Source organism: Callionymus lyra, chromosome 4 (assembly GCF_982586985.1).
Source record: "Callionymus lyra chromosome 4, fCalLyr1.hap1.1, whole genome shotgun sequence".
Taxonomy (NCBI): Eukaryota; Metazoa; Chordata; class Actinopteri; order Syngnathiformes; family Callionymidae; genus Callionymus; species Callionymus lyra.
This window is the reverse complement of record NC_141821.1, coordinates 14,773,848-15,044,092: the sequence shown is the minus strand read 5'-3', so window position 1 is coordinate 15,044,092 and position 270,245 is coordinate 14,773,848. Positions and strand designations below refer to the sequence as shown.

At 37.6% G+C, this 270,245-nt stretch overlaps 6 protein-coding genes across 9 annotated transcripts; 2 read left to right on the top strand and 4 right to left on the bottom strand.

The window, feature by feature from the left end:
• Nucleotides 1-3,001: 3,001 nt before the first annotated feature.
• nrros (negative regulator of reactive oxygen species) lies at nucleotides 3,002-9,362 on the top strand. Its single transcript, XM_087788883.1, has 3 exons — nucleotides 3,002-3,286; nucleotides 6,422-6,536; nucleotides 6,617-9,362. The coding sequence occupies exons 2-3, from the start codon at nucleotides 6,435-6,437 to the stop codon at nucleotides 8,555-8,557; spliced, it is 2,043 nt and encodes a 680-aa protein (XP_087645009.1). The 5' UTR covers nucleotides 3,002-3,286; nucleotides 6,422-6,434; the 3' UTR covers nucleotides 8,558-9,362.
• A 1,657-nt stretch (nucleotides 9,363-11,019) lies between these two features.
• sh3glb1a (SH3-domain GRB2-like endophilin B1a) lies at nucleotides 11,020-19,583 on the bottom strand. Its single transcript, XM_087788882.1, has 9 exons — nucleotides 19,390-19,583; nucleotides 19,043-19,184; nucleotides 18,231-18,359; nucleotides 17,069-17,202; nucleotides 16,375-16,467; nucleotides 14,996-15,085; nucleotides 14,474-14,574; nucleotides 13,837-14,068; nucleotides 11,020-12,360 (listed from the first exon to the last, which is right to left on the bottom strand). The coding sequence occupies exons 1-9, from the start codon at nucleotides 19,450-19,452 to the stop codon at nucleotides 12,253-12,255; spliced, it is 1,092 nt and encodes a 363-aa protein (XP_087645008.1). The 5' UTR covers nucleotides 19,453-19,583; the 3' UTR covers nucleotides 11,020-12,252.
• Nucleotides 19,584-20,952: 1,369 nt separating this feature from the next.
• Nucleotides 20,953-25,731, bottom strand: LOC148081825 (crystallin J1A-like). Its single transcript, XM_087788067.1, has 10 exons — nucleotides 25,661-25,731; nucleotides 25,321-25,395; nucleotides 24,438-24,617; nucleotides 24,233-24,331; nucleotides 23,886-23,978; nucleotides 23,641-23,797; nucleotides 23,455-23,570; nucleotides 23,132-23,209; nucleotides 21,950-22,089; nucleotides 20,953-21,211 (listed from the first exon to the last, which is right to left on the bottom strand). Exons 2-10 carry the CDS (start codon nucleotides 25,385-25,387, stop codon nucleotides 21,107-21,109), a joined length of 1,035 nt encoding a protein of 344 aa, XP_087644193.1. The 5' UTR covers nucleotides 25,388-25,395; nucleotides 25,661-25,731; the 3' UTR covers nucleotides 20,953-21,106.
• A 9,010-nt stretch (nucleotides 25,732-34,741) lies between these two features.
• Nucleotides 34,742-123,411, top strand: vav3a (vav guanine nucleotide exchange factor 3a). Of its 2 annotated transcripts, XM_087788876.1 has the most exons (28): nucleotides 34,742-35,032; nucleotides 52,977-53,093; nucleotides 75,729-75,787; nucleotides 75,864-75,929; nucleotides 76,148-76,256; nucleotides 76,527-76,619; nucleotides 78,667-78,735; nucleotides 79,793-79,896; nucleotides 79,961-80,060; nucleotides 80,173-80,268; nucleotides 82,124-82,192; nucleotides 83,588-83,674; nucleotides 83,743-83,828; nucleotides 85,600-85,732; nucleotides 91,812-91,921; nucleotides 94,346-94,447; nucleotides 97,818-97,909; nucleotides 101,327-101,349; nucleotides 102,520-102,538; nucleotides 105,537-105,667; nucleotides 107,054-107,119; nucleotides 108,586-108,620; nucleotides 108,701-108,817; nucleotides 110,890-110,977; nucleotides 111,829-111,958; nucleotides 117,359-117,439; nucleotides 117,966-118,117; nucleotides 119,432-123,411. In XM_087788876.1, exons 1-28 carry the CDS (start codon nucleotides 34,826-34,828, stop codon nucleotides 119,474-119,476), a joined length of 2,586 nt encoding a protein of 861 aa, XP_087645002.1. In that variant the 5' UTR covers nucleotides 34,742-34,825; the 3' UTR covers nucleotides 119,477-123,411. The 2 variants fall into 2 exon arrangements, with proteins under 2 accessions (XP_087645002.1, XP_087645003.1); XM_087788877.1 differs by lacking the exon at nucleotides 117,359-117,439.
• Nucleotides 123,412-145,173: 21,762 nt separating this feature from the next.
• On the bottom strand, nucleotides 145,174-251,318 carry ntng1a (netrin g1a). Of its 3 annotated transcripts, XM_087788878.1 has the most exons (8): nucleotides 250,799-251,318; nucleotides 242,936-243,570; nucleotides 202,606-203,249; nucleotides 177,730-177,902; nucleotides 164,672-164,698; nucleotides 155,486-155,653; nucleotides 152,611-152,745; nucleotides 145,174-146,784 (listed from the first exon to the last, which is right to left on the bottom strand). In XM_087788878.1, exons 2-8 carry the CDS (start codon nucleotides 243,182-243,184, stop codon nucleotides 146,528-146,530), a joined length of 1,653 nt encoding a protein of 550 aa, XP_087645004.1. In that variant the 5' UTR covers nucleotides 243,185-243,570; nucleotides 250,799-251,318; the 3' UTR covers nucleotides 145,174-146,527. The 3 variants fall into 3 exon arrangements, with proteins under 3 accessions (XP_087645004.1, XP_087645006.1, XP_087645005.1); XM_087788879.1 differs by lacking the exons at nucleotides 152,611-152,745; nucleotides 155,486-155,653 and adding an exon at nucleotides 160,475-160,519 and having other exon boundaries at nucleotides 145,182-146,784; nucleotides 250,799-251,315; XM_087788880.1 differs by lacking the exons at nucleotides 152,611-152,745; nucleotides 155,486-155,653 and having other exon boundaries at nucleotides 145,181-146,784; nucleotides 250,799-251,314.
• Nucleotides 251,319-262,652: 11,334 nt separating this feature from the next.
• Nucleotides 262,653-263,887, bottom strand: prmt6 (protein arginine methyltransferase 6). The gene has a single exon (XM_087788066.1). It carries the CDS (start codon nucleotides 263,864-263,866, stop codon nucleotides 262,814-262,816), a length of 1,053 nt encoding a protein of 350 aa, XP_087644192.1. The 5' UTR covers nucleotides 263,867-263,887; the 3' UTR covers nucleotides 262,653-262,813.
• Between the last annotated feature and the right edge of the window lie 6,358 nt (nucleotides 263,888-270,245).

The window sequence follows — 270,245 nt, the reverse complement described above, 5'->3', positions numbered from 1 at the left end:
CAGTCTGACATCCATAGCTGAGCGATGCACCCTCAACAGGCTCCTGTCCATCATAGACAATCCACAGCATCCTCTTCACAGCACCATAGACAGACAGAGGAGCAGCTTCAGTGACAGACTGCTGTCAATGTCATGCTCCACAGAAAGACTGAGGAGATCATTCCTCCCCCATGCCATCAGACTCTTCAACCTGCATCATACATGACACACACACGCAAGAACACATGTACATGTTCATTCTTTTTAACGTCTTTATATTTTTTTTATAATTTTTTTCTTTTCCCTTTTTATACATATGTTTCAGTTTTTATTTAGACTGTACATAGACTTGCATGCCTCTTTGTTTCTATCTTGTAACATATTCTGGAGCTGCTGAACTGTGAATTTCTCTGTGAGATGAATAAAGTATCCATCCATCCATCCATCCATCCATCCATCCATCCATCCATCCATCCATCCATCCATCCATCCATCCATCCATCCATCCATCCATCCATCCATCCATCCATCCATCCATCCATCCATCCATCCATCCATCCATCCATCCATCCATCCATCCATCCATCCATCCATCCATCCATCCATCCATCCATCCATCCATCCATCCATCCATCCATCCATCCATCCATCCATCCATCCATCCATCCATCCATCCATCCATCCATCCATCCATCCATCCATCCATCCATCCATCCATCCATCCATCCATCCATCCATCCATCCATCCATCCATCCATCCATCCATCCATCCATCCATCCATCCATCCATCCATCCATCCATCCATCCATCCATCCATCCATCCATCCATCCATCCATCCATCCATCCATCCATCCATCCATCCATCCATCCATCCATCCATCCATCCATCCATCCATCCATCCATCCATCCATCCATCCATCCATCCATCCATCCAATCTATCTAATCTATCTAATCTATCTATAAATACGTTTAACATAGTGTGTCCACTAGGGAGCAGCATTTGAGCTTCTTCATTTTAATCTGGTTAAGCAGGACCCGATCCGATTATTGACAACATTACAATTAAAGTGTAATACATAAATGAAAAGCAATGTATATTGTTGTGAATAGTAAGCTTCTAACTAGTGTTGGATCATATACTAATGCCACCTAGAGATGTAATTGTTTACTGATTTCAATTGAAAATTTGCTATTTAGCTCTTTTGTTTATCTTTCAGGTGTTGCAGAAGATGACTTTCCTGACATTTCCTGCAGCATTTTCCACACTGAAATTAGTGCAATGTTGTTTCATCATAATAGGAGGTTGTTAGTCTTTAAATGGTAAATGGATCCATGATTAGGAATAAAAAAACAAGGTGCTGTTAGATAACATCTCCAGGTTCTAAGATCTTTATATCCATCAGCACTAGTATACCTTAAAATATATTTATATATTACAATCCGAAAATCAAAGACCAATCTGAAGACAGTTTTGTAGTGTTGATAGACCAAATATTGCAAGTGGGATTTCTAAGACAACTTTTCTTATGGACTTCACTGCCAGCTCCAGATGGATAACATAAATAGTTTCCTAAAATCATTTGTCAAGAGCATATAACACACAATCCTCAAATAATAATAACAAATATATAATAATGTATTCAGGTCGGACTCAGGATAGCTGCTTTGTTTATACAACAAGTTTTTGGAGGTGCAGTCACAGAAGAGTGGGCGTGGTGGGCATGTTGTAATTGTAAATATTTCAATGAAAAGAGAGTTTTGTACAAACAGACACATACTGATGATACAATAGAGTCAAACATCTATTTAAGACACACTTAAATCTCTCACTTAAATTTTCAACTACACTTTTCTTCACTTCTCCAGAGCTTTGCTCGTGGCTAGGTGAGAAAACATCTGACAACATGATAATCAGCCTAAACAAATAGTTTCTAGCTCTACATATCAGCATATTGTATATTATAGTTGAGCTTTCACTTTACATTTGTGTACATTTAAACTTGAAGAACATCTTGTACAGATCAGGGAGGGAGCGTGACAAAGTCCTGTCCATAACGTTAAAGCAACAAACGAGTCAAAATCGTTCCGCAGCCTAAGTCAGAGATAAAATAATAGATTAGTTTTGTTTACCAAACTGTAACAGGAAGTCAGATTAAAACCTTGTCTTTTAATTTTAATGGCTCGGATTACCATCTCAATCCTCAACTCATTTGAAGAAAAATAAATATTGAATAATACTGGTTGAACACACTTAGGGTATTAATATTGGGGCAGCATTTATCAGCCATGTTTATTTGAGCACACTTACAAGCTACTTGTAGACCAACCAATCTACAAGTCACTTCAAGGGAAATTTGATTGAATCTGGGTTTAGGAAAAACATGCATTTTTTAAAGGGAATACATGTAAAAAAAAAAAAAAAAAGGACCATTCTTGGCCCATCTGGAGATGTCAACGAGGTTGTTTTGAAGGAGACCCGCTGGGATTCCCAGAAGAGCCCAGGGGATCCTATTTTGGGAACATCTGCCATGTTTTCACTTCATTGTGTATAACTCAATTAATCCAAAACCATCTTAAATTTGGAGTTGGACTCCAGAAACAGATCGTCCAGAAGCGAGACAAGAGTTGTGTGTGAAAACAGGAAGGAATCACTAACAGATTACTCTCCAAGGACTGAGGACATCGTCATCACTTCCTGATTCCTAATTCCCCATTCTTGCACAACCTGGGCTTGGAAATGAAACTTTTATTCCACTTTTCTTTTAACAACATCAGCTTTTTGGTTTTGCAATAGTAGAGCAAGAGACGTGTTTTGAAAAAGGTGAATTTGCTGTCAATGCTGAACATTGACGTAAAGAGCATTATCTCGCAGGAAGGGTGTGTGTAAGTGGTTTCCTCTCTAGGAGGCATGTATGCAACTCTAGCCAAGGGTGTGAAGGGCTGAGTTTCTGTGGTGTGTTCCTGCGCTACGTAACCATTGATCACACTCACACAACACCCTAATATGTCGTATCAGAGCGACAGATCGAGGCTCCTCCTGTGTCACTGGTCGGATCCTGTGCCCCCTTTTTCTTCTCCAAGCCTCAGAGCCTCTCTTTCCGAATCGCAGCTTGACCATGTGACTCGGCTTCCGTTGCCTGCCTGCTTCCGTGAAAAAAAAAAAAAAGAGAGAGAGAGAGATGCAACAGAGGAAGACATCTGAAGTTCACACATGAGAACACAGTCATGAAGAAGCGTGTCAACCAGCAGTATGGTCAGAGAGCAACCGTCCGTGGCTTGTGAGATTCAACCTTAACCAACAGTGTAAGTAGAATCTTTGCACACTTTTATGGAACTTATAATTGATCATTAATGGAAAACATTATTAACCTCTTTAATTTTGCAGGAAAACAATTGATTTATCACTTTCAGTTTAATATTTTGCATGTTTGTTTTAATTGTTATTTTTTTATTCAGTTCTATTTTGAATTTCTCGACCATTAATTGTATGTGATTTTCGTCTTTCCTCAACTGTTTTTAATTATAGCAGAGTAAAATTACTTTATGCAAACTAATTTGGACAAAAAATTGACACCTAAGTGAACATTTTTTGGTTTGCATTTGCCATCTAGTGTCTGCTGTAGTATTTATAATAATATTACGATACAACTGCAATGATATATATATATATATATATAACACTTGAAGTATCTAATCTCCATCTGTGGTACAATATCCAAAACTATTTCTAAAACTAAAACATTAACATAGCAAATTTGAATTTAATCACACAATATATGAAAATGAAATTACTAGCAAACCAAAAACATTTATAGGTGAAATAGCGACAAAAAGTGAGCAATAATTTAGCTGAATCTGAAATAACGTATTACACCAGAGGCACAACTTCACTTGTGTCAAAAAATAAAATTGCGTAAACTGGTCGGCAAGTGCTATGAAAACTTTTCTTTTAATAATATCAGTTGTTGTCAAACGTCATAAACAAAAACAATCTGCAATAAATGTATAGGCTCAGAATGTGTTTACATTTAAAGTTACATTTTGATTGGCTCTTGTTATTTTTAACTTAAATTGTGTTATCTAAAAGAAGACACGTCAAACTGAAGGAGACAAACTAGATATATTCCGAGCTCAGAAGAGGCTAATATAAGTGGAAAGCATTTCTTAAGTTGCGGTCAAAATCTAAATTATACCCCTTTACCTCCATCCTGTAGTAGCAGATATTCTCCTTAAGGCACAGATATAGACAAGCTTTCATTAAATCTTTTCCTTGATTTTCAGATTTATCGTTACAATTATAAAGCCAGTTGAAGAGCATGTTATGAACTCATTTGTGGACGCGATTCTTTATTAGGATTAATAATTACGCAAAAAATGCAAATTTATGTTCAAGTGTGTGACTGATCATGAATATTATCTGCTTCCTTATGAACATTAAAACAGATTTTATGCCCGACATTTGATCAATTAATTATCAAGAATCTAGAGCAGCTTTATTCACCAGTACATATTGGTATACATGCATGGAATTTTTACCTAGTTGTGGACATTTCCGGAATTGGTATTAAACAAAAAATAAGTAGAGAAAATAAAAAATAGATACAGAGACAATATGTCCAAAAATATACAAAAATAATAACAATAATAATAATAGTAACTAAAAGTCACAAATACATCCATATATTTACAACTGAGAGCATAACGAAAGTAGATAAATAGTTCACAACGCTAACACAAAAGTCAAGTCCCGTGACCATCAGATGGAAATGCCCTGAAGCAAGACTGAGCACATGAGGCCTAAATTCCTCAGACATGACATGTTAATAAAAAAAATAAAACTACATTTAAAAAAAAAAAATCACTCCATAACTTAAAAAAAAAAAAAAGGTTTCCTATCATGCTGTTAGAAAAATGTGCACCTCTTGATGTGGTATTGAATGATGACAGTCACATGTATGCATGGCATGAAGCACACGCCGTCCGTCAAGTGAGAACTTATGACTCAAATTAACACTCAAACATGCAAATGTAGGAGGTTCTGTTGGTCAAATCTCTCTTGCAACGTGTTAGGTACGCGTCGTCACTGAGCATTTGATGATCTTTCCGTGGGTGCATTGAACACGTGAACCAACAAACGTGCATCTTATCTTCAACCTCAAACCTACGAAGTCTGACTTCCTGAATTCAAATCAAGAGGTAAAATCAATGGCCAACTCATTTCTGAAGATTTTTAACCTGACAGAGAACATTTGGCCTTGAAATCCACCAACAAAAATAAACGATTTATTTCCTGTAAGCATCTGCAAATGAATGGACCTCTATCGATGGTGAATGTACTCAGTGTTTTATGTTAAATATTTTATTAGTTAGGAATAATGAGATTCTGTGTAGAATCAGCCCTAAAGTTTGTCTGCAGGACAACAAACAGTTCGGTGTTCGTCACTCTCTGTGGTGCAGTGGGAGCCTCGGGACTAGCCCTATCTTCGGTTCTACAATGTGTGCTGTGTTCCATTGAGCTCATTGCTATCAACTGAATACATAAAACAATAACATTGAGAACAAAGAAAAATCACAATATGAGAGTAAATGAGCAGCTTGTGTGAGGTTTTTGATCTCTGAGTGATTTTCTACTTCCCCAATCTGCTGACCTATCAGTGGCTTGTGGTGTCATCAGTTCCGACACAAAGAAACAAAAGTCACCGTCCACCTGAGAATCACCACAGAATGACTGGAACCCCCCCCCCCCCCCAAATACTATCAGCACATACTTCGCTGAGGTGGTTGTATTCCTAACATTTTACGATTAATTAACACCGGTAATAAAAGTTTCTGATTCTGACGTCAAACTCATTTATACAAGAATCCAAAAAATGTTAGCACTCTTGGTCACTGGGGTAAAAAAAAAAACATATTTACCAAACCATCATTATCCCACAAACCTCAATAAAAAAATAAATATCAACAAAAAACAGCATGAGCTCTGGACTGGTTACCACAAGATTGTTTTGTATTTGCAACTGTGTATGTTTGATTGTATGCAGATGATGGTGTTCTGTATGTGTGCTTTTAGATTTATTGCCAATGTTTGTGTTTTAGCATTATTTATAAGTTGAATTTCTGGAGAGTTTGTGTTTTAATCATTTTCACTAGAGTTCCATGCTAATTTCATTTTCAAGGAAAATCTGGTCTTTTTCCAAAACAACTTTCAGGCAGTTATCAATAGAACAGAAATATATATATACACATATAAATAAAATGACTTGGGTTTGATGTGTGGTCTACACCAAAAGTTTAGTTCCGCTAGGGTGGTTTATATTTCGATTGGACGATAAGTATGTGTCCAGGGAAGTGACACTAGTGTCAAATGCTACATCATGGGCAATGTAACACTTTGAAATATTCGTCTCTGACGCGGCATCTCTTTTGTGTTCTGAACAGTGAGGATGTTAAAATGCTGGTCCACATCCTCACCCCCTTCCTGCTCTACTTATCATCAAAGTGGACCATAGTGACTCCGGTCTTGAGTCTTCCACCGCAGAGTCCTTGTCGTTTGGTGAGTTGTTTCCACTTCATCAACACCAGGTTAAGACGAGGCAGGAATAACCGACGTACGTCTTCTTTCCTTCTCTCAAGGTACAAAGAACGGCTACATGCAACAAAGCCCAGCTGTCTTCTGTGCCGGCACTACTTCCAGGCTACATAGAAGAGCTTCATCTGAACCACAATCAAATCCAAACACTACAGGAGACCTCTCTGGTTAACTACCCCTCAGTCACTACCATCAGTTTAGCCTCCAACTGTCTGATCAGAATCCACCCCGGCACCTTCCAACACTCGGGTTTAGTTGAAACACTCAATCTAGCCAAGAACGACCTGAAGGTGGACCACCATGAAACCAGTCGAGCATTGAGGACTCTACCCAAGCTCAGGTTTTTAGATCTTTCCGAAAATGAACTGGATGATGAAGTAGCAGCTGATCTACTTCAAAACCTCACATCTCTGGAGTACCTCAATCTTTCAGGGAACCTCCTGAGGAGGCTGGACGAGACCTCTTTCATGGATCTCCACCAACTCAAAGAACTGGACCTTCAGAGGAACATCCTGTTTGAGATCGACGCCGCGTTCGATAGGAATCCGAAACTCCAGAGACTCAATCTGGCCTTTAATTTCCTGCCCTGTCTGACCGACTTCCACATGACGGAGCTGGTGGTCCTCAACGTCAGCCACAACATCGTCGAGTGGTTCATCTCCAGACCAGACGTCAATGACACCTTCCAGCTGGAGACCCTCGATCTTTCAGACAACAAACTCTTGTTCTTCCCTTTCTTGCCGAACGTGAGCCGTCTGCGGAATCTCCACTTGTCCCATAACAGGGTCAGTTTCTACGAGCACGGTTCCGACAACAACACCTTCCCGAACTCTACCATCGAGTTTTACAACCTGGGCGACAGCAGGACCAACGTCACGGCCAAGTTGTGGGATGAGGGTCTCCACGGCGACATATCGTCGGTTGAGATTTTGGACCTTTCCGAAAATCAAGTGCAATATTTCCCTCTGGGATTCATTGAAAAAATGTCAAAGCTGTCCAGACTGCGAATGCATCGGAACTGTCTCACAACGCTGAACCTGACGTCGGAGAAATTCCAGAAGAGAGTTTACGAGTTGGATTTCAGCAAGAATCAGTTGACCTGGATTGACACCAACCTACAGACTTTGAATAACCTCGGGAATTTGACGTATCTCAACCTGAGCCTCAACGGTCTGAGCTCGATATCCGCAGGACTGTTTAGCTCGCTGACGAGTCTCCGGTCAGCAGATCTCAGTTACAACAGCATCGGCATCTGTCACTCGGACGTCGCCGCCGACAACATGTCTCGGTGTGTGGAGTGGAAAGCTGCGCCGGCCTTGAGGCGGCTCTACCTGAAGGGCTGCGACCTCAGGCGAATTCCCACGTCGGCATTTTCTGGGTTGTCGTTGACACATCTAGACATGTCTGAGAACCCTCGGCTCTCCGGGCTCCGAGCTATAAAGTCTCTCAGCAGAACTCTCGTACATTTAGGGCTGGCGAGAACTCGCATCGCAGACTTCGACTTCTCCGATTTCCACAAATTAAAGTCTTTGAATATTTCCGAAACATCGCTTATAAATATTCCGGCTTCAGTGGTGAAGCTCGACCTGGATCTGCTGGACCTGAGAGAGAACCATCTGACCACCATCCCCTCGCGTCACGCCGACGTGTTAGCCACCAAACTGCAGACTGTTTTTCTCGCAGGTAATCCCTTCAACTGCTGCCAAACGGAATGGTTCAGGACATTTGAACACACCAGGACGATCCATATAGTCGGACACTCGGAAATTGAATGTAAAGACCTTTCCAAGACGCGGAGAGCAAAGAATTTCAGGTCGTTCAAATGCCACGAGGAGGACGCTAACAACGCCATTTGGTACGTCATCCTACTTGTGACGCTCTGTGTCATCATCGTGGCCATTTCCACTTGTGTTCTGTTCACTTTGAAACCACAAATTGTGCGGAAACCCATCGCAAAGAAGTGTTTTAAACCGACATCGTACTGAAGAGTGTTCGTGAAAAAACAACCAAGTGTCGAGTCAAACAATAAAACGTTCCGTTTGTCAACGCAAGAATTTTTTGAGCATCAAATGGATTCTTCTTTTTTATTCGTTTGCTCCCTCATGGGTGACATGTGGTTCAAAACCAGAATATCCTGGTCCTCCCCTGAGAAAGTGCGGCTGTGTGTTTGCGGTGTTTGCGTGCGAGTCAAGGTGCGTAAATGTTCGTATGACAATATGCAGAAGTGGTGTGAGGCAAGCGGTGGCTATAAGCAGCAGAGGAAACATGAAATTTCCTGTTTTTCTAAGATGTGCTGCAACTGCCTGCTCCGAGCATCTCTCAGAGATGGGGGTCTGCGTTTCCTTCCTATCAGAGACACAAAAACACGAAACACAAAAAGCCTCACAATGATCGTTTCTCCTGATGTCAGTCCGTCTGGCTTGGAATGTGTTCAATTAGGGCGGTGTTTTTTCAATCTTTTTTTGACGTCTCAGAGACTGTGTCGGTGTAGCTGCACACATTTGCTGATGGAGACAATTTAACTGAGCATGGATCTAACCATGAGTGCAACCAAAATACCGCTGTGGTGATGCTCATGGTAACAGTGGTTGGAACTTTAAAAAAAGAAAAAAGACCCCATTTTAAATAAGTGAGTCTTTGTTGGATTGTTTAAAGATATAAACGTTATCATTCTCAAGCATCTGATGACAAAGACAAGTATGAGTGTGTGTGCGTTTGTGTGTGTGTGGTGCTTCCTGGTACTATTAACAGAACACCAAATATGTGTGCAGTATCTTTACAGGAAGTCCAATGAAATAAAACAGTTACACAATGAGAATGTTTTTTTAAAGTGTAAAATTCTTCTTTAACCATAGGAAAGAAAACATTTATTTTTGATGTTATTAACTCGAAAAAAGTAATTCTGGGGGAACACAGAATAACTTTGAAATAGGGGGGGAAGGGAAAAATGGTATGCTTTTTTAGAGGCTAGCTAGAAAAAAGTTTTCTTTTGGGTTCTTAAAGTAGAGCCCTTGGAAAGAAGCTTTTTCATCAACATATTCAGCATCATATTCTGAGGCACACCCTGAACCAGAAGGTAAGGTTGTACAAGTTCAATATCATGGTGTCAATAATAACGCTCTTCCTTTGTCTTTTCATAAGCAATTCTGTCACCTGGGAAATAAAAATGTACAAAACCCCACTAGAGCAGTAGTTCTCCAGCATACGGATTCGGTTTTGTATCCAAGAATAATGGACTAACCTTCAATTCATTAAATGACACGGGGACACGCCTCCTTACATCCCAGGATGTTGTTATAATCAACTCCAACATGATATTTTTTCCATCTCTTTTTTGTCTTGCACTTGATCTGGAAAAAAGTCTTGGTGTCATTTTGGCCCGCTCAAGGTAATCTCAAGATTTTCTAGGTCATGGTACTCGTAGTTTCTTTGAGAGAAGTGGTCAATTTTTAGGAAGTGAACTTCAATATAAAAGCTCCTATAACCTCAACCAGTTGGACAAAAAAAGTTTCTAGTATTTAGGAATAGTAGGGATTAAGATTGGCAGCTTCACTTTGGTACTTGAGACCTTGTCATTAAAAGCTTAGGTGACATTTAAGGATTTATCTGTATAAAAATAAAAAAAAGGTGTTTTTTTATACATTCCCTTACTTGGGCCTGGAATGTCTCGGTAAATCCCGAGACATTTTATTTCCTAGCGTCATTCTGTGGTCAAACCGACATGTAGATTAAGCATAAAAGCATTTCAGAATGATTATCTGAGTCACTGCTCGCCTGTTTCTCCACCTCATGACAAGATCTGAGGTGAGTCTGGTGGTCACCCACAGGTCAGTAGCCGTGAGCGAGAAATCTGTCACAGTGAACTCTCATGGAACATCACTTGATGCAGGATCAAACAGTGAATTACCAGAGGTATGACATTTTTAAACGCTGAGATCAGATATACATTTGTTTGTGACACAGACGGGAGCATTGAAAAAAAAAAAGAAGCGTAACTCATTGACTTTCCCTGCAAATCAAGTCATAAATACTAGGAAGTAATTATGAATCACATGGACGGCAGGTCAAGAACAGAAACTACTTGTATTCACTAATAGGGTTGAAACAAGCGACACTGCCGACATGGATTCTACATAAACCCATTAAAAACATTACATGCATTTTTCTTTAAAGATAACAGTCGTTTGATTAAAACTTAATCGAAACAAATCTGGAACAATGGAAGCTCATGTGGTCTGATGACGGCACATTTAGTTTATCAGTCTATAAGTGGATCAGGATCAGGGCACTTCGTTGCAAACTGAAAACATCATTTAAACACACTACACATTAACTTTCAATGATCTATGGATGTGCAGGAAGAAGAAAAAAGAATGAGTAAGTAAATGTATAATAAGATGATAAAAGATGATAAAAACACAATTATAGTTTGAAGCCAAAAATCATACAATTTTAAAGTAAATTTTTATTTATGAAAGTGTTTTGTCGTTTTGTGACAGTTTTTTAATTCCTTGGCAAACATAGCTCAACACACCCTGATAAGACATCTTAACAACAATCCGAAACACTTCAAATCGTCAAATGTCTAAAGCAACACACTTGAAAAAAAAGATTATTACACAATTTATATTTAATTATAGGTGTAATTTACAGCTGTCCGTCAATCAAGTCAATCTCCCAGCAGACATTAGATTAATTTTCATTTAAAGATGCTTTAAGGGGAATCAGTAAAACTGAGGTCAACAAAAGTAATGTAAAAAAAATACACTGAATAAATTAATCTCACAGAAAATGTCTCTTCTGGCGGAAATGCTGGCTTGTGAATAAATAGAAATAGTTGGACTTGAAGATGAGATGAAACACTCAATACTGAAGAAGCTTCACAAAGTACATGCGAGTTTATTTTACTGTTAAAAGGCACTAATCAAAGATTCATATTTAGGTCCCTGCAAAAGATTAAACACAAAACAAGACTTTTTCACTCTTCGCTTATAGCTGAAGTGAATCTTTGCGGACGAAAAGTATTTTACTTTTGACTTTGAACATGACAATGGTATTTAATCCTTACCATTCAAAGTCCAAGTATATTAGTCGAATATTTGGTTGGTTGAACCAAAAATGTGTTACTTTTCTGTATGCCACCAGTTTAGTCAAAATCTTAGGTTTTTACAAACTGTTGTCAGCATGTGTCTGCAGAACTTCACGCATATTTTTTTTTTTAAGTCTTTGATTTGCAACCAAAGGACACCGATTAATACCCGGTGAGAGAGTCCAAACTGCCGCTCCAGCAGTGCGTTACACAAGAACTGCTTTCCTTATTCAGTACTAGTTGTCTTCTGCTATTGTTCCACGAGTCAGGACCATTCATCGTTTAAACTCATGAATTGTTCGGGGCCTTTAAAATGTGTGTAAACAGTAAAACTCAACAGTTTGTAAACAAAACTTCAAGTTGAGATGTAGGAAGGCTTTTTTAAAATCATCGTTCTTGTGCTGCAGCTGTATATATATATATATATATATAAAAAAAAGAAAGAGGGTCCAGATTAAAGTCCCGAAATGCATTAAATGGAGGATGTGAAAGACAAACTTCCTCCGGTCACAGGACTGAAACAGAAGATCTAAAAATAAAAGGAGCAGGTGAATGACGTGTGCAACACCAGAGGACGTGGGTTCCGCAGTCTCAGTTTAGAAGTTCCAGGTAGGTGATTGGCACTTTGCCTTTTTGGTTGCCGCGCTCACCCATCAGCCAGTCGGGGTCCATTCCGGGAACGCTGCAGACCATGATTACCTGGACATGAAACCATATTCAATCCGTCTAGTCAACGATTAAATATTTAATCACAAGACAGTTTCTCACAAAGACGATTCCCCATGATTGTTTATCTGAATACTATTAATTAATTAATATTAACACTATTATTTACTTAAACTTGAAACAATTTAATAACCTTTGGTTTTCTCTCCATTACGATTCATCTACAATTACATTTGATGCTAGTTGCTGTTTATTAGTCGCTCATCTGCTCTGGCTGCATTTATGTTTCAAAGTTAATTTCAACTAAAACATTTGGAGACATTGAAGGATAATCAATCCACCTGAACTACTCATAAACCCACAAGGTTTGTCAGCTACAGGATCCGACAGAGTAGATTACAATTATGTGTGCGATCGAAACAGAAACAGAAGGACTCGCGGCGCTCGGTCAGCACGCAGCTAAATCCAGCTGCTTTGACACGTTTCCTCATTTTTGGTTAAAGACGCGTCATGAGTCACGAGTTCTAAACATGCATGTCCATTAATGCTTGCTCTGCCTCCACCGGGAATAAAGAAGTAGTTCAATACATATCAATATCTATTCAGGTTTGGTTTCAGAAAAGTAGAACCATTTAACTCATGTCCGAGACCTGAGACGACGCTCAGCATCATTAGGACAAGTCAGGGACTCTGAGGTCTGTGGATCAGAATCTACTGATGGCTCCTGAACACGGTTCAGGACCAGAGGAGAGAAATCCTTCCAGACTGTTGCTCCTAAACTTTGGAACGATCTTCCTCTCTCTCTGTGTTTGATGATCTACTGACTCCTTCAAGAAACATCTTAAGACTTTTTTATTTGTCCTTTCCATGATTTTCTGGAACTCGTGCGTTGGTATCGGTGTTATCTTGACCTTTTAAACATCTTTTTTATTGGGTATTTTTTGATTGTTTAAGCGCTTTGTGACCCTGGTCTATAAAAGCGCTTTAATAATATTACTTACTTAGCCAAATAGTGAATCCAGACAAACAATGGAAATCTTAAGTGAGGAGGTGTGGTTGACCCTTGCTGAGAGGTCAGGTCATCGCTTTGAAAGCTGTGATTGGTCAAACTGTCAAAGCTAGAATTAAAAACAACTTTTGGTGATAATGGTCAAGGAATGGACCACCTAATCTCATGAAGAATGGGTAATTGTAAATAATATTTAACATAAAATAAAATCATATATAATTCAATCATCAGTCATTCAGTGTTTGGAGAATATCTAATCTGTCCACCGTGTTGTGGTCTTCTTAGGGAACTCCTAAGCTTTTGAAAAGTCTCCTTCTTGCTCTTAACAGATCTCACCCGAGGACGTCTCTTCTGAGCCTAACTTGTGTAGAACCTTTGTGTGGAAATTCTACGAATTTGGCCACAACTTTTTGCACCAAGAATCTTTAGGAATACGACCACAGAAACGTACAAAAATACTATGCCGGTGATTCAGAAATAGACAATAAAACAATTCTCACCTCGTCGGCCAGCAGGGAGAGTTCACTGCTGCTGGCAGCATCGTAGTCGTACAGGACTCTGGCTTTGCGGCTCCCGCTGGAGATTCGCAGTTCGTTGAAACCGCCTAACGACGCAGCTCCGCTCCGGTTGGACATGCCGGGCAGGGAAGATGACATGGGCACCATGGGCACGGAAATGCTGGCAGCCTCAGACAAGGACGACTGATTGTTGTTGGAAAATGACGTAGGGAAACTGGAAAAAAAACAAAAACAGAGGGATGTCTGATAACTGGAGACACATTTGGTTTTCCATCTACATGAAATACGTCAGTAGGTCTCATTAAAAGATCGATCTGTGGTTGGATTTGTGTAGTGAGATCAAGTCTCTATACCAGCATTTCTATTTTCCCACAGACTGGGAAACGATTCTGTTAAATAGTAATTCAATGAAATCGGTGAGATGCTAGCAGATATGAATGTGAGGTCATTAAACGCGTCTACTTCTGCTTGCTAGCATTTTAGCTCACAATCTATCCGCTTATTCATTGAGGTCAATTACTTGAAAAGCAGATTACAGTTAACTTAATATTAATCGTGATGCTCGCCAAACAGTAGATTAAATCCATGTCAGCCAGAACAAATAAACATTTCAACAAACCTCCCGAGCTGCTTCTGGAGGTCCACCATGTACTGGTAGGACTGGGCGTAGTATGTAGTCTGGGCCTCCACAAAGTCGTTTAGGCAGCGCAGGTGGTGTGCCTGGTCACAGAGTATTTTCAGGTGAGCATACGATGACGCTTTACAAATCTGTACTACAGGATAACTTCAATAGTTGAAGGTTAAAACAGATGGAAAAATGTAAATACAATTCCTACACAAGTTAAACATCAGCGCAAATATTTATTTGGCCTTGAGCAAGAAATTCTGCAGATAAAAATATAATAATAATAATAATAATCTCTATTTATATAGCACCTTTCTAGGAAAATAGAGATCATGCTGAACCATGCTGGAAAAAATGAAAAATGATGATGATAAATCTAAATTATTATTCAAATTAAGATATATTCTTATCTCATGACGTAGATAACACTAATTTATTATTTTTAACATGTAGTCAGAACGAGCAAACAGGGAGATGTTAGGAAAGGTAAAAATGGCCTCTAGTAAAGCTACTTACGTGTGTGCTGCTAACACCCTCCAACAACAGTCTGGTGATCTCTGCCTGTCGATCGAACTCACTCTGGGTCATTCTCAGCTCCTGCTCAGCCTGAGAAAAGGGAAACAAAAGTAAGATAAACGGCTTTAACAAAACCGTGACGAGTTTACATCCAATTGCACAAGTATTACTCATTCGTGTTACACAAAATGAAGGCAAACACACAACAAGACTTTAATGATACACAGAGAAATAGGACTTAAAACCCAGGTTGACGATAACAATCCATCTCCAGATGTGCCCCTGAATAAATGGATGATAATGTGGATGTAAATGATTTAATATTATCATAATTATTAAGAGTGAGAACTCATTGATAACGAGTGATGATTGACAGCAGCTGCCAATGCTGTCGACAGAGTGAAAGTGCGCGTGTTTCTCCAATGTTCCATTCAAGTGAGGCCACACATTCCACGTACCTCTGTTGTTTCCTGCACTCACATCTGCTGCTTTGCATTTTTAAAAACAGTGACAAGACAGGGTTAGAGCTGCAGCTGGAGTAAGGTCACAGCCAGACCAAACACACACTTACACCGTTCTCGAGCGAGAAAGACACAGCAGCATGTTTGTTCTGGACTAACAGCTTGTACCAGTAAGCAGTACGATGACACGGCAGCAAAAATATTCATCACCCAAAGATACACACATTCACTCTTACAGATCACGTCAGACTGATGTAAAAAGCAGCACAATATAAGAGGGGATTGAGACTAACTGACTAAATAAAACACAAAATAAATATAAAGAGTTAATGAATAACACCATACACCAAAAAAGGAAACATAAGTGCAGATACATAATTAAGGAAAAACAAGTAATCATTTGGACGAACATTCTGCCTGGAAAGTACAATATCATGTCGTTTCAGGGGGTTGTGGAAAGAAGGATGCTTTGCATTTCTCAGTGTGGTTACAAAGTTGAACTTAAGTATGAGGTCATGAAAGAAGGAAGACATATTGCATTACAGATCCTCTAAAAAATGTTTTTTAAATAACATTAGCACATAATACCGTTTATCTGCGGACAATACAAGTTTGTCGTGACAAAGAGAGGGAGAAATTTGCAAATCCTAGCAAACAAGATTTTTAACAGAAAAGGGAAGTTTAAAGCAGCATTCGCGGCCCATGTGACAGCAAGTCACAAGAGATAAGTGTTCAGTTAGAGTTGTGTAACAGAATGCCGATCACAAAATAGCTTATCTTGCTTTTGAAGAGCCTGAGAAGCATACAGATTTGGAAGTTTTAACATCAACAATAAGAGATGAAAACGGTGATTAATAGATCTTCATCAGGAGAATAAATATACATTTTTGTCTCCAGGTGTTTTATATACAAACTTACTGCAGCTCTTGCGTCAGGCATCCTGGCTTTCTTTAGTCGTGTTTTAGCTGCGTCCAGATCCAAACGTTTGACTTGAAGGAGCTTCCGTTCTTTCTAGAAAATAATAATGAACAAATATCAGTCAATTAACTCTGGAAGCGCTCGTGACATTTACAAGAAGTACTAACGGTCTACAGTATATCGCTTGGTATTCTTTAAACTTCTGCTACAAACAAGCTTGAAATATAGACTTATTCAAGTTTTCCCTCTTGTTGAGGCTTCAATACAAGATGGACGTTACAGACGAACACAATGGAGTTATTTTGATGATTTTTAGTTAGTTACATTTTGTCTATTACTCTTAAAGGAACAGATTACTCTGAAAATAATCTCAACCCTCAGTCAACATGAGTGTGAGTAGAAAAGAGTGAAATTTCTCTTTAAGTGCACTCTCACAAACAGCAATATAAATTGCTATGCGTGTTATGCGAATGTTTTTTTTAAATATTGTAAAAATAAAAAGAAATGCAGTAAAAAAAAATTGTTTCCATCAACTAGACTCTTGTTGACTTATTAGATAGAACATCTAAAACCACAGATAGATACAAACTATGATGTAAAGATGAATGCTCCCTTGTATTTTATTTCATCATAAAGATGATATACATTTGCTTTAATTAAAATTAAAAAATCAGTCATCAAAAGTATTACTCACCAGAATTGTTTTGAAGTCGCCCTCCAAAAAGTTTCTCAAGGGCGTCAGGAAGTTGATGGCTGAACTATGTATGAGCTCCCTCTCTGCAGAGCCAATCTGCTTCTCTGTCTCGCCACATTTGATCAAAGCATTTCCTGGAATGGTCGAAAACACATAGTACACATCGGGTGTATTATGATATCAGAGAGGAAGATAAACTACGGTGTGGTTGTGCAAGGAGAAAAACATGTGTTGGGTTACATTGTAATTTCCACAACAAAAGCTATTGTTAATTCCAAGATTTATCTTATTATTTATTAAAATACTTAAAATGTGTTTCACTGTTCAATAAACAGCATTCAATTATGCTTAATATTAGTTACTGGAGTAGTTATAACAGTTGTTGTTTGACACTTTTATTTTTAAAATGTTTTAACCCTCTACTGACTCCTTCAAGAAACATTTTGAGACACTTTTATTTGTTCAGGCTTTTCCTTGATTCTCCTGTTTTGTTCAAGGTGTTATCTTGACCTTTTTAGTATATATTTTATTGAGTATTGTTTTGATTGTTTAAGCGCTTTGTGACCCTGGTCTGGAAAAGCGCTATATAAATATAAATTACTTACTTGCTTACTTACTCTTGTTACTTGTCGACACATAAATTATTTAATTTATTATAAACCTTTATGATATCTAAACAAATATTAAAGAGAGAGCTGAATGAAATGAAAGCTTTGCAGTACTGTAGTACTTCGTAACAGCAAATGTATATTTGATTCAAGATAATAATGGATTTTTTTTTTCACTCATCAACATGTTTATATATATTTAGGGTGATGTTATGGTTATGTAATGAAGTGGTTAACCGCACATTTAAAACATCAGTACTTCTTTGTACTTCTGTGCTGCTAGCTGTGTAGCTCACACTGAAGATTCAACGTTCGAGGAGCCAAGAATGTGCAGTGATTTGAGGAGCAAAAATAATAACTATATTCCATTAGTATTGACAACAGTTCAGTAAAGATGCTTATGATCACCAAAGATAAATGATGTATACATTAGCACCTGTGATAATCTTGTCACATGATCAAAACCAATGATGTAATTCAGAAGAAAAGAAGGAAACTTCATGTCAAACTGATGTGTGTTAATTGGTGTGAAGATGATAAGTTCCATCACTCACCATAGGCAGTTCCTGGACCAAATTCATGTCCTGAGTCGATCAGAGTTTGGCCCAAGATCTCGTGATTGTTAATACGAGTCGGGGCTTTTTTCTCCAGCTTCTCGTACACAAACTCTTCAAGGCGGACGTCTGCAGATTAAAAAGAAAACTTAATTATATAGTCACGAGAACACAGATCTAATTATGTTAGACAATCTTTTTTTAAGTCTTCTTCTGAACTTACTTCTTTTCCAAGTATCTTAACATAAAATTAACCATTTTAACATTAAACATTTGGAACTTTATTTGTTGCACAAGTGATCCAGTTTATCATCTGAGAAATAAACTAGTGTAAGCAGCAGCTAGTCAACTGTAGCTAGTGTGCAATAATGCTAAAGATATTCGGCATCATAGTGTGAAGGATTCACAGCCGGGTTTAAACTCGACACAAACCAACGACATATGTATATGTAAAGCTTCAACAACGACATTTGAATTTGTTTATATTCTGTTTATTAGTTGGTTATTTAAGTTTGTTTATGAATTATTTCATTTTGTTGCTTATTTATTTGTATTTATTTTCTTGAATGTCTGTTTAAGTCTTTAACTGTCAAGTCTTTTTAATTGTTTTAAGTGTTTAATGTTTTGCATCATGGGTCATGAGAGGAACACAATTTCATTTATGCTGTATGTCTTAATACATGCATGTTTGACAATAAAAGAACTTAACATCATATCTAGGTGGTAAAAGGTGGTAGATCAATATCAAAACATGTGACATTAAGCAGTGGCAGTTCATTTCACAACAAGGACGTTGGCAGATGTTTACTCACTTGGGTTGGGTTGTAATAAAACCTCCGTTTGTTTCATTATCCTGTCGGTCCATAGCTTGGTGTTCTCGGCTCTGACCAGGAGGTTCTCCAGGTGGGCGTCCAGCTCCGTCTTCTCAGCCTGGCCGAGCTTCTCCTCTGTGAACTGACAATACAAAGTGGAATCATTAGAAATAAGCTTAAAAAAAAGGGGCTGAACAATAAAAATAACTCGGTTAAATATCAGTTTAAGGTGATAAAGTTCACTTGATAGACGTCAGTTTTTAGGTTTAACTTCACCCGTCGAAGCAACTTTTAGCCACAATGCTAACCAGCTAAGCTAGCAGCGATCGGTTTAAACGTGAACTTACTTGAACCGCACGGCTCAGGAAAGTGCCAGCATCCGCGGCCAGCCGCTTCACGTTGAAATCCATGGCGTGGATGATAAGAAACAAAACGAGCAGAGTTCACAAGCAAACGGACATTCCGACGAAAAACGTCATTAAAGCGATTTTTTTTTTCTTCTTTTTTTTTTTCTCGTCGGAGTTCCACCCAGCTGTTGATCCCTACAAAGAGGATGAAGCAACAAGAGAACTCGCCAGCCGTAGCGGCGACAACGCCCGCATGCGCATACACAAGACAGAAAGTTCTACATATGTTTTTGTTTTACTGCCTACGCTGCGATTTAGCGGCATTGTTTTAATTTGTTTAAATGTTTTTTTGTATTATTTGCTTATCGTATCCGTGTTAGAGCGTAAACGTTTCATTAACGTTAAGAGTAGCGAAATGTTAATCGGGGGATAGTTATCTTGCAATGTTTGTTTCAATCTGCGTTTACGTCAACTGTCATTCAAACATGAAACGTCACAATCGACACAAATATTATTCAACTTAAGCCTGAATTATTATTATTTTTATATTAAAAAATATATTTATATATATATATATCCAAATAATTGGTATCAATAGCCTTTAAAAAAAAAAAGAAAAAAAATAGCATGACATAAATACTGCAACTTACAATGTTTTTTATTTTTAATTTTTAAAAATCACATCAATATTAGAAGACGAAGATTTGTTGCTGTGTATTCTAAATTATATTTTTATGACCATTATTACATTTGAAATATTCATAACATGTCCATTTATGCCATACTTTTTCTTCGTAGCTTCACATTGGTTGATTTATTCTAAACATGTGTTGTGAGTTTAATGATGCAACTTCTTAACTTAAGGATACGGTTTATATTTACAGTTTTTATATCTAGAATTTGAATTTTTTAATTTTAGTTATTCATTTATTTATTTCCATTTTGTAGAAGAATCACTATTCTTCTCTTTCCTCTTGTGTTTTACAGCCAATGATTTATCATTTACCATTGATATAACGGTTGCTATGACGACGAGGAAAACATTATTTGTGCAAAACGGTTTCTTGAGGTCTGCTTGTGATTTGAACAGACGGAGTCTGCCACCTGCTGTGTGGGAGGAAGTCAGACAGTGAGAGATTTCAACAGACTTACCTTGTCGAGACAAATGGATTAACTTGACTCATGATTTATTTAAATAGAAATAGATTTAAGTAATGTTTTTGATTCATTAAATTGTTTTCGACTATCGAGCCAAAGGATAACATTCCAAACCCTCACATTGGATGCCTATGTGTTTATTTATTTATACTATGTATTCACCTTTTAAACTCCAAATATAAAGCCAAACAGTTCCCAATGTTTCCAGAAGAAATCAGCTTTCTATAACTGTAAAATGTTGTTGTTGTTCACTAACCTTTGGTTACTTTAAAGTGGTTCCAGTGAGTAAATGTTGGTGGTAAATCAGAGTATCTGCCTCAGGTTATGGGAAAATCGAAGCCTGCTGATCAGCAAACAATGTGATAAGACAATTAACAAATGAAACAAACAAGTACTTTTATGGGGTTTTATTAACTTGTCGTTGTGAGCTGACAATATGCCGCACTGACAGAACAAACAGCATCAAGTCTCATCCCGTACAAAGACTTTAGAACAAGACTGTCATCAGTGTTCGTGACAGAGCACACACGCAACTTTACAACATGAAGAAAACCAAAAGTCATTTTTTTAAAGTTTTTTTGAGGATGTTTTCGGAGAGTTCTTTAAGCAAAGGGTATCTGAATGTCCTCGCCTTCCAGGACTCTGGGATTCCTTGGAGGCCAGTCTGTAAATACATCAGGATGACAGGTAAACACACCGAGTCCTAAAATAATCTTAACCCTTTCAAAAAACAAACAACTTTATCCCGAACAGAAAAGCAAAGTGTACCGAATGGTTTAAAGTATAAAAAAAACTGGGATAATATATCAAATCTATTTAAATGTATTGACATTTTATCAGCTTTTTTTTAAGGTATTTGTTTTACTTTGAAAAAGTATGTTTGAAGTATTTTTAATTATGTATAACGTCATGTGTTTTAATTTATAAATAATAATTACTTACTGACTCTGTGAACATTAAACATAAAGTTAATAGGTAGAACTTTATTGATCCCTCAGGAGGTCTCCTTCGGGAAATTGATTTTTTTTCCAATTAGCCAGAGCAATACAGCAATTATTCATAAAAATAAATACAAATAAAATAAGAACAAGAACAAAGTGAAATAAAGAGAGAGAACAAGATGATACAATCTAAGTATAAAGATAAAGAACATAGAACAAAGAAACTAATATGGAATTACTCAGTATAGAAAATCAAAAAATATTGAATTTATCTTGAAATAAGTACAACTCATCATCCAATAGTGGATAATAGAAAAAGGCTACCATGGAAATGTAATAAACGTTGGTATCAACTCCAAAAAAAGTAAATAAATAAGAAAGGAAAACATTCGATTTTCGCTTTTGCTTCCCTTTCACCATTAGTGACAAATGCTTTGATTGATGTCAGACCCCTAACGTACCTGAGCCCCAAAGCAGGCCCCTATAAAAGAGGCTCGGCTGGCGGTGCATCCCCCGCAGCGCATGGTGTCTCTGACAGCCTCATCCAACTCTGTCAGCGTCAGGACCCCGTGAAGCGCTCCCTGGAACGCACCTGGCAAACCTGGACACAAGGACGGAAAGACAGTCACCACACACACAGAACATACTGAGCACCAACTTAAAGAATTTAAGGTTTGAACACATAAATGCAACTCATTTTATTTCAAATATTAATATTAAACAATTTACTCCGGGTACTCCGGTTTCCTCCCACAGTCCAAAAACATACAGAGGTTGATTGAGAACTTTGGGAAAAATTGTCCGTGGGTATGAGAGTGTGTGTGAATGGTTGCGACAGAGTGGCGTCCTGTCCAGGGTGTCCCCTGCCTCTCGCCCTATGATACTGGGATAGGCTTCAGTCTCCTCGCGACCCCGGTAAGGGATAAAAAAATAAATAAATGAAAATTAAGCAATTTATAAGAAAAGTTGAATTCACAATTTAATACATTATTTCGTTTCAAGATCGGTTTTAATTTCAATTTCATGCCAGATGAAAACATAAATTATATTACAGACTTTAAATTGTTCCTAAATTGTGAATAGGTTCTTGCTATACTACTCATTACAAAAAATATATCATGTTACCTATTACTTGAAGTAAAGTCAGGTTGGGGAGAATTTAAATTTTATAACTGGATTAAAAAACGTAAAAGTTTCAGATGAAGATAAGATCAGCACTTTTTCATATGAATAGTTTCCCGGAAAATCGAACTCAATCTTGGGTTAACTGACGTTTTTTTTTCTTGTACCAATTAAAGCAGCAACAGGAACACGTAAGTGTGTTTTTCTTTTCTTCTGTTGTTGTTGAGGCAGCAGGAGGCACATCTACTGGAACAAACACAATACTGCGCTCACGTAGTTTGATCTCACATCCTTAGCTTGAATAATGAGCCGAAATCACCGCAAAGTCATGAACGACCTCCTTCAGCCGCTCGGCGCTCAGTTAACTCAGCAGGGTGGGAAAATTAAAAGGTTTAAAAAGCGGGAGAAGACCATTAGTCGGGAGATCAAAAGCCCGGCGGACTGAACCAAAGGACAGGAAGGCTTTAGAGGAGCGGCGCCAAGTCAACAGACTCGGATCCTGCTGCTCGTGACCCGCTTACCTCATGTGTTCGGGTACACAGCAGGTATGAGCTGTTGGGATGTCTTGGCCAGGTTGTCCTTCACCTGGCGGAGGTGAGCTGCAGCAAGACGGGGACACGAGTCGTGAATAATTGAACAAGTGTTTCCAGGCATCACATCCTATCTAAATAAAAAAAACGGTTCTACTGTCCACACAATGACAACATTTAGAGGGTATTAAATAAAAGCAGAAGAAGCAGAAGTTCTTATTTAATGAATCATATTTCTGTGGTCAAATACTTCTCAAGAAACATTAAGTATTCCACTTTCTAAGTGTGATATTCAATAACGTGTGCAGCTTCACCAATGACAGATCTATCCAGGTCTTGAGGGCTTCGTCGTGATGGATCGTTCAGCTGAGCTATAACCTCATCCAGAGCTTTGGGACCTGGTCCATTTAGAATCAAGTGTTCCAGAAACCTGGAAACACGAAATGATTTAAAGGTGAAATCCTCAGGATTTCAGTAGCATGTGACTTTTCTTTCTTCACCTCGCCGCCGCCAGAGTCACGGCCACGCACATGTCGTTGTTCTGGGTGACCCGGATCGCCGTCTCCACTTTCTCCAGCATCTCCGGGCGTCCGGCAAACATCGCGACCAACGGCGCCAGTTTGGTGATCCCGTCCATTTGACAGTCCTTGTCACAGCCTTGAATACACGTTCATTTGTTCTTTTACAATTACGCTGTCAGACAAAATGACACCGTTTGGACTCTAAATATATCTCAACCTCTCACCCGTTTCATCCTTGCCAGCATCCACGTTTCTCATGAAAGCCTTCAGACTACCATTCCTCCACGGCCCGTCAATAGGAAGGACAGCCGGGGGTCCTAGAAACGGAAAAAAGAAAAGCTAAGTAAGGCTCTGACTCCGAAACGGATCCCACTCATTTCTTTAAATAGCCAACCTCAATTCAGCTCTTTTCACTCCAAAAATAAACTCAAAAGCTGTTTCTGACACTTCTCTTTCTTAGGGTTCAATGGGGGTCATCCCAGCAACACAGGGTAAGAGGTGAGGACCCCCCCCGGAGAGGTTCACTCACACACACACTTACAAGTCATTCTAGTCTAGCTATGAATGTCACCTCCTTTCTTCCGGTAGGGGTCGTTGAGGGGGAGGTCGTACACGGTTCCAGGGCCGAAGAACTTGTAGAGACGTTTGGTCAGGTCGTCCACGTCGACATCTGCAGGGAAGGATCCCATTAAAACAAGAGTTCACATGTTGCTCCTACTTTATTGAAGCTGATCAAAGGACATGTTTTTTTTTAAATCGTTGGCACGTGTCCATACCGCCTCGCTGACTCAGCGACTCCAGCAGGACGAAAGCTTGGTCACCGTAGCAGGTCTGCTCGCCAGTCTGCCTGCGGTAGAAAGGATTCGCTGACTCGGCTCGGAATTCTGGAGACGGTTCCAGGTCGGAGAGAACCTCCTTCAGTCGGTCTGGACTGTAGATCCAGTGCATGGGCTGAGCTAGTGAGCATAAACAAATGTATTATATGAACACACGTCAATTGAAAGGGATAAAAATCACATTTTGTCTAAAAAAAGGTCTAAAATTAGCCGGTTTATTTTTATTTGAGAATGTTTTTGTTCAAGTTAAGATCCAGATTCTAAAGTTTTTTTTATATTCATTTGAACCAGCTGCTATTGACTTGATCTCTTCTTTTAAAAAGATACATCTTTCCAGTTGGAAGATAAAATATCGAGACATCCAGATGTTGAACTGGGTGTTGCAGTAACAGTGAGACACTAGGAGGTGGTGTTTCTAACCAGAATACTGCTCACTCATCGTTGTTTCTTATAGATAAGAAAAAAACAACAACTCAATACTGTTATATTAAGTAAAACAAAGGCATTTGGAGGAAGAAAAAAGAGAGAGAGAAATTAACATTCAATTTTGTAATAAACATTAGATCTTCTTTTCCATTTCTTAAAACCGTAAGTAAAATAATAGTTAAAGTTAATTTTCCAAAACAGTGTATAATGTTTTACTATTATTGTTTTTACAATCCACACAAAAAGTCGTTTTGATGCTGTAACAATTTTAAACGAGTTGATACAAGTGATTTCATTCCATTATAAAGAAGTGTGAGGGAAATAAGAATCCTAGAGAAAGGAAACCTGTTTGTTATGAACATGTTTTTGAAAACTGCATCTGCAGTTGTTATCTTACCTGCTGCATCTGCCACTGCAGCCCCGATAATGGCCCCGATGGCTCTGTCAGTCACACTCACGGCCATGTGCTTTTCTTCGGATCAACAGATAAAGTAAACACAAAAAAAACAAAAGACTCATCTTGAACAATATGAAAACAAATCGGTCTCTTATTATATTTTTTTCTTATTCTCTTTGTATTGGTTATACCACTTTTGTTATTATATTTTCTTATTATATTTATTAATTTATCAAACATGTCAGTGACTATTTAACTCCTAGACAGCGTTTCAAAACACCACATTAAGAAAACAAGACGCTAAGCCATTATAATTAAAAAAAATATTAAGTGTACTTACCTTGGAGGTGATTCAAGACCAATTCTTAAAGTGTTGTCAAAAGGTTTTAGTTGCGGAGACGCCTGCTTCACTGATAAGACCTCTCCAATAAGAGCAGAGGAAAAAGAAGAGATAGTGATGTGATGTAATATGTATGTATATATATGTATATATATATATATTTATTAGGTAGGAGAGAGATAGAATTATGTAACTGTTGATTCTTTCTGTACTATTAAAGAAGGATAGATACTTTATTGTTACTGTTTACTGTCAAATAACAATATTATTATCACATATCACTATTGTTTCACAATAATAATATATAACGTTTTAATTATATTGTTTTTCATTATATCATATTTTGTAATAATATAAGGATTATGTAAATGTTTCCGCCAATTCGGTTTAATTCTTTTGTTTAAAATATTCCATTTAAAAAAAATTCTGATGTCAAATTAACACAGCTGTAGATACAATCATGAGACACAACACACACATTAAATAATCTTTGTAGAAAAAAATGTGTTTGGGGCAAACAAAAAAAATGGAAGTTGAAATAAAAACAAGAGAATCCATCTCACAGATTAGTTATAAGACTGAAGCCATTGAATGTTTATTGATGAGATGATGAAGCTCTACAAAGGGATGTTTTGTTTTTTAATATTATATTTATATCTAGAGCTCAGTAGGTGGTGCCTCAGTTGATGGAGTGAGGTTTCATTAGAATAGGTGGTCAAAGATCATAGTGCAGAGAGCGCCATCTAGTGGACTCTGACAAGATAAGGACACTGCTTCATGAAGCTTCATCATTTCATCACTACAATTGCCATCTCCCGAACCCATGACCCTCAAGGGTTGTCTTCCTTTTCTCTTTGACTAGATGATGCAAAAATAATATCAAACGATCAATCAAACTTGAAACATGAGAAACATGTTTCCAAATATACCACATATGCATGTTCGGGTCAAGACTCTTCAGGCGTTAAATCGAAACATTAGTCACGCTCAATAAACCCAAAGTTTCAGCAGTTGTCTGCTTCTGTGGACCATGGTTGGGCAGCTTCTCATGACTATCTGATGGCTTGAAGTCACGTTGATTTGTCCTGCTGTCACTCTCCGTAAAGCTTCCGCTCCATTGCCTTCATCCTAAAGGTATCACAGCTGATCCCTGCCAGCGTTCCAGCCCTGATGAAGCCCTGCGAGGTCTGGCCGGACTCCATTTAACCCAGACCTCTCATGGGTATCGCAGGGCCATTAATCTCTCTTTTTTCGACCCACAAAGCCGCCGGTATAGCGTGAGTGTTTGGCAGAGATTCATAAAATCAATGCCGTTTAGAAAACAATGAACCAGAGAACCATTGTCATCCCTATAGGCATTTTTGTGTTGGTTTAATTGTTCAATCATGTTTCCTTAAGACATCTTTTAGTTGGATGGATGGATGGATGGATGGATGGATGGATGGATGGATGGATGGATGGATGGATGGATGGATGGATGGATGGATGGATGGATGGATGGATGGAAAGATGGATAGATAGATAGATGGATAGATAGATAGATAGATAGATAGATAGATAGATAGATAGATAGATAGATAGATAGATAGATAGATAGATAGATAGATAGATAGATAGATAGATAGATAGATAGATAGATAGATAGATAGATAGATAGATAGATAGATAGATAGATAGATAGATAGATAGATAGATAGATAGATAGATAGATAGATAGATAGATAGATAGATAGATAGATAGATAGATAGATAGATAGATAGATAGATAGATAGATAGATAGATAGATAGATAGATAGATAGATAGATAAACTTCATTGATCCCTCTGGAGTAGAAGCATATAAAATAAAGTTAGAAGTATAATTTATTTAAGCAACAAAAAATACTTCACCATGACATTTAAACCTGTAATATTAAGAATATTTTTGTATTTCAACACCACTAAATACCTTTTCTATATTTTATAAAAATAGGGTTTAAATTATTTACATTCTGGTATAGTTCGAAATAAATGTGTGTATTAGTTGTGACGATAAATAAACAGTGACAATCCTGCTAACATAGAGGATAGTAAGAGTCCGTCCCACACCGCAGCCCATGAGACATGACCTCATTGTTCCACTAGGGTTCTCAATTTTTTTTGCGTCAACTGTCCATGCTCCCACTCAGACAGATGTTCATAGAAACAACATCCTTCATCACAGCCGAAACCATGGAAGTTAAATCCACCAGACGTCACGTAGTTTGGCCTCTATAGTTTTCTCTCTCGGGGTAGAAATAAGGAGAGCAGTTGAGTGATGACACTTTAGTCTAAGAGGAAGAAGATAATTCAGATTGTAATCTCAAACTGACTCACAAAAGAAGAAACACAATGAGTCATGATGATATCAACTCACATTTTAAGCTTTTGTTTTTCTTTATCTGTTCAATATGACATTCATACTTAAATGGCTCTTGGCCAATATATATTTCACATGATACATTATTCTTAAGATATTCTGTTCTAGCTCTATCTGTTCTTGCCTTTTATGTTTCAGGTTATATTATAAAGAAAATTAAATAATAGATTAAAGATATTAAAGTTGATACTTTGTAATGAGAAATAATTTAATACATATATGCCTAAACAGCAGAAATGGAGCTTTAATTCAAATGTTCTTTATACCTTGTGTTGCCTCTGGCTTAGGTTTTTTTGGGGGGGAATTAGGGTCACTTTGACCCGTAAAATAACACCTATTACGTAGGATTAGAAGCCAAAATACTTTAAAATCACTACAGCTAAAAGTATTTTAATAGAAAGTGAGGTTATTATATACTGAACCTGATAATTGAGACTTTTGCATTTGTATTATAGTTAAGCATCCATCCATCCATCCATCCATCCATCCATCCATCCATCCATCCATCCATCCATCCATCCATCCATCCATCCATCCATCCATCCATCCATCCATCCATCCATCCATCCATCCATCCATCCATCCATCCATCAATCTATAATACTTTTAATTAGAATTATAATATAAAAAAGATCTAGTTTATCCATCCATCCATCCATCCATCCATCCATCCATCCATCCATCCATCCATCCATCCATCCATCCATCCATCCATCCATCCATCCATCCATCCATCCATCAATCTATAATACTTTTAATTAGAATTATAATATAAAAAAGATCTAGTTTATCCATCCATCCATCCATCCATCCATCCATCCATCCATCCATCCATCCATCCATCCATCCATCCATCCATCCATCCATCCATCCATCCATCCATCCATCCATCCATCCATCCATCCATCCATCCATCCATCCATCCATCCATCCATCCATCCATCCAATTTCACATGATTTATTTAAAAAAACAGGTAAACAAATAAAAATGGTAATAAAGTATTAGATGCCAAATCAAATCTTAATAAATCGATGCAGGTTAATGTGTTTGCTGTTCACTGAAGGAACAGGTTAATCAACAACAAAGGTAAACAGATTAAACCATCAGTGCAACTGAGGTAAAACATCCATAAGGTAAGTCCGGGAGAATTTGGCAGGTCGACACCGTGTCCTTCACAGAACGGGGTGTTAGAGTCGCACATGCACAGATACATCATATCTGTCATCAGATCAAGTGACATAATGCACAAGATAGACCTTTGTAAATGACTGTCTGGCAGGATGTCAAAATAACTCTCTCCCAAATGAAGCAGTGGCCTTGTGTTGGGGGGAGGTAAAGCTGTGATCACCTGGCAGGACAGCGGGGTGTTGGAAACAGATCCGCGGACTAACACCCCACAAGCAACGCCAAAACGTACGCCAAGGTAAGCATGTTTATTTAACCAGAACACATGCTCTGTACCTGATAAACAAAACATTGAATCACAAATTCATCTTTCATTCTAACTTTTTATTGTTTTATCTTTGTATTCCTTTTGTTTTCTTTTATCAAAATGTTGTATTTTGAGTGTGATCTCATTTGATTGTTTTCTCCTATTGAAATTTTTTTTTTTTTTTTGATTATGCCGATATTAAACTCTTAGTATTAAATACTCTAGAGTTGTCGCTCAATCATTCGGGGGTCTAAAATGTTACAACACAGCACAAGTCAAACAAAACTTCTATTCATCGACCCGCTGTAACAGCAGGTTTAAACAAATGTAACATCATTTTAAATTTAAAAAAAAAGAAAAAGGATTTGATTTTTATGTGAGTTGATACTTACGTTACCTCACAATTGTTTTTATCTTAATCTTTCAATGAATTAAATTTGAACTTTGCTCTGTGGCTCATGAAATCATTGGATGTGATTTAGTTTCTTAAGAAAAGTCCAAATGACCATCAGACATTTTTACACATCTACACTTCATGTTTTTAACTTATTTTTTTCTTTCGGCCATATAAAATTACTTTAATTGAGCCAGATTGTCCCTGAGGTATTTAGTTTGAGTGCTTTAATAATGTGCCTTATTTGCCAAATATAATCAGTCATCGTGGTGTTTTTTACATTTAACATTAGATCATATGATTTCAAAACTCAAGCTTCGGCATGACTGACATATATAGAATACTAGCATCTGATTTTAGTGTTTTTTGGTTTATTTTATTCAGATATTATTTATCAAATATGGCATTTTTCGCCTGAAGCCAAGACTGCACGACATCATCTCTGGATGTGACCTGGCACAATACCTTTGCCATTTCAGCCTCCTTTGATATTTCCTCTGACATTTCTGTGTCACAGATGAACCTGTTAAGCTCTTTAAAGATGGACAGTTCAAGCTCTTAGTCAGCACAACATTCGACCAGAATCTACGTTTGTAAGTCAAATTAATGGATTCTTATCTGAAACATATTTTTGTTGTTCTATTGTTCTTGTACCTGCAGACGCGACCATCCTCGGTGCATTGTTGTCCTTTAATGACTTACTATTGTGTGGTGAAAATTGCCTCTTTTGCTTAAAAAAACCCCCATTGAACTAAAAAATGAATTAAGCAAGGAGTGTAAACACTATTGCCTTGATAATGCTCTTTGTTGGATCGACACCCTTTTTTAAAAAATTGCCTCTTGTTCTCATTCTTTAGCATCCTCTCATCTGAAAGTGGAAAGTGTGTGACTACGGAGGCTTTGTCCATCATCTGGCCTTTGGCCACAGCTCCTGTTATCTGGTCGCCATGACATCCATTGTGCAGTCAGTGGAAGATAAACCCCCGATGCCTGCAAGAGAACCACACACGCTCTCCTGTCCACAATCGCTCTTGATCAGAGGAGAATGTGAGCGAGGAGTCTTGTCCAGCACAAACACAGCAGGGATGACGACCAAAAAAAAAGTCAGTTCTACATAAAAGAAAAGACAAAAATAGAATTAAAAAAGGATGTCTCACTGATAATTATTTTCATTATTACCGAGCCGTTTATGATGGGACTATACATTTTCCCCTTTATTTTAAATTAATAATAACTTTAAATTGAAAGAGCAATGTGTTTATTGTTAAGTTGTTGAAAGTAAAACCGTATATGATTTCTAAAGGATTATAACAAAATATGTTTAATAATTAGAATTGATGTTGACCAGGACAATAAAACAAAGATAAAATATAAAAAATAGCATCGCAATTAGAAAAAGGTTTTTATGTTTACATTTTAATAATATAAAACAATAATTGTAGTGCAATGTTCCAGTTCCAAATTCCAGTTAATATATATAATATAACATTTACAAATTAAAAAAGATTCATGTTACTCAATGAGTATATTTATAAATGCTATTACTGTATATGCCGTTCAGTAGGGGGACCCCCTAAGCTGTGATTTTGATCCCCTACGGTGTGAATTGGCCCACCGATGCTGTGTCTCAAGCGGTTTAGGCGGGATTTTCTTTATTTCCTGCCTTGATTTTACAAAACTTGTCCCTCAAAATTCAGGAAACAACATTTCAGAGTTTTACCAATTCAAAATTTCTCGGAATTTGGAATTTGTCTTTCACTGTGCACAGATCAACCCCCTATGCTGTGAAAAAAGTCCTGGTGAGAACCCTCTATATATACATATAATAGCAAGGGTATTTAGTAAAGTTTCGAATAAGCGTATTAAAAGTCTAAACAAAAATGTTTTAGCATTGTTAATTTTCTTTAGCGTTACTTGAAAAACCTATCCTGAGTTTGGCTTGTACAGGCCGAGCTCATGCTATGAGATACAATAAGAACTTTCAATTACAGTCCAGTATTGTCCTCACAGAAACAGGCTCGCGGGTTTGGAGAGATGGCTTCATAAATGGATGGTGCCACGTTGCCAAGGAAGTAACAGCAGCTGATTAGTATACACTCTCTAAAACAGTGCATGGAAAGTGCCGGGCTTCATCAGCAGAGCACGGGAACATAACTGGCTTCATTGTTGAACACCATGAGGAAAATAAGGTGGACAATTAGCTGAACAATGGCTGAACTGAAGCAGGAGGTGCAGGGATATCCAGCCGCCATTCAGTATGTGTCGACAAGATAAACCCCTGTTCGTATTGTAACCGCGGATTAGAAGCGGAACTCATTAATGTATTGAGAATATTTGTGCTTGGGATGCTGACTTCAATATATGCATTCTCTCTCACAACACTGATGGGCGTTAACTATTACATGAACACGCATAGAAATATGTTGCATATAAATGCATTTATACATGAGATGCACTGGTTGGTTTAGCAGTCAGAATATTTTTACATTGCAACTTAATCCTCAACAATGGATTTCAGACACTTTTTTGACCAATTTTTCACTCCTCGTGTTCCACAATAAAACTTCTAGATATATTCTAAACCAGGCAGTTCACTTGAAGTTGTCAAGTTTCTACACGAGACAATACTATTTTACTAAAGGTCGATAAAAAGACAAAAATAAGAAAGTAAAATGGGAAAAATGGTCAATACATAATAGTAACCAATGAGTAAAATTACCTACATTTTGATACCATCAAACAAACTATTCAACTGGCAGAAGAGCGATGGAGACGTATTTGTAAAATAAATAGTTTGTACTTCAATGACTCCGTTTTTTTATTCTGAGCCCAACATTTTTCATTTTTAATTATTAACAATATAGAGGGACAATTAGCTAAAATGTAAAGCACACTCTTTACTGTCAATATACATAAAAATAAATCAGTGTGAGTTCAAACTTCCCCTTAAATAACACCCCTGGAGTAATGACCATTAACTTACAATGTCTTTTTTTGTGCAGATAATAAGCATATATTCACTGTAGATCAACCAGTCTAGGCGATATATCTTTTTCTGCCCAAAGGTTTTCCCTCATAATGCTTCAGAAAATATACGAGCCCTAACAGTGCTCGGCCAGCAGGTAGCAGAGTGTTCTCCACTCAAACCCACAGCTGTGAAAATGTTTCCTCTCGTCCACCATCTTTCTCTCGACTTCTAAAACATGTAAAAGTTGTTACACCGGACAAGATGACAGAGCTTAAGCTTTGAAGTACTTTCCTCTCACCCATTAGTGAGCCCATCGGGACGTGAGGCTCTGTTAGAAAAATGCTCCAGTGCCTTCAATACCAGCCGCCCATCACTGCTGGTAGAGAAGCACCGTGAAGCACGAGAAAAGAACCATGACCCGAACCATGACCCCTAAAGGTGGCAAGAGACCCTCAAGTCGAGGACTCGTCATGTTTACGTCCTGTGAAGGTATTGGCAGCCAGAAGTAAAGTAGAGTAACAACATTTTATTTTAAAATTGACTTTACACCACCTTTTTTTTCCCTCTTATTACATCTGGACCGAGTTTTAAAAAAAGGCCCGAGATCAAAGAGAGAAAAAAAAGGGTTGAAAATGGAATGTTTTGCTGAAAGGTAGCAGGAAAAATTCTGAAAATAGTCATATTTGACAGTTTTATATGACCAGAATGAGTGATACAAAGAAAGAGTGAGACACCCTTTACTGGGAAACAAGTTCAGTGCACTAAAACTAAATGTAAAATGTTAACACAAGGGGTGTTATCTCTGGGTCAAAGTGACTCAGCAGCCAAAAACAAATGTGTTTTAGGTATCCCTTGTAAGTAAGTAAGTAAGTAACAGTTATTTGTAAAATGCATTTCTAGACGAGGGTACAAATTTAAAAACTCTAAAAGGTCAAGACAACATAAGACAAACCCAGAAGTCCCAGAAATTTTGAAAAAAAAAGCCTGCACAAATAAAAAAGTCTCAATATGCTTCTTGAAGAAGTCAGTAGAGAGAGATGAAGATCGTTCCAAAGCTTAGTGCTAAAAGCCTTGAAGAATTATTTTCCTCTGGTCCTGTAGTGTGTTCAGGAACCATCAGTAGATTCTGATCCACAGACCTCAGAGCCCGAGCTGGGGTGTAAGTATGGATCAGATCACTGATGTAAGGAGGAGCCTGACCATGAATAGATCTGAAAGTTAGAACCACAATTTTAAAATGGATCCTGAAAGAAACAGGCAGCCAGTGAAGAGTTTTAAGGATCGGGGAAATGTGAGTTCTCCTACTAGAGCAGATCAGAATTCTCGCTGCAGAGTTTTGTATTAAATGCAGGCCTCTGTATGTATTTATGTTATCTAGGGAAGTTGTTCACCTTGACCCAGAGTTTAAGATTTAAAACCTTATCATAAAACAAAATGTATCACAATTTTATACTAGACTGGTTTCGGTAGAGATCTACTGTATATTTATGTTAATATTCAACCCCATGTGAAATTGTGGTCAGTAAAACGAAACCATATATCAATACGTTTACAGCTACAGTTGAGAGGTTTAGTCATGTTCTGTTTTTTACCTTCACTTAAGTAGAATATTTCCTTATTTAGAAGCTGGTTGGATCACATCAACTAAACTTTTGATAAATGGGTCATGATTTAGTATTTTCTTGTAAATATACTTCCTTATAGTTAGAAATATAAGTTTGGTGAGCTTCTGTTGAAGTTGAGTTTATGAGAGGCAAAGGGGAAGTGAGGAGGATGAGGGGGAGGGCAGAGAGAGACGCGTCAGTGAGAGAGACAAGGGGGGAGTGCACCATCCACGGTGGTGCTGGTGTCAGTATCCGGACTGTCATCCTGCTGCTGCCGCATCTGTCTGCTCCTCCTCCTCCGGCTCTCACATGGATACCATCTAAGACACTCGTTTCTCTCCGCGGGCTGAAGACTGAAGACCCCCAGGATGAGGGAGTACTGGCGCCAGTGTTCGCTGTGGCTGATCAACTGCAAGGTGCTTCCTGCGAACCACAGGGTGACATGGGAGTCCGCGCAGGTATTCGACTTGGCGCAGACCCTCCGGGATGGAGTCCTCCTCTGCCATCTGCTCAACAACCTGAGAGCCCAGTGCATCAACCTGAAGGAGATCAACCTCCGGCCGCAGATGTCACAGGTATCAGTTCTCTTTACAACAAGCGGAAAAAAACATAAACGGAACTGCATTGAAAAGAAACACCATATTGAGATCCCCTCCATTTACCCCCATTGCACATTGACCGATTGCCACTAATGTCACTTCAATTGATCTATACCTGTCTAAAGTTGAATTCGGCATCGTGTGGTTGACAAGTTATTGTCAGTTTTAAAAACATTTTCTAACTTTGTCACGTCTTTCCAAACGCGCCTGCGGTCCATTTGGCAAATGATAAACAGAGCGACAGACGCTCTTATAAATTCATTCAAAACGTTGTTTTTATTTCCTCCTTCGTCCTTTTAGCGAGTCATCATAGCCGAATAAAAGACAATATGTAGGATATTATTTTCTCTGAAAGGGTTCTGTTAAAATACAAGTGTGACCGAAAACGCAGAAGGAGATTGTAAAAAAAAGCTCGAATCTAAAGGAAGTATGGTGGTTGTCAGTGTTGTCTCATGGTCACAAGTCACCAATTCTGTGAAGACGTTCCCATTTTTTAACATGAAAAAATAAATGTGAAAGTGAAAATAAAACCGAGATCAGGTCATTGTTTGTATCGATTTGTATTTGCATATTTGTAAATATTTTATCCTACCACACACGGGTTATGTAAAAAAATTCTATAAATAGGAATTTAGAAAACAATACTGAGCGAATAGTGAAGATTTGTTGCCACATGGCTCTTGTTTGTCAGCCACCATCTGCTACAATAACAGGACAGCCAGGCCAGATTAATATACGCCTTCCTATCTGTGAATCTGCAGATCTGGATGAGAGTCAACACACAGTGAGATACACACTAACCCACTGAGTCTCCCGACGTTCTGTCGGAAAAATAGACTCCTTACGCACACTCGACTATATTGGTCTCCAATTGCTGTTCTAATGCTCCGGGGCTGATGTCGAGCAGATGATTTAGGTTTGAATATCAGTTCTATGGATGCAGTACATCTGTGATGAAGTGGGGGATTAAGCTCGTTTCCTGGAAAAAGCACTCCGAATACAAAGTCACGGTCAATATGATATGAAGTTACCGCTCTCTCGCAATCCAATTGGAAACCTGCTGCTCATCTGCTGTGTGCGAGTCAAGTGGATAGTTGCTTGTAATAACATCATGGGGAATAAAGGTAATCGTTGGAGCTCATATTCGGCTTAAAAGAAACAGAGGTTTAACAAGGTTGTAGGTGTAAGGCGAGAGGCCGACGGCTCCTGTCACTTTCAAAGTGTCAGCAAATGACAGCACTTTGAAAACAGGCGGAAAGACGGATGTTGAAATCAGTCATGACATAATCAAATAAGTGGCGCTGCCATGCATGGCTTCACAGGCTGTGAACCACATTCATGCACACAGCCTGGCATGGACTGGCCCAGTTTGGGTTATTTATAGGAATGGTTTGTTTTATGCATGGCTTGATTGGCTTACTCACAGTGTGTGACAGCGGCGACGCTGCATTTAGAGGCGTATTGGTAACAGTTGGATATGACACAACCCAAGCATTTCCACATTGCGTGCGCGAGGTTATTTGTGTTTCTGGGTTACTCGCACAGTCTAGCGCCAGTGGCAAATTACTACTTTGTTTTTAACTTGAACTCCAGAGGCTCGGATCTCATTTAAAATAGAGTGAACTGAATGGATATTGTTTTTTTTGGAATTATAGCCAATATGATCATATTTTTGTGACTGTCAGGAGTGATAAATCATTTACTTTCTTTCACCATATATGACATTAACACTATAACAACCATTTGACTTCAATTCATTAGAATATTTTTTAATATATTCATTTGGATATTTAACTAAACATCTGTTTAAATAACCAGATTTGGTTGTGATTTGTCCAATTTCTTTAGTTTCTTAAGTTTTAAGATGTCAATGGGGTAGTTTGGATTTGCACAAAAATCTTTAACTGTTTTTATCATTATTTATCTCTTTTAGCAAGTATTGTTAACCAGAACTTTTAACACGGTATTAAAGCAGCTCTATGCGATTTTTAGTCGAGCGACGAAAGTGGACTAAAGTGGTAGTTTTTAGCCGGACTGGAGACCACATTTCCCATGTGGTAAGGAATAAGATTGTGGATAATGAAATATGATATGCGTTATGACGGCTTTGTAAATAACACAACTTTGTTTTTGTACCGTAATCCCCCCCCCACCATAACCAGCGAGATATGTAGCATGTTCACACCATCCCCAAGAAATTTTACAGGGAAAATAAAAATCACACAAAACACCTCAAGTAATGTTATACGAGTCATTCAAGTAGTTGTAAGTCGATCAGAACTGCTCTAATGTAACTCAAAAATCAAACTATACAAGCATGTTTGCTACAATAGAAACACTCAATGTATTTTTGTTCACATAAACGCCAACATAAATTCCAACTCTCCTGACTCACTCTCATGTTTCAAATGTTGAAGTCTTCCTCTCCAAGATGCAGTAAGTCTCTCTCATCATGACCATGTTTTTGACTTATTACGATATAAAGTGCTCCCCCGTCTGAAATCTCAGCGAATGAGAGGTTACGAGAGTGAAGTCAATTATGACGAAATAATGGCTTGACTCCTCCTCCAGCCAGCTGTAATCACGCCCCACTTTGTTTATACAACGAGTCCCTAGGAGGTGGAGACTTCTGGGATTGAAAAACCTTGATATTTGACTCATCGCAGCAGAGTGGGCGTGGTTATGGTCAACAAGATTTTATCTCCAGAAAAGCAGTGTTTTCAGTGGACGGAGTTTAAATACATTTTCTAATGTAAATATTTCAAAGAAAACAAACACATACTGGTGAGAACAATTACGGCCAAATATCAATTTAAGGGACACTTGAATCAACACATTTAAGACTTCATCTATGTTAGCAGCTTGAAGAATGATGTTCACTTATTTTCGGCGTCATATATGGGGAACTCATTTCGTCTAGGGTTACAATGACATAGCTTGACTAACAAAGAAGGCACCGTGACAGCAAATACCTCCCCCAAGGAAAATCACATGACTTCATGAACACGGATGACTCTCTTAACATCGCCGAAATTAAATCACGAGTCATCTCATAACATTTCCTGAAAATATCAACAGATAAACACCTACACAAATGTGACCTCCTTGGTGGATGTAATTATGAATAAATTTTTTTTTTTTTTTTAAGTTATAATGTCATCAAAGTAAATACAAATTTAAAAGTAAATACATTAAATTATGGGAGTCTCCGTCTGCTTAATTTAAAACTGGTATCTGGGAAAAAGTCATTTCCTTAAACGAGTCTCCTCACATCCTCATTTGCAGGAGCAGCTGTCTTCATTTCACTCTCTGGTTACCTCCCTTTTATATCCTTCTGTCAGTGAGCTCCGGTCGTTTAAAATATTGCTTTTGTAGTCAAAAAGCTGGATAAATAATTGATTTGTTGAAATAGTTTGTTATCAACGCTTGTGCTACATGATCAAGCTCCATAAGGAGCCACACTTAGAGTTCACCTCGACTCAAGTCGGGGGTCAAACCCTCCGTGGACTTTGCTTCCCCCCCAGTCTACTCACATTAACATAAGCGAGGGTGGAGTTTCAATCCACGCTCATTGTGCATAATTCATGAGTGTGGTGGCAGCTACTTTATCATTGGCCAATAATAACACATGGGACGCCAGCGTGGTCTCACCCATGGGACCACCGGGGGGAAGAGACAAAGAAAGTGAGGGGATGGGCTACAAAGAGCGTGTCTAGTCTCCATGGACTCATCTCCAAGGACATAAAGGCGCCTAAAGGGCTAGCCCACCATGCAAGGATTGGTTGAGTGATTAAAACACTAAAAGCTCTGGAGGTTTGATGTCAGCTTCACTGTGGCCTGATTCTTTAATTCTTATTTAGGTCTAAGACAGTCAGCACTCGTAAATAAGTATTAAAATCACGACATCGAGATGGTAACGAGGTTATTCATGTAGTTTGTGCACCAGACAAGTATTTGTACTCCTCAAAGATCTTCTCTCAACACAACAGCCATTTGAAACGAAGAGCTTAAAGTTGCCGAAGAGCAGTGTGAAGCAGCATCAGCTTGCTTTGATCGTTTTTTACTGGCTTGTAATGATTCAATTACACAGTCTAGACGTAAGCTGAACCTCAGCGACTACTGTATTCTGTGTTCTTAACCAGAAAATGAAAAGAACGCCATAATTAGCGCCATAACTTTTATTTTCACGGTTTAAAATCACGGCGAGATATTGTCACGGTGAATCTTTATTGACAGGCATGATGCTGCATTTTTACCCGGGCCCGGGGAATATTATTTACCTGTGCCAAGAAAGTCATATTATCTGTTAAACAACTCGACGTAATGCATCCAAAAATGACAAATATTGGTGATTTTTTGAATCCTTGAATATTTTAAAGAAACCATAGATTGTAAAGGATTCTTCTCATGCTGTTTGTAATGTTTAAACAAACATCAATTTACAAACAAATCGCTACAAAAAATGAACTTCCATTTGTTCAGCTAGCTAGCGTACTGACAACACAAGGTTGTAGCCAAATCCTCTTGGTGAAGTGAAGTTTGTTTTTGCCATGAGCGAGTAAAGAATCATGGAATTCTTGAATCATGAAAGTTTTTTACATGTGTTAAATCCTGCGACCTGAAAATATGACAAGTTTGTTTCAGGTTTTTTCCCTTTTGACCTTATCCCTCAAAATAATTTTAAGATATTTAAAAAATATCTAGAAAAGTGAATATAAAATGAAATACTATACATGAGAATTGTAATTCTAGCTCTATTTTTCAATGTCAAGACAATTTTATCTTTACGTTTTCCATGAGTTTTTAGCAGTATTTTTAGGGTTTTTCTATAATATTAAGGCCCCTTAAAAACATTTGCAGAACCTTTTCTAGATGGAGGTACAGACTCCCAGAACGTCGTGTTTAGTTTTGGATAAGATGGTAACCATCACGTTCATATTTTCATTATATCATCTTTTGTTCAAATTGATACAAAATGGACTACGAAGAGCCCAGCGGCCACCATTGAAGGTGTACATGGCGTCCGCGAACAATGACTTACTCCAGCGTAAGAGTTTGAACCGTGATCTTCCTCCACACGCATCAAGAATGCAGCAGCTGGGCTGGTCATCAACTCACCCACATGGTCTCACACTACAGCAGCTCCAACAGTCTGGTCTGTTAACATCACAGGCCGAGCGTGGACTCGCTATCGTCTGACAAAAAACTCAGACTCTTAAATGTCCCTGAAAAAAAAGGTTCCTGAATGGTATCAACAGTTTGACGCACAAACCTGGGCGATCATACTTCCCTCAGAAAGAGGTGTGTTATTACATTCAGCCGTAATAAACAGGTGAATAAATGTTTATACATCTTTATGTAATTGAAAACATAACTTGTACTATACAGTGAATAGAAACAACTTTTATTCAATCATCTCTTTTTCCCCTTTGCCTCGACTTCCGTGACTAAAGCAGCCTTGTGTCGCTGTAGTTCCCGTGTCACAGGATTAAAAACTGCATATTCAGTATCTAAGGCTGTTGTCGAGAGAAGTTCTCACACAGAGAGCAGCCATGAGGCTCAAGACGCAGCGACACCAGGAAACCGAAAAGAGGAAGGAAGTGATGCTCAAACCTGCCCTTAATCAAACTCCGACCGATGTGCCAACATGTCAAAGACTCGGTAGAGAAGAGTCGCCTCACTTCACACTGCCAGAGAAATCTACACGGTGCCGTCTGCCGTCTTCAAAGGCTGCTCTGAAGCGTGTTAGTTAAGGGAAGTGAGGAGAGAAAACGGTCCACAAGTCAGTGCAGAGTTTAATTTGAACAAACATCAAATGGCTCAGATGTCTCACCAGAGATCGCTTCCCGAAACTGCGCATACGTATGCTGTCTTAACACCTGCAACATAAATACATGTTTTCATACGTAACACGGTGTTCACGGTGGAATTTCATAGAGTCGACTTGAGGATTAACAATTAGACAGAGAAAGTGCAGCTCAAACGTGTGAAGCTCTCAGTGTTTTGGGGGAAAAAAAGAGCAAAGATCAAAGTCATCTTGCTTCACATTTTTCTGTGATGTTGAATCCAACAAGCTGCCGCTGGAGTGTGAAGACAAGCTGATAATGTGTTCTGAGGGTGTCAGTTAGGGCAGAGCTTTTCAAAGTGGGGTTCCCCGCCAGCCAGGGGGCGCTACAGGGGCCCTCGGAAAATTGAAGGAAAGAAAAGAATGGATAATAACATGTTCATTTATTCATTTATTTCTTGCCACGATTCCCTTATAGGGGTTGGTCATATAGTATAATTTAAAGACATTTCCCTGGAAGATAATTAGTGGGAATATACAGTACTGAAAAAAAACGTGTTCGTTATTTAATAATACATATTAAAGGGTGAATACAAGTATGGAAATACACACAACAAAAAGGGTATGGTTCTTTATATATTGTGTTTACTGGGCTGTTGTGATGAGTTTGGGTCCTTAAACGGAAATATAACCAAGAGGGCATAGATTCAATCTAGTTTATGAAACGTGGTCTTCGTTTCTGCTTAAGAAAAAAGATATACTGTAGCTTGACAGGAAGTTCCCCAGCAGACTGTGGTAAACTGTAACAATACAGAACCACGGCCGGTCGATGTCTGCTGAATTAATTATGCTTGAACTACTTTCAGGTCTTGGTTGTCAGCAAACTTAGAGTAGACGTCATTCTTCAAATCCTCGATCATGCACGACCTTTATCGACTCCTTAGGATCACAAAGACGTGGATATTTTTGTGCAAGATATATACGGGAGACTGGTTCCGATCCAATGAGTTAAGAAAAAAGACACACGGTTTGCATGCAGCAGGCTTCAAAGTCGACCAGCCTCTCTTGTCACTCGCAAAGACAAAAGTTAAGAAAGAAAGCGTGGAAGAGTGACAGAATGTCGTTTTCTTTTGGAGGCCTGTCAAAGAATAAGACGTATAACTTTTGTGAAAGGGAAAACTTGCTATTATGTAACACATTTAGAGCTTGAGTGTTATGTTTGAAAAGTTCCAAAAACCCAATAAGAAATGGTTCTTAGATCATCACTGAAAGGGAGCCCTTTCTTCTTTATTTCGCAGGAGCCAAAGACCCAAACAGTCAGGTGACTTATTTGATCTTTTTGTCATATATGTGACCCATAAAGCTTAAACTTACCTCCACTAACGTAGATTGTTTTTCTCAAATGAAGGACTTTTGAAAACGTTATGCTGTGCTAGGCCGGCGAGTCAGTGACATAGTTGAGGTTTGTTAGTGGGCGGGGCTTAAGCACATTTTCTAATGTAAATATTTCAATGAAAAGACAGTTTTGTACAAACAGACACATACTGATGAAACAATAGATGTCCAACATCTATTTAAGACACACTTAAATCAATACATTAGTTGCCCTTGAACCACAAAATGCAATGATCAAGAACCAGAAGACCTTTAGGGAGGTGACGCTAATTTAATAAAAATGTTTTGCATTAATTTCTCCGAGGGTCAATGATCGAAAAACAATGACGATCTACATACTAACTCTATAGATATTGCCAGTAGCGTCCCATTAGTATGCATTATGTGTGTATTCACTGTCTCCTTTGGTTGGGTTTTTGAATAAAGATCCGAAGCCGTCACATGTCAGCATCCATGCGTGTCGTGTCGGCACCGCCGCTTCCAAATCACATTTCCAATGCAGCTTCACAAAGTCACTTTGCAGTGTCGCAGCGTTGACATGGGGAGCCGCTTTATCTTTAAGTTATTTCAGAATAAAAGCTGATGAAGCAGAGGTTGGCACCAGCAACCCGTGTTAGTACGCGTGAGTAATTCGACCTTCATTCTGGCACCGAGGTGACAAATCAGCAATTTGGCTTGTCAGTAAAAACTTTCAGGTAATACATGATCAGGTTCTCCTTGTGCTCGGTGCAGCTTCAATCGATGTTTATCCTCTTATTTATTTCTCAGGTAACCTTTGTTTTTCACGGGTGACATTTTAAGCGTCTACAAGTTTTCAAAACTGCCACCGGACTGTCTAATGTAAATCACCACATCATTGGTGATGGTTTAAATGTCAGGATGGTATTTGGAGCAGAATGTTGATCCGTTTTGAACCCGGCGCTAAGAGTCAAACCTCGCGGCTCTGCATCTGCTACCTTAGACTTTCTCGTCCAGTGTTACGGGAGAATAAAACCCCGGGATGCCAGGTCAACTGTGTCCTGAAACATAACCTGTGATTTTTTTCTAAAAATGGAATCCTTGGACTGCATTGACCAGATGACACACGCCCCTGTGTGGGTGTTTATGTTGCCACCATGAGCTCCAAAACTAAGCTTTCCAAGTAGGAAAAAGCTCAACTGACAGTTTCTGTTGGGATATTAAACAACACCATTTCTTTTCATATTTATCTATGTTTAAAACCAGTTTTCTTTCATTTTTACCCCACATTTGTTCGTTTTTAATACATATACAAAGTTGCTTTCCTCCATGATGTTCTTTTATTATAATAAACACAGAATAAAAACACCACTTTATGAAGTGGTTATTTTATTTTTCCATTAAGTGGATTGTATTTATCCTTCTTCCAATTATCATATTTCCCATGAGCACTAGCTCGTCTTGACTGCCCAGACTTTCAAACCAAAGCATGTCTAAACTCAATCTAGATCATTGGCGTTAATGGACCAAGACATTTCATGTCAGTCTTAATAAGCTACAATAAGCTACAATAAACAATGAGCTACATTCACAAAACTCCAATTGATCATAATGTATCACCCACAATGCACTGCAACAGTTAAGGCTGTGCCGTTTGTTTTTTCACTGTTCAAAAGTATAATTTTGTAAATATTTTGTGACTATACTCAAAAGGTGGATGTTTTTTGAAGAAAATATATAGTTCATATTTGAAATATATTGGTGTTTACAGCTTATACTCGTGAGACAACTGTGGACTGAAATAAGAATCCATGTTTACGTCTTTATATTAAACCCGTTATGGCTTCTGTGCCCGCGGCTTCATGACACTCAGTTTCCAGGGAGGCTCCGTCTTTGTCAGAAATAAAACTGGACTGAAAGTCATTTCAAAACACTATCCTCTTCAGCGGGAATGGTGATACCTGAGACGTTTGACATCCAAAAAGCCAGATTGGTTTATTTTGAAACGAGTGCAGATTTGACCGCAATATGTCAAACTCACAACAGAGAGGCGATAGGACAGTTTTGGTTATAGTTGCGAGGGTCTAATAAGAATGGTGCCGCGTGTTCACAGGACAACAGATTTGTGTCACCGTGGTACAACATGCTTGGCCAATTCCACTGTGGAATCAGTTTGACCTCTGGTGGAAGACAAGAGGGTTGATATTTCTTACCGTGGTGGTAATTCAATTCCATCTCCGATGGGGGATGGTACCTTCTTCTGTGTACAAATGTCAGGCTTTGGGGTTGGAACGTGCAATTGATAAAACATGGATTTGAAGGCTCAGACAGCACTTCTTCATCAGATTGTATAATGAGAGTCTGCTCCGTCTCCGTCGCCATTAAATTGGGTAAATGATGATCCATTGTTCATTGTAATCCTGCACATGTAGAGAATTAAGTTCATATTATATAATTGCCATTCCTTTTTTGGAAGAAAAAAAAGATTTGAATAGCATTACTTGGAAAAAAAACAACCCTAAACAGATGTTTATGTCTACAAGAAATACTACAACTACTATCAGTTCAACACACAAGGTTTTTTTTAACGTACACAGCAAAAGCAAAAACACATCGGCTAAGCTTAATTTTTTGTCATTGAACGAACGATAACTTGTCCTCCTTAAACAGGAAGTCTAAACAGAATGTGATACGAGTCTCTGTTTCAACTCCTGAATGCTAATTTTATTTTAGAACATCTCTCTCGGTTCTCCTTCAATACATCGAGACACAATCTGTTGAATCTCATCTACTTTCCACTCTTTCGATGAATCCCCATAAAACAATACATATATACATTTGAAGTTTCCAGATTTATTATGAACATTTAGAATCTTTTCTTTGCTAGAATACAGTTAAGGGAAATAAATCTCAGCGGATGATATTTCAACATGCTACCCTTTCTTCACTTCCAATCTTGTGGGCTGCATTAAATACTTCCTGAGTTTGTAAAACAACCTTTTTTTTTTGCTTCTCTCAAATTCTAGAATATCGGATGTTTCAAAGTGGAGCTCAGTATCCCTAAATAAGTCCAATATGGGAAATTTTATGTTTCATCTCCAATCTACCTCAGAGCTAATCCTACCATGGTGCAGAGTAAAGCATGTGACACATACCTGAGACATGGAGGGTCTTTCAGTTTAAGACATTGCAGTTAAGCCGATTAAAATGAGGACATTTATGTTAATGACAATAATCCTGGTTTGATCAAATTAACACTTAATTAAGAGCTTGGAACAGAGGGTTGTAAGGGAAGGACATGATGACATCAGGAGAAGTGGGAATTTGCGGGGGTTTTTTGTGGAGAGGCAAGTTTTCTAGATTGAAAAGTTAAAATGTGTGTGTACATTAAATCTCTCAGACAACACAAGAAGCTACATTTACACCTATTTACATAAAATACATTATAAAGCATACTCCTAACATTTTTGTTGACAAAAAGTATTGATACTAAAATATCTTAACTTCTTATTATGGTTGTGTAATCACAAGAAAAAGGCAAAAACTAACTCTGCTACAACATGTAAGGTTAATATTTATAATAAAATCAGTTCAGCCCTTTGTGTTATCTCAGCGTTAAAGTGACTTGAAGGCCCAAATACAAATGTTTTTAAAAACAAAAATGTTTGTGTTGTCTTTGGGTCAAGGGCTAAACTGTTTTTATTATAAATATTAACCTTACATGTTGTAGCGGATTTTTTTGCCTTTTTCTTGATAATACATTTTTTAAATTTGCGGGTATTTTTTATCCTTCTGGTATTAAGTATTGGTATCAAGTAAAATATGTTAGTACTTTAAAAATCTTACTGTTGTTTTCCTTTTATGTTGTATAGTTATTATACTCTCATGTATGAAAAGACGAGTTCAGCCTGTTTTCTTGAATGTTCTTGTTGATTTGATACAATCTAAGGTATATTTATTTGGACAAAACAGGTATAATGATGAAAACAAATAGGTCTGGAGAGTTGATTGAATAAAAGAGCTGCCTTTTAGACATTTTCCATGCAGCCACTTGAGTTCTTACGCCAACATCTGTGTCATAGTGCTCACAAAAACAAGGCTTTTAGGCATTCCATGGTTTGTCTGTTGGTCACATGATGTACACACAGAAATTTGTACTTGAAGACAAGAGTCAAGGTTACAGGAAACAACAGTTTCAAGTATTTTAAGCCGTTATCTAGATAGAGGATGTCAGAAAATGTCAGTAGCTTAAAGGCTTAGAATTCGTTCTGTATAAAATACATTTATCGACCAAGTTATTGTGAAATTATTTCTGTTCCTGTTTCGCCCTGCAAAGGGATTTTAGACCCAAAAATGCATTGTCATCCCAACCACAACTACTTCCTGTGTAATATGCACTTTTTAGTAAGCAGAAGGGGACATGACCTCATAGGGGCTGATATTTTTGAGCTCTTTCTCTTTGTCGGTTTTTCAAAATAATATGTGTATATATTGCCCTCCAGCTTTAACACAACTGGAAAAGATTAGTGTTTATTAAATAGTGGCAAAAGCCTGGTTGTCACACACAAGTATCAATTTCTTCTCCACAGGAACTGTTTCAGTGAGCAGAAAGTAAGATAAACTGAAGAAAAGCATTTCCTGTCATGATTAAAGATTTGACAGATTTTCAGCTTGTGTGTGCAGTTTGTGAAAGTCACATTCATACACGTTTCATTGTTGAAGAATCCACAATCTGCATACATGAGTGTCGGCTAGCAACCATTACCACAGTCTGAGTGGAAAACAGCAACTGCATTGTCAGCATTAGCTTCTTTCCACCTTCTGTTTCCTGACTCTAGTGCTGACAGAAACTCCTACATGACATGGGAGTGAGGCGTCACTCGGACTGCTGTGAGTCATCTGTGCTCATGGTTGGACTCTTGACAAAAGGCTCCGCAGATGTCCACTCCCGACTTTACGTCATTCAAATCAGACAAAGCTCAGGGAGGTAAATCCAAAGTTTGCCTAAAGTCTTTTCTCACTGACATTTATTGAGGCAGATTTTTAACACAAAATGAGTTTAAAAAGTTGCAAAGGAAAGAACTGGATTTCATTAAGCACAGTACCCTCTGGGCCCATAAAAGGCTTCGGCTTGTTGCTATGGAGTTTTGACTCTTATGAAGGAATACATAAGCAGAAACTGAATACTGATTGTGGATACAGATCACGACCTGGACCGTATCAAAAAGCTCAGCGGTGTGTTGGTTCTTCTTCCAGGAATTATTTTTTTTGTTCCATATTCCAGATGGTTGGTGTGAATGATTCATAACTTGTTATAGAATAGACTCCCATTCTTAACCAAACCCACACAGTGTTAGTTATCTTAGCAGCTTCTCTTTGAGACATTACTGCTTAAGCTTGAAATCCAGTTTTGGAGCAGAAGAAAGGTATTTTTAAACACATGTTTTCAGGAATATAAATGTGGTTCAATATGATCCTTTGCTGTTAAACAATTGTTACTTTCATCCAAGCATTTCGAGACCAAATCAACTATTATTTTAAAGTGATACGGTTTAAGCTCCAGACTATTTTAAAGTGCTATAGATTACATATACATAAATATTACAAGTATTTAATGTGCATTTGTATTATTTTTTTTTCTGAAAAAGACAAGTGCATCCCAATTAACTCTTCTGTAAAGTTAATAATGGGACTAGGTACATTTAATGTTGGTGTTCTGGATGACCACCTGGATCCACAGATCTTTTGAAGGAAACTTTACTCTGAAAAGAAAGGGCTATTTTTTTTTATTCACCATTTGGTTAAAAATAATTTACATCAAAAGATTAATCTCATTGTTTTCTTGTTTCATTTTTCATGGAGTTTGGTTTATTTTTCCTTTTTGCTGTTTCCCAGAACATCATTTTTTATCTTTTTTTCTTTAAGGTAAATAAGATAAAATACTCCAAATTTTATACAATCATATTTTAAGATAGATAGATAGATGGATAGATAGATAGATAGATAGATAGATAGATAGATAGATAGATAGATAGATAGATAGATAGATAGATAGATAGATGGATAGATGGATAGATAGATAGATAGATAGATAGATAGATAGATAGATAGATAGATAGATAGATAGATAGATACATAGATACATAGATAGATAGATAGATAGATAGAGAGAGAGAGAGAGAGAGAGAGAGAGAGAGATAGATAGATAGATAGATAGATAGATAGATAGATAGATAGATAGATAGATAGATAGATAGATAGATAGATAGATAGATCTATAGATAGATAGATAGATAGATAGATAGATAGATAGATAGATAGATAGATAGATAGATAGATAGATAGATAGATAGATAGATAGATAGATAGATAGATAGAAAGATAAATCTATAAAGTGTGATTTTGTATCTGTTAAAGACACCAGTAATGTTAAGTCAGGTGATAAAATGAAACATTTGTAAACAGATGGATGTCAAAGCACTGAAGATTTCGTTCCTCTTGCTGTTACCAAGTCAGCCATATTTGGGTCAGTTCTGTTCTGATTGATATAAGATCAATCGGGACTGGAAGTCCCTTCTGGGTTTTGTCAACTGTCCAGCTCTCTACACACTAACGGGGCCACAAGAGTCCCCCAGAACGATCGCATTTCATTTAAATTTGATGCAGACTTTCCCTCAAGCCATGAAACTACATAATTGTGGTGAACTGAAGACACAGAGAACACTTTTAAAAGAAGCCTGTCTTGTTTGCATAAGAGTAAGATTGTGTAACTATTGACTGTACAATATAATCACCATGTATTTGCTACATTGACGAGGTATTTAAATGAATATTTCAAAAAGCTTTTACGATAAACTACAATTACATTTTTTCAGTTTAGAAGGGAGTTAATCACTGGAGTTGCAGGAATGAGTAAAACAAAACTATTGCGTAAAGATTTCCCAATAGAGAAACTTTATAATGAAATGCAAACTACGGTTGGTTGTCATTTACTTGATATCTCCTTATAGTGTGGATGAGCGACGTCTTGTCATCTCCATCTTGAAGAGCTGTCAACCTCGTACGACATGTCATCAATGATCACAATGTTTGTCGACTTAAAAGATATGAACATGATAGCTGCAGAAAGTAATGGAATCGTGCTCAAATATAATTTCCTTCTCATTTCCTATGCCTCGGAGACAAAAAAGAGAAAGCTGTCTGTTGAATCCTTGCTATAGCCTTCTCGCTTCGACACTCTTGTTAGCACAATTTCTCTCGTCTGTCTTCAGCTCCAGATACACCGCCTTCCCTCATACTCGCTCCGTCAAGCTGCTTCCCTCAGATAATATAGCCCCAATCCTTCGGGACCCTCCAGAGACTCAGACGCGATGTGCTCGTCTGATAGAAGAAAGTGAAGTGTACATGTGTAAACATTCGATATTATTCACTCACGGTTCGCTTGCTGTTTTTTGGCTTTTCTTATCAGGAGCTGAAGGGCTGCAGGGTTTTTTCTTCCGCCTTTGTAGCCACGTAAGGCCTAATTCAATTAGAGGAGAGAGGCATTTCATATTTGATGTATGGACGTGTGGCGTGCAGACAAATCTCCCTTTTTATGGCAGTGAAGGTGCGAAATGTAGAGCAACTAGTTCCCTCCTCCTCTGCGGCGTCTGGATTTACCAGATGGGCTTTAAAAAAAAAAGAAAAATTGTAGTTCTGAATACGCCTCACACCGCTCAGTGCTTTTCAGGAAGTGGATTCAGCGAATTAAATAATCATTCCATTAAACTTGTTGTGCAAGATGAAAAAGGCTGTGATGATGGTGCACTTTGGAAATGAATGGGCTGAGAACTTGAAATGGGTTTTCTGTGCTAATAATAATGCACCACACGGGAGCAGCTTCTGAACGAAAACTATAACCGTTTATAGATTTAATTGAATCTCTGGTAATTTCCACTCTTTTATGAATCAATTATTTCTTTTCATTTTGAAATGTAGGGTAATGTGTTTTTAGTTTTCCTGATAAATACCATAAACAAAGAACTGAAAAAACTATATATATTGGGGTTCTGATTTCACCTTCAGGATAGCATTAAGATGAGGTGGTAGAACTGTGATAAGCTTCTTAGACAAGGTTGGTTTGGTGTTTTTAATGCAACTTATGGAATCAACAATCTGATAAAACTTACTGGGAAATTGTCTTAATCAAATATATCATAACTTGCTGTGTGTGATTTGTAAGTGCCACGTTAAGATGTTGGTCTTGCCGTTTAAATTTGAATAGTCAAGTGCAGTCAACACCCGTGTGATTGAAAAAAATCCGACCGACTTCGGTTTAATGTCCGATTTCAAATGTATTTTTAATGCGAGAAAGCCATTGATGCACATATGGTCATGTTGAGAGCGCTCCCAGTGCACTGCTCAGTATTAACCTTGCCAACAGGCGATGTCCTACTTGTGGAGAAAACTCAAAATCAGATTTTTAAATGTATATTTAGTACAACAAAACACACTGCTACCTAGGCTGGAGTCAAGATATTGGTTTATCTTGAGGAGAGGAAATGATGTCACACAAGCCAAGATAAGTTTTGCACAGAATGTTCAAAATGGTTGATCAACGTGAGCATTGAAATGTGGGTAGTGTTTCATTGCACCACATCAAACAAGGGCAAGATGTGTGTTTCCTCACTTAAACATGATACTTGCATACAGGAATCTGTTAAACAGGACAGTCGAGAAGTATTTTATTCGACTCACAGTTTTGTTCAGAACTTCTTGTGCTATTTCAAAATAGGTTAAATGTAGAATTAAAAACTGCAGTAGATGATGGATCTAAGTACATTATAACATAATTAGGAAATGTATTTCTCAGAAATTGCTATGTATGATCAGTTTTAAATAATAAGAATCAAAGAGTACACTAAAGAGAGCTAGCTAAGATTTTTCAAAATTTCAACGTATAAGTGGTACAATATGTGTTTTTATCCATCCATGAAAATCAATCCAACTCATCCTTGTTGTTTGTGTGTGAACAATCTGACAAAGGACAATGTAAGATGTAGAAAACATTTTGGTATTACGGTCACACAGAATTACATTTCTGTATTTCATCAAAATCCCCTTCTCTGCCCGACAGTGTGGCGAGGCACAAACCACAGACAGAGTGGAGGCTTCCCAATGCCAAAACAATGACACATGGCCTGTTCAAAAAGCTGTATACACCCTCGCTTTGTTCTTCTTCTGCTGTTGGAGTGAATAACAGACTAATAGAAACTCTGTTTTTACAGATTTGGCTTTTAGTAATAGAATCCTTGGGCATATTTAAATGTATTACGTGTTAAAATCCAATGGAACTTATCAGAAAATAATACAAATATAAATGAATGGTGGTTTATGCATCTCACACACATTTGTATACATCAAGACTTTTATTCAGGCATTAATGATCTGTTACCTATTTTGTGTGTATGACGGTGATAATGAAAATGACCATTTGTCTGTAACTTGGTGGACACAGTTTGATCCAGGACCAATCCTGTGATGCACTTGTGTGTCCAATGCGACACAATTTCCTGAAATGTTTCTTTCATCTGCATCCTCTTGAGCTACATCCTGTGTCAACGGAAGGAGCGATAACAGCCGCCAGTCACAGAAGCAACGGCTCACTAAGTTGTGTCGACATTTTCTTTCACTCATGGCGAACACACAATCTTTTTTAGACGTTTTTTTTTTAATGTTCGGGTCCTGGGTCCATGAGAGGGTGGTCTATTATATATCAGACATCATTCCTAAATTGATTAGTTCAGTAATTAACCTTGATGGAAAAAATAGTTTGTACGATTAAAAGAAAATACAATTTCTGCATAAGCTGAAAAAACAAAAGAATAGAACATTTTGATTAATTTTCCATAGGAGACGGAAGTAAATATTGTCTGGAGTGGGGATCGAACCCGGCAACCGCTTTTTCCAGCTTCCAAAATCCTACTTAGAGATGTTACTTCTCCCTCACTTTTTTTCCGCCATGTGTGATTGGCATAAATGTGATGTTACCGAAGAACTATTATCAAAGCGACCACCCCGCGCACCCCAGATAGACAGGATATGACGACGCAAACCAAGATTATTAGCAGAACGTGAATCGATGCGAATATAGTTTATCAGTGTGAAGAATTCTACAAACATACAGACTCATCACTGTTGATGATTAATAATAAATGAAATAAAAAACAAAGAAAAGCCAGCCAAATCGGTGGGAGGGCGGCGCCACTTGTTTTGCAGTCTATTATAATTATATTTAGTCTTTTATAAACAATTAATGTTTTAATGTTGAACCACATTGGGGTAAGGTTTCTATTTCTGCATATATCTCAGCACACAGGGTATTTTAAAGTTTTAGTTAGATTAGCATGAACTACATTGACAATTTACTATCAAATGTTAATTTTATAAACTTGGCTTTGCATACCAACTGTGGTCTTTGTCATGTGTCAGTGTTAGCAGGAATATGTTCATGGTAGTAGCACTGATAAAACGTTAGCATTAAGCTAAATGATGCCCTCAGAAAATGGTGATGGCATTGTGTGTACAATTCTATGGTAACACATTTTTTTGTGTAAACCATGCAGGGATTAAGGTTTAACTTGACTAGTCTTTTAGAGATGTTGGGTATATTAAGATAGGTCACACTAGTGTAATCATAACTTTAGCTCCATCATAGCGTCACATGTTTTGTTAGCATTTAAGCTACATTTTCAGTTTTGCGGACAAAGTGTAAAAAACTATTCTCTCTTTTTTCTTTCACAGTTCTTGTGCCTGAAGAACATCCGAACTTTCCTGGCGGCATGCAGCGATACATTTGGAATGAAGAAAAGCGAACTGTTCGAAGCCTTTGACCTTTTCGACGTCAGAGACTTCGGAAAGGTAAGAAAGTAAATTCCGGCGACAAAAATATAGTAAGATGTGGGCAGGTGCCATCACTGATAGTTTGGACGATTGATGCAGTTTCCCATAATTCCACGTGTAAGGGATGGAGGTTTTTGACCTTCACTATTTTGAAATTAGTTTTGCCCATTAGACACTTAATGGTCGTGACATGGTGTTGCTTTTTTGTATTCACGATGCAACAATGATTAAAGAAAGATACCCATTGTTACACAGAATATAGTCTTGATGAATAATCTATGAACTGAAGTCTGGAGCTCATGCATTCTTAAAACTGCTGACACATTTGCTGTAATGAATACCAAATAAATCCAGGACTTCTGTCGAATAACTGATAATGCAGATCGCTTCCTCAGCTCTTGGTATCACACGGAACCAACACGTACAGAGTTCTGCCCGAGGCTGTCTAAAACCTTGCGTAACACCACCTAATAAACCCGAAGCAAGGAAGAGAAGAAGCCCCCGCTTGATTCCTTCTTGTCGCTAGAGGAGAACGTTGTCAGTTCTGGAGTCTCGGGCTGCTGAGTTCATTACTTTTAATTGAGTTTTTTTTTTTTGCTTTTAATACCAAGAAGATTTTTGTGCCTCTCTGACAGCTGCTCTCGAGAAGACACCAAGATATGAAATCAATGTGTTGGGAAAGATGTGCTCGCGAGCTCGTATATGGAGAATGACTGAACAGAAAAAAGAAAACCTCGATCCAACTCAAGTATGAAAGGAATCAAACTTACACACAGTTAAACATACTGAGAATATATTTTGGAAAAGTCAAACATTCGATTTAAATGAACTATTTTAAAGTCATTTTTAACATCAGCTTCTGAAGCTTCATGTGTTTCCATTTAAAACGAGAGAAAGCGACCATTCAAAAATATACATTTCATGCTTTTTATATATGTGCAAAATTATATCTGGTGCCATTTTCTTCTAAATTCGCACTTTAAATTATTATTTCATTTTATTGTGGGGCAAATATATATATATATATATCAACATAAAACATTTGCTTCTCTTCATTCAAGGCCTTTGGATCAGTTGTCCTGGACCTTTATTGCACCATGGACCATTTTAATAAAGGCAAAAAAAATAGTGTTTAGGGGCAAAGAGACCTGGAAAAAATGTGGAAATATTAAATCTCAACATAATGCTAAATCAGCACCTTTGATGGTTTCTCTGGAACAATTTGAGTTCCTGTTTTACTTATTTTTTCTAGATTACTGGTTTATTTTTGGAGTGAACTTAAATGCCAGAGTCTAATGTTTCTTTGGAGATTAAAAAAAACATGTATTTTCATTCCAGTATCAAATGCATAATGGATCGGTGCAGGACCAATGCTTTAGTGTACATTAGGTTTGATAAACTAGCAAAAAATGTAAAACTCTTGGGCCGAGCAATGCATTACATTATATTCAAGTTTTTTTTACAGTGAATACATGATCGGAGGTTTTTTAAAAAGGCAACTTTAGCCTTGTCTCAATACTAAAATCCTAATTTTGTGAGACTTTAAAATAACTATAATCGCAATAGGATTTTGGATAGGATTTTGAGTGACAAGAGTTTTAAACATGGTGTACATTGTTGTTGGTACATAAGTCAAGTGTGGTCTTACTTTTTTTGAATCTGGATGAACATTTAAAGTCTTTCCGACATAACCTTCACGAAAAGAGGGGCTTGTGAGAATATGAGTACAATCTGAAACCACCAATATGTTTAAACAACCATCTGTTTTATCCACTGTTTGCTTCCATTTCTTCGACTCATAACTCAATCAGAGCTCATAACTTACACAGACATGTCTTTATATTCTTCTTTTTGTGCTGCATATGACACGGAGCGTAAAAATACATTACACATGCTCAACAGATCATTATTCAATCCCGGCCGCGGCATAAGTGCCTTAAATCTGCCGTCACACCGAGTTGAATTAAGTCATCCATTCATTAAGCCTTTCATAATTAAAACACACCCGGGCTTCGGGCAATTTGCTTGGAGCCTGCAGTGAAGTGTGTGAAGAGGAAATCGAGAGGAATATCAATGTTGGTTAATAAAGTCTTATTTTTAATGAAGCGCAAGAGAGACAATAACACTTTGGTTCAATCAATCGTCTATCTCACCGAATGAACGGTTTCACATTTGCATCGAGTATAAAGCACTCGCTGACAAACTGAACTCAATCAAAACCGAATAAAAGGCGCCGTCGATAACATCTCAACTGTGTTGTAGTACAAATCTTGGGCTCTTGTCGTCTCAATCTGCTCCTTAAGCAAGCTTTTAGTTTCTCCTCCTCTGTTAGTATTTAGTTAATGTGTGCTTCTGACAATATGGGATGCCCGGTCCACTGAAAATAATAAATAACTATTATTATTAAGCACCATAAAATGCTTAAAACATGTAAATAAACTTACATTTGCAGTGGTGCTCTCTACAATTTGTATGAATTTCTAAATAAATTTCTAAAATTTGTCCGAATATTTTAGATGATTTCAGTAGTAAGATAGTGTCTTTATTATTTTGAATAGATCATCTCGGGGCTCGTACCGGGAGAACTTAACGCTTTTATTTACAGCCAAACTCGGCCAAAAAGGGTCACATGACCTGTAAAAAATAATGTAGCAACACATCTAGTCGTCCTGGTTGAAAATGAATAAATGTAAACACCGTATCTACAGACCGCAGCATGTGGCCCTTTGAACACATTTATGTGGCCCTTGTGCGAAAAAAGGCCATAGAATCTAAGAATTGTATTTTATATTTATATCTAATACTCATCAATAGTCTTTGAATATGACTATAAGGTCATGTTTTTAGGACTTTTGTCATTCAGAGCATCATTGCCCCTCAGTGAATATAAAAGTTGAAATATGTACATTTTTTTTTGATAAAATAAGTTTTATAAAATAGAGAATATGACGATTTTATTCTTTCAACCACTCATTTTTGATCTTGAACATTTGTGGCCCCTGAGGTGTGTCTTACGGCGAAATAGTACAAATTGACCAACTTATTTTACATTAAGTTTCATTTGGAGGCTAATTTATACTCTTATTAAAGTCGTAAAAAAGACTGAAAAAACATTCCGTGTGAACTTTTCTTCACTGCTTTAGATAGTTCTATATGTACAAGTATTATCCGCTCTGAGAAACTCCAGAGTTTGTGAATATAAAGATGAACAGCAGAGTTTATAATCATGACTCAGCATGTCTGCTAGCACCGATTACTGAATCCTGTTGCACATAAACTCAAGTCAAACCAAGTGTCTCCAGGTTTAATTGAAGTTAGTGGTTTCATTAGTTATGTCCATATATCTTCGGTCCGACTTCTGAAGATTAAAAAAAAAAAAGAAGAAGAAGCAATTCCACGACTCTCTTAACTAAACGCAGTGTTGCCCAGGAGTCAATTTAACGTCTTTGAAATGAGCCGGCGTGCCAGCCTCGTAATCTTCGCCTGGCTGCCTGTGCCGCGGCTAATGGAGCGAAGAGCGGATGGAAATGGGCGAAGCTGCCACTCACCTGCAGTTCCCTTTTTTTTTGTTTTTTATTGTGTTAAAAATAGCTGCCACTGAATAAAACATCGACCGTGCCTGTTTGTTTTAGCGTTTTCATGGCCGCGCTGATACAATCTGTGCGTGGACTCACAGGCTGGATACTTCTGCTCCAAGGCAACCGACAGTTGCTGTATCTGGAGGTGTTTTTTCTGCTGCTACTACATGAATGCTCAACGTATAATCCCTGCCATGTCTCCTGACTTGTTTGAAAAGCATGGAAAAGGATCCATTAGCGAAGGGAAGACTCCTCGGATTGGATTGAGGTCAGCAGAATATCTGTGATGACGTTGATTCGGAGGAGCAACGCAACTCTTTGTGGCGACACTGGGAGAAAACCCGACTCTGTAGCTGCTCAGTGCAGAAACATCTGGTTCGCACATCTGTCTTGTAGACACATGGAGGGCTGCGGGGTGGTGTGCGGAAAAAAAAGAAAATCTGATATCGACTCCTACAAGACAGAGGCCGTGGCGCTTCAGAGTTGGATGTTGAAACCACTCTTCTTACTTCACCCCCTGAAAGTGCATGACGACACGTTGTCACTTCTTTAAACCCCGGCGTTCGAACCGTGTGCTGACGGGACTTTTCCACTCGCGCTCTCACATGACGACGACGCACCCCGACCAACTACACAAGCTCTATGGAGATTGAATAACACATGGTGTTCTGCTGCGTCTCTCTCAGCCACGACCGTAATCCTGTTTCACGCCACGTCAAAACCTCCGCCGCCCTCACACCCGTTATCTTTGGAAGGCAATTTTGTCATTTTTTATGAGCGTCAGATCGTAAGAAAAAGGCTTGAACTTGATTTAACTATCAGACTTTCACGCAGCGGTGCAACACTGTGTTGTTTTTTTTTTTTAGGTCTTTTGCTTGTTGCCAGGCAACGTCACAGCGAGATTCAAACACCTTCTGGAAGCAATTGTTTGACATGTTTAAAGAAGAAAGTTCGCTGCTATGCAAGTGTGTTTTGCCAGCAAACAAAATGTTTTAATTCTATGTGACGCAAATACACGTTGACGGCTTGTGTTTTCTGTTGGCAAAAAGAAAAAAAACACCAAGACACTGAACATGGTTTCGGTTTCGTGATGTTCCGCAAATAAAGTTATGGAACTGTAGTTTTACCAAGAGTTTATCCAATTGAGCTCCCTTATATTGACAATACTTCAAATACTAAATCAATAGTATTAGACGATTTTTGTCAAACATATCAAGGCTACAATGTTGGTCACAAAAACAACGTCCCAATATATTCCTTAATTATACTAACCTGCACAATACATTGTTTAAACACAATGTTGACGAACAAAACTACTTACGCTCTATGACGCCAGAAGGGTATTATCACAATATTTTAATGATTTGATGTGATTATTATATGTTATTAATGATGTTATGTTATTTAATGTAATGATACTATCACGTTATTTCATAATATTATGTAATTTAATTACATTATCATGTTATTTAATTTTATAATCATGTTTTTTCATGACACCTATCACTTTATTTTACAATATTATCACAATATTTTGTGGTACATTCAGGTTATTTTTTGTTTGTATTATGAAATAATGTAAAGATATGATTAAATGTGATAATATAAAAAAAACAATGTGTGTATCATGTAATATCACGATATTATACGATATCATTGAAATTACGGGATATAATGAAATAAAATAATTACATCACAAAAATCATGTTAATATCAATAAATAAACATGAAAAGATATAATGAAATAACATGACGTGATTATTATTTTGTGATGCTTATGTTATTTAATAATATTAATGCATACTTTCATGACATATTTTAAATTATTTTATGATACTTATCACCTTGATACATTGATAAGAATCAAGATTATTTAATTAACTTATTTCATAATATTGTCACGTTATTTTATGATACTAATTTATTACATTATTTTATCATATCTTCGTGTTATATATACTTATTACATTGTTTCATGAGATAGTATTTCATGATAGCTTGTCTTTTTGTGACATAATCACATTATTTCATGATATTAACGTGTTATTTCATGATGTCGTCATGTTATTTCCTGATATTTTCAAGTTATTTATTGATATTTTTATTATTATTTCATGATATTTTCAAGTTATTTCTTGATATTTTCAAGTTATTTCATGATTTGTTCAAGTTATTTCATGATATTTTATCATTATTACATATTTTCAAGTTATTTCTTGATATTTTATCATTGTTTCATGATATTTTCAAGTTATTTCTTTATATTTGATCATTAATCATAATATTTTCAAGTTATTTCATGTTATTTTATCATTGTTTCATGATATTTTCAAGTTATTTCTTTATATTTTATCATTATTTAGTGATATGTTCAAGTTATTTCTTGATATTTTATCATTATTTCATGATATGTTCAAGTTATTTCTTGATATTTTATCATTATTTCATGATATGTTCAAGTTATTTCATGATATTTTATCATTATTACATATTTTCAAGTTATTTCTTGATATTTTATCATTATTTCATGATATTTTCAAGTTATTTCTTTATATTTTATCATTAATCATAAAATTATCAAGTTATTTCATGATATTTTATCATTATTTCACGATATTTTCTGTAAATCCAGAAATCGTCCAAACATATTTAAACCCTGCTGGCAGCTCTGAGCTATAGGACAAAACATGTTACATGCTAACGTTTACCCATTTAAAAAATTGTACATTTTTAATATATAAACATGAAATTAAAAGAAAGTTAATTCTCAAAAGTGTCTGCTTCCTCTCTGCACCATCCGATCAGCCTACTTTTGTTTCCGAGATGCTTCTTCTTGTATGTGAAAGAAGCTGCGGTTCAAACACTTGCACGTGTCTCTGCGTTAGTTTGACAGCTGCGATCTTTATTCAAACCAGAATCCCGTCTTAAATGCTGCTTTCATATTCAGATGACTATCATTTAGTCCTGGATGACTGCGGTGGTAAACAGAATAACTCAACTGATTGTGCGAGGCTTCAGGTGGGGGGGGGGTGGGGGTGTTGGAGGCGACACTTGAGTAAAGGAAGAGGCAGAGACGACGGTTATTGATTAGAGTCTCCCTCCTCAGTTGACTGTGATAAATTTAAGTGTGGAAATGCACTAAAAGGGTGCTACATCTGTGGACCAGCCCCCCCTTCATATCTCCCTCTTTGTCCTTCAGCTGTACTCTCTCCTGCAGATAGGCCAGATATCATATGTCTGCAATGTGCTAATGGATCCTGAGGATGAGTTCTTGTGCCGCTAAACTGCTGCAGAACTCGTTCACCCTGGAGGAACATCTTAACAGAACCTTATTAGAGTGGAGACGTAGCGACGGATCAATGATTAAGCCTAATATCGTCTTTTTTATTAAAGTCATTCCATCGCAGGCTGTTGATGAAGGAATCATGCTATAGCATCTGAAAGTGTGCTCGTGTTCAAGGTTTTTATGACACTTTTTCAACCGGCAGTTAAGCTTTAACCACGTTCAGAGCTGAAGGAGAATAATTACGCTGTTGACACCAGGGTTTAATAGTGTATGGAGCTCAATGAGTTTCACTGGTTCTGGTTAAGAGTGTTTGCTGTGGTCATGTTTATGTACATGTAAAAAAAAACAAATGAGGTAAATGTAAGTTGAATCTTTTATGTCATTCAAAGAGAGGGAGAATGTTTTAAGCGACAGATAAAGGAGAGAACATAAACCCACCAAACCTCTTTTTTACGGCAACAAGAACAAACACTGGTCGCGTGTTCATTTTGGATTTAATGGCTATTAAATGGCACAAAAAAACCCACAACTAAGTTCACCAAAGTGTGTGTAGTGACTGGAGACAGAGATACTTGTCACAGCTGAACATGAATAATTAAAACAAGAAAAAAAAAGGCAACGCAAAACTGGGAGATAAAACAAAAATCACAATAATAATCAACGCACAGAAAGAAAAATGGTTGGATAAAGCAAAGATGCAGGTTCGTCCAACTCAACCTCTACCAGAACAAATATATGTAAATACTGTACATCCATCTGGACTCTTTTCTTGCTTGTTTTTCTTAACTAAATATAAGCTACTTAATACTAAAAGGATAAACAGGAACCATCTTATTGTATATTAAATATGTTTCTATTTGGGAAAATACATCTTTTAACCAGAATGAATTATTTTCTTTTAAAGAAAAATAAATGAGTGAATGAATTAATCAATTAATTAATTAGTATCAAAACAGTATCAATAGCATTTTTTGCCATAATAAGGTTTTTTCCACGCTGGTTTGAGGCTTTTTAAACAAATATTCATGTTTCAACAGGTTCAGTCCGACATGGAAATAGTTCCTGGTTGAAACGATTTTTTTTGATCCCTATCAAACTATAGAGAAAAGAGGGTTCAGTTCAAAATCAGCAGCCTTTCACCAGAGCCTCAATCATAACCATCGACGACAGCTGCTCCAGAGTCTGTGAGGGAGCTCCACCAGAAACATTATTATTTTATTTTACCATGAGAGGGATTCATAGTCATGACAAGATTGAAGTTCAACCTTTTCAATGAGTTAACAGTGAAAATGTAGAAATAATTCATTTAACATTTTTAAGGATTTCGTCGATCCCTTTTCATCTGCAGACATCAGATATTTTAACATGTTTTGTTTGAACCCCATAATGTTCTGTTTGTACTCAAATAAAATAATGCTATGGGCTAATGCAAAGAAAGAAAAAAGGGACATACAGTAAAGTAGGAGGGAAGAAGATAAAAGTACCAAAAGTATTTACAAATAAAATGTCAATTATCTCCCTAAACTATTCTGTTCAATGTATTAAAGAAGGGGAGGAAGGTCAATTTACATTCATATGTGAGGTTGTTTTTTATTAAGCAAAAGTAAAAAATGAAAAAATCCTGTTAAAAAAGTAAATGAAATAAAAATCACGCAATCATCAAATGTTAATATTTTAACAGTTTTAAAGCTGAGAGCATTGAGGTGTGTGATACTAATTTGACCCAAACCATAGAGCAGTGTTGAACTTCCTCTCAGATATAAACACAAAGGTGAAAACTCCAGAGCTGGAGTGTGTGTGTGTGTGAGAACCTGAGTGTGTGTGTGTGTGCAAGCACCGCAGATTGACTCATTCTTGTTTGCTTGTCAGTGACAGGAAGAAGGAAGTGGGGAAAATGTCACCACAGGTTTGTTTTAATGTTTGTAAAAGTGAACACGAATATAATGAAACACGATTATGGGGAACATGTGTTTTTATAGTTAGCGCTTATTATACATATATTATTTTGAGTTTTGGCTTCCTGGAATAACTTTCCAAGTGTGTCAAAAGCCATTGTGAGTGCGACTTCCAATGACGACAATAAACTTCCTCTAAAGTTTCCAATCCTGTGACCGGGTGCTGACATGAGGAAGGCAAGGCTGCTGTTTTTTTTAATGGTAGGACGTGTGTGTGTCGTGTACACTCCTTGTGCGTTACCTCCACACGTATATCTTGAAAAAACATGCATCATGTGACAACATTTCCAGGAAATTGTCTCTCTTCGGCCACCTCGTCCGTCCATGTGTGGACTATATAAGTCTGTTTTTCTACCCATTTGTCATGTTCCTCCTTTTTAAAAGCGTGCACGTGTGGAGGAAATATTTTTGTTTTATTTAAAATCCCCCACCCTGCAGCTCCTGCTTGCCATCTTTACATCTCCCCTGGCCTTGCTGAGCGTCGACAGGCCACCGCTGAGTCAGGGAACTTTTGAGTCGGTCAAGATCAAAGATTCACAGAGGGATGACTGATTCCAGCCCTTCTTTTCTCACCGTCCCACTTTCTGCCAACATGTTGCATGTTCGCAAAAAAAACATTTGCTACCTGTTCACCGGAAATAAACGCATCTCAGAGTCGTGAGAGAAATCTACTGATGACAAACATCAGATGACTGTGGCAAGAAAATCAGAGCGACTATACTGAAACATGGCTACATATAAGTACGTAAGTCATTTTTATTTGTGTAGCGCTTTTCCAGACCAGGGTCACAAAGCGCTTAACCAATCAAAACAATATTCAATAAAGTATATATTTTAAAGATCAAGATAAAACTGATTCCAGAAAATCAAGGAAAAGCCTGAACAAATAGAAACGTCTTAAGATGTTTCTTAAAGGAAATATACATTAAGATCACTTGAAATTGGTGTGAAATTGGTGTTTTTGCATCTTTTTAATGCAGTAAAAGTAGTTTTTTTGGTCTGGTTTGGTGTTTGACGACCACTTTTTCTGCTGCCAGCCTCAAGTGGACACTAGATGAACTGCGTCACTTATTAAAACTGGATGTTTTTTCCCACTGACTCGACGACTCCTCTTCACTTCCCTACTTGAAAGTCTCCCCTTGTCCACATGAAGAAATTACCCATCAACAGGGTCTCAGAAAAGCAGATTGTGCGATTTAGAAATCAAACCTATTTCTGGATAAGGATGTATTATAAATAAATAAATTTCCACAAAAATATAATTTTTGTTCTTCATTCTATCAGAAAAACCAACCTTGAAATAATGAATCTGTATTTTAATTTATATTCAGACAAACGTGCCAATTTTTTAAATGTGTTAATCTCAGTTCAGTCTTTTGCCACCTGCTGCTTCCCATTGAATTTAGTGTTTAATTTTTAAATTCTTCTCCGTATCCTTAATGATTTTCAATTGGCTGTTGAAGTCGTTCCTCCATTACATCTTCACTAACAGCTGTGAACGGTTATTCAAAGAAAAATGCTCATGTTCTTATGATCTCTCCAGAATCGTTCGGCTCTCGTACAGAGATCCTGCCGAAACCACGCAGAGGACGGTATGTGTGTCTCTGATCCACATTCCAGATGCTTAAGGCTCCTCCAGTGAGGGGGTTGGGGTCTTTTCTTTTCCTTTTTTTTTTTTTTTTCCTTGTGGATTCCCAGAAGTGCAGGTGGAGTGGGCGGACGCGCCGGCATTCAAAGTGTGGGTGACTTTACGAGCTAATCTCTCGCAGCAGAGTGTCTTCAGAAGCCCTTTCTCAAACTGATGCAAGCGTCGATCAATGAGATTCTTTAACCTTTGTGTTCAGGATGTTGGCAGTCGCTCAGTGGATACGGACGTCTTGATCGATGATTTACGTGACAGGTCGCTTTTTAGCTTTAATGGGAATAAAAGAGACATGATCTGTGTATATTTTTTAAAATTTGGTAGTTTTTTAGGTTATCGTGGAACCTATTCATCTGCTGACATCCCAGGAATCGCCATTTGTTTCAGCATGTTCTGTTTGTACCCCATAATGATCTGCTATTACACCAAAGAAACTACAGTTAAAGGGAAAATGGACCATGTCCATAAAGATGTTAATACATTGTAGAATTATAACATTAGCTAAAAAGGCCATCTGAATAAAAAGGAATTACACAAATCTTCAATCAAAAAAGCTGTTCTTTGTCAAGGTTATACGAAATACAAAACAATGTTAAATGGTAATTACTTTAAAATACATTAACACAAACACAAGATTAAGATACATGTTCTTCAGAAGTTAAAATCAATGAAACAATTCATCTTGGACTGGCTAACACAAAAATGCAAGATTTAAGGTAGAAATATTTACAATTAAGCAAGATAGACACAGAGTAAGACTTAAGACACACCTGCTATAAATGGAGTGAAATAAAAGAAAATCCTATGTTTTCCAAAGATAATAAAATGCGTTATAGTTCCGAAAAAATACCATGACCATTTTAAAGAAGAACTACTTTGTCTCAATGAAGATTTTCCCAAAAAGGTGAGGTTGAAGGTGACAGAAATATGGTTGGTCTTCTCAGGTTTAGAGGTTAAATCTTGACTAATGTAGAAAGAATTAGACAAAGTACTGAGGATAACACATGTTTTAAGCCTTAAGCTTAACATTGCCAATCCAGGACTAAAGGAAGTAATCTTGGTCAAATATATACTAGACAATTCCCCACCGGGAAATCGCGAGAGTGGGCTGTGCGCTTTGCCCCATGACGAAAAATACTATGAAAGCTAAAAAAGAGTCAAATCCCATGTTGATAATTTGGACTTTTGTCTACATTTTAAAGCTGGAATGGTGTTTCTACATGAACGCATGACAGAGCAGGAGATGTTTGAAAAACTTCGCAGATTTGACCTAGCAGTGCGATTCCGATCAAGCCGCAAGTTTTGATGTATTTTATGTTTGTATGAGCTCAACGGTGCGAGACTTGAAAATAGTCAAAAACTGAAAGAAAGATGAATAATAAGAAGAGGCTCGGGGAATAACATTAGTGGGCTGTGCTCTGCACAGCAGCCCACTAATATTATATTTGTGAATAACCATAAGACAGTTATTAACTCAATTGCACGGTTTGTCCTATTTATTCTTAAATTATCCATCAGGAGAATCTTCTTCCAAATGTGGCAGATATAAAAACCATGGAGCCATGGCATCCATCTGTGCAAGAACCATTTGCTCACAAAGATAATCAAGCATCCTCAGTGTGTTTTAAATAACGCTAACCCACTTCCGCCACATAAGCTGGCTATTTGTAGAGCAGGTTTGGCACGGAGATTCAGAAAATGTCTCCGTTCAAGTGTTCAGCATTTGATTAAAGAAGCAAATTTACTGTTGAAGAATGTTCTGTTTTTCCATCACGTCACCACTTTTTCATGCAGATATTTCTTGAGAATTACATCAGAATTAGTCCAGTACGAGACGAAACAGCAACTTGTTTAACGAGTGTTGGGTTTAAAGCCCAGGAGTCTGATGTAGACTGATGCAACCATCCAGGCCGACACGTTTCATCCGTCCAACACGGGCTAATGATTGGACCGATAGAAGCTCACGAAGTTGACGGGCTGACCTCGAGCTTGAACGGAAGATTTCACACTGCATTTTCATTTACTCTCCAGCCTCTTTAAACGATGAGGTTATGTGTAAGATGTAAACACCAGTCCCCTTGGAAGACGGCAGTGAAGTCGCTGACATCTAAACTACTATGATGAAGGATTGCGAGGTGCAGCAAGATAAATAATACATGTTTTTGTTTACCTACAGTTGTGGCTGTAAATCGAGAAAGAACATATGAAATAGATGGGTCTCTGAGGGGCCTGTGATGTCGGAGATGATTTCCACAAGGAAAAACAAAACAAATCCCCTAAATCAAGCTCTATACCTGTATTTTTTTGGACTTTCTTGGAAAAAAGATGATGTTTTACTGATAACTGGCTATACATTCATCATTATTAATCATGTTCTTTACACATTTTTGGTCGGCATGAATCCGACTGAGCTGAATCTCATTAAATCAAAGGTACCAGGGATGACAGATCTGATCTTATGGTTCACATTAAGACAGCATAAGAATCATTTTCATTGTACCTTTGCAGAAAACATTTCCTATCGGCCTCTGAAAGCAGCCAATAAGTTGGTCAAGATGGGATTAAGGCCATCAGTGTTTGTTGTTTGAATAAACAGAAAGAAAAAGGGAGAGAGAGCGAGAGAGAAGATGCCACCAGAGCAAAACAAAGCAAGTGAAGAGACGCAGTGAAACCCCTTCATTATCCTAAGATGTTCTAGAAAAGCTTTCTCTTCTGAAGTGTATCAGTGCCATCACACATGTTCTGGTTCCGAAAAATGAACATTTCACATGTTAAAACCTTGTTGTTTTTTTTAAGCATTTAATAATTCTTCAGTGTGATTAAACTCAATAGTTTTTTTTATTGAAAGTTGTCTTTTTAAATGATTGAATTAAAAATGATAGTAAAAGACTACAAATTAAATATCGAATTGAAAAAAAAACATACTGTACTTTGGGTTTATTGTAATTCTAATCTCTTAAAAGAAAATCATGGGAAATTTTCATTCTTTTTCTAAATTTAAAAAGCACATGTTCACATACTTCAAACCTTTCCATATACAAACTCTTTAATTCAATTGTTTAATAAAAACAAATTCAACTAAATTATTTATACATAATATATCAATTATATTATTACATAAAATGATGCAATGCTTAATTAAATATACATAAATAATAAATAATACAATTTCAACCATTTAATATTCTCATGACACTGATACACTTCCATGTTGATCAACCTTAAGTTAAATATAAGAATTAGTTTTGGTTCAGTCTAAGTGTTTCAACATCTAAAATGAATGTATCGATCGACTGTATATTTCCTCATAGTTACTTAAGTATTGGGGCATCAATTTAAGCTTGTGAAACTTCATCTAGTTAAACTTGGCAGTATTTTAGAGAATATACATTCCTGTACCTGACTTAATGATTTTAAAGCTACAGCTATTCAGAAACTACTTTATTCTTGATAGAGATTTTAGATGTAGATGACCTTCTGAAAATGTTTTTTTTTTATTGAAGTAGAAGGATAGAATTTATATGTATTTTACGAGTTGGATGAACATAACCCCAAATAACAGAGACTGAGCCTGAGAAACCTGGGTGTTGTATTTGACAAAGACATGTCTCTAGTTCAACACTGCAGGAAACTGACCAGAAACTGTTTCCTTCAACTGAGAAAAATCTCTAAACGTAAAAATTATGTCACAACACGATCTGGATTTTATAATCCATGTGTTTATGTATTCTCGTTTATACTATTGTTACAGTTTATTTTCGTGTCTAAACAATGAGTTGTCTTGCCTGCAGTTAATACTATACTGCAGCCAGAATTCTGACCTGCTCTAGTAGAAGAACTCACATTTCTCCGATCCTTAAAACTCTTCACTGGCTGCCAGTTTCTTTCAGGATCAACTTTAAAATTCTGGTTCTTACTTTCAGATCTATTCATGGTCAGACTCCTCCTTACATCAGTGATCGGATCCGATTTTCTGGGACTCATGTGTTTGTCTTATGTGTCTTGACGTTTTAAAGTATATATTTTAACTGTGTATTGTTTTTGATTGTTAAAGCGCTTTGTTACCCTGGTCTAGAAAGATTTACAAAAGGCTTACTTACTTACTTACTTACTTACTTACTGTCTGCCTCAACTCACTGAGAAAGAAGAAAATAACTTCCTGTAGAACAGCGGTTCACACTTTCATACACTGGCTTTCCCCCTGAAGACCACTAAATGGGTAAAATTAAAGTTGCCCTGATTCAACACTGTACTTGAACATTTCTTGAGAGAAAAGTAATGAGGGCTCTTTTTTTTTTGCCAAAGTTCTGCTCAAAGCATAAGTTATGCATGGCAAGAGAGACGTTTTTTACTCTCACATGATTTCGTTTTTTTTCTTTTTACCCGTGAAATGAAACAATTGTGCAGTTGATTTAACGTCAAAGTCTGTTGGCGGTGGATATGAAAATGTGGGTCTTTAGAAAGGCTGGTATATATAATAAGAATATACATTTAACATGATCAGAACAAGGGTGAACTATAACAGTAACCAGGGCGTAGGGAGATCAGTCCAGTGCCAGGCCATTGAGTCTCTCTCGCCATAAAGTCATGTCAGCACTCTTGCAGTCTCTCTTGTCAGTCCATCAGACCCCTTCGGGTGGAAGGACCGACAGACGGAAATGTGTTGTGGTTTGGATCCGCTTCAAAGGGTTTCGAGAGGGAAATGTCCATGCAGACTCTCGCTGATAGCCTCGGGACGTCGTTCAAACTTCATGCCTCCAACATAGACTCTCAGGAAATGAAAGGAATAATAATAATAAAAAAAGGGAGCTTCTGGCTTAATTCACCACCTGGTTGAAAGACCAAAATCCAAACTTTTATGTTTTCCATTTCAAAAACCCCCTGAAGGAAACCGCTGGCATTTGCTTAATTTTCTTACTTAGCGAACCGCCTGATGGTGTCACGATAGCGAGCGAACGAGCTGGTGGTGTCATCGTGATGGAACGGAGACGAGGTTATATGTCATTAGCACGGCTGCCACAAAGGATTTAATGAGAGCCGGAGCAGCCGACACAACAGCGAAGCTTCGGCTCTTCTTGCTCCAGATATTCCCTTTGATTATTAATGAGCTCGGCTTAGTAAAAACATTAGAATCGTGGAGAACGCAAATGTTAAACTTTTATGCCAGCTACTGCTTTAATACTGCATTAGACGAGTATTTGAGAGTCACAACGAGGAACGTTTCACTATAATAATGAGTCATAGTTTCATTTCCTTCCACTAAACCCTGTGTTTAGCTTTACAATAAAACAGTCCATTAAGAAGATAATTGTAGCAGAATAACAAGTAGAAAAAGAAGCCAATTCAAAGCAGCAACAATGTTCTCTTAAACCTTAGGAATAGAGTTCAAGGATGCACGTAGAACTACAGGCTTTGTCACAATTGATGGTGATTTCTTTCCTTTGATTTTGGGGAATTGTTGTGTTTATAATCAACACCTAAGTTGACGGATCATTGTGTTGACAGGATTGTTCAGTGAAGCATTAAAACACTATTTTAAATTGAGAACTTCATCGCCTAACAACATTCTTATACTGTTAAATTATGTTGAAGACACACAAATAAAGCTGTAAAATAACCATCATGGCAGCAAGGATGTGCTTTGAGAATTCAGAATACACATAGAATGACAAGTTTTGTCACAATTGATGGGGATTTTCTTTTTGCCAACTATATAAACAAATAGACTCATAACCCAACAACCGCTTAGCTAAAATTCTAAAAACCCATTGTATTGGCATTCTCATAAACAAGTTGAACCAAAATATTATTCATTTATTCATTCAAATCCCCAACCATGTATTCAAAATATGCAAGTTCAATTTGAGTTAATTTAAAAAAACATCCTCTGGTGTCTCAGGGAAGAGCTGAACTTCTGGGCATAAATAATTGACTTAATACGAGCAGAGTGAAAGAATCTCATCCTGGGTATGAAAAATAAATCCCACACCTTGGCAATCTCAAACAATATGTAGTTTGCAATATTGAAATCTATAAGCTACCAAAAAAGAGTTAACAAGTAACGGCTGAAATTCTTTTTACTTCAAGGATCGATCACCACTCTCGACATTTTAAATTCACAAGTTCTTTTTATTAATATAGTTTTTATTTGCAGTGGGTTGTGTGCGATAAGTGGCTTTAAATTATCTCTGATGTCCTCGTGCTAAAGACATGTTGTTAATAGTTTCACTTAAATTGTTTTTAATTTGCATTTGGTTCGTTCTGTATGATGCATATTATCGTATAATTAAAATGTGTTTTCATTTTTATGTAAAGAAGCTGCATAATAAACATTATTAATCATCTTTAGCTGTGATGATGTTGATTTCTACAGGAAATTAATATTAATATTGTATTCGATTCGACCCTTTCCTTTTTTTTGTTGGTATACGCAGATCAGTATAGGCCTAGAATATTTTTCCACCAGCTGCCACTGCTATCAAGTTCATTTAAAAGCACCTAAAAGCATTCTCTTCCACAACAATATATCATAAGTGATTCTGAGCGCTCAAATGACATTTTAAAGATTAAGGTAAATGCCACATGTTGCCATTATTCATTTTTTGACTGAAATGTATATCACCAAAAGTATTGTTACACAACTTTAAAATCCAGGAAACACCAGAGTCAGTTGACAGCAGGCATTGAAAACAATCACTTTGTCAACCATACATTATTTATTGTCCGAGTGTGTGCTTGTGTGTTAGCTGTGGACTGGTGAACACTGCTGCTCTCTTTCCAGTCTGCTGATTCAGAGTGTGTGAAATCCACTCGCTGTTACCTGACCTGTCAGCAAAGCGGGGATTTGGTGGATCACACGTGTGTGTGAACATCAGAGCCGTAGGCGGTGTGTGTTCACAACACCAGTGGTCAGTGTGGGCGTGTGCATGAGAAAGTGAGGTGAACGTGTGAGCGTGTCTTTTCGTGACCAGCGGAGGACGTGATTCGATTAAAAGGATGATCTAAGGTGATCTAAAACTGAGTCATTCAAACAAATTGAACACGTATAGTACATACTGTGTGTGACACATATGGTGACACGCGTAGTTAGAGGTGAATCACAGTGTAAACTGGGGCGTCTTATGTTCACACACCGAAAACATTTGGCCCAAAGTTTCTGCTGGAAAACTTTGTCACAGCTGCAACAGTTATTGAGTCATGAGTATTGAATTACTACACTTTCCAGACAACCGGCCATAATTGTGTCATCCGTGTTCCCGTCCAAGGAACATCCTCGTTCATTCATTAGTTTTAATCCAGAACAAACGAAACCTGGTAGTAAAAAAAACAAGTGTTTTTTTTGGATGAAACTCTCTCCATTTATTCTTCATTGAATCCTAGATTTACACAGCTAATCCAATAAGTAAAGACTTTGAAAATATATCAAATATAAAGCTGAAAAACACCAAAATATGGTTACTTTTACACCCTTAAAAATATAATCATCAACATAAGTAAGAGTTTGTTGTCCGATGCAAGTTTTGCCAGCTTGGCAACTAAAATAAACACTGAAGTAGTTTTTTAGCTTGTTAAAAAAATAGATAATAAAATTATGATTTACTAGTCGAAACTACCAGAGTAAGTTTTATTTTTCAACAAGCTTATTTAATTCGTTTCTAAAAAAAAATCTCCATCATTTCTTACCTTGAGAGATGATTAATTACTTCAGACTTTGTAACTGACTTCAAACACTTCAGTTTATATTTAAATATAGATGCAGAATTCCAAAGATGCTCTTCATAGAAACCTGCGGTATGTTTGTACATCTTGAAATAGCTGAGGTTTATTATTTAGGAGGTGCGATATGATCAGTGAGATTCTTCATCAGGGCTAAATTTTGGCTCCTGCCAGTCGTGAATGTTTCAATCAGATGTGTGTGGAAGTGAGAGGACGTGAAACTTATTCATAAAGACAAGAAAACCTCCATCAGTTTAAGTATTCCACAAAATCTCCCTTTTTGTAAACTTACATCATTATTCCAGTTTGTTTTTCTCAAGTGCACGACTCACGTTCAAAGCATAAAAAAAACCCACTCACTCTTTTATTCTTACCGTGATCCATCTTAAGAAGATCCATCTTTTTCTCAGCTCAGATTACAAACAGAATTTTACTGATGTGATAAAGTATCAAACGTGGTCAGGACACACGGGAAAATAAAGTTAAAGCCCTTTAAAATATATATATATATATATATTTGGAATAAATATATAGTGTATGTTCATTTAAACTACACATGGTTGTAGATGAAAAAGAGCAATATGGATTCATTCCTTTGAAAAATGCAATGTTTAATTCCATCTTCGGTCCAATTTCCTTGAAAAGTCAATACTTCAGCGCGACTCATGTGAAAACCCAAACTCTCCTGACTCACTCACATGTTTCAAACGTTGAAGTTTTCCTCTCTAAGATGCAGTTCGTGAGTCCCTCATCATGACCAAGTTATTCATTTTTTAAAATTCTCCCTCATCACAGCGAACAAGAGGTTACGAGAGCAGAGTCCCTTATGACGTAATAATGACTTCACTCCTCCTCCAGCCAACTGTAATCACGCCCTGCTTTGTTTACACAAAGATTCACTTTGCATGTACTTCCAAAAGAGCCTCGTAAACGACCGTGTGAGGTGGAACCGTGACCAGGCGGAGAAAGGGGAGTCTAGCTTTTATGCTGCAGTTGTGAGAGCAGGTGCCGGACAGGTGTGCTGATGACAGAGGCAGAGCAGGTGTGAGCTGAGACTGCAGGAAGCCACGCCCAGTTTAGGATTGAAGGCAAAGACAAAACAGGAGAATCAAAAGAAGACTTACAATTTGAATTCAACAACAACAATACATTGGCAAAATGCGATTTTCATGTTCGGTTTCAGCTACTTCCTGTTTGCGTGGCAACGCAATGTGATTGGCTGTATTTTTATGAATATTTTTCCATCGTTTAAACTTGTTTTGCAGATGTTGTCTGTTGGAAACATTCTTAAGATGCCTTAGAACTAAAGTAAACTGGCTGACTTAATCAACACTAGTCGCGTGTACTGGAAAAAATTGGGCGATATGATACAGGGGCAGTGATAAATTATGTTGTATTGTGATACTGTAGGAGCTGGTGTTGCAGATTTTACCGACCACATGACTCTTGACAAACTTGTAACTGCTTATTTTACCTAAAAAAATGTAAAAGAAATTGATCAAAATCAGAGTTAAAAGCTCCTGTAGACGACTGTATCCTCTCATCCTCAATAATTTCTGGGATTTCGCGGGATTACATTGTTTCTTAAACTGCAGAGGATGCAATGGATGCTGCCATCTAGTGATCGGAAGTTTAATTGCAACACAAAAAGTAACAAACACAATGAAGCAAGTTAATTGTAAATAAGAATACAAGTATAAAAACACTTTATTGAAATATAAACCATAAATGGTAGAAAATTAAAAAAACAAAAAAAACAGAAAGGACAAAAATTGACAGACAATAAAATGTATAAAGATTTATATAGAATGAGTTGCTGCCATATATGTTACTTTCTGTTGTCCAACAGCAGCTTCCTCTGAGAGCAGACTGAAGCCTCATATTCACTCTATAAATATAAATTACTTACTTACTTACATCATCATTTAAACTGATATTTGTTGTTACCCTTGATGCTTGATTTTCCTTGATTTTCTGAGACTCCTGTGTGTATCTCGGTGTTATCTTGACCTTTTAAGTATTTATTTTATTAAGTATTATTTTGATTGTTTAAATGATTTGTGACCCTGGTCTGGAAAAGCGCTCTATAAATATTACTTACTTACTTACTTACCCTGTGATGATTAAAAGTGGAACCGCAACAACTAAGTGCATTGAAAATCCATCTGCTCCCGAGCTCTCAGGAGTAAAAATAGTGAATAAGTGGGAGCTTTTATTGATGCAAGGTGATGATCCAGGGTGTAGAAAACTCTGTTGTCCTCAGCTGCCCTTCTTCTGCAGACGTTCTGATCTCCACCCACAGAACGTTTGAGTTAAACATGCAGATTCCAATTATGATGAAATTGTCATGTCATGCAGTTTTTCTAGATTTTCGAGCTATTAAAAACAGACATTTCTGTGATTTTCTTGGCACAACCAGAAGGTGTGGACGTCCACGTGCTCTTTCTGCCGGCGCACAACATCCTCCCCTTTTGATCTCAGCAGTCGCATCCCTCATCCTGCTTTAATTGCTCTGCTGTGACTCATTACATCCAGCAGTGGTCAGACAGCACAGGTTTATTAGCCGGCATCAAAGGGTCCCGGCCCCCCCGCCAGGGTGCTTCACAGACCCGCTGAGCTCCGGCTCATGAGCGCAAAAAGAGACCTCACTTGGCTTCCTTTTGCCTAACAGGGCAGATGATGTGTTGGTCTGTTAGGTTAATATTCATGTGTTAGAACCTTTTAAGTTCAATATAAAAAATGTTGGTATTATTAATATCGAACTTTGAGATTCAAGATCAAGAGGCTCTGTACTCTTTTTATTGTCTGGTGTCACTATTATATCTAAATTTATATTCAATTTATAAGACTAAGAATAAAACTAATATTGAACTTAACTTATTTGAATATCAAACTCTATGTGTACTCCCTACGAGTCGTGTTGTTTTTTTCTTTTAACCTGTTTTTTTTTCTGTATTTAAAAAAGAGAGTGAGTAAAAAAATCAACCATACAGAAGAACTAGTTTTATATATATATATATATATATATATATATATATATATATATATATATATATATATATATAATATATTAATGAATGCTACACTGAAAAAATAAAACGTTTGGTTTATATTTATAATTTATAATAATTAAAATATATCTTGATTCATTTTATTACACTAACTAACATAATACTATAAAAAAAAACACCAAAAAAACCCACAATGAATGCAATTAAACTTTTTATTTTTCAGTGTACTACTACTTCTAATGCTGATTTTGCTTTTATTTAGTATAAAACTAAACTGTTACCTAAAACTTGACGGACATGTGTCTCCTCCACTGAAAAGCTTTTCTCATCTCGACTCTGACTTGAATTCTTATTTGATCACACATGTTGTCATCATTCTTTATCCGACATATTGAATCGACGCTTGATTATTGACCTTCGTCTCATCTTAAAGCTGACATTTTTCCCCGCTGTCACATTTTGACGTGTCTGACGTGGATAGATCCGATGTCAAGGGGTCGCTGACCTGCACTTGATGGATGCGTCATGGCTTCTCTGGACCTATTGTTTTGGAGTTCCTGCTGTATGTACAGAATGAAGAACAAACACAATTCTCCTTGTGTTGGATCAGTGGCGAGGGCGGGTTGGGGGGGTTGGAAGGGAAAACCAATTGTGTGGTCATTATTGATCGGTGCCTGTGCTTCAGGGCGAACGTATCTCCTGCACATATGTGTGTCATATCAACAGATAAATCACCAACAATGTGTGTTTGTTTCAGACCATGAGAGTTGCTAATACCATATATATATATATATATATATATAAATGAAGATTAAGTGGGCATCACAGGGCCAGATGGGGTCAAGGAGGGAGCGTTGTTGCGTGAAATCACATGTCATATGATCAGCAGCCATGATTGCATGTAGTTTACTTGATCGTGTTATTGATTAATGATTAGTTCCAGCAATTGATGGTTCCATACATGTGCAAAAAGAAGGTCAGCCTATGTGAGTGGTATAATGTTTGTGACGCGATCGGAAGCTCACAATGGCTCTGAAGGATGTTTTTGAATAGCAAACAAACTTGACTTAACTATAATCTTCACATGAAGTCATGGAACAGATAAACTAAGTTGATGCTGCTGCGCTCTAGTGTCCACTTGTAGAAGTGCAGCTCAGAAAAACAAAAATAAAACGTATTAACTTATACTTAAAGAAAACAAATAGAAAGAAAAACTTGTGATCATTCAGTTAAATATTTATTTATATATAATATTATATAGAGTATTATATATATTATATTTATCTCGGAGTTGTTGCAGAAACACACAACTGACACAACATTGTATACTTTCTGTGGCTAACTATAGAGACAAACATAACTCCAAAGATTTGGAGTAAATATACAGAATAAACTGTAGATGCTTGTTTAATATTTGAGTTCTTTAATAAAGAAAAATTAAATGTTCTTCTTTTTTTTATTGCAGGTTATGGACACACTGTCCAAACTCTCCCACTCTGTGATTGCACAACAAACAGGAATCAGGTACAAAAGAAAACTGTGTTTTTTTTTGTTTTTTTTTATGGCTGGGGTTTAATAATTTTTTTTCTACTTTTTGAAGGCCTTTCCCAACAGAAGAAAGTGTGGAAGATGAAGACATCTACAACCACTTAGTGGACCTGATTGAGTGAGTCCTTCTTCTTCGAATGAAAAGATGTTTGTTGCACAATAGTATTTCCACGACTACTTTTATTCCCTGAGTGTTGACTGGAAGGCATTCTGTCCTCTTCCTTAACACACTGGTTTCTCATTATGAGACCCATTCTTCATTTTGAATTACTATGAAATTAATCCATTACGATACAAAACACAAGCGTCACATTCTCAATCACTCTTTCACTGCAGCGAGAACGGAGTGGAGGACGAGGAAGACCTCTACGATTGTGTCTACGACGACGAGGGTGGCGGCGAGATCTACGAGGACCTGATGAAAACGGAAGTTCTCCCCCCTCCGGTCAGTGCTTCCCCTTCTTTCAACTGTTCCACATGTCAATTAAATTAAAAGGCTTTCAAATAGATTTTAAAATAATTAATCAAAAGATCATTATCGATTCGTCTGGTCTTCTCAGGGTGAACCCAGGTTACAGGTTTATTTTAGACCAGGTTTACTGTGAAGATACAATGGAAAACTAAAAGCAAAAAACGCCTGCAGTCACAGCGTAGTAACCTGTGTGTGTGTGTGTGTGTGTGTGTGTGTGTGTGTGTGTGTGTGTGTGTGTTACAGAAACAGGCTGAGACTGACATCCGAGGCTGCTGTCTAACAGAAATCAAGCAGACGGAGGAGAAGTACACGGAGACGCTGGACTCTATAGAGAAGGTAGTTCTGTCTATTAGTCTGGTTCACAGACCACCTCGGGCTCGTAGGGCTGCAGCTGAGTGACAGTTGGAGGAAGTAAACAATCTGTTTTGAAGAATATTTTGACAAAACAAACACTAAAAACTGTAAAAAAGCACAAGAACACTGACATACTAATAAGTAAGTTAGTAAGTAAGTAGGTCATTTATATTTATAGAGCGCTTTTCTAGACCAGGGTCACAAAGCGCTTGAACAATAAAATAAATAAAAAAAGAAAAAAGAAAAAAAAGATCAAGATAACACCGAGAACAACACAGGAGTCCCAGAAAAACAGGGAAAAGCCTGCATGAATAAGAAAGTCTTAATATTAATATTATTTTTTCCATCTTTGGTGGAGTGTAACAAACAATCTAAAGCAGATCTTGCAAAGCACTTTGACTGTATTTATGCAGCCTTCGTAATGTATGATCATGTATAGATGGTTCAAATGCATTAACAAATGTATTTTATGTTTATTATTAATTTACATTTTCACATAAGAATTCCCTCTTTTTTGTATGTAATTTCTGTGTATATATTAATCCCTCAAAACATTTTTTTTAAGTTAATTGAAGAAAAACTCATATAAACAAGAATAAAATTTCTCTCTTTTTGCTCGACGGCCCCTAACAACATTCACAGAATTTAATGTGGCCCTTGAAGAATTTTAATTGCCCACCCCTGACCTGAAGTATACAGCTCTATTCTAAAACTCTTCCCTTTAGTGTATAATTAGATTCACAATTTCCCAATTCATGATAAACATTGACAGCATTTAGGAATTAGCATTGACACCCACATTTTCTGTTGTTTTCATTTGAGTAGGAGATCTTTAACCATTTTAAAAATTGTTGTGTATTTTACATCCTCTGGTTGGAGCTGGCGGAGCGCGAAGAATTCGCTAAACCTCCCATGAGCCAAACAAGTCGATGCAGATGGAAAATGGAATTCGATGAAAGCTTGTGTGCTAAGAGTCAAACACAGAGATGCTTCATGCTAACATTAGCCGACTAATTTAAACAAATAAAAATAGGAATTATCTAATTTTTTATCTAAATGTTTACATTAACGAGTTACAATTACAATAAAGAGACTAAATACAGAGAGATTTAATAATGAAATGATAATTTACTGTTAATTTTTATAAAATTGTTTGTTGTTTTTTGTTTTACTGTGTGTAGCATCTTAGCATTTTAGCTAATTGAGTTTAGCTTTTAATAAGTAAGTAAGTAAGTAATTTATATTTCAATAGCGTTTTTCTAGACCAGGGTCTCAAAGCGCTTAAAAAATCAAAAAATTAAATAAATAAATTAAATTAAATTAAAAATAATATATATATGTATATATATATATATATATATCAATAAAGTTTTACCTTACCTTACCTTATATATATATATATATATATATATATATATATATATATATATATAAATATAAATTAAAAAGATCAAGATAGCACAGAGAAAAAATTATAATGATAATGTAGAACTATCTGAAGCTGGTCTTCATTTCTTAACATTTGAGGTATAAGTACATCTGGTTTACTCTTGTAATAAATATCTCCCTTAACTACTTCACGGATCCATGAATGTTTATATTAAATCATGGCGAATACAGTGTTAAGTTTTATCATAGCGGCTCTTTTCTTAGGTCATTTGTTTCCGTGCACAATCGACCACTCGTCTGTATGTTTATTGTAAAAAAAAAGACTCTGATTTCCCACCGGAGTCTCCCACCAGATGAGTTTCGATATGAAGTGGATGTTGGTATTTAGCTTGAGCTCGCCTGCTCCTCTGAGGTGTGGAGACTATGGGGGCGACTTTCTAATAGAGCAAACCATTTAGTTTGGCCAGTTCTGAAAATGGGATTATTGCCGTGACCTCGAGAAGTCCTCCTTGTTATTTTCCTGGTGACTGCAGCACTTTTTTTTTGCGACTGGGTCTGATAATATAACAGCTTCCAGCAAAATGACTTCCTTACTCCTGTTCTACTGGGACTTCAGTCTTTTTCTTCCCCCCCTTCGCAGCACTTTATGACGCCCCTGTCCACGTTTCTGTCCACGGTGGAGATGGAGAATGTGTTCGTGAACATCCCGGTGAGTCGTCAGTTTTGAACTCAATGGTCACTTAAATTCGCCTTTAAAGTCAATTTAATGTAGAATGTATTTTAATTGATGGTCGTTTTGAAGAGCCAATCATGGAAGAAGCTAGCATACCTTTAAGGTCATTAGAGCTAAAATAAAACAAGCATAATAACTTATATTTGGTAACTTAAATTAAGGCATGAGTTGTAGTTGTACAAACACAATGTTAGCACATGCCTTTGGAAGGTTCTAAATTAATAAAGTTATACATTTTTTATCTATCTATCTAAATTCAAAAACAGTTTTCAACATTCAAGCTTGGTCAAAGTGATGAAAATATGAATTAAACACATTCTTATGTTTTATGTTGATGTAATTTTTTTAAATTTTTTTTAGAATGTACAGTTTTTTTTAAGCGTGATATGTGCTTAAATTGTCATATAATGATATTAAAGATGATATTTAAGTGTAAAATATCTTTCATACTCTACATTACTATAGGTGAAAATTATAATTTAATTTACATGTAAACCTTTTTTTGGCATCACTGCTTTTTATAATTTTACTGTGTTTTACTGAAGTATGCAATTTTTTTTAATCATTTTGTAACTAATGTCCAGTTTTAATAATAATAAAAAAATAATAATTAATGAATACAATTAAGTGAAGATTTCTTAATTAATCCTTGTGACAACGATCGTCTAAAAATGTGCCATTTAAATAAAGTTATTATTATCAGAATACAATTCTACAATCTCTAACCTGACAGTTCAATTACTACATCTACCACTTGGGGGCGGTAGAAGACAAGACATTTTGGCCTGTACGAGTTTATTAAAGCGGTGGCAATTCTGTCTTTAATAATAAAAAAAATTCGTTTATATATTTATATATATATACTGTATATTTGCCAAATAATTTAATTTAATAATTGAATGGAATCTTTACCTAAATTAAGTTATAAAAAATGTTTCTAAGTGTGTGCTCTGTGTACATAATAGGTGTTTTTTTTTCTTTCTTTAACCACGTCAGGTATTGTGTGACAATTAAATCCTAATGAATCTTTCAGGACCTTGTCAAAGTTCACAAATGCCTACTACTGGAAATACAAGACTCAGTCGTAGCCCGAAGTGCCCAGAACCTCTACCAGATCTTCATCACCTACAAAGAAAGGTAAAGAATGTATAAAACTGCAGCGACTCAGTTATATTTACCTTCTTCTATCTGTACGCTGCAGGTTGTTGATTTACGGGAAGTACTGCAGCCAAGTGGAAACTGCCATCGCCGCTCTGGATGACATATGCAAAGACAGAGAGGACGTCCACATGAAGCTGGAGGTCAGGCGTCTTCTGCTGTGGTTTCAAGTGGATTGTATCCACAACAAGTCACTGCATTCAATGGTTTTAGTTGGTTTATTTTCGCCTAATTTATGCATGTGCTTCTGTACAGGAATGTTCAAAGAGAGCGAATAATGGCAAGTTCACGCTGAGGGATCTCTTGGTGGTTCCCATGCAGCGGGTGCTGAAGTACCATCTTCTCCTGCAGGTACAGCTCAGCTTGTGGTGTCGACTCTTTTATATCTGACTTCATCAAGTCATGTTCTCACACCTCTGTGTGTTACCTCTAGCACCAGTTCATCATATATTCATATATTAAGTGTTGCTGTGAACTGAATACAAATATGACTTGAGCAGAAATTATTTTAAATGTTGTAAGATGCCAAGATTTAATTTTTTTTATACAAGATATTCTTTATTCCTGCAAATGTGGGGAAATGTGCTTTGATACAACAGCAAGTTTACCATCCACAGATATTAAAAATAAAGGGCACAAACAAAATATATATTCAAAAAGAAATTATAATATAAATTGAACAATAAAAACGATTTAAACGAATTAAAAAACATTTTAAAAAACGATACAAACCTAAAAACTAAATCTAATCCAACTCTAAATATTAGCACATCCTGACTGAAAAATCTGACCAAATTAAAATAGGTACAAACTTTTCTTCTGGTAGACACTTAACAATAACAATAACAATAACACATATAATAATATCATTTATTTACCCAAGCATTTTGCGATATTTTCATATATTTTATCAAACTAAATGAGCGTACCTTATTCGATTGATCTGTTTGTATCTTTCCGCACCTTTAAGCATCACCTTGCTATAGAAATTAACAGATTTTATTATCTCAACAAGTTATTTCATTCTTTTATTCTCTACTTCCACAACAACAACACTGGCGATCAAACTTTCTGATTCTGAAATAGCCCTTGTGTCCTCTAGAGGCGCTGTTGTCCATTTGATTTTAATACTTTTTCAGTTGTTTTGCCAGTAGATATACTGGCATGATTGTTTCCTTTAAAACATTTATAAAATGCTTGATTTGCAATCAGGGCAGGTTTTGTAGTTTAAAAGTGATGTTTTGTTAGACAAAAGTTAAAGACACAGGAAGGTAAAATGTCTCCGTGTAGAAGAGTTGTCTGGCTGGATAATGGCTTCTCGCAGCAGCTAAAGAATCCGCAGGGTTACTCTCCCCTCAGTGTGACAGTGGGAATCTGTACAACTAATGTCTTGTCACTTCCACTGGCTCCCGGAGTCGCATTCTCCCGTGGCTCCGTTTCTTTCTCTCACTTTCAGTCATTGCTTCTTCCTCGCCCACCTCCGCTCATCATTTCTCGTGCTCCCTGAACCCATCACAACACGAATCCCCTCAGCGATTGCATCATGTTCCGTCCCCGGCTATCAGTGTGACCACTCCCTGCCTGCCTATCTCAGCGGAGGTGTGGAGGTCCAGATAAATACAAGTCTGTCGTCCTGCGTGTGATAATAATGCCCAGGTTGAGCTTGACTGGCACCGGGGATTTAAGCCTCACCATCAAGATACATCTCTTTCTCTCTCTCTTCCTATATACGTATATATATATATATATAGATAAATATATATATTTTTCTCCTCTCAAGACTCGTGTGTCGCTGTGAAGGACATGCATGTCATCCTCTCTTATCCTCCACCGCTCAGCTCTAGATGTCTTGTTTACACTGCGGCTGTGCGTTGGCAGGCAATTTCAAACACACACACACACACACACACACACACACACATAGACACACAGTCTCACTAAAAATGATCTGATTCATCAGAAGAAGATCCTCTCTGCAATAACATTTTTCATTTCATACCCCTCAGTCGAAGTGTTAACTTCACAAGTCTTCCTGCGCCGTGGAGGTGTTGCGGTGAAATCAGACGATCGCACATTTCTGGCCTCAATCTTATTAAGTTTAAGGGTTGTTTCTGCAAAACGTCGACGGAAAAAAAGATGCAGTCCCATAAGAGCGCCGGAGGGTTTTTTTTTTGGCATATATATGATGTGCTTTTCTGTCAAATAGGAGCTGATGAAACACACCCATGATGCTTCCGACAAGAGCAATCTAAGGAGAGCCTTGGATGCTATGAAGGTAATGTACGTTTGTCGATGTGTTATTGCGTTAGTAACACATTAATACATGTGTACAACTAATGATTCATTACCGCAGCTTTGAATAGATTAATAAAGGTATATGAATGACGCTGAAATGAAATGAAATTACAGTTTATCACCTTTTTTTAATATATATATATATATATATATATATATATATGCATATATATATATATATATATTTATCACATTTCAATTTATTTACATTTGATATTTGCTTATTTAATTAAAAAAATGTATGATTAAAATGATACTAAGTGATGAAATGTATTTTAAATATGAATGAAGAACGAAATAACCTTCAATACATGTTGATCAATTAATATTAAATCCAGTTTTAAGATCATTTTAATAGTTTTTGTGTCAAACTCAACTCTTTGCGACACACAGCAGATTGAAATGAACATTGTAGATGCATTTATTTAATTATTGTGATTTTAAGATAATCAAAAATGTGTTGATACCATAACAATGTGATGACATTTTAATATCAATTTAAAATATATTAACTTGTGTCACTTGTGTAAGACTCAAAGCCAACTCTAGGACAACAGCAATTCTTTGTGGTCTGCAATAGATTCCAATGCAAAAAGTGGTTAAACAAATAATGAATAGGAATGATAAGTGCATCATAAACTGGATACATGTTGATATAATAATCCACGGACATTACGGTGGTTAAGCATTAATGTTCCAGAGACTCTGCGAAGCTCTTGTATTTCCACAATTCATCTGGAAACTTGAAAAAAATCAATCTGAAAATGAATGCAGTTTGAAGGTATATGAAGACAGGAATTAGCTTTGAGTATCTGTTGTGTTATAAGTGCAGTGGTGGAGGTCAATCATCTTGACCAAAAAGCATCACAAGGGATAAAACAATTACATTTTTTGTAGCCCTTTGGGTCACCTTGACCCGGGGACAACACAAGGGTTAAAAAAAAATATACCAACGTACACATTGGGTCTGTATTATAATGTCAAATTGAAGCTTTGAGTAAAATATTCAAACAAATTAAGTTGTACAACATAGATAGTGATGATTAATTAGAAAGGTGTTTTTTTGTTCCTTTCTTGCTTAATTTACTATTTTATGAGGAAATATTAAATTGTTTTAACTGTATTTTATAACCTCTGTTGGATTGAGTTCATAGAAAAAATGCATTTGAAATGTAATAAACAATATAATTAAAAAAGTTTTTCAAAAATCATTTACTATTTAGGAAATACTGTGTGTTGATCAAAAACAATATTTTTTACAGTTAAAAAAAGATTGAAAATACTATTATTATTAGTATTTTCTTAATGTTATCTTTAGGGGTTTGTTTAACACACAATCAATGTGTTTTGTTGATTAATGAAATCTTGCGAGCAGGACTTGGCTCAGTACGTCAATGAAGTCAAGAGAGACAACGAGACGCTGAGAGAAATCGATCAATATCAGAAATCCATTGAAAACCTGGTAAGAAGTCATCATTTTTGAATCCTCCGTTCTTCCGTCACAACAACAACTCTGTCCTTCTCCACCAGAACCAGCCTCTCAGCAACTACGGCAGACCCAAAGGTGACGGCGAGGTACGAGTGGCGTCGGTGGACAAACGGGCCAAACAGGACAGGTGAGACGAGACGAGGACAGACAGCAGGACGAAAACTACCTCGGCGACTGCTGCTCGACAACCTCAGATGTGTGGTTGGAGGAGAGCCAGATAATTCTTTGCCTCCAGAAAAAAAAAGTGAGGGAGGAACCGACTCTTGTGCGTTTGCTGGGTCAAGAACACAACTTGCTCCTTAAAATGTTCTACAAATGAAGTAGGACATTCTTTTTCAAAAACGAGATCGGCTCATTCTCAATATTTTATCTTGAAACTGGAACATAACAGAATGTCTTTGAACAATTCTACGCTCATTAAATCAAACTTACCTTCATGTGGTTGTAGTTGTAAAAGCACACGACTGATATGACAACGACATGTATGGAATAGTGATACTAGCTCTGACATAAACAGCAGATTTCGTTGCCTTATTTAATTGTCATGTCATTTTTCCTGATTAAATGTTATCTTAAAGATACAAACATGTATTTAAAAAAATATTGATACTTGTTTTTATCCCCCAAATATTATAGATAGATAGATGGATAGATAAATAGATAGATAGATAGATAGATAGATAGATAGATGGATAGATGGATAGATGGATAGATAGATAGATAGATAGATAGATAGATAGATAGATAGATAGATAGATAGATAGATAGATAGATAGATAGATGGATAAAACTGAGAGAAATTCATATTTAACATTATTAAGGGGCAACTAATATGTTGATTTAAGTGTGTCTTAAATAGATGTTGGATTCTATTGTATCATCAGTGTCTGTTTGTGCAAAACTCTCTTCATTTAAATAATTACATAAGTAAATGTGATTAAGCCCCGCCCACTGAAAGCTGAAATCTTGTTTACCAAAACCCCACCCACTGTCCTGTGATTGGTCAAACATCAATGTTTGTCACTGCGTGTCATCAGTCCCGGAAGTCTCCCCCTCCAAGGGACTCTTTGTATAAACAAAGCTGGGCATGATTACAGCTGACTGAAGGAGTAGTGAATACGTCATTATGAAGTAATGGACTCCACTCTCGTAACCTCTAGTTCACTGAGATTTCAGACGGGGAACTTTATAAAGTAATATTTTCAAAACATTGTCATGATGAGGGACTTATTTTATTATTATCATTTTGTTTCTGGTAGCCAGAAATAACCTAGAGGCTACACAAGGGATACTTCAATACCTTCACTACCAATTCAAAGTATTTTTTCTATAACCCTTGTGTTATGTCTGGGTCAAGGTGACCCAAAGGCCCGAAAACAAAATGTGTTTGTGGGATCCCTTGTGTTGTTTCTTGGTTTCCTGGCTTCCATAAATACATATGCAGTGGTGGAGGTCGTTCATCTTGACCCTGAGACAACACAAGGGATTCCACCAACACATTTGTTTTCCGGCCTTTCGGGTCACCTTGACCCTGAGATAACAAAAAGGTTTAAAAACAGATTTGTGCGCCCAGACCCCTCTGAGAAGTGGTATTGGATGAAACCTAAATGATGCCCATCACTACACTTCACCCACATTAGGAATGACTTAAAAATCTAAAAATCCACCAAGTACCGTAACGCACTGCAACAGTTATACCTTTGATGTGAAAAAAATGTGTATTTGGTGTTTTAAACACTAGGATGTATATTATTTTCAGAACAAGACTCACGATCAGAGATGAAAAGAATAGTTAAACTAAAATTCATCAAAATAATAAATGTGTGGAGGGAGCTAATTGGTTTTTGCCCGACTCGGCACTTGTTTCTCAATCCTGATATTCCGTCTGTCCATCACAGGCACATCTTCCTCTTCGACGCCGCAGTCATCGTGTGTAAGCGACGAGGAGACAACTACGAGATGAAGGAGGTGATCGACCTGCATCTTTTCAAAATCACCAACAACCCGACGTCAGACAAAGAGAACCGAAAGGTTTGTGCCGGATGTTTGTCCTACTCAGCATTCTGAGCCGCGCCGGCTAATGACACCTTGTCGGATGAAGCTAACGGCATCAGTGACGCCTCAGTTTGTTGTGTGACTGGAAATAATGAGAGACGTGACTCCGTGTGTTATGAGGCCGAGGAGCTGCGAACAGAAAATTACTGATATTTCTCTTCAGCGTTTCCTGATTTACGTTCCATGAACAAGAAAGAGTAAGAGACGCTTTCAAACCCGTTGAAGAATTTTAAAAATAGAACCCAGCAAAAAGACAATTACATTAATAGGCCTGATATGAAATGAAGAATACATTTATTTCTCTTCATCTCCTTTTTTTGGGGGGGCGGATTTAGTGCGTATTTAAAAGTTTAGACTCCCTTTGAAGGTTTCTTTCAAAAGAATGTGATGTCATTTCTCCCTTTCATTTTTTCTACGTATAATATTTCAATTATGTTTGGGTGAAGTTGAAGGACATCCCGTACAAATGCCGGCATCAGCTGTGTCGGGCGTTGAAACCGTTTGTGGAAAGAAAGAGGGTTAATTTGATAGATGTGACCTCTGCATGTGTCCTTGCCCTTTTTTCAGATGTACTCAGAACATTAGAAATAAATATCATAACCATGTATTTAGTGCAAAATGTTAAAATGTGCTTTCTAAGAAAGAAATGTGCACCACTTTAAAATATTTGTGTACTCACAATTCATATATTTAAGGTAAGGTAAGGTAAGGTAAAACTTTATTGATCCCTCAGGAGGTCTCCTTCGGGAAATTGTTTTTTACCAATAGCCAGCAATTTTTCATAAACAATAAAAAAGAATACATAAAAAATAAAATAAGGAGAAGAACATAAAGAGGAAGAACAAGATGACACAATCTAAGTCTAAAGATAAAGAACATAGGTCAAAGAAAAACAACAAAGACTAACATAGAACAGAACATCCAGATACTTTCACTCCACTCCTGCCCCCGAACTCAGAATTGTACAATTTAATAGCCCGAGGAATGAATGAGTCCCTGAGTCTATTTGTTTTGCACCTGGGTAGGAGCATTCGTGCACTCATTCTGCTTCTCTGCTCACTGATGACAGTGTTCAGAGGATGACTGTCATCATCCATGATGGACAGTAGTTTGTTCAATGATCTCCTCTCAGCAATTTCCCAATCAAAGAGAAATTATAACCACAATAGTTCATATAAAGTGTCCATACCACAGTCCAAAGAACTCAAAGCGCCTCACACGTCGGGCGGAGAACAAAACTCCAGGGGAATGAAATAACAAGAGAGTGATGATTACAAAAAAAATACCTTGGAAAAAAACGACAAAAGGTAGGATCAGACACAAGGAGGACAAAAATACTAAGAACAAGAAAAAATGTAACCCACAGAGAGAGAATAGAGAACATACATACCAGGGGGTGACTATTATAATCTGGACCCTGTTGCTGCAGGAGAGGTGGCTTTAAGGTCTGCTGCAAAGGTGGAGATTGAGTGATGAGCAACAGGCACTGTGGGACTTAGAAAACAAAAGAACATACAAAACAAGTTTTAAAATAAAATCATGAGACATGGCAGCCGCATTCCAAAATAAAAAGCTATCCTAGCTAGCTAGGGTTGGAGCTGACCCTCCAGAGTCCAGTGTCCAGTCAAGGACACAAATGAAGTCAAATCTGTGAACAAACTATTAAGTTTGTTTAATCAGCGGGAATTGAACCTTTAAATCCTTACTTTCAGATCTATTCATGGTCAGGCTCCTCCTTACATCACTGATCTACATTACACCCCAGCTCGGGCTCTGAGGTCTGTGGATCAGAATCTACTGATGGTTCCTCGCACATGGTTCAGGACCAGAGGAGAGAAATCTTTTCAGGCTGTTGCTCCTAAGCTTTGGAACGATCTTCCTCTCTCTTTGCGCTTGATGGAGTCTACGGACTCCTTTAAGAAACAACCTAAGACGTTTCTATTTGTTCAGGCTTTTCTTTGATTTTCTGGAACTCCTGTTGTGTTATCAGTATTATCTTGATCTTTAAAGTATATACTTTATTGAATATTGTTTTGATTGTTTAAGCGCTTTGTGACCCTGGTCTGGAAAAGCGCTATACAAATAAAAATGACTTACTTACTTACTTTATTTTCCATGAGGCTGTAGCATTGACAACTACACCACTTTGCTGCCCACACAACACTTTTTAACATAATACATCATAATTATCAATGGATAATATTAACTTTTTAGCCTTCAGGTTTGTTCAACTCAACTTTTCCAACCGGAAGCCGTAACAGCAGCCAAGTATGACTCATATTAAGCAAAGAGCGCACAATAGTAGAAAAAAAACGGAAATACTCCTGTTGCTACGCATGTGTTGCTACGCATGTTGCCTCCATCGAGCACAGTTGGCTATGAAGAATTACACAGGACAGCAGGAAGAGCTTTGTGATACCTGCGTGCTAGAAAAGTCGTGGAAAATTCAAAGTGTTGTAGATGACATTGAGAGCGAGGACGTCTCTCGGCTGGATTCTGCCTCCAACATGTACCTGCCAGGCTTCATGTTTTCTGGCTCTTCTGATGCTGCTGTCACCCTAGAACAAAAAAAAATGGCTCGTCAGTCACTTTATTTTTCCTCTATTTTTTTTATTTACTCTCTAGAATTCTTTCTTTTTTCTCAATAGTCTGACTTTGATGTCAAAGAAGTTGAGATCAAAAACCACCGTCGTCTCAAACCAAGACTAGTTTTACACTTATGTTACATAAGTAGCTATAAATATTCGGTCATTCTTTTTCTATCGCTTATTCCCTTAGCGGGGGATTGAGGGAGGAAACCGGAGTGCCCGAAGTAAACCGACAGGCGTCAGGTTGCCTCACGATGGAAGCGAACCCGCAACCTTCTTGTTATCAGGTGTTATCGCTTATTACAATATCTATGATATTATTGATGCTTGAATTTAAGACTCGCTTGAGCAACACACACCATAAACTCTTGACTCCAAAAGAGGTTAAAAATCCCTCAAGAATATTTGTGAATTCAGATGGAATTACAAAACATCAACAAAAAGTAACGTTGTTTTATTCGCTCCAGCACATTTGCCTAAAATGAAAGACTTAAATTAAATAAACTATTTTTCGAATTTATTTAGCAAACATTGAAGTTCTTTCTGATGTATTAATTATCCACTTATTTCTGATATAATTATCTTTTGAAACTTAAAGCTCCCAACCACATGTTTATTATATATAAAAATGAATTAATGAAAACTTTATTCAAAACAAATCCATGAATTACTCGTAGTGTTTAAAAACAAACAACCGCTAACGTGTGTAATTTTTTTCCTTTACTGAGTCGCTAATACAGTTACAAAAAGTTACTTTTGTATTTTTTTTCATAAAATAATGAAATCCATTTTAATGAACTTCAACCTAGAATTGATTTCTCTTATTATTCTTAATCTTATTGATTAATATGGGATTTGTTTTTAACATGATGTGATTCGTCATCGTGTATTGTTGCAAGTTGAGATCATCAACAAACATAAAACAAATGGTTGTATAAACAAATCTAACACACTTCTACAAATATTTAAGAATAAGATGATCCGATTGTTTTCTCAATTCTCGTCCAGTTAACGAACAGCTCGTCCATGAATGTCTGCTGCATGTTCCAGCACATGTTTCTGTTATTTCTTCATCTGCCAATATTATAGTGAAACAGTGTCAGACGGGAACAGTTGGGCTCCTCACAGATGGCATTATCATTAAATCTCACTTTGGCCATGACAAAACACACACTCTCTCTCTCACACACACACACACACAACCAGACACACACACACAGGAGGAAGAAGACTGAGCAACAGAGATCCAAAGTGTTGCCGATAATAAGGAATGAAATCTTTCCTGAAAACAGTGATTGGATAATAAAGATGATGCAAGCCGCCGACACTAACAGGCTCAGAGCCATGTCGCTGATTTATTTGTTGTTTCCGGGTTAAACACACAAGCGCGCGTGCGAATGTCACCCCGCATGTGATGGATGGGGATTGTTTGATCGTGACACTCAGAATAATAACATTTACATAACAATTCACAGAGGGAGAAACAATATTCCATTTGTTGTGTCACAGCTTAGATAGGGATTGTTTTTTTAACTGCAGAAAACTCCTGTTCGTCGCTAGCATTTGTAATGACACACAGTGGTTATTTTATCTGTGGGTTTTAAGAAATAAAGCTGCAGCCTGGGCTGGTTTAAAAAAAAAAGAAGAAAATAATCCAATAATAAAAAAAAACAAAAAAACAATCCAGACCTAGAGTTTGGTATATTTAGGTTTCAGACAAATGGTTGTGCCAGTGTGGCAATTAGCATGTTTGCTAATAGTATAGTCCTTTATCAAGGTCATTTTTCTTTGTTTTCGTGTGATTTATTCTTTTATATTTATCATTTCAACTCAAAATACAATGAGTTTCAATTATCTATTGACCCCGGAAAACATTTTTAATAATCATGATTTACTAAAAATTTGCCCATTGACTTGTTGATGTGCGTTCTTACTCTAAAGTTCTTACTCTAAAGTGGCCGAACAGTTTTCAATGCAGGATGGCTGGACGCTTGCTTACATCCCAGTCAACCGCGAGAGACTTCAACAAAATGTATTTTTACAATTTACATGAAGATATTCACTGCATTTGTTCCTTTTTATGTTGCAATTAAACTTCTGGCCACTAGATGGCAGAAGTCATTACGTCCTCCACAGCTAACTGAACGTTGAAATCCCGCGAGATCCCAGTGTAAATGAGGATGAGAGGATACAGTCAATCTACAATTTACATGCAGATATTCCTGTGAGATCTCAGTGTAAATGAGGATGAGAGGATACAGTCAACCTACAATTTACATGCAGATATTCCTGTGAGAATCGAGTGTAAATGAGGATGAGAAGATATAGTCAACCTACAAATTACATGCATATATTCACTGCATTTATTCTTTTTTCTGTTGAAATTACACTTCTGACCACTAGATGGCAGCGGTAGTCACGTCCACCACAGCTAAGTGAACATTGAAATCCCGCGAGATCCCAGTGTAAATGAGGATGAGAGGATACAGTCGACTCCAGCGTCTTTCAAAGCTAATGTTTTGACATTTTTTTGAAGCAGTTACGACTTCGTCAAGAGTCATGTGGTCTTTAATTTCTGCAACACCAGAGTGAAGTACTCGACAATACTACAAATATATACTTGTTACTACAGTATTGCTCAATATATTTTTAACATCTAGATTCTAGACTGTTTTATTCTCTGGTGATCTTTTATTCCGTGGTGATCACACTCTTACAACAAATGAATAAATTATTTAAATTTTTCCCAGTTCTTTTCAAAATAGAAGTAAGATTGAGTTAAAATATTACCCTTTTTCAACAAATTGTTCAGTTATATGTGAGAAGGAAATTTCAAATGGATACAAATTATTCAGCGATGAAATCCAGAAATCATTGTAAACAAACTCTCCACTATGTTGACTTGATATTTTGTGAGAATATCCCCAAATGTTTACTTGTCTCCATTCTTGTCCGTCTAACTCTCTTGGATAACAAAGCGTAAGAAGAAAAAAGTGACAGCTTGACAGACAAACACCTTCTCTTACAAATTGGAGGCAACACAACATCTTTGCTGAGCAAACGTTGTCCACTGGGAATGTTTTTCCTTTTCTTTACTTCGTTCATTGGACGAGACGAGTGTCAGGAAAGTGCAGCGCGGCAGGATTTTAACCTTCACAGCGTCAGAAGTTCACATCCACGAGTAGAAAGCGTAAACAAGAGTCGTTCACTGGCCTCTGGTGGTGCTTTTCAAAACAAGAGCGTGTTTTCAAAGTGTCTTTCGCAGGTGCTACACATTAAGACCTGTTCATTTTGGGATTCCAAAGTGAACCTGAACTGCTTACATCAGTTCTTTCTTTGAATCCGTTTGCCTCCATCAACCTCCCTGCACTCCTCCTGCCACCTCGTGTTATCTCTCACTCACTTCTTCATTTTATTCACTGGCTTGTTGTATTTTAAATTGGCTCCGCTTGTTTCTCTCCCTGCAGTGGTCGTACGGCTTCTACCTCACCCACAACCAGGGCCAGAGCGGCTTTGAATTCTTCTTCAAGACCAAAGAGCTGAAAAAGAAGTGGCTGGAGCAGTTCGGCATGGCCATGTGAGTGTGTGTGTGTGTGTGTGTGTGTGTGTGTGTGAGTCAGTTTGTCTGTTTTAGCCTCTTCGTGACTCTCCAGTCCGAGCACCCGATGAGTTATGATAGACACTGTAAACAGAATCACCAGCTGGTCACAAATAATTGATAAACCCAAGACCAACACCAGCAATGAAGACAAAATAGCAACAACAAAAGGAACAACTCCGACACTAACAAACAATAACTCTATTATAGCAACAACTTTAACAAAAATTCAAGTGTGAACATTTAAGTTGATAAAATAGTGAGAAAAAGTGCCTTCTATAGCTATATTGTGGACTACTGATTCTGTATATTGTAATTTATGATGAACACATAATCTCCTTGGCAGAGGTTACTATGAAACAAACATCAGTTAGAAACACAAGTTATTTTTTAGTTAAACCTAAGACCAGCTTGTTTGCTGGAACATCAAAAGATTGCGTTGATGTTATTCCATTTATTAGACTTTTGAACATCTATTGAAAGCTAAAGAACGCAATCATCATTTTTTTTAATGTCGCTAAATGAGCCAGAAATAATTCTTCTTATAGCTATATTGTGGACTACAGATTCTGTATATTGTAAATTAATTAAATATACATTAAAGGATTCCTGCAGTACTTAGATGCATCAAATTCATCTAAAAATAAGGCCTTAATTGGAAATTAAAATGTATAAATTCTGGAAAAAGTCTTAAAACTGTAACATAGTATTTTCTATTTTTTATTTATTGAATATTGGGCAAGACTTATTTATCAATTTTAATATTTTATCTGTTCTGTATCTGGCGATGTGTACGGAAATGGTAAAACTTTCCCTAACTTTATGTCATTTATTTGGTGTTTGAAGCTGTTGTTACCATGTTAAAGATGAGACTAAAAAAAAAACACACAATAAAAATATTTTTTAAATGTACACATTCACATAGTTTATGAGACATTTATATGTTGCCAATGGTAAGAATGACGGTGGAAAAATGATCTTCCTACTTTTCCTAAATCATTTTAAGTAAATTGAAAATCCCTTAAATTTGTTAACATGCACATCTCTGTGGAATTTTTGGGAACAAGTTCTGGTGAATTTAATTTTTCTGACACACACCGAGACAAAGACAACACACTCAATATCCTGAGGACCAGTGTGGTGTGTTCACTCGAAGCACAACCTGACTATCAACAATTCTTCCTTCCCGCTTCAAAGAGCTGGTGGAGTTGGCACACACACACACACACACACACACACACACACACACACACACACACACACACACACACACACACACACACACACACACACACACACACACACACACACACACACACACACACAAGGCTGAGGTTACATGTGTTTTCTCTGAACTGACATTTCGTTTGTGTTGAACTGGCAAAGCTAAACTATCTAAAGATTAAAAAAATTATCAATTTATATTTTTGTATTGTTCGATTACAATGTTTATGATCACTGTTATACTTTAATACACTTACAAATCCACAACGTTTGGCCGGAGGGTGTGATGTAACACAGCCTCCGGATATGTCGTTGAACCACAATGCAGCAGTTGTTCAACTAGAACGACAGGTAGTTGTTGCTGAAGGAAGAAGCAGCTGCTTTTAAACCCAACATCAAAATGAATTCATTCTTTGTCATTCGTTCCCAGGATGCACCGTTGCAGTATTTTATTTACTTAAGGTGGGAGACGACATGTCCCCTGAACATGTGGGATGCAAAAAAAATAATTATTAAAGCAAGTAATAACATTATAGTTTACCTTTTGATGATTAGAGTCAAATTAAGTTAACGCAAACTGCGTCTATGTCTTGACCCATTTTCATAACTCATCACACCACGTTATCATGAGTGACGTTAGCTTAGCATTATTTTTTCGTTTAAAGCTAAAGCTTCTTACGTCGCTGCCTAAAACCTGGTAGTGGAAACGAATATCAACAACCCATCATGTCACTGCAGTGATATGTAAGTCGACTGATTTAATGTGTTTTATTTAAGTGCTTAAGTTTTAGTTCGGAATGAAGCTATAAGCCATAAAAACCGAATACTATTCCTTCAAAACTCTCTTGAATCCAGATGGAACGACAGAACAACCGCAAAAAGTTATAATTTGTTTCTCAACCAATTATTACCATTCCTAGAAAGTTTAGTAGAATTAAGTCTTTAAATTATTTTGCTAAGAATAATTTATGATGAACACATAATCCCCTTGGCAGAGGTAACTATGAAACAAACATCAGTTAGAAACACAAGTTAAACCTAAGACCAGCTTGTTTGCTGGAACATCAAAAGATTGCGTTGATGTTATTCCATTTATTAGACTTTTGAACATCTATTGAAAGCTAAAGAACGCAATCATACTTTTTTTTAATGTCGCTAAATGCATCTTCTTGTTCTCAGATCCAACATTCATCCTGAAAATGCAACCAACAACTTCCATGAGTTCCACATGCACACGTTCGAGAGAATCACCTCCTGTAATTCCTGCCACATGCTGCTGAGGTAAGACTCGCACACACACGTGCACAGATGAAGAAAGAAGTCGATAAGTCGTTATGAGCAACATGAAGACAAAATTTCTTTGTTGGGATTTCACTGCACACCTGCACACGTGCGCTCATTTCCCTTCTTCTTGTCATTTTATCTTCGGTGCCTTCTAGTCTTTGAAGAATAAAGAGGTTCGACGCTCTTATTTTGGCTCTTGTCCTAAATCTTTGAGCGTTTGTTTCGGAGCCCTGGGAGAACATTTTAGGGAACTTGAAACAGAAATCCTGCCTCTTATCTGACAGACTCTAAATATCTAATTAATCCTTTAATCACAGGCCTGATGAGTCAAGTGTTATCAAGAGCCTTCTGTGGATTTCAGATGTGTTCCGTCGTTCAAACCAAGAATTATTCTGATAATTCTGAAAATATTTTTAATAGAAAAGTTCATGTTAAACAAACAAGAACAGACTATAATCTGACCCGTGAAATCTGATGATTGTAATCCAATATCTAATCGTTTTCATGGACACTTTGTCCAAAGTATGTGTCAAACAAATAAGAGCAGAGTCTGTCTTTCCTGTGGGATGATCAGTTTTTGTGATGAAAAATCTAGATGGTACTACCTTCCTGAGTCTGTGATGGATAGTGCAGTGATGCAACAAAGTCTTTTAACTTTTTGGTCACAAACACACAACAAAAACATTTTCCTTTTTTTAGAGACTCTACCACCTGAACTCATAACACATTTGTCAAAGTCAAGGCCCTGTGGCCCGATCCAGCGCGGCACATCCATCTTTTCTTCTCCGACAGCTTGAAATGTGCATACTTGTGTACTTGATAACATTGATTCCAATTCAAAGTTGTTGTTTTTTCTATAACCCTTCTGTTATGTCTGGGTCAAGGTGACCCAAAGGCCCGAAAACGAAATGTGTTTGTGGGATCCCTTGTGTTGTTTCTTGGTTTCCTGGCTTCCATAAATACACATGCAGTCGTGGAGGTCGTTCATCTTGACCCTGAGGCAAACACAAGGGATTCCACCAACACATTTGTTTTCAGGCCAGCGGGTCACCTTGACCCAGAGATAACACAAGGGTTTAAAATACAAGTAAAGTAGATCAAGTGAATCAAAAAAAAGATAACAATGTCAACCTTTAAAAAAACACAAAATTGCCAAAGAACTAAAGACAGAATTTGTTTTAGTTTTAAATAATTATATTGCTAGTAAATGAGGGTTTAAAAGCGTGTCTTTGTTTACCTTCAACAAGCACGTATCTTTAATTAAATTTAGGAAAATTAAAAAAACATACTGTGACTCTAACTAATATGTTACTATGTGATCTTATTTTTTACCTTAAAGTACTTGTAAAGTGACCTTGAGTGTTTTAAAATGCACTTTTAAATAAAATGTATTAGTGTTATTATTATTGTTGTTGTTATTATAATACATTTGATTATTATTATTATTATTATTATTATATAGGTAGTTTATTAGTATCATAAGTATTAATATTCTATATATACAAAACACTATGGAGTCCAGGATCAGAGCTGCATGGATACTGACTGAGCCACAAACAATGTGTACTCTTAGAGTTACTTTTTTACTTTTTTTTTTAAGGTTAAATATTCCTCTATTGTTCTTTAGAAAAAGGATTGTTTTCTCACCCGCTCCGAATACTCTTTATGCGTTTCCTGGAAGGGAAATTAATCCAGTCATTGAAGACTTTGCATCAAGAATCTGGGTAGAGCATGTAGAAGTGTGTGATGTGCTTGGACACTCTCATGTAGTTGTTTGAGAAAATCACTGTCCCTGACATTACATAATTCACTGTTTCGGTCACCACTCGACAGTCTCTGCCACGGAAACAAACCATATTCCCTTCATGTTTCCCTCCAGCAGCACCTGCACGCACACTTCACTGGTCTTGTAATTGACGCCTCATTAGGAGTTATTTTATGTCCGACAACAACTCAAATGTGGGAAACAAATCAGTCGACTTCCATTCTGTCCACGGCGAGTTGAATAGCAATTATCGTGCAAGACAAGAGAAGCCTCTTCTTTTTATATATCGTGTCTCTTTAATAAGCGCTCCGGAGTCGTACGTGACAGCGTTTCAGTTGATGCTCCTCTCGCCGAGTTTATGTGAGAAACTTACGCTTTTCCTTGCAGTATTTATAAGTAGTCAGTTTTGGCAGGTTTCAGAATTTAGTTACATTTAAAAAGTATTACGCGTAGACATGCTTTAATCACACCTCTATTTCTCCTTACATATTCTATCTATCTATCTATCTATCTATCTATCTATCTATCTATCTATCTATCTATCTATCTATCTATCTATCTATCTATCTAGCCATCCTTCCATCCATCTATCTAGTCAGCCATCCTTCCATTTATCTATCTATCTCACCATCCTTCCATCCATCTATCTCACCATCCTTCCTTAAATCAACATTTATGTGACAGTCGTGGCAAAATGCCATCCATCCATCCATCCATCCATCCATCCATCCATCCATCCATCCATCCATCCATCCATCCATCCATCCATCCATCCATCCATCCATCCATCCATCCATCCATCCATCCATCCATCCATCCATCCATCCATCCATCCATCCATCCATCCATCCATCCATCCATCCATCCATCCATCCATCCATCCATCCATCCATCCATCCATCCATCCATCCATCCATCCATCCATCCATCCATCCATCCATCCATCCATCCATCCATCCATCCATCCATCCATCCATCCATCCATCCATCCATCCATCCATCCATCCATCCATCCATCCATCCATCCATCCATCCATCCATCCATCCATCCATCCATCCATCCATCCATCCATCCATCCATCCATCCATCCATCCATCCATCCATCCATCCATCCATCCATCCATCCATCCATCCATCCATGACAACAATTATTCAAATCTGAACGTGGCTGCATTACTCACTCACTTGCAGGGCTTTCAATGACACTAAACATCAATGCTTGAGATTTATTTCTATTTAAATACTAAATAAATGGATACAGTGATGTCACAATAGTTCTAGGTTGTGGTCAATCGTATCAAGGAGTGTTTAAGTCTTTAATCATAAAAGGAAAAGTCTTCTTATCTTCTATCTTTTGTCGCTCAATGGTCCTTTCAGCTACCATTTTGTTTGGAAGTCTGTAGGCCATAATGATGTATATGATGATGTACAACGAAAAATAGAATTCTCCTCCTCCCGACTCAAGTATGGAGTCTATCCTGCCTACTCTGTTGTGATTGGTCCTGTGTTCATTCAGAAAAGTTTTTAACATATGAGTTCATGTGAGAAAAACTCTGAAATATCCGTACAATGTCATTTCTGATCTTGTCCACTGTGTGCAGGGGCGTCTTCAACCAGGGATATCTGTGCTCCAAGTGTGGTTTGGGGGCTCATAAAGAATGTCTGGGCCGCTTAGGCCACTGCGGAAAAACAGGTGAGACACAACACACACACACACTGTTGTAAAATTGTAGCCGAAGTCACATTGTGTTTACGGCCGCTCTGAACTCAGAAGCTTGTCAATCAACAAACTCCGGTCTACCAGCCTAATTGTCAAGTCAGAGTCGCAACTTTATGGCCGACAAGAGAGGACGTTAAGAGGCGTTTATGGACAGCTGGTGACTTATTAAAAGTTGAAAAGGAGATTCAGTGCAAGAGTGTGTGCAGAGAAGTTGAATTTTTCAACGGGAAACTGTGTTTAATGATGACCAGATTTTCTAGGAATAATAAAACGTTCCTCCTTTATTTTGGTTTTGCGGCGGTCATGCAGAAATGATCAGTTTTAAGTATCCATTCAAAAGATCTCTTTCGCTTCCCAGGGTGCTTTAAACACCTCAAAAGCAAGTCAATGTCACCGAGTGTCATTGCTCAGCTCCCTGAAGCCTAATAGCGGCTTTACAGAAGAGTCTTGCCAAATGTTTCACTTTTTATTACCCGGCAAAGTGTCAATCAAACCTGGTCCTACGGAGTCTTGACGGAATGGGGGGTAAAATAAAGATGTTTGAATTGAAAATATCAAACTTAGCATCATCAGTGTTGGCTTGAATCACAGGGCCACAAAGTAATTAAGTAAAAATTGTAATATATGATTTCTGTTTTTTTTGGATTATTACTGTCTGAAATGTGTTTTATTTGAAAAAATAGATCATATTTTCACTGAAGTAACATTAGTGTGTGACTCTTGAACATCAAGATGCTTGTTTCACTGAAGTCCACCGAAAAAAAGAAACCTTTAAACAAGTGAAAATGATTAAAACATCTTGTTCCAGAAAAACAAGTACAGAGCTCTTGCTCATTCAGCATTTTAACAATATTTATTTATCATGTGCTTAACATTTTTGCCGGTGATGCTATTTTATTTTTACTGATTATTCTTTCTAAAGTCGATCCGTTAATATAATGCCTGCATTCAACTTGTCTACAAAAAAGTTTGGGGACCCCTGAGTTAAAGTACGGACCCATTTTGTCCCATTTTCAGTGGGAGAATTTGTATTTATTGTGCACACATGTTGATGTTGAAGGTGTGTTTGTGTTTGTGTGCGTGCGCTGGTGTGTGTCCTGGCATTCACTGTGGCAAGCTGCCACTTCTAGTTGGACCGGGCATCTGTCACGGCGCTATCAGGTCACCGAGGCAATAACGCCACCGCCAGGCCCACCTGGGCACACTGTGTACCTGAGTAGATTTGGGCGACACCAGTGATGGGAGAGCGCAGAACTGTGAAGGCAGGGACGTCGCTTTAAATTCCTCCTCTCATTACTCCGCTCAGTTTTCACCCAGTGCCGCAGGAATATGTGATCGGCACACGACGAGGGAGACATTTGAAAGGTGGAAGTTGAGAAGAAAGCCTCAGTCATCTTCAGAATCATTTCTGTTTTGGTTTTCATTTCAGCATTTCTTCAGCTCTTTTTTTTTCCGACCCCCTCCTGAGACAACACATTGTGACTTGGCTCACCACTGATTGGACAAAACCAGAATCCATGACTCATCCCCATTAAGACTTTAATTATGTCATGATAGAATCCACTGTAAGGTCAGAAGAGAGGGAGGATTGTTCTACTGAATCCGACTGACTCCTTCGCTGAGCTCCTTGTACCTACATTAACCACAGATCTGTCACCACGCATTATCGATACCGAGGATGTTCTTTTCTTTGTCTATTTTGAACAGCAAAACTCAAATTTAATTGGTTGGAACCAACTTGAATCAGACTCTACTGTTGATCCGGATCACCATCTGGATACAGGAAGGTATTTAAGGATTAGTCTGGAGCTGGGTTTCTAAAACAGTTTTAGCGAAAGAAGTATACAATTTCAAGAAAGAACACTTTAGTATGTTTACTTTATAGCTTATCTTGCAGACAAATAGAATCGCACAACATAATATTTTACTTTCCAAAGTCTTCCCTTTGACCAAAAGTGAACTGAACTGTGTTCTTCTTGGAGCTTCTGCTCAAATATGCAGCATTTTTTAATGAGATTTAGATTTAATTTTCTCATGTTAAGTGTTGCACAACTGTACCAAAGTAAATTCCTAGTTGGTGGAACGCTTCACTGACAATGAAAATACAAATTATTCTGATTTTGATTAAAGGCCCTTAACTATTTATTCATTTATTTTAATCCCCGACAGTGCAGCAGATATTTTCCTTAGCTCACCTTAAATTATTTTTTTTTCTTTGTTCTTAAATAAGATTAAATATCTACATTATAGTGGAGGTGAACTATCACAATATATTGCTGGTATTCATGCAGTTTCAGTCTATGTTCCTGGTTCTATCTTCCATCAGTAATTCAAATGAAAACGCTGCCGCAAATCAGTTTGGGGGTCACATGACACTCAAAGTTACAATGTGGGTCATCCAGACAAAGTTATTTGTTAAGACCATCTTTAAGTTCCATAACAAAGTGATAATTTGAATAATAAACAAATCTGTGAGGATAATATGAAAACAAGTCTAAATATAACATATCTTTGCTTTAAAAACTATCAAAAGAAATGAACAAAATACATTCAAATCACTAAAATAAATCAACATTTATGTGACAGTCGTGGCAAAATGTTCTTTTCTATTTCTTCTCTATTACGTTTTGGACTTGAGCTCCTTTAGTTGCGGTTGCTAATAATAGCATATGCAAAATTGCAAACTATTAACTCAATCAAACACATGAAAGTTGCAATGGTAAGTTAGTAAATCTGCAACAGATTCAGACACCGGCTGTTTTGCCACCGATCACTGTAACAACTGAGAGGGAAACAAAAATCACAGCCTCACTGCAGGTTTTTGTTGGTGCTCCGCAGATAAGCCTGTGTTTACCCGTCTCTGTTATCAGCTACTTCACCACGTGTTTGTGTAACGAGTCAAAGTTCACCGAAGGAACAACAGGTCCGCTCAGTGTGTGTTCCTTCATGTGTGGGTGCATATGCAGGTTTGTTTGGTTCACTGCGTATATTGGCCGCTCTCTTGCAGCCTGCGTGTGTGCTGGAGCGTGGAGGTATGTGTTTATGCATGTGTTTTGTTTGTACAGAGGTGTGTTTGTGTGCGTGTGTGTGTGCGTGCGTGTGTGTTCTAGTGTACAACCAAGGGGTGTAACCCGTTCCTCAGGGAGCCAATGAAAGAAACTGCTGGAGCAAAAACTCCGAGCTTCTCCCCCTCCATCCTACCTTGTTACCTCCTCTGTCTTGGCTGTCAGGTAGTGGCAGCACAGCGAAACAAAGTGAACCTCAGTCAGAAACCAGCCTCCGCTTTTTTTCCACTAATGAGGGAGTGTTGCCTTGTACCGATGAGTGCGTGCAAGTGTTTACGTGCACCTGCTAACCTGTCATTCTCTCCCGTTCTCAAACCTCTTGTAGATCCCGGTTCCATCGGACGTCAGGTGAGCCGTGTGTGTGTGTGTGTGTGTGTGTGTGTCTGTCTTCTATCCCCTCGTGTTCAAATCACTTTGTACCGTCCCGTCCTGCGGCTGTTTGCAGACGCCAATTTCCCCTTCACTTCCATAACACTTTCTGCTGCTTGAGATTTACAGCCAAAGTTTTGTCTGCACAGTCTTAGACACTGTAGTTCCTGCACGTTACGACGTCTGTTCGGAAATAATTGGCATCATTTCTGCAGAAACTCTGTTTGGACGATGATGTATGCAACAAATACACAACGCAGAGTGCTAATATGATGAGTTTTAATGTTTTATTCGTGGTCTTGCACCCAACTTACATGCAACACTATTTACTTAAAACCGTCATGAATCACCAATAACTTTCATCTGCTCTTTTTGGCATCTACTTTCAAACTGCTATTTGGTGAACCTGGGATCTCTGTTAGGTATCAGCTTTGTCCGTCTGTCTGTTAACAGATTATTAAAATTTATTCAGAAATGGTCCCGGGACAATGAACATATGAGTATTTTATTTGGTGGTTTTGCAGACTAGCATTAAGAAACAGGAAGGTTTTTTTTTAAAAGAGTTGACTTGTTGTTTAACTTCTAGCTGCTGCTAACGTACCCAGCGATCTAAAAAAGGTTATGAAACAACTAGAATCAAACAAATGTCACAAATGTTCTTATCATTCACTTGGCATTGTTTTAGGTCTACTAGGTTATGGGCTTGACGACCTAAATGCAATAGAGCTAATGTGTTTCCGTGCATTCAAACTCAGAGTCCTGGAGCAATTCCCAAGTATTTGTTTTTAGCTAACAAAACACTTTCATGTATGCTAGCACAACCACATTCTTAAATCTTAGTTTTATTGTTTATCTAAACTTTTTGGCTGATCTAAGAGTTTTTCGTTCTAAAGTCTACATTATTTTAGTATGTTTGCATTTATACACGTTTTCTCAAAATGTAATAAATACATTTTCCCTTTTGCTTCCAAATATATGCACTTTTTATTTTACTTTTTGTGTCGTCATTATCGTTATGTTCTTTTTAAAATTACATTTTTTTCTCATCACTTTCCTTTGTTGAATCTTTGCCTGGGTTTTGTAATTGCAATTATTTCCACCTTAAAGTGACAATCCTATATTTACCTTGATCTATTTTTTGCTTTGCAGGGGAAGGATCGAGATCCAGGTGAGAAAAAAAAAAACTCTTCAACACTATATGTTTTCACAACTTCACACCGTCATCAGATTTCATTCTAAAAACTAGTTTGTTTTTTAATCAGAGCTGATTTCAGGTCATGAATAAATAAATTACTTCCTCGTATTAGGGTGCTTATCTTGATCGGCGAGAATTGACTTTTGAAAGGTGTTTCCCTGGTGTCGGGATGAGCAGGTAATGTTATCAAGGGCCACGTTATATTCAGTGGCTGTAGTGAGGGGCCATTGAAGCAAATTACAGATCAAACAACAATGAAAGGCCTTATTAAATGACTCACTAACTGATTATAATGGGGAAAAAAAGTTTTTAAAAGATAGATCATTTTTTATCTTGATATATATGAATATTCTTGTATATTAAGGGAGCTTATTTTCGTAAAATGATTATAAACAAACGCATTTATTCAGGTTAATTTGAGATACACTAAATACTAATAAAATACCCATTAACTCCCCTTAACCCTTGTGCTATATCAGGGTCAAGATGACCCGGTGGCCCGAAAACATAACTTTTTTTACTATCCCTCGTGTTGTCTCCGGGTCAAGTTGAATGACTTCTGACCACTGCATATGTTTTTCTGGAAGCCAGGGAGGTCGTTCAACTTGACCCGGAGACAACACAAGGGATACCACAAACACATTTGTTTTCGGGTCACTTTGACCCTGGGATAACATAAGGGTTAATTGTTGAATAATGTATGACGTGTTAAAACGCATAATGTATCCAAACATTAAATGTGTGTAACTGTGGAGAATGAAAAACAAAATACATTGGGTCAAGCAGGTGAATTCAATAAAAGATAAATACAAAATATAATTAAATATAATAAAATAAATAAATACAATTTCAATAAGAGTAAAACTGATGTTGCTTGTTTGATGTATTTATATGTATCAGAGCTTCAAGTTTTAAAAGACAATATCACAATCAAACTCATACTTGTTATATACATGTTTTGTTTAGAATAAAAATGAGTTTGTTGTGTGATATAGTCTGACACCCCTGGTCTATATGGAAACCTTTTTTATTGATTCCGAAATAGATTTATTTTTTTTACCGACGATATTGTGTTTCTCTAACTGCCATAGTAACATCCAGGAGGTAGATTGTTTAGATCCTCTTCAGTAATTCAGGTTTCAAACTGTTCTGTTGTTTTATTCTCCTATCCCCAAAGATAATACGATTAACAAGGACATCTTTTCACCTTTCAGATTGCCTGTGTGTGCCCGTGTGCATGTGTGTGTGTGCCCGTGTGCATGTGTGTGTGTGAGTGTTCACTTCACCGAGCTTTAATCTCTCTTAAACCCGGCTTCAACACTCATTTCTCCTCCCCTCCATCCATTATACTGCAGAAAATCATTTCTGACTGAAGACGCATTAAAATCAATAGGCGTTTGATTGCCCCGGCCCATGGCGTTTGGTAATATTTCAATGCTGCTCTCTTTGTCTTGTTTTCAAAGGTGAGCTAACACGTGGCTCGCCCTTGTGTGGATACAAATGCAATTCGTGCCCCCGAGACTCGATTCTCCACGGCTCAGTCTTTAGAAGTGCTACAGAGACGAGCTAGCTGGTGTCAGGCTGCCAGCCTGGGTGCCACGCTGCTGGAAACCGAAGCAAGACACATATAGGCGCATTAGCTCTGTCGACTCCTCTATTCGTCGCCTTCAGCTTTTCTTTTCATGCTCTCTTTAGAATTTATATTTGGGCATTGTTTTTTTCTCGACCTCAGCAGGACACACTGCAGACTTATAATACCATGCTGAGTCTGTATGGGGGACTTTTGTGTGCCAAGAAGATGGTTTTGTAATTGAGACGTCTTCTGCCTAAAAGGAAACCAAAAACTGTTTATTTTAGTTTGCCATCGATTAAAGTGACATTACGTTTGTTTGAAATGGCTGTTTCTGGCACCCCCTAATGGTATAACAGTCTCACTGCAATATGGTGGAACATCTGTTTTCAAATAGTCATGTTGAGTCAGGTTTTTTTGTTTTTTTTTCAAATTGACAGCAATAATTTGATTAAATTATGAAATAATAAAATAAAACACTTGTTTTTTTTGCTTGTGTTAAATGAGCTAGTAACGTGATATGACAAAAGTGAACTGACAGAAATTGCATCCACTTTGACTTTTGTTTGAACACAACAAAAATATTTGGAGCACACAGTGTATAAAGTAAATATTGATCAATGAATCAACAATCAATAAATATCGATCCAAATAGTTGGATACATATCTTGTCCAGCACATTCAATTTATAATATTTTTCTTTAATACTTACATTATATTAATAAGATACAGTTATTGACAAACATTTGGGGAAAATTGATATATTTCTATAAATTAAAATGATATAATCCATGATATTCTATATATTCTATATACAAATAAATGACCATTTAAATATATTATTATTATTAATAATAATAATAATAACACAAAAGCATTTTTACAGTCAGTGATATAATCAACAGATGTTTATGTCCATTTTGATTATTTTTTTATTGCTTCAATAATTCGATAACCATGACTTTTAAGTCTGAGCATCTTCGCCCAGCATTAAACTGCGACGTGCACTGAATGGGTCTCTCTGCTCATCCGTATTATGATAATGTATGGTGTGGTGAGCGGTTAGCATTCCCGCGGCATGGCGGACAAGGTCTATATTGGTATGTGTCTACACATGTAGCCCATAGTCGCTCTTATTAGCACCTATAATGGGGGCATGAATTATTTAGCAGTGCAAAAATACAGCTTTAGAATTACAAACCTGGGGTCACGCTCCAGCCCACACATCCGAAACCACTTGTGGTTAAAGAGAAAATGAGCCGGACCCTGAAGAAATTGTCGGTGAAGGTGAAGCAGGCGTTTAGCGTTTTATTAAGAGCAAGTGTCATGTTATACATTAAATAAGGATATCACACTTTTTTTTATTTGGTGCTCATTATCTTCCTCTCCTCCTCTGTGCAGGTCTGCCAAAGATGGTGGTCACAAGGAACTACTTTGGCGTCCCAAGTCCTACTTCTGGACCGGCGCTAAACATCCAGTCCGGTGATATAATAGAACTCATCTGCGCAGATCTTCACAGCATGTGGTGGCAGGTCAGAATCCCTTATCTATCACTGACAAATCATAAAAAAACATTGGTCAATGATTTATTTTACAACATGTTCTCTGTGTTTTATTTCTTAAATACAAAGACTATTTGTCTTTTAATATTGTTATAGATAATATAGATATGCTGTGTGAAAGAAAACTGTTGTTTTTCCCGCATCTACGAGGAAATCATGTGAAATATGACAGTACAACTACTTCTGTTAAACAACACAGAGAGAAAAGATGCTCTCTTCGTTTGATTCCACTCGTCAAATTCTCACAAGAAAAAAAAAAAATCACATAAAACAATCGGATTATTCAATTAACACAGTCTAAATGCTGAACTGGAGGCTCCTGGATCCTGGCGGCAAGAAATGGTTCGATATCCATCACTTCTGCAGCCGTCGGACTGTAATCATTTTAGTTCTGGGGATGTGTGATAAATAGAATTGATCGGCTTCATTTGATTTCATTCAATAGCAACCACCTTTTTACTCGGTCAATGTCAGCAGCCGTGACGATCATTACGGCGTCGCATGGACGTGACACAACGCAGCAGAAGATAAGAGATACCCATAGATTGTGGTAGTTGAAAACCTCGCAAGCATCTTTTTCCCTTTTTTTTAATCGTTTATACGTTTCGTGTTTGGCTAAGAAGAATGTACATGCAAGCATGCTCGATAAGGGGTTCAAGGATCTGAATCCAGCTTAAATTCAAGACCAATAGCAGTAAAAAATAAAGTATATTTAATAAAAGAAAATGACAAGTTTTGCGTCTAATTTAATTGGAAAAGTCATACATTTCTCTTGCACAAAGAAGCTTTTGTGATCGTCTGCTTTTGTCTTTCTGTCAGCAAAGTTACCGAACAATTAGACAAAGATTGGATTTTCATAAAAGGACTTTTGATGAAATATGGATCCATAAATCGTCACTCTCTGTGGTACAAGAAGCTGTGGTGTTAGCTTTCTAGCATGTGTGCTGGAAAACTACTGCCCCCTGCTGCTTATTGCTATCAATGATATTTCAAATAATAAAAAAAGTTATTAAACTAAAAGAAATAAATTAAGTATTTCATGATGACAATTCATTTATTGTTGTATTGCAGTGTCACATGATGAAGGATAGTTCAGACATTATTATTAATAATCATCCGTTTTAAACCAAAGACAGCGGCGCTCTGACCTCTGCTAGGACTTTCTACGAGGTCCTGACTCTGCATGGTTAATAAATCAGGAGACAAGAGTGAAAAAATCATCGCCCAGGGAGAATATCTGACGCCATCATTTCAACTATTGATACCCCGGCTTGTTTACTGTCTGTAACACAGTTAGTTATATCTGAATAATAACGGACTAAACCAGTAACACGTTTATCTGTCTGTGTTTTTCAGGGCAAAATCCTGTCGACCAAGGAGGTCGGCTTTTTCCCAAGCGACGCCGTGAAGCCCTGCCCATGTGTAAGCTCGCTTCTCATCCTGAGACAAAGTCTCAGAATGTTTGTGTATCGTTAGACTTGACGTGCTTTACCATAGAAAGGTTTTCTATTCTATGAAGTTTAAATAGTGTCAGGAAACGACCTCTGTCAGTATGAGGTCAAACATAATCTTCTCTAAAATTATAATAATGTTGTTTATTTTCATTAAAAACTTACCAGTAACAACAATATAATGAGACAAGCTATAAATTCAGTTAATAAATTAGCACATTAGAGTAAATCATAGTAAAATGGTTCAAAGAAGGTAAAAAGCCATTAAAGTTAGAGTTGAAAGAAGAAATCACGTAAAAAGGCAGTCGATAAAGTTAATTTAAGTGTATTTAAAAGAGTTGTGATAATACTGTTTTTCTGTAAAGGCTTATACCTTCATGTGTAAAAAACACTTTTAAATGGCTAATAATGTATTAGTATAGAATTTAGTGGCATAAATAGTGTAAAAGTAATAGGAAATAGAGACACTAGCAGGAATACAAGTACAACTATAATCAAAATATGTTCAAGGTGACAAAAATACCCTCATTATCATGACTAAGGGGAACTAAATACACATACATTATACTATAAATGAGTATATCAAATGTATTCTCCATTTTCCGATCAACCTGTTCTCGCCATCAATATTTCACCAACTAGTCTTTTCCCCGTTTATGTATTTCCTCCTTGTCGATTCTCTTCTTCCTTGTTTTTCCTCCTGTCAATAAGAGGCTGGGACTTGTGGGAATCTGGTGGATATTAAACCCCGCCCCCAAGGGTAAAGGGCTAACCAATCATTTGGACGGAGGGGCGGGAGCTTGTCCTCAACAGACCAGATTTATTTATTTAACAGACAGTTATTGCGAGAAGGATGGAAGAAATGAATCCGCATTTTAAAAATGATTTTTCTGTTCATGCCTGTGTTGCATATTGTAGAAAAGAAAAAAAGTTAAGTTTAATAATATTTATAGATTTTCATTACAGTCAATGTTTATTTTAATGAATTCATAGACATTTAATTTACAATTTGCGAGAAACATAGGTGAGTTTAAACGTCATGTATCGTTGTTTTCTTAACATTATAGTAATAGTAAATGTTGTTTACATGAGTAAAGAATGTGTGGAACTCGTTTTTTGTTATCATGAATGCAAAAAAAAATAGTGTCGCCCGTCGTCTCCTCTCTGCCGTCTGAGCGCTGTATCTCTGCCTCGGCTTTGTAATGTTCCACTCGCTGACATCAAATTCATATTCTGTCCAGCTGTTGCCGCGTTACAAGGCCTCCGGTAGATAAGAGACTGTTATCACTGTGTCCACATTGTTGCGTAGATAAGAAGAGCATTAGGCGGGTTTTTATCGGCAGTATAAAAGCACCTGAGAGAACATTGTGCGCCAACGTTCACGTGGTTTCAGGACAAAAAAACTAAACACTTGACCCATTTTGTTTTTTGTTCCAGGTGCCGAAGCCCATCGATTACTCCACCCAGCCGTGGTACGCCAAGCAAAGTCTACGAACGAAAATGGCCAAAGTTTGCGTCATTGTAAATAATACTTCTGTCTTCGGCGTGGCAGGTTCGCGGGACCCATGGAGCGGCTGCAGGCGGAGACGGAGCTGATGAACCGGGTCAACAGCACCTACCTGGTGCGACACCGCAGCAAAGAGCTCACCGAGTACGCAATCAGTATCAAGTAAGTTTGGATTTTCTAGGTTAAACGCCAACCACTAAGACCTGAATACTTCTAGACGAGCCTATTATCCTCCCGAACTCTTCAAAAACCACAGTATTGACACAAACAGCAAACTGTGGATGGAGAGAACACTTCAGCGTTAATTGCTTTTAATGTGAATCGAGCAAGAGAGCAGTTAAAACCACAGGATTTCCGAGTCGAGCAGCAGTTTGTGTTGACGACCTCGAAAGCCAAGAAGACCGCAGCGTGGTATAAACGGCGGTTTAGTGATATTATCCTCCTCAACCACAACACGTTCTTCGGCGTGTTTTAAGAGCGAGTGACCCGACCACGGATCGTCGTGCTCCTCTGTGCCGGTGATGAACGGCTTCGCTGAAGTTTGCCGTCACTGAAAAACGAGCCATTGTCTACCGCTGTCAAGTGTGTGAGCGCCATCCTTTTTCAACCACTGAGAAGCGAAAAACATTCCTTTTAACTTCATTTACCTTTTTTTAGCATCGCTTTTTTTTTTTCCCCTACTCTTGCGAACCTCAGTCCCTTCAAGTTCTGCTGCGCTGGAGTCTTAATTGCCTGTGCAAACGCCGACACGCTGCTCTGAGCATCGCTGAGAAGGACCGGTCAAGGTTGTGGAAACAAAAACATCGAAGCCAGAAGTTGTTTTTTTTTACACTGCTGCACAGTTGTGAGGATAACATGGTACAGTAGTTAGCTCATCTTAAAACAGTTGAATAATTCAAAGTAGATGATTTTTGTTATTTAAACCCCTGATTTGAAAGGCTACTAAAACATTGTTTTTTGTTGCCTTCCTGACTGAAAATACTTTTTTTTACCTTTTAAACATTATTGTCTGCACTGCTGGGAAATTTTAAATGCAGCAAGAATGAGAATTGAAATTTTCGTTTTTCTAAGGTCTAATTGCTGTATCAATTTATGAGATTAATTTATTCCACTCATAATTCATCATTATTTCTTTTTAATGCATTCATCTTTTTTTTATATTGCAAACAGTTTTCAAAAATCTATTTTTTTGGGTTCTTCTACTTGTGTCACCATCTAAAGTGGATGTAGATTAATCTGGTAATTTATATTATTTATTTATTTTTTTCAAGTTTTACAATACACCACTTCATATACTGTAGCTCGGGTTGTTTACTTTGGATTTTCTAATTATTTAAGGTCTCAGGCAACACTTGAGTCTCAAATACAGCAAAATGAAAATGACTAAAACTGTTCAAATCTTTTCACAATAATTCATTACTTCATGAAGACTTTTTTTCTTAAATTTACATTTTTTTGATCTGCCACAAATATGAATAAAAAACTTGATTATCATATATTTTTAAGGGAGATTCTAAATGAACCGATTACTTACAGATGATGATTAATTAATTCATGTTTTTTTTACTCGTAAAAGCTCTTTTTATGAAAGTATATAGTCAAGACTCAATTTAAAAAAGCATAGAACAGAATCATTATTTAGCCTGAAAGACACTTATACATGTTTTTCAACGTCCAAGATGGTCAATCTTGAAGAACAAATTAAAAAAAGTCTAACATGGAAAATTTGAACATAAATATATATTTTTTATGTGCTAAGTTGACATTTCTGCCAGTAAATCCCACAAAATAATCCACTGTGTAAACATATTGTAATGTAAAAACATAAATAGAAATAGAGATTGAGATATACGTATAAAAATAGATAAATAATATATATTAAATATAATTATCACTCTTCTATGTGTAATTATAGCAACATGCTAGTTAGTAAAATGGTTAAATAACACTCTGTAGATGAGGAACACATCAATATTAGATCATATTAATGTGTACAGTGTGTTTAACAAATGATTTGTATTCATGTGAAACAACAGTGAGGTGTGTGTGTCATGGCAGTAGAGGCAGCTCACATATCCTCCCAAACAGCCATCACTCAAGCGCCTCAAACCTGTAGGACTCCATGCATTAAAGCAGCAGCCGTGCTCTCCGCAGGGGCCAGGGGGGCCAGTCACCGATCGATGGCGGTGATCAGAGAGGGAAATTACACTCATAACTTATTCAATGGCCCACAGGTACAACAACGACGTGAAGCACATAAAGATCCTGACCAAAGAGGGCTGCTTCCACATCGCCGAAAACAAGAAGTTCCGGAGCCTGTTTGTGAGTCATTTTTCCAGGCTGTTTTTCTTTTCCCACCACTGCAATTCATAAATAAATCATTGTGTCTGCTTAATGAAGTGTCAGAGCCCGAATTTCACTTCAGCTGCACAAAAACACCCGTGATTAGAGATGAGTTTATGTGGGGGCTCGAGAGTTATAGAAAACCCCGGCAGGTATTGCAGTTTTTTTCTTTTTTTTTCAAAATCCGAAAATATATTCTGATAATTTAACTTTGGATCAATATCCAAGCTAATTTAATAGCTTCTTTACACAACACAATTTAAATTGGAAAATATGTTTCTGAACAAGCATCAAAGATACACTCATGGTGTGTTTTCAGGTTTTTTTTTTTTTAATGTTGGCATAAAAAAATTAATTAATTACTAAAGTGCTTCCAAGTTCTTATAAGAAGCTACAAACTTTACCTAGCAACCCTAAAACAACGAGACACCATCTTGTCACTACAGTTATGAAAAAATGGACTTATCTTAAAATGATTTTGGATTGTTTATGAATTAAAGTTGTTAACATTTGAAAATATTGGCCCTAATAGCTAAAACTAGTTTCTCTGGAAGATGTTATTCTTTAACCCTTTTGTACTCTCAAGGTCAAGGTGACCAGAAGGCCCGAAATGTGTTTGTAGTATCCCTTGTGTTGTCTCTGGGGCAATACATATGCAGTGGCCCAGAGACAACACAAGGGATACCTCAAAGAAGTTTGTTTTCGGGGCTTTGGGTCACCTTGACCCTGAGATAAGACAACTGTTAAGGGAGGACCAAAGTGACCACACAGGGTTTCGATCTTCTTAGGCTCTCTGAAACCTCTGAAATGACAAGTGTGTGTTTTTTCAGGACCTGATTGAATACTACAAACAGAATTCTCTACGAGAAGGCTTTCGCTGTCTGGACACCACCCTGCAGTTTCCATACCGGGAAGGTGAGACGGCGACGATGCTTCGGATCAACCGCTCAGGAGGCAACTGTGAGTAACTCTGCAGAGATTCATCCCGTTAAACAACATGTTGCGATCGGCAAAAAATCAAATTGAGATTGTGATTCTATTCCATTTCAAATGTATTATAGAGATTGGTGATCGAACTGGTGATTGAATAGCAAACAGTTTTGATGGTCAGGATTTTAAAAAATGATGGAAGGGTGAACTGAACTGGTCAACTACTGGAGGCATGAACACAAACATATGATGACAATTTGCATCTATTAAAGGTCAAAAATGATCTCAGAAACAGGTATTCTGACTTAGATTTTAACTTTGTGATTGTTTCAAACTATATTTTGGCAGGTGATATACAGTACAATCATGTATTTTATTTATTTCCACATGTGCAAAACAACAAAGAGCAACCATATCCTTAACACCGAGTGCAGATGAGTTCTAAAGTTTTATGAAAGCATCACTCATGCAACATCAAAACCACTGGAAAGCCAGCAGAAATGAACAAAAGCCAAAGTTGAGCTGTCAGCTTTCATCTTCCAAAACAGCACATTAGACTTCACAGACACGACGGTGAGATGTTGCTGAACTTTGCTGTTGTGCTGAGCTGTCAGGCAGGTGCCAGAGCGAAAGTTCCACCCGTATATTATTCTACCTTTAAGAGAAATTGACGTCTACTCTGTCATGAGCAAAGCTGTGCGAAGAGCATCTCGATTCTACGAGTTTGTCAGGTATAACCTGCTGTGACCTCATTGCGCGCCGGTGTTTCGAGTTTTTTAATTCAGCCCCACAGAACATCCAAACATTCAAGCTTATGTTTTACACTCATAACTAATAAAATATTCATATTAATTCAGCATTAGAACTTGTTTTTCAGTGTAGAAGTTTGCACTTGCAGATGAAAAACACTTTCTTGTTGGCTGATGATTATTAGTCAAATAAGTTATTACGTTAATTTTATATTAACCCTTGTGTTATCTCTGGGTAAAGGTGACCCAAAGGCAAGAAATGTATCTGTAGTACATTGACACAAAGACAACACAAGGGATACCACAAACAGATTTGTTTTCGGACCTTCGGGTCACCTTGACCCTGATATAACAAAAGGGTTACCACTTCCTGTGCCACATCAGACACTTGAGTTCGGATTACTTCAGAAAATTCAGTGTCAACAGAAGGTCAATATAAAATAGTCCAAGATTATATTCCATTTTCAAGCTTACAAAATAATAGTTAGATGTTTTTTCCCCCAAAAAACAAATACTGAGTATCTGCTAGTCTTGAGAGCCTTTCAAAGATTGGATTATGATTATTTTCATTGTTTGTTTTGTTTTCAAGCAGGAAAAACAAAGTAGTTTTATTGACTGCAAAAGCAATAAAGAACAAAATCTTTTCTTTTTTTTTTTACAACTATTGAGGCAGATATCAAACCAGGAAACAAACTGTAATTCAAATTATTTTCGACAGAGAGTAGATTCTCAGAGACCTGGTAAAACCTTTCCGATTGGTGTGAACTGTAATAGCACATGATGTTCACCTCGGCTGTTGAATTGTCAGGTGTCAGTGTAGCAATCTCAATAAAAATCTGTATGAAAAAATCATTTCTTTAACTAAGATTAGGATAAATAGAATATTGTGAATTATTTCCAAACTATACAGCTAGAAATTAATTTACTTTACAAACATTTTTCTCATAATTATGCACATTTTTCCATTTCTTATTTTAAATGTGTTATATTTTCTGCTATGTGTCTTTAACAAAGTTTTCAAAAATATGTTAATGATACTAATGGAGGGAGGGTTTAATAAATAGATTCTTTCTTTTTCAAATTTTGTTTTAATAACATGTTTGTAAATAAATGCATTTCGTTTTTTTAAAGCAACTCTACGTCAATTCTTAAATGTTGTTTCTGGCTCCCCCGTGTGTCAGAAATCTATAAGTGCAATGTACAAACTCCTTTGTTTTCACAGACCACTTTTTTTTTAAATCAAAAATATAATAACTCCTATATTTAGTCCATTTCTACAGCTTTCAGGACCATTTTTGTGTATCACATGCAACATTGCCGGCAGATAAATAGAGGTCATATTGTACAGAATTTCATTGTAAATGACTCTTAGAAATGTTCTAATTATGATTGACAAATTGAAGCTACGTGACTCACAAGAAAACACAATATTCAGTTGAGAAAACAGAAAAGCAAAGCTGTGATGCTGTGAGAGCCTCAGACGCCGGGGTCCGGCGGTGAAGACATTTCAAATCAATCGACAGTGCATCTAACACACAAACGTCGCCGTTCGCCCCTCACAATTTAACATGTGCCGAAGGAAGAAATCGTCCCCAGCGTGAAGCAGCCGAGGAAAGCTCGGCCCATCTGCCGGTTAATGGAAAAAATGAATGTTAAGACGAGATTTCATTTGAACGCCATGTGCTCCCACACGCGGAAGACAAAATAATAATCCAGAGCGTGCTGACAATCGCTTCCGAAGGAGGAGAAAAACGGGAAAGGATTGCTGCGTTGTTGAGGGAAACGAGTCCAGACAAGTCCAATCCAAATAGTTCTGTTTGCTTTGTTGTCCTGCGTCTAATATTTAAACCCTCCTGTCGAGAAGACATTCCTTCATTTCCTGAGCTCAACATCAACTTTCCTCCAGCTCTGCATGAAGACTTTAATTAAAGATCAAGCTGTTTTTTCGACTAATGGAAAACAAACTCAGTAATTAATGGATTGTTACAGAACCAAAGTCTCAATTACAGTGTTGATTTAAATACTCAACGATATTATTACCTCACTATGTTATTGCTTTTGTTCACATCACTGATTCTCAGTCTGTAGGTTGCTTCATGTTGTTGATAAAGCTTTATGGAGAAGTGTCCAATTTTTTCTTTCAAAGCTCAGAACTCTCATTTTAAAATCGAGTTTGTCTTGAGAAAATATATTTTCTCTGAAGTATCATTAGCGTATGACTCTTGACACGTTAAGATGCTCGTATCAGTCAAGTTTACTCGTAAATTAAACCTGTTAACTATTAGAAAAATGTTTTCATATGGTCGGTCTGTGAATATAGTGCCTACATTAAACCGGTCTGCTGTGCAAAAAAATGGTTGGGGACCCCTGATCTGTCTGAGATTGTTTTATATAACTTCGTTTGTCAATCACTTGTCGCCAGTTGACCCATGTGACAAACATACATTTATAAATAATACAATTATAAGTTGAGTTTGTAGGTATCAAGACTATGTATCCCAGCATGCATTCCACTAAACTAAATACCAATTTGTGTTCCTGTTGTATCTGTTATCTTGTTTAGAGGGTGTGATGGTGAACCCTGATAATATGTTTAGTCTTAGTGACAATTCTAGCTTTTTTGGGGAGAGTTTAGCTCCACAAGTGAAAGCGTCAGTTCTCTAGATAGACTCCCATTACAGTCAAATGGTTTTGTTTAGTCGGCCTTTGCTGGTATTGTTTCTAGTGTTGCTCCATGACCAATTACTGGATGATATATAAGTGACCTTTATTTTTATTTGACCATATTTTTGTATTTTTTGTAATGAACAACTTTTTTTTTTTGTTCCCAAAGACCTGGAAAGTATATTACATTCACATACAACCTATTTTTCCTCTTTAGATCATCATTAACATCAAACATGTCTGTATGTGTATCTATGTGTAACTTTAACAATGCCCAGGGGGAATGCTGAAGTTGTGTTGTACATGTGTGAGAATTAGTGTTGCACGATAAAAGAAAATGTGTTAACATCTTGTCTAACGTAACTTTGTTCTCCGTAAAATGAGACTCATTCTCTTGAATGTTTTACGAAAAACTCATAAGTGGTTCCTCAAGTGTAACTTCAAGACATGATGAGTAGTCGGCGTGAAATACAAACAAAAAAAACTGTCTGACACCTCAGCGAGCCTGCAGACTGTAGGGGGAACATCATATTTCTCCTGGAGTCATTTATTTGCTGTCGAGGTAATTTGTCTCCCAATTTCCTGTGGCAGACTCGTGTGATGATGAGGATGTCGACATATGGTTGAAACAACCAGACAATTTTCATTTTTAGAAAGTGTAATTCAGGGCCCACTGACAGGTTTGCAGTTAAATTCCCTCAGTTTTATTCACCATACCAAACAACTAACTTCAACCATCAACTTTTTTTTACTCTAAGTGTTTTTACTCCTACATTACACAGAAATAATATTAAATTAAGAACATAATATGTACTTATTCAGCTCCTTTAACCTTATGAAAGTGTTGTGACTTTTCTGCCCTCAGTCTGAATTGTGTTGCCATTTTTCAAATCATCAAATGTTAGTACAAATGATTTGGCCATGACTTCTCTTCACTGCCATTATTGGCTAAACAATAGAACAAAAATAAAAACTAGTAAAGTAATTATGCTATTAAAAAAATAGTGGATTCAGATGCTTCTCTCTCTGGGACGAACACGCTTCTTCAGATCAGTTCACTGAACTGGAAGTTCCAGAATTGAAAGAAGAAAATGGTTGTTGGTACATTATAGATGGATGATCGTCCAAATAAACAGAGTGTTCTTCTTGTCAACGATCTGCTTGTTCCTCTTAGTTCAATATCACAAGTGAAGCGGGCTCTGATCGATGACTCCAACCCTTTAATTGATTCATCAAATTGTGTCGTTTCGTTACATCAGATTTTTTCGTAGCTTGGAGTCAGAAGATGTCGGCAACACTTGCTAGCTGGTTTAATCATCCGCTTAACTGAAGGATTCATCGCTTTATATTTCATTAACGCTTTCTTGAGGACAATCATTTGTAATTAATGAAGCATATGACTCGCACAAGATATTTATGAGGGTTATACACAAAATAAATCAGAACTTAGGGAAATTGAGCCCCCAATTCAAGTTTGAGCTTTTGCTTTTGGCTCAGCTCTTCTTCCACACTCGAGACCAAAAATCTTTTAATCTCACACACATTTCACTCTCACCTGAGTCCAGGATACTTGAACTCCTCCAACCTGACCAATACATTTCAACCTTTTCCCAATCCAGGCGTTTGTCTGGAATACGAAGGAACACATTTTCATCTTAGCTGTTTTACATTCAACTTCTGGCATTTATAAAAAAATATTAACATGGAATGACTTCAAGTTGCTATTTTACTACTGTGTACTTAAGTAATTGTTACAAGACAAAATACTTAGTCGACATGAGTGTGAGTAGAAAATTAGTGAATTTGTATTTTTTAGGTGAACTGTCCCTTTAAGAAATACACAGTTAACTGATAATAATCATGGGTTTATCACTGTTTAAATTCTGAATTAATTTGAATACTTTCGGCGCGAATGTAGTTGGGATTTCTTTTAAACATGTTTTGTTCCTTTGCTTCTCTCTCCTTCCACCTTCCTCCTCGCTTCACTCCGCTTCCTGCCTGGCCTGCCCCGCCATAGCTCCCTTGCTCAGTGGCATCTCTTTTGTAACTCCTGCCGGCTACAGCTTTGTACCTCCTTCCTCTGCCCCCTTCTGGTCAGGTACAGGTATCACTTCTCTCCCTCTTCTCTTTTTTTGCTCGCGCCGTCTCACAACTTAATGGCCGCATCGACACCGCACCTCCCCTCCTCTGTGGCAGCGTGTCGTCCTGAAGAGTGTGTGTTAGTAATGCATGTTGTGTGTGCGAAAACTGTTTGTCCGTCAAGGCAAAGGTGAATGTGTCAGAGCTCTATTTCTGTTAGACATATTCCATCCCCTCGGCCAGATTTAAAAGGTCCGACTTTCCATTTCCACTCAGAGTAAATTGGGAGCTCGACAGGTGGTGCAGAGCCACGAGGAACTAGCAAAGTCTCCGAGTCATATTGGTTCTTGTCTTCTTGACAGGACTCTTCCCACGCAAGCGGGTGTCAAAACATTGCAGCCTGAAGTGGTGTTAACTCGAGCTATAGCCGCATGAACACACACATGTTGTCTCTGTGTTTCATTGGATGAAGCGTTTTTTTTGTGATTGTGTTTGTTATCGTAAATGTTGAACCCAGATCCTTAGGTCTGTCTTCTGTTTCTCAGTGTTTACTCCGAAAGTGATGGGTGTAGCCGTCGCACGGTACGACTTCAGCTCCCGCGACACCAGAGAGCTCTCGCTGCAGGAGGGTGACGTGGTCAAGATCTACACAAAAGCTCGAGCCAACGGATGGTGGAGGGGCGAAGTTAATGGAAGGGTGGGTCACACACTCTTTTTACTTCGGTCATTTACAAAAGAAAGATGGTTTTGAGAGGTGAGGCCTGACCTGTTCAAGATGGCAGCTTAGGCGAGGAGCTCCAAACAAGTGTGCTCTATCTCTAACAATTAACTTTCCAATATTGCTGGTCAAAATCGGTGAAACCAACACTCGGGACAAGGAAAAACGTCAGTTAACCGGCACCATCACCGTCGGTAAAAAAACAACGTTAACATGGCGGACTTGGCACAAGTTCTTGCCGAGTTGAAGTTGCCCCGGGCCAAAACTTAAGAGTATTGACCCTCAATTGACAGAGATGGTTAACAAGATGTTGATGCTGGGCCACGAAGTCGTAGACTTGAAGAATTCGTCCTACATCAAGTGTTGTATAAGAGAGATATTTTTTTTTAACACTGGCCTAGAACTTGGTTTTATCTGCATGCTAGCAAAATAGTACAAAAAAAATGTAATTAAATATTTTATCACAAGGACAGTTTCTGCCTGAGTTCTGTAGTTCCATCTGGACGAATGATGTAGAGGTTTTATAATTTAACTTGTATGGCTATTAACTGCTGCTGCTAATGTATAAGCAAAAAAAAAGAAAAAAACAACTTGTTTTTTTTCATTTGACTGCAGTGACTAAATGTTACCGTTTTTAACCCTTGTGTTATCTCGGGGTCAAGGTGACCCGGAGGTCCGAAAACAAATGTGTTTGTGGTATCCCTTGTGCTGTCTCTGGGTCAATGTGAACAACCTCGTCAACTGCATACGCATTTATGGAAGCCAGGGAGGTCGTTCTTGAAAGCGTTCACTTCCTGCTGACTCTTCAAGCTAAAATATGAGCTGCTTGGCGAAGGTCTGCGCTCTCTGATACGTTGACAGTTTTAAATGTAAGCAACTTGAAATGACACTTAGTGACAGCCAACATATAGGGAAGCACACGATTAACCAGACATGAGGTATGCATATTTTAAACTATTTGACAGGAGCATTATTAAAACATTGACGCGGAGCTATTAGCTAAGCGTGCATAGACAGGAAGTGACAGAGGCAAATGAAGAATCCGTTGGGATGGGGAAGGAATGAGGTATATTTAATTTAGTGTGTTCAAATAATAATTATTGATACTACCGATGTACTGCTTATCAAAATGTCTTAGATATAACAGTGGCGTCTTAATGAACAACATTTTATGATCCAAGCATTGAGCCCTGTTGCACGCCACACCATGTGAAAAACAAATTATTTCTTGGAAAGGAAAATAATCCTTATAAATGGGAAGCACTCGTTAAAGTTAATTTCTTTCTTCTTCAGATTGGCTGGTTCCCTTCCACCTACGTAGAGGAAGGAGAGGAGTGACTCATTGATGGAAGGAAGGAGAGAAAGTGAAAAGAAAGAGGATGTGCAGCACCTGAGCTCACCGTCCAAACAGAAGCTAATAAATAGGCCTGAGCTGCTCTGCTATCCTCCAGAGATCCGTGGCTTCGCTCTGCTCGACTAATGCCTACAACCATTCCAGAGGCCTTCGGAGAGAAAAAAGGGCTACCGACGACTGCAGTCGCCCAAATATTCCTGGTTGCCTCCGTGTGGCCAAGAGACTTGATCATCCAGCAGCTTGCCTATCAAGATTTGGGCGCCAACATTTGCCCTCTCTTCCTGCATCATCCACGTCTTTCTGCCCGATCCAGCTTCAGAACCGAGCGCCCACGCGAGTCCGCTGGCCAAGTCTGCAGGCGTCGATCCGTCAAAGGTAGACGCTCAAATGCCACTGCCGCTCATGACCTCATTCATCCAGCCACACTCCACATGGGAAGAGATTTGGAGAAGTTTGAAAGGATCGCAGTGATTCCCGACCTTGGCTGTTGGTCCACCCCCCCCCCCCCCACCAATGCAGCAGGTTATTGATAACCCTGTCCCATACATCAGACACGAGAAAGGAGATGTCATCGGAAATTGATTAACGTTGTTCCGATCTTACTTTCCTCTCCAACATTCTTTATCTTCGGCCCTCTCATGTTCGAGGTGTCTCGGCCGCCTGTGATCCTCAGTTCTTATCAGTGACAGCTTGACAGGAGCCGTTTTACTCCAGTTTTATCTTACTCCAGGTATTACAGGCTTGTCGGGAGAACAAGCCACTCGAGCAGCCAGCCACAGTTCTCACACAAGAACACCGCGATATGATTTCTTTCTTCTTTTCCATCCTTGTTTCTACTGATATTCATCACTTTAAGGTTTTGTAATGTGAGTGTTGGTGGTGCTCGTCTGACTTTCCCCTGGATACGCAATTTGTCCTTAGATGTCCTAAAAGCTTATGTATCCACTCAAAACGACAAAAAGAAAGACGTTTGTAAAGGTGTCATTTTTACTGTAGTCAACATTTGTCAAGATTCTTCCAAACGTTGCCCCTCAAAGATCGATCCATCCTTCTAGATATCAACCTCAAGGCTTTGGTCCAAGTCCAGACTGTTTTATTTGCCAAAAACTGCATGTATGGCTAAATGGAAATGAAAAGTACAGCTAGGTAACCTCCAGTGCGACACGAATACCAAACAATTATTGAAAAAAAATCTACAAATCTACAAATTTACAAGTAAAAGAAACATAAGATAATTTCATGAAATATTGTTTCCAAACTATGTATTTAGAAACGACATTCAGACATAAATTCAGACCGGCTTCTGGTTATTTGTAGTCAAGGTCACCTCAGACAAACCCCTTGACTAACCACCAAGACCGCCGCGCGTAGAGACCAAGACTGACCCAAAAAAAGTACATTTGTTGACATTGTTTTGTGCAGAAATTGATAGGAAAAAAAAAGATTTTTGCATCGGAGTAATTGGCTCGACTATTAAGTAAAAATGGTGACACCACAGACCTCAGGAAATAAAGACAAAAAAGGGATTTTTCAATCGGTCTTGATCTTAAGAACCATAAGTTTAATCAAACAGCAAAGGTGTTATTTAACGGTTTGTTCATATTTAGTCCACATATTCTGAATTAAATAGAATAAATAATTTATCCATTAGCAACTGGTTATAACAAAAGGGCTTCTTTTATATAAAAGAACAACCTTGAAAACAATTGTTTTATCACAACAGACCCACAATATGTCACAATGTTGAACCAATATGGAAGCATTAGTGTTGTAATATTAATAGTTTTCTGGATCCCTCTTAATATAATATATGTTTTTAACATCCAACTACTTCTAACCAAAGAAAAAAGATTTCAGTAAAACCCCTTCTCGTGCTTCAGAGTGTTTCTTTAATCCGCAGTTAAAAGGATTTACTCACATTTGAGGGAATAAACAGGAAAAGGAGCAGCGTGACACTTATATCATATACTCACCACAGGCGGAGTGAAAAGAGAAGAAAAAAGGACTTAAATAATCCCAAAACTGTGGAAAAGGGAACGACGAACACATGTTTGATTTCAGTTTTTAGATTTGATTCACGCCCAGCTGACCCAAAACTATTATTACAGTCGACTGAAGATGACGAGTCGCTCTGTTTGAAGTTGTTCCCTGGCTACACATGAGATGTTCCCCCTCGTGCTTAAAGCATTTTACAATCCCGCACACTCCCACTCGTGCTATTTAAAAAAAAGGTTTCCTTTTTTTTTTGACAACACAAATTGTGGTAATAAAAATGTCATGAATTGGATGCGATCCAACCGCTTAAACTCGCAAAAGGAAAACCTTTCATTCTCTGATCTTGTCGTGCATGTAGACGCCCCGAATCATTCCCGCCAATGTTCTTCTTTTTACTCTTTTATATCGTATCAGATCATATTTAAAAACCCTTTTTGGAACGTGTCAGTGGATTTTTACTTACTTTTTCACCACTTTTGATAGTTACACTTTTACAAATATTGATATTATTGGTATTGATGTCTTTTGACTTCATGACATGAGTGACAGCTCTGTCATGGCAACGGTTCAGTTATCAGTTACCAAAATGATGTGTTGTTATGACGACCAACTCAGAACTTTTTTGTGTGATTCGTCCCCACAGTGATTGAATTCATGGTTTGTAAAAAAAAAAAAGTGACCACTAGATGGAAGCATCCCAGAATCATCTCTCGATCTTGCAACCTGGTTAAAATCAGGAGATCATTCAATACCTATTTCTATCAGAGCCCGAGCGAACGAGAGCTGAGGAGGAAGTATACGGACAGATGTCATTTTCTGATCCTGGACGACTCTCGTCCACGTCACTCGACTTCTCTTTCATATCTCAGGCTCCGAGCGTCCCACGGCATCTCTAGTAAATCTCGAAGCGAAGCAATCCTCTCCTGCCATCATGGGAGAGCTGCCGAGGTGTTCTCTAATCGTGGACTCCGTTAATCCACTCTTGCACTCCTCCTCCGCCCAAATCAACTCTGACAGCGCGGCCATTTACAACCCTCGGCCTCCTCGCGCCCCACGTGTGCAGGTGTGCGGCGGGAGGAAGGCTCAAGGGTATCCGTGATCTAATCATTACACCATCTCCTCACCCCGGCGACCCCCGCGGCATCCATCTCTCCGTCGGCTCCTCTCTCGGCGTCACCTCCCTCCCCGCTCTCCCTCTTCTCCGCTTTCCTTCTCCATCCATCTTTTATCCAATCTCTGTCCTCCCGCCGTCTCTCTGTATTCCGCTGCTCACCCTCTGATGGCCGGGGCTGCATTTTCGGATTTTAATATCCAGGCTGAGACGCGGCGACTTTAAGGAGCCTGTGTTCCGCTTGTTTCTGAAATGAGCTGTTGGCTGATTCATGCCTCCATTAGACCAACGGAGATGATTCCAAGAGGAATGTGCTGCCACCACTTGATGTCCTGACCCACCACCTAGAAACTGTATTAAAGTTGTGATGCAAATGAACAAAAGTAGCTATTAAACCTGATTTTAAAAAGTTTACCGCTAATATTGTACTTGAGAATCAAATATTTTTGTATGAATTACGAACAGAAAGAAGGAGGGATGCAGCTGTGAAAGAGTGAAGAGGAATTTATTTCAAGTTATCGTCTCAGACTTTACATGTACACACATTATTCTTCAACCCTGAGATGGATAAAAAAGATTTGTGCTGCCTGTACGTGTGTCCATGCTCTGTGTCGTCCTTATAAAGCCAAAGACGTTTGCTGTTTGTACTAACTGCACACTCTACATTGCGTTTCACCACGGTACAACCGCTGTGGCCTAACTCTAAAACCGTGCAATCCTGACTGTGTAGCATTACCCCGTATTTTTGCTGTAATATACTGTAATATATGTACATAGCTCATAAATAAAAATTCTATGTTGCTTCTTTTAAAATGGTTCTGCTGGTTCTTCTTCTTAGGATTCCTGGATGAATGTATGGATATATTCCATATTTAAACAATACGTATCAGTGAAAATTAAAATATATTCTTAGATAAACTTTCATGTTGTACTTATATATCCCGCTTTTATGAAGCATCGTATTTATTCATCGTCTAAACAGGTAGTTCATCTTCCATATCAGTGAAGAAATGCAGATACATGTTGTTCCAAATACTTACTATACTACTATAGTACTGTGAATGTAAAAACATGTTCTCCTTAACACAAAATCACAATATTTTTCTTAAATAAGCTGGAGAGATTTTAACAAACTCACACTTACAACAACTACAAATACATATTTAATAAAGAAATAACTTGGTATGTTTCATTCATAAAGGCTTCAATATGAATATCATTGGTTATAAATCGAGGAAAATATAGACAGTAGATTCTTAAAAAGAAATAAAAATAAAGGGGGGAAAATAAATAAACCACTTGAAGGGAAAGTTCAACCAAAATGTTATTTCTTTTATGTTAAGTTGTTATGTTTTGATGTTTTTAAGTGTCTTATTGAAGGAAGATAAAGACAACTGAGCTCCAGTCGCTACCTTTGTAATTGAATACGTTTTTGTCTTCAACTCTATAAAGGAACACATTACCGGTACTCTGAAAATAACCCCCCTATTTCCCAAATGGTGGAAAAGGAAATAAAAATCCTAAAATATATATTTATTTAAGGGTCAAAGTGACCAGGGGCCTAAAAACAAATGTGTTTGTGGTATCCCTTGTGTTGTCTCTGAGTCAAGGTGAACGACCTCCACCACTGGGTTTGTATTTCTGGAAGCTAGGGAGGTCGTTTCTGGGTCATCTTGACCCCGAGATAATACAATGGTTAAGTCTGCACAGTGGCCTCCATGGAGATCCTTCCATCTAATTTGCGAATGTGAAGCATAAATAAAGGTTATGTGTTTGGATGGTTCAAAACGGCCAGTAAAAAGCGTCTTAACATTTCACGTCCTTAACAATAACAGTGTTTATTTTCCTTTGTAGTGCTCTTCAAATCGTTTTTTTAATTTTCCAATTTGAACAATCGAGCCTGGGTCTTGAGGCTAAAGTGGTGCTTGTTAAACATCCACTCACGACTTCTCTTTGTAGGAGTCCAAAACCCTCCTGTTGGACTCTCACTGGTTTAATGAGTAATCTTTGGAGAACAATAAAAAAATAAATACAATTCTCCACATGCAACCAACCTCTAAATGTAGCAAACAAAGGTGAAGACTTCGACGGGTAAACATGCACGTGTTCCCACCATGTTGTGCATGTGTGTGTGTGTGGGCGGTGGTCTTTCAGGCCATCTGCCGCCTGCTTACCTGCTATGGCTGAAGCAAGACTGAAGCAACAAAGGAATGTTTTCTCATGGAAGCGAGCGCCACGAGCACGGCGGGAGTGAGAGGGGACGCTGTGCTAAATGCTCAGCGAGAGGTTTTAGACTTGGCAGCAACGGTTTGGTTCATGACAGTCAAATTCCAGCCAAGAAAAGACCACCAGAGTGACAGATGGCTTGTGAGAGAATGACTTGTCAAAACTTTACCAGTGCAGTATAACAGAAGAATATGTTGTCAATGGTGGCAAAAAAATGTTTTAGGTTAACCTCTAAGTAGGAGGTAAGTAAGTAAGTAAGTAATGGTTATTTTTGTAAGCGCTTTTCTAGAAGAAAACAATACACAGTTAAAACTATATACTATAAAAGGCCAAGACACATAAGTCAAACACAGGAGTCCCGGAAATCAGGGAAAAACCTGCACAAATAAATATGTCTTGAGATGTTTCACGACAGAGCGAGAGGAAGATCGTTCCAAAGCTTAGGAGCAACATCTTGGAAAGATTTCTCTCCTCTGGTCCTAAACCCTGTTCAGGAACCATCAGTAGATTCTGATCCACAGACCTAAGAGCCCATGCTGGGGTGTAAGGCTGGATCAGATCCCTGATGTAAGGAGGAGCCTGACCATGAATAGATCTGAAAGTAAGAACCAGAATTTTAAAATTGATCCTGAAAGAAACTGGCAGCCAGTGAAGAGATTTAAGGACCGGAGTGTGTGAAATGTGAGTTATTCTACGAGAATGGGTCAGAATTCTTGCTGCAGAATTTTGTATTAACTTCAAGAGAGACAGCTACTTCTTGTTTATACATAAAAATAAACTGAGATTTCTCCAAGTTGAAGGAAAACAGTTTCTGGTCAGTTTTCTGCAGTGTTGAACTAGAGACATGTGAAATACAACACCCAGGTTTCTCAGGCTCACAAGTGTTTACACTCAGCCATTGTTTGATTTCTAGCAAACAATTGACTAAGCTGTTCAGCCTCTGGGGCTCAGTTGGATCAAAAGAACAGTAGAACTGGATGTCATCTGCAAACGTGTGGTAAGAAACATCAGGAAATCTCTGAATAATTTTACCCAGAGGAATAAATAATAGAGGACCCAGAACAGAACCTTGAGAGACTCCACACAACAGAACCGCTGATTCAGACCTCATTTGATTGGCAGATGCACTAAAACTGCGCCCAGAAAGTTATGATGAGAACCACTGTAACATAGTGCCAGACAGTCGCACGTCATCCCTCAGTCTTCTCAGCAGGATCTGGTGATCAACAGATCCAAGAGAAACAAAACACAATTTTTTGATTTTTTTTTTATGCCAGATTTAAAATGATCGTCACATATAAACCTGTAATGCTAACAATTTCCAGCTGTGGGACTTTTTCTATAAGTAACATGACAGACAGTAGATCACAAAAACACTGGCAGGAGCAGCAACATATGCAATTTATGTATTTATTAGTGGCATTCAGATAGTCCCAAAGTAAACTGTACCATCTTGTAAACCATAATAGATGTGATTTTTTTATAAACATTTTTACTGTTGTGAAAAGTGAAGAGCAATATTTTCTAAACTTAATTCTGTACTCAAAACTTAGTTAATCACAGTGTTCTTTGCAGTCATAGTATACTTTTATTTTATTTATCTTTAGATAACTTTTGATTTGAGAATTTAAATTAAATTGAATTAAAGATTTAAATCCAACGTCTTTAATTATCCAAATAAATAACAAACCTAGGGAAATTAACCATTTTAAGACGGGAAAACTCTAAAATAAAAGAAAAAATTAATTAAGTGTTCAAATTGACTGTATCTTGTATATGTATGATCTGCTTCATCAAAAAATGAAACTGGAGCCATTAAACAATTATATAAATAGATTTAGCACGTCATACGTGTCTTATCTAATGTGAATGTCTTTACAAGATTATTATTTATTTTTCTTCAAATGCAAAGTAGAATTGTCACCACTTCCATAGAAAGACCCTGAAAACGTTCCTACATCAGTGGCTGAAGGTTTCAGAGACGACCCTTCTGAGGCGGCGAAGTCATCTTTAGCGTCTTGAACACGCCTGCGCTACTTTACCTTCCTGACCAATCAGCCGGACTCGTAAAAAAAAAAAAAAAAACCTGTCATGTTTTGACTTCTGCAACAGCGCTCCATAAATTCTAGTCAATTCCTCCCTCTATCTCCCCTCGTCCCGTCTCCCGGGTTTATTGCAGTCTTTTGGGGCCATGAGGGAGTCATCATCACTGGCAGACGGCGCGGCTGATGTGAGTAAATATCAAGCAGCACTCTCACCCTGTTTTCCCCAAGACCATCTCCACTGCATAAACATGGAGGGGGCTCTACACACACACACCGGCTCATCACCATAAAGCACACACCTTCCGCTCGGCTGTGAATCTTTCCTGACAGTTCGCAGTCTTATTCAAGCATTGCCGATTATTTACAGTGTGGATATGATATAGTTTGAAGCACTTATGCATTCATGCAGGATTGATTGAAGAACACGCATGTCTCCTATAGGACCGTGCATGTCGACGAGGCTCCACATTGTCTGGGAGTGTTTATTCCTCCTCCCGCCAACATGAAATGAAGGAACACTCATGCATACAGGAGTGCACTTTCTTAAGCTGCAGGTCTGTCACTGGCTTCTTTTTCTTTTTTTTTTTTACTCACATGCACGAGTATGTGCTGCACAGACGGCAGATGGTGACTCAAACAATCACTGCTGGTTCTCAGTGTGCAAACAATGGAAATCAAGACTCATTTCCTAAACTAGTTTTTATTTAGATACATTTCTATTGCGCTGGATTCCTTGTTGTTTCCCGAACAGATGCTGAGAATCCTGCAAGTCTGCTAAGAAAGAATAAGTAAATATGAAAGAAAAACATCTTGGGAATACTGAGGTGTTTCCAAGACAACTGAATGAAATTAATTCTCCAGTGAATTCACTGCTCGCTCTGAGGGCTCGTCCAGGCCGAGCGGTCGAGTGGCTTAACAGGAGCTCCTTATGAATGATTCTCTGGTAATGATAGACAAATTTTCGAATGGAAATTAATGCTAACTTTTGATTTCTTATGAAGTTATGAAAAAAAAAACCCCATTATGAATAGAAGCAAGGCAGGAAACAGGTGTTTACGTCAGAGGCGGGGGTGAAAAAGGTAGTGAAAATGTCGTGGGAGGAATTGACCAAAAGATGAGAGGATCAACAGATTCGGAGCTTTATCGAAGAACTCTCAAAAACACAAGATCATCTGTTTATTTATCATCATTCAATTTCCATCTCCATCCAAACACCATCAAAATTACAAGAGGTTTGTCTGAATTCACATCATAGAACCATATGTTTGGAATCAACATATTGTTCCTGGTCCTCGACTTCTCGTGGGACAGGATATATCATTTTGACGTTGACCTTGAATAACAAGCTTTTTGGTGTAAATTAATTGCTACTAATGGCAGGTGATTGTGACCCAGCTAGAGATCCAATAAACATATTCCCGGACATGGCTTCCTGTGAGTTGGAATTGCTCTGTTCCCAAAAAAAACAGAGGAGTCAAGGGATCTTGGATCAGTGAGTGAGGCGAAGAAGAGAGTGCAGCCAGGGTGAAGAGAATGCAGTCAGGGTGTTTGGGAAGTGTCAGCTGTGGCAGTAGAGCGACTCAAGTGAAACCTTATGTCAACAATATCGCTTACAAATATATGCAAAGTTTAATGAAGCAGAATCTGAGTCAGCAACTTGATAACTATATAACATTATATTATACCCTCAAGAGAGTTTTTTTTTCTCACAATTTTGAAATAAAAAAGTGTTTTGTGTTTTTTGAATATGTGAATAATAATAAATCTCCATGATACATTTCTTTTTCATTTAAATACTCCATTTAATTCAATAAAATTGTATTTAAATAATAATATTTATAAAGCCCTTTTTAAACAGAAGTTACAAAGTGTTTTACATAAAAGCAACTACAGTTAAAAACAACAATACATTAAAACAGCACAGTATTAAAACAAGATAAAACAACGCGCGTTCCATTAAAGAAAAATAGTATTGAAAAAAAATGATAAAACAGTGCAAATAAAGGAGAGTAAAAGCCCATTGATGATCCCAGTTAAGGGTTAAAAAGGCCACATCACATGAAAGCCAGTCTGTAAAAGTGTGTTTTTAAAAGATCTAAAAGGGTCAAAAATCTAATTTCACCGTTTAAATAAAAAGTAAAAAAGGAGCACAGTGAATCAACAATGAGTGAATCAGTGAGACAGTAGCGAATACTTTCTTTAAACCGGCAGATACCACAAGCAGAACCAGACTCGCTGTGACTGGCGCCCTGCTGTGTCTGTTTGTTTTTTAAAGGAAATATAGCTGATTTGCGAAGTAAATTTCTCCTCATGCAGATTGATGGTTTCATTCACACATGCTAATTTGATCTTTACATCCTGTCGATGGATTATATGCTGGATTTCCTCCCCGCCGGATTCTTGAAGCAGCCCTCAGTGATCCACTGTAGTTTGGCAGAGTAGATGAAGGAAAACATTGGCCTTGATTGCAACACACTCAGTTACACTTCATTTACTTCCCTCTTTCCAACGCATTATCTCACCACGCCGCGTCTCGCTGAAGCCGAAGTAGGACGTGGAGGATTTTTTCCGGTGGCGTGAACCTTCTGTTCTATCATCTTCAACGTTACGTCATTTGGTTTGGAGGTATTTAGTTCCAGTCCCAGATAATCTAAATGAAAAAAAATCGACATTTGAGACATTTCTTTGAGGAAATCGCTGTAAGTTTGATTTGTAATGTACTCAACATCTTAAGATATTCTTATCTGTGCAGGCTTTTCCCCCCGAGTTTCTGGGACTCCTGTGTTTGTCTTATGCGTCTTGATATTTAAAGTATATTTTTTAACTGTGTATTGTTTGTGATTGTTAAAGCGCTTTGTGACCCTGGTCTAGAAAGGCACTTTACAAATAATTGGTACTTACTTACGTGTACCTCGGAAAATCTTGGTAGATGGTGTCCATGGTCAGAAAAATAAGGTGGAGCTTCTCTTGTCAACTATGGAGAGAGGGAGTGCCAAGTACGAGGTATTGTAGCGAAGAATACAAGTACAACAAGTACAACAGTAGCTCAGGCTCAGTGACCCAGGAGGAGGGGGCCTCGGGGCAGATCTAGGACACATTCGAGAAGCCATTGCTTCAAACATTTGGGAAGGTTTAGATTGTTGCACTATTTTGCCGAAAGGAAAACGTAGTGTGTTTGAAAAAAAGAACTCGGACCAAAGTATATTTAATGGAAAATCTGGTTTTACATTTGGAGCCATCTGTTGATATTTGGAGTTTTAAGTTCTGAACAAGTCAGTGTGGAGAATAGCCAACACTCATTGGCATTTGACATTGAATCTCATCCAACCCATAATCGACACCGCTCTCGTAACCTCTCGTTCGCCCAGATTTCAGACGAGGAGAACTTTATGAAGTAAAAAAAGAAGTTGAAAACATGGTCATGATGAGAGATTTAATGCATCTTGGAGAGAAAGATTCAATATTTGAAACATGTGAGTGAGTCAGGAGAGTTTTCACATTAGTTAACCTTTAAGCACTCTTGCTACTCAATAGACGAACCTTATGATAAGCAGTCTATTCCAGGACTGTATAATGTCAACAGGGTTGTAAATGTACCGACTATAATGTGGACAGGGATTTAAAAAAAAAAAAAAAAAATCATATTATACAAGATTAAGGTCAGAAAACATTTTAGTGGCCGTAATGCAAAGAACATTTCGGGGGTAACCTTTTCACCCAATATAAGTCTCCTTCTAACCCGCTCAATAGTCAGTTTTGAGAATAGAATTTTATTGTAAATCAAACTTCTCCCATAAAAGGTAGAGGACATTCCAGGCAAGATGAAAGTCAAAGTAAAGAGGTTAACATTTGCATCACATTGAAAGACAACAAGCAAGTATTTCTTTACGAAACATTGACTGTTTTATGACCTTGATTTAATGACTAGAATTTTGAATAATAGTTAATATTAATTGTACATAGTTAAAGTAACAAATATTCAATTTGATTGTAATTAACATTGTTAAAGCAAAAAATATCTATAATTAACTATAACTATTACTTTTATTTAAAAAATATTTGCTAAAAATTGTAAACCATCCTCACTCTTTCCAAAAACTCCATCTCAGTTACCAGTGAGGTACCATTACTGGCACCCAGGACACACACGCTAGTCAAACTTGAACTTGACGACCAACTGACCACCATTTTTCCCGATTCAAAGACTTGTGAAAAACACTCGTCTTCACGTTCTCAGCCGGCGAGACACTCAAGGGCGTCTCTCTTTCACCGTTCATTCCACTGAGAAATCACATCAAAGCCTGGGTAAGCTGCGTGTATTCAGATGTGTTTTACCACCTGTGCGGCGAAGATTTGATGTTTCTATTTCAAGTTCACTCGCCATTTGTTTCCCACCAACCTCTCGGAAATCGTGGCATTCACGACGTAGCCATTCCCCAGCGTCCCCTGAAGCACCTCCAGAAGTATTCAGCGCCCATTTGTCATTTCCAAGAATGTGGCAATGTCAGCAGTTACGCCGCAACCTCCACCCACAGCAACGCACTCGCTAGCGCGGAGCTGCAGCCGCGCCCGAGGTCACCCCGCTCCCTTATTACTGTATTAGATCTGCTACGTGATGGATAATGATGCCGCCGCTGCCCTATTTAGTCCGTGTTCGCACATCACGCCCGTGTTTGGCTGCCGTGGTTTGATTCTCTTGAGCAACATGCAAGAATAAAGTTATGGATGCTCGTTCACTCCGATAGGTACGGTTGCTTTGGCGTTTCATCATGCGTCAGATTTCAGATCATTTTTATTTTAAGATGTTTTTTATTCTTCAGAAACGAGTTTAACCGCGTACAAAGATTTTTCTGTGTCGTCCAAAGGAAATATATTTTAATAATTTAGTTTTTAATAGTCACGACTTCATCCCAAAACACACCTGGCGCCCTTAAGAACTCTGATGACTCTGCTCTGTCACTCTCGCTGCACCGGCGCAGCACATATGGTTTGTTTTATTGTTATTCCGACGGTGATTATCCTCCATGATCTCTGGCCTGCCTGCACCACTGACACATTGGGGACAAACAAGCACCTCCTGCACCATTTGTCCCTCACTTGAGCCTCACTTTGAAGACAAATATTATCCAAGATCTCACAGAAAAAACTGGAGGATTGAAGGAACATCACCTACATATATGATCTATTTGACTGAACATTCTACCAACTGGATTTAAGTAAGTTAGACAGTGACTTTGTTTTCAGTGAGATCCTGGCTATGCACAGTCAGCACTAACTTACATTTCTTCAGAGTACCAAACAGTGATTAATACTAGGAACTTCATCTTGGTGATGTAAAACTACCTCTTCAGGAAGTGCAAAAGGTTCACTCGGTTGTACGAAAATATATCAAAATGTTATGCAAGTAAACTCAAGTTGTGAATAACAATAGGAACATTTCCATGTCATTGTTAATATACCATTGTTTTATATACACATCTGGTATATTTCCACCATCAGTTCACATATTCATTCTTATTGTACCAGCAAAAGTTACATTGATTTCAATACAGATTCCCTTGATACTTTACCATTATAACAAGTCTATTTTATCTAATTATAGAACACAATTTCTGCTCTTTTAGTCATCTCAAAGGTAGTGGGGTTTATGTTAAGTGACAGGATTCATTTAAGGGTCTGAAAGTTGCAGAACATTTGCTTCAAACTAAATTGACAATATTCCTTTCACTTATAATGTAAAGCTCATTTAAAATATGAACTTACTTTATTCAATTTAGACAGTGATACAGTGATAACCGCTTACATATACACACATTATATATATATATATATATATATATAAATAAAAGTGCAGTTGGAACCCAAGTGCGTGTGCTAGAAAATGAAAACCATCTGCAAACAAATGTGAAGTGAAAGGAAACACTTTATTATATAAACACAACAAGAATCCAAAATGACAATCACCAGAGTACATTATCTCAAAAGTCCACAAACAAAACGACACGAACAGGGAAACCAGAAACAGAACAGAAACCACAAAAAGACTTGCAAACAGTAATAAACTTACTCAAGCGTTCCAGCAAAGGAACCATAAAAAGGCAAAAATAGTGACAAGACTTGAAGAAACTACATCTCTAATGCAGGAATTGCATTTATCTGAGACACATGTCTGGACTCAGGTGCTCAAAGAAAGTATCAGGTCTTGATTGCAGATAACTTCCAGCTGAGTGTCATAAGTCAAGATCAAGGGAATGAACAAGGAGAGACAGGAAGTGGAAGAACAAAATAAAAACAAAATAAAAGTGGCTCATCACATATATGCACTTTTTTTTTGTTTAATTCCAGATATTGATTTTCTTTTGTTATTAATTTAAATATTTTTGTAGTAAATCAATACATTTAATTTCATTAAATCTAGAATTAAAGGTTTAATTTCCGTTGTTTTTAATAGTAAAAAATAATAATTCCCAAATACATTTTTACCATTATTATTGATATTATCTATCAGCTATATTTATTATATAGTTTAATATTCTTATTCCAATATTTAGAATTACATTTTCAAGCAAACTTTTTTGAATATGTAGCCTTTAAAATCAAACATAAAATGTTTTTATTGTTTAATTGTTAAAGGCTACGGATATCATCAAAATTACAGTTTTTTCCACTTAGATCTGATACTTAATTTTAAATTGAGAATCTTTTTTTTTTTTTTTTTAATTTTGGAAACATTTTCTTTAAAAAAAACAACAAACAAATTACTCAATAACAACCAAATTCAATATTAAAAAAAAAAGTATGAATTAAATTATTTGAAAAAGGTATTAAATGCTTAATAAATAACAATGATTCAAAGTTTCAACTAAATATTTAATTCATCCATTTAATATTCTAATGGCACTGATATACCTCAATAGATCCAACAACAGAGCTGACGTCCATGAGGTAAAGGTGTTCAGTTCATGTGCAGTTTGAGTTCAAATGAACATTATCGCTATAAAAGTGCACAAGCAAGATTAATAATAAATAGACATTGAGATTTTGTTTCCCACCATTTCTTGTGTGTTGTTCTTGAAACAATACATTCCTGAGAAAAGGGTTTCGAAACATCGTAATCAAGACACAAAAAAGGTGAAGGAAATTGTTGCGTGGAATAATGTTCTCTGACATGTTGACAGCAAACACTGATGAATTCAATTCATTATCATGTTTAGCATAAATCGGTGAGAATGACAAAGGTCTCCGTTCATGGACGTGTGCGCCACAACAATTATTCATTTCCAAGAGCGGCGCTTATAAATGAGGCAATTAACACGAGGGGGAAAAAGAGGCGTATTCACTTAATTCCCGTTTGTTAAATGAGTGCTGGGTTCAGAGGCTGGTGTCAGGTTTGTCAGATAAGTGGAGGAGAGGGTCCGCTGGAGGGGGGCTCGCATGACAGTCGCACCTCTTCACAATACAGCGGCCGCACTGAAGAGAAGATGGAGGAATCCTCCCGGTGTAGGTTAGCCTGGTTTAATCCAGACACAAGACAAACACGGCAGCGAGTGGAGTCCCCGGGAGAGATGCTGAGCCGCGGAGAGGAGGAACACATTAGCCTAATAAGAGCCATCTGGTGGCCATTCATTAACTTGACCATCCTTGAAGTCCTGGGCCCAAAATGTCATTTTTCACTTTGCACAGGAAGCCATTAGGTGACAAGATGAACTTCTGCCAAACCTGCCAGAGACGGAAACACTGAGAGGACGGAGACGGGCGAGAGAAGGTTGGGGAGACTGGACGTGTGACCCCGGATCTGTTAACAGATGGATGGCGACGAAAAGATTCTCCTTCTAATCAGACTGGGATTATAATCCGGAGCTAACACACTCCAAAACAAAAGGGAATACAAATCACATGTCATGGTTTAGATGTCACGAAGACACAGATGTGAAAGATACTCATCATGAGTTAAGAGAAACTCATTTGTCATGATAAGTGCTTAGTGAACGAGAACACACACACACCTACACACACCGTTTTAATCAGGTGGTCTGATTAGATGTCGGCGAGGACAAGAGCTCTACTGCCGTCGCGCAAACACTCCACAAGGTTATATGCAAATCCCGCTATTATTTCCCGCCATCTTGAATTCTGCGGAGTGACAATGTGACTGAATCTTCTCTTTGCTCCGCTTCATTCTTTGTATTCGCAGGCGATTGGTGGCACGATTGTGTTTTTTATGTCTCCCGGCTCAAGGTGAGCGCGAGAGAAGTTCGACACGTTTGATGGCGAGTGATATAAGGCCTCATTAAACACGCACAATATTCATATCCACAGATGAAGATATTCTTCAGGGAGTGATGCGATTCTAAATGTGGACAATGAGCAGCATTCTGCCCTCGTTGTGAGTTCCTATCGTAACGTGTCGCTCATTCAGCTTCAAGTCTTTGTACTCTACGCTACAATAATGACCAACAGTGAAAGCAACAGACTTGAGAAAAGTGACCCCTTATCTGTGTTTGTCGCGCCTCAAAACTATTCTTGTAACTTTAACGTTTATGTTCAAACAGCTCTTTAATAACTTCCAGTTCATGTTAGTTTATTTATTTTTCTTTTGCCCAGATAGATTCTGGTCAAAGCACAATAAAAAAAAAGTACAAAGTAAAAGTACCTCAAGTTAAAACGTTTGATCAATTTTCACAAAAATATTTTGACCATGATTTTGGTAATTATCTCCTTTCCTCTGTGAATTAAAGTCATAATTCAACCGAAATACACATTACCAACAAGGGTTGGGGTTATTTTCAGGAAAATCTGTTTCTTTTCAGAGTTATAGAAAAAAATGTTTGTTCATTTTAATGTAGCGACTAATGTCTTTATCTTTGTACACAATTACACTTAAAAACATCCAAATACCTCAGTGGTGCTCGTGTGTAACGTCCATCTTGTATTTAAGCCTCAACGTTAGTAAATGTTCCGGAAAACTTAAATTTGAAAATATTTTAAGTTAGTTTTTTTGCGGAGCTGCAGCAGTTTCCTCATTAAAAGCCATTGCTGTCCTCTATGAACTAGTTGGATTAACTTTTGGTCACTATAATTTAAGAAAAATGTAATCTTGTGAAAATAAACTATTTTAGTGGCAAAAATTGCAACAGATGTATGAGACAAACAAATTGGTCAATTGTCTCAAATACATTACATAACCTTGATTTAGTGAAACCTCTATGTTATATAATTCACACACAGAGACACAGATTTTACTGGTTATTTATGAAAGTATGAAAGTAGAAATACATTCACTGCCATCATGCCTGCTCTTAAAGTGTAATTCAAATATCCAAAAGTGAAAAAAAAGCAATATTGCTTAAGTTCTGTTTGCTTGAACAGTCTTTTCTTTGTATTTTGGTGGCTCATTGTGGTAATCTGAGCTCTTATATAACTATGATGAATAAAAACGTAGATAATCCTTTTTCTTGTTACATCAATTCTTAAACCATCACCGGTCTACTTTGTAAATCGTCACTTCCTACTACAAACTTAACGAGCGCTGCTTGGATCTCTTCTGTTGCAGATAATTTCATTAGTTGACGAAAATGTCAATGCACCTTTTCATTGTCTCAGTCCTTGTGAATGAATATTCATTTAGTTTTTTTCTCGTTATACTCGGAAAAAATGACATTTCCATAAATATGAAGAACATTTTCCAATTTTCCATGGAACAAATGAACACTGGTATGAACGGAAGACACAACAGAAGGTCTTATAGATTAAAAAGATCAGGAAAAAGTAATTTAACAAACGCAGGGAAAACAGTAAAATAGGCAAAAGAAAATCCAACAAAGAATCCAGCATGACTGACAACAACAAGAAGAAAAGTCCATGGAACAAGTGAACGCACCTTCAGCTAAAGGCTGAGACGATCTGACATCTGTAGTCCAGACATCTTAAAAAGCAAGCAGCTGAGTGATCAGAAATGATCTTCAGCTGCCACTCGGGTAAGCCTTGGGTCCAGCTCAGGAAACTGGTTTAAAACAGGAAGTACCATGACAAAATAAAAGCGTACCGGGTGTGCATATTTTTCATCCTTTTGCCAAACTACCACATATAATGGAAAACATCAGATGAATCTAGAATTGGAGTTAAAAGAAAAGGTTTCTACTTTTCTATGGATAGGTTCAATGTTTACCTTTCAGATGTTTTTGTTGTAGTTGTAACACATAAATATGGATATTTTCTTCAAAAACTATCAGTACTTAAAGTGTGATAATAGTGAGATGAACACGAGCAAATTAAAGCAAATAAAGAAAACACTGAAACAATTCTTCCGTAGAACAAAAAGGGAGATTATAGAAGAACATAGAACACACAATTATAAACACTAAAAGTGCATTGGCAGAGGCAGAGGTTCACAAACTCTGTTTATATTCTTTACAGCTGTATTATTAGACCTTTAACCTAAAACAGTCACAGCAACTTATGTAAATCTATTTTAGATTCACACTCGCATGTGTTTATTTCTGAAGTTGCAGAAATGCAGGAGACAAAGTGTGAATGAGCCGTGAATTAATATTTTCCTCACGCACCTGTTTGTATCCTCGGGGAAAAACCGAGGCGAATAAAAGATAAATAAATAAAATAAATTTCTGCTCTTCAGTGGAAACTTAATGAAGCTCTTCCTAGGCAACAAACTAGGTTACTGACTGCATTTGCTCATCATCACTAACAAGACAAAGGGAAATACTCGGTTGCAGGCAGATGGTTCTCTGGTCTTCTTTCTTTTTTCTTTACCGTGGCAACCAGGTGTGGGAAGTCTCAGTGAAGATGTACATCTATGTCACTCACTTGAAAAACATGTTGTGATTCTAAATCTCATGTTAACGGTTGACTTCTTCTGTTTCTGCTCCATTACTTTACACGTCAAAGTAGCAAAACAGTGCTTTTACAATCAAAACATATTGAATCCTCATCTTGTTTACTGTCAAAAAAACTTGAACTGTTTGAATGACCTGAAGTATGTTGCATCTCAGCACTTCTTCTTTACCATCAAGACGTAAAAATATTTGATGCTGCCTTCTTGCACAATTTATTTAAGTTGTTCTTCCTGTTTTGTCTGTTTCAGGTTTTTTACCTCAGTTTTCACCATGTGATGACTTTCATTACTCCTTCCATTCATGTCCTGATGCGTTTTGTTGGTTTTGTGTTAAATAAATTATAAAAACGTGCAGAAAAGTTCTGGCCGATAGGAGCAAAATACTTGGCATGTTAAGCCAGTTTAAACTTGAATTTATTTCAAACTAAAAAGTATTCAGAGAGCGCAGACCACTGGCAAGGATTTAATTTCCACCCAAAATTGTACAAGTGTAATTCTGATGCAAAGCAATGCTGAGTGGTAAACAATAGTATTATTTTGCAACACAGACACGTAGAAGTTACTTTATTGGTTTGATTGTATGATAATATATCAACTTTTATGACATGGTTGAGGTAAAACAATTCAGTCTTTTGAAAGGTGAATGAAACCAATTTATAATTGGGTGCAACACCAAAAATAAGGTTATTTGTCCCATTATAACATTTTCTTTAACCCTTATCTCAGGGTCAAAGTGACCCAAAGCCTTGAAAACAATGGTAATTGAAACAATAACCTCTGTTTTGGGAATTCGTGTAACCCGAGATAACACAAGATTGAACATTATTATTAATTTTTTTTTAGCAGAGATCAAAGTTTTTGTGGTTTTCTTTTAATACTGCCACTTTTAATAAATCAACTTACTCTTGGTGTAAATCCATCCTTTTGTTAGATTATTACGGGTTATTATAACGAAGATTTTCAGTTCCCATCATCCCCACCTATGCAACCAAGTCCATCACATCAGAAGACAGCGGTCTCACCATCTAGTGACCTGATCCATGAGACTCTTTGATCCTCTTGAGTTCTATCAATTTCAATAGTCATAAAACAGTGGTGAGTTTGCGTCAGAGTCAACATCACGGTGACCAGGCTCTGGAGGTTGCCCCGGCTCTCAAGATATCACCACAGGAACGTCGCTATTTCCTTTTTTTCCCCTGTTTAATAGATAGTTTGATTTGTTGCCAGAGCCTTTGCTGAAGAATTCCCATTAGCGAGGCTGGATCTGAACACGGCTGATTATCTCGACTTATTAGAGCTGCTGGGATGCCAGCGGAGACGGATTAACAGAGCCACAGCTGCTTCTCTTCTCCCAATAAAGGCAAGAGGATTGTATGGAAATGCTGGAGATGATCAGGTCGCCCATTATTGTCCGTCTCCCAAGTGATATGGCGGGCCAGTTTTTCAAAGAAAGAGAATTAAACCGAAGCTTAGGAGAGAGAACGAGACAACGTTGGTCGTCAGATGCTTTTGCTGTGAAGACAGGTTTCCACCCTGTTGTTGGACGGAACAAAAACAACATTACTGGGATCTTACCGTTAAGACTTTTGGTTTGTTTCTCTTAAGATGTATTTGGTGATGATGTAGGCTGGAGGACATTGTCACTCTTCTTGAAAGTGAAAGATGAAGTGTCAGAGAAGCAGGTTCTTCCATTTTACAAATAAACACATTTTTTCCATTTAAAATTATTGACTTTGTTCAAACAGTTTGTTTGTGTAAAAGGAACCATAAAATATCTGTGTTGCTCCTCAGGATTGGCATTAAGTTTTGAAAAACTATCTACAAATTGGAAGACTAGTCAAACTTATAATAGTTTTCATGTGAAACAACACCATGGATTAAAGCCAAAAAGCCGCAACAGAACAATTGCCAAATGAAAAAAAAGGACGATGACATTATTTAGGAGAGATTTGAGGTTTTTGTGTGATTGTCAATGTTTTCTTGCTCTGCAGTGACATAGTGAGAACACTGTATTCAAACTCATTAAACTCATTAAGTACTGACCTTAGTGAAAACCCAGTTTTAAATAAGAGTTAAATGAGTCTTAAATGACCCCAAAAATCTGAGAAAAACCTTCAGTCCAATTTATCCTGGTGAAACATTCAGTACTTCAGGAGATCTCTGCATCCCAAACAATCATGCTACATTTCAGATCAGACTCAGATGCCTAATGGTTATCGATATATACACAAGCATAGCTGATGGATTATAAACGAATCAGTATAAAAAAATTGTAAATTGTCCTTCATTTGACCTTCATGTATGTAGCACGCCTCTCTCATGTGTGTTCCAGCACATCAGGTGTTCAGCCTCGAGCGACCCTCGCTTCTCATTCTGATGTGGCAGCTGCCGCTGGTCTTATTATTGCCACACAAGACTATAAGCAGTTATTGAAATGGCCTTGAGATGTGAGAAACAAATACTTTGCTGAGGAAAGGTATTCATGAGTGACAACAAAACATCTTCAACACTGCTTCACAACCATCTTTCCTATTTCTTTTCTATAAATGCATCACAGATAACATTGTTAGATTATTATTATTATCAGTATTGTATTGTTAGCCTGAAGATGTTTTTACTACAGTTTAATAACTGTTTCAAGGTGGCTGCTGCAGACTTTTGAAACAAATTCAAAATTTCTCAAACGCATAAATAAATGTTAAATAATAAATACATAAAACAGTCTATTAAATACAGGGTCAAGCTATTAAAAGAAGTAACACAAATCTTGAAGCAAATTAAAAATCTTCAAAACAAACTCACAAACTACTGAAACACATTTCAAACACTGATCTAACTTTTTTTCCCCCAGAATATGTGTTTTTGATTTAATATTTTGTGAGTCCACTTTTAATGGGACATGTTATAACATGTTGGTGTTTTTTACGATTTCTAACCAAATCAGGTATTTTTTTATTCAATCAGAGAATTAAAAAAAACACATTTTTTTTACTATAATAAAAATGTAAAACACACTTTTATATGGCAGAGTCATCAATAAAAAACAAACCAAAAAAACAACAGAATAAACTAAAGTAAAGCAGCTCATTCTTCTTCTCGTGTCAAATTTGTTCAAATTGACCTGAAAATGTTCGGGCTCCTCTGATCATAAAAGCTTCACCACGGCTACGGATATCTTTACTGTACTTTCGCTCATGTTTCCCGTTAGATTTATCTTTGCTTTGTGAGTGACTGTCAATTATAATTTTTCAACTCCTAATAAGGTGTGATTTTGTGGTTACATTCTTTTACGGTATTTTTTTCGACCTGTTTATAGGTAATTGTGTTTCTGTTTTTTATCATGTTGATTGTTGTTGTTGTTTGATTTGTGACTTTTATTTGACCTTGCATTGGTGGAGTCCATCAGCGCTTCACAAAGCTAATGCTGTGTTTGAGAACTCTGTTTGTTCACTGTACACACGCCGTCTGTGGAAAACAGCCAGTGTAGACTCAGATTGTGAAACACACACACACACACACACACACACACACACACACACACACACACACACACACACACACACACACACACACACACACACACACACACACACACACACACACACACACACAAACACACACTCATTTCTGCCTGAGTATAATCACAATTTTGGTGAAAAATCCTTCCAACATTACAGTCCTGATTTACAATTAGGGGTCAAAAGTATTTATCTAACAAATTGGCTTTTATTTTGAAGGTGATGATAATATTGTGTAGCAGATAGTGATCTATTGATTTAACAAAAGTCTTTAAACAAATTAAAAAATCTTAAAAAAAAAAGAAGTCTTCTTTTGCAACAATTTGTTTCATTTTTTGGGCATAACGAAACCCTGTCAGCATACACGATAGTACAGTTGCTTCATATTGTACGCCACTTGTTTTTTTGGCCACCAGGGGGACCTTGAGCCAGAGACAAAACACGTGTAATTATTTTAAAACATGTTCACAAAGTGTCATCAAATCTCAAGTTTCAGAGAAGTATTAAATAGTTATCCTTTCTTTCTGCGCTGCAACAATTAAAGCTTTATAGTATTTGACGTTATAATACAGACTATTCGAATGAGTACTATTTGACTCAGGCTGTTTTTCTCTCAAGTTTTGGAAGTTTCTGCTAATAACAAGGGTATTATTATAGAATTAGTGTGATGTTTCTTATCAATTTTTAAATCGAATCAAGTATTCACAATAAATGGTACGTCAGAAAAAAACATGAATATAATGTCAGAATGTTATTTAAATCTTCATATACAGTCCAACGAGCATTCTCTGTAAAACAGAAGGTGACGTTATATTACTTGATCCTTTAGATCAACTATTTAAGGTCTTTGATGTAATTTTACGCCTCTAAATCCACAGAAAAATGAAACCGGTGGTGTCAACAATTTTTGCATCCCACGCAATGAAAAAAGCAAGTAACTGTTATCTATTGCAATAATGTTTTAGTTCAACTGTGCTGGGATACAACAGTAAGGAAAACTGTTCAAATCCTCTAAACCTACTGATGCCAACTATACCTGACAGCAGCAACAAAAACGTTTACCTATTTAATCCATGAAATCTTTAATACCTTTATCTAACCCGTGTGCAACCATGTGGTTTCTCAAGGTCCAATTCCACGCTTTGGCTTTGTGTTGGTCCTTTTATAATGTACCGACCATCATGTTCGCCACTGTCAAAAGAAAGCTGTAACACTACAACCTGTTGCGGCGTTGAACTACAGGCCAGAATCAAAGACACATCAGCTGTGTTTAACTCTGGATGAAATCACAATAATCCAGCTCACGTTGACGGTTTCGCTCCGAGGTTTCTCTCAGACGGTTCATGCCTTGGTCAGCCGACAGCTGCGGGAGGTGAGATATCTAGGATGAAGTCTTCTCCCTGAACGCCATCAACTCTATTTTAATTCTCCACGCAGCACGGCGCATCGACACCTGGGCTGAACACATGGTTAACATTAGGGATACTGCAGGGGACCTTGACGAACAAGTGACTTTGGCAGAATTTGTCAGGCTGTCCTGGGAGTCACATGGAACAACCTTGCAGGAAGAAAAACAGGTTATAGTTCATTTCTGCATGTTGAATTTTGATCCGGTTGCTACATCTCATAGTTAATAATAAATAATAAAACACAGTTTATTAATAATTAAAAAAAAACAAAACAACAATTGAGATTTTTTACAATAGCTCCAATTGTTCTGTTTACTTTAACTAATGCTTTCTCTCTAAATATCTGGATCCAAGCAACTTTTGGATCTCCAGGAGTCAAATCCCTTTGTATATGTTCTCTGCACAAAAGGGGAAACATATAATCAATATTTTAACATTATATAGCTAACAGGTTGATTAGAAACATCATAATAATCCATATATTTATACCTGGATATTAAACAGAAATGGTCAAAACGTAAAATACATTAATTTCCTGTCTTGTGTCTTAATCTTATTTATTATTGAAATAAATAAATAAATAATAATAATAATAAATACATTTTTTGTTGTTGCCAAGAATCACTGAAGGAAATAACGAAATATTTCCACTTTCTTATCCTCTTCAGGCTCCAGCTATATGAGCCCGGAATGAATCTTTTGTAAAAAAAAAACAAAAGCAGATTGTTGAGCCAGCACTTTGGTTTGAATATTTCAGATTATAGATAAACTGTCGAGTGTCCAGAAAGGGCCGCTATATAAACTTTGAAAGCGGCCGCTCCGGGTGACATCAATAGTTGTAAATATTTAATTCAGTTTCTCTGACAAGGCATGACACTGAAACAAATCTTTACCAGATTGAATTCAAGATAAATGGCACGGAAATATCACCACAGCTGATACACATTATTTAGTCGGTGTCTGGCTTATTGGGGTTTGGTTCCATGGATCCCATATTACTTTTCTGAGGCATCAGCACTTTGTGAGCCACTCTAGAAATGTTTGTCACATATTGTATTTGCAGTTCTAAATCCAGTCATGATGCAGTGGCTGTTTCCTTTTATTATCAATGGGAAAAGTACCAAGTTGGCAAATAAATAAATACAAAGTAAAACAGAGTTTTAGCTTCACTTTCCACGACAATAAACGGCTAAATGTATAATAGGTCTAGCATTCTTTAACCACGCTTGATAGATAGATAGATAGATAGATAGATAGATAGATAGATAGATAGATAGATAGATAGATAGATAGATAGATAGATAGATAGATAGATAGATAGATAGATAGATAGATAGATAGATAGATAGATAGATAGATAGATAGATAGATAGATAGATAGATAGATAGATAGCTAGATAGCTAGATAGCTGGATGGATGGATGGATGGATGGATGGATGGATGGATGGATGGATGGATGGATGGATGGATGGATAGGTAGAAAGGTAGAAAGGTAGATAGATAGATAGATAGATAGATAGATAGATTGACTTTACATGTAACATTTCTCTCAACAAGTTTGGTGGGGTTCCTCAAGGGTAAGTACTTGGTAGCTTTGCAGGTTAATTGTTACATGTGTGTGATTTATACATGTAAAAATAAGCAGGATCCAGTTATGGCAGATGGATTAAAGAGATCGCTCCATCATCTTCCAAACCACTAAAGAGGAGTTGTACGGGCAATATTGTTTCAGTCTGTTTTAGCTCTTAACTGCTATATATATTTGACAAGAATCCATGAAGAGCATTCAGGAAAAATTATTGTAATAAATCAGTCTTGATGTGTAGGTGCCGTAACTTAATCCCCCCCATTTCCATTCTTCGTAGACCTAGGAATAGTTTGTGTTGGCCAACACAACATGGCGCCCTTTACTTTGGAGAAATACTGTTCAGGTATGGCTTTGTGGTTCACCATCATTTTGACACATTTTTGAGCCGCGCACCTCATAAAATGGATTCTAGGCGAGTACGTACTACCAGAGTTGACGCATCATTTGCACCAAGTTACGAAGAACATAGTCGATTTTGGGGAAAGTTTAAGGTTTCAAGTGAAAGCAGTCCTTAACGTAAACATCATTGAAGTTTATGGTTTCATTTTAATAAGCAAGTTTTACATGTTTTATTAAACAAAACATGTATACATTGTTTGGATATATTTCGAGGATATAAGAACATACATACAACACCGTTCCTAACAAATTTCCTGCCTTTAAACTTTTCACTTTATTTATCTCAGATCTCTTCTTCTTTAGCTGCAAATGCAACAAATTGGAAAACAATAACTTGTAACTTAATAGTAACTTACCCAATGGTTTCAAGTGAAATCCTCCAGTGGGCGAGACAACTTGAAGACAATTTCATATTTATTGAACTGGAAATGAGAGTTTACACATTGCAGGACTCAGAAGGTGAGCTTAGCATAGCACATCTTACGATACAAAATTGACCTTCATCTGATTTCATATGGGACAAGAGATCCAACCTACAAATAAGTCAGTCTTAAGTTTCATTCTTTTAACTTTTATTCACTTAAATTTCCAAATAATAAAGCATAGAAACATTTAGAATGTCCTTTGGTGGGATTTTATTACACTTCAATAACACTGTATTCGTAAACTGATCCTCGATGCCAGCACATTGTCATTACAACGGAAAAATGACCTGCACGACTGAAAGTCATTAAAATGAACAAATGCAATGAAAAAAAAGAAACGAAAAAAACAAAACTGAAATGAAGATGTCTATGATGTCAGTCATAGATACATTTAAGGTTGCCTTTTTTAGATCACAGTTCAGCAAAGATACAAAAGGAGTAAATGACTTTCCTTCGTTTCGCGCTGTTGATTAAATAACTTGCAAACACACTGAAGGTTTTTTTTCCAAGCGCTTCCCTTGGGTGAAAACAATCCTCTCGCCCAGATTTAGAGGAGCCGCGAAGGTGCGAAAATTATTAGACAGCTTCATCTGAGAATTCTGTCAGGGGGGAGGAGGGGAAGGGAAAAAGGTAGGGCGGGGACTTCGTACACATGTGCATCACTAACATCGGACAAAAAGAAATCTTCCATCCAACAAGGGTTTACAGAGTAACGTTCACGAAAGCACAGGTCAGTGGCAGCATGGCGAGGAGGCGGGGGGGCGGGGGGGGGACTTGTTGAAAAGACAAGCTGAATCAAGGTTTTTTGTGACATAAAGCTGCGATCCAGACATTTTTTTCCTTCCGCACACAATGCACTGACAGAAAGATTTTTTTTTTTTTGTGTGTGTGTCTCCTTCATGTTCGTCTCAGGCTGGAAGGAGAGTGTTCAGCCGGTCGTCAAGGCTGCTCACCTTAAGGTGGGGTCACGTTGAGCATCCCAGGGGGTCGAGGGGGGAGATCGGGGGGGGCGTCGGCTACGGCTGGCTCGTGCAAGAGCTGATTGGTCACAGCTGTAGTTGCTGTGGCGATGGGAGGGTGCACCAGTCAGTCTGCTGGATCGAAACCCTTCATTTGGTGATGAATGGATGGATGTTCAAATGTTCTCTCAACAGGCAAACGTTCATTTCTTCTTTTTTTTAAATAAGATCTGCTATTTTTTTCCTTTCTTCGATATTGTTCTTTATTTATATGATATATCTTTTGAAATTAAATAAAAAAAATCTATGCTCTTCTCTGTCCGGCACATTCCCTTTAACATGTCCATCACATCTGGCGGAAGCTTGAACTGCACAGTCCAGAAAAGCTCGTAATGGTCGTTGATTCATCGAAAGAGAGATGGGGTTAGGGCGAGTGATGGGGGGGTGGGGGGGGCGGTGGACTTTTGAGGCGTGAGGTTCCTCTCTTCCACCGGGTCAAAGGTCCATTTAAAGCACCGCCGGCCGACACGAGGTGTCTCTCAGGAGTGTCCAGCCTAGCAGGAGGAGGACGAGAAGCCGCGGCGAGGCCGGAGACGTCCGAGGAGCTTGACCAGAACTGGCTCCGGCGCATCCGCCGAGCTCCGTCTCGCAGCGGGACTTCTCGCACAGCAGGCCGGTGAAGGCGGCGGGACAGTTGCAGCGGACGCTGTTGACGCACACCCCGCCGTTCTGGCAGCGGAGGAGCTCGTTGTCACAGACCCGGGCTGCAGCGGAAGCAAGACGAGAGACAGCGAGGAGTGAGAATCACGCAGCCGTCAGCTCGGCATCAAACGTCAGGAAGTTACACAGATTCGTACGGTTTCATTACACTTAGACGTCCCACTGGTGCGAGATGAATAATCGCTGCAGGGACGAGCCGGATGAACGTCGACTCTCATTTAGAATCCTTTAATTGTGAGAGACACTTTTCTTCAAGTGTCAACACATTGTAATACAAAACGTGAAATGATGGTATTACATTCCTCTACCTTGTCTCGATGCCCTCACCTTCATATCCACTAAGGGTTGGGATTATTTTCAGAATAAAACAATGTATAAGTTCACGACTCTGATGACGTGGGAGCTTCTTTACAAACTAGCTTCAAAATACTAATAAAGAAATGATTTGGAACCATTTTTCATGTCAGGGCTGCAACAAATAGGGTTATTACGGATGGATTTTTTGACAAAGAAAAGTGAGATGCTGTCATGCATTTCTGCCTATAACTATAAAAAGGAATGAATTACTCTGGAAATTCTCAGAATCTTTAGTCGAGAAATAAATTGGAATTTCGCGTGAACTATCACTTTTGGAACTCTACACTCAATGTTATACTTGTTAGCCTAGTTAGTCTTATATGATGCTAGTTGTGGTCGATCTACCAACACCTTGAATTCTTGTATATTTCAAAGGTCAAAACAATTTTGTAAATCTCCAATTAAACAACAAACCTAAAAGAAAATACTTTAAGAACATTTTTAAGACAAGAATAACAATAAATGCTTCAAAAAAAAAAAAGATCTCTTGAATTGAGGACATCTTTTCTGTTACAGGGCTCAGAGAAATATCTCAGCTCTTTGAAAAGATTGAGAAATATACATTTTCTTGCATAGATGTCTTGACTTTACTTTAAGAACCACATCTACTTTAATTATTTGGATTGTTTGCTCATAAACTTTGTTTGTTGACAAATATTCACGTTCAAGTTTAACAAATATTTAATCTTATGGTGAAGGTGGGAAAGAAGGTTTTGCAAGTTATATATATATTTTTTAAAAAGCTTGATTTTTGTTTTTATCTGTAAATCTACTTCGGTTTTCGCAGAAAAAGTAATTACACTGTTGTTTATAGTGTTTAACAGAGCAGAATTTGTTGACACAACACAACAGTGAATCTGGGATATATTTGGGAACATAAGTGGACATAAAAAGAGCATTCCAGCATTTTATTTCCACAAATAAAGTCAAACAAGCAGCGCACAGAAATCAAAGAGCAGTAAAATAGAAGAAAGCCCACCCAGGCAGTTTAATGATAAGGCTGATTAAAGTTGAGACTACAACGGCGCAGAAGAAAACAGCTTCTTCACAGCCGGCGAGGCTTTCCCCCCAGACAGCAGTGACTTTAAGACAAACTAAACGTCAAGTGAAAATTGGTGTATATTTAGAGCTGGGACAGCGAGGCCACTCTATTCCCACCGGAGGCAAGCTGTCAAGCAAGCTGGAGGCAAACAAAGCTGCGCAGCACAAACTGATAAACCAATAGAGACAAATAAACAGTGATAAACACAGCGGCCACTTTTGGCCATTTCACTTCTTTATAGGCGTGGGGGTAAATCTAGTGAGCAATTTATGGACTCCATGGGACACAAACATCATGATAACAAATATCCTCAGCTCTCTTGTAATAGTCTGCATTGGAAGCATGTCGTCCCCCGGGAGAAGTCAAATAGAAGTTTGATGGGAGCCTTGTTAGGAAGCATCGACTGCGAAAGCCATTTGTTCTTTGTCTGGTTTGTCGCTGTAAATGGAGCAGCTGTTTGGATCACTGAGTTTTGCTGCGGGCTTCGGCTCACTAATAAACAAACACGAGTAGATCCAAATAGAACATCTGAGCGCTGTTTTGTCCTTTTTTATCCAGGTGACACATCCATTTCATGACTAATGAATCTGCCCGACAGAACCTAATACATGAGTCAGTGACTCAAAGAAGAGAACCTGCCAGCTGTCAAACCCCGTTAAGGATGAGAAGACTCAATAAAAAATATGTATGGATCAAGACTTACAGAGTCATTCGCCTCTTCATCAGGGAACTTAATTAAACACATTATATCCAACATTATTAAGCTTTTATTAGAGATTATAGGACTATTTTAGATGTTAATTTTGTCTTTGTGTGGCAGATATCTCCTGAACAGTAAATAACAGGTCTTGAAATTGTTGTTTATTTGAAAGTTAAATTTATATTCACCATTGTATGTGAGTCAAATATATTAAAACATGTTTTTAAACTATCTTTTTGCTCTAAGGACAACGTTTGTGTTTTTTGGTGGATTAGATTGTAATTTATTGCAAATTTGGAACTATCCTCACATCTTCAGCAAACTATCCATTATCCTTCTGTATCTGTTTCTTTCCTAATAAATAAAGAAACAGTCACTCTTTTCATTTGTGAAGGAACATGTCTGACCTTGTGTGTTATGAAATCTGATCAACAGATATTTAACTGTTAATCATTGCTTGTGTTTTAAAGCATCGCTTGGTTTAAGTACTGAGTGAGTTGGAATGTCCCAAAAATACACAATTATTAAACATCCGTATTTCATTCTAGTCTGTATTTTATCGGTTGTGATCTTTGTTCTTTCCGATAATCAATAAGTTAAAATGGAGCATAAAGCTGCAATCAGAACAGTTGGAACTTGAGAGTAAAATGGGACATTCGATGAGAAGGTTCTGTATTAAACTCTCCTAGTTACGAGTACAATTACTGTGACTTTGAATCAGTTCTGATCTCTAGTGTCTCTCACAGTTCACAGACTAAAGTCAGTTTCCTAACCTGACAGTTTGATAGTTACAGAGTCCCTTAACAAGCTCATTGAAGGATGATGTAATGCTGCAATTATTTATGAAACTTTTTTGGGACCAGTCTAGATTCAAGTTAATGATTGCACTAGATTTATGTACATTTAGTCAGGAATCATTTTAAAGGACATGATTATATACACAAAACTGACAGAAGTTTTATTTTACAGATATTCTGCCATCAAATTATAATATACGTGTGATATACTTAATATTTTCACAAAATATTGTGGTACAATTTAGATAATAAATAAAACTGAAAGTATATATAAATATATTTTTACATCAATTGTCTAAATGTGATGTGAATGTAAGAATTTCCTCGAAGCTACTACTTTTAGGGAATTGTTTTGACAGTATTATCTGATGAGTTGGAGTTTTCATTCATGAAAAAAACAAAATAAAAACCGTCCAACTGTAAATCTGGAGACAAATATCACACAAAAAGTTACAGCATAACTGTTTTGCGTCTCTATTATTAAACATATTAATCGCTGGCACACCAACTTCATCTTCGAGGATCGACTCAATGAATATGTTTATTAACTGCTGGGTTTTTAATCTGGGAAATTAAACCAATAATCCCTCTTCTGACGCCATCTGTGAGTCTGTTTTTTTCTGGAAAACAATCTTATCCTGTTTAATTCTGGTTATTTGTCTGCAAATCATTCTCCACAGATCAGCTATGTATATAAGATCCACCCACTGTGTGATAATCAATTTTGTTCTTCCTAAATAGTTTCTCAGATTGGTCGTCTTTATAAATTGGTTAAAGGAATCAGGGGTTAACAAAGTACGTGAGTATGTCGGAGCTGCCACTTGTTTGAAAACATGTAAAAATGTACTTACTATCTTGTAAGTGATCTTTGTCTACAATATTGATCAATATAAATGTAGTTGATCTGATTATTGGTAATTGATATACAGAAAAACGTATTGGACAACTAATAAATATGTATTATTTCAGAGTCAAACATTTTTTAAATGGTTGTAAACCATTATCTATGCACGGATATTATGATTTTACAGTTTGAGATTCATTCAAATCAACACAGTGCGTTTTAATGTGAAATCATTGACTGTGTTAAAAAAATAAAAATCCAGGTTTTGTTTCACCTGGATGCATAAATAAACGGCCGGTCTGTTGGTGACCTCGCAAAGGAATGTTTCTGGAGGACATTACGATGCTGTGAACTGGCCAATGGCTGGTCAAACACTCTATATTGACTCAGTCATCGTGTCTGTTGGTGCGCCATGTTGTTGGAAAGCCCAAATACTGCAGGGTGCATCTCTGCATGCTACCGCTATTTTTAGTCAGCTTGAGCCAGATGTAGCACCTGCTTCGATAAATGATGCAGGAGTCGCTGAGACCCTTTATTAGAAGATCTTCATAGGTAAGGAACATTTTTATCAGCTCTCACTCAGAGATGCAGAAGTAGAATTAATCGTTTTCTCCTGCCATCATTATTTGATCTTCTTTTCCTATTTAAAAAGTCCACATTAAGATAGTTTTTTAATTATTTGGCATGATGGCCCCTCACAGGTCAGATAACCTGTCATTCCTCTTCCTCCCTGTCTACACTCTCTTCTTCACCTCCCTTCACATCTTGGTGTGTAATTGGGATTGAATGACCTCAGATCATATCATTACTAATTCATCTTCAACAATCCCGATATAATCAGCAAACAAAATGTTCCATTAAACCTGTCAGCCAGTGAAGTAAAGTCACTTCTATTACACACCTCAGTGTCTGTCGGTCCTTATGTATGCCTGATACACAGCTGGTCATCAGTAAAAATAAAATAGCAATAATATTTTTAATAATATAATAATAATATTTTGCATCTAACTTGGTACAGAACAACTTCCACCAAAAAAAGTTAAAATAAATGTATTTTTGTCATTTGTTTGGTTTCAGCAACAACAATATCTGTCTTGGTTTTAGCTCAATACAAATCTGCTTTACCAGATGTTGTTGTGCGAAGCCCACTCATCGAGACAAAACTTGGATTGTTAATGACTGCAGTACTTGCTTTTATGCACTTTTCTTCCCAGGCTTATAAGAAAGCTTGTTTTCCTTAGCAAAATTATAGGTTTGATCGTTCATGTTTAAAACAAAGCCTGAACAAATATAATGGACTCTTTTGTCTATTAATTTACTCTTTTGTCTATTCATTTATGTGTTTGACGTCATCATCCTTCAGTAAGTTGGCCTTAAATAATTTCCAAGCACTTTCTGAATTGTTTGCGCTTTGTGACCCTGGTCTAGAAAGACGCTTTTCAAATGACTTTTTCTTACTTACTGAATACTTACCATAGTTACGGACTAATTATTAAAGCTAACAAATTAATTAATGTAAAAAGCGAGTGAACATGAAACTATGAATGATAATAATTTGACTTTTTTTTGTTGTTGATTATGTACACTTGAAGGCAGTGATGGTCTGATGAAGCTTCATGAAGCAGTGTCATTATTTTCAAAATCCACTAGATGGCGGTCTATTTTTCTTTGTTTTGAAGAACTGTTCTGATGAAACGTCACATCATTTTTAAACTGATGGCGCCTCCAACTGACCTCTAAACAACATGACACTGCCTCATGAAGCTTCATCAGAGAACCGCTACTTGAAGGTAGAAAAGGTATCTGGATTTATTTTAAGTTAATAATACTGGACAGTTGGGATCAATCAGTGCGGCTAATGTTGTGTGACATCATTAACTGTACTAAGATGTTATTGGTTAACCCTGTGCAGGCAGAACTATCATATAAGCTCAGTCCACTCGAGGGTTGTTAATGCCAAACTTTGTCTTGGTCTTTATCTGCGTCTGCAAAGCCAGCTGGTCAGTTCAGTACAGCACATTATTGCAGCCAAGCTCAGAAATCAGCAAGAGGGGGAGTCAGAAAGAAACCGAGGGAGAGAGATAGAGAGAGCAGTCGGGCCGGTGGGAGGAAGGTTTCGGTTTTACTTACATTTGCAGCCATCGTCCCACAAATAGCCGGGTAGACACTCTTGACACTTGGACCCTGTAGTACCCTCCTTACATATACAAAATCCCGTGCCATTACAGCGATCAGAGACTGAGCCAAATGGATTACAATTACACTCTGGAAAGAAACAAGACACATACACACAAGCTGGATACAAGGTGGTGGTTTGACTTGCGAGAACACTTTCACCTAATCCTAAAGCGTTTGCTCAAACTATCATTTTACTTGCAAAGAATACAAAACTGAATACATAATGCAACCATTTCAAATGTAACAATGATAGTGACAAGGAAATGAAACTAGCTGTAAAATGTGAGAGCACTTTACTTTAAGCATATTTGGATTACTCAGTTGACACACTGTGTGCTTTGAGCAAATATGCAGTTTTACCATTAGCTGTTTCAGATGAGCTATTCAGCACATGCTCAGTAAATCTCGTACATTCACACAGATTGAGACAGAAAACCACGACAGTAGGAGGTAACATTGATAAGGATGACTCTGATGGAAGGTGGAATGAAACAAAGATAACAAAATCAACGTAGGAATGGAAGAGGGTGTACATTGAAAAGGGCATTTTCGTAAAATATTCCATATCTCTACCTGTCCGTCCAAGTCACAGACGAGAGTCGCTATGAAGCAATAGATCACTTATTACCCCCTGAATAAGACCTACTCTGATTGAAAAACCTCTACCTGTCACGCCCTCCCCGCAGTGACCTCGCAAGCTACCCACTGTAACCGGGGCACCGTGAAGTCAAAGTAACACCTATTTTGACAGTCCCTGACCGGCCCATTGCACCGTCTGTGGCTGAGCCGGCTGCACGTGGCTGCGCCGGAGTGACACCCAGGGGTCAAGCAGGAGGGAAGAGGTGACAGCTAGTGACAACCGGGGCGGAGGTGGAGGGGTTCGGAAATAGATAAGGGGGTGACACAGAGTTTGGAACCTGGTAACGCCTCAGTGAATCTTAACACCTTGTGATGGGATTCAGCTGCTACTCCTGGGGCCATTTCATGTATATGACATATGCACTCGCTGGCACCTCTGACTGGCGGTGTGACTTGCCAGTGACAGAACTGTTGTTGCCTGTCAGGAGCCCCCCTCAGGACCCACAAATGCACCTGGCACTAAGAACTGCGATCTCACCCTCCACATCCTAGGAATCCAAGAGGGATCCAAACTGTTGCCGGAGGAACTATGCAAAATTAAATTTTCACACGTTATCCCTTATGAGAAGAAAAGCTACAGCACTGACTTCCTTTGTCGAAGGTCATAAGATATAATAGAAAATAACATGAGCAAAGATTAAAATAATATTAGCCAAGCCTAAATGGTTTACTGATTATATGATTTTGTGTGATCAACATGTACAATGATGGATCTGATGTTGTGTTTAAAATATATTTGGGTTGTTGTATTTTTCATCGTCTGACGTTAGTCCAAAGACAGGATTTTTTTCTCTTGAGATCCAATGAGTTTCAAGAGTGAGCACACTTTTTTAAACTGAGAATGATTTTAGCGCTTTCAATGGAACATTGACCTCGGGACCTTCTTCAAATATGAACAAGGCTCACAAATGGCCCCCTGGTCTGATTTGGAACATCTTTGTCGTAGGGTGTGAGTGTCTGTGGCTTCTTATCGATCGAGGCGGGAGAGGTTTAACTCAAAAACATTTAAAAGGTGGTTTCAGTTTAGCTGGTCATCCTGAATTTACTTTCATTAAATAATCAAATGCATATTTTTGGGTCATTAGATCGACTGACACAGACAGAGTTAAAAATTGAAGTCACAGTAGCCGACGACTAAAGGGAACTAATGTGTGTGATTATGTCATAATGGACTCTGCTCTTGTAACCTCTCATTCGCCAAGATTTCAGTAGGGGGAGAACTTATATAATCATAAAGTACTAACTTGAAAATATCCTTAATAGATAAATAGTTAGTAGCTCCACAGGGAGAAGGTTCATATTTTTTTCCTAACATGAATGAAATGCGACGTATTTAAACCTAACCTTTCAGTGAGCTCTAATCAGGATGACAGTAGGAAACCTTATTATTGTGCGTTCATCCCAAATGTCTTGGAAACATCGACACGTACATGAGCAGTCGTAGGTTTTGTTTGACGAAGCAACTTCCTGTCTCTCAAGTTATATTTAAAATAATCTTCTAAGGAATGGGTCTAAAGTTAGTAGGAAGTCCAAAAGGACGGAGACATACTTGTGGCCATTCTTGAAATATGATGAAGGCAATTCCTCGTCTCCGAGTCAACCAGGTCCTTTTCATTTTACTTGTTTTACATCTTCTTTTTTGACATACTATTCCTCTCTTCATATATAAACTCTAAGGTGGTTGATACACCACGGCTTGTCCCCGAGGTCCACATTTGCGTTTTGATACCACAGATGTCGCCTGAAAACATGACACTCCAGATGCATTGCTGTGATCCTGTCATCGGTGTGTTATACCCACTGATCCCACAGCAGTTTGCATTTAACTTGCGGTTAAGTTAAGGTTTGGTTCAAACGCACAAAAGATGATTTACTTAAAATGGCAACTCAGCCTAAATTGTATGAATCTTTATTTTAGATATAATTGGGCTACTTTACATAAGGCACAACTACATTTTTTTTATACATAATGATCCTAATCTGTAGAAATATATCGTCATATCATCCCAGACGCAGACCATAAAGTCAGATGAGTTTAATCAGATGAGTGGAAGCAGCAGTAACAGTGGAAATATGGCAACAGAGGCAGTGGGAGATGAAAGGTGAGAACTTTTCCATGACAACACAGGTGACGAGATGAGGAGTTCGAATGAAAGCTGAGTGGCGGTGAAGAGGGTGGGCGACTAACCTATGCACACATTTTCATCGTCCAGTTCTGCAGAGGCATTGCGGTAGTAGCCCAGCTTGCATAGCTGGCAGTGCTGCCCCCTAGTGTTGTGCTTACAGCTCACGCAAATGACGGTGTTTAGCAGCTCGATGTAGCTGCATCGGTTGGAGTGGCCGAAGCATTCGCAGTCTTGCAGAGTGAGAGGATGTGCAAAAGAAGGAGGAGAAAGAAAGAGACCCGAGAGAGGGAGAGAGTGTTGGTTTTTTTTGCTGAAAATGCTACGGCGGGTGAGAGCCAGCGAGGCGTCACAGCATGCAAGGGTAACAATGTCGAGACGTGACTAAGAGGATACTGTGGAGCTGATGAGAGGAAGGACATGATTAGTCAGGAATGACCACAGCCAGAGTTAGATCGGACCACTACATCAAGAAGCATTAGAAGAACGCGGCCCCATCACATCACTTCAAGCACAACACAACAGGAGGCGGAAGAGTCTCAGTAATGATGGCACACAGATGCTGTCACACAGGAAACACCACACAGCCAGAGGCAGCTCACAACATGACTGCTGGTGAAATTTAACCAGGAGTATGAGGTGGCAGGATTAGCAGTATCGTTGAGAAGTGGAATGTCATGAGTGTTGTCTTTCGAAGGTGCAGGCAAACTTGTAATGACTTCTAAGAGCTTTTGAGAAACGACTCACATGTTTGACTAGTCAACCTCCAGTACCATAAACAACCGCCTGATTTAGTCTTCTTACCTTCACTCACAAAAATATTTACATTAGAAAATGATCTTAAGCCCCGCCCATTGAAAACGAGATGAAATGTTGTTTACCATAACCACTACCACTCTGCTGTGATTGGTCAGGCATCGATGTTTGTCACTGCTGATCATTAAGCCCGAAAGTCTCAAACACCTCGTAACCTCTTGTTTGTCGGGATTTCAGACGGGGGTGAACTTAATAAAGTAATAAGTTCATAACGTGGTCATGATGAGAGACTTGGAGATAAAGACTTCATCATTTGAAACATGTGAGTGAGTCAGGAGAGTTGGGTTTTCACACGAGTTACCACTGAGTCCTGTTGACCTGATACTAATAAACTAAATAAAATCATTTTGCAAGTAAACCCCACTTTCTATGTCTATTAAAGAATGGCAGTCGATTTCAATTATTTTAAACTGTAAATTGCACGGGTGACATTTGTATTATTATTATTCCACGAACATGATAAGGTTGTGAAGCGGTTCTTAAGGAACATTGTAATAAACGATCTAGGAAAACCTTGTAACTTCTTCTAACCTACCTTTAAACATGGAGTAGTCCGACTCTACGTGTTTGAAAACAGACCGACACAACCTCAATCTTTCACCTAATTTAGCTGAAAAGGTCTCACAAGACAACAACATTTTTAAAATGTTTTTTCTCCAAAAACGTTTCACTTTTGAACGTGTGTTCACAAAATTTGTCAACCACATTTTGGTTATTACCATTTAAGTCATAACTTGTGGTATTGTTGGTATTGGTACTCCTGGAATTACTATCATAACTTTTGAGATTAAATAATAATTAAATAGAATGTATAATTTTATGTATCGGTATTATTATGCAAAGAAAGTATCTCAAAATATCATCAAATATTTTTAACAACATGTTAAAGTATAAGTGGCTGATCAAATGTGTTAATCAAGTTGAGTCAGAGGAGTCCTAGCAGGCCTGAAACCCTCATCCTTCAGTCTAAGATGCTCACTGGCAGCTCTGCCCTGTGGAGTGCAGGACGAAAGGGTCGCAGCTCCAGCTCAGCTCAGAATCAGTCCTCCACGCTGACTTACCACTGACAGCACGTGTCACAGCAGAAACAGATGTGACCCTTAAGCCTCACGGACAACCACTTGGACAGGGAAAAAAATCCCAGATCGAGGGAGGAGGAGGGTTGTGTATGGGGCTTTTGTCTAAGACATTGTGGCTATTAAGGCTCTGAATCGAGGTCAGGTGTGTCGGTCCAGTCACTAGCAACTCGTCACGATTTAGAATTGAAGCAGAAGCTGTCTGGCTTTTTTTTCAACCTCACTTGAAAACATTCGTCTTAGAGTTAAATTCAAACTGCAGGGTTCCCGGATTTCAACTGACTAGACAAATAATCATTCCTCTCCGAAATGGGCTAAAATGATTAATTACTGAGTGACTTAAAAAAAATCTTCAGTATCTGTGTTAGCCACAAATAGCAGTTCCACCACTTACTCTGCACTTATTTTGCTCTGTGTTTGAAAGAAGCTCCACATATTCAATATCTCATATTCTAGATTCACATAGTTTCTCCACTGCCAACTAATTAAAAACCGAATATGGAATAGGAAAACAAATATTTTCTGTAGAGAGACATGAAAGTGTTGATATAAATTATATATTTATTGAGTTCGATCATATGTTGTTGTGTTTCGTAAGACTTTATTTTTGAAAAGACAAAGTTACATTCAAAGGAAAGTAAAAAAGTCTTCAGCAAGCTTTTTGTTTTGACTTTCCTTTAGGTGTCGCATAATATATAATACATTATTAATATTTTTATTAAATGATATCTTGTATTTTACAGTGTTTTGATGAATTATATTTCGAGAATCCATGTCAAACTTAACGGGCTAAAGTGAAGATAGAAATAGTTGAATCTCTCTAAGGCTTACACCAAAAAAACTCACCTCTTACTAGCAATCCTTTCTATGAAGTATTTGACCGGTAACATTTAGTGATTTTTAGGGGGTTGATGTATGAATTCCAGTTCCTACCTCGCTTCCTGTTTGCAACGTTGACAGTAGGGGCAGTGGTCATTGCAACTTGAGGAGCTACTAGACAAATTAAAAGAAAGAAGCAAAAATAAAATAAAAAAAACTCACAATGCAGCAAATACAATATATAACACATGTTTAAGAAGAAACATGAATAAATAAAAAACATGAAACCTGTGCATGATGGATGATGGCACTGGGAAACAAGAAGTGATTTTGCCAAGCTAAGTTGGCTGCATGTAGAGGCGGGATATTACAAATGCCTTCAGCGCTGAACAATTCAAATATTTTGCTCCTTCTCTTTACGCCTCATTTCATTAACGAGTGCTTTGTATAATTCAAAGGCTTCTGTGTGTTTGTTTTTCTCAGACAGAAACCATCCCCTGAAAAAACTACTCCACACCTCAGTGGAGGCCTGCCAAGAAATGTTTCTTCATATACGTTTTCTCACGAGGCTGTGGGAAGAAAGGCGGCAACAACTGGGCACATCAATCCCTCCATTCAGTCATGAGGCCAAACTCTGCCAATCAAGACCTGACTTCTGGGTCAATCCAACAATGGTGCGGTGGACGCGGTAGTTCCGGGCTTAGTGCACATCACATCTGTAACCACTGATTTAACCACCAACACGATCATCGGAATTCCAACAAAACAACAGCCTTTTTTATTTTGTCTTTGCAAGCACTGAAACAAACTCATCAAATATTAAATACTTGACCACTGGACAAAATGTCACAGGGAAAAAAAAGTATCATCCATAGATTATTCTGGAGTCAGTTATTAATAGAGGTTTAGACCGAACACTCCCGCAGTTGTATCGAGGATAAGGTTCTGGAAGTGTGGAGCAAAGTGCACATTTGAGCTGTTGACATTGAAATGGTTTCAGGTTTATTAGACATCATTAGAACGTCTGCCTTGGAGCTTGGTAGTGTTTTTCTATTGCTTATTGTGTGTTATCTTATTTCATTTTTTTTATTCTGTACTGAAAAGCCCAAAAAAGGCTCATGTCTTTGAACTTACTACTGCAAAGTAATTTAATGTTTTAGTTGATGTTACCTTTAACATTTTTCTAATATAGTGAATGATACGGTATTTGTTAAAAATAAGCTATGACTTACGAGCTATGATCTATTATTGCTATTTCTACGTGTTCATTTAGTCGTGTTTTTGAACTCATCCTTTTCATTGTGAATTGGTATAATTAAAGAAATGCAATCATTTGTTTGTTGTTGGGTTTTGATGGGTAAATGAATGCACATGAAGCTGTGTTCTCATCTTCCAATGTCAGTCATTTTTCAAAGTGGCGCCTCTTGCTAGCAAAAAGTTTTCTGAGCTTTTGTTAATTTTTTTTTTGTTATAAAATAAAGAATTCCTCAGAAAATGAAGCTTCATGAAGCTCAGCCAGAGCATCCCAAGTGATAGATCCTTGTTTGTATCTATTTCGGTAAGTTCAAGTATATATTTATCGTCATTTTGGTCTTGTGTATGACATTGAATAAGACTTTATTTTCTCCAAATTAAGTGTTGAACAGAGACGTTGGTTCAGGGATCAATTGCAAAATGTATTGATTTCTAAGAAGCTGTCAAGAAAGGTTTCCAAAAATATTTTTTTTACGGTGGACAAACTTGTCATTAAATTAATCTTTTTCATGAAAACCATTTAATGATAATAATTGGTGTTCTGAATAAAAAACATTATTCTTTTCTTTTTTTCATCACTTCTCCAGTTACTACCTAATTTTTGCTTTCGGTGCAATGATCTCTTTCTCTCTCGTTGATTTTAACAATAGCAGCAGAAATTAGTAGATATATGATGGTACGTATCAAATATCATTCATTTAGTATAAAGATTTCTAATAAACTTTTTAGTTTTCAAGTTTAAAATCTTTTCATCCATCACTCTTGATTATTCTGACGCTCCAAACTAAAGTAAAGCCCCGCGTCAAAATCACATTTAAGCTTATGAAAGTGGCCCAAGATTGAAGTGGGATTGAGTGGTCACCTACATCCACACTACTGATCTGAAACTTACTTTAATTTGACTCACCGATTATTATTCTGAAAACGAGAAAAAAGGACATCGCTACAAGAAACAGTTGTAGAGATTTACGAAAAAACTCATCAATTAATGATCATGTAGAGTGGACGTAGTGTTTCTCTACCGACTGCTATGAGTAGATCTGAAAAAGAAAACAGTTGTTGCATCATCTAAATTTTTGGTTTGCCTACCTTCTTTTCGATTAGCGACACCTAGAGATGAGACATTCGGCCGAACTGCGTGCAATTGAGAGAAACCAGGCGTTATTCACGTGCATATGTGTGATGCACTTGACGGATATAATCTAGGGGTAGGGGAGGAGAAGGGGTGGGAGTAGGGCTATGTGGTGGACACACACAACTGGAGACATGAACATGTCCAGCATGACTCAAGTCAGTATAGGAGTAGACACCAAATACAATGAGGCATAGCTGACATGACCAACAAAAGGGAGAAGCATCCAAAGACCCGCTGAGGACATTGTAAAGGCATTGTATGTAATCCTGTCACGTCCCTGAACCTTCCGTGTGCACTCGTGGAAATGGAAATGAATGAAAAAGTCGAGGGAAAAAAAAAAAGAAGAAAAAAAACAGCCCTTGAATCTATCATTTATGTCGTCGTCTCTGCAAGCAAATCCAAGCAATGGGTAGCAAAGTAAGACATTGGGGGGCATTTTGTTTAATTCATCACATTGACTTTGTAATCAATATCTAATTACTGTGTATTTCTGGTGGAGGAATAACAATGAATAAATAATGGCAGGAGTCGTGCCTTGGAATGACGGACTGCTGTGGGAAGCATAACCTCATAATTACATACAAGTTGGTATTTCCGTGTCAGGGAAATACTTTGCGGTTGGAAATGGAGAAGACTCGGGCAGCGCTACGGCTAAGTTTCCTCGTCACGTCCCTTCATCTTCTCACTTGATCCTTCTGCCCTTTCGCTATAGACACCATAAATCATCTAATCTCGGATAATTAGCATCCTGAAGAGTCTTGGCAGGAAGCTAAGCTGTGTTAGCGGCGAATCAATCTGCAGCTCATTAAAAAAAAAAAATTCATCGCTCGATGTTTTTTCAACGTTTGTTTGTATAGTTCAGACGTCAGAATCGACCGATTCATCCGCGGCTGTCGAGTCTCTGAGTGTGAACAAGTTCAATGAACAGCATCCGGTCCTGTTTATCGGCTTATGATAGAGTATGACCTTCTATTAGGTTTACGAAGCACATTCTGTGGAGCCTATTGAAAGTTTACGTGAACACGGACGATCAATACAAGCATCAATCTGTAGCATGCTTCCCTTCTTGAATAACACGAGTGCCAAGTTTCATGAAACCAGCTGAAATCTAGTTGAGCACCAATAAATGAAACCCATGGCATTCATGGTTGAGTAGATTGTATTTGGGATTTCAAATCTTCAAATTGCTTCAATCCTCCAATCAGGTTCAAGTCCTGTCACACTCAAGAAGATACAAATGAACAGAAACTGCAGTTCTTGAAGGAACATCTCGAACATGCTACTTTTCTCCATATGTACGTCATATGTTTGATTCCCTCGAGAACACATCAGAAGCCTTCAACTCCGACAACTCAACCAGTAACAAATACAACAACGAAGATCTTAAAAGAGACACACTGACCATCACTGAGCTTTCTTTTCTACCTCTTCTGCAGGAAACAATCGTCATCATAATTTAATCATAATTTAATAAACATAATCATATTCCACTTCCATGAGAAGCAAATCAGTCTGGCTTGGAGACCAAGACCCAGTAGGGTTTTTCTAAGAAATCATTTGTGTTTGCAAATGATCAAAATATCTAAATATAAATGAGGACCTTTTTTTTAAACACTTTTTTTTTTAATCAAGTTCCAAACAACAGGATTCCAACCATATTTGTATTCATTGTATTAACAAAATGATGCTCTTTATACTATACTGTTAATTTATTTTAGGTATTTTTAAGTGTTAAATACAACTTCATGAGGCTAGAAATGTATGTCTAGTCCAAAGAGACAAACAGACAACAGATGAAATCACTACTCAAACCCTTTCTCGAGCAGGCAAGCTAACGCATGAGTTAATATGGTGTTTTTTTCTGGTAGGAAAACTGTTTAAATGCTAATTCATATACTGTAAAGTGAAGGACTTAATGAACTGAGCGGTATACTTGCTATCTTAGCTGGTTGAAAGTGCTACCTGCTGTCAACCATGAAGAAGATTATAATTCTGTAAACTACTATTCGGCTTAAAAGTATAGAAAAAAGGCAACCAAAGAGTCTTTTTTGTAGGAAATGTGTTAAATAAATATCTTGTTTTAAGCATTATTTACTATTCAGGTAAGTAAAGCTAATTGACGGTTTGAATCAATGCCACGGTTATAATGAAAACCAATCTTGCAGAGCCAAGATTGTTTTTTTAAATATTAATTTCACTTTAATGGCTCGCATTATGCAATTCTGCTCGGTTTAATAAACTCCAAATAGATCTGAGAAAAGTCAATAAGAAATTCGATTACCTTCAAACACCAACAATGTAAAGTGCAGCTTCCGTTTCTCCTTTTTCTTCCTCACAACAGCTTGACTTGAACTTTGTCTAACCTCCGGGACGTTTATTTTTCCTTTTATCCTGCCATCGATTCATTACTCAAACATGAACTCGTGTTTGCACTCATCCTCATGTGAAGATAAAATAATTAGTTTTGTAGTGTTTGTGCTGGGATGTAAAAGATGTCGTATCAAGTTACCAACAGACTGCAGTCCCTGCAGTTCAATCCAAAGGGAAAGAAGTGTTCTTGTTAACCCCCCCTTTCCTAATACACTCCCGTGTACACAACCACACATTCATAGCATGCACACACTTCCTGTCCAGCGACAGCCTTTGGACATGGTCTGGCCTGGATCTTGGATGGGACAGAGAGGACTGATGCCGCCGTGAATATCTACTGTAGATTCAGTATATTCAGCAAGTGCATGCTCAAGAAAACACACACATACGAGGCAAACGCACACATCGTCCCTCTCGCACACACTCCTACACACTTAGCTTGAGACAGGCCGTGCATGGAGTGAAGAGTGTGAAGGTGGTGAGGGGAGTCGTATGGCGGGAAGTTGGAAGGGAAAACGTCCATTTCTGATTCAGCAAATTACAATCAGGAGCCGAGGTTCATCCGCTTAATCCAGATTTAAAACTGCCGGAGACAATCTGGTGCGGCTCTCGTCAAGTTTTTGGGGAAGTGCCCAAAAGACGGCTTATCTTGTAATGTGGGGGGAAGCCAGCGAAGCGGCAGGTATTTCAGCCAGAAATCTCTGATGAAAATAATAATAATAATAATAATACATTAGGTAAGTAATAAGAAAAGTAAAAAAAAGGATTTTTTTGTTAAATTTGAATATATGCTTTAATAGGAAATGCTTACATTTATATTACATTATATCAAAAAATACATTTCTGAAGGGAGGAACTTTGCTCTGTCATTATTATAATGTCATATCTTTTAATTTTTTTCACATACTGTAGAGTGATAAATAACAACTATTTATTGTTTGTTTATTTATTTACAATTGTTTATTTACACTTCCATCGGCTAACGTTTAATTTAAAAAGGTGAGCGAGTAAAAGAACAAAACCAATATATTTTCTAAAGAAATTACATTTTATAATTAGTTATTAAAAAAAAAGGGAAAAAGTATCTTTTAAAGACGAAAAGCTTCTATATCAAATTGCATAGACCGCTCGTATTGTATTTTATTCTGCTGTGGCCCTCTTCTTCATGTGGGGTGTGCATGTTTGATCATCAATCCTTTGCCTCGGGTCCCGTGGATACTCAATATCAGCAAGGAAAGAAATATTGCTAAGAACTGAGTCTGGGTGTGAATGCACTCGGACCCGCCTAATACCGTCCGATGGCTCCGGCGTCTCGGAGCCTTCCAGGCAGCGGTAACGTGAGACGTGGCACCTCTCCGCCTCCTGAGGGCTTACTGTTTGACGAAGATAATAGCAGCTCTGGCCCATGTGGCTCATATTAAAACGACCTCTGTGACATTATACTGCAGGAAAGGTCATAGGACTTTAATAAAGTTGAGATGTTTTTATATTTATAACGCATAGGAGCCCAGCCAATGATATTTTTTGGATTCAAGAATGAATCCTAAAATACTAAATAAATAATTTCTAGATGATAATGTTGCTGCTGTTGTTAATTTCTATTCCATCCTTACATCAAGCAGTCAAATTCCATTAAGCCATGATTGGGTAAACAATTGAGAGGAATCAGAAATGAACATTTTGCACCTCGTGGACATTCACGGATGATGTGGTTGAGGGGAGGAGGCAGGCAGAGCGAAGCGTCAGGCACACATATCGATCTGTTGGGACTGTTTACTTACTAACTGGACCAATGTTGTTAGGAATGCCTGAAAGAGAAGGAAAAAAAGAAATCAGCATTGTGAGAACAACACAGCATTTACACTGCATCGAAATGTGTTTCAGGATTTACATAATTCATTAAAGTAGCAACCAAATGAAGTCAGCTAAAAATAATGGCTTTGACACACATTTTTCAAGTGGGTACTAGGAGTGGGTCTTATCTGATACCGGTTACACATCTTTAGTTTTCTGTCGCATTTCGATACAGGAGCCAATACAGATACCTATTCTTCCATACTGCTTTCAAAAATATATAAAAACAATAAATCTTTTCTTTGTGAATGAAACTCAATATACTAAGTTCCTGATGTTTCGCGCATCAGACATACTTGGTGCTAAACAAGAATTATTGACGGTACCATGAAAAAAACAAACAAGGTTCGGTAGCCATCCCTATACAGAGTATTGGTAACCATCCCTACAGTTACCCTTAATCAAAGCCTACTGCAGATCAAGTGTATTTGCCATCATTGGGTCAACCAGTCAGAAGATAGATTTGACTGATTCAGTTAAAAATATCTATAGCTATATATTAGAGTTCCCCTTTAAACTATAAGCAATTTATTTTGTTCAAACAAATCATGGCAGCCCAGGGATGTCCAAGTGAGCCATGAACGCAAATCCTCCACTGTGACAACGACTATCATCTGATTTAGTAAAACAATTGTAAAACTATCTGCCATTTCTATGCTTGCGGTCAAGGTCACACAAGGGTAGGAAGTGCTTAAAAGTCTATGGAATCACAATTGTACTGACCAACAAATTCATCTGAAAGATTCATGCTATTTTTTTAAAACCACAGTTGAGTTGCTTAAAAGTTGAGCTACCCCTAGAATCAACACTATTTCAGGCCCAACACGATGACAGCAAGATGAAAAAGTTCAACTCCAAGAAGAAGGACGTGTTTTATCTTGCGATTTTCCTTTTCCATCTCCTCGGCGAGCAATCCCTCGTGCCAGGCAGCAACTGAGCAGATAATGCAGTCCGACTCATCCCCATGGCGACCAGATCTCCCTCTCAAAGAATGTTGGCCTTCTTTGAGTCCGAGGACATGGAGACATTCATGAGAACCCGACAACATCTCAGACGACCACTGGCATCTTGATAGGCGTGAAAATGTAAAATCTAATTTGAGGACAAAAAAAAAACACTTCTGATGTTTCTTAGTTTTTTTTGTAATCATGTGGACAAAAACAATTATTTTCTCTCAGATATTTGCCTGCCAGACACTTTTAGGAGCCAAAACTGTGACCTGTCAGGGACACGGAGCTCCAGGAAGCTATGATGACATGTGAGGCAGAGCGTGATGGACGTCGGACCTCAAGGGTAAAGGAGGACGAGTGCAGGAATGGCAGGAATAACAATCATGTTAATCATCAGCAGTTTGATTTAGCAGAACAAACAAGCAATCAAAATAAACACTATAAGTATTTCTCTTCATTCAATCCAATTATTGTTTAATTGATCATTGTTATCGAGGCTCAGTAATAATGGTACGTAACGCTTCATTCTTTAAAAGCTGTAAGAATCTCTGAAGTTCACAATGGGTACGTGTCCTTACACCAGTTATGTGGTGTGATTCTGACTTGGAACAATGATCTCAGTTATTTTCCTCAACAACATGTTATCTGGGAAAAGACCCTGGAAGTGCTTCTGAAGAGATAAAATAAATCTGAGGTTCAACAACAAGATTTCAGACCCGTTTTTGCTCTTTTTCTTCTTAGCCATTGCATACATTTGGCAAAAATCAGAGTTATAATATGTTTCAAACATCATTGGAGAAGATAAAAAACAGTTAAAGTCAACAGTATTAACCTGTGACAACTGAAAGGCGTCTAGTTTCACTGCCTCATTTGTTTAAAAAAATAGAGACATACTTATGTTCCTATTCCTAGAAACCTTCAAAAATACAAAAGTCTAAAAGTTAAAAGTCACTTGTTAATACATGACAGAAACGAACGCAACCGTCATCTGGGACTTACAGTCATAAAAGCACTTTGGTTGTCATTTGGATGGAAACAATGCCAGGAGGCTCACCCAGGGCATCATGACTATATATATATAGAGTATAATATATATTTAAAACATGAATGAATGAATTAATGGATGAATGAATGAATGAATTAATATTGTTTATTTCGGGGATGTCAGTTTAAATAATGAACATCACACTTTACTGATCAATGGTTGAATTTTTAAACTTTTTCTTGAAGACATTAAGTGTTGCTGTATGTTTGACATCCTTTTCGAGTACATTCTAACACCTGTGACCGATATGGAAAATGATTTTATGGTAGTCCGTATCCTCTTTTGTCTGAAATTCATATTTCCTCTAAGATTCTGTTTATTTTCTCTGTCATAAAGTCTCATACTTGATGGTATTGTGGATGAATAGGGCCACTCCTCCTCCACATCCCCCCCCCCCCTGTTAACACATACAAGATTATGTCCCTATGTTTCTGACACCGCAATTATACTGAAGGGTCTTTTTTAAGTGATTTAGGTATTCCTTAATGTGGCTGAAGTTGTTGAGACTCCTGCTATTAAAGTGAATTAAAGATAGTTTCCCATCCATGTCAATGTTGGCGTTCAATTGTTCTTCAGTGTAGTAGTGGCATTTCTCAGACTTGTTATTATAGATTTAATTACCTGGGTCAATTCTTTCATTCGAGTCAAATAAGGTATGTTCCACGTATTGATTTGTAATCAGCTCCACACTATTCTTCTTAGCAATCCTTTCAGATGGACCCATCATTGTTCTTTGCTGTGCTGTAGTTATGGAGGGTTCGCATGCCATAACTTAGTCATTGTATTTGTCCAAATCTTCCTCATTCCTGATCTGGATTATTTTGATTATTATTACTTCTTCTGCTGATGCTACATTCGTTTTGATGTAGATCCTGCAGGTTTGCCGTCCAGGTGCGTTGTTTCTTGCCTCCCTTTTTGCAGTTGGTGAGCTTTCCCGGCAATGTCTGTGTTTTTCTTGGTCAGGTTCTCATTGATAAAACATCAGATCCTTTCCTGCTTAAGCAGTACAGACTTGTATTTTCTGTTGGTGAATCTCAGCACAACAGCTCGGGTACCAGATTCTTTTATTCTGGGTAAGAGGAAACATACTTCAACGTTGTTGTAATCCAGATCGATGCTTCTGCCATTCAGGAACTCGGACACCAGCATCTCCACAGATCTGATCTCAGAGTCATCAGGCTCTGTGGCGGCGGCTGCGACTGCAGCTCTTGCATAACTTGGAGGCCGGATTTTTAGTCCAGTCACAATTACTTTGTTGATTTTGCCCTGCTGGTCCGATTCCTCGATTCTGTTCCTCAAAGTTTTATAAGCAGATCTTTCTTTGCGTTGTCCTCCCGGAGCTGTTTGATTTCAAACCATCGCCTTTTGAAGAGGCTCTTTCACTTCTTTGAGTTTGTTTTTCATTGACTTCATTTCTTCTTTCATTGCCATCAGGGTTTCGTTCAATAATTCCCAATTTGACTCACTGTCAGAGCTCTCCTGTCTTTGGCTGGATTAAGATTTAACCATTTTTTCTCACAAGGTGCAATCACTCTAGTCTCAGATAAGCTGCAGCAGAAAGCAAATCTAATGTGTTTTGCATTGTTTTCATTATATGATGTATGTGTTTGTCACCAGCATGACAGACAGGATTATTGGGCAAGAAAAAAAATGTTGGTGGCACTCTGGAGTCATATCTGGTTTTATGTATGTAAGGCTAGTAACTGCTACTGCTCATGTGCTTCTTTCCAGTTTTCATTTTCCAGCCTGATTTATCTTTGTTTCTTGAAGTTACAGTGGTCACTGGTTTCTCTAGATTTAGATGATTGGTTCTTGTCATCGTCCAATAAGACTGTTGACTGTGTGTCAACCTAAATTCTGCACAACACAACTGATGAACTCCATTAAAAAGCCTAGACATTACACAAAATAACCCAGACAAGACACACATGTGACATGAAAACCATGTCAGGTGAAAACCTCTTGAATTCATCAAGAACAAGATAAAAGCATGGAAAGCAGTCATTAGAAAAAAGGTGGCTACTTTCAAGAAACTAGACTATGTCATGTTTTCAGTTGTTTCAAATGTCTTTGTTGATATTTTCACATGTATTCATTCAAAGTTTTGAAGAATTACTGATGCCTTGGAATATCCATCTTCATTCATTAATTAGCAGAATAACTTCTCACCTTCACCACAGACTGTCGAAAAAAAACAACATATTTTTAAGAGAAAGTCACAAACTGTGTCACGCAGACATTTATCTCTTACGGTCTATAGACTAACATGAAAACAAGTGGGGTCAGTCCTGTCGATTCGTCTAGTTCTCACCAAAACATCCTTCTCTTCCAGGTCATCACCTGAACAACTTATGGTCTGTCAGCACAATTATTGGCTCCTCTGTGAACAACCTGTGGGGTTTCAGCAGATGTCTGTGATCTCTTGTGCAGGTCATTCGATTCATTTTCCATCACCGTCATTTCCAATCCTCCTCACCTGTCTGGTCGTGCCATTATGCCTGCAATCTAATTTTGTCCTTATCACACAGGAAGAGCATTAGCTGCTGCTTATGTTGACGGTTGTGCTCCATCGATTTCTATGAGGGCGCAGGGATCACGGTTGCGATTCACTGGGCAGCGAACATGATCTCCCAACGATGTGTGAGTCACCGAAAATGATCTGTGTGGATATGGGGGTCAGCCCACACGAAAGCAAATACACACAAAGTCAAGACAATGCAGCAGAGACCCAGAGTTACAGCGATAAATCTCACTACACGAGCTGTGTGGTTACAAGCCTCGGTGCTTGATCCTCATCCCTGACTGGCCCGTATCAATTTGCCTCACATCCATCCCAACGTCTATCACCGTGACCTTGTTAATGGATTATATGGTGGCTCCAGTAAACAAATCATTTATTTTAGATCTATGGACAGGCACACTTTAAGCACGCTTGCTGAGCACTAATGTCAGCAAATAATGTTTCAGCAATTGCAAAAACATTTTGTAATTTGCCATATAGCAAGAGCAAAATATTCAAGTATACATCAAAATCAAAGGATATACTCAGGGATAGGCTCAGATAATATTTAATTTCTCGCTTAATGTGATTTTTTTTTTCTAAAGAATGAAAACATCTATTTTTCTGACATCACATAATTTAAAAATGCTAAAATACAAATAGATTTATTTCTGAAACATTAATGTGTAATATTTGCCTGACTGACTATCACATTAATGAAAGTTGATAAGTACTACTTATAAAAGAATAACAAAGAAGGCAAAGGAGCGATAATATAATCTCAATTACCAGCATAAAGATTTGTTTGTTATTTTGGTTAAATACTACACTTATATAGAGGTGAAAATGATGTTGAGTTATTGGTGTGAAAAAAACAAAAAACAGTTGTAGATATAGTTACTGCAGTTAATCACTGTAACTATTATTTCATCTGTAATGCTGGTTCAAAATGTAATAAATATATGAAACAGTGGAGGCAAATTGAGATGAAAAATTTGAACAACAGCAAATTTACATTACTGATCTTTTATTATTAAGTTTTTTCTGCCAGTATAAAAGTGTAAAGGAGTGTTGTAAGACTGAACAGTCGGCATACTTCTGCAGCATGGTTTGGTAAAGCAACAGGTTTTAACTAGACGCTACCTAATAAAATAACTTTCTGAATATCTTCCTAAAGAAACTGTCTCTAACACTGCTCTCCCTCTCACTCGCTCTCATTGAAATCATGGCTGCAGTGGTAGGTGTGAAAGAAATCCATTATTCATAAAGAAAACTTTAGAAAAGTATAGTTTTTTCATGTTTTTCTTAGAAGTTATTATACTGAGAAGTCCACGTAACTATTGATGCTTGTTCATATGAATGTGCTCTGTTTGGGATTTGACCCTCGCACGTCTGCTTTGAGATTAGTTGAAAATACATTAAGTGTAAAAAGTCTGTGTTCCAAGTCCACACTCTGACGCCATCACCCTCATCATCACCTGGCGCGACTCACCTGAGGGTTGAAGGCCTGTAACGGTTGGTCAAGGAGTCAAATCCTGAAGTGAACGTCTTCAAGTTCGGCTCTTTGTGCAAGAACCTTTGATTACTTGTGTTCTCTGCTGTTCAGTATCACCAGCCTACCTGCATTACCTGTCTGAACCTAGTTATTGATTCAATTTAATATTATGTTTTTCCCTTATGAGAAATAATGCCCTTTCAAAAGGCAAAAGAAAAGATACCACTCGTCTTCAAATGGGCTTTTCGTCAACGTAGTAATTCAGCGCTAACAAACATCTAAATGTTAAGAAACATCTTAAGACGTTTCTATTTGTTCAGGCTTTTCCTTGATTTTCTGGAACTCCTGTGTTCTTCTCGGTATTATCTTGATCTTTAAAGTATATATATTTTTTGAGTGTTGTTTTGATTGTTTAAGCGCTTTGTGACCCTGGTCTGGAAAAGCGCTATATAATTAAAAATTACTTACTTACTTACTTACTAACAAGAGTTCTTATGTCCTGATTTCTTCACCTAGTCGAAGTTGTTAATACGATTTTTCTGGCTGCCATCATTTCAACCCTCCAGCTCCATCTCCAAGTCTTCAAACTCACTAGTGTCAAGGCATGGCGGCTGGCAAACAGCGCGTCTGCCAAAACATAAACACGTCGCAAGGATTTCGAAAAACAAATTCCTTAAGAGAAAATTCAAGTGATGCCCTGCTTAAGTGCCTGACTCACTCTCTGACTCAGCTCAATATGTAGATTTGAATTGATGGTGGGAACTATTTTAGTCCTCGGAGGCCAAGTTTGGGCGCTTAAGATTTCTGGGATGGAATGAGATTGGCGTTGCTTGCAGATGCATTAGACAAGAGGAACGGAGAGAGAGAGAGAGAGAGAGAGAGAGAGAGAGAGAGAGAGAGAGAGAGAGAGAGAGAGAGAGAGAAAGTAAAGAAAGAGAGGTAGGATGGAAGAAACAAATATTTGAAAGAAAGATTACCGTCACAGCTGCATGGCAGGGAGATGTGGAAAAGAGTAAACAAGCCTGGTCTCTAGGGTAGATTGCGGTGTTGTGGAAAGAGAGAGAATGCAGTCATGAAACAAAAACAGAGAACACGCAGGGGCAAAGAAGAAAAAGGAGGCAGTTGTAGTGGAGAGGAAGAGCAGATGGAGTGACAGAATGAGAAGATGCGGCACGACAGGCGATAATATTTGCAAAGCAAACATACCTGTAGTGGTGCAAAAATAATAATTCTCATAGCAGAGGGAAGAATTGGATGGAAAGAGAGGGGGAAGGTGCATTGCAATTTCATACGGAGCCGTGAATATTTAACAGTAAAGTGTTATAAACCTGCTACCTCAGACCTGATAAACTAGTCTGGAACATCCCCGCAGTCGCCGCTGCAGCGTTCTGGAGTGACCCAGATGCTGAGAGTCTGAAAATGTTTTATCATGGCATGCATAGCGTGACTCCTTCAGCAACCGGGTCAAGTAGAAAGTTCTTGTAACCTCTGGACAGAAAGTTTTTAAATTCTATTTTATTTTATTTTAATTATTTTTAATTAAAAAAAAAAATCCATGTGTGGTTTAGACATATAATATATATTTCTATTATTATCATTATTTAATTATTTAATTTATATTGTTCAATTTATGCACATTTTAATTATATTACTATATTAACTATAACTACTTTTTAACATAGAGGTATATTCCAGTTACAAACCCAAGAGAGAACTGCAGTGTTGATTTATTAATTATTAGTATTTTTAAACTATTGAAATCTATATTAAGATTAATCAGGGTGCTATAAATATATTACAATCAAAATGAAATGTTATTCATCTTAAATCTGTTTTAATGGATTGATCATAAGGATTAAGAGTTTCTAAACATTTAGTTTTTTGTCTTTATCTATTATAACAAAAAAAATTACTTTCAAATCATGAGCGATGTTCAATGACGACCTATCCCAGCTAGTAACAGATTGTATATATATATATATATATATATATATATTTGAACACAAATTAGAATTTTAGATTTTTAACTAATTTGTGTTCAATTTTTTCTTGTAATGTTAATTTAGAAATAAATGGCCCCAGCCATACAGGTAGTTTGTGCTCTACTTGCTTTCCTCTGGGCAAAATAGATGCTTTTGTATCGACTGTGGAGAAAAGCCCATTCTAAATGATTTACTGTTGGAAATATTAATAAAAGTAATAACTACATACTACAAAAGGATTACTTTGTCAGCCCTAATATATATAAAATCAAGAAAGATCACTAAAAAGTAATTACAAGGTTTATGCATTTTCATTTACAATTTATTCATGAATGTTTTTTGTTAAGATGGACAATAGCTGGTACTAGGTCTGTCCAGGGGTCTCCACCTAAGTTAGTATCAGCTGATATTTGTATTTCTATGAGTTTAATAAACGTAGATATTCAACTTGATGCACACAGAACCAGCTCGTCTCTCTCTTTTGCTATACTTGTATTTACGTCATATCACCAACAAACATGTAAACATTTGAAGAAAACACCCTTTTTATGTGTTCTTATAGCTCATGAGAGCAACACAGTCTGGTTATTAATCTTATCTCTGTTAAAAATACATGATCTTCATTGCTCAAGGGGTTCAGCACTTCCCAATCAAAGCTACAACAACGCATGTTGTTTTTGTTCGCTGACAAAGAAATGAGATTCATTCTGCCGCAGTTTTATCATCTCCTGTGGGATAAACTCTTCCTGCTACTTTCTGTGTTCACCAGAGATGAATCGGTGTGTATCAGTGTGTCGCGTAAACGTGTACATGTGTGTAGGTTCTAGTCAATCATGAGCTAAGCATTATGTTGAGCCATCATTTAAATCAACTAATAATATGTCATTACGTATATAATTTGTCACCAGCAACCACAAAACACCGAATCAAATGATCACAATTGTTGTCAGAGCGTCTTCAAGATCATTTATATTCCTCTCGCCCTGTCAGTCAAATCAGTGCATCTAGTTAGAGCTTCAGTCGGCTCCACACCAGAGACAAATCATTACACTGAAATCCACTTCATGTGTCGGTGTATTTCGGCTTTGATCAGATGGGATCCATAAACTCCGAAGCTCGTGTCCACTAAGCCTGAGCAAGTGTCTCTTAATCCTTCACTGACAGGGAAATCTACTCTTTTATCAAGCCGCTCAATGAATAAATGAAGCCAATTTGCCCACATTCCCACCACAATGTCAGCTAAATTCATTTTCACCGAATCAAATTGACAATTAATTAGACCACCAGCGACGCACAGAGAGGCCATAACCTTCCAAAGCTGTGATTGAATTGTGAAATCTAATATGATGTCTGAAGATCCGTTTTAATTCTAGCCGTCTCTTGTCAGTCAATTCTTTTTTTTATTTTTTTTTATGTATCTGCTTTTCACTTCAACCTCTGGAGTCCTGAACTTTTGTCCGGTCATTGTTTTCATATCCATGTGCATTTAAACCATTTTTATAAAAGAACCAAATATGTACGAAAGTAAAAACTTGATTTACTTTGGAGATTTTAGAGGTCTAAAAAGGAGCAGAGAAACTTTTAATTTATAAATATTACAAAACTATTACATTTGACACAACAAAAAAATGGTTTGTTTCCTGTTGATGTTAATGTTATTAACTGTGTTGATGTTTTTGTTTTTGTTAGTATTTTCTTTTCCTGTGATTATAATTGTTTATTCCTCACTATTGCTAAATAACTTCACAGAGTCTTAAAGACAGATAGTTTGGGCATTACCAAAATAACAAAACAAAAATATTAATACTGTTACCATGATCCACCATTGGTGTATTTACAATTTGAATACAAATGGGATAAGACTTAATTGCATATACATAATTTGGAGAAAACGCAATTTGGTCTAATGTTTTAATATCACAAAAAAAACAAAGGTTTACTTTGATATCTTCAGTCATGAGACATTTCTCATTGATTGTACCAATATAGTAACATTCCAAACATAATAACTAAGATTGCATTTGTCAAAAGAAACAAACAAGTTGTAGGAATATGAAACTGGGAGGTTTATTTGATTAAAGATCAATGTCTGCTTAATAACGTTGCTTATGAGTTCTTGCTACTAATATCAAGTTTGAAAAACTTCACATCTCCCTTCCTTCTACTTCGGCACCCTTTACCTAGCAGTGAGATGAACTGCCACGGTTAATTCTCAAACACATTCCTCTCCCCCTGAGTTGAAGAGAGGAAGCGAGAATGAGTGGAGCTGAGAGTCGGGGGTGTTTGTAAGAGACAGAGATGGAGAGCAGGTAAGCAAGAGCGACAGACCACCCTAGTGGGCTGAGCTACCAGTGACAAAGAGTGATGCCACCCTAGATTTCCTCTATCTCAGCCGCACTTTTACACACACTCTCTCTGCCCTCCATGGCCAATGTGCTACTGAATTTCTCTGTTTGAAGCAACAACTTTTAATCACCTTCCTGTCTCACTGATGACAATCATATGAACATCATACGGGCATTGCTCACTCTTACTATTTAAAGAGGCTTTTCATCCCAAAAATGTGGATTATTAGTTGCAAACACTTCTTACAAACGGATTGACATGAGTATTCAGACTGTGTGATGTAATGATGCAGTTTATCCATCAACACAAATCTTGAACACTGACTGACATATATAACTAAATTGCCTCAAATGCAAAACTGAACGACACTTGAAATAATTTTTACCTCGAACAATCAACCTGTGCAATGTGTCACCCTTACCCGCCTGGGGCTCTTTATATTTAACAATAAAATCAGTAAAGTTATTTATCTGCAAAATAACATTTGTGCAGTTACACTGAAATGCACATACAGATATATACAGTATACAGGTATATCAACAATATATTAGGTTAGCGAGTACGATCTTTTGGGAGTAAGACAGACATACAGTTTACTCTGCAGGTAACTCTAGACAGTACCTCATGTGTAGTCAATACACAAATACAGCATCAGGGAAAAATATTGGTGGACTGAAACCTAAATATAAAATTGCAATTTTAAGTTGCTTTCATTTTTCATCATTAATATTTTACTTAAACTAATTTAGGCCATATTTTTTTTAATCAATAAAACACAGGTTCTATGATAATTAAACCATATTGTTACTACATATACGGGTGCCTCGTGTGAGGTCTGGGTTGGAAGTTAACACCACACAAGGATTCCAGGAAGTGGAACTGGTGTAAAGTAGTCATAATCCGATTGTGTCATATCAAGGCAATTGGGGAGAAAGGGCAAAGAGACACATATGTTCTGACAAATGTTGACTCAAAGACCCCAAAACAAATGTGTTTGTTTAACCCAGAGGCAACACATGGGATACCAAAAACACATTTGTTTTTGGGGCCTCTGGGTCACCTTTACCCTGAGATAGCATAAGGATTAATTGGAGGGGCGGATACAATACTAAATATGGGAATACACACTCATGGTCTCAGTGATAATTTTTACTTCAATCAGACAGCGATGCAGGAACAAGTAGTTGAAAGTACTTTTGTCCGCTGACTTGACTTTTTATCCAGCAGGGAGAACATGGCATTCTTATGGATTTTTTTCACAACGTTATTACAGTATGGATTTTTGCTCCTCCAAGACAAAGTGTAATAATGCGTCTCATACAAAGACAGCTTTTCATCACTTTAAGGAGAAAGGAAAGATTCGTGTCCTACTGTCGAAGCTCTGCTGGAACATTTGTGTGACTGCCGGAGTTGCAGACCTTTAAACCCCACTGTGCATCAGCGCCACGTTTTTTTTTATTTTTAATAACGTCCTGTCAATCGAAGTTCCAAGAACAGCCATCTCACTAACCCTGCCTAAGTCTCATAACACAATTCCTCGGTGAGGGAGTCATCAGCCAGTGACCGGGATTCTTGGTGGAATAATCAGATTGGCAATGAAGGTGTGCGATGAATGAAAAGACAAAGCCCGATGAGTCTCAGACTCATCATATCGTTTCATATCTGCACGCTCGCTTGTTTATTGCACTCGGTTGAAATGGCTTTGTGATAGGAACCATCCTGGAGGCTTTTATGAGGCGACTACGTACATCTTTTCTCAAAATCCTATTAAGACGATGTCTTAATGATTAATCAAAAACTTTTCATTATCAGTCTTATTAAATAATATTTAAACGATCATGCCACTATAAAAAAAGGCATTGAACCAAGATATGAAACACACAATAAATAAATTCGAGCCTACACTCAAGATATCTTCTAAAATTCTAAATTCTAAAAAATACATAAATAAACTAAACATGCAACAAAGTTTTTTTAAAGATTGATCGTTGATGTACAGTAATCCTGGGTTACATAAATTTAATTTTGACGAGGGAAAATTAAAAATAGAACTACATACATAAAAATACAAACTTATTAATGTATATATTTATTTTATAAATTATATGATGCTTAATGTGGCGTTTTTACAGTACCCTACGGAGTGAAATGTTTCATTATTGTGTTAAAATAACTGGCTAATATCAGGATTTCAAGCTGATTTTAACCTTTGTTATCTCATGATCAAGGTGACCTAAAGGTTGTGAAAAACATGTTATTGTTCTAATTGTGTATCTTCTCTGTTGCTTTTGGGTCAAGATAAACAACCATCACTGCATATGTATTTCTGTAAGGCAGAAGGTATTAAACATTTGTTTTCGAGCCCTCAGGTCACCTTGACACTGAGATAACGCAAGGGTTAAGCATATTAGTGAAGAATTCCTTAGCGGAACAACCTCCTCCACTTTGTTCAGGTTTGATTGGTAATCACATGTAAAAATAAATGTTTGGATCAATAGAGATTATAAACCTCTATTAATTACGCCAACAACAAATGCTTGTTTATTTAAACGCACATGATCTCAGCAACTCTGACCAACAATATGTTATCATTGACCATATAAAAAAAAAAAACAGGACAAACATTTGCTAGATGGTAGTGAATAAAATAGTTGTTTTTTTACTTACAGATATTTGCAGTGCCCTTCGGGATAGGTAGGTAGGAACCAGCGCTCCATGCTCGACCCTGGTAGTTCCTCTTACAGCGGCCGCAGTCTGGCCCAGTGGTGTTGTGTTCACACTCGCAGCTCAACTTCTCTTTGTCATAAACACAGCTGTTGGCATGAAGGTTGCACTTGCACCTGTCACACAGAGAAGGGGTGGGATGAAAAAGAAGGAGAGTCGTGTCAGTGTGAAAGAGGATTTTCAGAAAGGCAACACAGGGTGTATTTTATTGGACCATGTTCACGAAACGGCGTCCTTGACAAGAGGTGGAGCTGGAACAGAGGATAACGACGCTGCTTCCCGGGACTTCAAGAAGAAGTATTTCAAAGACGACAGGTGATTCCACCAGCAAGTCTGGCATCGTTAGTTTGTTTCTGTGCTCCTCTCGCGGGAGAGAAGCTTAGTTTTAATTGTCCCACTGGAGGATGTGTAATTGTTGTAAGGTTACATTTGATGAGCGGGTGAAGATCTGAAAGAGCAGGAAAGATAAAAGGATGAGCCAAAGGAATCCTTTTTCCATATCGAGTGAAGCACCAGGAAAGTGAAGCGGAGCATGAAAGTCTGTAAATTGATGAAGAGCTGAGTTAGCCAGAGGGAGACGTGCGGCGGTGGCATCACGATGTTCTCCATGACGAATTAACGCGCGATGAGATCTCTGAAGCATATTTTCAGTGTGAAAGTGGAACCCCCTTAAGCTCCACTAAATCCTGCTCACAAGAACATTTTACAATATAACTCCTCAAATTCATTTTTTTCTGCTTTGGCTAGAAGAATAAAGAGAAGATATCCCTCCGTTAAATTAATTTATGATCTTCAGTGATCGCCTCATCAAGTCTTCAGAAGAGTAAGGAGAACTGTCCTAGTCAGTTTGAATGTCTTCTGGGTTGAAAACTTTTTTTTTTATTCGATTTTTTGTTTTAATTCAAAAAAAGAAAATCAAGAACATAAATTAAGACTTTCTATGGTTGATTTTTCCAGAGCTAACTTTTTGATACACTTCTTGAAAAAGTAAAGCCCAAAATGTCAACCAACCACCGCCTCTCGATAAATAATTCAAACGATTGTGGAAAAAGAAGTTTAAAAGATGAATCAAATCGTTCTCTCAGTCCATTGGTCACCTAGACGCCTCATAAGGTTGAAGCCCGAGAAACTCAATTGAAAAAATGTCATCTTCTCAACTTGTTACCTTTTCATTTCCTAGTGATCGGAACCAAATTCTCCGGGCTAAATCCGGGCAGATTACAACATTTCTCAATTTTAGAGTAAATTTCATCTAAAGGTACATGAAATACACCATGAAGTAAATGTTTCTTTTTAAACAAGAAGGGTGTGGTGGTGGATTTAAAAAGAATACTCAATAAATCTCTAATGAAAACAAGATACGTTTTCTCATTACAGGATAAACAATATTAGTTGTTATAATTCTTTGGCCAAATCATGGCATTAATAAGTATAAACATTTGAACCCGAAGTGGCTGTAAAATGGATCGAGTCACTGAAATAAATCTTAAAGGGCAACTAATGTGTTGATTTAAGTGAGTCTTAAATAGATCTTGGACTCTATTGTATCATCAGTATGTGTCTGTTTCTACAAACTTTTAAAAAATTTAAATATTTCTTTAGAAAATGGGTTTAAGCCCCGCCCACTGGACACACTATTTATCTGGAGATTAAATCTAATTTACTATAACCACACCCACTCTGCTGTAAATTATCAAGCATCAAGGTTTGTCACACAGTTTTATCAATCCTGATAGTCTCCACTTACAAAGGACTCGTTGTATAAACAAAGAGTGGTCTAATTACAGCTGGCTGGTGGAGGAGTGAAGATTATTATCACGTCATAATGGACTTTGCTCTTGTAACCTCTTGTTCGTCGTGATTACTGACAGGGTAGATGAAGGGTGTGTGTGTAAGTGAGTCAGAAAGTTGGGTTTTTACTTGAGCCATTTAAATATCATCAATATTCAAGTATTCTTTGTTATATTTATTATTATTAATTATATATATTATTATTTATAATAAGGACTGTGCTTAAAAATCAACTACAGATCTTTCTATTGTGTGCTTTAACCTGTGAATTATTATTGTATTTCATTTAACTGAAGAGTAACACCTCCTGTTTTGAGTTGTTATTTGGCTGCCAGATAAATAAGATGCCAATCTAAAGCAAATCAATACATTTTCATCACATTTCCAGGGTATTTATCGTATTCAGTGTTAGAATAAAACTTTGAATGCAAGATTAACCAACCTTAAAACAAGAAAAGTTCCTAGAAAGTATTACTTCTTAAAATATCCAATAAGTCACACAATTCCAAAAAAATAACATTTCTTTTTTTCCAAACAGGCGCAGTACAGGTGTTTCTTGAACTACTGGGTTAAAGTTGATTTCTCCACAGCTTGAGCTGATCTTCATGCCTGGATGGAAGTCGTCTTTTGTTTCCGACTGTGTTCATGAATAATGAGTGTTAAAAGGATTTGATGTGGAATGACTTCTTTCAGTCCTTGGTGGGATAACCTTCAGCTTCTTTTAATATCACCAACATTTTAATCAGCGTCCAGAAATGATAGCACCGTCTGCATACTGACGGAGACCGCCAATGAGGCCCGCAGGGTATCACACCCACCAGCGTTGTTGTGCTGCCAATTAGAGGTGGTTTCAGAAGGTAGATATCGGGGGACGCGTCTCGCCGCTGCAGCTACTTTAGTGAAGTCAGCGTGTGTGTCTTACAGCATTTTAATAGCACATTTTCTCCAGGGTTATCTAACGACGCAATGTTTTGTCTGCTTTTGCTTTTGAAAGACACGCGTCTCCTCCCAACTCTCCTTTTTTTGTCTTCAACTCAATCTCCTCCTCTCTCTTCTCCATCCACGTATTAGTCTGTCATTTTTAACTCCTCTCCATCTTAGGTTAATAAATATTCATGGAGCCAAAGAATCTTTGTTTTCGTGTGGTGTTCTGAAAGTGATATTGCTCGAGGCATTATTGAGCCAGCCAGCTACCGCCTGTGAGCTAAAGGTCCTGATATGCATTCATAAAACAACCCCCGAAGCTCCAGACCGAGTGCTATGTCGGCGGAAAAAAAGTGATAAAGAATCAGATTCATGCTATGATTTGATATAGACAGTTTTTATCAACACGTCGTCATGTTTGAATGATTCCAGTCAAACTGCAGCTAAAAGTTATATCCAAATACAGTTAGCAAGGCAGTCAAATGACAGTTCACTTTTATACTTTTGACTTGTTGAATAGGTTTCACAAGCACAAAAATATAAATCTAAATAAACACAGTAAAAAAAAGTGCAAGGATAAACCTGTGTTTTGAAAAGTCCCAGAAAACAAAAGGCTTTGTGATATTTCAATATGAAATAAAATCACAAAATCGCAATTAAAACACACATTTTACAATGTGTCACATTACCACTTGATCACTGTGTGATCGGCAAGGACAGAATAAACTCTTTTCAGTGTCATATTTGAGAACAGACTAATGTTGTCTTGGTACCACCAAAACTACCTTTTCCCTAAAAGTTACACTGTAAATAAATGTAAATATCACTTTCATTTTGTAACCACCTGTTGTGGAAACACACCCACACATCTAAAGCAATGGAAACGTTAAACTATCTCTATGTCGTATCACAAAAGCTGTGTTTTCAGATTCATAGTTACATCGTTTTACTTCTACTACAGTGAAAGTAGGGTGAGTAAAATATACTACTAATCACCATCATGATATGGCCGAAATATCTGAAGCTATATCCCTACATACATTTCTTTAACTACGTGAAATTCAAGAGATCCAGACTTTTCTCTCTATAGAAACCTCCTACAGCTCTTTTAGGAGAATACTGTGGCGTTTCCCAGACCAAATGGTCGCTAAAGTTCTCAATTGGCCCCTTTGCTGGACTTTGCACATACTGTCATTATTGACCATGGAAATCCGGAAATGCAATTGACTCTACTATGAAACTGTGCTTCCACACCAACAGCTTCATTCCAGGTTGTAAAACAGGTTATTTCTGTTGTGAACAAAAAAAAATTGAATCACTGAAATAGTTTGTTCTCTAAAGGCATGTGAAATAATCTACTTGGTGGAGGTATTCGTTGCCTCTGCGCGATTCTATAAATGCGCTTGAATTAGTTTTGACATCAGAAGCAACCAGTCATTAGCACGACTAAGCTTCAGAGGATCCAGCTACCAACGAATGTCTCAATCAACCCAGTTACAAAAGAAACGTACAGATCTGTGATTACTAAACCATCCGCATAATGTGATCACGCAACCTGTCTCCATTACATTAATCGCAGCTTTGAAGCCAGAAACCACAGCCACAAATTAATAGCAATTGCAGGCAAGAAAACTCCCAAAGCACTGAGCTGCTGAAACCAACAGATCGAGCCGACAAAACTCTACATGGTCCTTAAGTGGGTTAACTAAGTGAAGCAATTAAATTTCAATCAAATGCCCAGGTGTTTTCAATCGCACGCCAACTGGGTCGAATGGTTGGAAGAGACTCTCTTTTGCACAAGTCAGCAATCTAGAACAAAAAAAAAGAAGCGGCAAGAAATGTGGACTCTGCAAAGTAAGAGCATTATGATCTTGACAATGAGGCTCAGGTGGTTCGTCTGACATTTTAAAATATTTAAAGACGGCAGAAGTTTACACAGTTGTCACAGTCGGATTTCCCTGAAGGGCTGACTTCTTGGATGTATAGGACAAGGCATCCCTGTTGACTTTTCGCTTGCAGCTGTGCTCGGCTCCATGTGTTACCTGCTAATTGTGTCTTTTCCTTCTTTCCCCTTGGCCTGAGGTGCATTGTGGGAAAGAGAAGGAGTAAGATCTCAGTATCAGCTCCCCTGGGATGGACACCAACCCCAAAACTCCCCATAATTGCATCCTGCTACCCCTCAGAAATAATTGAAAGAAAAAAAAAGCGTGGAAAGAATCTAGAGGAGAAAATAGCGATAGAAACAATTGTCAATATCCTGTAAATCCTACTTTTTTATGTGGATTAAAACTAGAAGATTTATGATCACATTTAAGTAAGAATTACACAAATTCTGACTCAAATACTTTAACATAGAACATATCCACTATATTGGTCATTAAATAAAACCATGTTCACATCCAAGACCATCTTTTGGAAACATGTTTGAGAATATGACCCTCATATAGATGTAATAGAGAACCTTAATATGAAGATCTCAATAAAGAAGAAGAGAATGCAGGCGTTGCTGTATATTTGACTGAACAGTTGAGAGAGACACAATGAAACTAATCATGTTTAAATATCTTCTTTCAATGATATATATGAAGTAATATTGAATTCTATTCTAATTTAGTGCACACAAAATGCAACAATAAACTAAATAAATGATAATAATAGTTACTCATTTTTATGTTTCACCATATTTAGTTACACTTTTTTCACCTCACGTCTTGCACTTCTAAATAATTGTTCATCCTAGATAAAAAATAAAATTAATTTTAAAACTGTATAGGAAAACCAGTTAACATATAAATATATTATATTAATATATACATGTAAAATGAATATATAATGTGTATGTTGTAAAAATAATTTAATTGTTGTCATCAATACATGCATTTCAAATTATCTGAGTGTTGAATTTTGTGCCAAAAACAATCATCAAGTGCAGGTTTTTTCTTTTTGGGCCGTACATTCGTAGTTTGTATTTTCCTCTTGATGACATCAAACTGGCCTATAACTCACTTCTGAAACATCCTCCTCCCACCTGAGTTATTTATTTTGGCTGCCAGAAAGCAGAGAAAAAGGAAGAGGATGATTCAATAGCACAGAGGAAAAAGACAGATAGTTGTTGTGTTTTTAGAAACAAATTGGTTTACCATGGGTCAGTTTTTATCTGGACAAGCTTCTGCTGTAAACTGCTCCTTCCGACATGAGTGGATTTATCACACCTGTTGTTCTCGGTGTTGTCTTGATCTTTGAAGTATGTACTGTTTTGAGTATTGTTTTGATTGTTAAAGCGCTTTGTGAACCTGGTCTCGAAAAGCGCTCTATAAATAAATATTACTTACTTACTTACTTACACCGTTTGTAATTATTTGGTTCAAAGTAAAAGTTTCACTCAACACTTCGGTTCATTTTTATTCTCGGCATCAAGTGCCAGCATCGATCACTCAGAGCCATCCATCTATCGAGTCCCCAGCATTACTTATGTATGCAGTCGGACATGTTATCCAAGTTGGAGTCAATCAGGAGGTCTTTACCGCTTGTGACATGCCAAGTCGGCTCGATAGAATCGACACGCCGGGGCCTGACTGTACACTCCAGTGAAGACTTGTGACCGGTGACAGAAACTGCCGTGGAGTCTTCATCACAGGGAGATTCAAGGTGAAAGAAGGTGCAGACGTTAAAAAAAAATCTTGTCGTTTCATAGGCGGCTCCAGTGAATTGAGCTGGAACAGGCGAGTCAATCCCTGCGACGGCTGGACTATTGATCACTTTGGGTCATGCGCTAACCTGCAAACCATGTGTGGTGGGGCTGACTGCAATGTTTGTGCGTGTTCTCCAGCTAGATATAAAAGGTTATAACAAAGCTGTGAAACCTTCAATAGATCAGCCAATCAACTTGTTTCTGTCATTGGTCTCACGAGTCAACATAAAAGTAAAAACAACATGATTATGGTGGAAGAGGACATTCGAAATGCAGCATGGATTAAGAAACAAAAACATTTTCCTTCCCAGTTCTGAATGACGGGTCACGATGAAAAGAACAAGGTGAAGATTCAAGTGGGTCTTCTTTCAGTGTGTTGCTCGAAGACAAGGAGAGGCAGATGGATTCTCTCAAGAGCATGTGGCTAGAAAGACTAAGGGATGACTAAGGCAGAGTATACCAGGTTTACAAGTGACTGATATTGAGCTTAGAAAAGGCATTGAGATAATTCATTAACCTAAATAGACAAGAAAACATAGCACACATTTTTTTAAGGCATCTTAAAATAATATTAAATGTACATGTAATTGGATTGTTACATTTTTTAACCAATCACACATGGAATATTTTTAGTATTAGCATGAAGTCTGAAGTAAAGAATTCAGAATCTGTGCCAGTTCTTCACAGCGTTAAGAGGAAGTGTATGAGGGAACCTTTCATAATTCCATATGAAACTAAACTAGTCGAACCACTTTCTCCCTAATCATGGAGCTCCTTGTTAGAGGTATTTGTTTCTAAAATGTAATAAAGATAATTCAGGTAAATTCTGTATAAAGGAGCAATGGATGGCATTCCTTATTTCTAATCAAATAGTCTATGGTCAAGTCTGAATTTATGTTTGGTTGTTTAATGCTTTACGGATTTATGTGTAACTTGGTTTAATGTTATTTTATCTGGGCTCATTTTTTTGGAATTTTTCTCTCTGACTGATCTTATTTATGTAATGGTGGCAACTAATTTATTTACACTTAGCTGATTGTTTCATTCCATAAAATGTATGAGAATATTGTCTATTATAGGACTTATGCCATCTCCGCACAACTCCTGGTTCCAACGCCATTAATAAGGCAAACAAAGAAATCCACCAAGTTACCCTAAAATGACACACCTGTGACATTAAAACCTGTGGATAATCATGGAAAAGTATGGAATCCCAGACAAGATAATCAGAATGGTCAGAACATTTTATGAAGACTTCCAGTGTGCAGTAGAAGATCAGGAAGAAATATGTGATTGGTTTGATATTAAAACCGATGTCAAACAAGATTGCAATATGTCGGGATTCTTCTTCTTGATTGTGATGGATTGGATCATGAGAAGAACAGTTAGATGGAAGCTTCCTCTTGTTATTTATGTAAATATGATTGTGTAAATATTATATAGCGCAGATTTATCTTTTATTCCATTTAGATTTTATTTCTCGTTTTTATTTCTGGGTGTTTTCATTTCTCTTGCTGCTGTTAAACCGAATTTCCCCTCGCGGGACTAATAAAGGTTTTCTGATTCTGATTTTCTGATTCTGAAGCTAACTCAAAAACTGGACGACTTGGACTTCGCAGATGACATAGTGTTAATCTCCTCTACAAAACAATAACTTCAGAACAAAACAACAAGGATGGACGAAGAAGCCAGAGGAGCAGGACTTAAAATCAACACAAAAAAAACAAAAACAATGAGGATTAACGCAACAAACCAGGAAAGAATTCATATCAGTGGCCAAGACATCGAAGAGGTAGAGCAGTTCCTTAACCTGGGAGCAACAGTTTGTAAAGAGGGAGACGGAATGAAGCACCTGAAGAATAGACCTTCAAAATCAAGAGGTGCCTTCATCAGACTCAAGAAGATATGGAGCTCCAACAGCATCACAAGACTACAAAATGCTAGTGGTGCCAGTCTTGTTATACGGATGTGAAAATAAAAAAAGGGACAACAAAGCAGTTGATGTATTCCATAATAAATGTCTACGAATACTGGGTATACATTGGCAAGGTCAGGTCAGAACTGAAGACCTGCTAGAAAGAGCCAAGATGAAGCCACTGAGTGAAGAAATGAAGCTGCGTGGATGGAAAATGATTGGACACATACTGCGGCAGGACCACGACAATGACCGCAATATAGTAATGACATGGGCATCAGAAGAGAAGAGAAGAAAGGGCAGACCAGAGACCACCTGGAGGCGTACTGTCGAGAAAGAAAGAAAGGAAGCAAGTTGGACATCATGGTCTGAAGTGAGGACTGCAGGAGCTTAATGGGAGAAGTGGAAGCGCTCTGTGAAGGCCTTCTGTGCCAGAAGGCACCAAGTGGATAGGTAACAGGTAACAGGTGAAGTAAAAACTATTTCAGGTGAACATATTTTGAAGGTCATCAAAATAATTCCAAAAGTCTACATAGCAGTCATTAAATAAAAAGGTGGTTACTTTGAAGAAACTAGAATTTAAGACAAGTTTTCAGTCACTTTTTTTGTCAAGTACAAAATTCAGCACATGTTCATTCATAGTTTTGATGCCTTCAGTGATAATATGTTAGGTAAATAATCATATAAACAAAGAAAAAGCATTGAATTAGAAGGTGTGTCCAAACCTTTGGCCATATAAATGATAACATTTGAAGTGATGAACTTCTTCCTCGACGATCTGACATTGAACAAAAATGAAGTCCCGTGTCATGTTATGTTGTACATAGCAGCCGCAGGCTACAACTTTGAGGCCATGGGTCTATAGAAAGTCTCGGGTTCTCTCTGTTTTGCCTCTTCCCAGGCCGACCGATTTGTGTTAACAACATTGTTCTCTTTGTCTTGATCTTGTCTGGTATCTAAGCGGCCTTGATAGTTTCTTGGTTGCAGCTGAGGAGGTAAGTAAGTAAGTAAGTAAGTAATATTTATTTGTATAGCGCTTTTCCAGACCAGGGTCACAAAGCGCTTTAACAATCAAAACAATACTAAAAAAAGTATATACTTTAAAGATCAAGATAATACTGAGAACAACACAGGAGTTCCAGAAAATCAAGGAAAAGCCTGAACAAATAGAAACGTCTTAAGATGTTTCTTAAAGGAGTCAGTAGACTCCATCAAGCGCAAAGAGAGAGGAAGATTGTTCCAAAGCTTAGGAACTTAGGTCCTGACTTAAGGTCAACTCACATATACAGTATGTACCACACAAACTAATACACTTTTACGAAAATTGGCAGTGAATTTGAGTTTAACATATGAATCAAGCATCTAAACACCTCCAAGGCTGTAAAGTCTGAGGACATGTTCAGCTGAAAACCAAGATACTGCGTCATCGTGCTCCAGTAAGTATAACATCGCCTTGCTATAGGAGCAAAGGTCTGGAAAATTCAATGCAGCACTTTTCTTTGTTTGATTGTTATTCGACTTCTCTTTGTGAGCTGCAGCCTTATTGTACATTCCTTCCCTGCTTGAAGGCAGAAGCGGCGTCGAATGGCCATACATAATGAGTGTCTACATTCATTGGAAGTGCGAAAGATAACTCGCTCGGAATCGCTTTCATGACTCAATGATCCCATTATCGAGCAGTTTCTATTCATCACTCTGTGTCATCTCAAGATCAGAATCAAATATATCACTTGGGGAGGTTTTTAGGATCTTACCATGTCTGTGTTGTCACACTGTGTGTTTGTAGGACCCACAAAGTGGTGTACACAAACAGGGGCGCTCTGATGACGCTGTCAACAACCATCAGTTTGTTTGTATCTAGATCAGTATGTGAGAGGAAATTATGCCACATGGTGTGTTCTTCACTCACAGCACTCCCTTCTCAAGACACTGAGAGTTGTGTTGCTCAGATAACGGAGAGGATGGGGATGGGAACTGCCTTTTTGTGATCCTCATTAGAGTTTAAAGACAACACTTACGTTACGTGCTTCTTTTGGGTTGTTGAAATGCAAGAAGACAAAAAAGTGTAGGAGTTTTAAAAATATGTCCATGCATATTCATGGGCTTTCTTGGACACACTGTACATACCGCCATCTTTTCTTTTCTTGCCAACTCTGAAGAGATCCAATTAAAACAACAGCGATCATTAACAGACTGAAGAAAAATGTTGAAGGAAAGTTGGTGAAGGAAGATTGCTAATCATCAGCTGACTGTTGGAATACTATAACTATTTATCTAAAAAAAAAAAAAAAAATGTTGAAAGCCAGCTACTAATTATCGCTGAATGGATGTTTTGGAAAGAACTTTGTCAAATGAGAAACAACACTTTAAGAGCCGCTTAAACTCAAGTGGAAGTCCCCAACGTGAGGCTTACAGTTATATTTTCGGATTTTCTCTCACCCACTTTATTATCCAACTGTGCATATATTATCATCAAATCTGTATTTATGCTTCACGTGCAGTATCTGAAAAAATGCTGTTGGCAGCCAACTTATTTCATCCAACATTACATTAGGATTGTGCTAGAAGACAGTTCACTATAAAATTAGTCTAAACTAACTACATTTATTTACCTTTTGTATGTTGTGCTAATCAAAATTGACCATTCATTTTATTAATTTGCAAAAAAAAAGGGCGTCACATATTAGCTGCAGTAGGCTAAATTCAATGGCCGCCGTTTTGTCGCATCATAATTCTACCAGCTCAAACTCCGCCTCATGTTCCGGTAAAACTGGAAAACTTTACAAGATGGCAACGGCCGTAGAAGGAGGTAAAGATTCTTCTTTTCCGTTTGTTTCTAGGCTTCAAACCAGAACAACCTCTAAAACCTAGAGTTCACTGTAAATGCAAAATATATTTTATTAATCGATGTTATTTTAGGCATTTGTGATGCAAGTTCAGTAGATAGCAACCTACCTTTATTACAATAAAATGGACAAGTCTACACAATCTTACTGCTCCTTGTAGATCTTGTTTAATGTTAAGTAAAGTATAATGTTAAGTTAAAATATGATCTATCATTAAAATAAATTGTTCTTTGTTCACAAAAGAAATTCCAAACCAAGCTTCATTAACACAATCACAATCACAATACAGAAACCAATTCAGATGCAGTTCTACATAAAAAAAAATCCATTTCCCATTCAAGCATTGTCAGCATTCCCAGCACCTTCCACCAGTTACCGAATCGTGTATTCCGATTGGGAGCTGGTGAAGGGGGGGGGGGGGGGGGGGCTGCTGTAAAGGAGAGGTCAATGAAGAGATTAGTCAAGAATCCCTGACAGCGAGGCCATTATGAGGATGGCTGCGACCGACAGAGATGGGAAAGAAACATGCCGAAAAAGGGCCCTGCATTAATGAAATGGGTCCCCGCACGAAAGTTCGAGGGTGTTCTGTCAGTGACACCTTGCTAACATTTAAACCCTCTGTTTTTTAGACAATCCACAAAATCTTAAGATTGGAATTGATGCTGATGCCATGGTACATTTAGATACAGTCATCCTGGTTGACACACACACTCACACTCATATTGATTTATTCTTATATATGTGGAGATTTTCAACGCTCACACAAAGGAGGTTTGAATAATGCAAGCAGAAATATTGGACGCAGTTATTGTTTGGAGGATGTTGCTGAGCTGCTGGACACACATGCCAATGAAACGTGAGCAGACTTTTCATCTGCACATTTCGTTCAAGTCATCAATTTGAATTCTCCACTTGCCGGGTGATTAAAGACTGAGATAAAAAGATCAATACAATGCCGGGGATCGACTTTTATTTGCAGATGAGCAAACAAACAGTAAAAGGTGAGGATGAAGAGTGAACAATGTCATCCGGAGTGGAAAACAAATGTTGGGGATTTGTTGAGGATTTGCACCTCTTGTCCTCTGCTCTGCTCGTGAAACCTTGACGTAGCTTTGCTTGTCATATCTCTTCAATCCGTCCATCTCTATTGCAGCAGATATATAGAAAAGAATCAGCAGCTTTTGTCAAGCCAATGTCAATTGCATAACATCAGAAATGGTAAGCAATGGTTTCATCAAGAAACAAGTTTAGGTTCATTTGGTTGGTCACAAAATCAAGTTATTGTTGGTGGGTCGCCTGATTCCAAGAAACCATCTCCATGACCTTGTTTTAAATAAACAGTTCCTGCAAAGACTTGTCCTAATGCGTCTTTGATATTGTGCTTCAGTTGCAAATATCAATCAGCAGCTCGCGTAAGAAAACACATGAATATTAAAGAAGAGAAATATCAAGGGTCTTATGATAGTACAGTACAATAGGTTTAAGCTGGATTGTGTGGAGGAAAAAAAAAGAGGCAACTCAGCAAACAGAGACTAAGCAGAAGAAATCCATCCTTCTTTTATCCCACCATTGGTATGTGAGAGAGCTAAGCAGCAGAGGAGGAAGAATGTTTGAAAATCTGTTCAAAGAAAAAGGCTTTTTTCTTTTTTTTGTGGACACATTACGATCCACCCTCAGTTCACATTCCCACATCGTCTTGAAAGAAGAATTAATAATTATTCTGAACCAATCATGTTATTCTTTAATGAAGAAATCAAGTGTTTCAGTCAAATAATAACATTTTTACTCTTGAATAAAAGATTATTTTAAGCAATCTGCTTTGATTTTCTGCTAGTAGTTGATTTCATTGATCAGTACTCAACAGTCACCTTCAAGTTTGGAATACAGGAACTAAGAATGATCAAAATATAAATGTCCTTTGAGGTGCTTACCTTTGGTGATGCTTCTTTTTAACGCAAGACATTTATAAATTACTATAAAAAAAATCTTGTACTTTTGGGATTCAGTCGTCCAGAGCAACAGAGATAAATCGAGGGAGGTAAAGGAGAGTTCAGACTGGTCAAAATGGGAAGAGGCTATTGTCACTGATCTTAAGGGTTTAAGATGGTTAAAGAAGAGCTTTATTGGACAGTACGGCAAGTTCATTCGATAAAGGCTTCAGAGATAGAATTGGGGTTAGAAGAGTCAGAGTTAGAGAGGTTTCCATTAGGAGTGACTAGAAAGATCGGGTAAAAGAGGATGACCCATGAGGTGGTACAGGAAGACATGGAAAGAGCAGGCGTGACAAAATAGGTTTAGGTAAAGGAGGAAAAGTGGATAGTAAAACAGATCTACTACAAACTCATATCACTTCCTAAATCCTAATGTTAATTTACAATTTTGTCTAAGGCTTGGGATCAATACATTATTGAGCATATTATTAATACCAATTTTCCAAGATAATACCAAGATACCAAGATAAGTTATATTAAGGAAAATCACATTACACAAAGTACAAATCTTGAGTTAAATGTTTCAGCTTTTGTCAATTCCAAATACATCGTTGAAAACAAATGAATCTGATGTTCACTGTTTTTGTCATTTTTTAGTTATTCTTCAGAAAAATCCACACCTTAACAAGTTTTGATCACACGTGGGTAGCATATTTCTACACTTGGTTCTACCAAAGCATTTCAGCCGGTGCCAGAAAAGAACCGAAGAGTCGATCAACAGCTTTAATATAAGGAAATTTTCAATCGGAAAGCTACACTGAGAAAATGCAGATTTATCAGAAATAATTTAACTTAGACTTGTAAAAGAAAAGAAACAAAATATAACTCATTCTTTTTTTTACCCACAGTGGTGACCAGAATAAACATAAATATGCAGGTGGTTATTGACAAGACATGGATCTCCATAACCGGACAAAACAGACTAATGAGCCGTCAACAATCTTCTGATATGGCCAGCAGCCTCATGCAGATGCACCTCTGCCCTCTAGATGCAGCTCAACAACCACCACTGCATTTTAACACCATCCATCGACTGATCTATTTTTTACCTTCACGCTTCAACAGCAGAGGTACAGTTTGTATCTCCTGCAAGAGAGATAGAAGCCTCGCCGCAGCGAGTCACAAAAAGACTCATTAGACTGGAATTGTTTCATTGCGGAAATACTATCAGGCAATGACATTTATATTTGCGGCGAGCTGACGTGCTGCTTCTTTGCAGATGTCACGCCGTATGCATAATTCCATTTCACTACATCTTGATCAAGGGAGCGGTCTCACAGCAGGTGAACAAACAGTGAATGGAATGTATCTGCCTCGACTGATAAAAGGGAAAAAAAAAAACCCTTTCAGGCCTGTCTGCCAGACCCAGGCCGGGGAGGTATCGGCCACCGGCTCTGTGAGGCCAGAGGATCAAAGGTAGGAAGGAGGAGAAAATAGTCTGGACTGAAGTCGGGAGCAACAGGTTATGTAGGCAATGATTGAAGTAGGAAAAAGGAGACAAGAGCAATGAAAAAGCAGCCTTCTGCAAAGTCTAAGGCAACAAATTGACTTCTTTCTGCCCATTCGGGTTTCGGTTATTTGTTCTTTAGCAAACGTCTACAGGAATTCAAGGGCGAGTGTGTAATCCTCCTGATAGGAGCAACTGGACAGTTTTAAAGAACTCTAAGAGGTCTTTCTGTTTAAGACGAATTGAAATTTGAACTTTTGTATTTTGTTGATCTCTAGCTGATTAGCCGCCTGTCATTGTGTTGACTGCGTTGACCAGAAATACCCTAATCTTCTATTTTTGTCGCTGACCTCTCTGCAACACCATCTGTCCAGAGCAGAGAAGATCAGTCAGGCATGAAGTCACAAAAATTGTGTTTTGTTAAAACAGTTTTTAAGCTGAAATGAACGTCACGTCACATCTGGATTGACATGATTATCAGTGTCAAAGAAGATAACAATTTGACGCAGAAATGTGAGAAAGACCTCACGAGGAGTGGGCAGGACCGGACTGGTCGATAGGACTGCTGTTACTTGATTTTGTGTGTGTTATTTTAACCTCCTTCTTCACTTGCAGTTGCATTTATTGATCTTATTTTCTATTGTGATTTGGATGCTGTTACTACTGATTGTTACTGCTGGACAACATAAGCATCAATAAAGTATCCATCTATCCATCCATCTATCTTCTTCATTTTCAGTTTTTGAGGCTACTTTTATCTCAATAATATCTGTGTTTTTACCCCTTTAACTAAGTCATTCATAATCTGTCTCCTATCTCACGTAACAAAATCAACATGGAAAATAGAATACTTTGGGTCAATCATCTTCTGCATGCTTGTGTTTTTGTTTTCTTCAATAACTGTTATTATCCATTTATCTTAAGTTTAAGTAGAACAAAAAGGCATTTTTAGGTAAAAAGTAAATGGATCAGATGGAAACCAACAGATAGATAGACAGACTATTAAAACAACTGATGTAGAATTAACTTAAAGTATCAATTACATTCTTATCTGGACTTACCTCACAGAGAGAATTAAATATTTGAGGATTGTACCCAAGACAAGTCTCAGAAGTGTTACATCTGAATTTGAAACTTCAAGTATTGGACTACATGTTTAAATGTTTGAACAACAAACACAAGAAGAGAGGTAATGATTCTGCCTCTCAACAACCACATAATCATTCTCTCTTACAGCAAGTGACAGTAAAGTTGCTGTCACCTCCTTGCACAAAACACATCCAACAAAAGAAGAAAGTGCTACAGCTCTCTTTCCACAGAGAGCAAAGAATCCTTTTCAAAAATATGAATTCAGACGTTATTTATTACATCGTCAACATTGAATCTAAAGACGTTTTATCCTTTATATCCTACATAACGGTTCAAGCATCAACACAGGTTAATAATGAACCATATTTTAGAATAAATCATGTTCTCTGCTTCTGGTAATGAAAGAGAGATTTCAAAGAAAATAACCACTCGATGAGGATTAAGAAATTTGACTGTAGTCAGACAGTGGTGTAGTGTTTGAACACCCAGCGGGACTGATCAGATAAAAGCAGCTTTGTTTGTTACTCTGCTTCGCTTTCTTTTAATTGTGTTTGTCGGTCTTTGTAGAAGAGTGACAAAATGTCAAGGCTTTCTCTCTCTTTTATTCCTTTTTAATGAATCTGATTTGATCTACTTAAGTACAGGAAAGAGATCATTTACTGAAGTTTGCTCATATGATGTTAAATTGAATTCCATTGAAAGCATTAAGTCACGACAGAGTAATCTCAAGACACTTTACAGTTTAAATAACATTTAAGAGATGAAATAATAGCGACAGTAGTGAGAAAAAAAACCCAATCTTTTAACAGGCAGAAACCTTGAGCAGAACCAGACTTTGCTATGACTGGGAAGGAGGGAAAGGAGACACAGGGAGAGAAGAGGGAACAGATATATCGGCCCCTTAAAACTGGCAAAGTGGTCCATTACAGTCATTTTACGGCTACATTGTGATTATTAAAGCACCATTAATGGGTCGTGTTGATCTTGATGTGGCAGATGGTTCATTAAAGAGAACCATCTGGGGAAGTGTCTTTGCAAACTCTTTGAAAAAGGGCAGACACTCAAAAGACAACTGGCAGGTGACTGGACAAACCATCTGTCCATCACTGTATGATGTCATAAAAGTTACCTTGGATGCACTTTTTTATTTTATTTTCATTAAATGCATCTGGTGATAATTTCTGGCTCCAATTGAAGAAGCTCTGCGATCATGAAGTGTCGAGATCAGACTGAGTTCAGCACCGGTTTTGTTGGAATCTACAAATCAAAGAAACTGATTGCGGAACAAAACCTTCATTTGAAGTCATCCCGAGTTTTGAAGTTTAATTCTAAACGGCACATAAAGCATCCGCTCCGAGGCTTTGTAGGCAACTATCTGTCAAGTGTACTTAGAATGTTTTTGTGATTCTATTTTTGTAAAGCCGTAATATCTACTCATCTGTTCTTTAGCCTTTTTGTTTTTGAAACCTTATCAATTCAAATCTAAAAATATATTGTTCTAAAGAGCCACAAAAGTATTTTCCCATTAATTACCTGCAAATGTAACAACGTCTGCTGAGGAGGTTCTTGAAAATATGAAGGAGGAACATTTGAAAAATATATACTTATTGAAAATGGGAGAAAATCATTACATTTTGTGGTGTTTTAAATTACCATCTATATAACTGTCTTAAGCTTTTCCAGCTCTCGCATGCATCATGCAGTAACACCATTGGGCTAAATGATATTTTCTAATTGAATATGAATATCACCATAGATTCAATGTATTAAACAAATGTCTGTCTTGTTTGTAAGGAAAATTAATCATAGCAGAGTAAAAATTAATCCACATGTTTGTTCTTTTCGCCTTGTGGTCTGTGAAAGGTACAAATCAAGCTTGTAAAATTAATTTCTTATCTCAATCCTATATATCCTGTAAATCTCTATGAGTGGCGAGATACAGTCGTGAAGTTTAATTCTCACTTCTGTGAGACCAGAACATTTTTAACTGAAATTTTGAGTTACAATAAAATGAAATAAAGAAATAAAAATAAAATAAAAAAAAAGTTTATCTAACTAGATAATTGAACTGATTAGGTCCATTATGTTTTTAATAAAGGCTGCACTTCCTTCTCTCATTCATCCTTCTTCATCTGTCCATCCATTTGGATACAGTTAAGACGATTGGTCTTTGTCCGTTTCAATCGTAGTTCAGCACATTTGTGTGTTGAATACTGATGTTTCAACCACAGATCAGCAATTTGGTGAGTGATGACTCTATCGGATCTCTCCGGAGGGAGACGCAAACAAGGAGTCAATCTTGCTTTTTTTTTTTTCTCCTCCGTCTCCCCCCTTCCCTCCCTCCTCCTCTACAGTGCTTGGCTTGCTCTCAGCCCTTCCTGTAGTGGACAGATAATCTATTTGTGCTAATTTCATGTTCCTCCCTGCTCACTTCCCTCTTGAATAAGTCATTCCACTTGTCTGCCCTCCTTAGTCTCGCCTTCCTTCCCTCTTTCTGCTACCATAGGCATCTATTTACAATGAGATGCGTTCTGCATTTTGACTTTGACGGGATCAGCGGTCCGCATTCGTGCTTGTCTTGAAGAGTGAGGCAACGCTCCGTCAGGACCTGTGGTTCAACTTCAGATTCAGTCCAACTCACAAAGCTGAGGAGAGTCGAATTTCACTAAAAAGAAATACTACTATAATTACTACACATTATAATACTACTACTACTACTATATAATATACATTCTTACAAACAGCAAATCAAATGACTCTCAGAGAGTCGATTGATCCTAGTCTAAATATGTTTCTACATTTTTTTTAAATGAGCTACACAATTTTCTTCTCCACCCGAGTTTTCAGTGGAGCGGAAGAGAAGCATTTTATTAACTTGTGACCTCCAGTTTGCAAACGTCATTACTTATTAAAGAAGCAATTTCAAAACGACAAATATTGTGTATTGCTAAACAGATCGACAATAAAACAGCATCCGCTTTCATGACGGACCATAACCAGCCCTTTCTTATCGTCCAAAGAAAGCCGGTTGAGGGATGACTCAACATTTTTGGAAGGCTAAAGAATAAGTTAAATAAGGGCCAAAATGTACACTTTAAATTTTTAGTCGTCAAACTCCATCGTGTAATTTAGATTTATTTTATTCATTAATGATTACACATTTTAGCAAACCAGATGTTACACGACAGATACAAAATACTATTGTTGAAAATGTAAATAAATATATAGTCACAACAGCGTCACATCGCAAGATCATTTAATATAATCTTGACCTCAAGAGTCAAATCATCATCAATGTCAGTACAAACTTTTTAAGTATGTAGTTAAGAGTATTGACGGCGAAAATAAATATCATTATTGCAATGTGTCTTTTGTGTCAGTTCTTAATCAAACTATTTCCATTTTCTCTTTCTTAGTCATATGATATAATTTATATTAAAAAAAAGGGAAAATATATTAGAATGTTCTAAGTTTTGTCTTTAGGTTTTTATTTAAATTTGTTAAATATAATGAACTGACTTTACAACGGTTTTAATGGGTCAGTTAAAATTTTTAAACCTGGGTTTGGATCAGAAAATAAATGAAATAGATTAAAATATCAGTAAATTTCCTCCAAGATCTTCACATCAGATCTTCAAATATTCAAAATGGGAATAAAAACATTATTTTGTTGTGCCCCGCTGCAATGGATTGTTGAAAGTTGAGTGTGTGGCGGGTGTTTGACTGGAGTGGCAGCACAGGGATAGAATAGGGTCACTCTTCATATAAAATTCAAGGCAAGGACCCTGAGCTCCTTCAGAGACACATCTGCTGTGTGTAAGAGAAATAGAGCGAGACGTTGAAGGTTGGATTTGGGAGTTCGGGGACAAGCCATTCGGATAGACACAGAAAAGAGATCCAAGGTAGCCGGGACCAGCTCCAGCTTTAATTACACTGTATTGATCGAAGGCAACGGGAGGGAAAACCAGGAGAGACAGCGTGAAAAAAAAGAAACTGTAAAGCATGTAAAAGAGGGGAACAGCAATAATGTCAAAGTTACACAGTAGATAATTAGAAAATCCTCCAGAATCAGCACATTTTCAAAACCCAATGGCCCATTAAAGTTCACCTGATACAAAGAAGGTACAACTACATCTCTACCAAAGCTACACCAATGGTCCAATTCCCTTTATTCAATTAAGGTTAGGGCAATAGGATGTCATGGAAAAAATACCAAAGAAAAACATGCTTTTCTTGATACTAACCCCTTTAATTTCTTACAACAAACACTACAACATTGTATTGACCAAAAAACATTGCTTTTAGGCATTGCATGTTTTTTCTATGTATTACCATGACATGAAATACAGGTACTTTTTTAACAATATTTTTCATGACCATTGGCATCATCATCTGGAGTGTTAAGTTCATTACAAAAATCAACAGTTAATTGTTCAACCATGAAAATACACTAAAGGTGATGATGGCAATAATGAATCATGGGTAATGAGGTTGGTTGTTGTTTGCGGTTCCACTCAGTAACATTCTAGTCAATTTGTTGAGGTTTTTTTTAAAGAAGAAAACATAAACCATCACAGTATCTTGCTCAATAGCTAAGAAAGAGGTTTTACATTTACCACAATATCAAGTACTTGTTTAAATTAATCAACTTTAAGTCAGTATATTCCAATTTCCAAGTAAGTTATCAAAAAAGGGGTGTCATCTGCTGTCTTTGACTCGATTAAAGTAACTGTGTGTTTGTAAAAGCAAATTAGGGGAAATATAAGAAGGCGTTTTTGTAATTTAGTACTTTAATTAAAAAAAGTTATTTGAATAATATGTAAGATCAGACATGAGAAGATTAAGGCCAGAAATTCTTTTGACAAACCAACTATGTAGAAATGGTTCTCGCTACTAACTTAAATATTTGCATTTTTTCTTTTATTTTTTTTTATTTTTATCTGTATTTTTTTTAATTTTTTTTAAACTAATTCCATTTCTCTTAAAATTAAATATTCTTGAAGTAAAGTGCATTTGTATCACATTTTTGATCAACATTTATTGACGATTTATATAAAATGAACATAAATGGAAATTCTATGCTGTCAAATAACAATTCTTTCTTTGTCACAACAGTCTTACCGATGGTTATATGTTGCCCAACAATATTGCAATGGTTGTCCAAGTTCATTCTTGTTCACTGGAGCTGAACACGGCTAACCATCTTCATGGTCGCCCCGTGTGCATTCTAAAGCTTTGACCACAACCTCCCTTCAACACTTTACACCATGTCCTCCCATTGTTGTGACGTTCAGCCACAATGCGCGGCGGCGTGACACGTAGGAGTAATTAAACCCTCTACTTCCCAGCCTTACACCCACACTGTTTAATTGATAAAGAAACACTTAAGACGATTGCCCCGGTGACAGTGAAGAAGAGTGTGTTCGGCCGTCCCGCTAACATCATACGAGCGAGAAGTTCACTGTTATATGACCCTCTGTGTATTCTGTAAATCACACACCAATTACATTGGGTAGTGACCTGATGTCTGAGGCGCTTCTGCTCCTCCACCAGGCTTATATCGTGACAGCTCAGTGAATTTAGCATTGCAGATAGAGTGCTTGAGTAAGCTGTAAGCAGATGACTTCATTAAGAAGAGCTGAGAGGAGGTGCTCTCTGCACATCATTACAGATATTCTGCTTAATTGAAAATAATTGCTACAGTAGACACATCCTTGCACTCGAGTAGCTTCACAGTGGATGGATGGTTTGGTTCACCTGTGAGATCAATAAGGGTTAAGTGCCATAGGTGTTTGAAGGCGAGTGACCATGAAGAGATTTGTCTAAATAAAAAAATTAAGAAAAGAGGATTAAATAAATGATGAAAAGATTTGAAGTACCAGCACAAAGGTTGACTAGCTAGAGAACTTGCACTTCTTTGGCCTTCATTCAATTTAATTTCAATTCAATTGTAGTTAAAGTGTCTTATCATAATGAAGTATATCTCAAGACATTTAACAGTTTAGGTAAGACTATATTGGAGAAAAGAAAATCCCAGCAACTCAACAATTAATTATCTGGAAGTGTATCAAAGTACCCGGTTGATTTATAATAGTGTTTTAAACTGATGTAAGTCAGTCCTGTGGCCCACCTTAAGCCCTGGTCCCAACCTGCCGTACTTGCACCTTGTTGCAGCTTGCAAAAATGTGGGCAAAATTTGAGAATGCCTACGTGGCGAGTACTACTTCAGTACAGATTTTGGAGCAAGCAGACATGCTGTAGCACTTTCAGTGCATGAGGAACTTTTTCTGCGTTCGATTCACCGCCAGTACGGGTGGAGTACGTGCCCTCTAAAGCCATTCAATCATTATATATTGCAAGTTATACCACGTCGTGCTCATGCGCACCCACTTGAAGCAGCATCAGAACCCTGCGTCTCTGCGGTGGAATCGGCAGCATATTGAGGCAGCAGCAACTGGGACTTCTGGAGAACTTTGGAAGGTTATCCTATATATACCCCCTCTGCCACCGTCACCGCCCCACACCTAAACTCACCTTCATCGCACTTGCACACACTTACAACATGTGAGTGAGTGAGGGCACCTTACGTGAGCAGCACGTGTAAGTACGGCCTCCGTACAATAACGTACGTTAAAAGCACCAACAACACGTACGATGCATGCAACCGCTCACGGCCAGGCGTGAAGTGCGGGACAAGTACTTTCACCTTGCGCAACTGTGTGAGAGATGTGCATTGAAATACTGCCTCCATGCCTTTTCCACTACCTTCTCACGTTTTCAGAAAAACGTGGCGGCCGTGGCATCTCCACAACACATACGGACAAAATGCCATTAACCAAGGCTACCAGCCCTTAGCCAATAGTCAATTTAAGTTGAGAGAGAGAAAGTATTTAATTAATTATTTGGGAAGGTAGCAAACCAATAAACAAAAGTATAAATAAGGGTATAAATTACCGTTTACACTCCTCCTCCACCCACACATCCTCACCCTTTTCCCAAATGCAGACTTGTACAATTTAATGGCACGAGGGATGAAAGAGTCCTTGAGACTGATTGTGTAGCTTCTGGGGAGCAGCAGCCTTGCACACACTTTGTTTTTCTGAGTTACTGATGACAATGTGCCAACATTCATGGTGGCCAGTCGTTTGTTCAAGGATCTTCTCTCCCAAATTCCCATTCGAACCGCACCATGAAAGAGAACAATGTCGACCACGGACTGACAAAACATGCAGAGAAGTTTCTTGTCAATGTGATGATCGCAGACTCCTCGGAATGTACCAGTCACTGTGACCCTTCTTGTTCAGAGAACAAGGAGGTTTTTTTGTAGTTTTCTTCTATCTCAACTTCTTCATCGCTGGTGGACACTGATTTGATCTGAACCTTCCAAAGACCAGCTACTGTCTACACTGACCAGTGCAAAAAGTCACTTCACAGTCTTCCTCATACATATCCTCGTTGTCATTCCTAATACACTGAGGTTCAGATGTGATAGGACTTTAGGAGGTGGCCTGAAGGAGAGAGTGACCTGAAACTAAGAGATTACAGCCAACGTTGCCACCGCTGTTTAAAAAACAAGCAAAATTTGATTTAAAATCTCCTGAAAAGAAATGAGCGGTAACAAAACACACGGCATCTCTTAATCTGCACTGTGGAAATAGTTTAACTGTTTTATTTGTTATTTTATTGTGTATGTATCCTATTTGGTAGTGGTACACCGTACTGAAATTGGCAATAAAAATAATTCTGATTCCGAGCTGTGGCAAAGGACATCTGTGGAGAAATTTACATTTTCTTGTCTGCGTTTGTTAATATTAGACTTTAGTAAGTATAAAAAGCTGTGAGTAGACAAAAGTATTTTGGAACTGCATTGCAATTAAATGTTAGCTTTTCTTTATTTTAATCGTCTTTCCATTTTCTATTGATTGTGAATTGGTTTTGATATTTGAAAGATAGAAAAGCACTAATAACACAAGAAAGGATAGAAGTGGTCTTTGTTAAATCCACATTAAAAAGAAGACCAGGATCTTCAATTTCAACATGTTCTGGAAATTACATTGTAATTTCAGTGCAAATGAGTTAATTATTTACAGAAAGATCAGTGATCGACAATCGTAACCTTCTCGGCAGAGATACTAAATAGATTACATCTGATTTTTTATAGTTATAGTTATTGCTTGAATACAGCTGTTCTGTCCTCCTCAGAGATCATTCATGTTCCCATATAGAATGTTTCTACAATCAGGATCTTAATAAACATGTTGCATATGAATTTTAAACTTCTTCCTGTATGAGCTTCTAGTAGTTGATATGCTAATGAAGGAAGAAGCAAGGTGTTGTCAAAGCCTTTGAGAACGTTCACCAACAAAGCCTGACTTCATCTCTGAATGATTCACCAGTGATGCGCACACGACAACACAAACAAAGATATTTCTCAGATTCTGCGACATCCTTGAAACCTTTTGTCATGATATGTTTTACTCTGTGTTTACACAAGCTTGTAAATGAGCCACAGTGTAGCGGGGGCGTTTCTTTGAAAACAACTTTTTAAATAACAGAAACATTTTAATTTGTAACTTTTAAGTGTTTATGTTCATGTTCTTTGCCATTTTAAGTAAGCGCTTAACACCATATGAATGCAGAAGGACGTCAGTGGTCATGTGATTTGATAATCAAATCAGAATCATAAACAAGACTGTAGATATTTTCTTAGGCGCAGGATCGCCTCACAGCAAGAAGGTTGCTGGTTCGCATTCAGGTCAGAAGAAAGCCAACTGACTTTTCTTTGTTTGTTTGTATGTTCTTCCCGTGTTGCGTGGGTTTACTCCGGGCACTCCGGTTTCCTCCCACAGTCGTACAAAACGTACATAGGTTGATGGGAAACTTGAGGATATTGTCCGTAGGTATGAGTGTGTCTGTATATATTTGTATCTCTTTTTGTGTACTCTGCGATAGACTGGTTCCTGTCCAGGGTGTCCCCCGCCTCCCGCCCAATGAAACATACACTGGGATAGGCTCCAGCCCTCCGGGAACCCCATAAGAGATTAAGTGGCACAGAAAAGGAATGAATGACTTACATTGACAATCGTTAAAAATTACGGCAAAGAAGGTTGGAAAAAATGTCTTACCTTCCCTGTACTTTGATGTCAGAAATAGCATAGAAGTATCTGGAAAGATTGTCCTCGTCCACCATTGTGGCTCCAGTGGCAGGCCGAAGAAGGCGAATTCGCAAGTCTGTGATGGTGAAGAAATCCCTCAGGTTCTTGGTGGTGTCCAGCTGGCCATAAAGTGACGCCATGTTGTGGAGTCGGGGCCCAGCAAACAGAGCAAAGCGGTCTTTGATCTCAAAGCGAACCGTCTTGTCGTACTTCCACACATAACCTCTGGAGTAGTCCTCTGTACAGATGATGTCGAGAAGGGTGTGCTGGGTCAAGTCCTGGACGGTCTTGGGCTCCATCGTGAAGGCGTCCAGGCAGTCGGTGGCGTAGAACTGGTAGGGCTGCCAGGTCCGTCCGTAATCTAAAGACTTTTCCAGGACCATCTGCTCGGGGCGCCCGGACTCGAAGGTGAGCACGATGTCGTCCGTCAACTCGATGGTCTTGTTCCAAGACAAAGTGATGTTGACCAGGAGAGGTTTCGGATGCTTCTTCCAGGATGAGGACTGCCAGAAGGTCGTTGGGTTACGACCCTCTGTGTCAAACATGAGTATCGGAGGATGGGCAAGCTCCTCTGTGCTGGCATCACATTCGTTATTGCACATGTAGGGGTTCTCCTATAAACCAAGAGAATGATGGTGAGTTAGTTAAACCAACAATGACAGAGTTATTGTTTTTATTTGTCTGTAAAAGACACTTTTCGCCTTCAGAACCAGCAGACTTAATATTCTGTCTGTTTCTCTCTTGTCTTCGCCCTCACTCGGAGGAGTGTTCTTCCAGGTCGACCCTACAAGTGCTTTTAACTTCAATTTCCTCGGACAAGATAATCTACTCCTTTATTGAGGTGGGAGATGTCAACGCGAGGACAATCTGGAGCAATCAAGGCAAAGTTTGGAGGAGAAAATTGAGAGTATGAAGAGATTGAAGAATCAAATAAAGTGTCAGTTATTTGTGTTAGCCGGTCATGAACTGATGCTTGGTCCATTCACTGACATAAGTCAAGGAGCTATTTTGACTTTTTTTTTAAATATGTTGCAGGCAAAAAAAAAAGTCACTCACTGCTAATTTCTTTTTTACATTGAATCATTTTGTGACTGGTTGGGGAAAAAGAGATGACATGTAAACTCATTCGCAATGAAAAATTCCATTTTAATCATTCATCTATTGACGGCTTCAATCTACCCTCACCGGTGAAGTCTAACTGATCCTCTTGTTTTCTAAATGGCAGAAGAGAAACGCTCTATCACTGGGAACTTAAGGACAAACTACCTCTTCACAACGCACTCGAATCACAAATAACCTACTTTCACCAGACCCAGAGTTGTCTAAAGCAGGAATGGAACCTGGAGCATGTTCAGACTCACCTAATGATCTGAAATAATGTTGACAATAAACAAAAGACTACCTTCCACAGTCCAAAAACATACAGAGGTGGATTGGGAACTAGATGAAATTGTACTTAGTTATGAGTGTGTGTGAATGGTTGTGTGCTGCAGAAAATAAATGAATAAATAAATATACTTTTTTTTTTGACAGTCACTGAATTTATTTTTTCTATTTTTATTTATTTTTTTAGTAGCCATTTATTTCAATAAAATCCTCAATAGCTGATAATATTACCTTTGAATGTTTTACTGAAAAATATATACTGTACCACAAGACAAAGTCCTTAAGAAGTATTGAGTATTATGTTATTTGTCATCAAATGGGTAAAAATGTAATAAAATGTACAAACTTGCCACACCAAAGGAAGTTTTTATGTTAATGAAAACAAGTACACACAATTAAAATATCTTTAAAGATTCAAAACATAGCGACCTGGAAAAGATACATGTGATGGTTTATATATTTTAAATGAGTATATGTGGGATTACAATCATGTGATGGTGTATTTCAATTGCGGCTTATTCCACGAAGTAAGTGCACAAATTAAAATTCTGTAAAATTAAGTACGCGAAGAGAATATAAAGTAGTGTACTAAGTGATAGTAGGTATTCAAAAATCTTGCAACTATAAGACTATAAGACAACTTCGAATACACAGATGTGCTGTTATGTTTTATTCACTGTTTTCAAACGACTTAAAAGTCCAAGTCACAAAAGTCCATCAATCTTTGCTGCCGAGCGGCTGGAAATCTTCTGTTAACCACAACCTCCAACCTTGCCATCAGGCAGTCTCCCTGAAGACGCAGGTCGAAAACCTTTCATTAACGTCTCCCCTGCTTCTTCTCTTGTGATGAAATGCTGCCTTTATGAAGATCGATAGGCTCACCAGTCAGCACGAAGATGAGCAAAGAGATAAAATGCTGAGTATATGGCCTCGTGAAAATCAATGGCGGATATCAGTGTTTTACTGTAGGGCACGGCTGAGGGCTCCGTTAGTCGATTAATGGTTTGGCACATACAAGAAACAAGTGACAGCGCAGCAGCCTTTCTGTCCCGATGTTTCTATTAATCCGAGTTTGACGATAAGTGGCCAGGATGGAGGATGGACGTTACTAAGCCGGTGTTGAGTTTGCTGGAGCGGAGAGGTCATGCTCAATTGACACTAATAGAGGCGTAGTCCACCCACCCGTGACACACCATCTTAATCAGATCATCTCTGACACGGTGTGTGTGATTTACCGAGTTTTCACTGATGAATGAGGATTTGACTGCTCTCATTCAGTATGATCAATGACCTGATGCATGGTCTCACAATCTAACTTGAAAACATCTAAACAACTTCTCTTTTCATTGAAATATTGACATTAGAAAATGATCCACCTGAAAACACTTAGTTTTTCTGGAGATTAAATCTTGTTTACTATGACCACACAATCTCTGCTGTGATTAGTCAAGCATCAAGGTTTGTCACCGTGGGTCAACAATCTCAGAAGTCTCCGCCTCCAAGCGACTTGTTGTATAAACAAAGTAGGACATGATTACAGCTGGTTCACCCAGATTTCAGACGGGGGAGAACTTTATAAAGAAATTAGTTTAAAAAATGGTCATGATGAGGGACTTACTGCATCTTGGAGAGGAAGACTTCAGCATTTGAAAAGGGCAAAATCTCTTTCAAAACACGTTGAAAGATATTCCAATATTTAACAAATAAAGTAACCCCACTAATAAGGAACACAATTGAGACACTAGACACATTATGTTTCTACAAAGATCTTAAAATAAAAAATAACTGTCTCCACGCTTTTGCTTCAGCATCTTCCGAAGGAATCCTTTGGAATCTGCCTATTGTTTAGCATCACCATAGAGCTTGAAACAAGATTTAACACAAAAGCACTAAAACTGCAGCTCAGATCTATAGCAGCAATGACCCGTGATTTTTATCTGAACAAGGCGAGGAAGTAGAAGATCATTGATGCTAATTCGCTGAGGAAAATAGTGGGTGCTGACTGTTCAGTCTTATTCATTAAGCACATAAATTAAAAGTCAAACAACAAAACACTACAACCAGTAAGGGCTGGCAATTCTATTGATTATAATGAGCGTGTCTGAGCAGCTGTAACAATTTCCATCAGCACTTTCCACACCTTATACTCACCTACAAAATCTTTTAATGTTTATTTTGGCACCCGCCGAAATTCTTTAGTAGAACCGAGTATGAAAACATTTTTTGTTGTTTCATTATCTTCGTCTGATCAAAACTTGATAATGAGGTGATTTTATCTTAAGAAAAACAAATTAATGAAAAAGGTAGATTATTATTTTTACTCTTGTAAGTATTTTTTCCACTGGAATTTATTGACATTTATTTTTGTCTGTAAGAAAACAGCTTGCACTGGAAGCTTGTGGTCTAATCGCTGAAAACAAACTCAAGATTTGTGTTATAAATAATGTCACGTTAGTTAGAAATTGGTCTTACAAATGGGTTTGAATGGAAATCAAAAAGAGCATCATTTGGGAAATCGCATGGTAGTTATGGTATCGGTATCAGTACCATTAAACCCTTGTGTTGTCTCCGGGTCAAGGTGAACGACCTCCACCACTGGATATTTATTTCTGGAAGCCAGGGAGGTCATTCACCTTGACCCAGAGACAACACAAGGGATACCTTAAACACAATTGTTTTCAGGCCTCTGGGTCACCTTCACCGTTAGATAAAAAAAATAAAAAGCGTCAGCAAGAGAATAACAATGAATATTTTATTTATTTTTTCTTATAATTTAGTTGTTTTCTTTAAGGCGAATTCTCTGTTTACTACAATAATATATCATTTCTTTGGTTATCTATGATTCTATTACTGCAGGTGTAAAAGAAAAATGCAAATATTTTGTGTCTTTTTTTTCCACACACACAATTCCAACTGATTTAACCAGTGCTGGTTTTCTTCCTCCATAGACATGAAAAGCTCTCCGACTCCACCATCTACCTCCCCTTTCCCAGGAACAGTGGCTGTGTGTCTGCTAGGCGGGTCGGGGGGTTAAATCCCTGCTGCATTAATGAGACCTTATGTTCCACGATGGATTCCCTCACCCCGACCCAGGGGCTTGATTGAAGCAGCACACTCTCAATTTCTAAACCTCTCTCGCCTCTCCAGTCATGCCAGCGCCCGGACTGGATGCCGTCTCTCCCGCTTTGCTGTGGCGATGGGAGGCGCAGACGGGGAGAGGGGCTTAACCTGGACGTGGAATGAATATTGAATGCCAGTGTGAAAGATTACAGTGGTAATAGACACCCAAGCCAAATCCTCACAAGGATTACAATCATATTTTCAAATGGCTCAGGGTCGGCTGGAGGTTGTTCAGACTGGACGGCGGTCAAAAACACCACGGGGGAGACAGAATTATGGTCACATACCCGGGCTTCTTGGCCTGCTAGCTGGTAATCGGGTATCATTCAAAATGTAATAGGTTTGATGTAAAATCCATAAAAAGGGGGAATATTTTTCATAACAAAAAATGAGCACACGGTACTGCAATATATATGCATATTTCCTTTAGAGAAAATGAACGTTTTATTGATAAATTATTAATTATATGCACCCCAGGCTTGTTTTATTATTCTGTAAGGAGGGTCATAGGTGACCCAAGCAATACAAGGGAAAAGCCACACACTTTTTTCTTTGTTCTGCCATCGCAGACTGATTAATGTCAAATGTACACAAAAAAATTTTGAATGGCGGTGCTGCTTGAATGGTGAAATTGGATTGGCGTGGATGCTAAAGAAATCTACTCCTGCAACGGTGCAGGTGCTTACACTGTTTTTCCATAGTAACACACTTTCATTCAGTATATTCTGTTGAGGGGTTTCATTTTGCCAATTGTAAAAAAAAAACTCTCAGTATTGTTCTCCAGCCATAATTGTGTGGCTAAAATGTGTGATGGCATACATGAGGGACAGTCATAATGCACATTGAGAGAACAGGTCATGGATATATCATTTTAAATGCATACAAAAAATGTTATCGGTAAAAATAACAACGGAAATTGAAGTGACGAAAACTAAATAAGAACAGATTTTTGGTCTAAATACTACCGTCTATGTCACAATCTGTGCCTGATATATAGTATAGTTGCTATTAATGTCTTCTTGCTAAGGGTTTAGAGTTTTTGTTGGTCATATAATTTGTCACTAACCAGCCTTTTGTAGACACAGTGGTCCGTCAGCTTGCTTTCTAATACTATTATTTCTATTACATTTAGCTGATATTCAAGCTGAACTGCTTGTTGAAAATAAATTTATCAACTGAAAGATATTTTCATGAAGCCATCTCAAGAGATCTCGGAGTGGAAACTGAAGTTTGTTTAAAAAGTTGTTGTTTTTTGTTTTTTTTTACCTATAATGCGATACATTATTATTATTTCTTAATGTTAACAAAGATTCTAGGTATTTGACTTTTTTTAGGTTAGCACTTGAGCTCAAGATTATAGTTTTCTGTGATGTGGTTTTACCGCCATGGCAATTATTTGTGTCTTATACTGAGGAGGTTATTCGATCCATGTTATTTATAGAATCAAAATTTCACAATAAATTTGAAGGCTCATAAACACTGACATATGGAACTGTTGGCATCCTTCTTTAACTCCCTAAAGAGTCTTGTTTTTGCCAATTCTTGAATCATAGAAGTGGTTTTGAAGATTGAATCATGTGCTCATTATTTTAATTGTTATGTTATGTTAAAAGTTTTTTTTTTATTAGTTGTATAGACATGCTTAAATTTCACTGATGGGTTGTTTTGCTGTAAATCAAGTTACTACTTAAGCCTTCCCATGTCTCCAAATATGTCAAAATAATAAGCATACAAAGCAAGTTACATAAACCACAGACAGCAAATTACTTTTGTCAATTTATCTAAAAAAAATAACCTTAATATCAGCTGAAAAATGACAAGAGGGAAAATTCCAGGGACAGCATCCATATCCCTTAACTAGGTGAAGCGCAGCAGTGTGGCAGTCAAGTCTACTGATGGGGAATTCATGAGGCATGGCCATGTGTAAACGTCCTCATGCTGCTGCAGACATTCAGGAGATTCATGAGCCTTAAAACAATAGCGGGGACTAGCACACATTTCACTTCACACGTATAAAGACTTTATATTCCATTATCTTTTATACGGCCTGTAAAACCCAACCGGGGGTTATTATGCAAGAGTTTGGAGGACAAGGAAATTCCCGGGGTATTTAGCTTTTATTTTACTTGTTGGGGCAAAATGAACCTTTAAAGGTGTATGGACAGTAATTTTTAACAAACTGAAATGTGCATTCAATTCATCAAATAAAGACTTGTTTTGTGCGTCAACCTATTAATTGGCGTCATTTTGAGGGACCTGAGACTGACCTTGGGGGAAACAGAGGTCGACGACTGTGGTCCAGAAGTACAAGAGGCTCATATATTAGATGCTGATCCTGACAGAAATAGTAAAAATGTTTCGCCTTTAGTGCTGGTTTTACTAGACAAGAGAGACGAGCATCAATTTGGGGGTGTTGGCTGCTGTGTGAATGAGACGTTTGACGCTCAAAACTACATTTCTTCGGTCCCTGTTCAGTTGTTTTATGACTTAAATTTTCTGTTCTATCGGGATAGAAAGACTAAGGATTTGGCCATTTCAGCGAGACTGTTGCTGTTCCTGGTGAGTTCTCATTTGTTTTGTTTTATTTTCCTGGTATATTAAAATCTATGCTAGCTTGTGTGAAACGTGGAACCAAAATTGTTAGTGACTTAGAAAAGAAATGAGTCCTGAAGAATAAGAATTGAATTATGTCTGCGTTTGCTTTTAAATCATTTCGACTGTGTTTTTCTTTTTAATCTAACCACTCGCACAGAAAATCCTTGAACATTTTCCTTAGAATCCTCTTAAGAGTTTGAAGTCAGACTAACATTTAACAACTCGTCACCTCCCATCGTTCTCCCTTTTCACCTCGCATTTCTCGACGTTTAGTCATTGTTCTTTAATTGTATAACTTGCTTTAAAAAAGCTCTCTGGAGTGACTTTGGATCACCGACATTTTAAAGAAGCAGCACTTTGATGTAGATTGATTCATCGATGTAACATAAACAAAGAGAAATAAACGTTTTAAATACTTTCAAAAGAATCTAAAGGACACATTAGAGAGTTTAAACAAATATAGATATTTTTCTCTGGTATAAATCATTTATTGTAAAGACATGGCATTGCAAAGACTAAAACATATCTTGTATGAACGACTGGACTACATTTCTTCAAACTTAAATTGCTAAATAAATATATAAAAATAAAAGGATTAACAGTCCCAAACATGATTTAATTAATTTAAACATCCAAGCTGGTAGTTCAGCATCCCTGCATGAACTGTGAATATCTATTTCACCAGCCTGCTTTTATTCTCTTCTGAAACTAAAATCTCAGGTCCCAGATGAGATAAAATGAATAAAAGATTTGTATCGATGAGTTAAGTGACCCAAAGAAGAATCCGGTGGATTAAATGTTTCCTATAAAACTGACATTTGAGTCAAACACTCGACCAGCTGGTTTTTTGTTTTTTTTTTTCTCAGGAAGAGGACCGACAGAGACACCTGAAGACAATGCACTCTTTTCAATCTGGTCTCCGGTCCATTTTACCTCCTCTCTAGACGGGCGTGAAAAAAAAAAAGAAGCAATTCTATTGATAATAATGAGCGTGTCTGAGCAGCTGTAACCATTTCCATGAGCACTTTCCTCACCTTATAATCACCTCCAAGGATTAGGTGGTAGATCTCGGGCTGTGAACTGAAGGTGTGAGGTTTTAAATTAATTATTTCACCGTAAAATAACACAAATTCTATTTTTTTAGTCCCAGTATAAGCTTTTAGAAAAATGATTCAAATCAATAGTGTGGTAAAGCCGTTCCCTGTGTGGATATTTGACTGTATTTATGATTCCGCTCCCGCCCTCTTCCTCTCAGATCGCTGAAGGTCTATTTAGCCATTCTTCAGGGAGACTTTCTTCTCTTTCTTTTATTCTGTGCTCTCTGTCTCCTTCGCTCTCCTCCATTTTATAAGCACTGCATCTAAGAAAATGATTGGCAGATGACTCGTGGGAAAAAGAGCTTCGGCCTTTTCCTCTCCTGAGCTCAAAGGATCATGGCTCACTGACAGACAAAATGGTCCAGCGGACACACATGCACCCGCACACACATGCACACACTCTTTTTAAAAGGCAAGTCACACAGAAAACCCAACAAAGACATTTTCAAAGAATAAACAAGTTCCTTTTTTTATCCTTCAAAAACAAACTCAACCAAACACAAATCCGCTCGCCAGTCGCGGCTCAAATGTTTGCATCAAATAAATCATGTGTTAAACTGACTCTTTGTTTTCCTTCAATTTCACATGGTTCAAACACGAACCAATACAAAGACTGTTGTGTCGCACAACTGGATGTGATATTGAATTAAACATCTTTGTGAGTCATTTGAAGAAACCAAAACGGGCAGAAGTGTGTGACATTCTTGGTGTGGTCCAAATATTAACCCTTGTGTTTTCTCTGAGTCAAGGTGAACGACCTCCTTGGCTTCCATAAAGACATATGCAGTGGTTGAGGTCATTCACCTTGACCCAGAGACAACACAAGGGATACCACAAACACATTTGTTTTCGGACGGTTGGGGCATCTTGAACCTGAGATAATACAAGGGTTAATATGGTCACTGAAGATGTGTTATTATTAACATATTTGTGTCGTCATATTAATTGGATGGATGTGATACCAGTAGTATATTTGTAATGAATAGAAAAAGGGTAGCAGCAAAAAGTAATGATCAATGTACTTAGAGTCATCTATCCATCTATTCAATTACCTTCATCAACAAGGTTACTGTCGCTGAACATCATGTTCCAACATTTTTAGGATCACGTTTAAATGTTGGCATTATATTCACTGACTGGCTATTAGATGAACACAGCAAAGAAAATTAAACAGCACAGCTGGCAAAAACAAATATTAAGTGTGTAAAAAAAGGCAACATTACACTGGATCAGCAGGAGATGTTGGCCGATGTCTCTGCAACCAGATGGTACCTGAGTTTTTACTAATTTATAGGTTTATTGTTTTTTGTTTTTTTAAATGAACTTGACCAAAAGAAACATCTTGCCGTGTCAAGAGTAAAATAGGTAGAGTCTAAAGTAATATAATTAAACACCTCTCAGACAATGATAATTCATTTAACTGAAATTATATATTTTTTGCTTTGTTTTCTCTTAAGTTTTGAGTCCAGGTTATGCATTTTCCAAGTCATGGATGGTCTAATACTTGATTTTATGATAAGTCAGATATAATTTGCAGTAAGTTACTCACAATATTTGTGAAAAAAATTATATTTTTTAGCTTTGCATGTATTTTATGGCAGAGCAGCAATAATTATTTTATTTTCCACTTAAAATAAATATGTGAAATTGAAGCTTAATTTAATTTTGTATTTAATAAACCTATCACTTATTTCCATCTCTTAACCATTTTGAACAAGATAGTTAAAACTAATAAAGGATTGGGCCGAAGACAAATAAAAAATAATCTCGAGCACAAGTGGATCCACTTGATTGTGCCACAACAGCCTCAAGCAGGGACGTCGTGGTTACGATCCTGAAAAGCGAGTCAAGTGTGCTCTCATTATCTTCAAAGTGCCTCATGATTGTAAAAGACAACAATCTCAAACACGGAAAGGAGCGTTGATGGAGGAGATGCGAGTGAACAATTTAGAATAAGGCCAAAAGGAACCACTACACAAATCAACTTTACTCACTTGAAAATCAGTGGTTAATTAAACCCTCTGTTAGTGATTCATTAAACTAAGATAGTCAAATTAATGAGGCAGCTCAGGGATCTGCGCGTGCAACCGTGGTGCTTACAAGTGACGGCTGGTGGAGTTTTCCTGTGCACTATTTGAAAGCCAAGAACAGCAGAGGAACACAAGGTTTTAGGCTGCAATTCACTTTAATGAGGGATTAGATGCAGTGGTTGGTCTTGTGATCGCTGCACACAGGGCCCTGCTCATTAAGTAGTCGAAGAGAAGCTTAAAATAGCCAAATAAAAGAATATCTGAAAAAGCTGCAGGGAGATTTAACTAATAAAGCTTGAGATTAGAATTCCAGGACAACTTTACACACACAAGCGTGTGCACTGTCAATAGGGCTGTGGTGATACAATCATCCCACGATACCATCCAATACTATACACTCATACCACGATACCATTCAATATGATATAATCATCCCACGATACGATTCAATACGATACACTCATCCCACGATACCATTCAATACGATACACTCATCCCACGATACCATTCAATACTATACAATCATCCCACGATACCATTCAATACTATACACTCATACCACGATACCATTCAATACGATACACTCATCCCACGATACCATTCAATACGATACACTCATCCCACGATACCATTCAATACTATACACTCATACCACGATACCATTCAATATGATATAATCATCCCACGATACGATTCAATACGATACACTCTTCCCACGATACCATTCAATACTATACACTCATACCACGATACCATTCAATATGATACAATCATCCCACGATACGATTCAATACGATACACTCATCCCACGATACGATTCAATACGATACAATCATCCCATGATACGATTCAATACGATACACTCATCCCACGATATCATTCAATAGGATACAGTCATCCCACGATACGATTCAATACGATACACTCATCCCACGATACCATTCAATATGATACAATCATCCCACGATACGATTCAATACGAAACACTCATCCCACGATACGATTCAATACGATACAATCATCCCATGATACGATTCAATACGATACACTCATCCCACGATATCATTCAATACGATACAGTCATCCCACGATACGATTCAATACGATACACTCATCCCACGATACCATTCAATACGATACAGTCATCCCACGATACCATTCAATACGATAAAGTCATCCCACGATACGATTCAATACGATACACTCATCCCACGATACCATTCAATACGATACAGTCATCCCACGATACCATTCAATACGAAACACTCATCCCACAATACCATTCAATACGATACAATCTTCCCACGATACGATTCAATACGATACACTCATCCCACGATACCATTCAATACGATACACTCATCCCACAATACCATTCAATACGATAAAGTCATCCCACGATACGATTCAATACGATACACTCAACCCACGATACGATTCAACACGATACACTCAACCCACGATACGATTCAACACGATACACTCACCCCACGATACGATTCAATACGATACACTCATCCGCCGATTCAATCAGATACACTCATCTCACAGTACGATTCAAGACAATACACTCATCTCACGATACGATTAAATACAATACACTCATCCCACATTACGATTCAATACGATACACTCATCCGCCGATTCAATCAGATACACTCATCTCACGATACGATTCAATACAATACCCTCATCCCACAATACGATTCAATAGAATTAGCTCACGATTTGATATATACCTCTCATGATAAGATACGACATATTCAACTAACAATATGAGTCGATATATTCAGCTCACGATATGATTCGATATAATCAGCCTTGATAGGATTCAATATATTTAGCTCATGATTCGATATATTCCTCTCATGATAAGATTCGATATAATCAGCTAAATCAGCTTTGAAGGCCTGAAACATTGCTGTTGAACATGGGAAATATATCAATGGTTTTCTTACACCACTAATAATGAGTGTGATCAGATCCAGGTTAAACAAATGAGCTCGTGTGGTGAGATTGTGTTTGACCATCTTAGTTCGGAGGGTTTTTCGTGCCTCTTTATTCCTCCAGCTCGCCTCTCTGCAGGTTGATTCCATCTCATGCCGTACGTTGCATTGAGATGTCAGAATGTTCCCCCACAACAGCGCAGCAGGAGGGAGAATCCACAACATAAAAGTGACATTGAAGCCTTGCCGAGGTAACAGCCACTTTTTCTTTAATAATCTCATTCTGGCTCCACCAGCAGAAAGTTTCACGCCTACCACCTTCAGATGGCCTCGTTCTGATGCTGGTGAAGAGGAAAGGAACGAAGTGGCTAATAAAATCAAATCACATTATGCTCTAAAGACCAAAGGTTTAAAAATAAACATGACTTTAATGAAACATAATTTTGATTAAAAGTACTTGTGCTTGGCTCAAGGCTTTTCATTAATTATATGCTAAGATATAAAGGCAAGGAATTGTCTAATAGTCAAATTGGCAGAAAATCTAAAACTTATTTTTTCAATTTTCAAGTTCAAGTTCTTTTATTTGTCAAATATACATGTATGAAGATATACAGCATAGATGAAATTGAGGTCCTCCCAGACCCACGATGCAAATCATGAAGTAGAACCTCCATCAACGGAATCCTGTTTACCAAGGATTGCAAATGTCCAGCCCAATATGATATTATGTCTCAAACTTTTATGAGTGTGGAGGACTTGATCATAAAGTTGAGATGGAATAGAATGTATATATACAAATTAAAATAAATAGTGACCCACAGACAGGCAGCAAAGTCAAAATCTTAAATTATACTGGGTTCCTGAATTTCAAACAACACACTCTGATATAGTTGAAATCTAACTATTTATGATTAAGATGGATAATACAATTAAAGAAGGACAAAAGTGTGTATTTGTGAACTGCTTTGAGTGTTTTTCTGGAATTGGAAAATACACATTTTAAAGCAAGATACCATTTTTTTGTAGACAAGAAATTTTTAGAAATGTAACAATGTGGATCTTTCTAGTTGTATGTTCTATATGAGAAGAGGATTCCAGATCTTGTACAGGAGCACATGAAGAGGAAAGGAGTAGGAAAGGAGGTTAAGGTAGAGGAGGCTGACTCACAGTGGAAACTCCCTGATGGAAAAAAAAACTTTTTTTTTCATTTCATTTCCTATGCATTTTGAAACTCGAGCTATGGAGCGAATCGTTTGGACCTAAAAAGCAGGTTCAAGCAGCACAAGAGAAGGTTTCAGTGCCAGCCTGCCCTCGATGTCTGAGACCTTAACTCGTGGGTTACTGGTCTCAATGTTTGTGTCATGAATTATTGAGTAACAATCGGCTTCTTATTAAATAATAATACATTTTCATATGCATATCAATGCACTTCCAATAAAAAGCAAGTGCTTTAATAAAAGCAATATCTGTTACACCTTTATGCGCTATTCAGGAGAAATGCATTCTGGTTAAGAGGAAAGTGAAGTCAGTGAAGTGAGAAGGTCCTCAGTATGTACGAGTGTTTCTACAACGGAAACATGGCGTTCCAAACTTGCTATTATCATCAAGCGTCTTTAACGCAAAGAACATAAGACAAGACGCAATAAGAGTGCTGTTGATGCGAAGATAACGATAAACAACTATAAATAATGACTTGACTTTTTAAAAGTAAGTTTAGTTTAGTTTGACTTAAGTTAACAGAAAATGAGACAAGATGTTATTTAGTTTTAAAACAACACTTATAAGCTTTCATTAACCAGTGTTTTGAGTTCAATTGTGTAGTAACAGTTTACATTAACTAATGTGGGACGAATAAAAATCACCCAAAAATTAAAATAACAGCAGAAAAAATGTGAAAAAAAAAATACACTCAAATAACCATTAATAAAAATTTAAAGGCATTCATAATAAATGACTACTGGTTCGAGGTACCTCATGGTTGTGGTCAATATGTCACTTAACTAAACTAAATCATCTTACTTTGACTACAAAAAATAATCATTATTTGCACAGTATTGTCACATACATTTATCAAGTGGTAGTTCATGTATTAAAATTAAGGTGTTGATCATTTTTGAATGATATCCAGACCAACTCATAACACAGTTAACAAAATGATATTTACATTCATTACAATAACCATATGATACGACTTCAGATATTAGGAATTCTGAATAATAATGTATTTTAGAAATTACACATATATATACTGTATTAGTAACATGTATTAATAGATATGAAAATATATTGGGAAACATAATCCCACTGTGTTTAAAAACCCATACTTTGGTCACTGCAGACCAGAAAAGAGAAATGAAGCAATAACGTGTTCAAACGTCTCATCAAAAAATGATTTACAATCCGTGTTGTTGCTTGCAAACATTAGTTGATTGCTCCGCGGGCTGCACTTGCTGAGTTTATGGCCACAGATGAGCTTAAATCAATGCCATAATGCAGGTGCAATTCCCCATAATGATTGTCTCGCTGCTTTACATGCAGCCGAGGTTTTGACGCTCGCTCGTGAGTCGACTGATGCTTAACCTGATTGATATGCAAAATGGTTTGACGTCTCAAGTTTGTTCACGATATCTGTGTGTGTTGGTTCACAAGAATGCAGGAGACTTCATGACGCGTGAAGAGTTCTCTGAATGATTGGATTTGTCTTTAAAAAAAATGTATGGAAAAGTTAGCTCAGCAAATGATTTTGACTATTTTATTTTAGAGCTGAAGTTAAAATATATATTATTTATCTTTATTTAGCTTGGCCATAATCCCAAAGGTTGCACTGAATGTATGACTATTACAGGTACATACAGAAGAGAGATAAAAAAGACTGTGCGTTAGGAAAATGTGTCTGCAAAATACAACAATAACTGGTATTTGAAACACATGTTTCACTGTGAGCGCAATCATCAACCATGCACAGTTGATCCATGTTTGGAAAGTCCAATGAAAAACTAGACCAATTTACTTCAAACTCCTCATTTTTATGACAAATTTAATGTGCAACTCTCAAACCCTTTGTCGGAGCCAAGGTCTCGGGCAGATGTAACAGATGCTCTAATGAAAACAGAAGAATTCTTGACTATGTACAGCTACTATTTTTCAGAATGACATTGATAAAATTGATAAACATTTTTTTTATTAATTATTAACCATTTATTTTAATGATAATTGATTGTAATTTCACTTACTTTATTTAAAATATCTATTTTATTTTATTTTTTGATTCATTTCTTCTTATCCCATTCGTATTATTTCATTTTTATATTCTGTTATGCTGCCACAACAAATTCCTTTTTGGTGTTTACAACGCTGAAAATAAAATATTTCTGATTCTGGTGGTTTAGATTAAATCATCTGCTCCTGCTTATAATAAAAAAGATAATATTAAATGTTACCCAATGTAAGTGCCAAGTGTGCTTCCCATGATGTGTATTTATAAAATAAAAAAGTGAGTTTTCCATGGTTTAAGAAACAAATTGCAGAGTCAAAAACCATTTGCTGAAAAGACAATGTTTATACAAAGCAGAGCCACATTTCACGACTTGAAAATGAACTTGTTCCAAAGGTTGATTATGAAAATTTTTCTCAATTACAAGTTCACAATTAAAAGCATCCAGATCTTTTCAGACTCATTTCAGTTATTTAACAATAAGCATCAACAGTGAGCAGCTTCTCTTGACTCTTGGATATAATCAAAAAAGGTTAAAGTGATATTATTATTACTATTAAAACTATTTCAACTGACATTACTTGTTGAATAATACTGCTTTAAAAATATATACAGTAGATCCTTATGAGGGACTGTTATTAGGTTTCATACTGATGTGTTACATCACTTACGAAGGTAAGGAGTTTAGCCTACCATTCATCACAGTCTAGTTATGAAATAAAACTGATATATATATATATATATATATATATATATATATAAAGTTATACCTATATATATATATATATATATATATATATAGGTATAACTTTCAATGAGTGACGGAGCCTGGACACCCAGACTAGGCCGTGAAATAATCAGAAACTTTACAGACACTTGATTTTTGGCAACTTTGTTGTCTCATTTATGTCAATGACTCACTCACTGTTAAAGACTAATTAAAGTTGAAGTCACTTTTTTCTCTTTTTTTTTTGCAACATGAACAGAATGTGCCTCCGTGCCAAGTCCCTGAGGATGTATTTTCGTCTAGAAACAAAAGCAATTGTGAGACTATCCACTTGTTAATTTGGAAAAAAATAGTAGACTCGACTGCAAACGCGGTTGACTTGATGACAGCTGTCAGAGTGACAAGAGGAATTATCAGGTGGATTTAAATAGTTCTGCAAGACGCAGCCAGACGGTGTCCAGAAGGGATTTAAAGAAGGCAGGATATAGAGAGAAGAGGGGCGCGGAGTGAGAGTCACTCATGTTCTTTTGTGTATTTTTCTACCAGCAGTTAAACAGTGGTGGATATTCATCAAGCTGAAGACTCTGTTTGTCAAAAAGATTTGATTTGTGAATCCATGAGGGTAAAAATCTGTCATCATTAAACTAACGTTTAAACAAGAACATCGACTCTAGTTTGTTTTCGTGATTAATCATCCGCCGTTATTTATCACCTTTATCACATCGTCCTATTATTCATTCCCTCATATTTTAGTATCATCACATTGTATTCAAAGCAGCAAAAGAGACACATTGCATTATATCTCAGAAAATAAACTCTGATCCACAAATATGGTCTCGTGGTTTAAAATTTTAAGAAGCACATTATTTGTCCACAGAGGCTGAAAGAAGGAAAACTGTTGTGCGCTTACTTCTCTGTTTTTGACAATTAACTATTTTAAACTAAATCACATGGGCTTTGCATTTTCAATTACAATATCTTTTTGCAGTTTTGTGTCTTATAAAAATCCTCGGCTAACACCGGGTACTTCAGCTGGTGTTTTTTTTGTAGTCATGTGGAACTAAATTCGAATTTCACTCAATTTCTACTCACCCTCATGTCGACTAAGAATTAGGATTATTTTCAGAGTAATCTGTTCCTTTTTAGAGTGGTAGAAAAAAATGTTTGTTCATTTTAATGTAGCTACTGTAGCTCTTCATCTTCCTCCTAAAAGACGCTCTTAAAAACATCCAAATACCTCAATATTGTTGTATTTAACGTCCATCTTGTACTGAAGCCTTGACCTGTACCCAGAAACAACACAAGGGATACCACAAACACATTCATTTTCCGGCCTCTGGGTCAAGGTGTCCCAGTGATAACACAACGGTTGAAGTGTTTAATGTATTTTTCTAGGCATTCTCAGCACTTTCAAAATGTGTTTATTTGCCTTTTTTAATGCTGTAGGTTTTAGAAGATCCAGTCTGAGTCACTAGTTCTGTGGCCTATTTGGATTACGGTTTCGTTTTGTTTATGAAATATCTTGCAAACATCATTTTAAAATGAGATATGAAGCTCTGAAGGCAGCCAGTTAATATGTGTTCCCCTTTATTTAGTGTTACCAAAATATATACGTATTTAGTTCTAAAGAAAAGTTGGTTATTGCTCTCATAATAAGCTTCATTATTCCACCCACAGAATATAACAAAGTAAATACGTTAGATCAAGTATATTAAGTGGATTATACAATGTCTTCAATAAAGGCTAATAATAAATTTGCTATTTTACAACCTGCGTAATTTCCACTGACAAGATAAAAAAGAAACACGACTAGTAGCTTCTGTCATGTAACTTTTCCTCCGACTAAGGTGTGCACAGATACAGCAAACGTCTCCTAGCACTAGACATATGCCAGCTGCCGCCTACACTTCCCAGCAGGCACTGCCCTCTTGTTGCAGGCCTGTTTGCTGACTGCAGCCAATCTTTCATTGGCAGGGATCTGCTGCGAGGCGCTCGTCCAGTCAGCACAACAGTTTAACACCTTCTCTTTATCGGCCGTATTAACAGTGTATGTATATCAACAAAGATAAACAGAAACTACTGAAGACATTTTTTTTCAAGTAGTATTTAAGACATTCAGAGAAGCTCATCTCATCCACTCCAGCATTTCAAATCTTTTATTTATAGTCAAGTTTGAACACGCATTTTGACGTGATCCCAAAAAATCAAGTCGACACGACGCCTCACTATAGAAGCGACGACGACGCCACACAAGTTCCAATCGACGATGACTCACAGTCCAATGCCAGTCGGCTGGCACAGCGAGCGGCTTACCCTCAGTTCTCGTGTGTTGGCAGAGCAAAGCCGAGCCGCTCGGAGCCACATGGCACCCACGTACACAGCCACGCACACACACACACACACACACCGATTCATATGATCTTCTCTACAAAAGGACCTTTGTGGGTTCAAAAGAGTCAACGCGAATTATTGTGAGGGCTCGCCAAGTCTTCGTCGCATTTCATATATGAAGGCAGGCTACGCTGCCATCTGCCTTTGGTTTCCAAACGCTTTCAATGAGCTCCTTTCACACTCTAATTGCCTACTATATCTATCACTCTCACTAATAATGTTTTGAAACTAAGAAGTTATTTGGGTGAGGCAGCTACCTTCTCAAGTTACATTAACTCATCACACGTTTATTCATCTAAAGCTAACTCTGGTGAAAGACTCTTTCAATGATCAAAGACACAACAAGCCAAAGCTCCTAAAATGACAGGAAACAAGGATTTAGCTCAAGTGTTTGGAAGACTTTAGAGAGGATAATCAGGACAGAAGATTAAAAAAAAAAACACAGAAAAAGGCTACAATAAAAAAAAAGAAAACTGCTGTCATGGTTTAATGATGGAATAGAGAAGCTTTATGAATCATTGTCCATATTTCAGAGTCCTCTCGATGACACAATCTGCTCTTTAATTAAACTGAGGTGCACCTACTGAGCTCTTAATTTATGAAACTGCTTCATCAACAGTTTATTTTCATGTCTTAACAAGAAGGATCTGTCTCGCCTGCAGTTGATACAGAACTCTGCAGCGAGAATTCTGACCTGCTCTAGTAGAAGAACTCACATTTCTCCGATCCTTAAAACTCTTCACTGGCTGCCAGTTTTTTTCAGGATCAACTTTAAAATTCTGGTTCTTACTTTCAGATCTATTCATGGTCAGGCTCCTCCTTAGATCAGTGATCTGATCGGGCCTTACACCCCAGCTCGGGCTCTGAGGTCTGTGGATCAGAACCTAGGGATGGTTCCTCGCACACGGTTCAAGACCAGAGGAGAAATATCTTTTCAGGCTGTTTCTCCTAAGCTTTGGAACAATCTTTCTCTCCCTCTGTGTTTGATGGATCGACTTTCAAAAGCTTTCAGATAATGACCAAATAAAATGAACTAACACGTCTTTATTTAACTTTTGGATGGTGAATATACACCTTAAATAACACAGCAATAATTAAAAAAGTGCAAAAAAAAGAGTTTTGGCTATACCATTGGAATATGTAAAAACTTCTTTTTTTTTAAGCATGTGGGATTGGAAAATTGAATTCTATTAAATCGTGATGTCTAATCTAAAAACTAAAAAGGAAGGAATTACCGATAAAACGAGAGAAATTGTCATAGTAAAGGAGTAAAAAATATATATGGAAATAAACACATGATGATGTGAAGAACCAATAAGAAATGAAAGAAAAAATCACCATCTTTAAACCAAAAAAGAAGAAATGTCAAGGTTTGTATCTTTTTCCCTCATTATGTATTATGTATTAGAAAAACGTCATCTTTGGAAGTGCGTTAAATAAAAAAAAGCTTTGAATAGTGCAAAGCTACTCTATAAGTTTTCTCATTTCCTGAAGCATATAATACACTTTAACTTTAACAATAGTTAAGAAAAACAAGAGAACTTCTCTTAGTTCAAATAAAAGACTCAACTGACGGTTGCAACCAAGCATCAATGTACATATATGTTGAGTTTGTCTAGACTTTACTTCTTCTTATAAAATATTTTTTAAATGTTGTTTCTTCAGTGTTTGAAATGTTGGTCTACATGTAATTTGGTTTACGCTCACATGAAATCAACCATTTGTCCAGCGAACCATTGAAGAGACAATAGAGAGAAGTGTGAAGTAAAAATCACAACTGAAAATAAAAACACGTTTACTTGTGTACCAACATCCTACCAAGAGCAGACGCCGCCCACGTTACATTTCTGTGTGTAACTTTCAATAATCTGTTATTTAAAGTGTGATACTGCTAGAGATTTCAAGGACAAATGCGTCACACAAAAAAAAAAGTGTAAAAAAAAAGTTACAGACAGAAATACCCGTTTTTTTTCGACTCAGTAGCTAAGATTCTTGTTATCACTCAGTCTGGCAGCTGAGTACAGGCGAAGCTGAATGAGTTCCAAACTCGATTGTGTTCCAGAGGGAGTTTTTAGCAGAAAAGAGAGAACATTAAGGGAGCTAATTAGGGTCATTAGCGGGAAGTATTTTATTTAGCAAGGACGAAAACAAATTGCTCACTCATTGCTGAACCAAATTGAAAAAGTCCATTGGCACTTTTTAGGAATTCTTCTATAAAAAAAACAATTACCATTATGGTTGAAAAAGAGAAACAAAACAAAACAGAATTTGAGCTCATACTTAAAACTCAAGTCTCGCTTCAAGGTTGCGAAACAGCAACAGACTTCTCTGGTGTTTGTTACCTGGGTATGATATTTTGCCAGAGACAACCCAGTGTAAGACAAAATAAATATTTTCACCAAGTGATGTAACCAGGGGGCGCACTTTGGCGAAGTGGTTAGCGCATTGCAAGAAGGTTGCGTGGAGTTTTTATGTTCCCCACGTGTTGTGTGGTTTACTCCGGTCCAAAAACATACAGAATGATTGTTGGATATTCTTAATTGGTATGAGTGTGTGTGTGTGTAAATGGTTGTGTGTCTTTGTGTGCTCTGTTACAGACTTGTGTCCTGTCCAGGGTGTCCCCCGCCCCTCACCTGATAAAACTGGGCTCCATCCGCCCCATGAAGGATAAAGGGGTAGAAAATGAATGAATTAATGATGTAACCAGCGAGTCCTTACATTAAAGAGGCAAAGGTTTATTGCGTTCTTTAATTAAGTAGACACAAAAATAATTTAACAAAACACACCAAAATGCTTTAGTATATATATAATTTTATTATTGTTATTATTATAAGTAAGTAAGTAATATTTATTTATATAGCGCTTTTCGAGACCAGGGTCACAAAGCGCTTAAACAATCAAAACATTACTCAAAAAAGTACATACTTTAAAGATCAAGATAATACTGAGAACAACACAGGAGTTCGAGAAATTCAAGGAAAAGCCTGAACAAATAGAAACGTCTTAAGATGTTTCTTAAAGGAGTCAGTAGATCCATCAAGCGCAAAGAGAGAGGAAGATCGTTCCAAAGCTTAGGAGCAACAGCCTGAAAAGATTTCTCTCCTCTGGTCCTGAGCCGTGTGCGAGGAACCATAAGTAGATTCTGATCCACAGGCCTCAGAGCCCGAGCTGGGGTGTAAGGCTGGATCAGATCAGTGATCTAAGGAGGAGCCTGACCATGAATAGCTCTGAAAGTAAGAACCAGAATTTTAAAGTTGATCCTGAAAGAAACTGGAAGCCAGTGAAGAGTTTTAAGGACCGGAGAAATGTGAGTTCTTCTACTTGAGCGGGTCAGAATTCTCGCTGCAGAGTTCTGAATCAACTGCAGACGAGACAGCTCCTTCTTGTCAAGACATGAAAACAAACTGTTGCAATAGTCCAGACGAGAAGAAACAAACGCATGGATTACAAGCTCCAGATCATGTTCCGACAACATTTTCCTAAGTTTAGAGATTTTTCTCAGTTGAAGGAAACAGTTTCTGGTCAGTTTTCTGCAGTGTCGAACAAGAGACATGTCTTTATCAAATAAAACACCCAGGTTTCTCAGGCTCAGTTTGACAGACTGACCTAAGTCACCCAAGTACTGACTCAACCCTGGAATCTTATCATCAGGAGCAATCACCAGTGTTTCAGTTTTGTCCACATTTAGCTGTAGAGTGTTTTCACTCAGCCATTGTTTGATTTCTAACAAACAATTGACTAAGCTGTTCAGCCTTTGGGGCTCAGTTGGATCAAAAGAGCAGTAGAGCTGGATGTCATCAGCAAAAATGTGATAAGAAAAAATAACTATATCTTATGTGTCTTGGCCTTGTAAAGCATGTATTTTAGCTGTATATTGTTTTTGTTTGTTAAAGTGCTTTGTGACCCTGGTTTAGAAAGGCGCTTTACAAATAACCTTCACCTAGTTACATACCTTACTTTACTTTATATACAGATATATAAAGAGATATCTCTTTATATATGTATGTATGCGCATAATTTTTCTGTGTTGAATTTGAATTGACATTTACGATTTGTCATTTTTCAATTGCTTGGGTATGACAACATGACAGCATGCCCACAAATACTAATGGAGAATAAAAAGAGCCCAAGATGAGATCCAAGAGAATTCAGACGGGGATTGAGTAGCAGACTCCTATCAAACGCCAACGCTCTCCGCCACAATTTCTGCAGCTCGGCTCATCACCCTTGTGTTTACAATGGTGAACAGATTATAATGGCACAGAAAATGGTTGAAAGAGAAGCTTCAACATGATGACAATGTGTGTCCCAGTGTAACTGCTAAAGCCTGGCACCTCTAACTAAATCATTTCATTTAGAGCCTCTGATGTGCAGACAGAGGGGATGCAAAATGCATTTCCACGCCAAGCCTCTCAATTGCTTGCTGTCCTTGTGAGCATAATGAACAGATTACCGTTTGCACTCTTGTCACATTGCGCTTCACTGACAAGAGTCTGGCACCTTGCGGGAGCACTTTTTCCAAGCTTGTCCTCTCAATTGAGAGTTTGCAGCTCGCTTGAAAAAAAAAAAAAAAAGGGCTGAAAACTAGTTAAGCAGCCACAAGAAATAAAACAACTCACTAATTAGGACGGCAATGAAGCGAGGCAGACAGAATTGCCTGAGCAGACGGCTTGAAGATGGAGAGGTTGAAATGCCAAGCGACTATAGCCCATCAGCCCCCGGGCCGGCGTCCTGCAGACACAGCAAGTCTGCTCACAATTAACCAATTACTCTCTGTCCTGACTCAGGTTAATAAAATGCTAACCGTCTCAATAGCCATGACGACACTTTTCTAACTGCCTCCCCTCTAGTTAAATTCACTTCCTTGTCCTTTTCTCCACAACTAAAAGGGGCAGTAACTCTTTTTCTTGGCTTAATCAGGAAGATTGCTTATTAAGGGAGAGCTCTTGGCTGCTTCTTAAATTGGGAGGAGGATGGTCTCTCCAGTGCGATAACTGCAGATTTATGTCAGAGTTAGGTCTAAATAGCTGCTCTAGTCGTTCTGCTTCTTTAATTAAGCAAGCAGATTTCCCAAGGTTTGGTCTGGAGCGGGAGAGCTTAAATGTGTCAACGATGTTCTCTTCATGAAAACCATTTCGAAAAAAATACAAATAAATTATAAATTGATTTTGCATAGCAAGGTTGCTGGTTCTCTTCCCACCTGGGGAAACGTGTGGCATTTCTGTGTGGAGCTTGTAGGTTCTCCAGGTACTAAAGTTTTCTTCCACAGTGCAAAGATTCAGAGGTTGATGGAGAATTATCAATTGGTCTGTAGGTGTGAGTGTGCGGGACAGGTTGTGACATGCTAGCATTCTGTTCGGATGGAATCGATTTCTAAACTAAAACAACACATGACAACGACAGTGAAAGCAAATAAAAATCTGTTATATTACAAAATATCAATAACATGTGTCTAAGACGTTCAATAAGAACTGTTGAAAGGCCAGTTGAGTTTAAGACCCCTGAGCTACAGTACAAGTCACAGACTAAGAGAAGTGAAGCTGAGAGTGCAGATAGAGTGGGATTTGTTGAGGAGATTGGTGGTAGAATTGAGAAGGAACAGTTTAGAAATGAGTTCATCAAGATGATTTGGACACATGGACACACTGTTAAAGGAAAACAAGAAGAAGATAACCAAAGGTTAATGAAAAAGTAGTTTTTTATTTAATATTTGACAATAAAAATAATAACCTCTTATGAAAACAAATGCAACCTTGGATCGTACAAGGTTATCCACCTAGAGACAATTATACAAAATCCCCTTTAAAAGTATTAAGTATTTTGGATTGAATTTGATTATTGTGGCCTATATTTTGTCCTGAGGACCAAATACGGCCATAACACTGAATGAATGGTATTTATTTATTTTAGCAATTTGTACTGTATTTGTCTCCTTTTTATGTAAACATACATATATAAATATATATATATATGTATTTAATTTAATGTAATATTATTTTGTTTCACATGTGCCCTTACACCATATTTAAACATAGTTCTCATATGAAATATAAATATAAAAGTGTAAAAACCCTCATTTTCTACCTGTATTTAGCGCATACAAAAGTCGTTTTTTTTCACAGTAATTCCGTGTTTTCCTTGACCATATTAATTATATAATGTGCTATTCTTAATTTCCTATCTGTGACACATTATGAACTTCCATTGTAAACCAAAACAAATGTTATAAAGGTTGTTGTGTTTCTGAACAAGTGAAAACCTTCTTGTTGATATCAATGATTGGTAAACACAGTTAAACATGGCAGCAAATCTCAGATTACTTCTCAGTTTCAGAGCAAGGTGAGCTCAGTGGAAAATGAAAATGCTGCAACATCACTTAGACAAGACGGCTGACTTCACGCTTTGAAATAAAAAATATATATATTTCTGTCCTCTGCTCACCTCAGGCTCTCTATTTGTGATGCTCCACAGAAATGTTCACATCCCAAGACTGTTTTCGACATTCGGGGCCTCGACAGGAACAGATATGTATGAAATGATTGGCGGGGTGAAATGATTCCGAGACGTTCACGTGGGAATGCTCGTTGTTTAGATTTGGCTTTCAATCTCTTTCATTGATAGCTCTCCTATTGATTCAGAGTTTGCTGTGCTCAGTAGAGGCCGGGCATAACAGATCTCATGGTTTTGGAGCTGTCACTCTTCACAATATTCATCTTCAAGGCCTGTCAGGGTGAAGAGTTTTGCCTTAAATGTCCCTCAAACAAGGCCCAGTGACAGAATGGGCTTAAAGCATGTCTGTGAGACGCTGAAATCTTCTGTAGGCAGTCCCGGAATATAAAAATGTTTGGAAGAATATTTTTGTTTTGACCACTAAGAAAACACAGTTTGTATCTTTTTGTAAACTTTAGATGAATTATATACCAAAGTGCATTTTGAAATCTCCATCATAACGGAGAGTGAAGGTTTCATCGTCCACTTGAAGAATAGAAAATACCTTCTCTCTTTCAGGAAGTGAATTATTTAAAACAATCCGAAGCGACGAAAAGTGGAGCAAGGCAGACATCCCAGGTGAAAAAACAAGGGAGGAAGATGGAAAACCCAAAGTATATTGATGCTTAATATAGTGTACGGTGGGTTCACATGCAACATGATGATCAAAATGCAAAATGAAATGTTAATGGAAACATTACTAGTAAGTGTTGTGGTTCAATGCATTTCCAGTGTGTCAAAAATCATTAAAAACATCTGCAACACATCAGGAGGAAAGAAGAGTCACTCTCAGCTTAAGAAGATCTTTCACTAAGAAGCAAATGTAATGTCAAGCTTACCAACTCTTAATAGCCTTTCTAAGCAATGGTTTTCACTTCAGTAAACCAAGTAAAACATACAAAACGTATGGCCTAACAACTACACATAAAGAAACAACAACAACCCTGGGGTATTTCAGCACCATTGCAGAGGACAGCTCCTACTACTCCTGCTTCTTTGGGTTGATCTTAAGGTTTTTCAAAGAACATGTCTGGGAATCTTAGCACCCCTTCTTAGCCAAACCCGTCTTAACCCACGTTATCTGAGGGTCAAGATGACCGGTGGCCCCGAAAAGAAATGTGTTTGAGGGTATCCTTTGTGTTGCCTATGGGTCTAACCCTTAGATATAGGGCTACATAATATCACCCTGATCGGCCATTTTGACTTTATACTAACTTCAGAGCTGTTGCCCAACTAATAGACCTATTTTTTAGAGATGGCAGGAAGTTGCTTGGTTACTAGTAACCAAGTAAGTAAGTAGTGCCTAATTACAAAGATTAAACTGTGTCAGTAGTATCTTCGGTCAAAGAGCCCCATGTCGTGTAAACCAGGTCAAATGTCAACGTGGACTAGGGCCACATGTGAAAATGGAAAAAAAACATTTTTGCGAATCTATACCATGCACAACCAAAACTATGTTGTGTCTAGTAGGATAGGCATTGTTAAAAGTTGTCCTCTCACTTGAGTTTCATTTTTCAAAATGAAATAAATAGTAATTAAAATGAGAAAAAGTAAAATCGTGCATTATACACAAAGTTTTGTGTTTTCTTTCCAATTACATTTTCCATTACACATATCTAAATCAAGAGTGTACGTCAGACAGTGTTCATGAGATTTACCAGGCAAGCTCAAGTTTGGAGAAGAAAATAACTGTAAATCAGAACTTTACTGAAATGAAGCACTGAAAACTGCTTTGATTTCTGTCTGGTCAATATCATTTACCTTTGCCACCCCTGATAGGATCTATAAAGGTAATAAAAAAGGGTCTGAGAAAATAATACATTGCTAACATTAGGCATCAACTTTTTCAGTAGTTAAAAGCATAAAGTTCACCAAAAAAAAAATATAACTCCCACATAAACAGCCAAAGATTTGCAGTACTGTCGCTTATCGCTGTGGCATTTTCCTTTAATTAATTCTCTGACATCGAAACTTCCGAGGGATCCCAGGTCGACTCCAGACCATTGTTTGAAATGTTTGCCTTCAACCTAACGTTCCGCTGAGCCGGATTTCTGGAGCAGCAATTTCCAGTTTCCTCACAACTCACTTCTACTCTCCTGCTGGGCTGCCCGGGCTCCCAGACTAACAGCATCTCAGTTTTTGTTCAGACAAGCTCTTCTCGAGTAATCTCTCGTCGTCTTGAGGATTCTCTTCCAAGAACATGTCTTTCTTCGTCCAACCGAACTTGTGCCATTAGAAGGGTTCATGGTATAAATGGAAGCTGAGAAGCAGACTCCCCATACTTTCTCTCATACTCCTAATGGTCAGTGGCAGCTACACACACAGAGTCAATCCACAAGTTTGAGAAAACAAAAAGTTGTCCCCGGCACAAAACAAGTTATTTTCAAGCCGACTGTCTAAAATAGAGGTAACACTTTCGCAGGTATGTATAGTTTGTCAGGTTTTTGCAGGGTTATTTTTCTGTGGCTTTGAGAGAGGAAATAGACACCTTCAAACTTCCCAGGAAAAATATAAATCAAGTGAAACTCCTGCAGGAGGCTGAAGTGGAGGAGGCCCCCCGTTATCTTGTTGTGGCAGAGTAAACTGTGAGGCGGCACTGTGAGACTAGATGGAGCTCGCATAGACGAGTCGCACACACAACAATTGATGTCGGCTGCAGGAACTTCTCATGAACTTTGCTCAACCAAACTTTTTTGTCTTAGAGGTAAACATTTCTCTTTATTAAAGTTGGAATTATATTTGTATCCAAAAAAAGGGTTTAACCCTGATAATTGTCTGCAATATTTATCATCATGGTTATATATGAGTGTGGTGGTAATCTTTAAACTTTTTCTACTTCTGAAAAGTTTATCAGAGACTTTTGAATTGTTCAACCGCCACACTTAAAGAGGAGCAGAATGAGCTAAGAAATATGAATTAATGATATTTTTGCTGCACTCTTTCAAGGATGTTCACCTCATTTGGACTTTTAAAAACAAAAAGGATACTTTACCATAAACCATGTATAAAACAAACTCGTCGGCACTCAAAACTTTCATCTGTTTTTGAGGTTTAAATCCAGCTAGTCAGATCTTTCTCTATTTCTCTTATGACGGATCAAGTCATGTGTCAAACTCAAAGCAAGGGTTTAGGGTGAAAATTGGGCGAAATCCAGATAATTCCATTTTTTTCACATTCCTCACAACAGCGTTAGATTCATATATTTTTACGTTTTTTTTTATAATACTCAGTTAACATCCAAAACACATTAAGTCAGGACCAATGTGTGTTGCTAGAATGAACCATGATCAGAGTAGAAATGTTGAATATTCTGAACGAAGAAAACCATAGAAATACACTGTGGGTACACTTTTAGTTAACCTGTATGGAAAGCGAAGTCATTACATATCCTTTAGATCACATGTTAAAAACACACACTAGTTAACTAGTTTAGTGGTTTGCCAAAACTCATAAACTAGTTAAACCTGAATTAAGATCTCTAGTGAACTAGTCATTGTGTTTTACGTTACTAGTTTACTAGTGAACTAGTTACTGCATTACTGTTTGACTAGTAATCAAATTGGATAAAAAATATTTAACTAGTGAGTATACTTGACTTCACTAGTCACATGTGATATCAAGGAATAAATCCTCCCTCAGCTTTTCTGTAAACCTGTGTGGACTTGGTACAGTATGTTCTCACTGTGATTGCATGGTATCGAACTTCGGTTCTTTTGTGAACATAGACCGAAATGCTTCAGTAGTAACCATGCTGAGTCATGCTTCATTTTTCAAATCTATGTGTGATCTAAACTTGTGTGTTAGCATTTTTCTGAAGAAAAATGTATGAGAGACAAAGTAAGTAAAAATTAGATTAATTTGTTGCTTGTTAGTTAGTGTTATTTTGCACAGGACATTTTTTATTTATTTCTCAACAGCTCAAAATCAAAATTAAATGAATCTTAAAAATTAAACTTAATATTTGTACTATGTATGATGTCATGTTACCTTTGTTAGTTTTGATCTAAGAAAATTGGTATCGAAAAAATAGGTTTGGTTCAGGTACTGGTATCAAAGTAAAGGTAATAGTGTATTTGTATGGAAAAACTTCAATGGATACGCCGCCTTACACAGTAAGGGTGTGGCAAGAATCTGGCGATACGATACGTATCACATTTCAAGGACAAAAATATGATATATTGCGATTTCTTAGGAACAACATTATATATGTAGTATTGTCCGAGTAACTGCTTTCATTTTTTTTTAAACCAAAATATGTGCAAAGATCAGTTTAAAATCTGCTGGAATCACTGTATCCTCTCATCCCCAGAAATCCTAGGAATCTAATAGGGTTTCAATGTTCCTTTAGTTACGGAGGACGTAACGACTGCTGCTATCTTTGAGTCAGAAGTTTAATTGAATTTTTTCTTATTTTACACGGCATAGAACTGTGAACCATAAACAAACAATACTAACACTAATAGGATTTTCAGGCCATTAATGAAAACATAGATACAGTGCTGTCGAATAACAATACTGTATCATGGAAAAGAATATTGAGATATACAGTGATATTTTCTAACACAACTACTACACAGTGCAGAAGGTTAGAGGTTGATTGAGAACTCTGCATTGTCTTTAGGTGTACGCGTTTTTTTGCGTTCATCGGTTGAGACGTTCATTATGAGACGGAGTCAGTGACGAAAGGAGCATCTTCGTATTTTTGCACCATTACAACAACCTAGATACGTCAAGTCTTGACTGTACCGTTTCCTTCTGGCACAGTAGTTCATCACAAGTCTCACCAACTTGCTTCATAATATCACATTTACATCCACAAACCCTTCGCTTTGATTCTGTGCCACAACAACAACACACACACACAAATGCAGATGGTGACACTAAGCACCTCAATTCAATACGCCATTACTTCACAAGCGCTGGTTAATTGCTGGTACATTTGCAGAATCTGACCCTTTTGAAGTCAATCACCAGGCTTGAAAAGCTCTCTTTGTGCTGGTATTTGAAAATCTCACAATGTAAGTGCCATAAACACGCTTATGAGCCAGCATGCAAGAGACAACACTAAGAGGCTCTGAGAAAGCTGGTGTCTCTCTTCTCCACTAACCCGTGACTCAAATGTGAAAAGAGACAGACGGCTGCTGACGACACTGGTTTTTCACAAACATATTGGTGCGTGTGTGGATGCGGCACGATGACGGGGCGATGGAGGTTGAAGTCCAAATCCTTTGTCTCACTAAAAAACCTTTAATCAGAATCTGCTATTGCGAAAAGGTCAGATTTGCATAGCCCCAATAAAAAATCCAGGGGTTCCCAGGACACCTTTCACTAGCGGTTACTGATATAGCCAACATAAAAATGGCTCCCTGCTGGTGTTTTAATGGATTCCTGATATCAAAATGGTCACTGAGGCAGCAAAAACAGGTTGCCTGGTAGGGGTAAACTATATTTAGCCTTTATGGGCAAGACATTTTCACATGAGCTGAGCTGCAATTTATTTTTCCCTTGATATTGTTTTCAATTTAAGATCTCGCTTTGATTCACTTCCGAACATACCATCTGCTCAGGTTAGGAAAAGGCCAATTAACAAGGACACTGGAAAAGAGTACTCAAAAAACAAGGTCATATTTTAGATCAGGGAAAACAGCCTGCTTTGTTTGTCCAACGACTACTTTAGTTTGCATAAAATGTTCCAAGTGTTCCACTTATAATAATTTATTTTAGCTATATTTGTTGCGATATGATTCAAACTTTTAGTGGTTAAGATGGAGCCTAATTGCTCTACAAATATAAAAACATGACAATAAATACTGATGGTTCCTGATATAATGTTTAATATGTATCTTATTATTGTTCAAAATACAATCAGCATTTGTTCCAAAACACTACACGTGTTATGATATTTACAACATTAAAGACGTACCTTGTCTCGGTTGTGTTGTGTGAGACCAGCTTGATCACACATAGCTTTGATGTAAACATGTCTAAACATATAGAACTTGTTTAGAACTGGGGTGGGCAATAACATTTCCTCAGGGGCCACATTTTATACAGTGGCGGCTGTGAGGGGGCCATCGAGTGAAAGCAAGTGTAAAATCTAGTATTGGAATAATTCTAAATATAATAAAATAATAATTTGATTGTATTTTATATAGTTATTATTATTATGATATATATATATATATGTATATATATATATATATATATATATATATATACATATATATATTTCCTTTTTTAGATCTGATGTATCTTTTTGAGCCAATAAAAATAAATACAAAGTTTTTTTCTATGTGACCTTTGCCCTCATAAATACAGTCCTATGGTCACATGTGGCCCTCAGGTCTGGATTAAACTAGGGATGGGTAATGATACTAACATGCCGTATATCAGTATCAGTATCAGTTCTGACACTCAATGCAGCAAACAAAATGAAATTAAATGCACATTTTAGTGCTTGATTTTGGGGTCATTTTCCCTGATAAGTGTTTTTGTCTACCATGCAAAATCTATCAATGATATCAAATATCAGAGGCTCTCTCATACATACTCTATTTAGCCCGAGAATATTACTGACAGAGCGAAACTCAGAGTCTGTTACGTTTGACAAACAGGGATCCCACAAACAATATTGGCAGAACAAAACACAGACAAATTAACAATTTCTAAATGAGTTCTTTCTGGACATATCCCACATTTGTCGTCCAAGAACCAATTAAAAAAATACCAGTTTAGCACCAGATTCGGATAAAACCTTCACAATACCATCTCAATGTATGACCTCTTAAAAGACAAAAACAAGATAATTTTTTTTTATCACTAAATGACATTTAATTGACTATGAAATGTGCTGCTAGGCCGGGATGTTACTGTTTCAATCATGATCATCTTTTCCTCTGACTGTAAGTTGATGGCACTGATAGAGACATGCAGCGGCCGCGAGGGGAAGCAAAGAAAGCTCTATAGGCACGCACACACATTTTTACAATTTATGAATCATGGGCCTTAACACTGAAAGGTTCTTTTATGTTTAATGTCAAATGCATCAAAGAAGAGCAGACACTTGCAAGGTTGATCTGTTTGGGGAGGCAATGAAATGAAATGCTGGGAGGAACAGAGTCGATTTTATTTATTTCATTTTTATCAGCAGGTTTTATTATTGATGTTCATTTATGTATTTAATTCAGGTTAGAACACTCAACAAACTGAAATGTAGTGCAACACTTTCATGTTACATTCATGAGCATTCAGGAGTCACGCTACATCATTCACTCAGTATTAAAATAGCCACATTTTCTAAATGAATATATTCCTGTTCTGCAACATGGATCTTTTTAAATGTTACTATATTTTTATGAGTAGAATTTTAGTTCACTCTTTGTGTTTTGGTTTAAAAACATAGAGACACTGTGGACAAAGATTGCTTGACATCTAGCCATCAAGTTAGCCGGGGGTCTAGGGCAATAGCGTCGGTTTTGTTGATTATTTTTGATTACCAATAATACCATTAATTTTATTAGCAACATGTTGCTAATACTGTGGAAGTAATAATACCTTCTTGGGTGAGAACCTGGTGAAAAATCAAACACATGGTAGTGCATGTTTCTATATCTAAAACAGCTCGAAAGCATTATATTTCTTCTATATGATGTATTTTAGATAACATGTGAATATAAATTTGGTGAGATCAACTAATGATTAATAAAATAAATTGTATAAGAGTGAGGTTCCGGAGGCTGAGGAGCATTTTAGATCATTTTAAAGACATTTCTGATAAAGAAAACTTACCAATTGTTTTTATCAATCAGGTTATAGTATCATCATTAGTTCATTGTTTTTTTCTGAGATAATCACCAAATCAAAATCAGTAATTCAAGAATGTTCAACAGCGTACGATTACACAAGACATGGATGACTATGTATTATTACAAACCAAAATCACTACACAATATTTAGCAAACCTACACTCTCTATATCAACAAGTTTAACACACAATTGCCTAAGAATTACAAAGATGTTTAGGACACGTTTTCTAACGAGTGCGTCAAAGGAGGAGGCTGCCATTTTTGTTTTCTCTTATGATTGTCTTGTGTTTTTTTTTTACTTCTGAGCTTTCCTGAATGTCAACGGAACCAACCGACATCGACGAATGGAATCCCTGAAAATACATCTATTTTAAAAATGTGTTAAACTTAATTAAAAAGACAACATCATGATGTAAAAAAATATTTTCAGAAAAAAAGTAATAATAAAGAAAATGTAAGAGTTATTTCCTATTATCTTTGAATCTCGAAATTAAGGTTTCACTACAGAAGCGATCGTGTTTGTAAATAAAACAAATTTGAAAAATAATATCAACTTATGAGATTGAAATAAACTAACCAACCATTATTATTACCTCCTTGAGACCATAGACATTTAAACACTTGCAACCTGGAGTTAAATTGTAATCTGTGTTGACGCCTCATTCTTTCAGGTTTGACCTTCTTTATATAAAAAAAATGTATCAGCACTTAAAGGCTGGACTGGTGTTATGAACTGGTTAAATGATTTATGATTTATCTCAACGTACAACAATAGCTGCAAAAAGCCTAAATTTAAGAAACTAAAATTCAACTTTAGTGAGAATAAGGAAGTAAACTGCGTTCATGTTGTTCTCAATAAACTGAAAAGAAAAAATGCAATTCGGGGAACTGTAGAATGTCAAAGAAGGGTGGCATTAAAAATCAAATATATATATATTTCAGTTCTTTTTCATAAATACTGCAACAGCTCAATCACCACCTGTCTGAGTCGTGAGAGTCAAACTGTCAGAGGCCAGTGAGAGTCTTACTGCAGGGGACAGAGAGATAATGGCAGATTCATGTAGCAGAGTTCAGTGAATGCCAGCTTATTGCTGCAGAAAAGGTCAGTGGGCTATAAGAAGAATAAAAAAAAGCGTTTATGAGGGAGAGTGGTGAGTGAGTGGGTTTGTTTGTTTGCCGTCTTCCTCTGTCTATGACCCTCAACCTGAGATATCTATGCTCATATAATAGCCACGCCTTGAGCTGCCGACGGTCTGACTCACTTCTCTCACGGCGCGCCGGTGTCCGTTACCGTCAGCTTTTATGGCAGCAGAGCTAAAACTTACTGTGGCAACGCAAAATCAATTACCGCGGGGAGGAAATTCTCCGATAACGCGGACTAATGATAATTGCTCTGAATCTGCACTGATCATCCTCGCGATACAAACAACTGTCGGCATTGCAGCAGCTATTGGCAGACACTCCGGCTGAAATATCAACAGTGATCGCTGCGATGCATCCTTGGGTAAATACAGGTCAGTTGGTGGAAACTAGCAGGAGAGGTCCTGTATCTGTGGTGTTTTCTTGTGATGATCAGGGGCAGTAAGAAGATGAAATCAACATTTGAACCTGCTTCTCTTTAGATTCCAATATGTTTGACACCACAGTAGAAATAAACACCATCTTTTTGTTCATTCAGTCCTGGTCAATATGGGGTACTTTATCAACTTAACCATGATGACGGTCGCAACAGAGTCTGGTTCTGCTCAAGGTTTCTGCCTTCTTAAAGGAAGTCTCTCCTCGTCACTGTAAGTAAGTAAATAAGTAATATTTATTTATATAGCGCTTTTCCAGACCAGGGTCACAAAGCGCTTTAACAATCAAAACAATACTCAAAAAAGTATATACTTTAAAGATCAAGATAATACTGAGAACAACACAGGAGTTCCAGAAAATCAAGGAAAAGCCTGAACAAATAGAAACGTCTTAAGATGTTTCTTAAAGGAGTCAGTAGATCAATCAAGCACAAAGAGAGAAGAAGATCGTTCCAAAGCTTAGGAGCAACAGCCTGAAAAGATTTCTCTCCTCTGGTTCTGAACCGTGTGCGTGGAACCATCAGTAGATTCTGATCCACAGACCTCAGAGCCCGAGCTGTGATTCACTCATTGTCGAGTCGATGGTATCAGACTTTCTTTTCTCCAATATAGTCTTACCTTCTAATTGTAAAGTGTCTTTAGATTACCTTTTTTTTAAATATATGAAACTTTAAATAAAATTGAATTGAATTGATCAAAGCAAGACACAAACTCAGGAGGATTTGTGCACATGACAAGTCATTTGACTGTGGCTTTTAAAAAATGGGGAAGAGAATAAGGAGACCAACCTATTCACCATTTACAGTTATTAAATAAAAATGTTGATGTATGTTTATAATGTTCTTCTAAAAAACTGTGCCCAAATATTTCTCAGAGTGCTGGTTAACAAATATCGCTGTGTAGAAGTTGCACACTGAAAAAGGTTCAAGCTTACTTGTGCATTCGATTTTGGTGAAGAACCTGAAGATTCCAAACTACAAATCAAATAATGAGATGTTACAACATGTTATCTACACAATTAAACCTTTATTAGTCTCTTAGTAATTGTTGTAGCAAGCAATCTTTGGCAAATGCAAACCATTCCAAGGAGAGACCAAAATCAGTTTGGTACATAATTATGAAATCATTCATGAATAATATTATTAAGGATGATAAATAATATTCCTTATAAAACTCTAATCACATTAATGGTTCTTCAATATTCACCAATGGGGAAACAAGAAAGACAAAAAAATCTAAGATAACAAGATCATATTGCTTTTGTTTATAAAAAGGACCCCTGATTATAGTTTAAAAAGATTTTCATTTTCAGGTCAGTTTTTGAAATGACAAAAAAAAACAAATATCCTCTTGAAAATGCTTACTTTCCTTGACCAAAAACAAAAAGAAACCCTCAAGCACAGTTTATTTTTTTTGCGGGGGTAACTTGGTGGGTCTCCAGATTTCAAAATGAAATTCAAATTTTGTACCAGGATCTACTTCATATCATGTTGTGGCTAACCAATATTGCTAGCATGTCACGGTTGTCCGTTTTGAATAGACCCAGATGTTCTTGTGGTCCAAAATAACAGCATCTTACAATTTATTTTCAATCTGCTTATGTTTTCAAATGCATTTTTTAGGATCTGTCAATCACATTTTTTAGGATAGGATACATAGTAACCCAGTGATCATTTATCGTTGTCAAATTTTTAAATTTAGAGTAAAGGACTATACACCTTTTATTGGTTGTTTAAATCAACAGGTTCATCAAATAAAATATGTTCATTTCATTCTATTCTTAATTAATTGTTTTGTAAAAGTTGATGGTGAAAATAGGCCCATGTTGTATAAGGACCCCCAGCGTGTTCTTGAAGAAATATGTGCAGTAATATTTTCCTCATGATTGAAAGGGGGGAGTACAGAAAATGAAAATATTTCCTTGAGACAGATGGCCTCAGTTAATCCCAGATTCCACAATGTCCACACCAGACCCAACATGTTAATCTGAATCAATAAGAGATCGTTGGGCAGCTGTTTGAAGGAGAAAAGCAGTTTGACCCTCATTCAAGAATGACCTCCGATACATACATCGTTTCCTCACCATCAGCGTCTAACTTTGGAGTCGGCCGGTGACAAGAGTCAGCGTCTTTTTAAAAGTGCCTGAGAGATGTCGGGCTGAATAATGTGTCCTATGAATAAAACACATTAGCTACAAAACATGCTGAATTATTCACATTTCAGAGTCCCCATCCTGCCCCACGGAGAAGATATTAGTTCTTCACTTGGTGTGCGTCTGACTCCCACACGTTTCTTCCTGGTCTCTTGATCATTCGCTCACTGTCTTTGTCATCTGTGTTTTGTTAATCCCGCTCCGTTGCTCCGTCTCTCATCCGAACTGACTTTGCGCTGATGGCAACTGTCTATTTTTATTCCTTAAAGTAACAACTTTTCCTGGAACATGGTGCTATTTATCTAAAGAGCTCTTGAAGCTGTTGAGGAGAGAATTTGTTCAGAGAGAATCTTTGATGATTTGGTAGCACGCGACAGCCCAAAATGGATTCATCATTTAGCGTTCAGAGGCGACCAGCTGCGAGCTTCAAAGCGAAAAGGACCCGCAATAAGAAGGGGGGTGGTCTTCTAATTAAACACTTGACCTAATATGCATCTTTGCTTCTGCCAGGATTTTGTGATTTCCGTGATTGCTGTACAATTTGCAAAGTCAAGAGAGGAGAATTTTGAAAGCGTTCGTTCTTGTTTAGTGCTGTGTTTCTAACTAGAGCCCTTCCCAAATGTCACTCTCGCTGAAAAGCGATGTTCAATCACTTAATCTGAAATATAACCAGATACAAGCAGATGCCCTGGACTAGGATTTACATGGAAATGGTTCATTCGTCTATTTTCTTTCACCCGGGTCTTAAGAAAGAGGCTTAAGTGAGACGTCACCATGACCTGGATCTGCCCGACATGACAGGAAGGTCATAACCATCTTGACTGGGCTCTACTTTGAGTGTCTCACGGACACACAAGCTTCCCACTAAAGAGTCCAGAGACATTGTGGTAAAACATGAATTCCAGCTGCTTTTATTCTTCACCACAAAGCTCATGACAAAGAAGAAACGATAAGAATGTAGGTCAACTGGTGACTCAAGAACATTGACCTTGATTACAAGACAGGTGATGCAAACTAATTGCTGCTAAAAGTCAGATTAAGATGAGACTTTTTAAATGCTTGTAAATATATTTGTCGGATCAAAGGATAGCAAAATGTTCCATCTGATGAACGCCTGAATTAAATCCGTTTTAAATCAAACAAGAACATTTGCACCTGTGTTTCTAAAACGAAACAATAATTAATTTTTCCGACACTAAATGAATCTAGCAAGAAAACACATCTTCACCAAGATTTGACACGAACGTAGCATCCAGAATTCCAGACCAAAAAATCTATGCGGATTTTGTTGCGTCATTTCGGTCGAAAAATACAGATGTTGACATGTATATTGTAGACACATTTGTTGACACGCATACAAGGAACATCAGGCAAATGTAAGCAAAAACAATGTTTGCACTTGCTTTAACGTTTTATGTTATCGCAATGTCAGCTCATCATATTTTTCAGATATATTTCAATGTAACATTTTCTAATTACTTTTTTTTTTTTTAACTCCTTAAAGGGCAACTTATGTGTTGGTTTAAGTGTGTCTTAAATAGATCTTGGAATCTATTGTACTCATCAGTGTCTGTACAAAACTCTCTTTTCACTGAAATATTTACATTAGAAAATGTGCTTAAGCCCCAACGGCTGAAAACAATGTTTTTCTAGTGATTAAATCTTGTTTACCATAACCACGCCCACTCTGCTGTGATTAGTCAAGCATCAAGGTCTGTCACAGCACGTCATTAGTCCCGGAAGTCTTCACCCTCAAGGGACTCCAAGGAGTGAAGCCATTATTACGTCATAACATTAGTTGCCCTTTAACCCTTGTGTTATATCAGGGTCAAGGTGACCTGATGGCCCAGAAACAAATCTAATTGTTTTATCCCTTGTGTTTGGGTCAAGATGAACAACCTCCACCACTGCATAAATATTTCTTAAGCCAAGGAGGTCGTTCGCACTATTCTTGCTTTTATGAAACTTGCAGTGCCTTCCATCGTCTGCTGTGTATTGGAAATCTAATTTCCCAAGGAGATCTCCGGAGGGAATAATAAAGTCCATCTTATCTTATCAATTTAAACTAATGCACACACGCACACAATGTATAATGTCTGTCACGATGGAAAATGTCCCAAGTGCAATAATAATTGTAAAAACATAAAATTACGGACTATTTTTTGTAAACAGAAGCCAGAGAAATGACTTGGACAATGTTTGCACCATTTCAAAAGTACCATTTTGATATCAGTGTCAGAAAAAAGCTTACCAGGAGAAATGACTGGGATGTGAACTCGGCTTTACAAAGAGGTCATGACACCACTTACACTAGAGGAGACATTACATAAATATTTTTGATTGCTGCTAGTATAATGGAACAGAGGCAACCTCGGACTAAACCCAATTATCCACTTAATCTGACTATTCACTGCATGTAAACATGGTCAGTGTGTCGCGGTTTTTTCTTCACCAGGACAGACAACACCAGCACAAACCTGTCCGTCAGCATCACACTCTCCTTATAGATATTTTGCAAAAATGTTTCATCATTCATTTCAACATTCATCCATTTCCATCACTTATCCTGATACTTGAGGGGGTTGGAGCAAATCCCGTTTTTTATGGGGGGGAAGAGACATGAATCACCGTGGACAGGTTCCCAGTCTGTCACCGAGCTCATAAGGACGAGTGACACTCACGCTCACCTGCAGGCATTAACAAATCCCCAATTCATCTATATTTATTCCTGCAGACTGTTGGAGGAGGCCAGGTTCAAAATGGACACCATTTAAACTCCTCAAGAGTGATATTAAGATGTCACGATATCAAAACTCAGAATATTTTTTTTTAGAAGTAAGTCGCCACATTTGTACCATAAAGGTTGCATTAAAAACAGGTAATATACTGTTTTCCAATGTGAAAAAGATATATATGATGTCTCCAAATGTTGAACCTATTGCATATGAAAGTTCAAGCAGATATACTTTAGTTTATTATATACATGAAACTTGTATGATTTGGGAACTTATTGGAACAAAAAAACATTCATCTTTAAATGAATGAACAAAAAGCATTTGTTCTTATGGATCTTTTTTAAATTCCCCAAACAATTAAAGCTTTTATGAAACATGTATTGAAAAATCATATGCTATATACTTTCCTTTATTATCAAATACTTGATTTGACTTGTTTCATACTTAATTATTTTAACTATGTATAAAAATAACATGAAAAGTTCCACTTTCAGGAATAAATCATAGTTTGAGACAAAACACATAAAACATATAGACGAATTACAGAAAAGTATTTTACTTCAGTTTTTCTTTTTTTCTTTTCATATGGGATTACGGAATGAAAAACAGCCAGTTAAGATTAAAAAAATACTGAATTAGCAAGTGAAAGAAGACACTGTAAATACAAATTGCTTTCTCTTCAAGCTTTTGGATTTTTTTGCTGCCCTAATTCAGTTTTCCTGCAAGCTATTTTTAGTCCACCTGGGCACTCTTTCACCCACAGATTGTTTGAATTTTAAGGTTACTCATCACACTCAAGGAGCCAGAAACACAGACACACAATGATGCAGTCGAATATTTTTTTTGCCTTTTCAAAGCTGGACCACAAAAGAAACAATATTTTTATGTGACTCTGATGTTGGGATGAAGGGAAGATTTGTGCATGTTGTTACTGTCAGCGAGGAGTAAACAAGTTAAAAACACATTATTACTGTCAAGTGCTCAGCAGAGTTTTGTGTCATTTATTCAGCGATTAACTGATTCATAAAGATGTGCTTACCAGGGCGCAGTACGTCTCGGGAGGGTCTCCACAGGTGATGTTGGGGGGGTCCAGGGTAACTTTCAGGAACTGCGTCATGTCGGCCGCCTCTGGTTGGCAGGCCATGTAGTCCCAGGTAAGGCCTTCGTCCGAGTACACCTGCGACTTGCACACGTCATAGTGGCCCCATGCGGCGGGGTAATGCTGCATGGCTGCTTGGCAAAAACTTGTCCAGAGGGCTTGCAGAACCAATGCCAAACAAAACCGCATGACTGCTCCCTTCTTCACCTTCTTCCCAAAGGTGTCTTCTTTTTGAAGCTCTTGAACAACAATCCCCTTTTCTGCCCTCTGCTAGCACTCACTCAGCCAGAGTAAGGAGGCATGTCAAACTTCTCTCAGGCGCAGCACTGGCTGGATTACAAGGGATGCCTTGTTAGAGGTTACTGGAACGGTCTTCCTCGGCGTGGTGAAGTTACCGGCCCATTGACGAATTAAAAGGGTGCTTGGGTGGGAGGAGGCAGGTGGATGTAACACAGGATACAGGAGGAGGTGAGAAGGAGACAGACCTCAGACACGTCGGTAAGAAGATGAGTGGCAGGTCTCCTCAGCTGGCTAGGCTGTCAATCATGATCCTCGTCCTGTGTGGCAATCCGATGCTGCGGAGAAATGAGAAACAGAATAAGGCGGCTGAATATAGCGGCCATAAGGGAATAGGCATTGACAGCAAGAGAACATTAGTCGGCGCCGTCGCAGGGATGGAAAGTCTTAACGTGATGGGAAAGTTAGAAATAGGTTTGTGTCATTGTCTGTCAAACACGGGCAATCTTATCTAACATTGCTGCCATCGATGGATCATTAATATGGGTATTATCAGTTTATTACAGCCTGTTGAGTTATATTCATGGAATATATGAACGAGTTAAGTGCAATTAATGAGTCAATTTTAATTTTACTTTCAAAACATAGTCCAGTAAAAAAGCACTGACATACTGCATACCTCAGTCAAGGAGCTCATCTTACGTAACCATATAAAACACAGCTTCCAATGAAAACAGCAAATACTCATGAATACTTTTGGCTCATGGCGAAACAATTTTTTAATGACAATTTTTAAGTCTAGGATTCGAACCAATTAACTAAGCAACATTCCCGAATTCTAGTGATCTTACGCAGCAGGCCTCAGTCGAATGAACAACTCATGAACACATTTCAATCTCATGGAGATCAAGCTAGTAACCAATGTTAAAACGGTAACGGACATCAATCATCACTCCTCACACTCATGGTGGCAGTCTTGAGAGAAAGATAAGATAATCCTACAGTGGGGACATTTTTTTTGGTCTCCGTCATTTTGAGCGCCCTCATCCAACCTACTCTTCCATTGTACTCACTGGACCTGTTTGAGACATTTCTTGCTTACAGAAGGGATGATCTGAATCTCTGTCATTTTACATTCCTGGAAGTGTTTTTATCAAAAGAATGTTCAGAAGTAAAAGAAAACTGTGCAAATAGATTTCCAAATGTTTTGCATTTTTGTCAACTTTACTTCTGTCATATTCCACTGGATCACTGCTACTACAGTTGGAATTTGATAGCTAAATACATCGGGGAAAGAGGTGTGGAAAGGTGCACTGGGTTAAAAGGGGAAAAGAATAAAGCACCTTTAATGCATAAATGTAGGAATGTCAATGGAAGGATGTCAGCCGGTGAGAAAGTAGCCAATTACCTGGAGGAACTCTTGGCACCGAGCTCCTTGTTCCCATTAGGAGACATAATATTACTGTGTTGAGGGGGAAAAACTACACACTGAAAACTGTGTGTGTGTGTAAAAGGGGTTTACCTGCAACCTCTGGTTAAAGAGAGGTTCAAGTCAGGGATAATGAGACAACAAGGGCCCGGATAACTAGTGTTATATATGGCAAAAGTGGGGCCATTATAACTTCAGCACCTTGGACAGCACCACTCCTCATTACTTCCTGCCAGGCAGAGAGAGCGTGTGGATGTGCATTACAAAGGTTCTGGGGATTATTTTAGACCAGGTCGCTTCCAGACACCATTGATTACTGTCTGCCGACATCAGAGGGACCTCTAGCTGGAAATCTCAACATGACGTACAAAAACATTTATACAACACTTCACAGGTGAGAGGGAGAGAAGCGCACTTAAGACAAGTGTTAGAAAATATATGTACATAATTCATTTTAGATTACAAATTATAACATATTTTTTACATCTGTAACCTTGCAGAAGAATTAAACTGCCACTTATTGTTTGACTCCAGTGTTTGAATCTTGACATTTATTTGTTTATTTTATCTATTTCGGACGTCTTTTTTAAAGAGATTCATGGTTTAAATTACAGAAAAAGTTTAATGCAGAGCAAAACCTACTTAGGAGAGTGCAAACTTACAATCATTTGCTGACATTTTCTTTAATAGCTATTTTTTTTTAAGCATTTGAAAAAATCCTCAATGGTAATAAGCTCAATCAGACAGCAGGTGGAAGTAGCGTTCACTTACTTACGAACCACAATCTTAGTCTGTGATGGTTTAATGGAGCAGATTTCTAAAAATACACATACATCACATACAATTTAAAAAACTATTTACAGTGACACAACAAATAAATCCCCAAATGTTGTAAAACGATTTTTTTTTTTCTTGGCAAAGGTAAATTGATATTTCTTTTTTTTTTGGTTAGCTTAAAACTGTATTGGAATGATTTTGGCCACATATTAATCCAGCGTGGATTTCAATTTGACACGTATTTTTTAGTGAAACGTAAAGCGTGGTCAAATGCTCTCCAAAGCACTAGTATAAATAATTAATAGTGTAAAGTATATTAATGATCCACACCAAAAAAAAGGACAACTTTCAAGCCACATTCCTCTGAAGCTGTAGGCGCCATGCCTGAATAAAATATCTGAGCTCGCGCTGATCTGTGGGTTACCTCTAAACTAACAGTCTAGACAACAGACGACGCACGGTTCTGCTCTGCGAGAGCGTTCCTCCTTTTTTTTTTTTTTTTTGTTCTTGAATCTGAAACACATGAATCTTTCACAAGGCCTTGGCACTCTCTAGACAGGGTTTCCTCGGGTGATGAGGTAAGCCCACCCGACCAAATAGCCAGGCCCGCACCGTTCACACGTCTCTGGGGCAAGAAACCTGCTCTTGGGATCCACTTCTGTTACATCCCAGCTGGTCCACTCGAGCATGACCAAGTGTTTCGGTAAATCACAGGGGGATTTGTACACGCACGTCCCATGAGCGGCATGTTCATGCCGGTGGGTGCGTCACAGGAGGGACATCACGCATGCAGGACGAAGACACCATAACTCGTCCAATCATAACATGTGGATAAAAATGATGACAGCCATATTTATTCAATAAAATATCTACACACAGTGAAGCGCTCGAAGCACTCACCGGCTCCACTTAAATTATGAAAGATTATCTCAGGCCAGAATAAGGTGGAATGATTAAACAGTTGGAGCTGATATCAGGGTTATTTTCCCCTCTTTCATTTTTAATTTCATGCATTTTATACACTTTCAAGGGCAATTTCAGCCTGTGTCCCGCGTCTCCACACTTTCCTTTTTTTTTTCCCCTTTACCTGCTTCATATTCTCCACCACTCTTTTAGTGGGAGAAAAAAGAGCCAGTGAACAGCAAGAAGACAGAAGAGGAGACAGTCAAAAACAGATGAAAGATGGATAAAGATAGAGTCTGGTTAAAAACAGCCTCCTGCCTGCTCTTGGTTCTTCACTTGCCAGAATTCTTGTTACCAGAATCACTGTCATCTGTTAACAACCTGCCAATACTGCCGCCCTCCTCATGAATAAGTATAGTGTTTGGAGCATGGCCCCGCAAACGTGACAGCCTCGGGAAGCGAGCACGCGACTATAATACATCCCCCAGGGCTTGCTTGTATGTCGGCCCATCACTAAATATTCAACACCGCTTCTTAAAATGTCACCGCCTTTCGCTGAGCCGCCTGATGATCTCCTGATAATGATGACAGGGAGCAAACAGGTGCTTAAGTGGATCGTTGGGTGGGCAAGGTTTGGCTACTGGGTTGCGATCTAAACCCCTTTCCTGCTTAAAACAGCAGCTTTCAAGTCTCCTACATTTGCAGAATGACACTACTGTATTAACAACCACATAATGTTGCTTTGGGAGATGCACTGTCATCGTGCAGGATTTTATTTTGCTTTATAGCAGTAGATTTATACTAGGAAAGAGTGCTTTTATCCGATTTCTAAGATTACATTTGCAATCTGTGTCTGTTATTTCATAATCATATGAGATATCAAAGGACAAGACAGGACTTTCAATTCATGGAAATTTAGTATTTCATTTATCTGGCTTAAATCCTCACTACTTTTCTAATACCATCGCTGGTGTTTTAGCAGACACATTTGAAACTGAAAGTAAAAATATATAAATGACATTGTCAAACAAATCTCAGAAATACTGAAATAAAGTTACTTTCTGATTCACTTTTCGACTCGATAAACTCTCTTTGACATGCATTTAAATCTTGGAAGGATTTGAAGGATCATTCATGAGCCCATTTAACTCTTGACTCATGCAGTTGAGTCTGACCTGAGCGACTAAAGAAGTAGTGCGTGTTACCATTATGAAAGCTGGGTTGAGCTGGGATAAACTGTACAGTCATTAACAGTCATTTAAATGTCAAATGACGTGGTAAGTGACGAATAATTTGAGTCAAAAATACACGTATTGCAGATCATAAAGTAACTCATGTCTTTGTAGCTGAAGTCAAGATAAGTATCTGAATCTACATGAGTAAAGGGTCTGATTATTTTTGGTATTTCCCATCAGGCATTGTTGCAGCGGGTCAGCCTCTTGTCTTAAACTAGCCTAGTTACGTCCAAAGTCTCCGTCATTAACTGTGAAAACACCTAAACGTGAAATGAAAACACCAAAAAGTGTATACGTGCTTATTCCTGAATATTTTTTATTTTTGTTTCGCCTGTCGGTGAAAAAGCTTTTAATTCTGGTTGAAGATATACGGCTTTAATTCTTGGATAAATGTTACCGTTTATATTTTTTGCACCTGCTTATTTTTACAAATGTAGCCCTTTATGGAAAAACTGTATGTAGAGTTGCCAGGTGACCACATTAACTCCATAAGTTATTGGTGCTGACAGAGAGCCAAACGATTTTTTTTCTTAGTTTTAACTGTAAAATAAAGTTTTGTGTTTGTGCTTCTTCCACCATTTATCTTGAATGTAGGCTACTCCTCGCCTCAGGTCTTCACAAAGTGAGCTGGAATGAGGAGGAGACTCTCAGCACTCGGGACACACAAAAATAACAGCCTTTTGTTGTGTTATTGCAAAAAAGAAGTCTCTGTCAGACCGCGGCCCCGAACATCCCGACAGGTTTGAGGCCTCTGAAGGCGAGCGGCTGTCAGACACGCTTTACTCGCCTCCACCAGCTGCATCTGCCACCACCGCTCACTCTCCCTCCCTCTGTCTCTCTTAACTCCATACCACCCCCACAGGGGCTGAGTCTGCCTTCGCCGTGTGCAAGGCCAGCACTTTTGACAGGGTGACTGTGGCGATGCCGGCCCAAGTCTAGCTGAACATCCTTCGGCGTCAGTTACTTCAACACCAATGAGACAGTGAGTGGAGCTCACGCCTCCTCCTTCCCTCTGTGATGCTGCTGCTGCCACCGGGCTTACCTCTGTGCGCGACACTGGAGCACCTTATGCATTATTAAAGACACTTTTTCCTAAAAGGCTGCTAGCACATTATTCTGCAACCACACTGACATGTCTGGATACTGAAAATGTCCACTTTAGCTTTGAAGAATGTGTTACAGGCAAAACATATTTAATAGTTTTGAAAAGATTACGTTTAAAGATGGCCTTTAAAAAGTCTTCAGTCCTGTAAAGATATCCTTTTTACAGTTATGATATTTAACAATTTGTATGTGTTTTAGTATTTATTTGAATACAAAATCACTAATTTACTTTAAATAATTAATTAAAACAATTTTGATAATCTCAGAAAATCAAAGATAATATACGAATATAGGAATAAAATATTTAACTCTGACAGAATCTTATGAAATTTGATAATATAACTGGTGTTTTCTCAAGTGCTAATGCATATGATGCGCAGACGTAAAATGCCAATATAGTCCATTTTATTTGTGTGTTGACGTGCATTATTTGAGTTTCTCTGAGAAAAAATGATAAACAAATAACAACAGTCTCACACTATTTGCGCTAACACAGCTATTGCTAATTACTACTTTAGCCACAATGCTACACCAGTCAAAGCCAAAGAGTTATGAAAGCTTTAAAAGATCCATCAGTTGAGAAAACACAAAGTGAGTTAAGATAAAAAATATTTTTATAAAGTTGACAGGAAAACGCAAAGTTCAAGCATAACTAAAGCAACAAATATTCATCCTCCAAATCAATATTTGGATTAAACATCTTCTATATTTCATGTCGATCTTTGAAAGCAAATGCTTAGAATGCAAAAAATGTTCCTTTTGAATTTGTCCCCGAAGCACCCAGATCTAAGTAAGTCAAGGCCCGGGTTGAAACAGCGGGGCAGGAAAGTTCATGTTTTAATGTTTAATCTTCAGAGCAGTCGTGCGACCCTTTCCAAGTCACACCTTTTGACAGCCAGAGAAAATATCTAAACCTGCAGTTAACAAAAGTCCTTTTCTGTCCCATCAGTCTTCAGCTAAATTAACTTTCATCGGTCAAACGTGTTTCCTCAAAAGCTCTTTCACAAACAAAGGTGTTGGGAGTCATTACTGAATGAGTTAAAAATCTTCGAAAACCACACAAGTAAAATCCAAAGCCACGGATCATGCTCAGTCATTATTGGATGGCAGCACTTCCCACCGCCTCACCCACCAACTCTCTTTCTTTACAAAGACAAACAGATCAAACATTCTAAGGACCAACTGTTCACTGGATCATAGAATAGAAAACAAATCCAAATCATTGAGATACATTTCAAAAGATAACTAAGCAATATAAGAGGTAACAAATCCTTTGAATATACATTTAGAAAATATATAAATGTATACATTATATAGGAGCGAGACTGAGCGTAATTATAATATCCAGCTACCTTTAGGCTGAATGAGCAAAAAGTGCTAATTGAATCAAATCAATAAGAGTGAAGCAGAGCAAAGAAAACGTATATATTAGAGTTGTTTGTCAGTTTAAATGTAGTTTAAATAATATTTTAAATATATAACCATCCTGTCTTGCAACGGTCTGATCACACTCAGGTACCAGTGGTTTGTTCAGTGACCTCAAAGCTCTGGATACCTCCTCATACTTTTTCATATTTAATATGTACTTTATATTTTATTCACATTTTAAAAAAAAACAAAAAACATTACATTCACAGCAAGGTCACGTGGAGGTTCCAAACCTGTGCTGAAATTAATAAAAAAAATATGAAAAACTAATTTGCCAGACATACAGTATTTGTGCAAAGTTGTTTTGCTTTAGTGATCTTTATATTTCTGTATTTCGGTGTTGGATGAGTTCAAGTAAATCTTTTTCATCAGTGTTTTTAACTTTTTTAATATTGTGCTGCTTCTATATTCTTAAAGAGACTGAACTAGGACATAAATAAATGTTTAGGTTTCATGAACGTCTACTTGTTGAATGAATTACTGCAAATTAAAAGTCACGAGTGTAAAATCTCTCGGTGGTTAAATCACAAAATCCTTAATTGAATGGTGACCCTAAGAAATCCCTTCCACAAGGGGGCGCCTCCGAAAAAAAAAAATGTCCCCTCGGATGTTTTTTAAACGAGTTTCCAAAATCTGTAAAAGTAAATGTTTGTCTGAGCGACGAGAACTTTTGACAAAGATCTTACTCACGTTCAAAGCAGCCAAAGCTCAACAAGTTCGAAAAAGAAAAAAAATGCTTCTTCTTCTTCGGGGTTTGGAACCTGAACTTGTCCCCTGGTCGGCGTCACTGTGGTGGGCGACACTTCCCACTTCAAGCCCCTTCACGAGGAGGATTTTCCGGCCACTTGACAACAAATGACAGACGGTGCCAAAAGCTCTCGTGCCAACGTGTCCATCCTGCTCTCTCCGGATCATTCCATCACAGGCAATCCACGGTCCACGAGAAGAGCCCCCCACTAAAGTTTACCCACGCTTTTAAAAATCCCGTGATGGTTTGTCTCCCGCGTGCGCTTCACTCCTCGCGTCCTTCTCGCCGACAATAATAAATAAAAAAGAAGATCTCACTGGTTTCGACCTAATTGGGGGAAATAAAGCTGCTGTCAGACCCCCAGCATCCCACTCGTGTCCGCTTCCACGAAGTAGCAGAGATGACGGAGAGGATAATGCGCTCCGAGGCACACTCAGATGCCCCCCCCCCCCCCACCCCACACACACATACACACACACACACACACACACACACACACCTTTTTCTCGCAACCACCAACCCCTCCCCACTTCCACTAACACCAGCTTCTGTCAGGATGCGTTCGAGGCGAAATATGATTTTTTGGACCAGCTCCTTTTTTTTTAATAAATAAAAAAAAAAAAGATTATTGCTCACCATAAACAGAAAAGTACATCTAGTGATCACATCTTGTTTTAAAAAAAAAAAAGATAAAATGCTTCAGAAAGCCCGTGCATTTAAATCGTCGTCACACAACTTTATATTTTATTTTAAATAAACATAAAACTGCGCAATTGTTGCGATTCCTATTTCTGAACTCTAAATAAAATAGAAAGTAAATAACCAGTTCATGCTTATTCATGTTGTTTGAACATTAATTGTTTTTTTTTAATCTATATATATTAAGATTTTGTGCGCGTTTCAGCTTTACGCGTGTTCAAGGGACCAAATATGAGTGCGTTACAACAGAAATTCGGAGAGTTTAAACTTGTTTAAATTGCTATTTAATCTATATGTATATCATTATAAAAATGGCAGGCTCTGGCTAAAAAAAAAATAAACGTTTGGTGTTTGAAAGCGGGGATGATTTGTGTTTTTTTTTTTTAAACAAGTGATAAAAAAGAGTCAACTGTGAAAAGTTTACCAGCTTCTATTCTAGCAGGAGGAACTAAAGCCGCTCACCTCGTGTCAGCCTCTCATGGTCGTGCGCGCTCACATCCAGACCCGAGACAAGCCAAATAAATCCAGCTCCATGGTGCGCGCGGAGTCCCGGGGAAGACGCGCGCCTGTTCCCGCGGCAGGTGGAGGAGGAGGAGCTGGTTCAGCGCTGGAGTCCAGCAAGAGTTTGGAGAGAAGAGGCTGCTGAGAGCAAAGATCTGATTCCGTGTGTGTGTGTGTGTGTGTGTGTGTGTGTGTGTGTGTGTGTGTGTGTGTGTGTGTGTGTGTGTGTGTGTGTGTGTGTGTGTGTGTGTGTGTGTGTGTGTGAGTCAGAGCGAGAGCTCACTGAGACTTCCTTGACAAGCTGAAGTTTATTCCTCTGCAGATGTGGAGATGCAGCTGAGGGTCTTTACAGGAGTCATGGTGAGAGTTCTTGTTGGACTGCTGCTCTCCAACAACATGAGAAAAGGATGGCGACACGTTTGATCATGGTGACGAGTTCTGTAAAAGATGTCTAAAGAGGGGGACATTGCGTCAAACTGTTGATCGATGAAGAGTTGCGACTTGAATAATGCATGTTTTATTGCGATTGTGAACGAATATTCATACTTTTCGTGTTTACTAATACAGCCAACTACAGTCCCTCATAGAATTATCAACTATTTTATTCAAAATTATATATATATATACAGTATATATATAATAAATAAAAATGCCTTGATGCTAAATTCCAATTCGAAAACGATGACTTAAGTTACATTGTGGATAACACTGCAGGAGCCAAGGTCTCAAGCTCACACATTCCCATTATTTATTAATTTTATAATATTATTTTAGTAAGGTGCACCGCCCAGTAACACAAAATAGATCATTCAACCGTTTCTGTAATTTGAAATGTATGGAAATTTTAAAATGAATACTTGCTTACATAGTAAGCCGATTGCATTGCCAGCTGTAGTTAATTTTGAGAAACATTCTTACCACCTTTGTTTTTTTTTGATTAGAACGTAAAATTCTGTGAATCTAATATATATGGAATGGAAAACCGATCATTCTACAGTTAAATTGAGGACATTTTCTCTAAAGATTGAATGTTTGGAAATAAATGTACAAACTTTGTTTCAACTGGAGTGAATCTCATTAATCTGACATTAATAAATTAGTTCTTTTAATCGGATAATCTCTCACAAAAACACATTGTCTAAGATCATTGTAAAATGACCTGTGTACCCTACCACCTAGACATAAATAAATATATACAAAGGATAGACTTTGTGTTTCCAAATACCTTGAAAAAGTCATTTAAACCATGAAATGATCTCAGGACAACACAGTGCTGAATTATTGACGATCTGGATAATTTGTCAAAATGATCAATCCGGCCAAATCATTTCACAAGGTCCAGCGGATGGTTTGCTCCAAATCAAAGTAGAATAATGTTCGTGTTTATATGGTGATCGCATTACAAGGAAAGGAATTTGATGGGAATACTCTCCGATAAAGAAAGTTTGCTAAATATAAAATGTGTTCTGCCTATGACCAAGAGTGCTAAAAGATGTCAACCCCTTGTCTTATTGAGTTGACACTTTATCAGTGTCCCTGAAGACCAAAAACCAGACGCACAACAATCAAGCCTTACTGTCGAGTTAAACCAACTTAACTGGTCACAGAAAAAAAAATGAAAGGTGGAGGGAGGGAAGATACTCAGCCCTAGTAGGAGTGGAAGGATATTTGCTTCCAAATTGAGGGATTCGATTTCCACAGGTTAAACGCTGGGCAAAAGGACAATCTTGAACTTTGTACTGAAGACTCAGATTCTATTCTCATGGCACTATCTGTCACTTTATTTCGTTGATGACTCTGTTGCACGTCACAGATCTAGAAGTACGTCTCTTCCTGTTCGTACGTCACAGTGGACAATAGCATCAGCTGAATGTCATGTAATGTAACATCACTGCTGCACTAGTGACGCATATATCGTGATTATACACAGATCAATATTGCATCAGTCTGTAGGTGGAATAACGAAATTGAGGTTAAAACCTTACAGAGTTGAGGTACTGTCGTCTATGCTAAGAGGTGAAAGGGTCTCGTTGGATTTTTCCCGAATGTACTTGTCGTGTTTCCAGTCCGTCTGTGTTGTCACGACCGGTTGAATGCAGAGAGTGGAGCAGAAAATGTGAAAAGAAAAGTGATGGTGTTAGAAAACACATTAACATGTCCTGCTTATTTGTTTGTAGACGCCTACAGAGTTAAGCGTTTGTATTTAAGACTATATTCTGGCTCAGACCTAAACTCGACCCTGTGGGGAGGTCAGCGCTGCAGTGGTGACTCGTCGCAGCCGAGGAGACAGCTCTCCACCCGGCTCTTGTTCTCGGCGCTCTCGTTGCCCAAGGGCGGCCAGCCTGACACGAACCTCCTTTTTTCAAACTCAACAAGAAAGAAGAGCACGCAGCCGCCGAAGAGATCATTTGATTCGCACCACAATGACGCTGGTAATCCTCCTACCACACATGCGTGCTGATCAGACACATCCAAGGTTGTCTGTGTTTCTGTCTCAAGGCCTCCAGTCAAGACACTAGCAGATGGAAATAAGAGGAAAAAAAGGCCACCATTTCTGAGCTGAAAATGCTTTTTTTTTCCACCGACTATTTAAAAAGGCGATATATCTTATAGGCTAGTGTTTATCAACTCCCTGCCCCCTCCTCATGCAAAGTTTCCTGCCTGGCTCATCATTTCTCATCAGGATTATTAGGAAATTGATGGCAGCTGCAGTCTTAGCACAATCCTGTCCAGCGAGCGGACGCCAGACACAGAGGTATTGGATTTAGACTCCTGTTCAATGAAGGGTAATGTTGCCTTCATCCGGAGGGATGCGGTTGTTAGCGAGGGTGGGCGGTGTGAGGAGGGAGACGGTTTATTCATACAGAAGTTCTGCTCATGTGATAATAACGGCCAAGTAGTATTGACCCAGATGTGAGGGCGTGTGGATCCTAAAGGGAGTCAGGTTCAGGGGGAAATATCTGCTGGTTATCATTAACGGATTACGCCGTGGTTAAGGTTAGGTAGTGGGCCGTCCTGCATATTGTACAGCTTTGAAGTCATTACTTCTGCCAAGGAGGTAAGAAGGTAATTGATAATGTAACAACAGATGATAACATTTTGGTTACCATCTGGATCCACAAAGATTCATCAGTCTATTTGGTTCTTGCTGTTCTTGCTCTAAAAAAAACATATGTTGTTCCCCAACACTACCAACACCTGCTATCCTGCTCTTCACTATCAACAATATGTTTAAAATATTAACTTGTATGGTAGTATGGTATTACACAAATACAATTATTATGGTTTAGGATTATTGTGGAAAGAAAAATCTATATAAGGGTTGTGCTTTCCTTTTTTAAATTATTGTACTGCTGAACTTCTGACCCACTCTAGTAGAATAACTCACATTTCCCCGATCCTTTAAGCTCTGCATTGGCTAGGTATTTATAAATGTTACATTACATTTGTTGCATCTTCTTCCATTTTAAAGGGGCCAAATTCTTAATTTTCTAACAGGTTGCACATCTACCAAACTGTCTCTTACCAGTAATACCACGTTGTCATCAAATGTATTTCAACCTCACTGTCATTGTGATTCTTTATATCATTGTTGTCGTCTATAATTTAGGTCATTTTTCAAATGTATATTGCAGTGGTGGGCCATCAGGGCCAGCAAGGCCTTCTCTGCTGGCCTAAACATAATCAGAATTTTTTTTATATTTTTTAATAAAAAAATAAAAAAGTTCAATTTTCTTTTAATTCCTTGCATAAATGCATAAATCAGCAATGCAGAGCGTGTGTGGCGTGGCCATGGAAACCACACAGAATGTAGTGGGAGTGATATTTTGATATAAAGCACTGAAGTTGTGTTCATTTGATGATGCTCTAAACGTCTTATTGACCTATAACAGTTCACGGTCAGATCCGTGGTGTATAAATAACTTTAAAGTAGTTATTGAGAGATGGATTCATTCAAACGTGCGCCACTGAAGGCCTATGTGTGAAATGCACAGCCCGCCACTGGTATATTGTGTTGATTATAACTGGATTTCCTCCAAATCCATACTATCTTTGACCCGTCACATCAGGAAGACGCTATTTCTGGTGGGTTTACTCAAGTTATGTAGTGAAACAGAGAAAAACAAACTCAATATGGGACCATTTCGTTGCAGAGAAACCTGCTGATTCAGCGTTATGGTGTGAATTTTATATGTCTAACTTTTGGCTTTTGCAGGTCGTGACATTTTATTTATCTTATTTTTATCTGACGACCGGCCTGAAAATATTGCAGACTTAAAACTGGTTCACTGAGCAAAAAAAAAGGTTGGAGTTGGAGTTAGGGTCTTCAGCACAACATATTTGAGCAGAAAATGTATTGATGATCATTTTACTTACGGATTTATCCCCACACAATGTACCGTTTCTCTGTTACTAGTTCTGTTTATTAAACTTTTTCTGTGCACATTTACGTTCAGAACTAGATTATTTTTGGAAAATAGATGAGTGACAAATACAGGTGTACATCAAATTAAGTCGTCACTTCTTCTTTTGCAGTTTAAATTATTTGTCATTTTTGTAGTGGAGCGTGTAGTGTACATTTACCAAAGCTAAAACATTTACTTTGTACTTTCCGAAATGTCTTTTTATTTTTTTTGGAATTGATTTTATAAAAATTGTTATTGAAAAAGTATCATTTAGGAACCTGTAATTGAAGGTATTTGTATCATTACCTTCACTACACGCCCCTATTCACAACACCTACAAGTAGCCACCAAGTGTGATTGTAAATGCATTCAAAAATAATTTAAATATTTAATTTAAAATAAAATAAAAATATTTGCAGGAAGAGTGAAACATCAGTCTAGGTTTCGGAAACATTTTGAATATGACTTTGGGGTTTCCAACTTTCACCTCATATCTAGTCCAAGATGTAGGTTAAGAATGCATTTTTAATCAGGACTCGTTTAAATAATAAGTTGTATATGATATCATGTATATTTTACTCTAAATCTGTGTGCAGCTAGAAAAGCCAAAATCTTTAATGCAATCAATCAGTTTAATATTGAAGAAATAAGTAACTGTTCTTTTTTACAAAGTGCCATTTTTTTTTCAGATTAAACTCTGACTTTAAGATTTGTTATTTCGTATCTGTGCTTGCACAAAATATATGAATTATAACCATCCATGCATGTTTTTTAATTAATAACTATTGACCCGTTTCAATTTTATCCGGATTTCTAGAAAGATTGAATGATTCCTGTCCATTCTTTTTTTTAGTAGATCATAGATATGTGTAAAATGAAGTCAACACACAAGATAAGATCAAAATAAATAAAAATATATGCATTTTAGGTGTACCACTGACACCTGATTGAGACCATTATGGGATTTTTTCATTTGGGTTATGTGTCGCCGTGTGTGTCTCCTTAACTCCTAGTTGAATTTTAGAACAACAAAGAACTGCATCAAGAGAACAGGTGTGCCGTCACCACACAAGTGATTAAAAACAACACTTTGTTTATTTTGGTTTCTCCACATGGATTAAAGTGTGATCAAGGAGGAGGAATGTCAAACTTCCTGTGATCATTAGTTTTTAGTTTATTTTCTATGCCACTCTCAAGTGCAACATAAAGCTTTAGGAGGTATAGAAGTGTATCAGGCACCCGGCGTTTATGCGTTCGTTCCATGTGGACCTTCGAGTCACAGGTTTATCGGCCGGACACTAAACCAATCTGCTGCTCAGAAACCTTCAATCCACCTCGGTGTTCTTAACCGGTAACCCAGTGGCCATAAATTGAAATCTAATACAAAGTTATGAAACAATACCTGAGAAGAATTACATGGAAGCGTAATCCAAAAAACTGCATGATTGAAAAAAAGATTAGTGCTGAGCTCAGGGCTACAGTGTCGGGTGGATTTGCGGCGGGTGACAGCCAATTGCTTCGAGCCGAGTTTGGATCGGACCCGTCCCCGTTTAGATTTACGTGCTCCTGTGTCTGATTTGGGATTTATTTACGTCTCGACGGAAGCATCTCGTATCTGTCCTCGCCATGTCCATCTGTGTGCTTCTTGAACGCGATGGAAATATTTAGAATAAACGTGTTAATATTTAAACAACTTTTTATGACTGTTTTTAAAAAAGCTAAAGGCTGTGGATCAGTTATTTTGGACCAACAGAGATCCGGTTCCTAATGGTAATGATGATAAATGGTCTGGTCTGTTACCCCCCAGAGAAATGAAGTCCACCCCTTTGGAGGTTGCTCCACCAAATTAGCTTTTGTCAATACCGTGATCCCAATTTGTCCTCTCAGGATGTGCTGACAGTAATATTGGTTACTGTAAGCAACCGTAGGAACTGTATCCTATTGGCTCTCATCCGTGGTGTCATTAGCATACAAGGATGGATGGCTGGCCATGATTAGACAGCGCCGCGACCCGGCCCGGGTTTCAGCGACGGTGGAAAATTACCTCCGCCCTCGCCTAATTTGTGGTGGCTGAGGATGAGGTGAGCTTTAGAAAGACAATCGCTAACGAAGAAAGACAAAACGGCAACAGGAACGTCGATACAGGCGGAGAGTTTCATAAGATATGCCGGTGACTTTTAACTCATCCACAGAAACAACGCGATCTTCAGGTAAATGAGGTGGTTCTCGTTCAAATTAAGTATCGGCGTTCTGACATTGGACGAGAACGTCAATAGCTCAATACTTCTCGGCCGGACACTGTGGACCAATCGGGAAGGTTTAATCTCAAATAAACATTAAACTGATTGATTTATAAAGGGAGAACAGCAATCAGACAGCACATACCTCTGCCAAGGGGCTCATAAATCATTATAAAAAAATGTTTACAATCTTACAGAAAAATATTTATCGAATTAAAAAAATAAATATATTTCCACAAAGTGACATAAATCGCCACAGAACAAAAGTTTAGACCCTGGTGGATAATGTCAGCGCAAATAAATGTCTGAAATGTTGAAGAAATTTGGAAAATCAATAAAATAAATCTGAATTTCAAGGACTGACAGCTTGTCCTCGGTCTGTAGTTGCCCTTGAGGTAAATTTGGCTCCACAGCCAGACAAAGTACAGAGTTAATGCTACAGAAAAATACATTTTTAAGTGAATGATATAATATTTTGAGAGCACAATGAGCAGGAAAATCAAATTTGAAAATACTGCTTTCATAGTTTATAGTTATAATCCAGCTCTACAGCAGACCCTGCTTGAACAGGAGGTTGAATCAAAACAAATGAAAAGTCTCTGTTTTTATACTTGAATATATATTTGATCATAAAGTGTCTGAGCAGATACATCCATTTATTGTTGAGTTTCAACATCCATTCTACTTTAGAACATAAAGGAAACGCTGTGAACTTAATTGTCACTTTCAAATGCTTTAGTTCAGTTCAAGTTCAAAATATGTCCTTTTTATTGCCTGTTCTTCCAGACAACTCGGACAAATGCTGAGTTTTGTCATCAAACCGGAGTTCTAGAAGAGACTGAAGTCACTCAGGATTGTCTCCATCCGTCCTCCATCAAGAAGGGACTCTTGAAACCAGCCGGACGAGGCACATTCTCCATTGATTGGCACCTAAACTGTCGTGCAGTACGACACACTTCGCCTATTTGGAGTTTCAGCACTTGTTTCTAATGGTTACCAAATTATTTCAGGCAGAAATGGATAACAATTAGTTTAGCATTTGTCAGCCGAGTGTGGTCGTGCATGCTTGACTGTGATTTAGGGGCCAACAGAGGTCATCTGCTCCAAATTTTTTTTTACATTTCTTCCACCGGCTTTTTTTTACCGCCCGACTTTTGAAAATAGAGATTTGTTAACTGTGTGTAATTTACTTTTTATGGCCACAAACATTCATGGATTTATTGATGCCGATCATAAAGGTTATGATTTTATACAAACTATTCTAAAAGATACCACTAAAATATATAGATCATTTATACATATATATATATTTAATTTTTTTTTTAATGACCAAAATAACTGCTTAAATAACCCCATTTAAATATTTAAGCAGCATCAACAAAAGGTTAGGAAAGACAAAAAATAATTTTAATTAATCTATCTAACACTAATAACAATTAGCATATTCATTTGGGGATTAAGCAAATTAAAAATATAAATAATTCACCATTACTGTTGCTTTTTTTAAACACGCTTGGGATGGAAAAGCACCAACAACCGACCAATTCTGAATATTGATTTGTGTATTGATCCATCAACCACCAGGTTTTGCTGCTGCAATCCTAGACTCTCCAGCTGTGCCGTGTGGTTGTTTTATTACATCCGCCGAAGAGGTTTTTGTTATTCTTTCTCTTAGCAAAAATAACCTAAAACGTCATGAACTACCTTCATTTCAATTTTCAGGACGTGTTCATAATGCGACAAGGAACAGATATCTTGTTTATCCTGACAACAATGTCACTTCCGCCTCACTGTAGCTTGATTTATTCTACTACCTGTCGTCCGACTGACCTCAGTTCAACTTAGCTATCAATGATATTTCAAGATATGAGTCTGATTTTAATTCTTCTCAGTACATTCACTTTTTATGTTGGTTTGGCCGGTTCCTCCGCAACATCTGAGACCTTGATGAAGCTCTACCTTGGTTCATTTAATTTGATTTAAATTAGAAAAAGTGTGTGTAATGGGCAAGGTTTCGACCGAGCCAGCTAAGATCCTGATAAATATCACCTTTTGGAAGCTTTGTTAAGAATGGTTGGCGTCGCTGCTCTGGCCAAGAAACATCTTGTGATTGATGAATGGCAGCTGGTCGGGTAAAAAGAAGGCTCATCCAATAAGATGACAACAAATAACTAATGACACATTTTAATCAATATTTCATTGAAGTAATTAAAGGATGTTGGAAATTCGGTTTATTTGTTTCAATTCCAAATCAAACACAGTTGCTGAAACTGAAACACTGCCTTTTTTTGGACTGTAGTGATGAACTACAATATGTGTCTTGCAAAGAGCCTCATTACACACATCAGTGAATAATAATGTGTCTACAGCCCACAAATTACACAAGTGCAGTTAAAATGTGCCATTATTCACTGCGACTAACAATAGTTTTGATTTGTTGACACTAAAGTGTGTGATACACATCAGACGGGCTCATTAGAGGCAGGATTCTCGTTTGTGCTGGTGACATAGAAACAAATAAAAAGACAATCTGGGATGATGGCGTGAGAAAGTCGAATCGTCAGCCACTGTTTTCCCCTCAGCGTTTATTAACTGCCTCACATTAGATCACAACGCCGACGCTCGAACGCCAACTTATCTTCTGCTTTTAAGCAACTCCTGCACGTACAGAGAGAGAGTCAATCAACAGAGTCTGATGTTTCAACTTCAGACGCATAAAGATTTATTGAACACGGTCGCGCTTTTGCTTTTGATTCTCTTTCAGGAGTGCATCTATTTCAAAGGATAAACAACAAAACCACTAACTGGACTCGTACCCACGGCCATCTGCCGTCACACTGAAAGTCTGAAAACTATTGTCCAAAACATAGTAAAACCAAACACAGCTTTAGGCTATAGCTGAGTAGTCATCATTCATTTTAAATTTAAGAGAAATAGTGAGATGAAAAGAGAGAGAGAAAACACATATTTCATTTGATAAACATGAAATATTATTGAGAAACAACTGGTTATTTCTTTTCATTTTTAAATTTTCATAATCATTTTCATTTTCTTAAACTTGTCATGTTGTTGTTTTTTGTTTTAGTAGTTTTTATCATACAGGAGAATGATAAGTCTAATATGATTGAATTGCCATCAGGACATGTTGGGGAAAAAAAAGCCCATTTACTTAAATAAAAGAACCATAACAATTCTCTATTACCAACTAAAACAGATGACAATCCTCAGATAAAAGATCAAAAGTCAAATAAAGCCATGATATTTCTCAACTGATGGTGTTAATGTTAAATGTCATTTCCTTTTTGCTTCACTTTAATTTGTTTGCACCTTTTTTTTTTAACTCATTAAGAAAGAAACCTGCGGTAATAGCTCATATTTCCACCAAACTAGTAAAAATGTTGGACGAAATAGTTCAGTTATCATTTTGTGGAGCCAAGAAAGACGAAACGACTACAGTCTTAAACTCTTGTGGCTTTTTGGTCGGGATTTAACTGCGTTGCATTTGTCTTGAAAAAAGTTAGTAAGTAGTTAATGGTTATTTTTTTAAAACACCTTTCTAGACCAGGGTCACAAAGAAGAGATCAAGACAGCATAAGGCAAACACAGGAGTTCCAGAAAATCAGGGAAAAATCTGCACAAATAATATCTTAAGATGTTTCTTGAAGGAGTCAGTAGATCATCAAACACAGAGGGAGAAGAAGATCATTCCAAAGTTTAGGAGTACATTTAGATGTTTACAATTGGATCTTCTGTGAGCAGTTACTTAGGTTGCATTGTATTATATCAATTTAACTATGAAATTGATCAATTCAATCCATCATTATGTGATGAGCTCAGCAGAGTCAGTCTCTATTTAGAGTCATTTAAACTATAGTTTTATTTATTAGGTACTGGAATTGTACTTGTAATTGCTTTTGGGTGAAGATTTAGCGAATAAAACGACACAAGAATGTTTTTCACAAATATTTATTGAGTGATGCGGAAGTAAACTTCCAAACTTCATTAACAAAAATACTGATTTGTGTTTTCTAATTACATGTTAATGTAATTGGCTTTTTTTTTTATTTCGCAACGATTCTCCTCAAAAGTAAACAGTCTAGAGACGCGGACATCAAAGCTGATCCTCCGAACTCCAGTCGGGTATCGAAAAAGTCTTGGATTCTTGCTTCTGCTCTCCGATCCTGTACTCCAGATGGATGCAAACGTGTCTCCCGCTCTTCTCCGAGGGGTACACGCTGACCTCTCCCGAGACCGCCGTGTCCTGGATCACCTCCACGGGGTCGTCCAGGTACAGCACGGCCTGCTTCCAGTGGGTCTCCGGCTTGAAGGGGGACGTGGACAGCACCACGGGTTTGCCCGGGCACGAGAAGGACACGTCGAAGTAAACGCAGAAGGCGTTCACCACGGCCTGGCCGAACGAGTCGCACGTGAAGTGACCTTTCAGCGACCTCAGCTGGTCCACGGTCACCGTGGTCAGGTCCAGCTCGGCGAACCGGACCGGATGCGACAGCACGTCCTCCACGGTCACCGTGTTGATGGTGATGTCAGTGTTCTTGATGCACCTCCTGGCAAAGTCGGACATGCACGACATGTCCACGTCATACTGGTCCTTGACCGTGTACCAGAAGTGCAGGCGGTTCTCCACCACGGGCTCCATGATGGGCGTGATGAAGAGCTCGGCCCGGTCCGGCAGGATGATCCCGCCGGGCATCTTCAGCCACTTGTCCCGGGCGTAGAGGACGGAGTTGAGCATGGACTCGTGGAGGAGCGCGTACCCCATCCACTCGCTCACGATGACCTCCACCTGTTCCGGCAGCTGCACCGTCTCCACGGTGCCGCGGATCACCTCGATCTTATCCTGCATGCCGTTCTGCCGGATGATGTTCTCGGCCTGCTCGGCGATGGAGCACGCCTCCACCGCGTACACCTTCCTGGCGCCGGCTTGCACGCAGAAAATGCTCAGGACGCCGGTTCCTGCTCCCACGTCCAGCACCACTTTGTCCCGGATGGACTCGCTGTTCTGCATGATGGCGCTTCGATACGTGTTCATTCTCACGTGATCGGCGATCATCTCCTCGTGGATCGTCACGTCGGTGTAGCTGTCGAAATACAGCCGATCCTGGCGACTTTTGTCTATTTTCCTCTTTTTCACAACGTGAGACATGTCTGCTACCGCTCGGCTTCGTATGCTACTACTTCCGGTTTGGCGCAGTCGGGACTTGTAGTTCTTTCTGACTTTCGTTTAACGCGGCGTCAACTTGAGACGAACTACATTTCCCAGGCAGCGCTAAACTGATTTATGGTCCCGTTAGGATGCACATTGTATTATTGTTGCTCGGAGGAAACATTTACGAGTTAATAAACCACATCTTCAAAGGATGAGACAGAATTAAAATCATCTTTCCAGGATGTCAACAACCTCAGAGTCATTGTTGTGTAAGCAGTGATCAGAATTTCAATCACAGACTATCAGTAATATTATGAAACCGTGAGATTAATTGACTATTTCATGAATTTGTGGGTTTAAAGTATGTTTTATTCTAATGCCCACGCATTTTAACTCGGACTTTTAACGGTTTAAACGGTTTGATCGGTTGCGGAAAGTTGAGGTATTGCCAGTTACGAGTTGAATGAATCAATTAATAATATAAATATTTCATTTTATATCTAGGATTTGCCCCTTTTATGTAATCGAGTTTGATATAGCGTTGTCTTAAAATAATCTCAGCTAAATAAAAATATAAACAAGTATATAATGCAAATATTCAACATGAATCTAACGTTTCTTCAGTACGTTTTATTTCATGACTAATATTGTGTTAAATTAATATATATGCAGGACAGTAAAGCATAAAATAACATATAACATAATAATAAAAGGCATTATATTAACAATAACAAAAGAAAAACCTTTTTTTTAATGGAAAGAAAAAACAACTAAACAAAATCTTCTCTAAATCAATATTAAATGGCTTTTTATCTAAACAATATATAAAAACAAAATAGAATTAGGCAATGAAACATGTACAGTAATCCTGATATACATGATTTATAAACAGTGGACAGTCAAAAAAATTAAACTTTTTTAAACATTTTTACCTGGCTTGGTTTGACCCTAACCTCATAAGGATTGATGCAGGCAGAGGTCAACATGTTCACGTATCTGGTTAAGAGGAAAAAAGATGGAAGCAGAGTTAAAAAGTAAAACAGTTGGGGAAAAAAAACTGCAGATGTCATTTTAAGTGACCAGGAAGAAGACAGTGAAAAATGAGTTTACAGATACTGTCAATGCTGTGGAGACCGTCTTTCTGTGGCACTCGCTGGTTTCACTTCATGTCAGCAACATCTTGCAGAATACAGTGGAATGTCATATGCATTTGTATCTTCAGGAAAATCAAGTGAAAGTAAACGCTGCGCCCGCGGGCGTACCTGCCACCGGATCTCAGGAAGAGCAGGTTTTCCCTGGTGACCAGGCGTCCCTCGTCTCGTGACAGTCCTCCGGAGCGTTCTCTCGTCTTTTACCGAGATGGTTCCGGACAACCTCTCAGAATCCCATCGCGTAATGATGAGAGAAGAGAAGTAGAGCCGCAGTAAAGGAGATCGTCGTGAGATGTCGATGATTCTTTATTACTTCCCTTTGAAGCGAGAAGACGGTTCTGTCGTGAAGAAAAAGCCATCATTTGCATTTGTGTTTAGTTTAAAAATGAATTGTTATGCATGTGTTGCTACTTGTGAAACACGTGCACTATCACCGGGGGAAAACACTTTTTTTCCCCAAAAGCATCTCCTATATATTTCTTCTGGGTTATTAGATCACATCTTGCACTCGCCCTTAAGTTTAATCATTGGCCTTGAGTTATTAAACAATCTTACAGCTGGGGAGTCAAATTCAATCACCAAAGTGGCGACATAAATGCTAATTTAAACATAATCTTAAGCATCTGTGTTTTTTTTTGTAACGATACATAAATTGTCATCCTTTAACACCAATTAATTCCTAACACGCTTTCATACTTGTGATTCATCTGCACACATTTGATGAAGTTATTGAAGTTTCCAGATGAATTGTGAACGTTTAAGGTCATCGCTTAGTAAAATTGTATTTAAGCGTTATGAAGATTACATTTTTAGGAGATCTCAGACACCTGTGACCAATTAGTTTGCCGGGTGATCCCAATTCAAGAAAAACTACTTATGAGGGGCGTTCCACATTATCACGCAGATGAGCAATATAGGAAAGAAAAAGCATCTCTGCTGCTGAAAACCATGAAATAGTTCAATGCCTTGGTCAAGGTATGAAAACCTTAGATATTTCACGAAAAGCAGGATCAAGAGAGCAGCTGCTAAAATGCCATTCCAAAGTATCAAACAGATATTTGTAGCTGCTGGTGCCTCTGGAGTCCCACGACCATCCTTCAGAGAACCGTCATCATCAGACGTAGGATCCTTCAGAGGTTTGCATTTGTGTGTAAACCTTCTATTCGGCCACTCCTTAAACAATGTTCACAAGCAGAAACGGCTGCAGTGGGCAGAGAAATACATTAGGACTCATTTTCAAACTTCAGTCTTGTTCACCGATGAGTGCCGTGCAACCCTGGATAGTCCAGATGGATGGAGCAGTGGATGGTTGGTGGACGACCACCATGTCCCAACAAGGCTGCGACGTCAGCAAGGAGGTGGCGGAGTCGTGTTTTGGGGCGGAATCATGGGGGGAGAGCTGGTCGCGTCCCTTTAAGGAACCTGAAGGTGTGAAAATAATGTGGAGTTTCTGACCGACCACTATCTCCCATGGTACACAAGGAAGACCCATGCTTTCTGTAACAAAATCATCTTCATGCACCATCTCATGCTGCAATGAATACCTCTGCATCATTGGCTGCTATGGGCATGAAAGGAAAGAATCTCACGGTGTGGCCCCCATCCTCCCCTTACCTCAACCCTATTGGGAACCTTTGGGGCATCCTCAAGAAAAAGATCTATGAGGGTGGGAGGCGGTTCACATCCAAACAGCAGCTCTGGGAGGCTATTCTGACATCCTGCAAAGGAATTCAAGCAGAAACTGAAACAAAAACTCACAAGGTCAATGGATGCAAGAATTGTGAAGCTGTTATCACATAAGGGGGTCCTATGTTCCAATGTAACTTGACCTGTTAAGATGATTCTGTGAAATAGCTTTTGATTTCAGTAACTATGACCTCCTGAAGCTGCATTTTCAGTTATTAACAACCTATGAAATATTATAAAAAACTCTGTTGTGCATAATAAATTGGAACAGTGCATTTTTATTCTTAAAAAAATACAGTTATCATTGCGAGATTTGTTCAATAACATTCAAATTCATTATATAACAGTTGATGACCTAAAAATGATGCTGACTGTCGTGTATTGACTATACAGGAAAATCTGAGAAAAATATAATTGGCGATATAATTTGGAACACAGTGTAGTTGTTAATTCACTCTAAATCGGTATTTACAATTTGATTTATCTATAAACTACACACTGTCTTTAAATTGAGTTATGGGCTGGATTTTAGGAAGATATCCAAAGAAACAGAAACTCAGGAAAATCTAATTTAAAATAGAGGAAAAGAAACATTTGTAAGTGAGATTTTTGGTGAGTGGACAAGGCAGACGAGAGAACAGCTGTTGTTGTTCAACTAAATGAAGAAAAGTTTTGCAGATGTAAACCCTCTGACAAGCTGTAGCTGAGCTCCAGATCCAGTCTCTTCAACAACAAAGTAGATGTTCTTCCATATAAGCCAGTTGTATACTTCACGATAGAAGCATTTTGTAGAATTCTCTTCATTGAAACTACTGATTACACATCAAACACACAAAACTAGAATGTTTCTCAAGGAAGAATACAACAAAAATGATGATATTCTACAATGAAATACGAATATAAATACAATCAAATCAATATATCTGTAAAAACAAGAAACACATTTATAGATTGTATGGAATAAAATCAGAAAACATGCATTTGAGAGAAGATTATTGATTATTTTCCTCTAGCAGAAAACCACCTGAGACCAAAGCAGATATTCACCTTTTAATTGAATTGAATTTATTTTTTATTAATTTGAATAGAAATCGTTTGAAAAAAGACAGAAGTCCAAAAGAGAATAGGATATGAATAGTGGTTGTCACAATTCATTAAACTACATGATGAGAATTATTTTCGGAAAAGTACATACTTTAAAGATCAAGATAATACTGAGAACAACACAGGAGTTCGAGAAATTCAAGGAAAAGCCTGAACAAATAGAAAAGTCTTAAGATGTTATAAATAAATATTACTTACTTACTTACTTACAATACATAAATCAGAATTAAGGTCATTATTAAAAAAAGAAGTGACGATCAAATTACATTTCATTTTCATTAATTTTTATTAATCGTCTTCTTGCCTGTAAACGCCGCCTGATTTGAGTGTAAGATGACAGCAGATACATCTCACTCATTGGGAACAGAAACTGTTCTAAAGTTCCGGAGTCGTGATCAGTTGCCGGAGAAGGAGGAATCGTGCGCTGTGCAGCAAATACAAAGGGGCGATGGCTTCGGATTGATTTCTCCGACGGATCCATTCCGAGCTACATTGATATCTCACTCCTCGTGACAGAACCTGCATCAGTGAAAGTGTGTGTGGCCCTGAAACCAACAAACAAAACAAAAAAAAAACCCCGCTCTTTGCAAGATCTCAGCCTGTCAATCTCTAAACTCTGGCAATCAATTCATTAATTACACTCCCTCCCCGAAGACTCCCTTCTCCTAATCCACACCAGAATTAGTTGCATTACTCTGCAATTTGATTAAATTTCTGAGAAAAAAAACCTGCACACGACAGCCATTATGCCTGATGTTAAGCAGCACCATCTGAGCGGCACTGCACATCTGCTCATTAGTGCTGCGCAGAGATGCAGCCAAGGAATTATATTCGTTCTGCAGAGCTTTACTCAAACCAACTGAAATAACTTGTTGTTTAAGACGAAGGAAAAGGGGGGTACTGAGAGAAAACACAAACACTAAATCTCGTTCAAACTCAATCACAGAGTGGAGAATAAAGTAAATAAAATAAAGAAAAACAGGAGGGACGTATATCAAATCTTATAAATAGGCCTTTATTAAATGATTTCAAATTGGATTTTAAACAGTTGAAGAGCTTAAGATGTGGCAGTGCTCCATGGGACTTTCTTGAAGAGTGGGATTTGAACCAGCGTTCATTTAAAACATTTGTTGTGGCTTATTTAAACATATTTATATCACAGTTACCTTGCTCTACTCTCCTTAATGACAGATTTCTCTTTAGAAAAACGCACTTAATTACTTGTTTTTACCCCTGAATGTTCCAAAACATTGTTCATTTATACTCTTAACCCTTGTGTTATCTCAGGGTCAAGGTGACCCGAAGGCACGGAAACAAATGTGTTTGTGGTATCCCTCTTAATGTCTCTGATTCAAAGTGAACGACCCCCCTGGCTTCCATAAATACATATGCAGTAGTCGAGGTCGGTCAAATTGACCCAGGGTAAAAACACAATTTCACTGCTGTCACTTGTCACAAGACCAACAAAAATATTTTTGAATCCACAGATTATATTTACTTATGCGAACTAAACATCTACTTCACTGTTAATTTGTGTTCTTGCTGAGTTTGCTTTCATTATTGATGTTAAATATGGTGTTTTTATATAATCCCTTTTTATATATGTTGTCATATATATATATAAATGAAGATGCAACTCAAAATAATTGTCAATCATCTGGGATTATGCTTCAAATAATAAATAAATAAATAAATAAATACATAAATAAGTAATAAGTAGATTGTTATATATAACAATGAATATTAAACTATATAATAATATTATAGTTAAATTATAACTGTAATGTAATTTTTTGAACTCACTCTATATAAAAAAAATCAATCTTTTGAGAACCAATTACCAATTCCTTCTTTATTTGTTTTTTCCTTGAAATTGATTTTAATACATGGATATGCATTACACATGCAGATATTTGTACTAGTAAATTTATGAAAAAGAAATTATAATATATACTGTATATTAAATGCAAAGCATGCATGTGGAAAAAGGAAGAGCACGCATGTTAACTGTGCATTGTTTCGTTGTTCAGATGCTTTGTGACCCTGGTCTGTGAAAGGCACTGTACAGAGAAAACGTACTTACTTGTATGTAGCAGATCAATACGACAAAAATGTATCAGCTTATAGACACGTTCGTCTGTGATCCTCTGAGATCCTACTGTAAATGTGTTGCCAATAAGTTCAATAAATGTCCATATCACCCTGCTCAAGCATTAAACTCTGTCACAAAAGGGGATGAAACTCCTTCCTTTATACTCTTAAGAGAAAGCGGAAATCTCCCAACACACTCCAACATGACCTTCAGTACGAAAAGTCATAGAACATTTTTGCATTGTTTTACTAGATTTTAAAAAGTATTTCTACCTATTCAAACTTTATATAACATGAATACATATGAAACCACTTTAGGTTAAGGTAAATATGCATTATATTTA

What these genes read in the sequence shown, in the direction of transcription:
- nrros (XM_087788883.1), top strand. Translation starts at nt 6,435, where the DNA reads ATGCTGGTCCACATCCTCACCCCCTTCCTGCTCTACTTATCATCAAAG. An exon ending in CGCAGAGTCCTTGTCGTTTG is followed by an intron (nt 6,537 to 6,616) that starts GTGAGTTGTTTC and finishes CCTTCTCTCAAG; the next exon opens with GTACAAAGAACGGCTACATG.
- sh3glb1a (XM_087788882.1), bottom strand. Translation starts at nt 19,452, where the DNA reads ATGGATTTCAACGTGAAGCGGCTGGCCGCGGATGCTGGCACTTTCCTG. An exon ending in TGGTCCAGGAACTGCCTATG is followed by an intron (nt 17,203 to 18,230) that starts GTGAGTGATGGA and finishes CGACCATTCCAG; the next exon opens with GAAATGCTTTGATCAAATGT. An exon ending in TGCCTGACGCAAGAGCTGCA is followed by an intron (nt 15,086 to 16,374) that starts GTAAGTTTGTAT and finishes CCCTTTTCTCAG; the next exon opens with GCTGAGCAGGAGCTGAGAAT.
- vav3a (XM_087788876.1), top strand. Translation starts at nt 34,826, where the DNA reads ATGAGGGAGTACTGGCGCCAGTGTTCGCTGTGGCTGATCAACTGCAAG. An exon ending in ACGTCAGAGACTTCGGAAAG is followed by an intron (nt 53,094 to 75,728) that starts GTAAGAAAGTAA and finishes TTTTTATTGCAG; the next exon opens with GTTATGGACACACTGTCCAA. An exon ending in CAACCGCTCAGGAGGCAACT is followed by an intron (nt 111,959 to 117,358) that starts GTGAGTAACTCT and finishes GCCCCGCCATAG; the next exon opens with CTCCCTTGCTCAGTGGCATC.
- ntng1a (XM_087788878.1), bottom strand. Translation starts at nt 243,184, where the DNA reads ATGCGGTTTTGTTTGGCATTGGTTCTGCAAGCCCTCTGGACAAGTTTT. An exon ending in GACATCAAAGTACAGGGAAG is followed by an intron (nt 177,903 to 202,605) that starts GTAAGACATTTT and finishes TCTGTGTGACAG; the next exon opens with GTGCAAGTGCAACCTTCATG. An exon ending in TAACAACATTGGTCCAGTTA is followed by an intron (nt 155,654 to 164,671) that starts GTAAGTAAACAG and finishes TCACTCTGCAAG; the next exon opens with ACTGCGAATGCTTCGGCCAC.
- prmt6 (XM_087788066.1), bottom strand. Translation starts at nt 263,866, where the DNA reads ATGTCTCACGTTGTGAAAAAGAGGAAAATAGACAAAAGTCGCCAGGAT.